This window comes from Pygocentrus nattereri, chromosome 12, assembly GCF_015220715.1.
Source record: "Pygocentrus nattereri isolate fPygNat1 chromosome 12, fPygNat1.pri, whole genome shotgun sequence".
NCBI classification, from domain to species: domain Eukaryota; kingdom Metazoa; phylum Chordata; class Actinopteri; order Characiformes; family Serrasalmidae; genus Pygocentrus; species Pygocentrus nattereri.
The window spans coordinates 3,271,662-3,560,019 of NC_051222.1; the positions used below are offsets into that span (position 1 = coordinate 3,271,662).

At 40.2% G+C, this 288,358-nt stretch overlaps 10 protein-coding genes, 2 long non-coding RNA genes and 1 pseudogene across 26 annotated transcripts in view; 5 read left to right on the plus strand and 8 right to left on the minus strand.

Moving 5' to 3' along the window:
- The window catches only part of LOC119264783, a 24,296-nt gene extending 5,523 nt beyond the window's left edge, over positions 1–18,773 (minus strand). The window contains exon 1 of the mRNA XM_037543678.1: positions 18,696–18,773. The gene's annotated coding sequence lies outside the window, so the exon portion shown is untranslated. The remainder of the gene's footprint in view (positions 1–18,695) is intronic.
- The window catches only part of LOC108410791 (NACHT, LRR and PYD domains-containing protein 12-like), a 44,241-nt gene extending 24,110 nt beyond the window's left edge, over positions 1–20,131 (plus strand). For 2 of the 3 annotated variants that reach the window (XM_017682055.2, XM_037543674.1), the window contains 3 exons: positions 540–713; positions 1,015–1,055; positions 19,272–20,131. In XM_017682055.2, the coding sequence (XP_017537544.1) occupies positions 540–713; positions 1,015–1,055; positions 19,272–19,795 (739 nt within the window). In that variant the 3' untranslated portion in view covers positions 19,796–20,131. The remainder of the gene's footprint in view (positions 1–539; positions 714–1,014; positions 1,056–19,271) is intronic. The other variant, XM_037543673.1, reaches the window with a different exon arrangement.
- Positions 20,132–31,507: 11,376 nt separating this feature from the next.
- Positions 31,508–43,562, plus strand: LOC108410795 (stonustoxin subunit beta-like). Its single transcript, XM_037543677.1, has 8 exons — positions 31,508–31,539; positions 36,346–36,455; positions 36,661–36,762; positions 37,078–37,191; positions 37,391–37,504; positions 39,520–39,576; positions 41,181–41,227; positions 42,239–43,562. The coding sequence occupies exons 2-8, from the start codon at positions 36,409–36,411 to the stop codon at positions 42,763–42,765; spliced, it is 1,008 nt and encodes a 335-aa protein (XP_037399574.1). The 5' UTR covers positions 31,508–31,539; positions 36,346–36,408; the 3' UTR covers positions 42,766–43,562.
- Positions 43,563–67,196: 23,634 nt separating this feature from the next.
- LOC108410788 (NLR family CARD domain-containing protein 3-like) lies at positions 67,197–69,040 on the plus strand. The gene has a single exon (XM_017682047.2). It carries the CDS (start codon positions 67,247–67,249, stop codon positions 69,038–69,040), a length of 1,794 nt encoding a protein of 597 aa, XP_017537536.2. The 5' UTR covers positions 67,197–67,246.
- Positions 69,041–84,108: 15,068 nt separating this feature from the next.
- On the minus strand, positions 84,109–126,243 carry LOC108410790 (NACHT, LRR and PYD domains-containing protein 12-like). Of its 12 annotated transcripts, none has more exons than XM_037543665.1 (11): positions 126,173–126,243; positions 123,771–123,917; positions 120,523–120,799; positions 118,534–118,584; positions 115,042–116,815; positions 111,439–111,612; positions 110,993–111,166; positions 110,586–110,759; positions 86,655–86,828; positions 85,608–85,654; positions 84,109–84,973 (listed from the first exon to the last, which is right to left on the minus strand). In XM_037543665.1, the coding sequence occupies exons 3-11, from the start codon at positions 120,788–120,790 to the stop codon at positions 84,432–84,434; spliced, it is 3,378 nt and encodes a 1,125-aa protein (XP_037399562.1). In that variant the 5' UTR covers positions 120,791–120,799; positions 123,771–123,917; positions 126,173–126,243; the 3' UTR covers positions 84,109–84,431. The 12 variants fall into 12 exon arrangements, with proteins under 12 accessions (XP_037399562.1, XP_037399566.1, XP_037399563.1 ...); XM_037543664.1 differs by lacking the exons at positions 84,109–84,973; positions 85,608–85,654; positions 86,655–86,828 and adding exons at positions 105,749–106,659; positions 108,206–108,252; positions 109,851–110,024; XM_037543669.1 differs by lacking the exons at positions 110,586–110,759; positions 110,993–111,166; positions 111,439–111,612; ... (3 more) ...; positions 123,771–123,917; positions 126,173–126,243 and adding exons at positions 90,445–90,615; positions 90,779–90,949; positions 95,464–97,246; ... (1 more) ...; positions 99,672–99,948; positions 104,042–104,715.
- Positions 126,244–127,878: 1,635 nt separating this feature from the next.
- Positions 127,879–129,748, minus strand: LOC108410796. Its single transcript, XR_001856512.1, has 3 exons — positions 129,258–129,748; positions 128,054–128,144; positions 127,879–127,963 (listed from the first exon to the last, which is right to left on the minus strand). It is a non-coding gene; the product is annotated as an uncharacterized LOC108410796 (long non-coding RNA).
- A 4,407-nt stretch (positions 129,749–134,155) lies between these two features.
- On the minus strand, positions 134,156–155,625 carry LOC108410792 (annotated as a pseudogene).
- A 3,893-nt stretch (positions 155,626–159,518) lies between these two features.
- LOC108410793 lies at positions 159,519–179,025 on the minus strand. Of its 2 annotated transcripts, none has more exons than XM_017682057.2 (14): positions 178,920–179,025; positions 175,982–176,041; positions 175,452–175,808; positions 174,782–175,132; positions 173,863–173,952; positions 171,584–171,749; positions 169,290–169,463; positions 169,030–169,203; positions 168,725–168,895; positions 166,327–166,500; positions 164,860–165,033; positions 163,261–163,434; positions 160,827–160,873; positions 159,519–160,654 (listed from the first exon to the last, which is right to left on the minus strand). In XM_017682057.2, the coding sequence occupies exons 2-14, from the start codon at positions 176,037–176,039 to the stop codon at positions 160,110–160,112; spliced, it is 2,655 nt and encodes an 884-aa protein (XP_017537546.1). In that variant the 5' UTR covers positions 176,040–176,041; positions 178,920–179,025; the 3' UTR covers positions 159,519–160,109. The 2 variants fall into 2 exon arrangements, with proteins under 2 accessions (XP_017537546.1, XP_017537545.1); XM_017682056.2 differs by lacking the exon at positions 178,920–179,025 and adding an exon at positions 177,052–177,154.
- A 1,449-nt stretch (positions 179,026–180,474) lies between these two features.
- Positions 180,475–198,518, minus strand: LOC108410789 (protein NLRC3-like). Its single transcript, XM_017682048.2, has 10 exons — positions 198,329–198,518; positions 198,094–198,217; positions 196,932–197,387; positions 194,660–194,734; positions 188,004–189,777; positions 184,343–184,516; positions 183,975–184,148; positions 182,666–182,839; positions 181,107–181,153; positions 180,475–181,029 (listed from the first exon to the last, which is right to left on the minus strand). Exons 2-10 carry the CDS (start codon positions 198,140–198,142, stop codon positions 180,494–180,496), a joined length of 3,459 nt encoding a protein of 1,152 aa, XP_017537537.1. The 5' UTR covers positions 198,143–198,217; positions 198,329–198,518; the 3' UTR covers positions 180,475–180,493.
- Positions 198,519–202,968: 4,450 nt separating this feature from the next.
- Positions 202,969–212,098, plus strand: LOC108410794 (NACHT, LRR and PYD domains-containing protein 14-like). The gene is made up of 7 exons (XM_017682059.2): positions 202,969–203,079; positions 204,886–204,985; positions 206,166–206,327; positions 206,510–206,680; positions 208,170–208,343; positions 209,257–209,303; positions 209,387–212,098. The coding sequence occupies exons 2-7, from the start codon at positions 204,918–204,920 to the stop codon at positions 209,923–209,925; spliced, it is 1,161 nt and encodes a 386-aa protein (XP_017537548.1). The 5' UTR covers positions 202,969–203,079; positions 204,886–204,917; the 3' UTR covers positions 209,926–212,098.
- Positions 212,099–212,470: 372 nt separating this feature from the next.
- On the plus strand, positions 212,471–230,382 carry LOC108410785 (zinc finger protein 850-like). Its single transcript, XM_037543679.1, has 4 exons — positions 212,471–212,555; positions 215,940–217,534; positions 222,347–222,803; positions 229,029–230,382. Exons 2-4 carry the CDS (start codon positions 216,054–216,056, stop codon positions 229,728–229,730), a joined length of 2,640 nt encoding a protein of 879 aa, XP_037399576.1. The 5' UTR covers positions 212,471–212,555; positions 215,940–216,053; the 3' UTR covers positions 229,731–230,382.
- A 27,852-nt stretch (positions 230,383–258,234) lies between these two features.
- LOC119264636 lies at positions 258,235–278,296 on the minus strand. The gene is made up of 3 exons (XR_005131155.1): positions 278,190–278,296; positions 273,331–273,377; positions 258,235–258,388 (listed from the first exon to the last, which is right to left on the minus strand). It is a non-coding gene; the product is annotated as an uncharacterized LOC119264636 (long non-coding RNA).
- A 1,984-nt stretch (positions 278,297–280,280) lies between these two features.
- The window catches only part of LOC108416747 (ribonuclease inhibitor-like), a 15,750-nt gene continuing 7,672 nt past the window's right edge, over positions 280,281–288,358 (minus strand). Inside the window, exons 5-10 of the mRNA XM_037543756.1 lie at positions 287,074–287,247; positions 286,762–286,935; positions 285,739–285,912; positions 283,658–283,831; positions 280,942–281,118; positions 280,281–280,311 (exon numbers count right to left, since the gene is read on the minus strand). Coding sequence (XP_037399653.1) covers positions 280,281–280,311; positions 280,942–281,118; positions 283,658–283,831; positions 285,739–285,912; positions 286,762–286,935; positions 287,074–287,247 — 904 coding nt within the window. The remainder of the gene's footprint in view (positions 280,312–280,941; positions 281,119–283,657; positions 283,832–285,738; positions 285,913–286,761; positions 286,936–287,073; positions 287,248–288,358) is intronic.

Sequence of the window (288,358 nt, forward strand, 5' to 3'; positions counted from 1 at the left end):
ATACAATAATAACCACCAGATCCAATGAATTTTACTCAAACCATGCAGAAAAAATAGGCTGAGCAACCAAAAGTATGAAAATCAAAAACAGCTAAAGATGGATGTCAGAGCTATGAGTGACACTAATACACTCCCTGAAATCAACATGTACAGATTTTTAAATCAAGTGCGTTTTTATTAATAAGAGGTAAACATTAAAAAATATATTCTTAGTGATTTTTTGGGTTGTAACATGAATAAAGCCTCAATTAAATTGATACAAAATTAGCATATTAAAATTACTACTTTGCAATTACAGTGGCAGTCAAAAGTTTGGGGATCCCTGGTCAAAATTTCCGTTACTGTGAAAGGCTTAGCTAATCGAGTATTAGATGACCCAATTAAATAGTAAAGAAATGTGTAGTCTTTAAATTGAAACTTTAAACTTTTAAAAGTAGTCTTTTTATTTCCATCTTTTATGTTTTTTTTTATTTAAATGTCTACTAGGTTCTGTGCATTCTCTCTCTCAGTCTGTTTCTCTCTTTTTCTGCTGTCTGCAGATTATCAGGATGCATGGTCAGGAAGGAAGGCTGTTCTTCTCTGGCTTCAGCTCTGAGTTCAAACCCCTCATACCTGAAAGAACTGGATCTGAGCTATAATCTCTTAGGAGAGTCAGGAGTGAAACTGCTCTCTGCTAGACAAGAGGATCCACACTGCTCACTCAAAACACTCAGGTGTGTGTGTGTTTGAGAGAGAGTGAGTGGAGTGTGTGTGAGAGAGAGAGTGTGTGTGTATAAGTGTGTGTGTGTAAGAGTGTGTGAGTGCATTCATGAGAGACAGAAAAAGAAACTTTAAAATTTTAAAAATTACCTGCGAGTAACCAAGAGTGAGATAAAGCGAGAGAGATAGAATGTGGCAAAGGAAGAAACAAAGACATTATACACACACACACACACACACACACACACACACACAGAGTGAGAGAAATAGTTTTGCAGTGAACGTCTCTCACTGATCTGTGTTTGTCTTCTTTAGAGTGGAACATGATGGTGAGATGAGAATCAGACCAAAGGAATGTAAGTATACACACACACACACACACACACACACACACACAGGGAAACTAACAATATATGGGTCTGTTTTTGGTAAAATACACTAAAACAACTGCACATTCTCACACTGCTTACACAAACCACTGAAACAATCACACACGTCACTGAAATACTTGCACATACACACACCTATGAAACGTGTGTGTGTGTGATTGTACAGAAGCTACAGTCACTGGTGTCTGGAAATCATTTCACTGTGACAGGAAGAGTTTTACAAAATAAGCTCAGCAGCTCAAAGAAAAGGGTTTCTGAAAAAAAATAAGATAATTAATCCTTTATGAAAATTCATTAAAACAATGAGCAATCAGGATTTTCTGTTGGGAATATTCTCATAGTCCCAACAACAAATCCCCGCAGCCCATAGTTCTGATTAAAGATTAGATTAAGTGACCCTTATTAGTCCCACAAACGGGAAAATTTCACCTCCGCATTTAACCCATCCGTGAAGTGAAACACCACATACACACACTAGTGAGCACACACACACTAGGGGGCAGTGAGCACTTGCCCGGAGCAGAGGGCAGCCCTATCCACGGCGCCCGGGGAGCAATTGGGGATGCGGTCTTTGGCCTTCAAACTGTTTTAAAAGCAGAGTTAGATGCTGATATAGTGACTCCAGTGGAGTTGTACATTATCTCACTGCAGGCTCTTCTCCACACTCAACTACCGTTATGATGGAATGAATGGTTTTGTGTGGTCTTCCAGTTCAGTGAAGATTCTGTCTAGAAGGGCATCTTGTATGGTTCTACACAGTGTAGGATGCAGGAGAAAAAACTGAAAACATCCTCTCTACTGCCAGCAATGCTGAAAGGCTCATTAGCTTTTTACGATTGCTTACAGACTGAAATTAGAAATAACAGTTAGTGAAACTCACCTCAACTATAAGTTCATTGACTGATGTTACAGTGTGGAGAGGAATAAACATTTTCGTCAATATGCAGTACTAGTCATGAGTGTTGTGTTTGGTTGTTCATGTACTTTAACAGCATCTCTGAATTAAATCAAACCCAGACAGTACAAAGTGATTCAACAAGATTCATCAGATTTCAAAGCTCCATATTTTCACCACTGTGAGTCTCCTATAGGAACCAGTCACAATCCAAAATGAAAGAGGGGGTCATAGAGTTTCTGACTGTCAGTGGTAGAGGGGCTCCCTTCAGTCTGAGAGGAGATGAGACCCTGAGCAGAAAGTGTTCTGCGTTCTCCACGTCAATAAGACTGAATCAGTCATAACTGTGCAGTGTGATTTTCCTGGGCAGTGAAGATCCAACATCTCAGAGCGTTCTGTGTTGGTTCCACAGCACTGGATGATCTCTGAAATCCCACTGAAAGAGCCGTGAGTGCAGCGACACCCGACCTGTTCAATCCTGTATGGGATGAATTTGACTGTGATGATGTTTTCCGTACAGCTGGAGGAGGTTCAGATTTACAAGTGAAATAAATCATTTTAAAATGGGATGAATCTTTCTGAATCACCCTGTATTGTTAGAAAAGCAGTGATTTAAAGGTGTTTTAGATCGAGCACAGTAGTGTGTAACCAGGTGAAACAGAATCAGATCGTATGAACTCTGTATACGCTGTATGATGGCTAAATAGGGTTTATATGAGTTACTGTACAGCTCTGAATGAAGTGTTTCATTTTGCAGAAGATCTGAGGTGTTCTCCTGCTTGTGTGTGACTGTGTGAACTGTGTGTAGTGTTTGAACAAAATGAGTCCTGTTTTCAAAACTGAGCTTAATTCTAAAAATCTGTAAAAAGAAAGGGGTAATTTAACTGATAGAGCAGTTTGTTTGTTCTTCCTTAAAAGAGGCTGAACAGAGTTCATCCAGAAACTCTTCATCGTTGTGCTGCTGACTGTGTGCTTATTTTGTAAAACTCTGCCTTCCTGTTACAGTCAAATGACTTCCAAGGAGGATGTCAGTCGTGAGTGTGAATGTTTCAGTGTGTGTGTGTGTTTTAGTAGTGTGTGTGTTACAATGGTGTTGGTGTTTCAGTGGTGTGTGTGTGTCAGTGGTGTTTGTGTGTTTTAGTAGTGTGTGTGTGTTACAGTGGTGTTGGCGTTTCACTGGCGTGTGTGTGTCAGTGGTGTGTTTGTGTGTTTTAGTAGTGTGTGTGTTACAGTGGCGTGTGTGTGTGTGTGTCTATTACAGTGGTGTTGGTGTTTCACTGGCGTGTGTGTGTCAGTGGTGTATTTCACCCTAAGCAGCCCCCCATACAAGCCCCCAAACATACAAACACCCTCTCACATCAATGACACACAATGACCTTCAATTCCTCTGTAACACCTACATCCTCAACCTCATCCTCATATAACGCTGCACTGTCTGACTCCAGTGTTGGCTCATCTAGTGCTTCACAGACTTTTTGTCCTTTAAATTGTTTAAACTGATATTTTCTATATTTTACACCACATGTACACAAACTGACCACTTCATTCAGCCCTTCTCCTCGTTTCTACACTCACTGTCCATTTTATCAGTTCATCTTACCATATAGGTGCACTCTGTAGAATGTGGTAAGACTAATTACAGACTTCTAGAATTAGCCAGTTCTTCAGTGGTCAGGACCCCCACAGGACCACCACAGAGCAGGTACTACTTGGGTGGTGGATCACCCTCAGCACTGCAGTAACACTGATGTAGTGATGTGTGTTACTGTGTGTTGTGCTGGTGCGAGTGGAGCAGAGACAGTAGTGCTGCTGGAGTTTTTAAACACTGTGTCCACTCACTGTCCACTCTATTAGACACTCCTACCTTGTCAGTCCACCTTGTAGATGTAAAGTCAGAGACGACAGCTCATCTGCTGCTGCACAGTTTGTGTTGGTCATCCTCTAGTCCTTCATCAGTGGTCACAGGACGCTGCCCACAGGACACTGCCCACAGGACACTGCCCACAGGACACTGCCCACAGGACGCTATTGGCTGGATATTTTGGGTTGGTGGACTATTCTCAGTCCAGCAGCGACACTAAGGTGTTAAAAACTCCAGCAGCACTGCTGTGTCTGATCCACTCAGACCAGCGCAACACACACTAACACACCACAACCATGTCAGTGTTACTGCAGTGTTAGTACCTGCTCTGTGAGGGTCCATGGGGGTCCTGACCACTGAGGAACAGGAAAACAAAGTATCAGAGAAGCAGATGGACTACAGTCTGTAACTGTAGAGCTACAGAGTGAAACTATACGGTCAGTGGAGCTGATAAAACGGACAGAGTGTAGAAACAAGTAAGTGGGCTTACTGAAGTGGCTGGTGTGTGAATGTCTACAGGGATTATTTTGTAAAGCCAGTTTATTTTTGAAGGTTTAGCACAAGCATTACAAAGACTACCAGGAGACTCCATGGCCTGCACAGCATTAACTCAGGAGCAAAAATAACCAATCCTAAGAATGATCACCTGCTCAGTATACAGTAACTTCCATAATGTGCTGGAATACGCAGATCAGTGAGTTAAAGTATCAGCCTAACTGTATATATATGTTTCTAAAACAACACGACATTCAGATGTTTAATCCAAGACCTTTATGCTCCATTTCTGTAGCTCCTGTAAGAGTTAGTGCTAATGTTATGAAGCTACAGCTGTAAAGAAAATCTTAAAATTCTCTATAAATTCTAGAAACTGTTGTGTGGCTAAACATTTCCATTTAACTTAATCATATCATATAAACATATCACTTCATTTGTAACACTGAAGATGACGTTCAGGACTTAAAGCTCAAAAACGCCTCTGACAGTAATTTGAGGATAAAAACCTTTATTTTACAAACCTGAGTCACACGTCATCTCCTCACCTGGTTGACTGTCCTGACCCACAAACACAAGTGTGGTGAATCATCTGCATATATTCATTCCTTTGTTTGGTCATCACTGACCAGTCCTCCTAAAGACTCATCCTGCTTTGCAGCATCAATTCTAGACCCCATTAAAGCAAACAGAAAGAGAAAGAAGCCAGAATAAGAGTTTCTCACGTTCAGTCTGGTGGTCTGTGTGTAAAGTGTGTTCAGCTCCAGGTGAAAACAGCCAAAGCCCACCGCCCATCCTGGTTGGATGAGTGACTAGAGAGAAGACCTCCTTGCTACTAATTGGTCAGCTGTGATAACATATGGTGCTCTTAAACGTGCGGACTGATAATGTGGAGCTTATTGTTCAGACTAGAGAAGAAGTTTTCAGTCCCAGTGCTTCACAGACGTAATGAAACGTGAGCTTGAGAGAGTTTAAGAGGCTGAACGCTCCTTTATACAGCAGAAGAACATCTACACAGCTTAGGAGCCGAGACAGGTTTGGTGTCTGAACTCTGCTTTTAGTTTTAGTATTAGAGCTACAAAGCTAATGTAGCTAACAGGTTAAATTAGCCTCGTAGCTCCAGTGCTAAAGCTAAAGAAGCAAACTTCAGACACCAAACAGGTTTTGGCTCGTGAGACTTGTGAGGGGGATACTGGATGAATGTGATTTTTCAGTGAATTGTTTCTTTAGTTTCTAAACATTTTAAAGTAAAACAGAGTGAAACACTTTACCGCTGTAAAAACAGGACGATCAGTTCTGACAGTCTCACAGTCCCAACTGTGTTTGTATGTGTAGTCACAGCATTTAGCTGCTTGTCTGTTTTCATCACCGAACTGAGACCAGGACCACATTGCTGTGCTGAGTCAGACTGTATTCTGACTGTCTAACAGCTTCAATGATGTTTTTACTGGAGCCCCTGCCAGTGAAGACCCTCCAGGCCGTTTAACATCATATAGATTCTAACTCCAGTCATCCAGTCCTAATTGAACTGTGTGAATAGTGTCTGATGAATATGGAAAACATGCCACTGTTCACTGCCATAACATGATTTAACCCCATTTGGATACAGACACCTTTCTGAAAACTGAGGAATTCTGTCTCCAGTTCCTCTGTTTAGTCTGGATGTTGTGATGTGCTGCAGGGCATCACTGATCGGGGTGAATCTCCGCCGCATCATCAAACTGCATGAACATGTTGTTGGTTATTGACCTGCTTAGTCAGCAACAGTCAAATGAATAATTTCAGTCTTCCATACTTTACCATGTGTTTATAAAGGTAACGTTAGGCAGGAAAACAGGCAGCTGGGACATTATTTTTCCAAAACTCCAACAGGGTTTTTATTTAAATGTAAATAAGAAGTCACAGTCATTTCTAAAGTAATGTTGATGGATGTGCTTTAAGAGCCAGTAAACCGTTCTGTTGAGATCAGAGCATTTTTAAAGTCTTAGGCTACAACCACATCACCTGGTGTGACATCACACATATTCCCAACCTGGGAAGCTCTGTACAGTTTCAGGTATTCCTGAAGAGAACAGCCCTGATCCAGCTCATTAGCTGATTATGGAGCCCTTCATTAGCTGGATCAGGTGCTCTGGGGAGCTGGATTAAGAGACACAGCCTTCTACAAATGAAGCTCTGCACGGTCGTGTTTACAGCATCACTCCTTCCTGCCGTGCTGCTTGTCTGGTTGCTGCCGTTACCGCTAGCCAGCTGCACCAGACTCAACAGCAGCAATGTGTTTATTCCCTTTATACCTAAACATGGAGATAAACAACAGATCATCATTTACACTAGAGAAACACGAAGAACACGAGAACAATCAGCTGATGGTGGCTTCTTGTCCAGATGTTCCACGCCACCTTAAATGATGCACATTTACACAGGCGTCAGAATGTAACTGTGGTGTCGTTTAAGGTGGAATGGAAAATTTGAAGGAGAAGCTGGTGAAGAAGAACCCAACTTCAGCTTCATGTTTGCTCTATTACACGTTCACAGACCGCCCCAGAATATAAACTACAGCCATATGTAGCGCTCCTAAAGCAGGTTTTAAGCGTTTTACCCACGTGACTGAAATAACTTATAAGAGCGCCCTGGGTTCACTAGGTTTATGTCAAATATGAAATATGTCTACTTTAGAGACTTTAAAATTACAATGGCGGTGCCTCCAATCTTTACTAGGGTTGTATGCACACTAGTCCTCCTTCTCTAAATAAAACACAAAGAAACCGTATGGGATATAACTGGCTTGTATTTGAATATAACCCCAATTAGCAGATATGAATATGAATGAAACAACTATGAATTTCTCTTATAATATAGTTAGGTATATATTTTAGCAGGATGTAGTATATTCAGTGCATTATTAATTAACAACACCAACAATAGAAAAAGGTTTTAACCCCGTCTCAGCTCTCAGTAAAATAATACAACTTATATTAAACCAAACCTTCCTCAAGTTGTAGAATAGTAACTCTTAACCTCCTGATATACTGTACTGGACCTGTTGGAACATCAACACTTTAACCTTAACTGGTAGTGGGCCCACTCACACACACACTCTCTCACACACACACTCCTAAGCCGGCATTTAACTGGTTAAAGTACCTCGTTGCGGGCCCGGAATCGTTGCTAGCGTGCGTGGTGGCCTAGAAACAAAACTACACTGGCCTCTTCGCTCTCTCGAGCCAAAACAATCGTTTTAAAATAAAACTCACCAAACTTTCCACCTTAGTCTGTAGCTTAACCTCACTCGGCTGAATGCTCTGTCTCTCTCAGTGTCTCTCTCCCTCTCTCTCTCTCTCTCTCGGCAGCTGTAGCAGCGCGGGGGGGCTGCTCGGGCGGCTGGGGCTGGTGGAGGTTCGGCTGGCCGGACTGGCTAACCGCTGGCTAACCGGTTGTCCTGAGTATCCGTTGAACAGGGGAAGTCTTGAACTTGGTTGGACTATATAAAGCTTGGTTTTGCTAACCAAACAAGTCCCGCGTTAGCTATTCCCACGAGGCTTAGTGCTATCCCTGATGGGGTTAACCTGTACCTCAATGACACTTAAACTTCTACCTGCACGCAGTAAAACACAAGCAATAACAGAACATTACCGTCATTTCACTCATCGTACAGTGGCGTAGTTACGGTTTTGTGTGATGTCGAGCTGACAAACACAACTGCAGGGCTATATTTTCGCTCCGTTGACCACGGAGACCACTCAGCTAGAACTTTTTCGCACTCTCGCACCCCTTTTTTCTTCCGTTTTTTTCTCTCACCCCGCCCCCTTCTCCCAGCAGACCCCACAAATGCCGAGAGCTATGGGACAAACAAGCAAAATAAAAGCAGGAAAATATGTATTAACAGAGGCTGAATAGAGTATAGTTATCGCAACAATTATATAAACTATTTAAGGGAAATAACTATTCTGGAACTTATTACTGTTAATTATTTATCAGGGTTACACCCTCCCCCCACTAATGGTCAGGATGTCCCCATACGACCTAACCTTACATTAGCGAAATAGTGTCTTGGGCATGTTAGACTTCTAGCCCCTCAAACCTAATGACTACCCCCCTATGGACTATTGTGAGAGGCTGGCCTCTAGATCTGCCAGGTTCGTCATAGGTAAGTCGAATAATAGGTTTGACTTGTCTCTTTCCTAGAGTAGGACTCTCTTCTTCGCTGGACTTGGCTTCCTTGCTTGAGCTTGCGCTCTGCTGGGAGCTTTCTTGGTTATGAACAGTGGCTGGCTGAATGACATCTGGGGGAACCGGAGAGCAAGAACTTAGGACAATGTCTTCACTTACGTGACAACTGCCTTCGCCCTCTGTATCAGGATCTGGTTCCAGCTGCATCAAACGGCCATTGTTGACCTCTTGGTCACCCACAAGCTCACCATCTTGCTCATAAGCACCATTCCTTTGCTCCTCACCATCATGAGCTACCTCGTAGCTGGGTGTGTCCTCTTTGCTCTTGCCAGTCAGGAGATCCATGTTAATGGCATAATAGATCTCATGGTCTTCCTCACTTTCAGAGTCACTAGTTGAATAGAGGAGGTCTTTGCCTTTTCTTGTCCGTGTGCGAGCCGTACTGGGATGACTAGACTCATGGGCTTTCGGTCCAGGTCTCTTCGCTTGCGCTGGCTCATCATCAGCGGTAGAGGGTAACCTCACCAGCTGCCCTATAGGCAGGAGGTGGTCTCTGTGGATGGTTTTCACGCTTCCTATGCCTTTCTCGGGTTTCACCTGATAGACAGGGAGGTTTGGCATCTTCCCAATCACTACGTATGGCACTGGATTCCAGCGACTTTGCAATTTGTGTTTCCCCTTCAGTCCAAGATTTTTGAGAAGGACTCTGTCACCACGGTCAAGGGCCTGGAAGCGAACCAACTTGTCATACAACCTTTTGTTCCTCTGATGGCTCTTGTCCGCAGCTTCAGCTGCCAATTGGTAGGCACTCTCTGAGTCCTGTCTCAGCTTCTTTACATACTGGGAATGTGTGACCTCATTATCATCCGCCAGAGAACTGCCAAACCAGACATCCACTGGCAAACGAGCCTCTCTGCCAAACATCAGGAAGTAAGGCGAATACGCCGTTGCATTGTTCTTAGTGCTGTTGTAGGCGTGGACCAGACTAGCAACATGCTGACTCCACTGACGCTTCTGGGAAGTTGGTAATGTCCCAAGCATCGACGATTGAAGCGCTCTGGCTGCGGGTCACCTTGCGGGTGGTAGGGCGTGGTCCTCGACTTTCTCACCCCTAACAGTTTCAGAAGTTCTTGAATGAGTTGGCTCTCAAAATCCCGACCTTGGTCGGAGTGGATGCGAGCAGGCAGCCCATAGTGAACAAAGTACTTTTCCACTAGGATTTTAGCTACTGTGATCGCCTTCTGATTCTTTGTGGGAAACGCCTGTGCATACCGGCTGAAGTGATCTGTCACCACCAGGATACTAGTGAAACCACGGGAATCGGCTTCTAAAGAGAGGAAATCCATGCATACAAGGTCCATGGGACCACTGCTTGTGATTTGGTGGAGTGGTGCTGCTCGCGGACTATTGCTCTTGCGCACAAGGCACTCACCACAGTTCTTCACATACTGTTCAACTTCATGTGCCATTTTCGGCCAATAAAATCTATTTCTGATGTGCTCGAGGGCTCGCTCAACCCCTAAGTGCCCCATATCATCATGCAGTGCAATCATCACTTTCTGTCTGTATCTCTGCGGTAGAACAAGCTGGTAGGCATCTGCCCCAGATGGTCGTTTCTTTACTCGATACAGCAACCCATCTTTGGTCACCAACTTGTCTGCTTCCCGTTTCATCAGACCTAGCTCAGGAGTCAGTTCTGAGGGCCAGTTGCTAGTGTTGAGGGCCTGCTTCGCAGCTCTTATGACCATGTCACTTTCCTGGGCAACCTCAATATCTTCTCTACTTAACAGCTCCATCTGATCTCCTTTCAATGAAATGGGGAAAGCATAAGCTGTAGGGATGGCTTCTGCAGGGGCGCATAGCTGTTCAGCCAACCGGAAAGGCGTGTCGTTCGAGTCTTGGACACGAATTCCATTGCAGATTGCTTTTATCCCCGGAAGTGATATGCTTTTCCACTCTACATTTGTGCTATCCCCCAGAGTACATCTGGATAGCAGGTCAGCGTCTGTGTTAATCTTTCCAGGTCTGTATTCAATGTCGAAATCATAGGTTGTGAGGGCTGCAAGCCACCTATGACCCGTAGCGTTCAGCTTCGCTGTAGTCAAAACATAGGTGAGGGGATTATTATCAGTCCTCACTGTGAAACGGGCACCATACAAGTAATCATGGAACTTATCCATGACGGCCCATTTCAGCGATAAAAATTCTAACTGGTGAATGTGATAATTCCTCTCAGCATTGCTTAGTCCTCGGCTGGCGAAAGCGACTGTTCGCAGCCCCTCTGAATGTTCTTGATTCAGTACGGCTCCAAGGCCATTTAGGCTAGCGTCGACATGAAGAATGAATGGCTTGTCTGGGTCTGCAAAGGCCAATACAGGGGCCTGTGTAAGACACTGTTTGATTTGCTCAGCTACCTTTGTGCATGCTTCCGTCCATCTCTGTCCAAACGGTTCCGATTCCTTGAAATACTTGAGGTTGCTTCCCTTGTTGGACTTACTTTCTTTTCTTAAAGGAGCATAGCCTCGTGTTAGGTCAGTCAGGGGCTTAACAATGGAGGAGTAATTGGCGATAAAGCGGTGATAGTACCCGCAGAACCCCAGGAATGACCTTAAGGACTTTATATCATAGGGCTGAGGCCAATTGGTGACAGCTTCCACTTTTGAGGGATCGGTGGCTATGCCCTCGGCCGACACAATATGACCCACATACTTGACACGGGGCTGGCAGAACTGGCACTTATCCAATGAGACCTTAAGTCCAGCTTCCTCTAGTCGGTCCAGCACCTTGAGGAGCCTTTCCTCATGTTCTTCTAGGGTCCTTCCAAAGACAATAAGATCATCAAGGTACACTAAGACCTGAAGCAGGTTCATATCCCCAACTACCTTCTCCATAAGCCGCTGAAAAGTCACGGGGGCCCCGGAGACACCTTGTGGCATTCTCTGGAATTGGTAAAAACCTAACAGACAAATGAATGCGGTCTTCTCCTGGTCCTCTTCCGCTACAGGAATCTGGTAATAGCCACTCCTTAGATCGAGCACTGTGAACCACTCGCTACCTGTCAGGCAATCCAAAGCGTCGTCCACTCGTGGGGTGGTGTACTGATCCGGAACTGTTCGGCTATTTAATGTGCGGTAGTCTATACACATACGGACACTCCCGTTCTTTTTTCTCGCAATGACAATTGGCGAGGCATATGGACTTCTGGACTCCTTTATAATTCCAGCTGCCAGGAGGTCTTGAATATGTCGCCGCACATCATCGATATCTGCTGGTGCCAATCGGCGTGAACGCTCTCGAAAAGGACGAGAGTCATTTAATCTGATGCGGTGCTCTACACCCTGGGCAAGTCCGACATCCCACTCTTCCAATGAAAAAACTTTGGTCCTTTGAGACAGCTTCTGTTTGAGCCTATTCTTCCAGTATTCAGGAATAGGGGAGTCTGCACATTTGAAGTGCTCAGGATCGATCTTGACAGAGGAAGTCATGGTCATGACTGGAGTAGCTGTATCGGTAGGATATAACTGACCCACTACAGTCCCTGCTGGTACAAACACTTCTTTTAGAGACTCATTCTCAAGAACAATGTTAATGTCAGTGGCCACGATAGCTGATGAAGGGACGACCATGGGCTGGATCAAAAGACCTTGGGGGAGCACAGGTGAGTCAAAGGCTTCGACTAACAGAACCCCTTTTTGAGATGGTTGGGTAATGCTCACACTGCATTGTACACAGTCGGTGCTACATGGGGGAATGCAGAGTGGTTCAGGCCCCTTCCAAATGATCTGACCCACTGCCTCATCTTGCCCACGGTACCCCGCACTATGATGTGTCCGGGCAACCTGTGTGGACACTTTGTTCAGGCCTAAAGCAGGGACTATGTCCACTCCATGGGCCTCCTTACAGAGTTGGGCCAACCTCTGAAACAGATTGGCATTTGTTCCAAGTATTACTGGTGTCTGGTCTGGACTCCTCGGCCCTGGGCATACCAACGCCAACACAGAAATAGTTTCTTGTACTCCAACTAATTCTTTGGGTAATTGTACATCCACCACCACGTACCCCTTATAAGGGTAGCTGGACTCACTAAGACCCCACACAGCTAGGCCAGACACTGGTTGAATTGGAACATCTGTCAAGTGCTTTTGGTGCCACTCCTCAAATATTATAGTGACCTGTGATCCACTATCTAGAAGTGCACTGCATGGTTTGTCGTTGATCTTTATCCGAACAATGGGTGAGGGACCTATTAGTCCACTGGGAACTGCTCTTTGACTTGCAATTTCCACAGCACTCCTTTTGGAAGAACAATGTTATCTGTCTGACTCAGCAGCAGCTGCTTTACCAGTTTTCCCCTCTTTAAGCTTACGAAGGGAACCAAGCAATTTTTGGATTACTTTCTTCTCATTCTCTGGAGCACGGCATTTCGAGGCAATGTGGCCATCCTCTCCACATCTATAGCAGAAGTAATCAGCGGAGGTGTTATGCTGCGGTCTCTTTTCTGCTGGTGAATAGTTAGTAGAGGTAGCCACCTGTAAAACTGCAGCGGATGCTCCTGACTCTTTCTTTTTCATGTCGTTCATGTCCTGCTGGAGCTTCTTCAGTTGCTTTCTCAAACATGTTAGCTCTGAAGGACATTCAGGATCTGGGGCTGCCTGGTGACTAAGCATCCCTACCTCCTCTTCCTTGGAGGAGCTCCGTCTTGACGATGCTGTAAGTTCTTTGAGCCGGGCTTTTACATCTTTGAGCTCTGCTCGCAGGCTTAGAACAACTGACTGATCCGCTTCTGTGGTTTCGACAGTTTGCACTGGCCGCACTGCAGTGTTAACTTGTCTTCGCAAAACCAAGTACTCTTCCTCGACTCTGATTTCGCCAAGGAGTTCCAGGAAGCTTGGAGGGTTATTCTTTCTTTCCCTCAACCTCAACTGAACAAGTAGGAGGTCTGAGGCAACAGCTCCCCATAGAAGCTGCTCTACACGGGCTCTGTCTCGGTCACGTGAAGGAAGGCCACCCATCTGTACCACCTTGGTCAGCGATTTTTCTAATCGTCGCAAGAAGTCGGACAATCTCTCGCCAGATCTTTGTTGAAGAAGTCTGAAAGAGAAGTACACATCTTCTGCTGACTCAGCAGATCCAAAAGCAGTATTTAATGCATCCAAGTAAGTCTTGGGGCTGGCCTCAGGCTCACCGGACCTTACAGACTGTATTACTTCGAGTGCAGGCCCTTTAACGCTTTCCATAATTCTGCGTTTTTTCTCTTTCTCTGAGCACTCACACTCCTCCACCATCACATATGCTTGCTCTAGCCAGTGTTCTAAAGACTCTTCTCCGGCTGGAGTTGGGATGACCCTGGAAAACATCCTGAGACGGCGGTAACTGTGACCTTCAAGTGGAACTGACCTGTTCTGACTCAATAACGCACTCATGGTTTGGGCAATGGATTCCGTTGAGCTTAGGGGTCGAGTGGGCTGTGAGTACAACCCTTGAAGGTCATCCAAAGTTTTCCCTTCAGCCTTTAGCAGACCATTTAGCTTTTTCAGAAAATCATCAGATTCAATGGAAGCTCCATCGGTGATAATGATTTTCCAGCGTTCAGATCCATCCTCTGGTATGACCTCTGGGGGGACAAGCTTGGGATTGATCTTCTCTTTGCACTCACACAGAACTGTCAAGCTTTGTGTTTTGGCATTAAATGAGCTCCCTCGGACTTGTACTCGGCCCCAACATCGGACAGTGTTCATTGCTTCCTCTATCTGTCCTATAGCACACTCTTGAGGGACTCCCACAATAAGAATGGCATGGTTTATATCCAGTTCCTCGCCTCTACACCAATTGATTAGGTGGTCTTGAAACTGAGAGTAAAGCAAGGGATCCATATTTTGAAAATGAGGCTGAGGTACTAAGCTAGTTTCTTCGCTCTTTAGAATTTTATAGAATTTTAATCAAGGGGTCTATGTAAAGCTAGTTTTTTTTTTTCTTTAGAAATTTAACCCTATATCCCAAATCCCAGCGGTGCCTCCATTTATGTAGCACTCCTAAAGCAGGTTTTAAGCGTTTTACCCACGTGACTGAAATAACCTATAAGAGCGCCCTGGGTTCACTAGGTTTATGTCAAATATGAAATATGTCTACTTTAGAGACTTTAAAATTACAATGGCAGTGCCTCCAATCTTTACTAGGGCTGTATGCACACTAGTCCTCCTTCTCTAAATAAAACACAAAGAAACCGTATGGGATATAACTGGCTTGTATTTGAATATAACCCCAATTAGCAGATATGAATATGAATGAAACAACTATGAATTTCTCTTATAATATAGTTAGGTATATATTTTAGCAGGATGTAGTATATTCAGTGCATTATTAATTAACAACACCAACAATAGAAAAAGGTTTTAACCCCGTCTCAGCTCTCAGTAAAATAATACAACTTATATTAAACCAAACCTTCCTCAAGTTGTAGAATAGTAACTCTTAACCTCCTGATATACTGTACTGGACCTGTTGGAACATCAACACTTTAACCTTAACTGGTAGTGGGCCCACTCACACACACACTCTCTCACACACACACTCCTAAGCCGGCATTTAACTGGTTAAAGTACCTCGTTGCGGGCCCGGAATCGTTGCTAGCATGCGTGGTGGCCTAGAAACAAAACTACACTGGCCTCTTCGCTCTCTCGAGCCAAAACAATCATTTTAAAATAAAACTCACCAAACTTTCCACCTTAGTCTGTAGCTTAACCTCACTCGGCTGAATGCTCTGTCTCTCTCAGTGTCTCTCTCCCTCTCTCTCTCGGCAGCTGTAGCAGCGCGGGGGGGCTGCTCGGGCGGCTGGGGTTAGCTTGGGGTGGCTAAGCTAGCAGTACTGTTCTCCACGGGGTTGGTGGAGGTTCGGCTGGCCGGACTGGCTAACCGCTGGCTAACCGGTTGCTCTGAGTGTCCGTTGAACAGGGGAAGTCTTGAACTTGGTTGGACTATATAAAGCTTGGTTTTGCTAACCGAACAAGTCCCGCGTTAGCTATTCCCACGAGGCTTAGTGCTATCCCTGATGGGGTTAACCTGTACCTGTACTTAAACTTCTACCTGCACACAGTAAAACACAAGCGAGAACAGAACATTACCGTCATTTCACTCATCGTACAGTGGCGTAGTTACGGTTTTGTGTGATGTCGAGCTGACAAACACAACTGCAGGGCTATATTTTCGCTCCGTTGACCACGGAGACCACTCAGCTAGAACTTTTTCGCACTCTCGCACCCCTTTTTTCTTCCGTTTTTTTCTCTCACCCCGTCCCCTTCTCCCAGCAGACCCCACAAATGCCAAGAGCTATGGGACAAACAAGCAAAATAAAAGCAGGAAAATATGTATTAACAGAGGCTGAATAGAGTATAGTTATCGCAACAATTATATAAACTATTTAAGGGAAATAACTATTCTGGAACTTATTACTGTTAATTATTTATCAGGGTTACACATATATTATTGAGCCAACTACTATTTGTAGATTAATCATTTTGTAAAGAGTCCAAAAGTAAACTAGCTAGCATTGTTGCTAAGACTATTAGCATTTATGCTAACAGCTACAGGTGGCTATTGCTCATATTTTAACTTTGGTCCAATCAGAAATACAGTTACACTAATATGTGGTGGCCCCGTTATGGTGCACCAGACTACACCACCCCTGGTTTATACCTAGAGTAAAGAGGAACTCTGACTGTAGTAAATTAACAAATGCAGGTTCAGGAAAACACAAAAATACAGTGTTTAATAGAGAAAGCTGAGGTCATACGCCGACTGTCCGTTTGGTTTATAAACAAACCATAAGAATAGAAACAACCAGTACTGAAATATTCCCAGTACTACTGGGGCGACTCAAGCCTTGGCCCCTTGAGACACTGACGGAAGATCATTTACTCAATGACGCGTGAATCAATTCAACAAAAGAGAAAAAGGAAAAAAACACCAATCCAGCAACACCTGCTAATCACTCCAAGCTCACTGCACTGCAAACTTCTACCATTCAAGTGAACACTGCAGTCCATCCCCAAACATTCCTCCCAAACTCCCTGGACTAGACTTAACCCCACGCAGACTGGACTGTAACTAAAGGAAAGATAATAGTAGTTAAAATAAATAAAACAATGCACCCACTCTGGCCAGTGGCTCACAACACACTAAATACCTGTCTGCACACACAGCATGACCACAGGCTAGAGGGCAGCTTAGACAGTAAAATACTTTCTTTAAAAGTTAGAGCAGCGTCTCAATTAAAACTCATAAAAACTGAATAATTAAAGTGCTAAGAGAACAGCAGCTGGCCCAGGGTGTACGCTGAAGTCAGTCTGGGGTACTAAGGCCAGCGCTGTAAACTGGACGCTGCAGTTGGTGCTGACTTTGCTGATTCTCCAGGCTACTTGGATCAACGTAGTCGAGACTGAACCCGCAGTTCCAGCAACACGGAACGCCGGCACCAAGACACCCATCGACTTAGCCTAGCAGCAATGAACCAAAACCTGCCACCAGGACCCCAGGGTGTTTGTATATATGCCTGCTCCCATCCTAATTACTGACGTAGCCCACATAGAAAAACACAAACAGAAGGTGCTCCACTACACAGGCTCCATATACGGTATATCAACACCACTGACTGACCACAAACGACGGTGACCAGAAACGAGACTAACTAAATGAACTGCATGATAAAAATCACTGGCTAGATATTTTAATTAGCTGGTCTTAACTGCCTGTTTTTAGCAGCTAACTCAACGTTACTGGTCTGTTACAGCAAAATATATTTGGGCAAATCACAAATCTAGAATTATTACAGTTCAAATGTTTTAATTAGATTAATTTAGTAAGATCATTCCTGCTGTTCTCTGCTGCTCCGGGTGGTCTTATCTGATATTTTAGTGTGAAGCAGCGTAGCTCACAGATATCTGGAACCAGTTAGAACCAGTCAGAAGATCCAGTGCATTAACAGGTAGTTTATCAGGGGAGAAAACAGGGATATAAAACAGGAAGTACAGAGAATGTATGCTGTGGGAAAATACATCAGACACCACAAATAAATAAATAAATAAATAAATAAATAAATAAATAAATAAAGATCATTATACACAGTGCAGATTCTGCATTAATTAGAAATGAAGCCTCATTAAGAGCTCATGTTTAATTTAATAACGATAAATCAGGCTATTATCATCTGTGTGAACTCCAAATCGGCTGTGTCCCAATACGAATAAGCCCCCTGAGAGAATCCGTCAGCAGTTGATCTACAGTCCGGCTGGTTTCTATGGAGCATCAACATGGATCATTTCAGCTGACAGACACTGCACTGGACGTTTAGCTCCAACACGATTCACTTTAATTAGGATGTTTTAAAGGCGTCATTAAAATGGAAACGACTACAAATAAACAGATTTTAGCCGGTATTGATCATCTTGGTACGCGATGGATCGACTGAGATATTTGATTGATTATTGATTATTTCATTTATTTTTATCTGTCAGCGCTGCTGATGGAACTGAATTAATCCATGCAGTGGTGCAACATCTGCATTTTACATTATTTGAAATCTCCAGTTACTCTTTTGTCTCACAGTGCTGTGAAAAAGTATTTGCCCCCACTCGATTTCTTCTATTTTTGTTAATTTGTCTTATTTAAATGTTTCAGATAATCCAACTAGTTTTAATAAAGATAAAGACACACAAGTAAACACAAAATGCAGCTGCCATGTTCAAATGGGAGCTCCTCAGCCTGCAGGTTGGGGTTTAGATCATCCTGTCAGTCCAGGTTTCAGTTGTTTGATATGATTACAGAGTTGATTTCTATAGAGACAGTGAGACCATCACCATACTGAAAGACTGAGCTCCATCAATATATATTAAGAATCCTTCCATAATCTCACTGCAGCTCCCTGAATAGACCTTATAAACAAAGAACACTTCAGGGACACACAGAGCAGCGTAAGCGCAATAGACATATATTACTGGATATCCTACTGTAAGTGTTAATCCTCTGGTAGAGTCTAAAACTGGTTTAAAGGTAGTTCTTAGGTACTGATGAGCATGTTAGACCTTTCCCAGTCTCTCATTAAGCCCTCACAACAGCCTCAGTCCTACACAGCAGGACTCAACACTGAGCTTTATCTCATTAGGAACAGACTTCAAAGGGTCAAATATTTATTTACCGGGACGTCGGTCTCCAGATGGTCATGACGCGTGACGTTTCTTGAAGAAACTGTAGTTCCTGTTTGACTCCTGTCATCATTTATCCAGAGCGAATATTATAATAAATAATATTATTTAGAATATTAAACGACTTTTTTCAGGATTTCTGGATTTCAACCAGAGCAGATTCAGACAAACCCCATAAACCATTCAAATCAGCTGAGAGGTCCTTACAAAACTACACAAACCAACACCCGCTCACACACAGACAGACACACACACACACACACACACACACACACACACACAGACAGACACCCAACAGACACACACTAACACAGGCAAGACAGACACAGACACGCATACTCTCTGTCGCGCGCGAACACACACTCACACTCATTTTCTCGCGCGTGAACACGCAGTCACTCTCATTCTCTCTCGCGCGCGAACACACTCATTTTCTCGCGCGCGCGAACACACACTCACTCTCATTCTCTCGCGCGCGAACACACATTCTACCTCTCTCTCTCTCTCTCTCTCCCTCTCTCCCTCTCTCTCTCTCTCTCTCTCTCTCTAATGTCTCTTCCTGTGTGCAGATTCCTGTGACTTCACTCTGGATCCAAACACAGCGAACAGGTCTCTCTCTCTGTCTGACGGGAACAGGAAGGTGGAGCGTGTGAGATTTCACTCGTATCCTGATCATCCAGAGAGATTTGATGTGTGGCCTCAGGTTCTGTGTAGAGAGAGTCTGACTGGACGCTGTTACTGGGAGGCTGAGTGTAGCGCGACGGTTGAAATTGCAGTAACATATAAATCAATCAGGAGGAAAGGAGACAGTGCGGACTGTGTGTTTGGATGGAATGAAAAGTCCTGGATTCTGATCTGCTCTGATGACAGTTACTCTGTCTGTCACAATAATAACAAGACTGAACTCTCTGCTCGACCGTCCAGTGAGAGAGTAGGAGTGTATGTGGACTGTCCGGCCGGCTCTCTGTCCTTCTACAGCGTCTCTGATGATCAAACACTGACGCACCTTCACACGTTCAGCACCACATTCACTGAACCGCTCTGCACTGGGTTTACAGTCTGGATCAGCGGCTCCTCAGTGTGTTTAAAATAAAATCTCCTCCTGAGTGAAACACAAACCATAAAAATATCAGGTTTGTGTGGTTTTATGTGTAAAACAGTGTAAAGATTCATTTTTACATCATTTTTATCTTCATTCTTTATAATGAAACCGTCTGTATTTGTTTCTGTGCCTTTAAGACTGATATATGTAAATGAGCTGTGTTCTGATTGGCTGTGCTGTGCCTCATTTATAAAGCAGTTCATTCTGTGTTTCTCTGGTTTGGAGATTCAGATGGAGACGATGTTCAGAACCAGTGGAAGATCTACAATAAAGAACTGATTAAACTCCCAGAATTATGATCATTTAATAAAATAAAGTGCTGATAAAGTCGCGTCTGATTTATTTACAGCTGCACAGACGAAACCGACTGAGCTGAAAGTGAAACTACACACCTTTCAGGGTAAACAGAGGCTAGCAGGTTAGCATAGAGCTAACACGCTATTTCACAGCTAGCAGGTTATCATAGAGCTAACACATTATTTCACAGCTAGCAGGTTAGCATAGAGCTAACATGCTATTTCACCTCTAGCAGTTTAGCATAGAGCTAACAAGCTACTTAACAGCTAGCAGGTTAGCATAGAGCTAACACATTATTTCACAGCTATCAGGTTAGCATAGAGCTAACACATTATTTCACAGCTAGTAGGTTAGCATAGAGCTAGCACACTATTTCACAGCTAGCAGGTTAGCATAGAGCCAACACGCTATTTCACAGCTAGCAGGTTAGCATAGAGCTAACACGCTATTTCACAGCTAGCAGGTTATCATAGAGCTAACACATTATTTCACAGCTAGCAGGTTAGCATAGAGCTAACATGCTATTTCACCTCTAGCAGTTTAGCATAGAGCTAACAAGCTACTTAACAGCTAGTAGGTTAGCATAGAGCTAGCACGCTATTTCACAGCTAGCAGGTTAGCATAGAGCCAACACGCTATTTCACAGCTAGCAGGTTAGCATAGAGCCAACACGCTATTTCACAGCTAGCAGGTTAGCATAGAGCTAACACGCTATTTCACAGCTAGCAGGTTAGCATAGAGCTAGCACACTATTTCACAGCTAGCAGGTTAGCATAGAGCCAACACGCAATTTCACAGCTAGCAGGTTAGCATAGAGCTAACACGCTATTTCACAGCTAGCAGGTTATCATAGAGCTAACACATTATTTCACAGCTAGCAGGTTAGCATAGAGCTAACATGCTATTTCACCTCTAGCAGTTTAGCATAGAGCTAACAAGCTACTTAACAGCTAGCAGGTTAGCATAGAGCTAGCACGCTATTTCACAGCTAGCAGGTTAGCATAGAGCCAACACGCTATTTCACAGCTAGCAGGTTAGCATAGAGCCAACACGCTATTTCACAGCTAGCAGGTTAGCATAGAGCTAACACGCTATTTCACAGCTAGCAGGTTAGCATAGAGCTAACACACTATTTAACACAGGTCTTGACATCACGCCAGAGACGTTCAATCCCAGGAACATGTAAAATGGTTTTAATCAGAATCGAGTCAATGCCGACACATCCGAGGAATTTACGGACAATATGATGAACAAAGAGTATTAGCATGTGGAAAGAAACCGCCCTGGTATCTGGTAGTTCTGAGGGGTAGAGGCCATCTAGGCCCAGTATATAGACACAGTATCTACAGGGCCATGAGAAGAATTTGCCCCTTCAATTTCTATTTTTCATATTTGTCACACGTCAGTGTTTCACATCTTCATAGTACTTTTGATATTAGACAAAACACAAAATACTGTTTTTAAATGATTTCATTTATTGAAGGAAGAGTGCTGGAGTGGCCGGCCTAACAACATTTCTCCAAGAGCACATTGACAACTCCTCCAGAAGATCACAAAAGAACCCAGACAAAAACATTTAAAGAGCTGCAGGCCTCACTCAGCTCAGTTAAGGTCAATGAACACGATTCCACAATAAGAGAGACAGGGTGAACATGGCATTGTTGGGACAGTAGCAAGGCGCAAACCACTGCTGACCAAAAAAAGAGCACATGTGACAAACATCTAGGTGACCCCCAAGACTTTTGGGACAATATTCTGTGGACTAATGAGTCAAAGGTGGCGCTTTTGTGAGACATGGGTCCCATTACATCTGGCGTAAAGCTAACATTGCATTCCACCACAAGAACTTCATACCAACAGTCAAACGTGGTGGTAGTGATCTGTTATCATCAGTTTATATGTTTGATATATCAAACACCGGAGGTGGTTGCTGACTTTCCTCTCTAAGGTCTGAACTGCAGAGATTGGGACGGCGTAGACGAGGAGGGGCCACAGGATCCTGGGAAGGATGCCATGCTGGTAGACCCAGGCTTTGAACTTTCTAGGTAGACGGGACTTGTCCACGGATTTCAGCCAGCCATCCAACTCAGCGCAGGTTGACTGGACAGATTTAAGTTGCATGTTTTGGATTTGTGGTATGCAGCTGGGAACTTAATTATTTGGGAGTTATTATTCAAATGTACCACTCCACAGAACACATTGTCTAAAAGCACCCTGGTCTCTGAAAGGCAAGATGACTGAGATTATGTCAGGACAAAACTCTTTAAGGGCTCTTTGTATGGAGGACAAAAAATAACATGAGTATAAATAAATAAATGTATAAATAAATGAATAAATGATATTTTTTTTGTCATGAAAAGGGCACACTAAAAATATGTTTTTTATGTATTTATACATTTCCACATATCAACGTTTATTTGGGCTTTTTCTATATTTCTACATTTATTTATTTATTTATTTATGTATTTTAATGTATATTTTTTATATTTCTACATTTATGTATTTATTTATTTCCACATTTCTACATTTATTTATTTATTTATTTATTTCCACATTTCTACATTTATTTATTTCCACATTTCTACATTTATTTATTTATGTATTTCTTCACCCGTATGTTAATTTAGTGGGCGGTCCCAACCTCATTCTAATGCCTTGGCCTACAGCAGCTCTTCTCTAGCGTGTTGCTAGCGTTGCGCTTAACTAGCTAGCGACACGCACATTTGAAAACTGTTCCCGCGCTTTTTAAACTGTTACTGATGCGATGTCTTTACGAACAATTGCAAATGATTTAAGATCATTGGCGAATGACTTTGAGAACCACGCGCCAAATGACTACCTCCTCTTTCGTTTAGAAAGAGTTGTGGACGTTTTAGCTCAGATTATTCTTGATACTGATGTGGACTTTGACGGAGGTGTGTTAGACAGTCTCCAAGAAGTCGCCCACCAACTTTACCTTCTCTCAGAGACGGAGGAGACGAACGTTGGACGTCCGTCCTACATTTTACCTGCGAATGTAATCGAGGACCATCTCCTTTTGGACTACACCGTGGGAGATGTAACGCAGTTGTTCGGAGTGTCGGGAGAACAATTCGCCGGAGGATGGTGCAGCACGGGATGAGGTCATTTAAACTCTGTCTGTCTAGTATGTCTGCATATTTTCTTTATCTTAATTCTTGGTGGACATGTCCCTATATTTGTGTTCAGACATTTCTCAAGTGACCGTACCTGCTGCTTTAGTTCACAGTCTAGTTCTGAAGCAGCTGTGATGATTCTTCTTTCAGACAGTTTGATACTTGTTAGTGTTCTGCTCATGAATATACATTGGGATATTTTACAAATGTAAAAAATCTTAGATTTATAACCTAAATGTTTTGCTTTGTTTGGAACATTGAAATCTGTAGCAGAAGCGGTCTGTTGTTCCCTCTGCTCCTCCTCCTGAGAATTAAGGATGGAGACTGGTGTCTTGTATGTTGTGTGGATTTTTACATCTTTAGTAGAATACTTTTGAGCATTAATATTTGTAGTAGTATACTTTTGAGTATTAATGTTTGTAGTAGCATACTTTTAACTATTAATATCAGAAGGCATTAACTCGCGCTTAGCATTAAAGAGTTATGACATTCTGATGGCAGGGTAGGCTACAACAGGCAGTTTGTGAGAAACATGCAGAGATGTACGCAACAGGAAACTGGCCAAGGCCATAAACTGAAGTAGGTCTGCGCTTAACCGGTAAAACGTGAGGTTTTCGTTAGAACGTGAGGTTTTCACATCCATATATGGTAAACCATATGTCCATTGCACCCACTAAACAGGAACATGTACACATTTGGGTTTAGCTTATACGCACACACATATTCAGCTTCAGGGTATAAAAGGAGTCAGAACACATTGGGAGGTCAGAGCTTACTTGGGAGATACATGATGCATGTTCTCTGTTTGTAACCTCTCCAGAATTCTGTAATAAAACCGTTTGTTTCACTTCAGTCTGATCTACTCGTCTCATTTGTTTTGCATCAACGAACACGCAGGACTGGTTTCGTCCACAGTTGTCATGCCCTTTGAGGCAAATTTGTGGTTTGTGATATTGGGCCATCAAACTAACTTGACCTCTGAGACCTTGTTTGTTTAAAGTTAGATTATACCTCATACATCCACTCTTGAGAACTTCATATAGGGTAACCTGTTAGATTTATGTCATTTCTAGAGGACACAGCAGCTGGGTTGATACTATGGGGATTAAGAGGCCACAGATTTGGAGTCACCATAAATAATTGCAGTTACTCTAGTGCCGGGGTGTCATACTGGATCCAGAAAGGGCCGGTGTAGGTGCAGGTTTTCATTCCAGCCAAGCAGAAGCCACACCTGATTCCACCTGGTTAATTAGTTGATCCTGGCTTTAAACAGACTATCAGGTACAGCTTCTGCTTGGTTTTAACACTGGACCCTCTTAAATGTGAAATTCAACAGTAATCTTAAAGTGCTGACTTTGAGTTTTAATTTTAGGTTGTTTACATGAGCAACAGAGGAACAGTGTAGAAAGGGGCTAATTAAGACTAATACAAAGACAGTGTTGACCCAGTATGGATTTAAATGTCTGAATATAAAAACACTTTTGAGGTGAAAGTCGAGGTTAAAGGAGTCATTTAAAGATTGTTGAGGTTAAGGAAATCATCACTTCAACCTCAACCATTGTTATTCCCTGTGTAATAAAAGAAAATATAATGTGAATTTATTCACTGAAACACGACCGTGTCGAGAGAACAAAGCGCTGTTTTTATAAACAGGTCGGTTTTTTTGGGTGTGGTTGAATCCTTCCAGAACTTTCTGTTTTCTCAGTGCCCCGAGTGGATGCTAGGGGGCGCGCCGAGCCCGTATTTGAGAGCCAAGCCGCCGAACCTGGAGCTGGACCATCCGCCCTTCTGCTGGACCCCCGCACTGGGTTCTTTCTCTGTCCGCTCACCCGCTGACCGGCAGGACTGACTCTTCACATTCAAGTGAGTGGATCTTGACCAAAGAGCCGCTGAGGAGCAGAATTTCTATTTATTTTAAACTGATGATTATCGACTCGCGGTAATTTGATACGTGTCTTTGTTTTCTTGTTGATTTTCTACTGATTATCTTGATTACTGCTGTTAGTGATAATTGTTGGTTTTGTGGTTGAATTTAGTTTTTTTTAGGTTATTTTGGGTTAAATAACTGAGAAGGTGATTTTAAATCTAAAGAGAAACTTTAACAGAAGAAATGAGTATTAATTACTGTTTTCTAAATAAAACTAAACCATAACCCAGTGGTAGTACTTACCTTAACCAGAGGAACCGGAATCTATGAGAGCCTAGAAGGAAAAGAAAGAGGGCAAAATTAGTTGTTAAAATAGCCGTAAACAGGTTATAATAATCAATACTCGCCTGAGGGCTGTGATTAGCTCAGCCTGAAATAAATATTACTGGTTAATAGCATTGATTAATAATATTGAATAACTAGGGTGACCAGATTCCAATTTACCAGATGTGGAACAAACTATGTTTGTGTGGGACAATGTGGGACACTAATGCATCGAGATAAAATAGTGTGTAATAGGGTAAAATAACTTTAAATTAAACATCTCTATTCTGCCCCTTTAGCACATAAAACTGCAAATAATAATGTGTTTATATATATATATATATATATATATATATATATATATATATATATATATATATATATATATATATAAATAAATGAAAGAAACAGAACAGACAGTTCTTTAATGTGCTTTAAAAGGATACGGCTTTCCAGTTTTCTCGAACAACAGAGAGCAACAACAACTCCAGCACAACCCAAACACCACATTAGTCCTTTTTTCTAGTAGAACAAATTGACCATGTACTGGATAATGCAGCATAGGCTGTTTAGCTGGGTTTAGCTGGGTTTTAGCAGGAACGTATGCAGACACTGGGAAGTCTCCTTTTGAGCTACACATGTTTTGTGAGTCTCGCATTGTCTGTCTTTTCACATCGTATTCACCTCCGTGTGAAATGGAAAAATGACTCAAACAAACTTCACAAAAAACTTTACAAGAGTCCCCTCGCACTGGTTTCACCCAGGGGTGAATAGCTTCCCAGTCTCTGTTATAGCTGCATTTTCGTTTTTTAGATCGAGTCGTGTTTACCTCCCTGTCCTCCACGGCTCGTGCTGCATGTCGGTGCTGTTCTGACCTGATTTGCATTGGTTTGTGTTGGTGGGCGCGTTCAGCCCGCCCTTCGCCTGCATTCAGCCCGCCCCGCCCCCTGATGACAGCCCTCACTGCTTTTCCCACACACACAGCCATTTGATAAAAAAAACACGCATTTCAAAACTGGAGTCTGACAGGCTATAACAATGCGGGACAACGTCTCAATTTGCGGGACACGTGAAAAGTAATGAAATTGCGGGACTGTCCCGCACAAAGCGGGACATCTGGTCACCCTATGAGTAACACAAACACTAACAGAAAGAAAGAGTAGTACTTACCTCTGATTCTCAATACCTTCATACCTGGAAGGTTGACCAACACTGTTTATTCCTTGGGGGAACTTTTTTTGTGTGAACTTTTATTTATTGTATTCTGTCAAAGTTGAGAGATCTGTGTTTTACATAACTTTCAATACAGTTCCTGACTTGCCTCATATCTGGTCTCGACTTGTTCAAGTCTCTCGCTTCACGGGCGAACCTAACTGGTCCGTTGGTTATCTTTACTCTGTGTTCGGTTTAGCCACAACAGACGTATTACATACCAGTGCTACACCTGCTGGAGTGGATGAAACACGTTTATTAGCAGTAACTCCAGAATCTGAGACAGTGTCGGGAATTAGACATTAATATTTAAACTGGTGACAGAAGAGAAGCGCTCAGATTGGACGGAGCGGCTGGTGGTCTGGAAGAGAGGAGAGAGAGAGGCAGAAAGGAGGCGGAGTCAGTGCATGCACAGAACTCACTCACACACACACACACTCACACACACACACACACACACACACACACACATAACCCCGCCCACGGAGAAACTCAGAGAAGTCACTCTCACATAACCCCACCCACGGAGAAACTCAGAGAAGTCACTCTCACATAACCCCGCCCACAGAGAAACTCAGAGAAGTCACTCTCACATAACCCCGCCCACAGAGAAACTCAGAGAAGTCACTCACACATAACCCCGCCCACAGAGAAACTCAGAGAAGTCACTCTCACATAACCCCGCCCACAGAGAAACTCAGAGAAGTCACTCACACATAACCCCGCCCACAGAGAAACTCAGAGAAGTCACTCTCATATAACCCCGCCCACAGAGAAACTCAGAGAAGTCACTCACACATAACCCCGCCCACAGAGAAACTCAGAGAAGTCACTCTCACGCATAACCCCGCCCACAGAGAAACTCAGAGAAGTCCTCTCACATAACCCCGCCCCCGGAGAAACTCGGAGAAGTCACTCTCACACAACCCCACCCACAGAGAAACTCAGAGAAGTCCTCTCACACAACCCCGCCCACGGAGAAACTCAGAGAAGTCCTCTCACACAACCCCGCCCACAGAGAAACTCAGAGAAGTCCTCTCACACAACCCCACCCACGGAGAAACTCAGAGAAGTCCTCTCACACAACCCCGCCCACAGAGAAACTCAGAGAAGTCCTCTCACACAACCCCGCCCCCGGAGAAACTCAGAGAAGTCCTCTCACATAACCACGCCCCCGGAGAAACTCGGAGAAGTCACTCTCACACAACCCCACCCACAGAGAAACTCAGAGAAGTCCTCTCACACAACCCCGCCCACGGAGAAACTCAGAGAAGTCCTCTCACACAACCCCACCCACAGAGAAACTCAGAGAAGTCCTCTCACACAACCCCGCCCCCGGAGAAACTCAGAGAAGTCCTCTCACATAACCACGCCCCCGGAGAAACTCGGAGAAGTCACTCTCACACAACCCCACCCACAGAGAAACTCAGAGAAGTCCTCTCACACAACCCCGCCCACGGAGAAACTCAGAGAAGTCCTCTCACACAACCCCACCCACAGAGAAACTCAGAGAAGTCCTCTCACACAACCCCACCCACGGAGAAACTCAGAGAAGTCCTCTCACACAACCCCGCCCACAGAGAAACTCAGAGAAGTCCTCTCACACAACCCCGCCCACAGAGAAACTCAGAGAAGTCACTCACACATAACCACGCCCCCGGAGAAACTCGGAGAAGTCACTCTCACATAACCCCACCCTGTCCTTGAAGTGCTTGTGTGTGTGTTTGTGTGTGTGAGAATGTGTGTGTGTGTGAGTGAAAGTGTGAGTGTGTGTGTAATCTCATGCTCTCATGCCCACCCTTGCTCTCTCTTTCTTTGCTGCAACTTTATTTCCTGTGAAGACAACAATACTCATGCATTGATAATTAAAAATTTTTTAAATCTTCCTTTTTCATTTTTTTCTTTTACTTTTTCATATCAGTCCCAATTTTAGAGTCAAATTCTTCATTAACATCTGCGGCAAGATGGCGGCGCGCAGAAGCGCAGCGGCTTCTCACGCTACGAGCGTACACCCTGTTTTGAGCTGTTTTTACGTCGGTTCTGAACCCAACTTCACACGCCCCACGCGTGTGAGTTATAGCAGAATCGAACTTTTGAGGATTAAGGACAGTTTGGCCAGAAAAACAGCAAAAAGAGACAATAATATCAGAGCTACGCTGGGCAGGCTGAAGCTCCTACGAGTGCCGGCGTGGGGGAGCAGAGCGCCACAGACAAAGAGCAGGAGGAGGCGGTGCAGCAGACGGCAGAAGAGGGGGAAACGCGCGGGCGTGCTAGCTAGGCTAAAGGCTAATGCTAACCGACCCCCAATTCCGTCGCTTTTCCTGTCTAACGTCCGCTCTCTGGATAACAAGCTGGACCTGCTGTGGCTGAGGATGAATGTTTCTGAGGAGATGAGGAACTGTGCTGTGATTTGTCTCACGGAAACCTGGCTGAACCACACCATGCCGGACTCAGCCTTCCAGCTCGCCGGCCGGCAGCTCTTCCGAGCGGACCGCAACCGGCTATCCAGGAAAGCCCGGGGGGGCGGCTTGTGCGTCTACATAAACAAAGGTTGGTGCACAAACTGCGTGTTGGTAAACAGCCACTGCTCCGAGGCGACAGAACAGCTGACTGTGAAGTGTCAGCCTCACTATCTGCGTCGTGTGTATTCGGCGGTGTTTTTGATTGCTGTTTACATAGCACCGGATGCTAATGCTAACAACGCGCTGAAGGAGCTTTATGACAACATCAGCTCGCTTCAGAACAAGCATCCGGAGGCGTTCTACGTGGTAGCGGGGGATTTTAACCACATAGAACTGAAGAACACCCTGCCGAGGTTTTACCAACACGTCAACATCCCAACGCGAGGTAATAACACGCTGGACCGTGTTTACACCAACGTGAGGGATGCGTACAGAGCCTTCCCCCGCCCCCACCTCGGGCTCTCCGACCACATCTCAATCATGCTGGCCCCTGCATACCACCCACCACTGCGTCGCTTCAAACCCACACAGAAGACCATCACTGTGTGGCCCAGTGACGGCGACGCTGTGCTGCAGGACTGCTTCGGCTGCACAGACTGGCAGGTCTTCAGGGAGGCTGCTGAGTGTGAGGGGGAGCTGGACCTGGAGGAGTACACATCTGCTGTTCTCGGGTACATCAGCAAGTGCACGGAGGATGTCACTACCACCAAGACTGTGACTTGCTACCCGAACCAGAAGCCCTGGCTGAACGCAGAGGTGCGTTCTCTGCTGAAAGCCAGGGATGCTGCCTTCAGGTCTGGGGACTCAGGTGAACTCAGGAGGGCTAGAAGAGAGCTGACTGTTGGAGTCAAGAGGGCAAAAGCAGCATATGCTCTGAAAATCCAGGGACACTTTTCCTCCCAGGATCCACAGAGTATGTGGAGGGGCATCAAGTGCATCACGGACTACAAATCCAACGTTGCACAAAGCTCCAAAGACCCATCCCTGCCTGAGGCTCTCAACAAGTTCTACGCCCGCTTTGAGAATCCTGACACCCCCCCCCAGCACCAAACTCACACACTCACCAGGAGAGGAGCCCCTCAGCGTGACACCAGCAAAAGTAAGGAGGACGCTGAGGAGGATCAACCCCCGGAAAGCTGCTGGCCCGGACAACATCCCCGGAAGGGTGCTAAGAGACTGCGCCGACCAGCTCTCGGACGTCCTGGCAGACATCTTTAACGCCTCCCTCATCCAGGCAGCAGTCCCCTCTTGCATGAAGACTGCCACCATCATCCCGGTCCCCAAGAGCTCTGCAGTGACGGGTCTAAATGACTACCGGCCAGTGGCCCTCACGCCGATAGTAACAAAGTGCTTTGAAAGACTGGTTCAGACCCACATCAAAGCCACCATCAACGTCACTGTGGATCCACACCAGTATGCGTACAGGAGGAATCGATCCACAGAGGATGCCATCTCCTCTGTGGTCCACACTGCCCTCACCCACCTGGAGCAGAAGGATTCCTATGTTCGTATGCTCTTTGTGGACTTCACATCTGCTTTCAATACCATGATTCCTCAGACCCTGATAACAAAACTCTCCTCACTTGGACTGAGCTCTTCCATGTGCAACTGGGTCATAGACTTCCTGACCAACAGGCCGCAGTCTGTGAGGATCCACAACATCTCCTCCCCCACCATAACCCTTAGCACTGGCTCCCCTCCGGGCTGTGTGTTGAGCCCCCTCCTGTTTACACTGCTTACATATGACTGCTCACCTATCCATCCAGGCTGTCATATTGTGAAGTTGCGGACGACACAGCAGTGGTTGGATGCATCACAAACAGAGATGAGTCCAACTACAGGCAGGAGGTGGAACACCTGGAGGGTTGGTGCAGAGAAAACAACCTCTGCATCAACGTAAAGAAGACGAAGGAGATGATTGTGGACTTCAGAAGGGGCCATCATGACCACCTCCCTCTGCACATTGGAGGTTCTGAGGTGGAAGTGGTCGACAGCTACAGGTACTTGGGTGTGCACCTGAGCAGTAACCTCACCTGGAGCAACAACACTTCCACTCTGGTCAGGAAGGCACATCAGCGGCTCTACTTCCTCAGGAGGCTGAGACGAGCTGGACTCGGGAGGGCAGTCCTCACCTCCTTCTACAGATGTGTGGTGGAGAGCGTCGTGTGCTCCAGCATCAATGTGTGGCATGGAAGCTGCTCTGCTGCAGATAGGAAAGCACTGCAGAGGGTGGTGAAGGCTGCACAGAGGATTGCTGGAGTCAGCCTCCCCAGCACCACAGACATTTACACCTCCAGATGCAGGAAAAGGGCTACCTGCATCAGGAAGGATCCCACCCACCCAGCACATGCACTTTTTGTCCCGCTCCCCTCAGGCAGGAGGCTGCGGAGCATCAAGTGCAAAACAACCAGACTCAGAAACAGCTTCATACCAGAAGCTGTAAGGCTCCTAAATTCCAACTGAACACACTGCACTGACACTTACAAGAACATGTACTGTTACAGGCACTGTCACTTTAAACCGCACTGAGACACTTATCTAGACACTTTATCCACTGCTCTAAGTCAATATCATGCTGCTATAGCAAACTTGCACTCTGGACTTCATATTGCTGCTAACTGCCTACTCTCCTACTCTCCCTCTCTTGTGTACTTTCTATTTATTTATCTATTTTAATAACAGCTCTTGGGTGTAAACTGGACCATGAGATCTTAATTTCGTTCCACCTCATGTACCATGTGATGCGAATGACAATAAAATCTCCTTGAATCCTTGAATCCTTCACACACAGTCAATTTTTTAAAATTATTTTCTTTCCAAGGGAAATCTTTGAAGTAATCCTCTTTGAAACAGCTCATCTCTTGAACTTCTAACAGATGTGGCATTGTTTTTTTTTTAATTTTTTTGAATTTAGTTGAATTAGGCCATAAAATCTTATGCAAGGAGTCAGTTTCTTATAATTTAATGTGGCGGAGAGCGCAGAACTAACACTATACAGCACATTTCTCCTGCCTTAAGCGCAGAACTAACACTATACAACACATTTCTCCTGCCTTAAGCGCAGAACTAACACTATACAACACATTTCTCCTGCCTTAAGCGCAGAACTAACACTATACAGCACATTTCTCCTGCCTTAAACGCAGAACTAACACTATAGAGCACATTTCTCCTGCCTTAAGCGCAGAACTAACACTATACAGCACATTTCTCCTGCCTTAAGCGCAGAACTAACACTATACAACACATTTCTCCTGCCTTAAGCGCAGAACTAACACTATGCAGCACATTTCTCCTGCCTTAAGCGCAGAACTAACACTATACAGCACATTTCTCCTGCCTTAAGCGCAGAACTAACACTATGCAGCACATTTCTCCTGCCTTAAGCGCAGAACTAACACTATACAACACATTTCTCCTGCCTTAAGCGCAGAACTAACACTATGCAGCACATTTCTCCTGCCTTAAGCGCAGAACTAACACTATACAGCACATTTCTCCTGCCTTAAGCGCAGAACTAACACTATACAACACATTTCTCCTGCCTTAAGCGCAGAACTAACACTATACAACACATTTCTCCTGCCTTAAGCGCAGAACTAACACTATAGAGCACATTTCTCCTGCCTTAAGCGCAGAACTAACACTATACAACACATTTCTCCTACCTTAAGCGCAGAACTAACACTATACAGCACATTTCTCCTGCCTTAAGCGCAGAACTAACACTATACAGCACATTTCTCCTGCCTTAAGCGCAGAACTAACACTATACAGCACATTTCTCCAGCCTTAAGCGCAGAACTAACACTATGCAGCACATTTCTCCAGCCTTAAGCGCAGAACTAACACTATAGAGCATATTTCTCCTGCCTTAAGCGCAGAACTAACACTATACAGCACATTTCTCCTGCCTTAAGCGCAGAACTAACACTATGCAGCACATTTCTCCAGCCTTAAGCGCAGAACTAACACTATAGAGCATATTTCTCCTGCCTTAAGCGCAGAACTAACACTATACAGCACATTTCTCCAGCCTTAAGCGCAGAACTAACACTATACAACACATTTCTCCTGCCTTAAGTGCAGAACTAACACTATACAACACACTTCTCTAGCCTTAAGCGCAGAACTAACACTATACAGCACATTTCTCCAGCCTTAAGCGCAGAACTAACACTATGCAGCACATTTCTCCAGCCTTAAGCGCAGAACTAACACTATAGAGCATATTTCTCCTGCCTTAAGCGCAGAACTAACACTATACAGCACATTTCTCCAGCCTTAAGCGCAGAACTAACACTATACAACACATTTCTCCTGCCTTAAGCGCAGAACTAACACTATAGAGCACATTTCTCCTGCCTTAAGCGCAGAACTAACACTATACAGCACATTTCTCCTGCCTTAAGCGCAGAACTAACACTATACAACACATTTCTCCTGCCTTAAGCGCAGAACTAACACTATACAGCACATTTCTCCTGCCTTAAGCGCAGAACTAACACTATACAACACATTTCTCCTGCCTTAAGCGCAGAACTAACACTGTACAGCACATTTCTCCAGCCTTAAGCGCAGAACTAACACTATACAGCACATTTCTCCTGCCTTAAGCGCAGAACTAACACTATACAACACATTTCTCCTGCCTTAAGCGCAGAACTAACACTATACAACACATTTCTCCTGCCTTAAGCGCAGAACTAACACTATACAGCACATTTCTCCAGCCTTAAGCGCAGAACTAACACTATACAGCACATTTCTCCTGCCTTAAGCGCAGAACTAACACTATACAGCACATTTCTCCTACCTTAAGCGCAGAACTAACACTATACAGCACATTTCTCCTGCCTTAAGCGCAGAACTAACACTATACAGCACATTTCTCCTGCCTTAAGCGCAGAACTAACACTATACAACACATTTATCCTGCCTTAAGCGCAGAACTAACACTATACAGCACATTTCTCCAGCCTTAAGCGCAGAACTAACACTATACAGCACATTTCTCCAGCCTTAAGCGCAGAACTAACACTATACAACACATTTCTCCAGCCTTAAGCGCAGAACTAACACTATACAGCACATTTCTCCAGCCTTAAGCGCAGAACTAACACTATACAACACATTTCTCCTGCCTTAAGCGCAGAACTAACACTATGCAGCACATTTCTCCAGCCTTAAGCGCAGAACTAACACTATAGAGCATATTTCTCCTGCCTTAAGCGCAGAACTAACACTATACAGCACATTTCTCCAGCCTTAAGCGCAGAACTAACACTATAGAGCACATTTCTCCTGCCTTAAGCGCAGAACTAACACTATACAGCACATTTCTCCAGCCTTAAGCGCAGAACTAACACTATACAGCACATTTCTCCAGCCTTAAGCGCAGAACTAACACTATACAACACATTTCTCCTGCCTTAAGCGCAGAACTAACACTATACAACACATTTCTCCTGCCTTAAGCGCAGAACTAACACTATGCAGCACATTTCTCCAGCCTTAAGCGCAGAACTAACACTATAGAGCATATTTCTCCTGCCTTAAGCGCAGAACTAACACTATACAGCACATTTCTCCAGCCTTAAGCGCAGAACTAACACTATACAGCACATTTCTCCAGCCTTAAGCGCAGAACTAACACTATACAGCACATTTCTCCAGCCTTAAGCGCAGAACTAACACTATACAACACATTTCTCCTGCCTTAAGCGCAGAACTAACACTATGCAGCACATTTCTCCAGCCTTAAGCGCAGAACTAACACTATAGAGCATATTTCTCCTGCCTTAAGCGCAGAACTAACACTATACAGCACATTTCTCCAGCCTTAAGCGCAGAACTAACACTATAGAGCACATTTCTCCTGCCTTAAGCGCAGAACTAACACTATACAGCACATTTCTCCAGCCTTAAGCGCAGAACTAACACTATAGAGCACATTTCTCCTGCCTTAAGCGCAGAACTAACACTATACAGCACATTTCTCCTGCCTTAAGCGCAGAACTAACACTATACAGCACATTTCTCCTGCCTTAAGCGCAGAACTAACACTATACAACACATTTCTCCTGCCTTAAGTGCAGAACTAACACTATACAACACACTTCTCTAGCCTTAAGCGCAGAACTAACACTATACAGCACATTTCTCCTGCCTTAAGCGCAGAACTAACACTATAGAGCACATTTCTCCTGCCTTAAGCGCAGAACTAACACTATACAGCACATTTCTCCTGCCTTAAGCGCAGAACTAACACTATACAGCACATTTCTCCTGCCTTAAGCGCAGAACTAACACTATACAACACATTTCTCCTGCCTTAAGCACAGAACTACGCTGGTTCTCTGTGGTTACAGCGAGACATCTACCACAGTTCTGGTAGATCTATGAAATTTATTTCAGCACTGTTATTTATTCAGTTCGCTTTCGGTCTGTGCCCATCCTGAAGGGCAGGTTCATCTGTACCGGAAAGTGGTTCCGGCGTCTGATTGGCTATTTAAAATTTATGAGCTGACAATGTGGGACGTTATTGGCTGGAGTCAGGCACTGCCGTTAGCCCCGCCCTGCTTGTTGTTGACGCACTGAAGATGAAACCGAAAGAAACTTTAGTCTGAGGCGAAATTCAGATGATCAGCGATTTGGATTCACTCGGTGAGTTCATGACTATCAGGAATGATGAATATCTCTGTGTAGCTCGAAGCAGGATCACGTTCGAACGTGTTTCACAGATACTAAACCGTTCTTTCAGCTGAGCTCACAGGACCAGACCTCAAGAAGATGTTCCAAAATGGCCGGAAGCTCGTAGAGACGAGGACAGCGAGCGTTAGAGCGCCAGGAATGTGTTTACTGTAATACACGTTAAAAATACTGTAAACTGGACGTAAATAGGCTCACGTATACTCGTATTTAAGGGCTATAATTAGGTAATTAGTTGGAATTCAGAGCGCATTACTGTTTATGACGTCGATAAAACACTGATACATTACATGTTTGGCCAGCAGAGGCTCCCCATGTTGCTCTGCTCATTTTCACTGTCATTAAAAAAATAAGAATGTATGTTAACGAGAATATGAGTAAACATTCTTCATTTTCTATTTAGCTTTTCATTTACATACACACTTTTAGAGGATTGTCACAACAGAGGTTTCATATTGAAGATCATGCTGTTGGTTAGTGACCACTAGTTCGCCTAAGAATGGTTTGACAGCCTATGCATATTTTTACAAATAGACCGTTCATGGGGCAGCATCTTCATTCCAGCTGTGCGTGAAGGAAGGGGAACACCTACACCTGATGGAGTTTCATGGCACCAGCAGTGGAGGGGGACCCCATCTCTTAAAGTAAGTAACTTTACTACACCACCTCACGTGAAGAACGAGGAAACGGGAGTTCCCCTCTTGAGTCTAAGTCCTTCTCTATGTCTTCCTCAAGATCGTAGGTGCCTTTTCCATGCTAGTCTGAAGCGATTTGTGGCAGCATTATACAAACAAAAAATAATACTTTTTGTGACGGGTTACAAAATAATCATGAATGAACTGTTTTCAGGATCGGGAAAGAGTTATTAGCAGAACCCTGCTCTATAAAGAGGCAATGGTTCATGACACAGCCTACCAGCTTCAGCAGTGGAGGAGGAACCTCTGGCTCATGGTACGTCGCTGCAAGCAATGAACAACAGTTTTGAGAAGGAGTCATCTACAGTGTATTCCTGAACATGTGGCCCATGTTGGAAGTCCCATTGTGAAGTGTGGATTTTTTCACTGTTTAACATGATTGAAGCCCACAGATCAGTTTCTCTAGAGTCCAGTGTTCTATGAAAAAACTTTCTTTTAGACAATATTGTACCTCATTCCTCAACAACAGAGTTCAAATGTTTTATTCAGACTATATCCACACGTTATGAACTGTTCTAAGAGTGAAGGATAAAGTATTCCTGAGTATTTTATTCCTATTTGACGTTGGCAGGAGAGAAACCCAGAAAGCAGGTTCTCCAGAGCCCAGCTGTTTGTCTGTGAAGAGTGACCAGTCCATGGGGATGCCTTTTAATTTCAGGAGAGGAAATGTTCCCACTGACCTAAAGTGAGTGAATCATTAAATACTCAGTGATTCTTTTACCATAATTTAGCTTCTCAGTTAATTTAACATGTACAGGTCGGGACTGCTTGTTTAGCCAGAAAAGGTTTATCCCAAACCCCAAATGTGAAAAATGAATGATTTTACACATTTTAATAAGTCTCATGCTCTTTGACTGAAAATATTGTCTAATAAATGTTTTCAGAAGACTGAGATCCAGATCAGACCCTCCAGAGATCAGCTGTTTGTCTGTTAAGAGTGACCAGTCCATGGGGATGCCTTTTAATTTCAGTAGAAGAAATGTTCCCACTGTCCTAAAGTGAGTGAATCATTAAATACTCAGAGATTCTTTTACCAAAATTTAGCTTCTCAGTTAATTTAATGTATACAGGTCAGTACTGCTTGTTTAACCAGAAAGGGTTTAACCAAAGGGGTTAAAGGGTTAAGGGATTCCGTTAAGGTGTTTTTTAGTTTACAAGAGGATGAAGATATTCAGTGTTCCATAGCTCCACACATTCTTTGACGCTCAATGTGAAAAGCGGTGCTAATCACATTTTAAAAAGTTTTCAGGCTCCTTGATTCAATATGTTCTCTTAGTAGGATGTTCTCAGACTGCAGGAATCCAGAGCAGAATCTCTTGAGTTCAGCTGTGTGTGCAGAAAGAGCAACAGCTCAATGTTTAACCCTCCTCGCTTCAGCACAGAAGGGCTTAGGATTGACCCAAGATAAGGCACAAGCGCAGTGTGCCAGATTCATAAAACGTGTGTTTTCCAATTTTGTATTTTTATGATTACTTGAGACTTCGTGTTCATGTTGATTTTACTCCAAGTGTTTAACTTTAAATCCCATTGTTTCAATTTACAATGGATTTTATGAAGAATTCGATTTCAACATGTGACGTTATTATTTTTCTTAGTGAAAATTTTTCCACTGGAAGTTCTGAGATAAAAAAAAAAATAGAAAATAGGAGCTAAACTGATGTGTCACAGTAATTAGAATTTCCACATGGTAATTTCATGTTTAACTGTAGTCAAAGTACCACATCAGAGACTTGGTAGATCTTTAATATGCTTGACCACATCTACATGTTGATTTGCCTAGGACATGTGTGAAACTGCTGTGTTAAAAATAGATGTGCTAATAACCACCACCATGACTTAATGGCCCAATCCCATTTCACCCCTTGCCTCTTACCCTTCAGCTTTGTGCGTTCACACCTAGGTGTAGGGTGTCCCGATACCGGTAAGACAGAGCTCAAGAAGCTAAAGAAACCTGCAAATGTAAAATTTTCACTGTTAAAAAATTACACTAACCACTGCATTATCATAGTTTAATATCGTTTCAGTGTATAATGGTCATTTCTTTCATACCAAGCTTTAGAGGTCGCTAGTAATATGCTGATGTATTGGTAGCTAGCTATTTTTTTCCTGTTTCACCTTAAATGGTGCAGCAACTGGGCATAAAAACTGTTGTACCATTTAAGGTGGAACATGAAAACTTAAACAAGAAGCTATAGAGCAGTGATGCTCTTTTTATTTGAGGGTTGTTCCATTCCATAGGGAAAGATTTCAACCACTACCCCTTGTAACCCAGTTCCAAGGGCCAAGGTGACACTCAAAAACAAGGGGTAGGGGTAAGAAAAAAATGGAATTGGGCCTATGAATACACCACAGATTTTGCCTTGCATAGTGCTGTTACCACCCAGTTTTATAAATCTGCCCCAGTGTGCTGTATTCCTGAAAGTTGCATAAAAAAGCTTTTATCAAAGTGTACCACTGCCAGTACTTCCTTTACATGTCATTGCACGGCTTCCACAACTGATAAACGTTATAGTGTTAAAATGAAAGAAAAAAAAAGTATGAAGTAAATATTTTCCTATTAAAGAGAGTAAAATAATGTGATGGTGTAGCATAAAAAAGCATATTTAAATGCTGTATTATTGCTGAGCATGAGATGCTTCTGCATTAGCTGTGTTTTGTATTGTTTATTTTGTGGGCAGTCAGCAATATAAAACAAAAGCACAGTATAATGTGTCTTTAGATAGAACATGGAAGAGTTGCCATATTTGCTCTTATCAGTGTGTACAACTTTGAGAAATAAAGGCCAATGTAACCGCCATAAAACTGAATGACCATGCACAGTGTGTAGAGTTAAAGAAAGAAAGCATTCTGCGCGTCATGAAAAACAGTGGTGGCCCTCAGAGAAACACACTCTGTTTGCTTATGTGTGTCCGATGCATTTGTCAGTGAAGAACTCAGCACAGCTAACGTTGTGTTTGTTTTTTTCTTTTAAGCATCGCTTATATCTCACTCTCCTTCAATCTGTATCTCTTAGCTGGAGAATAGATCATCTGCTTCGTGAACGTGAACAGCTAATCAGTACTTGCAAAAGGTGAGACACCAACACACAGAAAGATGTACCACATAAGATTTAAAGAGAATTGCAGCCGATAAAAGGGAGACTATTCTGTGTATCATGAGTGGTGAGACACTTGGAAAACAAACATAGGGCCGTAGTCAGAGTTGGTGACTTAATTCTGCAGCTTAAGTTCAAACGTTAGATCAGTAGATGTGCAGAAAATGTATTCTTCTTCACACTCATGATGCGTGGTTGCTTTTCTCTTCATTGCATGTGCACTTCATGCCACTTTGTACTTTTAAGTATGAGAAAAAATGTGTCCAACCAAAAATGTTGTCCAAGTTGGTTGCTCCAAGTGCAACAATCACTCTGTCAGGTCCAAGGCTTGATGGTTTTCAGATAACCTCCACAAGGTTTCCTTTTACCCAGTTCTGCAAAGATTACAGTAGACAGTTGTAGTTCCACTATCCTAGGCTGTTCACCCATGTCTTGTAGGATTGTTTGGAGATGAGTATAAATAAGTCCTCAAATTTTTCACTCTCCAAACTCTGTGATGTCCACAAAGAGAAGAAACACAACACAATCATATCACAGGTCTCATAAAGATGCAAGAAAAACAAATAAATATTTTTCTTGGTAGAAGCTGGGCAGTTTGGTAAAAAAATAAGATCATGACACTTCAAGAAGTTTTCACCTGATAACACGTGATAAGTTACAATTATTTTTTCTGACATCTGGTAGACTGAAACAGATGGGTAGCAGCACATTTAAAAAAATACCAAACTATGAATACGATAATTTGTATTGAACAGTTTACATGTTGCACTCCACTAAATTAAATTAACCTGCAGTGATTATGGTAATGGTAAATATCATGAAATAATGCAGCCCTGTTTCTAGGTGTAAGGTAAATTACTGTGGGGTGCTGGAGAGCACATGGACAGATCAGACCAGACATTAGTTTGGTGTGACTGAAGCCCTAAATTAGGTCGTAGTTATTCATAGTTCAAAGGAATTCACATTAAAAAAATCACATTAATATGTTTGCATGTTATGCATGAAACTAGTGTACAACCTGTAAACATGCAGTTTATGCGGCATGCTCACAGAAGAAACCAAACAGTGTACTTACTGTTAGCCCCCTTCCTCCATGTTTTTCAGTGGTCAGGACCCCCATGGACCCTCACAGAGCAGGTACTATTTGGGTGGTGGGTCATTCTCAGCACTGCAGTGACACTGACGTGGTGGTGTGTTAGTGTGTGTGGTGCTGATGTGAGTGGATCAGACACAGCAGTGCTGCTGAAGTTTTTAATCACCTTAGTGTCGCTGCTGGACTGAGAATAGCCCACCAACCAAAAATATCCAGCCAACAGTGTCCTGTGGGCAGCGTCCTGTGACCACTGATGAAGGACTAGAGGATGACCAACACAAACTGTGCAGCAGCAGATGAGCTGTCGTCTCTGACTTTACATCTACAAGGTGGACAGACGAGGTAGGAGTGTCTAATGGAGTGGACAGTGAGTGGACACAGTGTTAAACTCCAGCATATAGGATACAGAGCAGGTGTACTTAACGAAGTTACCAATTATTTGTTTAATGTATTATATTCACATATAAGTGGGTCTTTTCTTTTTTAGACTGGAACATGCAGGAAACATCAGGATGAAACCAGGACCAAGAAAATGTAAGTTTACTGTGTTCAGTCTCATAAAGAAAGTTCTGAGATAACAGATACATTATAAAAATAGTGCTGAATAAAATCAACAGGATTAATACTACTCTAAAGGCTCATGTTCAACGGTTTAGTCAGATGTCAAAAAATCAAACACATGTATGACTGACAATATTTTGCTTGACAAACACGTTTATTTGACTCAAACCTTTTGACAAATGTCAGAAGGATCAGATTGAGGTACTGCATCCCTGAAAGCAGCTTAGACTGAGTTTCCTAAAAATTAGAACTGTTTTATTGTTTTGTTTAACTCCAGTCTATACATAACTTATTTGAATACCCAGTTAACTCCACTAAAGTGTTTAATAATGTTTTCCAGTGGATCTATAGCACACAGTAAAGCACAGACAATTGTGTGTTACTTGCTTATTCATAAAACAGAACATTTTTTAATAAGGTGATCCTTTATCTTAGGTTACAGAGCACATTTGTGACAGATGATCAGTAATCTGAACCAGAAAACATTTTAAAGTAACCCTCCCGACCCCGCAAATGATGTCACAATTCATTTCTCTGGTCATGTGTGTCTGTATATGGCACAGAGGAGATTCAGAGCTGTTGTTTACTTATAGGTTGTGATTACTAAATGACTCTTTAGCCTAAGTATAAAAAAATGCCACATACATGGCATATAAATCAGTAAATGATAGGCAGACTGAAATCGCATGGGAGGTGGTGTTGATCTAAAACAGGAGTTGGGGGGAAAGACGTAAGTAAAACGCGAGTGAGCTACACAGAAAGGAAGATTAACATTAAGCGAATTTAAGTGAGTGTTTCTGTTTTAAACACTTAAGCATGACAACATTTTTTGTTTCTAGTCAAACACAGTTTGTTTTTGTTTTCATTCCACAGATTTTTTTTTAATGTGTTACACAACTAGTGTAGTCCAAGTTTACTTTATCAAGCTAAAAAAAAATCATTATATACATTATTAAGTTTTCTAAACTTTCTTCTTGGGTGCAGATTCCTGTGAGCTCACTTTGGACCCAAACACGGTGCACACACGTCTCTCACTGTACGAGCTGAACAGAAAGGTGGTGGGTGTGACGGAGCAGCAGTCGTATCCTGAGAGATTTGATTGCCACCCACAGGTTCTGTGTAGAGAGAGACTGACTGAACGCTGTTACTGGGAGGCCGAGTGGAGCGGACCTGTTGTTATTGCTTTGACATATAAATCAATCACCAGGAAAGAAAACAGTAAAGAATATGCATTTGGATGGAATGAAAAGTCCTGGACCCTGTATTGCTCCGATATTGGTTACTTTGTCCGGCATAATAATAAGAAAACTGATATCCCTCCTCCCTTCAGCTCTAAGAGAGTAGGAGTGTATGTGGACTGTCCGGCCAGCACTCTGTCTTTCTACTGTGTCCACCCTGAGACACACACACTGACACACCTACACACATTCAGCACCACATTCACTGAACCGCTCTGTGCAGGATTTGGAGTTTGGGTTTCAGACTCCTCAGTGCGTCTGTGTGTGAAATAGAAGATCCTGTCCCCTAAAGGAAGACCTGAATCTTTGACTATTGAACATTATTTAGGATAATTCTCTGTCTGATATGCTTACCATTTCATGAAGATGTGATGCTATAGCCATCTGTGACCAGGAGAACAAACATGCACAGTTGTTCTTGCTCTCTTTGGGTGGGTGGTGAAGTGGTGGGGGTTGCTATCTTAATTAGACAATAGGCTTTCATACACAATGATCTGCACTAAACATATTATGATCAAATTATTGGTTTACCTATAAACGCACCCTGAGACTGAACAGACATTTGGCCTGTATGTTTTTCAGATGTTTGGATAAGTTAGATGGCACATCATAGCAAGCCATTATAGCAAGTTTGTGAAGGCATGTTGGCTCTCACCTTCCATCTTTCCCTCTGTAGATATGTAGACCTCAGGCGACACACTGAATGATGCAGGACTGTACCTGGAATGCAGATTTGGATGTTACCAAAACCTTCTGTGCATTACAATGGTAGCAGGGAGGCTGCAGTGTCTGGGTGTGTCAATCTCCACACCCTGCTGTTTATCTTCATTTTTCTGCATCATGCTTCTAAATGTCTTTTGGCTTGGTAATGATTTTAAATTGTAATTATATCCAGGCTGGATATTGAGTGAAAAAGATGCAACAAAGGAAACTCTAAATGACATGCATTGCTGCTGTTCTCTCAATTTTCAACTGTTGCTTGGTTTGTAGCTAATCTTTTACAAATATACAGTAAAAGATTTATGCACTGTCAGGTTATGTTCTGTCATTTACATTTATATGAATAAACAAGGTTCCCAACCTAAAGAACTTTGTCTCCTTTTATAGTAATACTAATATGCATTTATGGGGGAAATGCTCTCTGATGAACAATGTTCATTTACTGTAAGCCTACATAAAGAGCACTATTGGAGTAAGCACCTACCTGGGGTAAGAAGTCTCCACAGGTAAGTCTTGCATCACAGTTTCACAGAATGTATAATTTGTATTTCAAATCATGTGTACACTGCATTAAAAAGCGTCATCTTAGAAGAGCACTGAAGTCTTTCTCTGTTATCAATTATCAGGAGTTTACAAACAAGTTTGTCCACATATGATTTTGACCCTGTTCCTATTTCTCTTCCTAAGATGGTTTTTGATTGTGTTCAAAAGGATGTTTTAACTAGTGTAAATTGTTCTCTGTCAACAGGTGCTTTCCAGATGCTTGTAAAACTGCCTTGGTAAGGCCTCTACTAAAGAAAATGTGCAAAATCAATACTGTCTTCACACTCTGGCTGCCCCCTACTGTACTGCCAGATGACAGTCCGCCTCGTGTGCAAAGGCGGCTGAGCTCAGCCTCATGTTGCCGGTGATTTCATCAGGAACTGAGAGACCACCAGATTGCTAAGGGGTACACAAGTCATACGCTACTAGTCAGTAAGTTGTTTTTTTTTTAATGGTGTTGAATTACCTAATAGCTAACTAAAAGTTAAAACTAATGACTATCGCTAGCTCCGATTAGTTGATTAGTCACTGTGCTGTGCTACATCAATCCCCCCTTGCACTTTCTTATTGTGAGTATGTCTCTTTTGTACCACTTTGCAGGGAAGGGAATTGGCAGTGATTGGCTGGACCTGTTTGCAACCACCACCCTACCCCCTAGAAAGTGAAAACAAGAAAAATAGAACAAAGACTGACACTTTACCTAAAGAAACACTTTTTTTCAGATGTGACTTACAGAAGTGACTTGCAGACTGTATTCTTTTCTAGGAATACAAAAAATTGCTAATTTTTCTACTCAATTTTAACATCTTCAGAATAAGATTGAACAAAAATAACGTAATCATATCCACATCTTGGAGTTTTAACGATGCCGATGATTATGGCTATAAGCGTACCAGAATACAAGAGCACATAAAAATGTGTGAGAAATACTCATGTTTCAGTTTCAGTGTGAGACAGTATAGTGCGTTTTTCACACACTTTAAAAAGATGGTTCCTGAAGGTAGAGGTAAAGAGGTATGATTCCTAAAGGTATAGAGCCATTTCATGCTTAAGTTGTTCTTTGCATGGTGAAATCTTTCCTCAAATTGATGCAGAATGTGTTTTATTTGGTTCTACATAGCGCCAAAAAGGGTTCTTCCATGGTATACAAGCTTGACATCAAAACAATAGCAATCCTCTGTCAATCTGAAGAATCATTTCACTGTGTAAAGAACTTTCTAACGTTCTAAATAGAACCATTGCCTTACGAAAGAACCGTAGAAGACCCATCTTTTTAACGTGCAGTACTGCAGCGAAAGCAGTACCTAGACAAGATAACACTACAATGCCAAAAGTATTCAGTCACGCATCCAAATCATTGAATCCAGGTGTTCCAGTCACTGGTGTATAAAGCCAAGCCCCTAGGCCTGCAGACTGCTTCTACAGACATTAGTGAAAGAATGGGTCGCTCTCAGGAGCTCAGTGAATTCCAGCGTGGTACCGTGATCGGACGCCACCTGTCCAGTCATGAAATTTCCTCACTACTAAATATTCCACAGTCGACTGTCAGTGGGATTAGAACAAATTGGAAGCGAATGAAGTGGCACAGCAACATCAGCTCCATCATCAAGAGACCCCAGCAGAGGACTTAAGGTGTCAGCTGAGGAAGTTCAACCTGCCCCAGGAGCTGATCTCTCCTTCGACACACATATATCTAATATCACTAGAACAGCCTTCCTGCATCTCCGCAATATCGCTAAATTAAGAAATTCATTATCTCTACAGGATGCAGAAAAGCTAGTTCATGCATTTATCACTTCAAGGCTAGATTATTGTAATGCCCTGCTGTCTGGATGTCACAGCAAAAGCCTTAACAAGCTTCAGCTAGTCCAGAACGCTGCAGCCAGAGTCCTCACAAGAACTAGGAAGTTTGACCATATTAGTCCAGTTTTATCAGCCCTGCACTGGTTACCAGTTAAATTTCGCATTGATTATAAAATTCTATTACTGACCTATAAAGCTCTAAACAGACTCGCCCCTCAGTACCTGAGTGAGCTCCTCTCCCACTATGAACCATCACGCCTACTTAGATCACAAGGTGCTGGCTTACTACTGGTACCTAGAATAAATAAAGCTACATCAGGGGGGAGAGCTTTCTCATACAAAGCCCCCCAGCTCTGGAATAATCTTCCTGCCAATGTTCGGGAATCAGACACAGCCCCAATCTTTAAGTCTAGGCTAAAAACTTATTTGTACAGTCAAGCATTTGGTGATTAGTCTTCCCTGTCAGGTCTAGACCTGCTGGAGTCTACACTGCTCTGTTTTACTGTAATCTGTGGTCAGCCACTCTTTACAGTACTAACTCTGTTTTTTCTTCTCCTTTCTCTGCCGAGCTGATCAGCTGCCCATCCTGTGCGCCTGATGCTGTTGCCTCTACTGCCTTGATTGGTGCCGCTGCTCACCAGCCTTCTGGACCGGTTTGACCACCACTGAGCTTCTTGCTGTACAGCGCTGTGCAGTCCTCACCCTCAGATCTCTCTCTTTCTTTTCCCACTTTACTATAATACTTCTTACTAATAATGTTTGCTGTCCGGTGTCGACCATAGGAGGATGGGTTCCCCTTCTGAGTCTTGGTTCCTCTCAAGGTTTCTTCCTCTTTTAGGGAGTTTTTCCTTGCCACCGTCGCCGCTGGCTTGCTCATGGGGGCTCGGACCCGGATTTTCTTTCTTCTTTTCTCTTCTCTCTGTAATACTGATTGTTCTGTAAAGCTGCTTTGTGACAACACCTGTTGTAAAAAGCGCTATATAAATAAATTTTGCTTGCTTGCTGATGGTGCGGTTCTACACAGCCATCATAGAGTCTGTCATCACCACGTCCATCACAGTGTGGGGCAGCTCAGCTACCCAGCATGAACTCCACTGACTGCACTGCATCATCAGATCTGCAGAGGACAGTTGGGGTTAAGGTGCCTACACTGCTGGAATTGCAAGCCTCCAGAACCAGGAAGCGTGTAGAGAAGATCTCCACTGACTTGTCCTACCCCGGACACCACCTGTTCCAGCTCCTTCAGTCAGCGTATATGTCTATCTGACACTGTGCATGGTGAGCTCTTGTAACCAAAACCAAAAAATGAGCAGAAGTTGCCAACTTTCTGCTTAGTCAATCGCTACAGACCTCCAAACTTCATGTGGCCTTCAGATCAGCTCAAGAAAAGCAGAGAGAGCTTCATGGAATGGGTTTCCATGGCTGAGCAGCTGCATCCAAGCCTTACATCACCAAGCGCAATGCAAAGCGTGGAATGCAGTGGTGTAAAGCACCAGTCAAAAATTCCCATAAACACACTCTTAAACCTTGTGGAAAGTCTTCCCAGAAGAGTTGAAGCTGTTATACGCTGTAAGGGGCAGGCCGACATCATATTAAACCATATGGATTGGTTTATGGGATCTCATTCAATTTCAAATGCGTGTGAAGGCAGAAAAGCGAATACGTTTTGGAAATATAGTGTATGTTCACACCAATGACAGCAATGGGTCACTAATAATCGTGAATTTAAAACTTCAAAAAGGATAAACTGAGCAAAAAAACCTATTCTTGGACATGCCTACCTGCAACGTTACTGGCTTAGCAATGGTAAAAATCTCAGCATTGGGGCCTCTGTTAGACCTTTTATTGAGATTATTCAGTGCCATGGATGCCATGGAACCTAAGACCAAATCCATGCTTTTCTCAACAGCTGTTGCATGGTGCTGATTGCTGCTTCATTTGGTATGTACTTTGCCCCGTATTATGTCATACCTAATAGCCACTGTAGACCTTTCCTAACAGTTGGAGCTGGCATGTTTGTGACTGCTTTCATCTCATATTTGTCAGGCTGCGCTATCTATTTTTGTTGTCCCGTGTGAAGAATATTCTCTAAGCATTCTCTAACTAAGTTTGGAGATGCCACCTGCCTGTTGATGAAGAATATCAGTTATTTTGTCATGTCCCAGTTGGAATGATTTGTTCTCCATAAGCCACCAGTGTTGTGTCTGTGGGTACCAGATGCACATTACCTGACAACTCTCTGATCTGTTATTCACATCAGCACCTGTGTCTAACTTACCTTCGGTATACCTGTTTACTGGTATTCTTCTGATGAGCATCATTCATGTTAAGTGCATTCAAGGCTGTCCACATATAATGAATCCATGACTGGTACTGTCTGTACAGCTTTAGCTTTTTTTTTTTTGCCAATCCAATTGAATACCTTCTGATTGCTGATTAAGACTGATGTGTTTACATGCTCACTCTAGTAAACAATCGGACGAAAAATCTTTGCTTACATGCACACTACAAGTAATCCAATCAAAAATGACACGCATGTGTGTAAAACTACTCAGAGTAAACGTTACCATGACAGTGAACATCACGTGAGGTCCAGTCAGGCTGCATGTAAATGTGGCTATTTTTGGGAAGTGATTACATTTGTCACAGATTTCACAACATAGGCTAGGAATGCTCTCGAGATTTATGTCTGGTGTTCTGCAAGTGTTGATGGCTTTGGCCAGAGTTAGCTTGTGTTCTCTTAGACTTTTTTCTTTGATGTGCTTCTGCATTTTACTGAAGACAATTTGTCCCAGATGTCTCGCTCTCGACAGCCCCAAACTCAAACTGTCCCCCAAACTGAAGCAATCATTAAACAGCCTTCTGTCATCTACAAATGTAAGCAGAACTGTAATGGTGTCTTAAATGGACCTCCCCGAAAGATCATTAGACAGTTACAGCTCATTCAGAATACTGCTGTTAGAGGTTTAATCAAGAGCATGAGAACAAAGCACATTACTCCAGTTCTAAAATCTTTACATTGGTTTCCAATAAGTTACAGAGTAGATTTTAAAGTGCTGCTACTAGTCTATGCAATCACCAAATGATGTAGGCCCAGAATGCATCTCTGATGTGTTTTAAAGAATGTAAACTGAGTATGTCTCTTATATCCATGTATACAAGTCATCTAATAGAGCCCAGGTGCACACACACACAGAATATTTTAGCATGCATTCTCTTGCATAACTCCTTTAATCCACTTGTGCAGCCCTACTCATTCACATTTTACATGATGCTTGTAGTACCAGTCAAACCACTGCACCTTTACCAGTATATGTTCATTCTATACTATACTCTTATGATCCATGGTCTCTCACTGGATAACTTGTTCTTTTTTGGTAGGTTTCAAGCTGCAAATTGCCTTACTGCCTTACTAAGTTCTCTTACTTGCTCCTCAAAGACTGCCAGTTGTTGCTTAAGATTAACAGAATTCTCAGATTCCTGAAATGACACATTGCCCTTCATAGTTTGTACAATAATTTGATAAACAAAAGAGACCCACTGCATGACTAATGAATAAAGTTAAAGCACAAGAATACGTTTTTAGTTTATCCTTTAATGTGCATAGGATAACTTACAGATAGGTGGGTCACCCCTTGCTTCAACCATTGCAGTGTTTTTTCTTTTCAGTCTGCAAAACAAGGAGGAAAAATTACTCTTAGTAAGGGATGCACCGATACAACTTTCGGAAATCCCTTTCCAATGCTGATACCTAATCTTTAAGTATTGGTCGATGCTGACTACTGATACTAATACTAATCCTGTTTAACCTAACTAGTCTTCATATATACAGTTCAGCTAATTAACAGTTTTCTTGAATTGTGTTGAACATTCAAGACAAAGTTTCTGCTCTAAAAAGCTCACATGCACATTCTGAAAATATTACATACATGTAGCAAATACACTGATAGCAAAATGAAACTCTGGATACGAAACCATGGACATATCCCTAAAAATAGCAAACACAAATCTCTACAATAGAATTTCTACAACAAATTGGATTTTTCACACTGCAAATGGAAATTGAGAAGGTGTTCTTCAGTCCAGGCACTTCCTTACTCTGATGTTCTTAGATGCAACCTCCAGAACTTCAGGCAGGGTGATCTGCTGATGACTGTGACACTGACTTTTCAAAATGAAGAGCCGAAACATGTTTTGGGTGTAAAATGGTGAATATAGAGTTTACTACTGCCTTTGACGGAAAAAAAACCCAGACCTGTGAAAACTTCATAGAAATTTACTGAATTATTCAATGATGGCTTTATTATGTTTGTAGGGTTTACATGAGAAATAATAATAATAATAAAAAAAAAATTCTGTCACTTAAAGATTTGTTTATTTTCCCTGTGCACCTTCACTCAGCAGACAAAATAAGGCACATTTCATACATCTACCATGTGATGTTTATATAAACAAATACATAAATGTCCATTTTAAATCTCCATTTGTTCACAGAACAATGATCTACAGTTGAAGTTATAAGTATACATACACTTAGGTTGAAGTCATTAAAATTTTATCCCCAATAAATTAAAGTTTTAGCAAGTTGTTTAGGATATTTACTTTGTACATGACAAGCAATTTTTCCAACAAACAGATTATTTCACTTATAATTCTCAAAATTCCAGTGGGTCAGAAGTTTACATATACCAAGTTTACTGTGCGTTTAAATAGCTTGGAAAACAATATCATGGCTTTAGAAGTTTCTGATAGGCTAATGGACATCATTTGCGTTTAATTAGAGGTGTACCTGTGGCAATATTTTAAGGCCTACTTTCAAGGGATACTTCCCTTTTGCTTGACATCATGGGAAAATAAAAAAAGAAATCAGCTAAGACACTGGAGATAGAACTGTGGAAGTCTGGAACATCCTTGTGAGCAATTTCCAAACACTTAAAGATACCACATTCTGTTAAAACAATAATTTGCATGTTTAAACCTCATGGAACCACACAGCCATCAAATCCTTTAGGAAGGAGACACATTTTGTCTCCTACAGATGAACGTGCTTTGGTGCAAAAATTATGCATTAAATAAATCCAGGAAAAACCTTGTGAAGATGCGGGAGGAAACAGGTGCAAATGTGTATTTATTAACATTAAAATATGGCCTTAAATTCTACATAACCTGAAAAACCTCTCAGCAAGGAAGAAGCCACTGCTCTAAAACTGCCATAAAAATCCAGGTTAAAATTTGCAACTGCACATGGGAACAAAGATCTTTTTGGAAAAATGTCCTCTGGTCTGATGAAACAAAAAACTCTTTGGCCATAATGACTATGCATTTTTATGGAGGAAAATGGTGGAGGCTTGCAAGCCAAAGAACACCATCCCAACCATAAAGCATGGGAGCAGCAGCAGCATCATGTTGTAGGGGTGCTTCATGAAATAGATGGCATTATGAGGAAGGAAAATTATGTGTAGATACTGAAGCAACATCTCAAAATATCAGCCAGGAAGTTAAAGCTTCGGCACAAATGGATCTTCCAAATGGACAGTGACCCCAGTCATACTTCCAAAGTGGTGACAAAATAGCTAAAGGAAAACAAAGTTAAGGTAATGGAGTAGCCATCACAAAGCCCTGACCTTAATTCCATAGAAAATTTAAGAGCAGGACTGTAAAAACAAATTCCAACGAGGGAGAATGGGCTAAAATTTCAGTAACTTATTGTGAGAGGCTTTTGGAAGCCTACCTGAAAAATCTGAAGTTAAACAATCTAAAGGCATTGCTAACAAACACTAATTACATGTATGTAAACTTCTAAGCCACGAGAAATGTGATGAAAGACATAAAAACTGAAAAAAATGTCTCTAGCACTATTCTGACATTTCACATTCTTAAAATAGAATAATTTGTACAGTAGTTACAAATGATTCTATTTGTAATCATATAGAATGTGTCCATGTGTCCTGAGCCCCTTGCTGTATTCACTGTACACATATGACTGCTTGGCCACAGCTTTACCATCATTGTCAAGATCGCTGATAATATTGTTGTAGTAGGTCTGACCTCTGACAATGATGAGAGGGCCTACCTGGAGGAGATTAAACACCTGATGAAACTGGTGTCAGGATGATAATCTCTTCCTTAGAATCAACTAGACTAAGGATCTGATAGGTCACTACAGAAGTAGGAGAGGAGCTACCATCCTGTATGCATAAATGAAGCTGCAAAGGAAAGAGTGGACAGTTTCAAATACCTTGGAGTTCACATCTTGCAGGACCTGTCATGGTATAGCCACATCAACTGGTGAAGAAAGCCCATCAGCATGGGCTCAGATGCCTTCAGACTGCCCTCCAAAGTGTTACAGAACCTCTACACCTGCAACATTGAAAGGATCCACATGGGGAACATCATAGCCTGGTTTGGAAACAGTACCGAACAGAAGGGCTCTCGAGAGGGTGGTGCGGTCAGCTGAATGCATCATTGAGACCAAGCTCCCTGACCTGCAGACTGTCTTTCGCATCCAGCGCTGGACTAAAGCCTGGAAGCTCATGACGGACCTCAGCCACCCCAACATTGGAAAGTGCTTTTGCTCCCTGAAGGCAAACACAGAGAGAACGAGGAGGAGCTTCTCCCCACAAGCCATCCGAGCTCTAAACCATGACGGCAAATAGAACAGGACCACCTCACACACACACACACCCATCACACACAGGACTCTGCACTAAACATTGACCACTCATAATATATTTATACTACCTCTAGCTCAGTTGCACAGCTTTATGTTGCTCTTTCACTTTGCACATTTTGCACCTTGCACTTTACTCCCAGCAATGCCATGTGTACCATTTCATAGTGTCTTCTGTGTATCCTTAGTTTCTAGTGTATATTTCATAGATGGATATCTTGTTAGATATTTTCTGTACTACTCTGTTCTTTTATTTGGCTGCTGTTTCTCAGTACCGTATTGCTTCATGTGAGCAGGCAGTTATGCAAGCATTTCACCGCTAGTTCCCGTGTATCACTATGTATGTGATGAATAAAACTTTAAAACACTAAAACATATTTGAGCTCTAGTCATAGTAACCCCTGGTTCCCGTCACCACCACTGTAAATACATCTGAACCATTTCACACCAAATCAATTAGCACTGATAAAAGACTTTCCACTATTAGTGTCATCTACATCATTAGATTTGAATTTCCTTCTTTATTATTGATATTATTATCGTTACGATCTCAGTTTCCATTCTGCTGCATCTCATTTGGTTCCCCTAAATCACCTGAACTGTCCTCATCCTCCCTCTCATATACTGTATTCTCGGTCATGTTCTGGCCTGTCCTGCCTCTCTGTCCCCTCTCCTCTCGATGGTCACTATTGTATAGGTCATTGGAGCTTGAAGCTGAAGTTACTGGTTGTCTGAAAGAATAAAGTGAGTGAGTTAAACAGAGGCTGAGTTAGAGGGAGCTCTTTCTCTTTGTTCTGTTTTTCAGCAGTGGCGATTATTTCTCTCCGGTTACAGCGAGACTGGCAGGTTTCCTTGTTCCTTGTTCGGTAATGAACTCTAAAACATGCTCTGAAAACACTAAAACCTCCTTAACACTCATTTATAACACTTCGGTGATGTCACATCTACCACAATTCTGGTAGATCTTTCAAATATATTTCGTCACTATTATTTCTTTATTTAGTAAGTTCTTGGTCTGTGCGCAACCCTGAAAGAGTGGGTTCATCTGCTATGCACGTTCCTGACTGGCTAAAGCAATTGATGTAATATGATAATGTGAGACATGATTGGCTGGAGTCAGCAAATGATTGATGGTAGCCCTGCACACCCACTGTGTTTCTGCTGTTCTTCTCCAGATCAGGTGGATGCAGTGAGGGAGAAGCCAAAAGTAAGTTTTGACTGGTAAAGGTTGTGCAGACGGATTTCAGAGAGGAAGAGCGTTTTGGGTTCACTTGGTAAGAATAACTTACAGCAATGAGGAACATCTGCATGCAGTCTAAATCCAGAACTTGTTACAAAACGGTGGCTTCATGAAACAGGTAGAGACAAAGATGATGCGGGATGGTTAGAGAGCAAAAGATGTATTTATGTGAAAAATACTGTAAACTAAATGTTAAAAATGTACATCTCTAGTCACATTTAGCAGTCATAGTTATGTGGTTCGTCTGAATTCAGAGTGCATTGCTGTTTATGTGGGATTTTACATAATACCATTAAGGGCGTGTTCAAATGCAGTAGCGCTGTTTGACCATGAGAGGATGCAAACAAACCTTAAGGTAACATGTGGCTTTAGACCTTTGTTACTTAGTCCTGCTTCTGTTTATTATACCGAAGAAGAATGTTAGTAATAGTAATAGTAATATTCTCTATGATAGCCATTCCTAATTGTCTATCAGACTAAATTATATAATTATATAATACTTTCTAATAAATTGCATTGTGCTGTAGTTCACTCATTGAAGAATGAATGTTTGTTCAGAGGGGTCAGCACTACTACAATCCATCTGAATTTGTTTGAAGAGGAACACCTCCATGATGGATTTCCATAACTCTAGTAGTCGAGGAGAACCCTCTGTCCCAAAGTAAGCAACTTTACAGCCGCACAGAACATAAAGAAAGAGAAAACATGAGTTCCTCTGTTGTGTCTGTGGTCCACTCAGTGGTTATTCCCAATGATTTCAGAATTTCTGTTCATTAGTAAAGCTGTTTTATTTTAAGATCTGGTGTGCTGCACAAATATTCAATTTTCCACTTGTGTTAAATGAGTTTTAATAAATAATGTAATTATTCAACACTTTACTCTCATCACGGACAAATTGGAGCATCTCCAGGCCCCTTCTGTGAGCCTAGGAAGAGGCTCTCATACACATATCTGGCTATGCTGATGAACATTCTGCTAATATAATTACTCATTTATCTTTATCTCCCAATGAATCTATTTATCTATTTTCAAATAGATGCTAATGATTATTCTTGATGAATTCAAATTATGGGCAGTTCAGTAGGCAGTTCATCAGTAAGCAAGACTTTTTAAACCTGCCTTTCTCAATGACCAGGCTGTGGTCACTGAGTCTGTAATTGGTGAAGACCCTTCTCTGCCTTATATTTTTGGACAATAACAAGATATTCAGCCAAATCTATTTTGTGTTTAAGGGCCAGAAAGCAGTTCAGTTTCTTTCGTGAATGAATTTGGTGTTTTGAGTTTTCCAGGTGTTTCTGCTTTTTTAAATAATTTGGTTATCCCTGATTTTTTTCAATGTTCATGATTAGTGGGAATCTGCCTAATTCAGCCTGATGTTTGTCCAATCTGGTGACAAAGATGAGCGACTGGACCCCAGACTTCACTACCACACAGCACAATGGGCAAGATTATACTGTCAAAGATCTTTAATCAGATTCCAATTTGATATTCACTGCCAGACCAAAGATCCCTGAGACACTACTCTTTAGTTCCAGGTAATCATAGGAAGGCTTGTGTAGAGGCCTGTGCTGTGCAGTGTGTAACATCACCTGCAAGGATCACATGGGTTTCTGGTGGGTGCGGTGTTGCTGGTCATTGTTCTGGTAGGTGCACTGCTGTTGGTTGTGATCCTCCTGGGTGCAGTGTTGCTGCTCATGGTTCTGGTGGGTGCGGTGTTGCTGGTCATGGCTCTGGTAGGTGCAGTGCTGTTGGTTGTGGTCCTCCTGGGTGCAGTGTTGCTGATCGTGGTTCTGGTGAATGCAGTGTTGCTGGTCATGGTTCTGCTAGATGCAGTGCTGTTGGTTGTGGTCCTCCTGGGTGCAGTGTTGCTGCTCGTGTTTCTGGTGAATGCAGTGTTGCTGGTCATGGCTCTGGTAGGTGCAGTGCTGTTGGTTGTGGTCCTCCTGGGTGCAGTGTTGCTGATCGTGGTTCTGGTGAATGCAGTATTGCTGGTCATGGTTCTGCTAGGTGCAGCGCTGTTGGTTGTGATCCTCCTGGGTGCAGTGTTGCTGATCGTGGTTCTGGTGAATGCAGTGTTGCTGGTCATGTTTCTGCTAGGTGCAGTGCTGTTGGTTGTGATCCTCCTGGGTGCAGTATCGCTGGGTGTGTTTTCTGTGAAGTTCTGCTGGGTGTTGCAGTGTTTAGTGGTGCTCTCCTCTGTCTGCCTCTCTTGACTTGCACTTTGTTCTCTTACTAGAAATCTGTGTGACTAATCACTAATGACATGGGGTGCTGCTTGTATTCCAGCTGCCCTCTGGCTGGATAAATTGTTAGGAACCAGGGCATAGCTGCTCTCATATGGTAACATTCAAGCATTGTTTATATCTACATGCACATTTCTGAGCTATCTGTATTACTTCCAACCTTCCAAAGATTTTCCCACACAAATACAGCTCCTTACCGATATATAGCGACTGTCGTAACAAAACATCGTATCTCCATATTTGTCATTTTTACGTTTTTGACATCATTTGAAAGAAATCACCATCCTATAAATTGTGTGTAAATTTCATGAAGAATGGACCAAAATAAATTAAATCAAAATGACTTGGAAAGATGTCTGGTTCCACTGACTTACATTAAAAGTGGATTATGTTTTTTCCTTCTCCTGTAAAGTTCTAATTATGGAGATACAAGGTTTTGTTCCGACAGCAACGATATACTGTGTAATGTTATCTGGTGCACCCAGTTGTTTAGGGTAGAGCTGTTTATGTGCTGCTTGGGCTGTGGGGCACCAGAATTTTCCTACTCTGCATTGTGAACATCTATGTTTAAGAAATTTACTACCATTTGAGTCAAGTAGAGCTGTGGGAGGCAGTAGACGTCAGACTGGCGTGTATTTATAATCGTGAATTTAAAACTTCAAAAAGGATAAACTGAGCAAAAAAACCTATTCTTGGACATGCCTACCTGCAACGTTACTGGCTTAGCAATGGTAAAAATCTCAGCATTGGGGCCTCTGTTAGACCTTTTATTGAGATTATTCAGTGCCATGGATGCCATGGAACCTAAGACCAAATCCATGCTTTTCTCAACAGCTGTTGCATGGTGCTGATTGCTGCTTCATTTGGTATGTACTTTGCCCCGTATTATGTCATACCTAATAGCCACTGTAGACCTTTCCTAACAGTTGGAGCTGGCATGTTTGTGACTGCTTTCATCTCATATTTGTCAGGCTGCGCTATCTATTTTTGTTGTCCCGTGTGAAGAATATTCTCTAAGCATTCTCTAACTAAGTTTGGAGATGCCACCTGCCTGTTGATGAAGAATATCAGTTATTTTGTCATGTCCCAGTTGGAATGATTTGTTCTCCATAAGCCACCAGTGTTGTGTCTGTGGGTACCAGATGCACATTACCTGACAACTCTCTGATCTGTTATTCACATCAGCACCTGTGTCTAACTTACCTTCGGTATACCTGTTTACTGGTATTCTTCTGATGAGCATCATTCATGTTAAGTGCATTCAAGGCTGTCCACATATAATGAATCCATGACTGGTACTGTCTGTACAGCTTTAGCTTTTTTTTTTTTGCCAATCCAATTGAATACCTTCTGATTGCTGATTAAGACTGATGTGTTTACATGCTCACTCTAGTAAACAATCGGACGAAAAATCTTTGCTTACATGCACACTACAAGTAATCCAATCAAAAATGACACGCATGTGTGTAAAACTACTCAGAGTAAACGTTACCATGACAGTGAACATCACGTGAGGTCCAGTCAGGCTGCATGTAAATGTGGCTATTTTTGGGAAGTGATTACATTTGTCACAGATTTCACAACATAGGCTAGGAATGCTCTCGAGATTTATGTCTGGTGTTCTGCAAGTGTTGATGGCTTTGGCCAGAGTTAGCTTGTGTTCTCTTAGACTTTTTTCTTTGATGTGCTTCTGCATTTTACTGAAGACAATTTGTCCCAGATGTCTCGCTCTCGACAGCCCCAAACTCAAACTGTCCCCCAAACTGAAGCAATCATTAAACAGCCTTCTGTCATCTACAAATGTAAGCAGAACTGTAATGGTGTCTTAAATGGACCTCCCCGAAAGATCATTAGACAGTTACAGCTCATTCAGAATACTGCTGTTAGAGGTTTAATCAAGAGCATGAGAACAAAGCACATTACTCCAGTTCTAAAATCTTTACATTGGTTTCCAATAAGTTACAGAGTAGATTTTAAAGTGCTGCTACTAGTCTATGCAATCACCAAATGATGTAGGCCCAGAATGCATCTCTGATGTGTTTTAAAGAATGTAAACTGAGTATGTCTCTTATATCCATGTATACAAGTCATCTAATAGAGCCCAGGTGCACACACACACAGAATATTTTAGCATGCATTCTCTTGCATAACTCCTTTAATCCACTTGTGCAGCCCTACTCATTCACATTTTACATGATGCTTGTAGTACCAGTCAAACCACTGCACCTTTACCAGTATATGTTCATTCTATACTATACTCTTATGATCCATGGTCTCTCACTGGATAACTTGTTCTTTTTTGGTAGGTTTCAAGCTGCAAATTGCCTTACTGCCTTACTAAGTTCTCTTACTTGCTCCTCAAAGACTGCCAGTTGTTGCTTAAGATTAACAGAATTCTCAGATTCCTGAAATGACACATTGCCCTTCATAGTTTGTACAATAATTTGATAAACAAAAGAGACCCACTGCATGACTAATGAATAAAGTTAAAGCACAAGAATACGTTTTTAGTTTATCCTTTAATGTGCATAGGATAACTTACAGATAGGTGGGTCACCCCTTGCTTCAACCATTGCAGTGTTTTTTCTTTTCAGTCTGCAAAACAAGGAGGAAAAATTACTCTTAGTAAGGGATGCACCGATACAACTTTCGGAAATCCCTTTCCAATGCTGATACCTAATCTTTAAGTATTGGTCGATGCTGACTACTGATACTAATACTAATCCTGTTTAACCTAACTAGTCTTCATATATACAGTTCAGCTAATTAACAGTTTTCTTGAATTGTGTTGAACATTCAAGACAAAGTTTCTGCTCTAAAAAGCTCACATGCACATTCTGAAAATATTACATACATGTAGCAAATTTTCCTACACTGATAGCAAAATGAAACTCTGGATACGAAACCATGGACATATCCCTAAAAATAGCAAACACAAATCTCTACAATAGAATTTCTACAACAAATTGGATTTTTCACACTGCAAATGGAAATTGAGAAGGTGTTCTTCAGTCCAGGCACTTCCTTACTCTGATGTTCTTAGATGCAACCTCCAGAACTTCAGGCAGGGTGATCTGCTGATGACTGTGACACTGACTTTTCAAAATGAAGAGCCGAAACATGTTTTGGGTGTAAAATGGTGAATATAGAGTTTACTACTGCCTTTGACGGAAAAAAAACCCAGACCTGTGAAAACTTCATAGAAATTTACTGAATTATTCAATGATGGCTTTATTATGTTTGTAGGGTTTACATGAGAAATAATAATAATAATAAAAAAAAAATTCTATCACTTAAAGATTTGTTTATTTTCCCTGTGCACCTTCACTCAGCAGACAAAATAAGGCACATTTCATACATCTACCATGTGATGTTTATATAAACAAATACATAAATGTCCATTTTAAATCTCCATTTGTTCACAGAACAATGATCTACAGTTGAAGTTATAAGTATACATACACTTAGGTTGAAGTCATTAAAATTTTATCCCCAATAAATTAAAGTTTTAGCAAGTTGTTTAGGATATTTACTTTGTACATGACAAGCAATTTTTCCAACAAACAGATTATTTCACTTATAATTCTCAAAATTCCAGTGGGTCAGAAGTTTACATATACCAAGTTTACTGTGCGTTTAAATAGCTTGGAAAACAATATCATGGCTTTAGAAGTTTCTGATAGGCTAATGGACATCATTTGCGTTTAATTAGAGGTGTACCTGTGGCAATATTTTAAGGCCTACTTTCAAGGGATACTTCCCTTTTGCTTGACATCATGGGAAAATAAAAAAAGAAATCAGCTAAGACACTGGAGATAGAACTGTGGAAGTCTGGAACATCCTTGTGAGCAATTTCCAAACACTTAAAGATACCACATTCTGTTAAAACAATAATTTGCATGTTTAAACCTCATGGAACCACACAGCCATCAAATCCTTTAGGAAGGAGACACATTTTGTCTCCTACAGATGAACGTGCTTTGGTGCAAAAATTATGCATTAAATAAATCCAGGAAAAACCTTGTGAAGATGCGGGAGGAAACAGGTGCAAATGTGTATTTATTAACATTAAAATATGGCCTTAAATTCTACATAACCTGAAAAACCTCTCAGCAAGGAAGAAGCCACTGCTCTAAAACTGCCATAAAAATCCAGGTTAAAATTTGCAACTGCACATGGGAACAAAGATCTTTTTGGAAAAATGTCCTCTGGTCTGATGAAACAAAAAACTCTTTGGCCATAATGACTATGCATTTTTATGGAGGAAAATGGTGGAGGCTTGCAAGCCAAAGAACACCATCCCAACCATAAAGCATGGGAGCAGCAGCAGCATCATGTAGTAGGGGTGCTTCATGAAATAGATGGCATTATGAGGAAGGAAAATTATGTGTAGATACTGAAGCAACATCTCAAAATATCAGCCAGGAAGTTAAAGCTTCGGCACAAATGGATCTTCCAAATGGACAGTGACCCCAGTCATACTTCCAAAGTGGTGACAAAATAGCTAAAGGAAAACAAAGTTAAGGTAATGGAGTAGCCATCACAAAGCCCTGACCTTAATTCCATAGAAAATTTAAGAGCAGGACTGTAAAAACAAATTCCAACGAGGGAGAATGGGCTAAAATTTCAGTAACTTATTGTGAGAGGCTTTTGGAAGCCTACCTGAAAAATCTGAAGTTAAACAATCTAAAGGCATTGCTAACAAACACTAATCACATGTATGTAAACTTCTAAGCCACTAGAAATGTGATGAAAGACATAAAAACTGAAAAAAATGTCTCTAGCACTATTCTGACATTTCACATTCTTAAAATAGAATAATTTGTACAGTAGTTACAAATGATTCTATTTGTAATCATATAGAATGTGTCCATGTGTCCTGAGCCCCTTGCTGTATTCACTGTACACATATGACTGCTTGGCCACAGCTTTACCATCATTGTCAAGATCGCTGATAATATTGTTGTAGTAGGTCTGACCTCTGACAATGATGAGAGGGCCTACCTGGAGGAGATTAAACACCTGATGAAACTGGTGTCAGGATGATAATCTCTTCCTTAGAATCAACTAGACTAAGGATCTGATAGGTCACTACAGAAGTAGGAGAGGAGCTACCATCCTGTATGCATAAATGAAGCTGCAAAGGAAAGAGTGGACAGTTTCAAATACCTTGGAGTTCACATCTTGCAGGACCTGTCATGGTATAGCCACATCAACTGGTGAAGAAAGCCCATCAGCATGGGCTCAGATGCCTTCAGACTGCCCTCCAAAGTGTTACAGAACCTCTACACCTGCAACATTGAAAGGATCCACATGGGGAACATCATAGCCTGGTTTGGAAACAGTACCGAACAGAAGGGCTCTCGAGAGGGTGGTGCGGTCAGCTGAATGCATCATTGAGACCAAGCTCCCTGACCTGCAGACTGTCTTTCGCATCCAGCGCTGGACTAAAGCCTGGAAGCTCATGACGGACCTCAGCCACCCCAACATTGGAAAGTGCTTTTGCTCCCTGAAGGCAAACACAGAGAGAACGAGGAGGAGCTTCTCCCCACAAGCCATCCGAGCTCTAAACCATGACGGCAAATAGAACAGGACCACCTCACACACACACACACCCATCACACACAGGACTCTGCACTAAACATTGACCACTCATAATATATTTATACTACCTCTAGCTCAGTTGCACAGCTTTATGTTGCTCTTTCACTTTGCACATTTTGCACCTTGCACTTTACTCCCAGCAATGCCATGTGTACCATTTCATAGTGTCTTCTGTGTATCCTTAGTTTCTAGTGTATATTTCATAGATGGATATCTTGTTAGATATTTTCTGTACTACTCTGTTCTTTTATTTGGCTGCTGTTTCTCAGTACCGTATTGCTTCATGTGAGCAGGCAGTTATGCAAGCATTTCACCGCTAGTTCCCGTGTATCACTATGTATGTGATGAATAAAACTTTAAAACACTAAAACATATTTGAGCTCTAGTCATAGTAACCCCTGGTTCCCGTCACCACCACTGTAAATACATCTGAACCATTTCACACCAAATCAATTAGCACTGATAAAAGACTTTCCACTATTAGTGTCATCTACATCATTAGATTTGAATTTCCTTCTTTATTATTGATATTATTATCGTTACGATCTCAGTTTCCATTCTGCTGCATCTCATTTGGTTCCCCTAAATCACCTGAACTGTCCTCATCCTCCCTCTCATATACTGTATTCTCGGTCATGTTCTGGCCTGTCCTGCCTCTCTGTCCCCTCTCCTCTCGATGGTCACTATTGTATAGGTCATTGGAGCTTGAAGCTGAAGTTACTGGTTGTCTGAAAGAATAAAGTGAGTGAGTTAAACAGAGGCTGAGTTAGAGGGAGCTCTTTCTCTTTGTTCTGTTTTTCAGCAGTGGCGATTATTTCTCTCCGGTTACAGCGAGACTGGCAGGTTTCCTTGTTCCTTGTTCGGTAATGAACTCTAAAACATGCTCTGAAAACACTAAAACCTCCTTAACACTCATTTATAACACTTCGGTGATGTCACATCTACCACAATTCTGGTAGATCTTTCAAATATATTTCGTCACTATTATTTCTTTATTTAGTAAGTTCTTGGTCTGTGCGCAACCCTGAAAGAGTGGGTTCATCTGCTATGCACGTTCCTGACTGGCTAAAGCAATTGATGTAATATGATAATGTGAGACATGATTGGCTGGAGTCAGCAAATGATTGATGGTAGCCCTGCACACCCACTGTGTTTCTGCTGTTCTTCTCCAGAACAGGTGGATGCAGTGAGGGAGAAGCCAAAAGTAAGTTTTGACTGGTAAAGGTTGTGCAGACGGATTTCAGAGAGGAAGAGCGTTTTGGGTTCACTTGGTAAGAATAACTTACAGCAATGAGGAACATCTGCATGCAGTCTAAATCCAGAACTTGTTACAAAACGGTGGCTTCATGAAACAGGTAGAGACAAAGATGATGCGGGATGGTTAGAGAGCAAAAGATGTATTTATGTGAAAAATACTGTAAACTAAATGTTAAAAATGTACATCTCTAGTCACATTTAGCGGTCATAGTTATGTGGTTCGTCTGAATTCAGAGTGCATTGCTGTTTATGTGGGATTTTACATAATACCATTAAGGGCGTGTTCAAATGCAGTAGCGCTGTTTGACCATGAGAGGATGCAAACAAACCTTAAGGTAACATGTGGCTTTAGACCTTTGTTACTTAGTCCTGCTTCTGTTTATTATACCGAAGAAGAATGTTAGTAATAGTAATAGTAATATTCTCTATGATAGCCATTCCTAATTGTCTATCAGACTAAATTATATAATTATATAATACTTTCTAATAAATTGCATTGTGCTGTAGTTCACTCATTGAAGAATGAATGTTTGTTCAGAGGGGTCAGCACTACTACAATCCATCTGAATTTGTTTGAAGAGGAACACCTCCATGATGGATTTCCATAACTCTAGTAGTCGAGGAGAACCCTCTGTCCCAAAGTAAGCAACTTTACAGCCGCACAGAACATAAAGAAAGAGAAAACATGAGTTCCTCTGTTGTGTCTGTGGTCCACTCAGTGGTTATTCCCAATGATTTCAGAATTTCTGTTCATTAGTAAAGCTGTTTTATTTTAAGATCTGGTGTGCTGCACAAATATTCAATTTTCCACTTGTGTTAAATGAGTTTTAATAAATAATGTAATTATTCAACACTTTACTCTCATCACGGACAAATTGGAGCATCTCCAGGCCCCTTCTGTGAGCCTAGGAAGAGGCTCTCATACACATATCTGGCTATGCTGATGAACATTCTGCTAATATAATTACTCATTTATCTTTATCTCCCAATGAATCTATTTATCTATTTTCAAATAGATGCTAATGATTATTCTTGATAAATTCAAATTATGGGCAGTTCAGTAGGCAGTTCATCAGTAAGCAAGACTTTTTAAACCTGCCTTTCTCAATGACCAGGCTGTGGTCACTGAGTCTGTAATTGGTGAAGACCCTTCTCTGCCTTATATTTTTGGACAATAACAAGATATTCAGCCAAATCTATTTTGTGTTTAAGGGCCAGAAAGCAGTTCAGTTTCTTTCGTGAATGAATTTGGTGTTTTGAGTTTTCCAGGTGTTTCTGCTTTTTTAAATAATTTGGTTATCCCTGATTTTTTTCAATGTTCATGATTAGTGGGAATCTGCCTAATTCAGCCTGATGTTTGTCCAATCTGGTGACAAAGATGAGCGACTGGACCCCAGACTTCACTACCACACAGCACAATGGGCAAGATTATACTGTCAAAGATCTTTAATCAGATTCCAATTTGATATTCACTGCCAGACCAAAGATCCCTGAGACACTACTCTTTAGTTCCAGGTAATCATAGGAAGGCTTGTGTAGAGGCCTGTGCTGTGCAGTGTGTAACATCACCTGCAAGGATCACATGGGTTTCTGGTGGGTGCGGTGTTGCTGGTCATTGTTCTGGTAGGTGCACTGCTGTTGGTTGTGATCCTCCTGGGTGCAGTGTTGCTGCTCATGGTTCTGGTGGGTGCGGTGTTGCTGGTCATGGCTCTGGTAGGTGCAGTGCTGTTGGTTGTGGTCCTCCTGGGTGCAGTGTTGCTGATCGTGGTTCTGGTGAATGCAGTGTTGCTGGTCATGGTTCTGCTAGGTGCAGTGCTGTTGGTTGTGGTCCTCCTGGGTGCAGTGTTGCTGCTCGTGTTTCTGGTGAATGCAGTGTTGCTGGTCATGGCTCTGGTAGGTGCAGTGCTGTTGGTTGTGGTCCTCCTGGGTGCAGTGTTGCTGATCGTGGTTCTGGTGAATGCAGTGTTGCTGGTCATGGTTCTGCTAGGTGCAGCGCTGTTGGTTGTGATCCTCCTGGGTGCAGTGTTGCTGATCGTGGTTCTGGTGAATGCAGTGTTGCTGGTCATGTTTCTGCTAGGTGCAGTGCTGTTGGTTGTGATCCTCCTGGGTGCAGTATCGCTGGGTGTGTTTTCTGTGAAGTTCTGCTGGGTGTTGCAGTGTTTAGTGGTGCTCTCCTCTGTCTGCCTCTCTTGACTTGCACTTTGTTCTCTTACTAGAAATCTGTGTGACTAATCACTAATGACATGGGGTGCTGCTTGTATTCCAGCTGCCCTCTGGCTGGATATGTTGTTAGGAACCAGGGCATAGTTGCTCTCATATGGTAACATTCAAGCATTGTTTATATCTACATGCACATTTCTGAGCTATCTGTATTACTTCCAACCTTCCAAAGATTTTCCCACACAAATACAGCTCCTTACCGATATATAGCGACTGTCGTAACAAAACATCGTATCTCCATATTTGTCATTTTTACGTTTTTGACATCATTTGAAAGAAATCACCATCCTATAAATTGTGTGTAAATTTCATGAAGAATGGACCAAAATAAATTATTCAAAATGACTTGGAAAAATGTCTGGTTCCACTGACTTACATTAAAAGTGGATTATGTTTTTTCCTTCTCCTGTAAAGTTCTAATTATGGAGATACAAGGTTTTGTTCCGACAGCAACGATATACTGTGTAATGTTATCTGGTGCACCCAGTTGTTTAGGGTAGAGCTGTTTATGTGCTGCTTGGGCTGTGGGGCACCAGAATTTTCCTACTCTGCATTGTGAACATCTATGTTTAAGAAATTTACTACCATTTGAGTCAAGTAGAGCTGTGGGAGGCAGTAGACGTCAGACTGGCGTGCAGCGTTGTGTGCGGTGCACAACAGGAGGGCATAACAAGAAGGCCTAGAGGGGAATGAACTTGGGGCTGGTTCTCTCTGTGGGGAATTGGAGGGGTGGATGTCTGGCTCTGTTTCTGTGGAGAGCTAGAGAGGTGGAGCTCTGGCTCCCTCTGTGACCACTGGAGGGGTGGGGCTCTGTCCCACTCTGTAACATGCTGGAGGGGTGGAACTCTGGCTCCCTCTGTGGAGCACTGGAGAGACATAGCTCTTTATAACTGTCCTCTGAATGTAATTGGGATCTTATCAAGTCCTCTTTTGATTTCTTGATTTCTCTTTAGTGTGAATTTTCCTCCATTTGTCTGATTTTATGAGTCTGTTTTCTTGTTTTTTTCATTTCCTTTAACTAGGGAGAGGCAGTCTTCCCCAGTTCTGTGTGGGACATGGCTGGTAGCAGTTGTGTCTGGTAGAACAGTGGGGCGGTTGTGTGCAGGGCTCAGACACACACTAGGTGTGCTGTCACTGTAGAGTGACCTCATAGTTTTACTACAACTCATTTTAAAGTGCTTATTGTCAGCAGAATGCCAAACATCAGAGTGCTCTGTGTATTTTTTTCTATTTTCTATTCTCTCTTGTATTTTTTCTATTTGCTCCCACTGTTGGCTTCTTCTGGGTAGCTGAAGCTCTGTCCACTGTCTTGTTTGAGTAATATAACTCACAGAGGTTCTCAGGAAGTTTCTGCCTGAAATAATTGAGGTTTAGCAGTGCTGAAAATGTTTACAACCACAACTCCCCTGACCTGACAATACAATGATTGCAATAATATTTTACAGTTTTCCATTTAAAAGACTGGGTCATTTTTCATTTCACTGTAATTTGCTTTCTCAATAGATATATCTTATAGTGTATAAAATCACTATACATATCACTGCTGCTCCAATCAAGTTTCACACATACATTAAAAAGTTTTAGCTGAAAAACTGGAAAGTCTCTCATACTCTGAACACATTCTACCAAGTCCTGGCTTTAGTATTAGTAGTGTTGGTGTGGATATTCATAAAACATTCGTTTTTGACATGCTAGGTTATTTTCACTATGTCATTATATGTTCATTGTACTGTTGAAATGTCCAGTTTTTATTCCAGTTTATCTAATTTTTATTTTTATTTTATAACTCATCACATATTTCTCCAGAAAGCAAGTGAAAAAGTATCCTTAATGTAATGCATTCCTTCAATATCTTGAGGCTTCAGAAGTCCACAGCAGACTCCCCAGAACCCAGCTGTGTGTCTCTGAAGAGCAGCAACTCCTCCAGGTTGAATCCTCCTAACTTTAGTTGTGGAAGAATTGGTACTGACCCAAGGTGAGACACAAGCACAAAATTAGCCAGACTATGCACCAGGTAAACCAATAACTTTAATGAGTGTATAGCTTTTTGATTTGATATATTGTCTCGACAACTTGTTATCAGACGTCAGAATTCCAGAGCAGACTCTGTGTCCAGCTGTGTATCTGTGAAGAGCAGCGACTCCATGTTCAGCCCTCCTGGTTTCAGTATCAGAGGAACTGGTACTGACCCAAGGTAAGACACAGTCACAGTTTAATCACTGTAAGACTGAACCTGCTCAGTGTGTGAAACTAAAGCACTGGAATATATTTTATTTCACTACTTACTACACCAGATAAGAGCGAGACTTGCAGTGAATCAGTGAAAATTTATCCTGATTTATGAATCCTTTCTGTCACATCCACCTTCATTTTTAATTTGCTTCTATTAGCTGGAAGAGGGATGATCCAGGTGATGATGTTGTGCACGGAGTCTTAGTGAGACACAAGAGCAGCATGAAGAACAAGTTTGAGAGCATATTTGAGGGAATCAAAACACAAGAAAATAAAACCTTCTTGAACAGGATTTACACACAGCTGTACATCATAGAGGGGGAGAGTGAAGAACATGAGGTTCTACAGATGGAGAAAACCTTCAGGAAACAAGTACATGATACCCCAATCAACTACTTTGATATCTTTAAACCTGTAGAAGATCCTAAAGGAGAAATGGAAGAACAGAACATTAGAGGTGTGATGGCTAATACTGCCAGAGAAAAAGAAAGAAAAGAAGATGAAGAACCAAAACAGCTCCGAACTGTCCTGACTAAAGGCGTCGCTGGCATTGGGAAAACTGTGTCTGTGCAGAAGTTCATTCTGGACTGGGCTGAAGGAAAAGCCAATCAGGATGTTGATTTCATGTTTGTGCTTCCGTTCCGGGAGCTGAATCTGATTAAAGATGACCAGTTCAGTCTTCATAAACTTCTGTCTGATTTCCATCCTGAACTTAAAGATCTAGACCCAAAAAAATATGATTCCTACAAAGTTGTGTTTATCTTTGATGGACTGGATGAAAGCAGAATTCCACTGAGCTTTTCACAGTGTGAGAAAATATCTGACATAACAATGACCTCATCAGTGGGTGTGTTGATGACCAACCTCATCAGAGGAGATCTGCTTCCTTCTTCTCACATCTGGATAACCACTCGACCAACAGCAGCCAGTCAGATCCCTCCTCAGTACATCAACCGTGTGACAGAAATTCAGGGATTCAATGACCCACAGAAGGAGGAGTACTTCAGGAAGAGAATCAGTGACCAAGACCAAGCCAAGAAAATCATCTCACACATTAAGACAGTAAAGAGCATCCACATCATGTGCCACATTCCAGTCTTTTGCTGGATCTCAGCCACTGTTCTTCAGCAGATGATAAACCAGAGTAATACAGAAATTCCCAAAACTCTGACTGAAATGTACACACACTTCCTGCTGATTCAGATGAATATGAAGAATGAGAAGTATGAGGGAAACATTAAGAGCGATCCAGTGAAACTTCTGGAGTCCAACAGAGAGATGATTCTGAAACTGGCTAAACTGGCTTTCAAACAGCTGATGAAGCGCAATGTGATGTTCTATGAAGAGGACCTGAGAGAGTGCGGCATTGATGTCACTGAGGCCTCAGTGTACTCTGGGATATGCACTGAGATCTTTAAGGAGGAATCTGTGCTTTACCAGAGGAAGGTCTACTGCTTTGTGCATCTGAGCTTTCAGGAGTTCCTGGCTGCTTTCCATATGTTTTACTCCTATATGAGCAAAAGTGTGGAAGAACTGCAATTTTTTCTGATGGCTGAGCTACTGAGAGGAGCAGTACATAAAGCCTTAGAGAGTGAGAATGGACACCTGGATCTTTTTCTTCGATTCCTTTTGGGCCTCTCAGTGGACTCCAATCAGAAACTTCTGCAAGGCCTATTAGCACGCCCAGAGAGCAGCTCAGAGAGCATCACCAAAACAGTGCAGCACATCAAACGCCTCATAAAAACAGAGGATCTTCCTGCTGAGAGATCCATCAACCTGTTCCTCTGCCTGACTGAAGTGAATGACCAGTCTCTCTCCAGAGAGATTCAGGAGTATCTAAAATCACAGAAAAACACAGGAACCAAACTCTCTGCTGCTCACTGCTCAGCAATAGCTTACATGCTGGAGATCTCAGACGAGGTTCTGGATGAGCTGGACCCAAAGAAGTTCAACACATCAGAGGAGGGTTACAGGAGACTGGTTTTGGCTGCAAGCCACTGCAGAAAGGCTCTGTAAGTGCCTATGAATGAATGTAAATGAATGTCACTTCCGTTAGTATCTGAATACTGTTGGCTAAAAAAGCAACCCTCTTTCCAAAAAAGTTGTGATGTTGTGCGAAATAAAATTAAACAAAATGCAGTGACGTGCAAATCATTTAAGCCCTATGTTTAATAGAAAATAGTACAAAGACAACATATCAAATGTTGAAACTAAGAAATGTCATTGTTTTTTGAGAAATATATGCCCCGTTTGAATTTAATGCCAGCAACACATTCCAAAAAAGTTGTGATGGGGCAACAAAAGACTGCTAATGTTGTGTACGGCTTAAAATCTTGCACTGTATTAAAAACAGGCATGATTCTTTGGGGGAAATCACTTCATGGGCTCAGACACACTTCTGAAATAAACCTGTCTATGAAAAGAATTATTTTAATTAGTAATTATTATCATTTATTAGCAGATGCTCAATATTTCATATGTGAATTTTTATTTAATGACTTAATTCTAAAAAAGGATATGGACTGAATATTACTTTGGGATAACTTTTTTTTCAAAATCATTCTTGGGTTTACTTATGACATTACAGCCCCATACTAAATAACTTTAAGCATTTTGTAGTTTGTGGCAATATTTTTCTAGATGTTGATGCTCTGCCTGCCATTACAAATACTTGAATGTATTCAAATTATGTGATGGACTACGACTGAATATATTTTAAATGTATTTTCCAAATGAATCATTCAAATGTATTTTTGCCATGTATGAAAATGGTCAAAAATGCATTTGTTAAATATATTTCCTAAATGTGTTTCTCACATATATTTGTGCAATGTATGAACATTCCTTTATTTTTATTTATTATATTTTTAAATTCCTCTCCATGGATCACCACCTTATCGTGGTGGAGAGGTTTGTGTGCTTGAAGGACCCTAGGAGCTATGTTGTCTGGAGCAAAAGCTCCTGGTAGGGTCTCCCATGGCAAACTGGTCCTAGGTGACAGGCCAGACAAAGTGTGATCCATAACCACCCCTATGAGGACAACAAAGCAGGACTCGTGTACCCTGCCCGGATCAGGGTTACCGGGGCCCCACCCTGGAGCCAGGCCTGGGGGAGGGGCTCGCCAGCGAGCGTCTGGTGGCCGGGCATTCACTCATGGTGCCCGGCCGGGCCCAGCCCGAAGGAGCTACATGAGTCCCCCCTCCCATCGACCCACCACCGATGGGAGGGGCAGTAGTAGGGGTGCGGTGCATTGTGGATCGGGCAGTGTCCGAAGGCGTGGGCCTTGGCGTTCTGATCCTCGGTTGCTGAAACTGGCTTTTGGAACTTGGAACGTTACCTCACTGGCGGGGAAGGAGCCCGAGTTGGTGCGCGAGGTCGAGAGATACCGACTAGATATAGTCGGGCTCACCTCAACACACAGCTTGGGCTCTGGGTCCAATCTCCTTGAGAGGGGCTGGACTTTTTTCTTTTCTGGAGTTGCCCATGGTGAGAGGCGGCGGGCAGGTGTGGGCTTTCTCATAGCCCCTCGACTCGGCGCCTGTATGTTGGGGTTTTCCCCGGTGGACGAGAGGGTAGCTTCCCCTTGTAATGCAGTGTTGCATGGTCTCCCTACCCGGCTTTTAAACAGACTGCAGTATGTGCAAAACTCTGCTGCTAGGGTGTTGACCCATAAAAGATCTTGGGAACATATTACACCAGTTTTGAGGGATCTCCACTGGCTTCCAGTCCAGTTTAGAGTACAGTATAAAATACTGGTAACTGTTTTTAAATCTCTCCATGATCTTGCCCCCACTTATTTGGGTAATCTACTCCAGATGTATGTTCCAACTCGCACTTTACGCTCCTCTTACTCTCATCTCCTAATTGTGCCTTCTACAAAATTCCGTACTCTAGGTGATAGAGCGTTTGGTGTTGCTGGCCCAAAACTCTGGAATGGGCTTCCACTACAGCTCCGTACATCATCATCTCTATCATGTTTTAAAGCCGGTCTTAAAACCTATCTCTTCCAGCTAGCATTTGAGTGAGAATTTCTCTTGAACTTCTATTTATTTTTGTTAAGTCTTTTATTATTATTTTATTTTTATTGTTGTTATTTTATATATTTTTTTTTTCTTAGTTTATTTTATATATTGTTATAAATTTTAATGAACTATCTGTTTTACTTTCTTGTATTGTACAGTGTCCTTGGGTCTCTTGAAAGGCGCTTTATAAAATAAATGTATTATTATTATTATTATTCCCTACGCCTTCGGGTTGGGGAACGGGTCCTGACTGTTGTCTGTGCTTATGCACCGAACAGCAGTTCAGAATACCCAGCCTTCATAGAGTCCTTGGAAGGGGTGCTTGAAAGTGCTCCTCCTGGAGACTCGATTGTCCTACTGGGGGACTTCAACGCTCATGTGGGCAATGACAGTAAGACCTGGAGGGGTGTGATTGGGAGGAATGGCCTCTCTGATCTGAACCCGAGTGGTGTTCAGTTTTTGGACTTCTGTGCAAACCACAGTTTGTCCATAACGAACACCATGTTTGAACACAAGGATGTCCATAAGTGCACATGGCACCAGGACACCCTAGGCCGCAGTTCAATGATTGACTTTGTAGTCGTGTCAGCGGACTTGCGGCCATGTGTACTGGACACTCGGGTAAAGAGAGGAGCTGAGCTGTCAACTGATCACCACCTGGTGGTGAGTTGGATCAGGTGGTGGGGGAAGATGCCAGTCAGACCAGGCAAACCCAAACGTATAGTGAGGGTTTGCTGGGAACGTCTGGCAGAAGAACCTGTCAGATTGATATTCAACTCACACCTCCGTCAGAACTTTGACCAGATATCGGGGGAGGTGGGGGACATTGACTCAGAATGGGCCATGTTCCGCTCCTCCATTGTTGAAGCGGCTGACTGTAGCTGTGGTCGCAAGGTAGTTGGTGCCTGTCGGGGCGGTAATCCTCGAACCCGGTGGTGGACACCCCAGGTGAGAGATGCCGTCAAGCTGAAGAAGGAATCCTACCGGACATGGTTGGCCTGTAGGACACCAGAGGCAGCTGGCAGGTATTGACAGGCCAAGCGATCTGCGGCTTCAGTCGTTGCCAAGGCAAAAACCCGGGTGTGGGAAGAGTTCGGTGAGGCCTTGGAAAGTGACTTTAAGTCGGCTCCAAAAAGATTCTGGCAAACCGTCAGGCGACTCAGAAGGGGAAAGCAGTGTGCCACTAGCACTGTATATAGTGGAGATGGTGTGCTGCTGACTTCGACTGAAGACGTCATTGGGCGGTGGAAGGAATACTTTGAGGACCTTCTCAATCCCACCGACACGTTCTCCAGTGAGGAGGCAGAGTCTGGGGACACGGGGATAGGCTTGTCCATTACTGAGGCCGAAGTCGCTAAGGTAGTTAAAAAGCTCCTTGGCGGCAGGGCTGCAGGGGTGGATGAGATCCGTCCCGAGTTCCTCAAGGCTCTGGATGTTGTGGGGCTGTCTTGGCTGACACGCCTTTTCAACATTGCGTGGACATCGGGGGTGGTGCCACTTGATTGGCAGACTGGGGTGGTGGTGCCTCTTTTTAAAAAGGGGGACCGGAGGGTGTGTTCCAACTACAGGGGAATCACACTCCTCAGCCTCCCTGGTAAGGTCTATGCAAGGGTACTGGAGAAGAGAGTCCGGCTTATAGTCGAACCTCGGATCCAGGAGGAGCAGTGCGGGTTCCGCCCTGGTCGTGGAACACTGGACCAACTCTTTACCCTCTCCAGGATTCTCGAGGGTTCATGGGAGTTTGCCCAACCAGTCCACATGTGCTTTGTGGATTTGGAGAAGGCATTCGACTGTGTTCCCCGGGGTATTCTGTGGGAGGTGCTTCGGGAGTACGGGGTACATGGCTCTTTGCTACGAGCCATTCAGGCCCTGTACAAACAAAGCAGGAGCTTGGTTCGCATGGCCGGCAGTAAGTCAGACTTTTTCCCAGTGAGAGTTGGACTCCGTCAGGGCTGCCCTTTGTCACCGATTCTATTCATAATTTTTATGGATAGAATTTCTAGGCGCAGTCAGGGGATGGAGGGTGTCCGGTTTGGTGACCTCAGGGTCACATCGCTGCTGTTCGCAGATGATGTGGTCCTATTGGGGACATCAGGCCGTGAACTTCAGCTTTCACTGGATCGGTTTGCAGCCGAGTGTGAAGCGGCCGGGATGAGGATCAGTACCTCCAAATCCGAGGCCATGGTTCTCACGCGGGAAAGGGTGGAGAGCCCTCTCTGGGTCGGGGATGAGCTCTTGCCTCAAGTGGAGGAGTTTAAGTATCTCGGGGTCTTGTTCACGAGTGATGGTACAAGGGAGCGGGAGATTGACAGGCGGATTGGTGCTGGGTCAGCAGTGATGCGGGCTCTTTACCGGTCTGTTGTGGTAAAGAAAGAGCTGAGCCATAAGGCAAGGCTCTCGATTTACTGGTCGATCTATGTTCCCACCCTCACCTATGGTCATGAGCTTTGGGTAATGACCGAAAGAACGAGATCGCGAATACAAGCGGCTGAAATGAGTTTCCTCCGCAGGGTGGCTGGACTCTCCCTTAGAGATAGGGTGAGAAGTTCGGTCATCCGAGAGGGACTCGGAGTAGAGCCGCTGCTTCTTCACATCGAGAGGAGCCAGTTGAGGTGGTTCGGGCATCTTGTTAGGATGCCTCCTGGACGCCTCCCTTGGGAGGTGTCACAGGCAAGTCCACCGGGGAGGAGACCCCGGGGAAGACCCAGGACACTCTGGCGTGACTATATCGCCCAGCTGGCCTGGGAGCGCCTCGGAATCCCTCCCAGGGAGCTAGTGGAAGTGGCTGGGGAAAGGGAGGTCTGGGCTTCATTGCTCAGGATGCTGCCCCCGCGACCCGAACCCCGGAGAAGCGGAAGATGATGGATGGATGGATGGATATTTTTAAATTGCATATAGTTTTAACAAAGGTTACAGATAATCAAACTGCATTTTCACAGCACATGAATACTTACACTACTTAATTTTGCCATGCTAGATGTTTATTTGCTAGTACAGAAAATTAGGACACTGGAATACAAATTTGTTTCAAAAGATATTCCAAACAAAATAGTGCATGTAAGTATGTTGAATATTTTCATACATTTTAGATAATTCTAACATTTAAAATGATTTTTTTGCAATAATGAAGTTCTTGCAAGGCCAAATTCAGTTCACACAAATAAGAATTTGTATCTTTTTTATGAAACAATTTGAACTAATATGAATTCAGTTTGTGAATGTATTAATTGAACTGCCAAAAGTAAAAAAAATCTATAATTATCATGAAGTCATTGTTTCATGCTGAAAATACATTCTTAAAATTACATCTGTAAATGTTCAAAGGTAATTTTGGAATTGTTTAACCTCATTTGAACTCTCCTTTTGTTTTTAAACTCCTTTGCAAATTCTTCTTTCTCTATATCATAATAATGGTTTCATTTATTCTTATTTTACAGACTATCAAGCTGCAGTCTTGGAGTCAAATGTTGTGAAAATCTGAAATCAGTTTTACTAGCAGAAAACTCCTCCCTGAAAGAGCTGGACCTCAGTAATAATGACCTGCAGGACTCCGGAGTGGAGCTGCTCTCTGCGGGACTGAAGAGCTCACACTGTAAACTTAAGATACTCAGGTCAGCTTTCTGTTAATCAATTTCTGACTGATAAATGCTGTACAGTGGAAAAGATTGGTAAAAAATGTCAAAAATGTATCTGTAGCTAATAAGCTCAATCTCACATAGAAAATAATGAGAGAAAAATGTATAGCATTAGGAAACAAAACCAGCTTATCAAAAACAGTTTTTATCCAAACGGTGTCACAATTATTGAAATCTCAATAAATTGAAATTGTATTTTTACATTGTACATGCCAAAATATCAGCAAGCAGCCATCTCCTATTGTGCTTACTGAGAGTGGAGAACACAGAGTGACAAAATTCTGAGTTTTGACAGTTTAGCATTCAGTACATATTACTGCTTTCTAAAGGCTAGTTTCAGCCTCAAACATCCATGTACAAGCATACATGGAGGATCTGAGCCTGGGCTACCCCTTTAACAGCTGCAGTAGTGTGTGTTTCCTTCTTTGACAAAAACATTAAATGAAAGCTCTGGTGGATTATACGGTTAAAAAATGATAAAACTTATGGTTTTTAAATATGACATTTACAGCATTTGTCAGATGCTCTCATCCAGAGTGACTTACAATTGGACCCTCATTGTTATAGTGTAGGGTGCTTACTCAGGCAGAAAACTGAACCCCACTCTACAGCATGGCAGTCAGAGGTATTAACCTGCTTGTCCAAAATTTGAATCTACTTTTTGATTTTATGTTCTTTGAAATCATTTAAAGTAATACCAACTTTTTATATTCATAAAGTATTTGCTGTTTCTGTATCAAAATAACTGCAAGAATATTGATTTTTGTTATCTCTCTCTCTCTGCAGATTATCTGGTTGTATGATCACAGAAACAGGCTGTTGTTCTCTGGCATCAGCTCTGAGTTCAAACCCCTCACACCTGATAGAACTGGATCTGACCTACAATGACCCAGGAGAGGCAGGAGTGAAGCTGCTTTGTGCTAGACTGGAGGATCCACAATGTGCACTCAGCACTCTCAGGTATGAACAACTGTGTGTGTAATCATGTACTCCTTTACTTTTGAAAGGCTCCTCAGCTTATTGACAGTTTATGTAGTATCTATTGAACACTAATTATATAAAGTGTTAGATTATTTTTGTGGTGTTCTGCATGACTTTAGGGTGAGTTGGGAAATTAATATCTTAACGATTGCCCAGGTGTTTACATTCCAATGTTAGGAAGAGCAAACACCTGTGTGTTATACATGTGGAGATTTGTATCCATTCTTGTAAGGTGAAGGTGCTGCTGCTATTTATGGAAAATGGAAAGTGAATAATCAGTCATGGGACATTCTTGAAAGCTCAGCACCTCTCTTCACCCAAATGTGCAGAACATTTCTTCCCAAATCAGATGAAATGACAACAAAGTCGATCATTGACTTTTGTCCGAAGGAGGTCTTATTAACATCCTTGTGTTCGAACTTGGTGTTCGTTATGGACAATCCATGCTTGGCACAGAAGTGCAATAACAATTCACCTTTCGGGTTTAGATCGGGCAGGTTGTTCTTCCCAATCACACCTCTCCAGGTCTCCCAGTAAGACTATGGAGTCTGTAGATGGGACCCTTTTCAGAACCCCCCCTATTTGCTCCAAGAAGGTCGAATACTCTGACCTGTTGTTTGGTGCATAAGCACAGACAACAGTCCAAGTTTTCCTCCCTGTGATTTTAATTCGCATTGAGGTACCTCTCAACCTCCTGCACAAGCTCCGGTTCCTCCCCCCACCAGTGAGGTTACATTCCACATACCAAGACCCAGTTTCTGCCTCAGGGGCCTAGGCCTCCAACGGTCTCCCATTGCCTATACAGCACTGCACTGCTCCCCCATGCTGGACCTTGTGGGTGGTGGGCCCACATGGTTTCCCCATGTTGCCTCTTCAGGCTGAGCCAGGCTGTGTTATGTGGGCTGCCCAGCCACAAGGTGCTCGCTACCCTCAGGTCTACCAGGAGCATATTGCTCCCATTGACTTGGCTCTGAAGATCCCTAGACCACACAAGCCCCTCCGCCCTGACAAGGCCCTGATCCAGGAGGGGAGAGGAAAGTGAGAATATTTAAATGAATATATTAATGTGTGTGTGTGTGTGTGTGTGTTTAGATTGGAACATGGAGGTGAGACCAGAATGAAACCAGGACTGAAGAAATGTAAGTACACACACACACACACACACACACACACACACACACAAACCTGCCTTCCATTCCTTGTGAGGACTTCCACAGGTTGATACTTGTTGATACTTGTATTACCATAAACAAATAATGCCACACTAAACCTAACCTCAGTTTCCAATTCTAAACATGACATTAACCTTAACCTGTGTCCAAAAAGCATTTCTTTCTGCTCTTTTAGTTTTACCAAAATTTCATGCTGTCCTGTCATTGTGAAGATATGTAGTCCTCAAAAGGACAGCAAAATGCATGCTTACACATACAGAGAGGTACTCATATACACATATAGAAACACACACACACAGAAATATTGTTTGTATTTCTGTGTTTAAATATACTTGAGCTGTTGTTCTTGGTGAAGATTATGCAATGTCTAAAATATTTGATATAGACATGTCTATGGGAGAAAAACACTCACACTATTTTTCTTCAAATAAGAAACTAAATACTCATTTTTATTAATTAATTAGTTTATTTATTCATTTATTTCTGTTAGATTTCTGTCAGCTGACTCTGGATCCCAACACAGCACATCCTCATTTCAGTCTGTCTGACAGCAACAGATTGGTGATGCACAGTGGTAAAGTCCAGCCTTACTCTGATCATCCAGAGAGATTTGACTGGTGGGCTCAGGTGTTGTGTAAAGAGAGTGTGAGTGGACGCTGTTACTGGGAGGTTGAGTGGAGCAGTCGGGGACAGGGGTGGCTGTACGTATCGGTCTCATATAAAGGGATCTGCAGAAAAGGACGGGGTCACGACGGTGTGTTTGGACGCAACAGTCAGTCCTGGAGTCTGGAATGTTCTCCCACTCTCTCGTTCTGGCACAACAGCATTCAGACTGTGCTCTCAGGTCCATCGTCCTCCAGAATAGGAGTGTATGTGGATCACAGTGCAGGAACTTTGTCCTTTTACAGCGTCTCTGACACAGTGACCCTCCTGCACACGGTCCACACCACATTCACACAGCCACTCTATGCCGGGTTCTTTGTTGGTGAAGCTGACTATTCTGTAAGGTTGTTTGATAAGTAATGATTTATGTGTTACAGTTACCATAGATACATGAAGATTATTACTTCCACTTTAGACTTAATTTAAATTGTGTGCTTTCCTTTTTAAGATTCATTGTGTTAACCATCTATTCTTCATGGTTATATGTATCCATTGGTTTGCTTATACTCAAGAGATGATCATTTTAGAATAGCATGTCTTTACGTCTCTCTTTCTCCGACTAAATGGTAATTATAGTTGGTCATGCTGTAGCCACAAAGTAATCAGTTGTACAAAAAGAACAGCAAATCATACAGTGAACAAGAATAGAGTATTATACTGTCTGTAACTTTTCAGCCTAGTTTGCACACTTTGAAGGTATAAAAAGTACTTAAATGTATTTGGCCAGAGGCCAATGTACAAGAGACTGGAATTAGGCAGTCAGTGAGGGAGGAGCACTTGGATAGGCTCAAGGTAGCAGGCCATTAACTGTTTTTGGGCAATGGACAAAGACAGCTGAAATACAGAGCTCCATTCTTTTTTTTTACTCATTTTACATTTTCTTTTCTATTTTTCACTCATTTTAAACAGTTTAAACATTTAATCTGTCATTTAACATTTAATGATCATCATCATGATCATCAACATCAGAAAACTTGTTTTGTCTGACAAGTTCTTCACATAAATCTGGCAAAGACATTGCTGACTGTGCCACATCTTCATTTCTTCACCAGTACAATCTGTCTTACAACTGCATCAAGGTAAAGGGCGGCAACTGTCTAAAAAGATCTAAAATAGAAGATAGTTCAATTTGTTTAACAGTGTTTTGGTCTCTGCATAACTTCATTTGTGATACTGTATTTCATACTTTTGATGTCTTCACTATTATTCTAATATAAGATGGTCAAAAAGAGGAAGACTCTTCTTTGAGTAGGTGGATCTAAACTGTTTCTGTGCATTGTTCAGAAGCTGGTAATGAATGTGTTAAGTGATACTTTTTTAATCCCACTACTGGGGAAATTCCACCTCCACATTTAACCCATCCGTGAAGTGAAACACCACATACACACTAGTGAATACACACACAAATGGTTTCATATTTTATATTGTAAGTGATTTTGGAACACAACTTTAAGTTACTAAATGTATGTGTTTGACAGTTTCTGACTGTTGACTGTGTAGTTTTGCTTGTAAGGATCTACAAAATTAGCATATAGATTAATGCATGTGTCACGATTGGCCCCTCCCAGTCCTGTCCATGTGCTCCTTTGTTTTGGTCTTCCATGTGCGTTTGTTTTGGTTCAAGTCCCCCCTGTTTGGTTACTCTGCCCCTGATTGTGTTCACCTGTCCCTCGTTACCCTTTGTTATTTAAGCCCTGTGTTTGCCCTTAGTGTTTGCCGGTCTTTGTTCGATGTATCATTCTGTTTGTTGGCTTCGTTTGAATCTGTGTTGTTGATTGTATTCTGGTCTGTCATGTCTGAACTCCGTTTTCTCAGTGTTGGCTCTTTGACCCTGGACTGTCTTGACCACGACCCTGGATTTGCCCTTAATAAAAGTCGCTTACCTCCGCACATGCGTCCGCCTCTTCGCTCCCCGTTACAGCATGAGAGAGTAATAAAGATCAACAGAAAAGTAGTATAATCTATAAACTCCACTTACTCAGGTTTTTCACTCTGCTTCTCTGCTACACCATAGGTCAAGTTTTCTCCGGAGCCAATTTATTAATATAGTATTACTGTCAAATCTAGAACATATACCGTGTTTCGGCAGTGGGTCCCAATATTTTACAGTAATGTAAATAAATATAACCATAGCAAAAACATTATGAAATACAGTGCAAAATAAGCTGTTAAACTGTAAAAATGAATGGACCGGAAAATTTGACATACTGACAAACAAAAAAAGGTTTTCATTTTAGGATTGTGCTTAAACAATTGAGAATACAGTGTCACAGAAGCTTTACATATTCTGAATAGTTATTATTATTGTTATTATAATGGGATAGGCTCCAGCATCCCCCATGACCCTGAGGGAGAAGCAGGTTAGAAAATATGTGTGTGTGTGTGTGTATTATTATTATTATTACTATGTAACATTTCAGCCCTATTGATTGTACAATATACATGCAACATGTAGAGATTAGGTTGAAGAACACTGTCTTTCTTTAATAACTTAATATAATCAAAATTTTAAGACATTCATAATCTCAAAGTTTTTTATTTTTGAGATTTTTTTTTAATTTTATATTTTTCTATGTAAAAAATACAGTATATATTTAAGAAAAGGTCAAAGTAATGATGTGTTCAGTTTACCTACAGTGGTATTAGATACTGAATCTCCATGTGGAGTTACAGTGGAGGATGGCGTCGGGTTCTTTCCAGTTACCTCTGAGAAAAAAGACAAATGGACAATAGATTATGAAGAAACTAGAATCCAAATTTTACGGTGAGTGTTCACTAAATGATTTCTATTAAAATAATGCTGTCTCAGATAAAAACTGAAAGTGAAAGGTTTGTCCATTAAAACCATCAGTGTTTAAATTCTGAAAGTCATATGCTCCGTGGTGTCTTTGCAACCAAAGCACATCCTGCAATCATTTTCTGTCAAATTCACAAATGTTGGTCCAAAATCTTGCAAACATCTAAGAAGCAACCAATATGGAGCAGCATGGAATTGTAACCCAGTAAAGAAGCAAGTAGAGATTTTAGAGAAGGAAATTGAATTCACTGGTTCGGATGGCTGTATACTATCATAATGATTTTTGATACACTACAATTGTGCTCGGAAACAGAAGAACTAGTGAACTTCAGTGAACTACCTTGAAATAACCCAGAAAGAAACTTCAATTGCAACTGCAATGTTTTCAGTCCTCATTGTGTGTGTGTGTGTGTGTATGGAACACGCCCATTCAGTCCGAGTAAAAAGAAAATCTCAAAAAAATGTAGCGTGCTAAAGTATTATAGCTATCGGTACCGAAGAAGAAGGAAAACGTAAATCTCTGGCCCTGCACTCCAGTAAAAATAGTCCAACTCAGCTTCTCTCACTCTGACACCAAGTCCAGCGCTTGTAATGGGCTCTCAGTTCATCCAGCACCCCTTTCCCAGTGCAGTCCACAGCCCACCTACCGCAGTGAGAGGAGTGAAGCCCACACTCGGGGCAAACTGAAGGCTTCAGTGCAGCAAGTAGCCCTGTGGCTACTAGTAAATGCAGCGGCTACCGAGCTCAGCGACCAGCTTCTACCGAACTGGGTCCGATTCTGAGCTACTCAACATATTTCGATATTAATAGTCCAAATACACGACACTAAACAACTAAACATTAACACATATTTTGTGTGAAACAGTTATTCCTAAAACCTTTAAGGAACAGCGGTATATGAAATAAACCCAGCTTCATCTGTTAGCCCATCACAGCTACAGCTAATCTACACACTGCTGCCGAGGACATTTGGTTTGGACGCCTCTTTAAGTAAAACCCACCTCAGGTTTAAAAGAATAACCCCTCATATAAACACATTAGGAGTATAGTTTATAACCTAAATGAGTACAAACTAACTTTACAGCTGAGCAGCCAAAATGCTGCTTAAAGGTGGTCTCGTCACAGTCAGTAGGAGAACCAAATGACCACCAGTCCACCGACCTGGCCGCTTCAATAAGCAGAAATGTAGAACTGAACCGTTCAGAGAGCCTCACGGTACCTACCACAGTGAGAGGAGTGAAGCCCACACTCGGGGCAAATGGTGGGCTTCAGAGCAGCTAGTAGCCCTGCGGAGCAGCTGCCGAGCCGAGCTGAGCGACCAGCTTCAACCGAACTGGGTCCGATTCTGAGCTACTCAGCATTTCATACTGAGCCCAAATGGGCGCCAGTTATTATGGCAACCAATGCTTAACAAACTGCATTCTCTCTTAAAGGGACAGGCTCTTAATTTATTTAGAGAGAGAGAGAGAGAGAGAGAGAGAGAGAGAGAGAGAGAGATGGAGAGAGAGAAATAGAGAGAGACGGAGAAAATGAGAAAGTGTGAGAGAGAGAGAGAGATAGAGAGAGAGAGACAGAGAAAATGAGAGAGAGGAGAGAGAGAGAGAGAGAGAGAGAGAGAGAGAGAGAGAAAGAGCAAATTATTTCTTCTTGTTCAGTACGTTTGAAGCATAATACACTGTTGGAAATAAAGGTTCTGTGCAGGTACATGATTTGTTCATCAGGGTACAAACAGTGTAAAATCAAAATGTGTACCCTAAATAAGGTTTTCCTGAGTGGAAAAATAGATATTTGTATCTTTTTATAATCTAAAGTTTTAAAACCGAACAATAGAATAAAAAGCCTGGAGGCGAGCCGGGGTGTGAGGAGTCAATACAACTATAAAAAATATAATTTCTGTGGATTATGATGCAATTATGATCCTTCACTAAAGGTAGAGAGATGTACCCCTGAAGGTACCACCACAGTGACAAGAAGGATACTGCCCCAGTGATAGTGTTGTACCTTTTTTTCTGAGAGTGTAGATTATAAGTTATAATTATGCAGTTACCTTTATGATTAGAATCAGCTCCAAAGATAAAATTAACTGGGCCATGAAAGTCATCTCCTTGTAGAACAGATGCATTGACAGTTCTTCCACTCCCAGCTGTGATGGTCGGGGCTAGTATAATGGCACTAGTACAAAGAATTATGATAGTCCTGCCCCAGTGCTGTAAGTAGCCTAACTAGAATACTTTTATACAAGAGAACTTTCCTGCTATTGTCTAAGCAAGTCCCCATCCACTCCACCCAAGCACCTGCATTCTGCGGATCCTCTAGATCAGCACTCTGTTTTTCTCTGGGTCAGGGTGGAGTTCAAAATTTCAGGATACATATTAAAAATAAAGGATTTTAATTCAGTCCACAATACAATTAGAAAAGGCTGTAGAATCCCCACGACCCTGAGCGAGAAGCAACTTAGGAAATCAGGAATCTGAAATCAGACTTTGGAATCTCAACACATCAGACTTCGAAATCTGAAAACATCAGACTTAGGAATCTGATGAATCTGGAGATATTCCCTATGGAGAAATGATCTTAGGTCTCAGTCTCATGAAACAAGACTCAGAGCTGTTATTTTTGCAAAGGGAGACAATTCATTTCCATGTTCAAAACACCTTCAAAAAAGATGAATGAAAGTGTGTCACATTTCAAACAAACAAAAGCTGAGATTTTCTGGATCATAAAGTGGTTTTCAGATTAATTTGAAAACAAAATACTCAGCCAATCCTTCCGTAGTGTGCTAACTTTGTCCCAAATGAGCACAAATACCAAATACCCCTGCAAGAGCCTCCTTGTGCAGACCAGCTTTGTTCTCAACTGGGTGAATTATTGTAAACTTGACTTATTATAATGTCGTTATAACACCTCCCATAAAGATGTGCTCCACTCCTTCTATGCTTTGCAGAACTTGTCATGAGTGGATTTCCCTCAGCCTTTTTTCTTATGGACAGCCATATAATCATTATTGTAGTAAATATCAACAGTTGCTGATTATGAAGCACTAAAGTCTTTTTGCTCAACTGGGTTTTATTTAGGGCTGTGACTACATCACATTTTTGTATGTACCATTGAGCTTTATTATCTGGTGCAGCCTGAATAAGCATCTTCCTCCCATAGGACGGCTTGTTTGCCAGTGTGCTGTTATTTTCAGAAATAAATGGAGAGCATGCTGGTTAGCAATGCTGGTTAGCAATGCAAAGCAGAATGAAAAGGATTTTGACTGAACTAAATGTGTTTTGTGTGATGTGCAGGTTAAGATTATCTTGACTTCTGTAGATGTGCTGCTACTGGTGACATGCTACCGTTTAGCTTGAAAAACTTTGACGATTTAGTTTCAGTCCGACTCAAAAGTCACAAAAGTCACAAAAAGCACAAAAGTAAAAATATCCATGTTTTTAAAGGCTTTTACAGTCTAAAGTCTTTTAATTATGTTCATGTTTAGTTTATGATAATAAATAGATCAAAACCTTGGTCAAAACGCATGGTAGCTTTGAAAAAAAAACCCAGAATATCTACAAAATAAAAAATAGGACAAACATACGAAAATTAATAAAAAAATAATTGGACAAATAATTTAGATAAGAGTGTCTGATGGATATGAATAAATAAATATAAAAAGACAGGTTGCAAGATAAACACCCTCCAATATCTGTAGGTGTGTGTGTGTGTGTCTAAATGTATTGTTGCCACTAGAGGGTGATATTGATCAGTTAAGCAGGTCATGCACCCAAAACAAAACTGAAAGTATCTGAGAAAGAAGAATACAGACACTAACTGGACTCTGCATTATAGCGTAATATAATGTAGGTTTCTTTTTTAAAAACACTGTACATGTGAAGATTATGCACTTTCATACATATTTCTCTCAAGAGGTGTAAGACTGATGGTTGGAGTTAAATTATAGTCACTTAACGTGTATATATATATATATATACACCACACAATTATCATGAATGAACTGCACTTTCAAGCCCCCACCAGCGTCTGAGACGAGGGGCCTCTACCTCGCACTCCTGATACATCACAGCAACCAGTGTTTTGAAAGTGAGCACCTCTATTCATGATCAGTGTAGAGAAAACTCAGGAGGTTATTCTATCCTAAACACACACACTTATCGAGGAGCCAGCATCATAAAGTCTAAATCCCACATAGAGCGGTTCAGTGAATGTGGTGTTGAATGTGTGTAGGTGGTTCAGTGTGTGTGTGCCAGGAGAGACGCTGTAGAAGGACAGAGTCCCGCTTGGACAGTCCACATACACTCCTACTCTCTTAGAGCTGGAGGAAGGGGCAAGAATCTCAGTTTTGTCACTGTTGTGACAGACAGAGTAAGTGTTATCAGAGAAGCAGTACAGAATCCAGGACTTGTTATTCCATCCAAAATCACAGTCATTGTTGCTTCCTTTCCTGATGATTGATTTATATGTCAGAGCTATAGCAGCTTTCCACCCGCTCCACTCCGCCTCCCAGTAGCAGAGTCCAGTCAGACGCTCTCTACACAGAACCTGTTGATACTCATCAAATCTCTCTGGATGATCAGGATACGACTGCTGCTCTCTCACGCATACCACCTTTCTGTTCTGCTCACACAGAGAAAGATGTGTGTGTGCTGTGTTTGGGTCCAGAGTGAGCTCACAGGAATCTGCACATAAAGAAAGAGATTAGAGGAGAAAACAGGACTCGCTAGAAGAGAGATTAGAGGAGAAAACAGGACGTGCAAGAAGAGAGATTAGAGGAGAAAACAGGACACTCAAGAAGAGAGATTAGAGGAGAAAACAGGACACTCAAGAAGAGAGATTAGAGGAGAAAACATGAACGCAAGAAGAGAGATTAGAGGAGAAAACAGGACACGTAAGAAGAGAGATTAGAGGAGAAAACAGGACATGCAAGAAGAGAGATTAGAGGAGAAAACAGGACTCGCAAGAAGAGAGATTAGAGGAGAAAACAGGACACACGAGAAGAGAGATTAGAGGAGAAAACAGGACACGTAAGAAGAGAGATTAGAGGAGATAACAGGACACACGAGAAGAGAGAATAGAGGAGAAAACAGGACACGTAAGAAGAGAGATTAGAGGAGAAAACAGGACACGTAAGAAGAGAGATTAGAGGAGAAAACAGGACACGTAAGAAGAGAGATTAGAGGAGAAAACAGGACACGCAAGAAGAGAGATTAGAGGAGAAAACAGGACACGCAAGAAGAGAGATTAGAGGAGAAAACAGGACACGCAAGAAGAGAGATTAGAGGAGATAACATGTTTTTGTGTGTGTTTACTTACATTTCTTTGGTCCCGGGTTGATTCTGATCTTACCTCCATGTTCCACTCTGGTGAAAAACACACACACACACACACACACACAGGTGAAAGGCCATTTTATACTGCAGATATAATACTGATCTTATTTAGAGCAAATACAAAACAAACATAAATCTAAAATGACTGCTTTTACAAATATCAAAAAAAAAGTCACACCTTAGAAAAGTCACATCTTGGTAAAAAGAAAATCAAATAAAACATCAAAAAGGAGCACAGAAAATATTGTCTGCTTTTAGTCATTACAATCACCAAAATATTGACTCATAATTTGATACAGAAATACGAATCACTAGCTGAGATTTAAAGACTTAAATTGATTTAATTCACTCTAACTAGTAAACATTTCTTCAGACACAATTACTGAGACATTATAACATAAAATATACAATATATCATATATCAATACATATTTTCGAAAAGGTTAGAGAACATAATTATACTACACGCCATTGAAATTCCATTTAAAAGACATATTGCATCCATACACGCTGCCTTGTCTCCAGCTTTTTATTTTATGGTTCTTTTTCAAAACATTGAGTCATGAGTAAGTATACACATGTAACTTTTCTTTAGAAAATAAGACTTTCTTAAGGTAGCCATTTATTGTTTGACATCTGGATTGTATGTGGATATACTTTGGCTGGATTCCATTTACTCTTTTCACTGAAATGCATTCCAATGTGACTAGATTCATTTCCGATTTTCTTTCCCTGCATAAAAAGCACAATTACTTTTTTTCCAGTTACCAAATGAATCAACAAAGTTTGGCTTGGATGCTTTCAGTTTAAAAAGGCACTTAGTTTGGAAATAACTCTAGCTTCTCGTATATTGTGCCTTTTTAAACATATTTATTTATTTACGTAATTGATGAGAGGAGTCACAGACAAAAACAGGGTTCTTCAGGAGTCACAGACAAAAACAGGGTTCTTCAGTTCTTCAGGTTCTTCTGTATAATTCTGTACCTCTTGCTGAACACACACACGCACATATGCACACTCTTGTACATACCTAAGTGTGTTGAGTGCGCAGTGTGAATCCTCCAGTCTAGCAGATAGTAGCCTCACTCCTGACTCTCCTGGGTGGTTGTAGGTCAGATCCAGTTCATTCAGGTGTGAGGGGTTTGATGTCAGAGCTGAAGCCAGAGAAGAGCAACCTTCCTCTGTGATCATACAACCAGATAATCTGTAGAAAGACAGGAAATGTGGGGCGTTCAACTGTAGTGATGCACTTTCTGACTCAGCTATGAAAAATTTGTATTTTTTATGCACAATACAACCACAAAATTAAGGTAATACATGTATCATTATCAATTGGTACTTCAGCAAAATCACTTCATTTTTATGGCGTGACACTCTGACACATTTTATGCTGGTCTTTATTGTTTTAGATTAATTTTTAATCTGATATGGAATATTTTAAAAGAATAATTCTTTATTCTTTATTATTGTTTAGCTAACAATGTGTTTTACTTTAATTATTTCATTTTTATTGAAGAATCAAGGAACAAAATCACTGATAAACAATTGTTGTTCTGGCAAGTAATTATTCTGTTCCAAGGGATTCTGGCCAATCTGGCAACTCTGACCAGCTTGAAAGTCAGCCAAGGGGGCAGTGAGCACACTTGCCCGGAGCATTGGGCAGCCCTATCCATGGTGCCTGGGGAGGTTAGGTGCCTTGTTCAAGGGCACTTCAGTCATGGACTGTCAGCCAAGGAGATCAAACCGGCAACCTTCCGGTCACAAGGCTGGTTCCCTAACCTCCAGCCCATGACTGCCCCCACCCACAACTGCCCCAACAAAACAAAGCAGTAAAGCTTTTGTTTTCATAAAAAATATGTAGGTTTCAGTCTTTGCCTTTTTTGAATATTTTAATCATCAATTTTATTGAATATTAGACCTTTGAGGCCAGAAAAGGGCCTTGCCCACGCTACTCCAATAAAATATCTTGGAATGCTGAAGCATCAAGATTTCCCTTCACAGGAACCTAAGGGCGTTAGGCCAACCCCTGCTTTGTGGCTGAGTAGTTGTTGCTCCAAAGTGCTTCCATTTTACAATGATAGTTCTTACAGCAGATCTAACCAGATGGAAGTTTCACACACTGACTTGTGGTAGAGGTGACATCCTACTGCCAGGGTTTACCTATCAAGACTTTTTTAATTTCACCTGTTAGCAATGGGTGTGGCTGAAACACCCGAACTCAATAATTAGGAGGTGTGTCCCAATACTTTTATGTATAAATTTACATCTCCTGGCAGAATTTGTGAAACATTGGCCATTGCTTGAAAAATATGACTTATATGCATAAAACTTTCATTTGTTTAGGTGTAATGCTCATATGAAGCCAATTTTCTAAATTAATTTCTGAAATTATAAATGAAACCACCCAAATGGCTATGATCAAAAGTTTACATACCCTTGCATCTTTGGCCTGAGAATATACACATTTGTTTGATTGCAATTAATGCCAGTGTATAAATAGTCTATGATTTCTTAACACTTGAGAGACCTCTGCACACTTCATCCAGGGCTGCAATGACTTTGTTGGATACTCAAAAGAACTGTCAAAGGACCTGTGAGAAAAGATAGTTGAACTTTATAAATCAGAGAAATGACATAAAAAGATGTCAAAATATTTGAAAACTATAACTGTATCTACACCTGAAATACAGGCTTCTCTGCCAAAAAGTGGTGTGGCTATTTTACGTTGCACATTAAGGGAAGGAACTTGAAATCAATGGGCTGCACAGTCAAGCTGCCAGAAAAAAAGCAGGTACTGTGCCAATACCACAAAATAGCCTGCTCACAATGTGCCAAATAGCACCTAGACAAGCCTTCAAAAGCAAGTCAATTGGAGTGATGATAGCAAAATTGAACCTTGTGGTCACAAACAAAAAAAATTATTTTTTATAGGAGGAGCAAGGCTTATGATGAAAAGTATGCCTTCCCTGTATTAAGCATCAAGGTGGATCTCTGATTTGTATCGTGTGTGTGTTCTACTGAGGCACAGGGAATTTAGTCAGAATAGTTGGCAAGATGCTTGCATGTTATTAGAAAATACTGAAGGACAATTTGCCTTCATCAGTTCAGAAGCTGCATATGGGGTGACTTTCTAAAATGACAATTATTCAAAACACAAGGCCAAGTCAACCCTTCAGTGCCTACAGTTGAAAAGAAATGTTATATAGAATAGTTTTCTGACCTCAAAACCATTTAGCCACTCTGAGGAGATCTGAAATTTGCAGTTCATATAAAAGAACCAAAGAGTTTACAGGTCCAAGAAGCTTTTTGCCAAAAAGAAAGGTCAACTTTTCCACCAGAGAAAATTAAGGGTTTCATCTAAAGCCTGCATGCTAAAGGAGTCAAGACACAGTAATAAGATCTAAGGGTATGCAACTTTTGAATGGAGACCATCTCTGTATTTTCTTTATTGTTTTGTTTAATGATTTTATAATTATGTGATGCCTTGTAGTTTAATATGAATGCTATCAAAATTAATATGTTTTACCTGATTACTCATATTTTATTTAAAGAATGGAACACATACTAAAATTCTGCCAGGGTATGTAAACTTATGAGTAGAACTGTATGTGAACTAACCATTTTATAGTGTGAAAAAATGTTAAATTTCAGAAAGTAGCTCATGGTAGAGCATGGCTTGTTAAGCGTAGGAGATTTTCTAGTTGGCCTCTGAAAGTCAGCCAGACAAAGCAGGACTGGAATATTGGAAAAGTGGTCACACGGGGCAGAAATCCTGTCTCTGGTGGTGGATTATGCTGAGAAGCATTAATATCGCAAAGCAAGAAGGTCAAGAAGGTGCTGACCACTTAGCCAGCCATAACCAAAACTGCTGGAGGTACAGACAGGTTTGCAGATGTTGTGGACACACATAGCATTTATTAAGAACACACGAAACGTTAACATGAAAACATTTTTATGATACAGTGTAACTGTCACAGGACATATGTAACACCATGTGTAATGTCATTTGTTGTTTGTATGTTTTCAGGTTGTATGAAGATGTAACTCACTCCCTTTTCTGAGCTACATGTGTAATGTAAACACTATGCCATTTTCAACAAGAACTGGGCCACTGCCTACTTTTTCACCAGTCCTATAATGAGTTGAGAATTGGGGGACTTTTGATCTCAATTTACCAACTTCTATATCAGATTTTTGGCTGATCCTACATCAAACTCAGCCTATCCTTATTAAGAGAAGAGGATATGCAGACTTTCAGGATTACAAGAGTGCACTGATCCTTTCCCAGAGGATCAACAAAGGACTGACTGATTAATGTAATTATATACTTTTTCTCTGCTTTTCCTCTCAAACTTTGGCGTGGTGATTGTCCTACAATACTGCGTTATTACAGAAACAGGTTTAGTCCTCTGTGTAGGAACTAGTCCTCCTTGTATTATTCAGTATTTTTCTATGTTTATATGTTGTATATAAATTACTTTATATGTTGCCTTACATTTTCAGCACTCTTTAATTTTTAATAATTGTTTTATTATTAAACATTGTGAACATTTTATCGGTTTGTGTTTCTTTATCAGAGAACTACGAGGGAAAAAGAGGAAAAAGAACTGCAAAAAAAGAACGGCATCACTATGACAGTAGTTTAAATACAGTGCAAAAAGAAAGAAAGAAAGTTTTGTGAAGCAGATTTGTTAAAATATGGTTGGAAATGCTCTAATTGCAATCTACTAGTTTGGATCAGGACATTGCTAGTCAGAATTTTTGTATAATTTTGTTTCATTAGTGAAAGTGTAACTGAATAGAATAAACTGAAAGCTAACCTGAGAATTTGCAGTTTACAGTGTGAATCCTTCAGTCCAGCAGAGAGCAGCACCACTCCCATATCCTGCAGGTCATTGTGACTGAGGTCCAGCTCTTTTAAGGAGTTTTCCAGTTTCAAAACTGATTCCAGATATTCACAAGTCTTTTTCCCAAGACTACACAAAGCTAGTCTACAAAAAAGAGCAAATACAGATGTAATGAACTGAAAAAAAAGGATTTTTTAAAGGAGACACCAAAAACGTAATTAAGGACCTGAGTATCTCATTTTACCAGTTGTTGTAAATTTAGATTAATATATACAATTTAGTAATGAATGACTGACAAAAAGCTGACCTGAGTATCTGAAGTTGGCAGTGTGAATTCTTGAGACCAGCAGAGAGCTTCTCAACTCCTGAATCCTGCAGTTCATTATTACTGAGGTCCAGCTCTCTCAATGCTGAATCTGAACTCAGAACTGATGCGAGAGTTTCACAGCCATCCTTACTCAGATTACAATGATCCAACCTTGACATAAAATAAACAAAATTATGTGATTCCTATACTACACATAGTCTAGCTTATTTATGTTTATTTTGATTTACTTATTTATTCATTTATTCATTTTTTCTTGACTGCTAAAACACATCTTAAAAAAAACGAGGTCAAATGAATCTTCATTGTCACTTTCTTAACAGAAGACTTGTAGATAGATCACTTGTACATAGTTACAGCTGTTAAATTGGCAATCAGTTGCCATTGATTCCTGAGTGTAAGTATGGGTTAAGGAAGATGGAGACAAGACAGGTAATAAGTAAATGTCCCAATATACTCTGTGTACAGTTTGAGTGTATTGACAGATATCTATAGATTTTACTCTGGATGGGCAGAATGGGCAGTATGGGCAGTTCTTTTTCTTTTCTTAAATTTACCCAGATATCTGTTCATAAGCTCTAATTGATACTCAAATATCAGAATTAGTCGGATGGAACATTCTTAATGAACATACATATGCAGTACGATTCAAAAGTAAAAAAAAAATTCTCATTCAATGTTTTTTCTTCATTTTTAATATTTTATATGATCCCATTTCCAAAAATGTAGGGACACTATGCAAAATGTAAATAAAAACAAAATGCAATGATGGCAGATATCCCTATATTTCATAGAAAATAGTACAAAGCTACAAAGACAACGTATGAAATGTCAAAACTAAGAAATCTTATTGTTTATTGAAAAATATTCGCCTATTTTGAATTTACGTACATATGCCTACATGTTCCAAAAAAGTTGGGATGGGGAGAACAAAAGGCTGATAAATTTGCATACTGCTAAAAATACCTTGTATTTGCAAAAATGTGTATTTGTTTGCCATTATCTTTGGGCACTTGGGTGGCACTGCATTAAAAACAGACATGATTCTGTAGTGAAATCACTGCATGGGCTCAGGTACACTTCTGAAAACTACTGTCTGTGAACACAGTTTGTTGTTGCATCCATAAATGCAAGTTTAAACTGTACATAAACAGGATCCAGAAATGCTGCCACCTTCTCTGGGCCTGAGCACAATTTAAGTGGACAAGGATCCTGTGGTCTGACAAATCAACATTTGAAATTCTTTTTGGAAATCATAAACAGTATTCAGGTGGTATGTGGTGCATTGGTGCACATGGCATGAATAGCATGCATATCTGTGAAGGCAACATTAATGCTGAACAATATATACATGTTTTGACAGCATATGCTGCCATCCAGATGATGACTTTCTCAGAGAAAGCCTTGCTTACTTAAGCAAGACAATGCCAAAAAACACTGCATGCTATACATGTTATGCATTATAACAGCATTGCTCTTAACAGCATTAAGAGTCTGGATGCTTAACTGACCTGCCTGCAGTCAGGACCTGTCACCCACTGTAAATATGACAAATGTGACCCTGAATTGTTGAGCAGTTGAAATCCTATATCAAACAAGACTGGGAAAACATTTCAATTTCAAAACTACAGCAGCTGGTCTCTTCAGGTCCTAAACAATGACAAAGTTTATTAAAAAAAGAGGTGATGAAACAAAGGGGTACTAATGCCCCTATCTCAACTTTTTTGAAAATGTTGTTGGCATTAAAGTCCACATGGGCATACAAAATAATTTTCAAAAACCAGTTAAATTTCTTAGTTTCAACATTTGATATGTTGTTTTTGTAGTATTTTCCTTTAAAATATGGTTTACATGATTTGCATATCATTGCCTCCCATTTTTATTGTACATTCTTCACAGCACTCCAACTTTTTTTGGTCAAATTGCTGCAAAGACGCCACTACTGAGGAAGAACACCAAGTAGAGCCAAGAAACGCAAGGAATAGACATTAGATCAGAGGATTTCTGTACTTTAGTCTCATGAGTTGAAATTTTAAATTTTTGGTTCCACTTTTCATGTGAAGTGCAGAAAAAGTGAGCAGATGCTTTTCTACATATGTTGCTTACACCATGAAGCATGGAAGATGAGGTGTGATAGTGTGGGTGTGCTTTGCTGGTGACACTGTTGGTGATTTATTCAAAATTCAAGATACACTTCACCAGCATGGCTATGCCATTCCATCTGGCTTGCACTTAGTGGGACCATCATTTGTTTGTCAATGAACCCAAACACAACTCCAGGCTATGTAAAGGCTGTTTGACCAAGAGGGAGAGTAATAGGGTGCTGTGTCAGATGAATTGGCCTCCACAATCACTTGATCTAAACTTAATTGAGATAGTTTGGGATAAATTGGACCACTGAGTGAAGAAAAGCACTATCAAGTGCTCAGCATTTGACAGTTGCCAGGAAAGCAGTACTTGTCTGACTGCATTATGCCATGTGTAAAGTTTGGTGGAGGGGGGATTACAGTGAGGGGTTTGTTTTTGAGGATTAGGGCTCGGCCCCTTAGTTCCAGTGAAAGGAACTCTTAATGCTTCAGTACCAAGAGATTTTGGACAATTTCATGCTCCCAACTTTGTGGGAACAGTTTGAGGACGGCCCCTTCCTGCTCCAACATGACTGCACACCAGTGCACAAAGCAGGTCCATAAAGACACGGATGAGCCAGTTTGTTGTGGAAGAACTTGACTGGCCTGCACAGAGTCCTGACCCCAACCCTAAAGAACATGACAAAGGCTGGCTCAGAACACGAGAACACGAGAAGCCAGGCCTTCTCGTCCAACATCAGTGTCTGACCTCACAAATGCACTTCTGGAAGAATAGTGAAACATTCCCATAAACACACTAATAATCCTTATGGAAAGCCTTCCCGGAAGAGTTGAAGTTATAGCTGCAAATGGTGGACCAACATCATATTAAACCCTATGGATTGAGAACAGAATGTCACTCAAGTTCATATGCATGTGAAAGCAGATGAGAGAATACGTTTGGCAATATAATGTAGTTTTGATGTCTTCAGTATAAATCTATAATGTCAAAAGTAAGACAAATAAAAAAACATTGAATTAAAAGGTCCAAGCTTTTGACTGATATTGCATACTTTGAAATCCAGTTGGAAATATCATTTCATTCTGGCTGAAAAGAAGCTGGGGTGTATAGTAATTAAATAAAGGAATGTCTATGCATGAGGTATTGCTCTCTATTAGAAAGTATAATGGAACCACTGGCTGGAAACAGCATTACATGTATCAAGGGTGGTAATACTACTAGTTTGCAAGCAATCTCAAGACATATAACCCAGCTCAGCATGCTAAACTGGGATTGGTACATAGAGCAGGAGAGGGAAAATCAAATCAACTGTCAATAGCTGCTTTTGCAAAAGTTGCAAAGTGCAAACCCATTAGTGAAAACAAGGGGGAATGCACTCCTTTCACTTTGTGAAGGGCATGCTGCTGTTGAAAATGAGTCAAAAGGTTATTGTTCAAAGTGATACTACAACCCCTGAAGAATTATCTTTCATATTTCCGCTCAGTTACTACTGCACAATTTTAAATTCATGATTTGAATAATTAAACACAGTTTTCTGCTAGAGATGTGCTTCCAGGTTCAAGACCAGGCTGTCCATAAGGCTGCCTTGTAGCCCATGCTGTACAACCTATACACCCATGACTGTATTACCAAGCACAATGGTAACATCATCAAGGTCACTAACAAAAAGAAAGTAGTGGGCCTCATCGCTAAAAACAAAGAGGAAGTTTACAGAGAAGGTGAAACTCCTCATAGAGTGGTGCACGGACAAAAGTCTCATCCTCAGTTTAGGCAAAACCAAAAAGAAGACTACTACTACTGCAGATTGAAAGGCCCTGCAAAGGGTGGTGAAAACTGCCCATTCCCTCACTGCAGGTGTCCTCCCACCCATATAGGACATTTTACAATAAACTATGTCTGAGGACAGCCAGCACTATCAACCCCAGACCTCTCACACCCCAGCCGCTTCCTGTTCCACTGCCATCTCAGAAGAGATATAACATTTGAGCCAGAGCCATGAGGTTCAACAACAGTTTCTACTCTCGAGCTGTTAAACTGGACACACCCACAGCATGCACTAGACCATGAATACCAACGCTACTCGGACTATGTGCACACTGCACGGTGATCTAATTACAAACTCTTACATGTCACTGCTGACTGACATCTTATACACATGAACTGAATACACTTAGTTTACACACTGGATCTACCTCTAAGGGACACAGAGAATGCTGAGAATGCAATTACTAATAACTGAGTAACTGAGCACTGCAGTGGAACTTCTTAGAAAATACAAAATCTATAAGTATAAGAACTGAAGACTGATAGGCTCTCTTCTTTTTTTTGGATTCTTTTGGTATAAAATAAAACGTTAAAGGACAACACATAAAACACAGATTTATTTACATCACGTTAATTACTGTGCATTCCTACTTATGTTAAGAGGTCATCTGACTGAAATTGCTTTTCTTTATAATTATATGAAGCCAAACAATCTAAAAGTACTGGAGGGATTACTTTCATCTGCTGATCCTGTAGATTAGATAACTGAAATGAATGCTTCACCTGATCTTAAGTATAATGAAAGTTATACTTACAGAGCTTGTCTTGTGTTTTTCACCACTCGCAATAGTCTCCACAGTCCTTCATCTGATGGTTTGTATTTTTTCAACTCAAACTTCTCTTGAGACTCCTCTGACATCAGCAACACAAACACCAGAGTTGACCACTGTGTATTTGAGAGTTCCTGTCTTGAGAGATCTCCTGAGTTCAGGTATTCCTGAATTTCACTTGTGAGAGAATTGTCCTTTAGTTCACTCAGACAGTAAAAGAGATTGATGCTTTTTTCAGAGGATCCTATCTTCTTGATCTTTCTTTTAATGTAGTCTACAGTGCCCTCCAAACTTTCTTCTTTGACGTCCATTTCTGGCTGTAGACTCTTGAGAAGTCTTTGGTTGGAACACAGAGAGAGGCCGAGGAGGAAACGGAGAAAAAGGTCCAAGTGTCCATTTTCACTCTTAATGGCCTTCTTCACTGCTGTCTTGAGGAGATCACCCAGTTTATGTGTGAACTTCCACTTTATTTTCTCCAGTGTGGTTTGAAGGAGTGGGTTACCTTTATCTTTGAATGTGAGGAACACAAAGACGGCAGCAAGAAACTCCTGGAAACTCAAATGGACAAAGCTGAAGATCTTCTCATCCTTTTTAAAGATTTGTGTACAAACTCCAGAGTACACTACAGCTTCATCAACATCAATGTCACATTCTTTCAGATCCTTCTCATAGAATATGAGCTGTCCCTTTTCTAACTGAAGAAAGGCTAAGTTTCCAAGCTTCAGAATGCCCTCTATTCCTAGTCTCTCAGATGATGAAACTGTGCTGTTCTTGTTCTGCATTGCGCTGTATTTATCATTCTTTTGACTTGTGTGAAACAGCAGGAAACGGGTGTACATTTCAGTAAGAGTTCTAGGGGCATTTTTTAAATTTCTGCCCTCCTTCAACATTTCCTGAAGCACAGTGGCTGAGATCCGGCAAAAGACTGGAATGTGACACAAGATATGAAGACTTCTTGCTGTCTTTATGTGTGAAATAATTCTGCTGGCTTTATCGTGGTCTTTGATTCTCTTTCTGAAGTACTCCTCCTTCTGTGGGTCATTAAATCCACGTATTTCTGTAACACGCCTAAAGTACTTGCGTGGAATCTGTTTGGCTGCTGCAGGTCGGGAGGTTATCCAGATGAGAGCAGAGGGAAGCAGCTCTCCTTTGATGAGATATGTTATTAGTTTATCAACAGTGGTCTTCTCTTGCACTCTAGATGGTTTCTTTTGATTAAAATCCAGACATATTTTACTTTCATCCAGTCCATCTAATATGAAAACAGTGCTATAATTAACATTTAATATCTCCATTATGTTACTATCTTGGAGATCATGATGAACATAAAATAAAAGTTCTGTGAGGGTGTACATTTCATCTTTGATCAAGTTTAGCTCCCGAAAGGGAAGAAACAGAATGAAATCTAAATCCTGGTTGCATTTGTCTTCAGCCCAGTCAAGAATAAACTTGTGTACAGAGGCTGTTTTTCCCACTCCTGCTATTCCCAATGTAAGTACTTTAGTACCAAGCACATTTTGATTGGACTGTACCTTGAAAATGTCACTGAACTTGATTGGTTTTTCTTCTATTTTGGGATAAAAACCCTCTATCTGTCTCACTTCATGCTCAGTGTTCACTCCTCCTGTGCAGCCTTCAATCACGTAGAGTTCAGTATAAATGTCTTCTAAAGGCACATAATCACCTTCCAGTGAAGTTCCTTCATACAAGTTAATAAAATTGGTCTTGTATTGCTTTTTCAGTATCATTTTGGTGTCAAGGTGTTCTCCTGTGGTAAAATAATATTTAGCGATTAGTAGTAATGTGTGGTAAAGAAAATAAGTGTCTGTATATTATTTTGTGACATGCAGATACATCATACAAAATTTTCGGAGATGCAGATGCATCAAAGAAAATTTCTTTTCCCGTATGACTTTTCAACACATTCCTTTAGCACTTTAGACTTATAACTTCCACCATTAATAAAGAATAAGAAGAAATCAGTAAGATATATTATACTGTAATGCAACTCTTGCTTATTGTTATTATTATTATTATTACTGCTAAGGGTATCAGTAAAGACCGTAAGTTGTGAATCGGTCAGATTCTTTAATTATTGTGTAAATTTAACTATAATCTAATAAATATACAGATTTATTCGATTTTTTACCTTCACATGCAAACCCAATTCCAGTAGGGAAAAAGCAAATAAAACAGTAAAAAAACTATATATAATTAATGTTTATTAATGATAAGCTAGGACATATGCATATTTATCATTGTGTTACATCATATTTACTTTTAACAATGTTGACTAATTTGAGAACGAGGGGCAGTCATGGGCTGAAAGTCAGGGAACCAGCGTTGTGACCAGAAAGTCGCCGATCCCCTGAGCCGACTGTGTGTACATGAAGTGCCCTTAAGCAAGGCACCTAACTCCCAACTACTCCCTAGTCACTGTGGATAGGACTGCCCACTGCTCTGGGCAAGTGTGCTCACTGCCTCCTAACATGTGTGTATACACACTCACTACTGTGTATGTGGTGTTTTAGTAGATAAATGGGTCAAAATGTTGAGGTGAAATTTCCCGGTGTGGGACTAGGAAGGCTCACTTAACTTAACTAGAGACACCAAGTGTTGTAGTTGTACAAGTGGATTTTCCTCTTCTTGCTAGATTATTCCTAGATTATTCCTACTCAGTAGCCTGGAATCTCAATTTTCATATGTTGTGTGTCATAATGTTTTCAGTGGAAGAGAGGTCTAGACTGTAGGCCCATTTAGGGTATTTCTTCATATGAAGTCTCTTACTGCGCTCTCTTACTAAGATGGCATGCTCTTATAACATAGAATATGGCTTGCATTTGTCTTGCTGAAACAAGCTATATGTATTTGAAAAAGACATCATCATAACTGCAGTATATGTTGCTCCAAAATGGTTATGTACCTATTTACCTAGCGCTCATTGTGCCATCACAGATGTGCAAGTTACCCATGCCATTCGCACTAATGTACCCCCATATCGTTATGGATGCTGACTTCTTTTACTTTGCCTTGATTACCGCTAGGATGATCCTCTTCCACTTTGGCCCAGAGAGCAAGAATTATAATTATTTGAAAGGTGTACATTTCCACTGCGTCTCTGATGAGCTTTAGAAAAGACAAGTCATTTCTGGATGTTGTTGATATACAACTTCCACTTTACATAGACTACTAACTTGCATTTATAGATGCAGGGGCAAACTGTGTTAACTGAGCAGGGATTACTCCGGAGCCCCTGTGGTTATATTCATATTCACATTATATTCAATCATATTTTAATTCAGTGCCATCTGAGCACCATAGGCATTCAAATATTGTTTTTTATTTCTTTTTTTTTGGCCTTACTTTTTTGCACACAGATATTTCTCAAGAGTCTCTGAATCTTTTAATAGTGTTATGGACTCACAACCCACGATATAATCGCTTTGCGTGAAAAGTTCCAAAATATGTGGTTTTGATCCTTCCAAAAACCTCCTAGTCTTACAACATATTAGAAGATATTAACATATCTAGTCTGTGTGATGCTTTCAGTTACATATCGGCAAACGGTAGTTAACAAATCACTGCTTTCTGTTTTTAATTTGCATTTAACTACTGCAAAACATTTTTGCAGCTGGGTTTATAGAATGTGTTCTCCATACAGGAAGAACTGAGATACATTTAGAAGTTATACATTGCATTGTGGATTTAATACACATTAAAATATATAATCAAGTTGATGTCATATGTATTGAATATATAAAGACATGAAGTGAAGTGATTACCTGTAGCGAGAGCATCTGAGTCTCCAGTCTGAACTGCAGTGGAGGACACTGCGGAACGTTTTCCAGGTATCTCTTCACATCTGTCTCTACCTGAGAGAGAACATCAGTACAGTTCAGGCCCCTGAAAGACTTTTACCACAACTGTAGCTGCAGCTGTCTGTCAAGAAGAATGCCATTCACAACAAAATGACTTGAAAAACACTAACATCAGGGATTATTACAGTTCATTCCATTACAGGTTTTCATTTGTTACAGGAATAAATTGGAACTGTTGAAATATTCTGAAGTGTGTTGTAGGACTTTCTGTGGAGTCATGTCAGTGTAATTGTAAAATACACGACTAAACTAAAACTACAGTAATGTTGTACAAATGCGGAGTTCAAACAGGGAATATGATATCAGCTCCATTACCCTTTCTCAGCTCAGTCATCAGTTCCTCAGCCACTTGGTTTTGGTTCATCTTCTTCAGGATGGTCAGTGTGATCTCTACAGCTCCATTGTGTCCATATCTTTGCACGATCTGATCTACAGTGTCATGTCTATCTGCCTTCTCCAGCAGGCACTTTGGGATGCAGGTTAAACTATCCAGACCATTGATCAGATGCCATTGGAATAATTCCAGGTCCTTTTCCAACAGGTTCTGAAGAGTATTCAGCAAAACTTCTGCAATGTTTGACATCTCGCAACACTGGCGATGAAAAATGAAAAAGTTTAATGGGGTCAGGTGAAATGGAGGGTTTTTATACATTTAAAGAAACTTTGCTTCAAACAAGTAAAAAATAAACCCATTTGTAGCTCCATGAAAAAGAGCATTAGAAAATACAGTTTCACTTTACACACTCCCTTTACACCCTTCTAGCCAACAATTGGCATTGGACATACTGACTTTAGACCTATGTGTGGCTGGACGTGAGCACATTACATTAGCAATGCATTTTTTAAAGAGTATACTAGATATTTAATTATTTTTTGCATAAAACTGAATGCATGTTTCACTTTATACAAAGCAAGAAAATATCTAAAAATGATGATATCCATAAAAAATACTCCAAGGAATTGTTTTAGAAGAAATCTATTAAATGCTCTTACCTGCTATCAGTAGTTACCTTATCACTCCATTGACTTTAGTCCTGTGTTTCAGGAGGCCTATAATTTATTCAGACAGAATACTCTATTTTAGATAGAACTGACTGTTTAACGGCATTTAAAATCTTCTGAGCTGCCAACAGAGATACTGTAGAGACCAGACTTCAGCGTAGATCTGATATGACACAGAGACTGAGACACAGGAAGCAGCACTCTGTGTGAAATATATCACAGGAAAAGGTGTGAAACAGAACAAGCTCTACAGTGTCATACACAACTAAATAAAGTAACAACACAAACTGCAGATTCTGCTTTATGGCACTGAAAAAGTGCACACAGCAAAGGAGTGAGTTCATTTCTGTTCTAGGAGGTGACTTTTTAAAGGCCTCCCCATTTCAGCTCAGCGTTAGAGTAGGGATTGATGAATCAGCTTTACAGAAAATCTGGTGTAGAGCTCTAATAATAATGAATAAGTCGGACACTTTATTTTTCAATGAATTGCATTGCGTCTATTGCACAATTACATGAAAAAAAGAACACATATTCTCTGCAGAAAAGAAAAAACAGTTTACGGGATGATGCTTGTTGTGGTTTCTAACACTTCTGCTGGGATCTATTCATCTAGTCATTTCTGAGAAAACACTTAACGGTCCACAGTTGTAACTGGGGCATTACTCTCACGGAAAATCTATCCACCAAGGCCTTAGGAAACAGTGAAAGAAGGATTCGTATTACAGGTTCGAGCAATTCTGAGAAAATGAAGTCGACTTCACTGCTAACAGTTCAAAAGTAAGATCATTCTCTCCACAAATGAACATGCGCAAGATTCTACAGCTCTCCAAGTCAGTATTCTGTGGCACATCCTTTACACCTTATAACAGCAACAGTGCAACAGTATGGTCATTTTTTATTGTGTATACATGTGCACACGCGGCATATAAACAGCATAATTCAGCCGGCATAACTGAATAATGTCTTTTCTCTTTTATAGGTACCTGCATCGTGAATTCCATTTCGCCCGGACACTTCAAGTAAGTATAAGTTTAAAATATTTAATTGAGAATTAGAATAAACATTACTTTAATGTCCTTGGATGCATGGGGGGTACTGCAGTTCCGTTGATGTGTTAGGGTGTCCTAAGTTGATATTTGGAAGACCATGAAATCTCCCAGAACTACGCTTATGCTGGCCAAAAAGGCAAAGCAAAACCTCCATATGACAGCAAAGGACCTTTAGGTGTAACTGACGCAGGAGTGGTGGTGCTGAACTCAGAGACATCATGATTATGAGAAAACTGCGGAAAAAAGTGATTTCATTCATTCCTATTTCAAATGCATGGACATTTTTGTTTGTGCAAAACCGTTAATTTATGTTTGTTTGAAATATTGGCTTGTCAGAGGATATAGGTAAAGCCTGTAAGAGTAATATTGGGGAGATGGTGTTTTTGCCGTTTCGTTTTTACAGAAGTGATTCTAATGTTGTCTCTGAGCGGCATTAAAAAACAGTCTCAAAAAGTCTTAAATTGAAGCCCCCATGCCTGCAGATGCCCTGCCTGCCTTCTGGCCACTGTGTCTGGTCCTGCAGCAAGGCCATTTGAGCAGACCTTGTGTTTGATCTAGTGACCAGATCTGCTGAGCGGTACCCGTGGACTCTCTTTCCCTCTCAGATGAGGTGCTAAGGCTGGCCCTATTGAAAGCCAGCTAAAGCTGATTTGGCTTGGGTTTTTAATAATAATAATTATAATACATTTTGGATGTTTTTTGCGTTTTACTGTTAATGGCGTTTTGTTCCTTAGCATAATGTAATGCAGTGGAGTCTTCTAAGGCATAAATTGACAAAGGCCTCAGTATTTTTTTTTTAAATACTGTACTTAATAACAATTTTTTGCATTAAATTTGTGGAGAACTTCTTACACTTTTTGGGGCAAGAGGTTCGTCTGTGAGATGTTCTTTTTTGTACCGTAAAAAGAGGGATGTCCCCTATTTTTCTGTATTGTAACATGGTAAAACTACTCAATCATGTTAATGTTTTCTTTTGCAATTAGTATGTTCTGTCAAGAACAAGTGGAGTAAATGAAAAGATGAGTGTTAAAATCTGAGCACAGTGCCTGTGGTCTCACATTGTTGTGTTAAAAATAACTTCTGTTTTGTTTTTTTATCACAACCATTTAAATATAAGATAAATGTAAATATTTTTGCTAAATGTTGTGTATATGATGTAGATAAATATAATCTTGCATACGAAAAACGCTGGATAATTTCTAAGGATATACAATTTTCTTCTCACAACTGTATACAGATTGAATAAGCATTGTTATTACAGTTAACTACCTAAAGGGGTTGTGTTGCCAAGTGTTAATGAATATTTTCATGTTATTTCATTCAATCAGATTTGCATGAATGTGAATGTAAAAAACAGCCACATTGTACTCACATGTTGAGGATCCCACAAAAACAGAACATTTTGTCACACACAGAAATCCATCCTATGAGGGAGGGGTAGAGACCACTTGTAGCCCACCAAGTGCAAAGAGAGACCCTGACATAACTCTCTCAATAGTGCATGCAAGGAAAGAATGAAACAAGGAAATGATCATTAGGCTTGTTTAAAATTGGATGTCCTCTAGGGTTTCTTAACCTTGGCCATCTGGTTTCCCCAAACCACAACACTAGTATACATTTTATTATTATTTATTATTTTGGCTGCCATTAAATCATTTCTTAAAGTATAGTGGTCAATAAAGACCACCCCCGTAACAAGCTCACCCAAAAGAAATTCATAATTGACTATATTCCATGGCCTGCAGGTGGCGCCATTCAGCAGTGCACTCATCAAAACACTTTTCTCTGTGTTTGATAAGGTATATGTCATGCAGCACCACTCTCACAATCACTCTGGGACCAAGGGGGTTCTGACCTCCAGGCAAAGAAGCCCTGCTTTAGAGTGTCATTCCGAATTGCTGTAAATCCATTTGCAACAATTTTGAATATAAAAAAGTTTGGGAAAAGAATCACAGTTGACGTATAATGAGAAACACATTGCCACTGATATTTCTCATATGTGTAAAGCTCACTCCTCTCAAAATACGTCATATCATTTCTAAGTGATCTTCAGTGCATTTTGAAATGAAACCCTTCAATAATTCCTCTTGGTTTTCCTCATTTGGCAAGTATAACCACTGAGTGAACGCTATAGAAAAATTTGCGTTTGAACTGTGTGGTTGGTTAGTGTAGTGGTTAACACCTCTGTCTTCTATGCTGTGGACTGGGGTTCAATCCCCCACTTGGCTAAACACCCTACACTAAACCAATAAGAGTCCTTGGGCAAGACTCCTAACGCTGCATTCGCCTACTTGTGTAAAATGATCAAATTGTATGTCGCTCTGGATAAGAGCGTCAGCCAAATGCCGTAAATGAACTGTGTAACATAAATGCAAAGGTTATTGTGAAACCTGTTCTCAAGACATCTATCTGTCAATCCAATAAACAGCTCAAGAAGACCCATAAAACAAACAAGTATTAGCACATGTAAATTTGTGTATTACTTAAAACACACCTTTCAATTGCAATTTATTGGGTACACCAACCAATGAATATTATTTGGGTTACTAGTGTGTGGTGGCAGTAACAGTGTATCAAGCCCAGCTGCTTTGTCTGGTTTCGCACACTATGTATTCCACTTTATTAGACACTTACCTTGTTGCTCTACCTTGCTAGTCATCAATTATAGACTGTAGCTCTTCTGTTGATGCACAGTTTGCTAGACATCCTCCAGCTCTTCATCAGTGGTCAGATTCTGACCACAGAGCACTCGCGTGGTAAATAATATGGCCTGAGTCCGACAGCCAACAGCTCAGTGTCCGGGCAACAGGTACGTTCCTGGATGGTAATGTGACCCACCTCCTCTGCGCTTACCGCTCTCAGTGCAGCCCCGGTCGGCCCAAACAGTCTGGAAGCCATTGATGGAAACGTGGTCATCTGGGATGTCCTGGTGTAGCCATGTCTCCGAAAAGCACATTAGACTACACTTCCGGAAGTGCGCATGCGCGAACGTGCATGCTGCCTGTTACAGCAGCTCCCGTTCGTGTTGTTTCGTTTTTACTCGTAACTTTTCTTCACCTTTTTAATGGTTTATTTATTGTGACGAGGCAACTTGGGGAAGCTGTGCCCTCTCGAAACATGCGAGTAGAGCGAGTCTTCGTCTGTGTTTCGCTGTGAAAGCGCTGCATTCACTCTCCGTGTCCGCGGCGGTGATGCATGGCCGCTTTGTTTACATCCAGGATCAGCTGATCGCGCTGCGGCCGGTCGGCATGGCAACCAGGACAACGAACATCCCCGAAGAGCTTCGGAGACGGACGCAGAGGGGATGCAGAGGGGGATACACCAGCGCACGGGGGAAGCGAGGGAGGGACGGTGGAGGCTTATGGAGAAGAGGGGATATAAGCCGCGTCTCCCCTCCGTCGTCATGGGCAACGGGAGGTCGCTGGCGAATAAGATGGACGAGCTGACAGCATTAGCCAGGGGTCAGAGGGAGCACCGGGACTGTGCTCAGGATCTTCTATGCATGCAATTGATGATGTCCTAACATACTAGCCATGACCTACCCTGCTGGTCGCAATCTAAGCCGCTCAAAGCTTGCTAATATGATAGCCATGACCTACCCCACTAGATCAAGGTAACTCACTAGCTGCATCCTGCTAGCGATAAGTTACTGCCGTAGCCCTGAAATCACTTACTCGTCATATAATAACCTGCTAACCATGATCTAAACTGACTAGCTATGACCTAACCTACTAGTCATAGTCCAACCTGCTACCCATGATCTAACTGCTCAACTAGCCAACATGCTAAATATATCCTAACCTGGTAGCCACAAGCAAACCCACTAGCCATGACCTAACCCACTTGTTGTGACCAAACCAATTAGCCCTGATCTATCTAACCGGCCGGGTGAGACCTAAACTGCCAGCTGACATGCTCACCACTAGCCACGATCTAACCACTACCTAATGGGCTAGCCAGGACCTAACCCACTAGTCAGGAGGTAACCCACTAGTAGTGGACTGTATCCACTACCCATTAGCTAACCCGCTAGCCACTACTGCACCTGCTTTTCTCAATCTCACCTGCAAACACACCAGATAGCCAGGACCTAATACATTGGCTGCAGCCTCATCCACTAGCCATAAACTAACCCATTAGCAGTAACCTAACTCACTATGACCAGACCCGCCTAGCCACAAGCTAACCATGGCCTAACATGCTAGCTATGGCTTAACCGACAAGCTGTATGCTAACCTGAATGTTGATTTTGTTTTACTAAAAACTCAGTTTATGTCATCTATACAGATGTGAATAAATCAGCTGCGGGTATATACTCTTCATTTTAATAAATGTACACAATTGGGTGTTTTATCAGTTTTTATTGAAGAGCTTCAACTGTTTCTGTGCACGTCATCTCCGTCTGTGTCATCATGTCAAAACAATGGAAATACGGAGTGAAATACAGAACATTCAAACACAAAACACCTTGAAACCCCTACCAAAGAGCAAGACAAAGCTCTGGTTCCACCTTCTTCTATATATCTTTATAAGATCCAAGAAGAGAAAAGCATGAGGTGATGATTCCATACAACATGTTTAACTGAACATTATTTATGACATTATTTATGATCTCACACACACACACACACACTCACACACACACACACACACACACACACACACACACACAGGAGGTTATTCTATCTCATACACACACACAGAGCATTTAGGATAATAAACTGTAAATCCTGCACAGAGCGGTTCAGTGAATGTGTTGTAGAACGTGTGAAGGTGTGTCCGTGTGTGTGTATCAGAGGAGACGCTGTAGAAGGACAGAGTGCCGGCCGGACAGTCCACATACACTCCTACTCTCTTCGAGCTGAAGGGAGGAGCAGAGATTTCAGTGAAATTGTTATTGTGACGGACAGAGTAACTAATATTACAGTTAGTGGAGCTCTTATCAGAGCAGATCACACTCCAGGACTTTGTGTTTCCTCCAAATCCACAGTCAGAAGTGTCTCCTTTCCTGCTGATTGATTTATATGTCATAGCTATTTCAACATCCCCCGACCTCCTCCCACTCCACTCAGCTTCCCAGTAACAGCGTCCAGTGAAACTCTCTTTGCTCAAAACCTGCTTATAGCAGTCGAACCTCTCTGGATGATCAGGATACGACTGCGGCTCTTCCACACACACAACCTTTCTGTTCCTCTCACACAGAGAGAGATCTGTGTGTGCTGTGTTTGGGTCCATTGTAAGCTCACAGGAATCTGCACACAAGAAGGGAGATACGACGAGAGAACATTAACACAAGGAAAGAAATAAGAGATCAAAACTTCAAGAATATAGATGAGAAGCATGAACACAAAAGGTGAGATGAGAGGAGCAAACAACACGCAAGGAGGGAAATTAGAAGAGAAAGCATCAACAAACCAGAAGAGTGACTAGGGGAAAAAACATGACATATATAAAGAGAGTTTGGAAGAGAAAACATCAACACCACAAAAGAAATTAGAGGAGAAACCACGAGAGCAGAGAGATTAGAGAAGAAAGCACACAATGAGAGAGAACATAGGAGAAACATCAACATGCAAGAAGAAAGAAATCAGTCGAGGTGGGAACGAGTCACTAAAAAAATGGAGCGTGCATGCTGCCTCTTACAGGAGCTCCCGTTTGCGTTCTTTTGTTTTTCCTCTCTGCAGTTTCCCTCTGGGATCAATAAAGGACTCTGATTCGGATTCTGATTAAGTTGCAAGTAACACGTAAGTCTCAAGTCTTTACAATCAATTCTGGATTCAGACTCTTCATGGTTTTGCCATTTTGAGTCTAGTCTTTCCAATTCATGACACTAAAGTCCAAGTCATAGTCCAAGTCACTGGAGTTGAGGTCAAAGTCCAGTTGCAAGTGTTTCTTGATTCACTGCAACGGCACTTCATATCCACTTATTTGTCTCTGCTGCTGTACTGAACCAGCGCCTCTACTATATCATACCTACACGTCACTCTATACACGTCACTATACATTACCAGTATTAAGATGTGCACCTTCTACCTCGCACTCATGCTGCTGTTATTTGCACCTTCTATTTATTGTTTATGTTACTTTTGGGAGTTGACTGGACCGTGAGTACAATGTTTCGTTCCACCTCATGTACCACATCTATCTATCTATCTATCTATCTATCTATCTATCTATCTATCTATCTATCTATCTATCTATTATACTGAGTCGAGTCGAAAGTCATCAGATTCATGATTCGAGTTGGACACATGTCCAAGTCATAAGTCTCTGTGCACATCTCTGGAGATTAGGTAAGAACAAACATCACACAAGAAGAGAGATTAGAGGAGAAAACATCAACACGTAAGAAGAGAGGTTAAAGGACAAACCCAAAAAAAGAGAGATTAGAGGACAAACACAACATACAAAAAAGAGGTAAAGTACACACAAATGGAAACATACGCAGTCTGGCTGGTGACATCCCATATGAATACACATCATTGGCGATCACGCCTTATTAACGCGTGGGAATAGGATTAAGGTGTAGCAAATCATGCCTTACTATATCGGACAAACAGAAATTATAATAGAAAACACAAAACACAAGAAGAGAGATTAAAGGAAAACATCAATGTGCAGGAATAGAGATAAGAGAAGAAAACATCACAAACATGAAGAGGGATAAGAGGAGAAAACACACAGGAAAAGAGATTAGAGGAGAAAACCCACATCCAAGAAGACGGATTAGAGGGGAGAAGACGTTGAAGGAGAGATTATGGCATATGCGCCCAGGTGTGTGCGTTTGTGTATACATACATTTCTTCAGTCCTGGCTTGATTCTGTTTTCACCTCCATGTTCCACTCTAAACACACACACACACACACACACACATGTTAACATGCTCATGTTCTCACCTTACTTTCTCTCACTCTGTCTCTGTCTGGTAACACGACGTTAAGTGACGGTATTAAAACAGCAGTAAGCTTTTCTATATAGTTACATAACGTCCAATGATATCATTAACTAATGAGCATGGGAGTTTACCAACCCAGTCTACATCTGTATGTGGACTTGGAGAAGGCCTACTACCATGTTCCCCGAGATATTCTGCCCTCCGGGAGTATGGGGTGCCAGGGCCACTAATCCATTCATTTTAATTATAATGTGAAATGGTTCCATATATCCCAGTCTAAGAATATTCATGTTAAAAATGAAAACATATTTGTCTATAAAAAGCCTGTCACACCACCCTCCAGTCCTGCAGTATTACAGAGTAATACTATGGCCTCCAACTCCCAGAATCCACCAGGAGATCATGTGACACTGTCCACCAACCACGAACTGCTTCAGAGATCAGCTTCAACTGAATATTGATCCCACCTGTTGTACCTTCCCCAGACTCCTATAAAGACTGTTTGCACACACCACTCTTTGCAAAGTATTGCCCCTGTTTTTCACAGCCAATTGAATTTTTTCTGCCATTGCCTACCATGTACCTTGAGCCCTTTTGTTTGTTTTTAGACTATGTTTTTGATTATGCCCTGCTTGGTTTTGGTTGTTCTGATTTGTGCCTGTTAATTGTGTAATAATCACACAAGTAAATTCAATGAAACATATTATTAATTATGAAAAATTCTAAATTTGTACTTTCTAATTTATGTTTTTAATGGTTAATGTTGACTTTCCAAGCCCTGACTTCACAAATGAAAACGGATCCCTGGCCTACATCAGGTCAACATCAGGTCTAACAATGGTATCCACTCAACATCAGGCCAATGTATGCCAATCATCTAACCTTAATGGCTATCCGTCATAGTCCGACCAGCCAAAGTATCACTGGCCCAGCGTGATTTGCCAAAATTATGCCAACATAAGCAATGTTGTTGAGCAAACATTGGGAAAGTGTGCTCTTGCTCTCGTGGTTAGTAGTAGACCATGGCAAATAAAACAGTTCAAAAATAAGAAGAAATTCATAGTCTTCAGCCATTTGCCCTACATATCTGCTGCTATTGGTATACAAGATTGGACTGGTTAAATTCAATGTCTCTGGGATGTAATATGTCCTAGCTACACCACTGGCACCGTTATGTTATCCATGTTATCTCTCAATGTATCATTTTGTTATTTTTTCTTTGGCAGGAGGTGTGTGCTCTTGGTCATATTTTGAAAATATGATGGTTTGATGTTTTTTCTCAACTTCACTTGGAACTTTATTAGTGGTTCATGGTCTGTTTCACAATCAGCCCCAGACCAAGTGTTGGTATGGCAAATAAAATGTTCCATTATTGCAAAGGATGCTCCTGAGCACATGTCATTTTACAGTTATGGTAATTACACAACAGTTAAGTGCCCAGTTACTACACTATGGTGTACAATTACTATATTATGGTGGACTGTTACTATACTACAGTATACTGTACCATCAAAATTGTACACAATATTGAAAACAGTTTTTCGTACTGGAGTTTGTTCAGTGTGCACTCTGGATCTTCCAGTCTAGCAGAGAGCAGTTTTACTCCAGACTCTCCTAGATGATTGTAGGTCAGATCCAGTTCTTTCAGGTGTGAAGGGTTTGAACTCAGAGCTGAAGACAGAGAAGAACAGCCTTTCTCTGTGATCATACAACCAGATAATCTGCAGAGAGAGAGGCGATAGAAGAAAATACATACTGACAAAGTGATACGTGTCAACGAACAAAAAATGACAGTTTGTCAGAAGTAAATAGAACACTCAAAAATAAAAAAATCTCTCATTCTGAGCTCTTTTACAAATATCAGTGTAAAAGAAGCACCCAGAGTTTGCACATTTTCAATTTAATGTGAATGAAAAAGAGTGTTTTTATTTTTACACTTGTGGGCCTTATCTTTTTCCCTGTTCTCATTACAAATCCAGCCAATTTAACATGGCAGTGAATATTTTGCAGATGCTTCTAATCAGTCTTCTTAGTTTCATAAATACAGAACAACTTAACACATATATGACACAACTAGAAAATCTTTTCTAAATACAACGTGTGTCATAGTATCAGTAAAAAGTCCAGTTTGGCAAAGGCATAAAATATTGTCCTCTTCAATAGCAGTTTTGGAGTTGCAGATGTTTTGAAAATGGTTGAATGCAAGCCTAAATTAATAAGAAATTTCCACTGCATGTTAATCAATTCCATTATGTTCCAAATTTGACTAACAGAAAGCCTACCCAAGTATCTCCAGTTTACAATGTGAACTCTTCAGTCCAGCAGAAAGAACTTCCACTCCTGAATCCTGAAGGTCATTGTTACTCATAAGTAGCTCTTTGAGGGTGGAGGTTTCCAGTTTTAAAACTGATTCCAGATTTTCACAAGTCTTTTTTCCAAGATTACAAAAAGCTAGTCTGCAAAGTAAAGTAAAGTGCAAGAGTAAACACAATAGATCTAAAAATACGAGCAAACTTTTACATAACTGTCATGATTAAGAACTATAAAATATATACGAATATATATTTTTGATAATAAATACAGTAGAAGTCTTTAGCCACTGGAAACAAAGAAAACATCTTAAGTAATGAATGCATTGAGTTTACAAATTCCTGCTACTTTACAGATTTTTACCACTCTGAAAGATGACCTGAGTATCTTCAGTTTACAGTATGAACTCTTTAGTCCAGCAGAGAGGACCTCCACTCCTGTATCTTGCAGATCATTGTTACTGATATCCAGCTCTTTCAGAGAAGAAGTTTCCAATTTTAGAACTGATTCCAAATTATTACAGGACTTTTTTCCAAGATTACACAAAGCTAGTCTGCAAAGGGAGATTAAATAAAATAGATATTACAATAAAAGTTTAAATGAGATCATTAAAATAATGTATCAAATGTCATGTTTTATAATACTTAACTAAGATTTTACATATTTTATATTACTGAGATGGTTAGAATAAGAAATATAATATTCTGTAGCCATAGGAAATTAAGCAAAAAAAACAATGAAGTAATGAAAGTAAGTAAGTAATGAGATCAATGTTTTGAGATTACAGTTTTACTTTACAAATGTCTGCTGTTCAGAAAACCTGACCTTAGAATCTCCAGTTTACAGTGTGAACTCTTCAGTCCAGCAGAGAGGAGCTCCACTCCTGAGTCTTGCAGGTCATTGTTACTGAGGTCCAGTTCTTTCAGGGAGCAGTTTTCCAGTTTTAACACGGATTCCAAATCTTTACAACTGTTTATCCCAAGATTACATGAAGCTAATCTATAAAGGAAGAATAAATAAAGACATTTTATAATATTTTCAAAAGTACCAAGGAAAAAATACAGCAGCACAGGAAAATGACTAAACTCAATAATGATTGAATATATATCTGCAGTGCTGTGGGTCTCTAGACCCACACTGTGGTTGCTTAGTATGGTGGTTAACACCTCTGCCTTATACACTGTAGACTGGGGTTCAATCCCCACCTGGGTAAACACCCTACACTATACTAATAAGGGTCCTTGGGCAAGACTCCTAACACCACCTTGCCCCCCCAGTGTAAAATGATCAAGTTGTAAGTCGCTCTGGATAAGAGTGTAAGCAAAATGCTGTTAATGTAAACAACACAACATAGTAAAGGTGAATATGATCACAAACACAGAAAACAGTATTATTAGACAGCAAAACAATTACACAAAACAAACAGCTAGAACCAGACTGGGAAATACAGTGACCGTGTATGAAATAGGATGTGGTCATTACCTGAACCCAGTCATTGTATTTTATTTCAGCTCTTGAAGCCTGACCCTTTTCTTGCACAATGATGCCATGAGAAGTGAGAAACGTGTGTTTGTGTACATATGAGAGGGGAGAGAGAGAAAACTCTGAATTCTGGAGCCATAAACTCAGTTTCCACATCTACTGGTACCAGTTGAGAACGGAGATGGTTCCCCTAGCACTACAAGTCAAGAAAGTCAACTTTGTCCTGTTTATGGATGAAGACATTTGTATTTGTATTTATCAAACATATTTTTGCAAAGCATGAAAATTGCTATAATTGCATTTGTTAATTATGTATGATTTAATGTGATATGATATAATTATATATAAAATTCAATTTAAATATGTGTTCCAAGTGTATGTATCACAATGAGATATTAATATACATATAATAATGTATAATAATCAGAAATGACACAAGGAAAAGTACTGAACATGCTTACTGAACTGTATTTAATATTTCATACAAAGTCCTTTGTTGAAGACGACAGCTTCAAGATGCTTCCTAGTCGCATACATTGCTGAGGTGTGATTTTGGCCCATTCTTCCACACAAACGCTCCTCAGATCCTCAAGGTTCTGTGGGCTCCTTCTATGAACTCTGAGCTTTAGTTCTTTCCATGGTTATTCAGTTTGATTCAGATCAGGTGTTTGGCTGGGCCATTCTAGCAGCTTTATTTTCTTTCTCTGAAACCAAGTGAGTTTCCTTGGCTGTGTGTTTGGGATCATTGCCTTGCTCAAATATCCATCCTCATTTCATCTTCATCATCTTATTAGATAGATGGCAGCAGATTTTTATCAAGAATCTCTCAGTACATTTGTCCATTCATCCTTCCTTCAATTACATCAAGCGTGCCAGTACTGTATGATGAAAAACATCCCCACACCATGATGTTCCCACCTCCAAACGTCACTGTTGGTGTGGTGTTTTTAGGGTGATATGCAGTGCCTTTTGATCTCCAAGCATGGTGTGTATTATGGCATCCAAAGAGTTCAATGTTGGTCTCATCTGACCAGTTATATTCTCCCAGTATTTCACAGGATTGTCTAAATGTTGTTGAGCAAACTTTAAACACACTTCAAATTTTTCTTCAGCAATGGAGTCTTGCATGGTGAGCATGCATACAGGCCATGGCGGTTGAGTGCATTACTTACTGTTTTCTTTGAAACAGTTGTACCTGCTGATTCCAGGTCTTTCTTTAGCTCTCCACAAGCTGTCCTTGGCTCTTGGACAACTCTTCTGATAATTCTCTTCACTCCTCTGTCTGAAATCTTGCGGGGAACACGTGGTCGTGGCCGGTTTATGGTGAAATGATGTTCTTTCCACTTCCGGATTATGGCTCCAACAGTGCTCACTAGAACCTTCAGTATTTTAGAAATTCTTCTGTAACCAATGCCATCAGCAAATCACTGGTTCAAAGAAACTGAAATAATTTGACAGCAGATTTTAATGGTATCAATCTGCAGATTTTTCAAACTTTCTGCATAAATCAGTTTGAGATATCAACAAGGCCAAGTTAAGGTTTAAATTTCTCTTGAACATGGCACAACACACCAAACCACTCCCATAGACTTCTTTACATGTTAACCATTTTAACTTTTGTGTAGTCACATTATTGCTGTCATTATTATATAATTATGTTATATTATGTAATATATCTCAAAAACTGACTTATGCCGAAAGTTTGAAAAATCTGCAGATTGATACCCTTAAAATCTGAATTATTTATTTAGTTCAGCCTTCCTGGCAAGGCATAAAGTAAAACGCTTGTTTAGAAAGAACTATCAGTGTTGGCAAAGCACAGATCGAAACAAGTAGAGGCTCAGTTGAATCTGTTGTCAGATTCTCTCAGTCTCTTTGAACCAGTGCTTTGCTTTGAGTAGGCATTTTATTTGCTTAGCTGCACTGTAAAACCTAATGAGTCCAGTGAATTTAAATGGTTTAAGGAAATCAATTCCCTTAAATCATTTAAGTTTTGGTTACTAAATTCTAGTATATGTATCTAGTAATGGGGTTACATACACTTATGGGGCACTTTATTACCTTGTACCTACATTCTGTCATACTGTCATATAGGTACATTTCTTCTTTCTTTGCATAATTTATTCCCCTTTATCCTGTTCTTCACTGGCCAGGATCCCCACAGGGCCACTACAGAGCAGGTATTTTTGGGTTGGAAATCATTCTCTACACTGCAGTGACACTGATGTAGTGGTCACATCACTGCTGCTGGAGTGCAAGACTTTCTGGGCCAGCTGCCTGTGTGACACTACACTGTTGTTACAGGGCCCCCCAGGCAGAGAGGGACCTTCCCCTGTGGGTAAGAACACTTAGAACCAAGTAACTATACCATGGGAACTGTGTGTATGTGTTGTGCATTATTTTATTTATAGTCTATTTGTGACGTGCAGCGAGGAGGCGGATGCACATGCTGAGATAATCGAGATTTATTAAGGGCAAATCCAAAATCAGGGTCATAACGGTCTAAAGTCAGAACATCCATCACAGCAGGTTTAAATACAAGAGGGCTAACGAGGGTTCACAAGACACAGGTGGAAACACAGGTGAGAATAATCAGGGGAGGAGTCACCAAAACAAGGGGCTTTTATAAGAAAAGTGCTATAATATATAACAATAGTATAAAGTAATATATTACTATAAAAATTAATTATACATGTTCTAATCTGAGAGAGAAATGTATATTTTTTGTGCTGATTGGTTATCTTGCACAGTTTATGCAAAATATATACAGTACCTGATTTAAATGATACATCTGATAAATGCATTTTCTCGGGGTCAGCAGTGGAGCCATTTAAAATAAAAGCTGGTGAAACACTGTGGCTTAGTCATATGTGAATTATGAGTAAATAAATACGTTTTGAAGTTTTTAACAAATGTTGAAAATATTCAAATGGAAATTTTACTTACAGAGCTCGTCTTGTGTTTTTCACCACTGGCAGTAGTCTCCTCAGTCCTTCATCAGATGGCTTGTATTTCTTCAGTTCAAATTTCTCTTGAGTCTCCTCTGACATCAGCAACACAAACACCAGAGCTGACCACTCTGGAGATGAGAGTTCTTGTGTTGAGAGCTTTCCTGAGTTCAGGTGTTTCTGGATTTCACTTGTCAGGGAATTGTCTTTCAGTTCACTCAGGCAGTGGAGGAGATTCAGGCTTCTGTCAGATGACATTTCCTCATTCAGCTTCATCTTGATGTAGTCAGCCGTGTCCCTAACATTCCCTGCTCTGATCTTCAGATTTGGCAGAAGTTCCGTTAGAACACCCTGACTGTCCTCCAGTGAGAGGCCGATAAGAAAACGGAGGAAAAGATCCAGGTGTCCATTTTCACTCTGCAAAGCTCTTTCCACTGCACACTTATGGAGATCTTGTATTCTCTTATTGAACCATCCAAGCTTGTTCCAGAATGTCCCCTTTTTGAATGCATTCCTTTTCTTGTTGTAGTGAGAGTGATGCACATATAAAGCTGCCAGGCTTTCCTGAACACTCAGATGCACAAAGCTGAAAATGTTCCTCTCAGAAACTCCCTCCTGCTGACTGAAAATCTGTGTGCACACTCCTGAGAACACAGTGCCATCACTGACGTCAATGCCACATTTCTTAAGATCATCTTCATAGAAGTTCAGACTACCACTCTCAAGATTACAGAAGGCCAGCTTACCAAGCTTCAGAATGATACGCTCAGCATTAACAGTTCTGGTTTTCTCACTGTATTTCTTTTTCATTAGGTTTTTCTGCTGCAGTAGGAAGCTTATGTACATTCCTGTCAAGGTTGTGGGGATTTCCTTATTGCTCTCTTGACCCATAAGAGGCTGAAGCACAGTGGCAGAGATCCAGCAGAACACTGGGATTTGACACATGATGTAGAGACTCCTTGATTTCTTTATGTGTGAAAAAATTTTCACTGCCATATCCTGATTACAGTTGTTGTAGAAGTATGCCTCCTTCTGTTCATCACTGAATCCTCGTACTTCTGTCACCAGGTTGACGTAGTCCCGGGGAATCAGATGGGCTGCTGCTGGTCGGCAAGTTATCCAGATGAGAGCAAAGGGAAGCAGATTTCTATTGATAAGATTTGTGATCAGTGATCCCACTGAGGTCTTCTCCCTGATATCTTTGACTTCTTCTCCATCCCCAAAACAAAGAGGAAAGCGGCACTCATCCAGCCCATCAAAGATAAAGAGAACTTTAGCATCATCTTCTGGAAGAGACTTCAATCCAGTTTTTGAAGAAAAAAAGCAGTGATTCAGTAGACCAATCAAACTGAACTTCTTATCTTTCTTCAGATTCAGTTCACGGAAAGGAAGAGGAAAAATTAAGCTTATGTCCTGGTTCTCTTCTCCCTTTGTCCAGTCGAGTATGAATTTGTTGACCGATACAGTTTTGCCCACTCCAGCAATTCCCATTGTCAACACTTTTCTGTACCATCTACTTGTATCAGGCTGCGCCTTGAAAAGGTCACTGCATTTAACACAAACTTCCTTACTAGTAGGTCTGTTGGGAGACATTTCCATTTGCATCACTTCATGTTCTTGAATGACTCCTCCACTTTCATTCTGCACCACAATGAGATCAGTGTAGATCTCCTCCAAGAACTTTGTATGGCCTGTCTGTGAATTCCCAATTAGTACACTTTCATATATTAGCCTGAGGGTGGACTTCAACTGGATGCAGTGCTGTTGATCTTCTGTGAGAAAAATAAGAATCAAAGTAGTTCTTATGAGCTAAATCAGTTTCAAAGGCTGATTATTATTGCAATAAAGTGAATGCAGCAAACTGTAAACTGGCATGCTGAAATAATAAGCCAGTTTGAGTGAGTAAAAACAAGAAAAGTTGACATAAACCTTTGTAATCCCCAGAAGGTAACCAACTTTATTTCCATGTGTGGTGACTAAAAATGACTATCGCCTATCTCACAACAGTAGTAAATCAAAGCTTGTAGCAATCAGCCATATTTTCCCTCTTTATTTCGTTCATAATGGGTGCTTATTTGTTCCTGTGCTAATTGTCAGCACTTCAGATCGAACAGTTTCTTGCCCTAGCGCACCATTTGGTGTTTTAAGGCAGGAAACAGTTGAAACCATGCCAGAGCTGCAGGTCTTTAGAGATGTGGTTAAGAAACAATGATTTTATCATCTGCATAGCACACCTAGTTAGACTTTTGGTGGCCATTGCTGGGCTACTTAGAACTAGCAGGTGCAAGCCCAGAAGCTGTTATAGCTTCATTCAACAACTAGAAATAGCTTATAGATTTCCAAATGCAGTTTACATTAAAGAATACAACAAGCATCCTTCATAACGGACATGTCAGCACCATCCTCTCTGGCAATACTGCACTCAGCACTATGTGTTCTGCCACGTTTGGTGCAGCTCATGGTTCTTAGAATGGGCAAGGCTTTGTGTCAGACAAAAACTGAATGCCCTTTTGTAACACCCACCCCTGTGAAACTGTGCCAAAATGAATGTAAAGTGATCAGAATAAGTGAAAGAGTAGTAATCTTTTAATCTTTAACTCTCATTGTTTTTATTTTGAACCTATTTTGGACATTTTGATGCTTAACATTTTGCTTCAGGACTTTTTTTTATTTTATTTGTTCTGTTCTTAGTTATAGAAGTGTGTGATGAGACGCTGGGCTTGCCAGCAGGTGCTGGCCATTTAAGGAATTAAAATTTTCAGATGTTTGTTCTCTGTACACAATGTGTTGAATCATGTTCAGTTAGAAAAAAATCAACTGAACATGTCATTTGACTGTTGACCCAGAACATAAAAAGTAAAAATATTGCTATATATGATATCAGTGACTTCTGGGCCTGGCTCATAACTGAGGAAGTGCTTAACCCACTTTTCCAGACATTTTAAATTACCTTAGGTTTTGCTGTCAGGCAAATCTTGCATTCCTATCAAAGGGGATGACTCTTGATAAAAATGAAACATAAGACTGATACAGTAGGGTAGGTCCAAGCAACTCCTTCCATGTGGTTGTTCAGATCTAACTAGTAACAAAAACTGTTCTAGTCAAGATGAGGCATGCCGGAACCTGCTTTACCCTATTCATGTTCATGTTCTGCCTCTTATCTTAACTTTTATCCAGAGCAGGTAAAGAGAAAATGAGTGAGCAAAGTTCTTCGTTCTGTGCATTTCTGCCATTGATGGCAAAGTCTGCCCAACTGAACTAAAATAAAACTTAGGCCAATTTGCTCTCCTGAGGCTGATCTGGTGTATCATCTGGAGCTGCACATATGAAAGTTATCCTTGATCCTCCTACTCCTGGTATTTACAACCACTCATACAGAGTATGAGAGCCTATGTTAGGACCTAGATTATGCAGGCCATGGTGTTTAAGCGGAGATATGTTTCACTGTATTGCAGAAGTAAAGGTGACGGTGAGGAGGAGTTGAGTTTACCTGAAGCGAGAGCATTAACTGAGACTCCAGTTTGGGTTGCAGTTGAGGAGGCTGCAGTACAATAGAAACAGAAAACAGTAAAAAAATCGTTTTAGTAATAATTATTTAGCTGGGTCTTTACAAACTTTCCTGTGAAAGTATCACTTTGCTGTGTTGCAGCTTTTGCTGAGGAACAAACATGGAATTGAGTGAATTTTTAAGCTATGCTTGCTGTTGTAAACGCTGACTTTTTAATGAATTATACTCATCTATCCCAAAGAGAAGTTCTATTGTACTGTGTGATTCATGTCAAGCACTACTTTTAGACATAAGCCCCGGGCCTTTTTCTCTGTAGTCATTTCCATAAGCTTTACTAAAATATAGCAAGAGACATTCCACTACGTTCATGAGTGCTTTTAGTCGTGTTAATAAAGATTTCATTAAATAGAGAAAGGTGGGGGGTTAGCCCTCTCTTATGACTTGAGATTTTTTGAGGTACCAAGTTTTATGTGACTGGCTCGAGTGCTACGGTTGAAACTTTATATGCTCTCTTTCTGTTATTGACTAGTAAGCTAGCACAAGCACACAGATACACACTCAGTATCAGGCAGGTATATTCTGCATTTGTGAAACCCACACAGACACAGGAGAACATGCAAACTCCACACAGGTCACCAGGCCAGGGAATCAAACCCAGGTTCTTCTCGCTGGGAGTCGACAGTGCTACCCACTGCACCAGCGTGCCAACCCACATTTGTGTCTCAGACCACATATACCTTACTTGAACTTGCAATTAGTACAGCAGTATTTGGATTGAGACACAGCCTGTGCACATTAGGCTGCATCGTAGAGTGTTTCAGGATAAAGCTGTTTTTTCTCAATTGTAGTTAACTTTGAAAATCGATTAAATACTGCGATTTTACCCATCATATAACCTAAAGAAAACACAGTGTATAAAAAACAGGTTGTTCTCTTGTGACTTTACTTATACAATGGTAGAAGAAATAGTAGCTATATTGTAACCTATAGAGTAACAAGGTAAATGTCTAACTGTATAGGGGTTGAGTTAGGGAATAAACTTGAGGAGAATCTGTTAGGCACTAATACAATTTCTACCATTATTGGAGATTCCTCAGTTTAACTTTTTTCTTTATGACCTTGATGATATTTATTTCAATAGAAATGTGAATGGTTTTCCAGAAGCGTAGACGAGGCAACTAATATTAAATTTACTTAAACTTTTAAACTGTTAAATTTACTTAAATGACCAAATGTTCTGTTTTTAAGACACTTGACAACTAACAAGTGTCTTAAAACTAGTTAACTATTTCATGTATCGTCAACTCAGTTTTGTTATTTTGAGATGACAAATTGTGTCTTTTTTCCTTTTTGTGTTTTTCATTTAAAAGCAAAAATAGAGGCAAATAAAATATGTTTGTTTTTGTTTTTTTTTACAGCCAGGGGTGTTAGGAATGTTAGTTCCAGTTTCATCTCCTAATTGTTCGTTTTTGTGCATCACTAGTTTAAACCAGTTCTCCAGTGCGTAAACAAAACAGTGGAGTGGTTCACTGGATGTAATCTTCCAGCACTTCAGGATACATACAACAGCAGAATCAGTAAGTGCGCCGGAAAGATGATAAAGATAGCCTCTTATCCTGGACATCACCTCTTTCATCCACTTCCTTCTGACCAAAGACTCTGGGACATTAAAAACAGCACAACTAGACATGGTCATGGCTTCTGCTACAGGGATGCAGCAGTCATTGGCTGCAGTGGACACCCTGCACCTAAACCCCTCCTCTTTGCAGTGGTCCATGCTATCAGCTCCATAATTAATGCTGCCATTGCCAATTCTTACATATCAATTCAAAATGGGCATATTTTTTTCAAAACCAATACAATCCCCCCCCCCCCCCCCCCCCCCCCCCCCACCCCTGTGCCCCTTCTTTTGCAAACAGTGTTGTAAGTCAATGAGAGTTCAAACAGTGAATATGATATCAGCTCCATTACCCACTCTCAGCTCGGTCATCAGTTCCTCCGCCACTTGGTTTTGGTTTATCTTCTTCAGGACGGCCAGTGTGATCTCTACAGACCCATCGTGTCGATATTTTTGCACGATCTGATCCACAGTGTCAGGTCTGTCTGCATTCTCCAGACCAGACTTTTGGATGGGGGTGACTCCTTCCACACCATTCGTCAGATGCCACTGGAATAATTTCAGGTCATCCTTCCCCAAATTTTGAAGAGTTTTCAGCAACACTTGTGGAATATTTGCCATCTTGTGTAGCTAGAAGTGAAGATAGACAATAGAAGTAACTGTAATAGAAGTTTCTGGTGCCTAAAAAGAAAAATCTGAATATGTACCACAGGAGAGCCGTTTCTGCTGGATAGTTTCCATTAGCAGTAAGCATCCACAAAATCTGACCATCTGTTGTGTAAAAGTATCCGTTTAAAACATGACTCATTACGGGCCGTCTGATATGAACATTGTGACATATATCAATTTAAGAGGTTAAAAGTTAATGAATTAATTCCTCATCTGACCCACTGATCCTCCTAGGCCAGGGGTTGGGGGTGCCGGAGCCTGACAATAGTCTGACAGGACCCTGGTCACCCACCTTGGAAAGCAAACACAGGCACTTCTTGCTGTGAGGCGACAGCACTAGCCACTGCACTACTGTGTAGTGATAGCAAGTGTTATATTTTAATTTAGTACTATATTTGTTGAAGTCAAACAGTTTTCATCAGAGTTTTCACAAATTCTTTCCTAGCCATGGACGGCTGTATCATCACCAGGGATCGAACTCACCATCACAATGACGATAGGACCTACGCTTAGATGGTTGCACCCTCATCTTATGCTTTAATGTGTATGCTGTATGAACTGTTGAGTGACTGGTAAGTTTTGTTACTTTTACAATGTTTCCATGCTACATTTATTTTAAAATAAATTGAAAAATTCAGTTTCATGTCATATGGGCCACTTTATTTGAAAAATAAATTGTAACAAATATGCTGACAAAGTGGACCGGGAGGCGGGGAACAAGCGCAAGTGTGTTTTATTAGAGTCCTTAGGCGGATGCTACAAATGACAAGCAGGAAGATAAACAGTATGAGGATCCATAAAGAACATATGAGAAAAAGGTGACAAAGGGGGCTACAAAGAAAATGAACTGACTGGATAAAAAGAAACGTAAAGTCTTGACAAACACAAAGAAAACACGAGCAGGGAACAAACAAAACCAAACCAGGAACATGCAACATCATCAAATATCAACCAATGCTGGCAGGGGATCGTAGGAAACACAGGGGTGTTTCACAGAAAACAAGGAACACCTAAGAAAAAGAAGGCAGGACTAGGAAACAAAGAACAGGTGAAGGCAGGACAGGGGAGGAGCTACAAAAGAACATGGCAGGGAAAAGAATAGCACATGGCAGATGTAACCAGACTCAAGGTGCCGGGAACGAGAAAACAAGGAAGAAAAGGAAAAAGACCGGGACAAAGGGAGACAGGACGTTACATAACTTCATAACAATTAAAATGTCTCTTTCCAAACAGAGAGGGCAATGAGAAACGTAATGAATGGTTTAATTTATTCTAAAATAGGAACCAAAAATCTATCAACCAATCACGCTTCCTGGTTCTCATCCGGACTCGCATGCCTTCAAGGACTCCACTTCCCAGAAACCCTCAGCCAGTTATGATACTCTGACACGATACTGAAATTTCAGCTGTGGAAATGTTACAGCACATGTCATATTTTAACCCCCCCCCCCAAACTCAAAACAGCAATAAAATGCTGCACTATATTTTCAGAAAAGTGGCAAATGTTGTTTAAAGCTAAAACTACTCGTCTACAGCATATTAAAACTGTCTATTAAATACCAGCATCAACTTCTTACACCTCATTTTAGTTTGTTTGCCTAATTACACTTACATCAGGAAACAAGCCGCCTGCATGAAGCCACGAATGTGTTGACTCAACAGAAAAGTGCGAGACTGCATACAGAGGCAAGATAAGATGCCTTTATTTCCTGACATATGCACCAAAAGACGCACCAAACTAAATATTCATTTTTTTCATAATCTTACATTTGATCTTGTGCCTAAATGTACAGCTGAATGATTGGTGAAAATATTGAATTGTGATCTGACCCATATCGGGACTGTATTTAAAATTCTCTATATTATCATTTTTTTGTATGGTCCAGGCCTTTTATTTTGGCAGTTTGCCCAGAATTTCCACTTTTTCTTGGCTTGAGGGTTGTACACTGCACGTTGAACACAGAGTATGAATTGTAATGGAGTCGTTTTGTTTTTACGAGCTAAGAGCGAGCCTGTCGTACATACACAGCTTCTACTGTAGCCGTGAACGGACAAACTATACAACTGCTTGCGCTGGCGAAACAGTTAGAGAACCAACATTTTGACAAATGGAGGACCATCCAAGACAAAGCAAGGTGGTGTGAATCCTCATTGTGAAAAAAGAAGCGAAAACATAGCAAAATGAAATCGGGACAGGTGTCAGCAGAAAACCTGAAGGCCAACGTAGGTTTTACTACATGCTTAGAAAAGGAGGGATAAGGGAGTTGGCTGCAGTCTGCAACCTCACCACTAGATGCCACTAAAAGTGACATACTGATCCTTTAGGTTAAAAAGAACTGCTGGTGAAGATGATTCAGTGGGCATCAAGGCTGTCTCCAAATTTGCACACAAAACTTTAACATTAAAAGAAACCAAAGTGAAAAGCCCTCCCATATTAAGTTCTATCTATTTATCTATTTTTATTCTTAAGACCATTAAAATCTTATTGGTTTTCTATGTTGTGCTTTTTTTTTGGCCAGGAGTGCATTTTGATCATCTGTCATAATTTCATGTTATTTCATAGTTTTTTTGTCCTCACTGTTCCTGAATGTAGACAACAGAAAAAAAAGAAAACCAGCTGAGACCAACTTTTTCTGACCGCTACTGTGAATAATAATCAGATTTCTCCGTAATGTTGTATTATTTTTGTACATGTACAAATGTACATACATTTGACGGAAAAAATGTACTATGGTGTTTATTCTTTATTTCGGATGAGCCATCATCACCATATAAAACAGTTCAGGTAACAGAAGTCACAGAGTGGACACTAGTGAGAATCACTTTCTCGGACATCTCCAGTGCATTAAATACCATCCTGCCTCTCCTGCTGGGGGAGAAGATGGAGAAAATGCAGGTGGACAAGTCCATGATTGCATGGGTCTTGGGCTACCTGTCTGGAGGACCCCTGTATGCGCGGTTGGGAACCTGCCTGTCAGACCATCTGGTCAGCAGCACTTCAGGGAACTGTGCTCTCACCCCTTCCTCTCCACCCTGGGCACAACAGACTTCCAGTGCAGGTCGGACCTGACTTTTCATTCTGTAAAGTGAAATTTACAAGCAAATGTCAACATTTAAAGAACTCATGTCAGGCCTGTTTAATGTAAAATCTTAATGTTTTTTGGCACTTAAATACTACATAATATTCTACTTAATAAAATCATTGAACTTCAGCATTGTAATGGTGTTTCCAACAAGAACAACAAGGCTTTTTCTGGCAATGAATACAAAGTCACATTCAGATGTCCTTATAAGCACTGCACTCGAGAGAGGTTTGTCACGTCTGTTATTCGTATACAACAACTGGTTGAGAAAGCAGCTTTATTTCTTGTTTTTGTTTTTCAGGGCATTTGTGAAAAAAATCTACAGAAGTGAGCCAGTCAACTGATGAATTACTGACAGTTTGAAAATGTGAGTCATTTTGCACTATAGAAAATATTTTTAGAAAGCATTTTTTTGCTTTATCATTCAATAAGTCTCAAAAAGGAAATGATACACCTGTCCAGGGTGTATCCTGCCTTCCACCCGATGACCGCTGGGATAGGCTGATGGAGAAGTGGCTTGGACAATGGATGGATGGTGTTTTGTAGAATTATAATTGTAGAATATTACTTCAGGTTGCAAAAGTGATTAAGAATCACTGATTCAATGATGTGAATGCTTTTTTTATAACTAGCCATCACACAGGGGCATGTTCATGCTCTATTCAAACAGACAGGGTTTGAGGGGGGAAATGCCTGAATCTACCAGTATACTCCACAACTACTTAGCATTTCATATAAATGATTGTCGGGGTGCACAGAACAATTGTAGACTGTGCAATGCGGCTTAATTCAGAAATGACGTGGCAACCAGAGTACACAGTGTTAAAATCATTTTTATTTCCGGAGGAAGGAACTATGCACTTTTAACGTCTGGCACAGTCGTATCCTGCTACAGAACCCTGCCTGGGGCTATATATCAAAATACAAACCTGAATGAGTGCAGCTCGCTCTAAAGTACTGAACAAAAATATGGGTATTACTTTGCCAAAGTTTGGCCCACTATCCAAAATACCCTGATTTCAAACACAATAATGGAAATAGACCTGCTATAAAACAATCAAGTAGAAAAAACAAAAGTCAGATTATGTTTAAAACAAGTGAATTTGTTGTTAATGGTGTTTGTGTAGAAAGTGAAACTCCAATGTCCGATGCCCCGTTTTTCACTTTATGGTGAAAATACTTACCCACGATTGAGCGACAGATAACGTTGTGAAACCATACACAAATCAGCCTGGTTGATCTGAGCCTCTGTATGAGGCTTTTGAAGTTCTATTCAGTTTGGAAGTTTCACTTTGCAGTGGGACAGAGCTGTCTGAAGCTGCTGGATATAAATTTTCATACAAAATTCAAATTTTCACAGAATTTGATGCCAATTGAATAAAAAAAAAATAATCTGCCCAAATTAAAACATGCTTGTATTTCACGATCTTTCATTTGCTTCACTCGCAATCTACATGAGCCATTGATACACAATTTTTTTTTTTCCACAAATCGGCCTCATCAACGTATATCAACTTATATGTGGTCAACTTATTTCAAGTTCATAGATTTAGAACATAACCTAAAATGTAATATTGTAAAAATGACATCAAATTTCCCCAATCAGGACTAATAAAACACACCACAGTTTGCAGTGCCATTACAGAGTTACAACAAACGCAAGTCTAAATCACTAACCTCATGAATTTAAGCCTACTGTGGTTTTCCACACACTTCAGGGACATTTAATGGAATATAAAATACATGATAAGTACACAAACAAGCACACATGACCCATCTTAGCTAAAACCACATAGTAATAAATGTCACTTCTGCATCTAAATATTTCGGTCATAATTTCAAAACACAGCAGTCAGAAGAAACGCAAGGTGGATATGACTTTACTAAGTCTCAGAGCTCACTGCTCCTAACAGAAACACACTAAAGCACTGCAGTCTGTTACACGCCTGGGCTGGAGAAACAGCACTACTGCACATTAATGAGCTCTGAATTCAAACGAATCACACAACTATCGATGTTAAATGTGACAATATCTGCCATGCATGCAATTTAACATGCAGTGTTGTACATTTTACATGTTCACACATATATAATCTCTGCTTTGTCTCAATGTGCCTCAGTAATCAGTCGCTGTGTGACTGCTGAGGTGTAAATGGAATGCTCCACTGAGTTTAGCTGAAAGAACAGTTTGTATTAGAGAAACTCCTAAAACACGCTCCTGTTTTAAACTACGCACAGAAGTTCCACGTACCTATTAATGACGAACTTACTGACTGAATCCAAAGCGCTTATGTCTTAAAACCTTCTCTCCACTTATACCGGTGACAGGTTAAAGTAACTTTCAGTTTCCCCGTCACTGCATCAACTCCTCTCTCTCACTCTCTCGCTCACTCTCATCCACCCATTCTGTTTCCGAGAAGATCAAAGAAATGTCAAAACAACTACTTACTGCTCTCCAATCCACTGCAGAAATGCTGAATTTCACACAGTGATTCAATGGTACAGCGCACAAACTGTTCAACAAGACTTATGGATTCTGGTTCAAACTTCATCTAAATATTGATTATAGTGTTAAATCAAACATTTGAACCTAAAAATAAAAAATATGGTAGTTCAATAATAACTATAACAATAATACCTAATTATGTTAAGAAAGAACGTTTTTCTTGTTATAAAAGTGGCAGAAGTTTTTCTCACAGGAGAAGTTCGGAGTGATCACGACTGAGGGTATGAAAAGTTGCAGTGCTGATGCTGCACTAGAGAACAACAAACAAACAAAAGGAAAGCACACAGCATGTCAGTTTAATGTAATTGCAGTTTACCTTATTGCTTGACCAAACAATAAAAAAAAAAAAAAAAAAAACCTACCTGATTTTAAACACCATCATAACAACTGACAGCAAACAAACCATGTACTGGAACTTTAGTTGACGTTTAATTTATAGAAAAATACAACTCATTACCACAATACTACCATAACATTACCCCCTCATTACCGATCTGTGAAGTAAAGTGCTACTGAAGGAGCTATAGGTAATGAAAAGAGAGAGAGAGAGCTGTAGATAGTGAAAAAAAGGATCCAAAAAGGAGGCAATGAAAAATAAAAGATCCAGATCTCATGGAAAAAACACCTCAGTTAGGGATGAATAACAGAATATTTAAATAGGTACAATTATTTAGGTATAAAATTAGTTCTTCTGGAAATTCTAGCTCAGCAGTGAATGAAATACAACATTTGCAGGGCCATAAAACAACCAATTCCTTTAGAAATTCCAAGCGGAATATTATTTAAAATATTTGAATTAGTAAATGAACAGACTGTCCGTCATGGCAGTGAAATGTCTGGTTCCACCTACTGATCAGGGATTTCACAAATGGGACACTATGCAGGTTCTCTTCATTCTGGGATGCCAGATTCTGTAGTGTTGTTTTAAAACATATCCGATTTTCCAAGCCGCTTCTCCATCAGGGTCGCGGGAGGGGGGGGGGTGCTGGAGCCTATCCTTGTAGTATCTACAAGCAAGGACAAGGACAAGGACAACAACGATAATGATTCAAAAGCACACAGGGAAAAACAAGTTTTCCCCAAGAAAATAAGCACATATATAAAACATGGTAAATAAAAAAGGGTAAATAATCTGCCCAGTTCCCACAAATAAAAATGCTGTTTAGCCAGTTTCTTCATGTGTAATGTGATTGATGACTGCTCCTTCTCTTACGGCTGCATGTCCAGAAGGCACATAACATTTATTTATATATTTATTTAACACAAATAGTCTAATCCATCCATCCATCCATTTTCTAAGCCGCTTCTCCGTCAGGGTCGCGGGGGGATGCTGGAGCCTATCCCAGCACAAATAGTCTAATAAAGCCCATATTTAAGATGCATTTACATAATTTATTAAACCTTTTGCAAGGATAGAGCGACATCCACAGCTGAACGGCAAGTCTTCCTTCAGTGTTTCCACTCCAGCACAGTCACTGACCCCCACAGCACTGACACTGGACCCACGTGACTGACCGCACTTCTGGATCCATTGATCTGTAAATACAAAACCACCACACGTTTTACTCCATATATTTTACACTTAAATTAGTTGACTGTTTATGCAAATGAATTTTTTTATTTTACTTGTTTTGTATCCTTTGGCAAACACTGGCATATATGTCCTGCGGAAGACAATGGTGGCTCCTATTGATCATTTCATTATGGTCGATGTAACCTTGGAGTGAAAAAGTCGAGATAGCATGCTATGAATTCCTAGCAGTAAACAATTAAGGACATGAGACTTATGGTTACATAGCGTTAGATGCTGACGATCTAAACCAATAAAGAAGTATATCCAGACAGGAACTGAAATGAACAGATACTGAAGGGTCAGAAATTTGAAGGGTTTGGTAAAATTTCTAACAAGTCTCAAAACCTAACCTGGCTGCACACATGTTCTCCAACCCAGATGACAGGTTCACAGATGGGATAAGGTTCTTATGCAGGAATGCAGTGTTTTCCTTTCTCCAAACATAACACTTTTCATTTAAACCAGAAAAGTTCTATTTTGGTCTCATTCATCCACAAAACATTCTTCCAACAGCCTTCTGGCTTGTCCATGTGATCTTTAGCAAACTGCAGATGTACAGTTATGTTCTTTTTGGAGAGCAGTGGCTTCTCCTTGCAGCCCTGCCATGCACACCATTGTTGTTCAGGGTTCTCCTGATGGTGGACTCATGAACATTAACATTAGCCAATGTGAGAGAGGCCTTCAGTTGCTTAGAAGTTACCCTGGGGTTCTTTGTGACCTCGCCGACTTTTACACGCTATGCTCTTGGAGTGATCTTTGTTGGTCAACCACTCCTGGGGAGGGAAACAATGGTCTTGAATTTCCTCCATTTGTACAGCTGTCTGACTGTGGATTGGTGTCCAAACTCTTTAGAGATGGTTCTGTAACCTTCTCCAGCCTGATGAGCATCAACAACTCTTTTTCTGAGGTCCTCAGAAATCTCCTTCGTTCGGGCCATGATACACTTCCATAAATACGTTGTGAAGAGCAGAATTTGATAGATCCCTATTCTTTAAATAAAACAGGTGCCCACTCACACCTGATCATCATCCCATTGATTGAAAACACCTGACTCTAATTTCACCTTCAAATGAGCTGCTAATCCTACAGGTTCACAGACTTTTGCCCCTCACAAACATGTAATATTGGATCATTTTCCTCAATAAACAAATATATATTGTGTCATTTGTTTAACTGGGTTCTCTTTATCAATTTTTAGGACTTGTGTGAAAATCTGATGATGTTTAAGGTCATATTAATGCAGAAATATTCACAAACTTTCAAGCGCCACTGTATATGCCAACTGGCCACTTCATTAAGTTCACCTCCTTGTATTCGTCTAAGATGTAGGACAGCTGAAAAACACAAAAACAAGTGTCATATTAATCATACATTGCATGCCATAAACAATTTGCGTATCACTTTTTTCCTTAAATGCATGTTCTTTTTTGAAGTGACATAAAAAGCAATGTGAGAATGAAACGTAACAATATGGATAATACTTCAGTGCTTTTGTTGTTAAAGGCAAAAATGTTCTACCAGCTTAGCGTGAAGACACAACTGTGCTGGGCTGCTTGGGTTGTGGGGGCTCTTGCTCCACTGATGTCACACACAGACTGCTCTGTATCTTTGGTTTTGAGAATCTGAATTGGTTGGGATAGTGTTGTGGTTAACACCTCTGCTTTCTACACTGTAGACTGGGGTTCAATCCCACCAGGGCAAAACACCCTAACACCTAACACCGCCTTGGCCTACCTATGTAAAATGATCAAATTGTAAGTCGCTGTGGATAAGAGCGTCAGCCAAATGCCATAAATGTAAATTAATTTTGAGACTTTTCAACCAGTCAAGGTAGAGACACTTGGAGTTTCCCTTTCTGTGCTGCAGAGATGTTTACATATGTAGGCTCAGTCAACCGTCCTTCATGGTGTTTCTTCTAAGTCGCTTCTCCCTCAGGGTCACGGGGGGTGGGGGGTGCTGGAGCCTATCCCAGCTGTCATCGGGCGGAAGGCATCTGTGAAAACAAGCAGAAAAAGCAGAGCAGAAATGATCAAACAGACGAGTAGATTGACAGACAATATGAAATTTCTAATATTATGCTTACCAGAAGCACCCCAGACTTTCTGAAAAATCGTGTCGTACGTTTCTATTTTTCATTTCATTTTGTTGAGAAAATTATAACATTTTATTTTAAACATACAGGAAGAAGCAACAGACTCAGCCAAATCCACCATTTATTTTTTTTATTTATTTCATTTTTTCAAAATATTTTATTTAGATTTTAAAGGTTATAAACATAATGCAAATAACAAAAACAAATGAAGAACATACGTTGTACATTTAGACGAAAATAAAAGGAGAGATACGAGAGTTTCAATTATATTTATTTATGCCTGTCTACATTCTATCTGGTCCAGTGGAATGTCCTTAATGTAATCAATATATGGTTGCCAGGTCTTATAAAATACTTTTTTTTTCTAGGGGTATACAACTCTTGATTTCAGAAAGCCACATCCCAATAGGAATTTGAGCATCTGATTTCCATTTTAGCGCGATATGCTTTTTAGCAATGATTAACATCATTTCTATGAGCCGCAGAGCATATTAATTTCTGAAATCTGCATTAGTGTAGTTTCCCAGAAGACAAATTTCTGGGTCTACTGGAAAGGACTTTTCATTAATCTCTGATATTGTATTGCCAGAAATCAATCACTTTAGGGCATGTCCGGGTGCAATGCGAAAAAGTTCCTTCAGCAGAGCCACGTCTAAAGCAGAGGGGTGAAATACTGGGGTTAAATCTATGTAATTTAGATGGAGTAACATAAAGCTGGTGAATAAAATTATACTGAATTAATCTATATCTAGAATTTAGAGTAGATGTAACATCATCTTTACACAGATCACTCCACAGTTTTGCATCTAGGGTTACACCCAAATTTAACCTTGGACTTATCTGGTTCACTTACAGGTTGGTTTGATAGAAGTGCTGTATACGTGTTTGATATGATTTTCTGAAGTGGCTGATCTGAATGAAAGAACCTTTCCATTGGTGTCACTGTGGGGAGATTCCATCTGTGTTTACTATTAGTTCTGATGAAGTCTCGTAGCTGTAGGTAACAAAAAAATGTATTGCTTAAATTGTATTCCTGTTTAATCTGTACAAAAGACATAAAGACTCCACCTCCAAATCCACCATTTAGCTTAATAAAGAGAATGGTAAAATATGTTGAATCTGTTAAATGTGAAGAATCTTAACATTCACAGAGTTTCTGAGGTGCAATGTAAATTGGTTGTATAATTTTAGCATTTCATGTTACTTTGGAAGATATATATATATATATATATATATATAAAACATAGATTTGGTATAAATTGTTCTATGAAGAACATTCCATATGAAAATAGTGGTGCCGCAATGTCACTCACTGTTCTGAAATGGCTAAAAGGAGGGTGCTTGTTGTCCATTTTTCAGCTGGGTAAAAGCTATATGTTACACTAAAATGGTTAAATTATAGTGTTTTTATGTTTGTTTTTTATTTTTTTTTACAAAAAGTTGAGCTTACATACAAAAGAAACAAATTCCAATATTAAGTGTTTTACTGTATTGAACTTATAGTTTTGTATGCTGTAATGTTTTGCAATGTGAAGCTAATTGCACTCAAATCACACTTATTTGAATTCTAGTGACTTCTTTTGTGTTTCTGTAAAGACTTGATTGAGAATTAAAAAAAAAAAACAATAGCATGCAGAAGATCAAAACTGCCTCAACTACAAGACTTAACAAGTAATACTTGCCTAGTACCTCACTGGTAGGACTGAAACAGAAAGGATACACACCAGAACTGGGAAACCAAATTGGACTCACTCATGCTAAAGCATTCTTCATTTCTCTATTGCCTTTTATTTATTCTTTTAATTTTTTATTTTCTCTCTCTCTCTCTCTCTCGTAAATTGTATATTTGCTATTTTAATTAAATGTGTTACATTTTTTTGCCCCTTTGAGCGTTGTCCTCAGTCAACCACCTTATTAATATAACCAGCTTTACACTAAATCTCCTTTTCCACTAGCAAAATAATAGGTACAAGGGTTATACTCGCTACACTATGTCATATATCCATATTGTTAAATGTTGCTGAATGTTATCAGTTATTTCAAACTTCATCTGTATAGGTGTTAATAAATTAGATGTAAGTTTGTTCGAAACATTTTATAAAATGTACATAACTGTGATTTTACAGGTTTTTTTTATTCTAGAGCTTCCTTTGATTCATCTCCACATGCATCATCTCCAAACCAGAAAAATACACAGTAAAATACAGAGCATTCCAACACAAAGCACTTATAAACACCTGCCAAAGATTACAGAGCAAAACGATATTTTTTCCAACCTTCATCCCTAGATTTATAGAGAATCCAAAGAAAGAAGGGTTTGAGGTGATGATTCCATACAGTGTTTAACTGATCATCACTATTTATGATGACTGTAGACAAATCACACACACACACACACACACACACACACACACACACACACACACACACACTTAGGAGTCACAGTCATCAACCCAAAGTTACTCTCTTACTCTCCCAGAGCTGGAGGGAGGAGCAGGGACATCAGTGATGTTCGTGACACACAGGGTAACTGTAACCAGAGCATCTCAGAATCCAGGACATTTCATTCTGTCCAAAAAGAGAGTCGTCTGCTTTCCTATTTACTGTTGTATAAGCCAGTAACAGCGTCCAGTCAGACTCTCTTTACACAGAACCTGCCCACGGCGGTCAAATCTCTCTGGATGATCAGCATATGAATGCTCCTCTCTTACACACACCACCTTTCTGTCCCTTTTGCTGTGTTTTGGTCCAGTGTGAACTCACAGAAATCTGCATAGAAAACATCATCACACAAGAAGGGAGAAATAACAGAACAGTGCTAAAACGGAGTGTGTACATACATTTCTAAAGTCCTGGTTTGGTTCCATTCTTCCCTCCATGTTGGCAGACGCCAACAGACTCAGCGAACTGATCCACAAGGCCAGTGATGTTGTGGGTGTGGAGCTGGACTCGCTGAAGGCCGTGTCGGAGAGGAGGACGCTGTCTAAGCTGAAGGCCGTTATGGACAATGGCTCCCACCCACTCTACGACACGGTGATGAGGCACAGGAGCTCATTCAGTGCAAGACTCACTCTACCAGAATGACCACAAAGCGCCACAGGAGGTCATTCTTTCCTGTGGCCATCAAACTCTATAACTCCTAAAACTGTTCATATGTGTAATAATAATAATAATAATAACATTAATAATAATAATAATTGTGTGCAAAAACTCAGAGGTACTATAATTTGAACTGCTTTATATTAGACGTTTAATATTTATTATTACAGTCACCGCCACTTTACTGTATTCATAAGAACTTACATCTTGTGTACTTATTGCAATTTTTCTCTTTCTCTTTGTTTTAAATTATTAAAGTGTTTATTCTTTTACATACATGGTTGCAACTGTAACAACTGCAGTTTCCCTCTGGGATCAATAAAGGATTCTGATTCTGGTTCTGACTCTCATGTTCCACTCTAAATGAGAGAGCACTACTAAATAAGCAAATCTTAATCATTGCATTGACTGCATGTAGTGGATCAGTTCACTTTTCAGACTGAAGGTTTTGTCTATAATCAAAGGCTCATTTGAAGCCCATGTTAAATCTGACAGCTAGTTCGTAGGCTTTACTTTGTGGACGACGCAATGCCTGTTCTACACCTGACGTGACGTGGAGTTTCTGTTAATCCACTCACCCACCAAACACCATAAATCACACCACTGCTCGGTGACAGACCCCTAACTGATGGCTTCCTACCTTTGCTCCTTTGCATTGTCAGCTATGGGCTGGAGGCTGGAAGTGGCCTGCATAGATACAAAATTACTCTAATAATGTTTTCCTAAAGTTTTATTTAGATTTTTCCAGCATGCCTGCATTCATCCATACAAACAGCAGGCACAAAAGATATTTTTAACATAATTAACCAGTAACAAAAATAAACAAAAACAGAGTAAATCAACAATCATGATTATCCATTGCACAAAATTCTCAGCATATTATACAGTGGGTTAAAATATATAATATATAGACAAGACACAAAAGACCCCCTTATTATATTGCCACAAATCAAATCAAATCAAATCAAATCAAATCAGATTTATTGTCACATCACAAGAGTACAGGAGTACAGGTGAGTGAAAAACTTGGGTGCAAGTTCCCACTGAATGCAGCGACAGTATTTACAACATGGAGTAGAATGAAAGAGAGAAAATAGTAAAAAAAAAAAAAAAAAAAAATACAGTGTTTAGTTAGATTTTAGACGCAGAAGTTCTTCACTAGAGATTAACCCTAAATCACTTGGAATTTCCTATATTTGATGCTACTGTTTTTTTATTATTGTAATTGTTATTGTTACTTTTACAATGTTTTTCTATGAAACATTTTCTGCTGCATACTTGCAAACATACATTTTACTGGTAAACACAATATTCAGGATTTTGAAAAATTAACCTTTTTTATCACAAACATAACAAGACACAAATCAAGTCTGATACGCTACTCAAAACACTGGGAAAAAAGAAAACAGTAAAACAAAGGTAGTGAAGTAGTAGATGTTTTTCTACATACACCAAAGTAGACAATAAAATTTATCTCAAAATTTGTGTATGTAGAAATAAATGTCTTTTTTCTTTTTCACTTTTCACAAGAAGAACCTTCTAGCATACAAACATATAGAAACATTTTTGAAATGAATACAGCGCAATTCAGGAAGAGTGTTACATTCAGTGTTAGAGGCAGCGAGCGACTATCTTGTTAGCTGCTGTGATTGTTTTTGTTTATGGCGAGATTAAAAAAAGAAAACATTCTAGAAATGATCAACCAATACAAAAACAATTCTGCAAAAACTGTAGATGTAAGAGCACATCTTACTTATCTGTACATAAAATTATGCTCAACCTGCACAACATAACACAACACAAAGTCAACAATACAGTATTTCATGTATATATGAGTCTAGACAATCATATCAGAACTAGTTCAGCTTCTACAGCAGTATAAAGCCTAAGGCCCAAAACATCTTTCATGCATGGATGCGAATGGAGATCCTTCACGCTATGCAGATGGGGTTTCACATGTAGCTACGTTCAAAACTGTGTCACGCCGCATTTAAGTTTTTAATCCTACCTCCGCATTTAACCAATACATGAAGTGAAACACCACATACACACTAGTGAATACACACACACACTAGGGGGCAGTGAGCACACTTGCCCGGAGCGGTGGGCAGCCCTATCCACGGCGCCCGGGAAGCAATTGGGGGTTAGGTGTCTTGCTCAAGGACACCTCAGTCATGTGCCGTCGGCACTGGGGATTGACCTGGCGGCCTTCTGGTTCTAGTTCCCTAACCTCCAGCCCATGACTGCCCCCAAACACAACTTCATAGCACAATGCAAGTGCAAGCTGCATTCTGAGCGTTACAGCAAGGGACGCTATCACGACAGCCAAGCCTGGCTAAGCGGTCTTGTACCGACAGTGTGTTTCTCAACTGCCACAGCAGATGAGCAGTTGAGTGGCATAAAAATATGATGAATTATTGCATTTCCAATCCAAGAAAAGAGGTAAAGCAACTCCTTGACTTCTACTGTCCATGTTTCGCTGTTGAGGCTGTTGGAATAACAGTAGACCCCTCTCTGATTTGCATTCTATTGTCCACTTCAGTACCGAGTGTTTTATGTAAGAATGCAATGTAAGAACATGCAGTGAGTTTGGGCCGAGTTTGTGCATTCGTCACGTGCATTTGCATCCTCGCGTAACTCACGTTAGCTAGCACTGCCTTAGTGTGAAATAGACCACATATTCAACAGAGATTTCAGCTAATTAACATTACAAAACAGTAGCCTGGAATGTGAAGTAGAACACATATGGAAAAATACAAGCATTATGGAGAAAGAAAAGAGTGATAGAACCCAACTCAAACACAAAATGCCTTGTTCTGGCTCTATGTAGGGGCTTAATTTGAGCAAATTTTAAAAAGACGAACTAAAACATTCATTTAAACATCTCTTATGCTGAAATGTGAAGAGTGCTTCTTTGAAATGATTCCAGGGTAAGTCTAGATGCAAAGGAGGGAATGGATTAAAAACCACTGGTTTAAGGAGCTGTAGCATGCAAATGGGAATAGATGTAAATCTATTGTAGTCAGTACTTTGAAAAATTCTTTGGTGTGACCAGGACAAACCTGATGCACACATGTCGCAACCCTTCCCTTTATATTCATCAACTTTATTAGGCAGAGGGCCCAAGTTTTGAAATTATGCTACGAGGATCAAATACCAGTGACTCTAGCAGTGAAGCACTTACCCCCTATATCAGTTATGATAAAGGCATACCACCAGAAATAAAGTAAAGCCAGAGTAAACTTACCGAAATGAAAGAAATCACTTGTTTTTTTCTTCTTTAGCACAGCCTAACGGCCATATAAACAGAATTTACATGGAAATAATAAGGACTAATAAGCTTTATCATCACTCCTAATTAAAACGCTAGCAGAAATATGACTTGATATCGAGCTCTTTGTCCGCAGCTGAATATAAGACAACGTATATCACTGTGGCCTACACACTTGGGTATGTGGTGCCTGAGAAAACAGAAATTGGCCCCTTTGCTTTACTTTTAAACAAAATTAAATGTAACCTGTAAGAACGGTATCAGTCATTGGTCTGTCTGGAGTTAATCCAAGAACTCAAACCTTGCTGCCTTTATCACTCTGGATCGAGCCCTGTGCCGCCCGGTCCTTCAAGCAGGCTAACAGACTCAGTTCTGTCTCCACAGCAGTCAAAGTGACCCGTCTGTTCAGCAATAGTCCATATACGGAGCTAGCTGTTAATGTAAACCAAACGGTTAGGCTGGTAAAAAATGCAAACTCGATTAAACAAAACAAACTGGAATATTTCACATCAACTAATTTCTAAAGCTAACACATAAAAGTACACTGACCAGTTAAACTGTCTAGTTTTATCAGCAAATTAATTTTACAATCAACTGTGAGCGCTTCCCAGATGAGCCATCAGACCTGTTCTCATTTTCAACCCCCCCCAAATAATATACCAAAATAAAGTAATATACCAAAGTATACCACTACAGATCTGTCCTCTAGCATTTATGGCATTTGGCTGACGCTCTTATCCAGAGAGATTTATACAGGTAGGCGAAGGTAGTGTTAGGAGTCTTGCCCAAGGACTCTTATTGGTATAGTGTAGGATGCTTGTCCAAACAGGGGATTGAACCCCAGTTTACAGCATAGAAGGCCGCGGTGTTAACCACTACACTACACCACTCTAGCCTTACTCATACAGTAAACTATTGTATTATACATTGGGCTACATACACATGTCCTGTAAATACATCTTGTATATATAATTGTTCCTTGTATGTTTTTGCCAGATCTCATTTAGACCAAGGATGTTATTTAGTCACACACACGCACCGAAGAGTCAGAACCAACTTTAAATCCTACGTAGAGCGGTTCAGTGAATGTGGTGTCGAACGTGTATAAGTGTGTCAGTGTGTGTGTATCAGAGGAGACGCTGTAGAAGGACAGAGTGCCGGCCGGACAGTCCACATACACGCCTACTCTGTTAGAGCTGGAGGGACGAGCAGAAACGACAACTTCTTTCTTATTGTGCAGGACAGAATAACTATTAACAGAGCAGTACAGGATCCAGGACTTTTCATTGCGTCCAAACACGCAGTCTCTACTGGCTCCTTTCCTGCTGATTGATTTATATGTCAGAGCGACAGAAGCCCCAAGCCCACTGCACTCGGCCTCCCAGTAACCGCGTCCAGTCAGACTCTCTCTACACAACACTTGCGAATACACATCAAATCTCTCTGGACGATCAGGTTACGGCTGCTGCTCTCTGCCACCAAACACCATTCTGTTCCCCTCACTCAGAGAGAGATTTGAGTGCACTGTGTCTGGGTCCAGAGTGAGCTCACAGGAATCTGCACACAGGAGAGAGATTAGAGGAGAAAACAGCACAAAAGAAGAGAGATTACAGAAAAACTTGTGTGTGTGTGTGTGTGTGTGTGTGTGTACTTACATTTCTTTAGTCCTGGTTTGATTCTGATCTCACCTCCATGTTCCACTCTAAAGAAGAAAACACACATGAACATATTCATTCAAATGTCTCTCTCTCTTTTACACACAGACACACACTCTCTCTCCCTCTCACACACAGACACACACATACACACACTCTCTCGCTCTCTCTCACTCTCTGTCTCCCTCTCTCTTTCACAGACACACACACACACATACACACACTCTCTCGCTCTCTCTCTCTGTCTCTCTCTCTCCCTCTCACACACAGACACACACATACACACACTCTCTTGCTCTCTGTCTCCCTCTCTTTCACACACACACACATAAACACACTCTCTCGCTCTCTCTGTCTCTCTCTCTCTCCCTCTCTCTCTCTTTCACACACACACAAACACACACACACACTCTCTCTCTCTCTCCCTCTCTCTCTCTTTCACTCAGACACACACACACACACACACACATACACACACTGTTTCCCATTGTGTCCCATTATTTTCCACAATTCCTGCAGTATTGTGGATACCACAAAAAAATGTTTCAATTTGGATTTACTGTAAATGCATAATTTACAATCCTTCAGTGTAAAGCCTGTTTTTTGTAGTTCTGTAATGGTGCACAATTACAAATGACATATATGATGTTTACATTGCCATCCAGGCTATACTCCCCTTACCTGGTAACAAAGCAACATGAAGGCTTAAGTGTATGAGGGACACTAAACATTGGGATTATGATTAGTGCCACATCATGAAAAAAGGTGGTCAATGTTGAGTTTATATTCTACATTCTGACAACACATTTATTTTATAAATTTGACAGTACCTACAAAAACACTTCACAAACTCCCTACTTTACCTAAGTTTAATAGAGTAGGCTGTGAATAACTGACTGAGATTAACCGAGTTTAACGTAGGCTGTTAGTGGGTTTCACTCTCTGGATCGAGTGGCATCACAATGATTTTGGAGCAAGGCCCACTACAAGTGTTCACCACTCACATATTATGCTACACACTAGAATAGTCCTCTACAGACCTCTACACAGTTGCTCATACCTGAGTGTGTTAAGGGAGCAGTTTGCATCCTCCACTCTAGCAGAAAGCTGCTTCACTCCTGACTCTCCTGGATGGTTGTAGGTCAGATCCAGCTCTTTCAGGTATAAGGGATTTGAACTCAGAGCTGAAGACAGAGAAGAACAGCCAACTTGTGGCTTTGTGTTTCATGCATTATCCAGGTTCAAATTATGTTTTCTTCTTCAGATCTAGTTGTGGATTAAATCCATATATTTCTAATATCCTCGTTAAACGGTTAAAATAAGCAGAATCTCCACCTTCGTTTTAACATAAAAAGGCGTGATGGTAAGACATTGAATATCACAGCTTGATATTTACCATTCCAGATCAGAAAGTTTACAGAAAGCTGACCTGAGCACCTCCAGTTTACTTTGTGAACTCTTTAGTCCAGCAGAGAGCAGCTCCACTCCTGAATCCTGCAAATCATTGTTACTGATGTCCAGCTCTTTGAGGGTGGAGGATTCCTGTTTTAACACTGATCCCAGACTTTCACATGACTGTACCCCAAGATTACATAAAGCTAATCTGAAAATGAAAAATAAACACAATGTAGATAAAACAGGTTATACTCAAGTCAATGTATAGACCAAAAAATATATATTTTAACATTATTAAAATTGTTAGAATAAGAATAAGAAACATCAGAAATATAAAACCACAATAAAGAACATAACAAATTAGAAAATATTAAATACTGACAAATGTGTCAAGTTTGTACTTTACATTTTCGATATTTTTATTGCTCACAGAAATACTGACCTGAGTATTTCCACTTTACAATGCGAGCTCTTCAGCCCAGCAGAGAGCAGCTCCACTCCTGAATCCTGCAAATCATTCTTACTGAGATCCAGCTCTTTCAAGTAGGAGTTCTCCAGTTTTAAAACTGATCCCAGATTTTCACAGGGCTTTTCCCCAAGATTACACAAAGACAGCCTGTAAAGGGAGAATAAATCAATCTGGCTCAGTTTAATGTTTTATTGTGCAAAATCCTGGAGAGTCAATGCACAATGAAGTTTCATCCATGTTCAAACATAACTTGGTGTCTCAATTCACTAAAGGCTTGTTAAAGCCTTGATGCAAGGAAAACACTACAACACACAGTGCCAAATGTTCACTGTACTATGGTTTGAGACAGCTTACTGGAATTGAGAGGTAACTACATATCTTCAAATTGAGATGTTGTTAGTACAGAGCAGTAGAGGGCAGAAGAAAAAACTAGTTGATCATTGTTGACAAATAGCAGCCCACAGAAAAATATTTTAACTTTTAACTAGTGTAATGAAACCATATGTGTTCAAAACATAATGAAAATCACCACTGTGTAAAGCTGCTGTATGAGCAGCACCAGAGAATTGTGACTAATATTGTGAACTAAATGACATGTCCCCATAATCATGTCTTCATCTCTGAATCAGATCATTTATCATTCATAAGCCAATTCTCAGAAAGCTAACCTGATTACTTCCAGTTTACAGTGTGACCTCTTCAGTCCAGCATAGAGTAGCTCCACTCCTGAATCCTGCAGCTCATTTTTACTGAGGTCCAGTTCCTTCAAGTTGGAGCTTGCTGATTTCAGAGTAGAGGAAAGACTTTCACAGTCATTTGTGGTGAGATTACAGCCAGCTAGCCTGCAAAGGAATAGTAAAGACAGAGAAATGATTGTATCAGTGACATGATCACACTGTTATGGAATACTAGAGATGTTATTGATATGTTAATTCTGTGCTGATCATGATGTGATATTGTTCATGTACATATCCGTCAATCATAAATCAAGCATCCCTCCGGCTCTGAGGCATCCTTGAACAACATCTACCAGAATCCTCTGGGAGATCACGTGACTGATGACACTCCATAGCACTCCAACCATTGCTCACATTCACCTGAATACTAACCTCATTCACCTGTGTTTCTTGTCATATGACTTATTTAGAGTTAGCTTTAAAAAGGAAATTACATATATTGTATATTAAAATACTGCATGAAACAGTCCAAGAGAAGCACTTAGAGGTAAAATATAGTGGCCCTAGGATAGACCCCTAAGGCACCCCACAGATTAGAGCTCCAGTAGAGGGCACAGCAAAATCTCTTACTTGTTATGTAGGAGATAAAGCAGCCAAGCGCAGTTACTGATATACCAAACTACTGTCTGAGCTTTTTAATCAGAATGTCACATTCTATCTTGTCGGAGGTCTAATAACAGCGAGGCCTACAGTGTTTAAATGGTTTATCAAGTCGTTTACATAAGTAGACTGGATAATGCATGCACTCAGATCAGAGAAGGTACTAGAGAAGGTAACAATTGACTCATTAAAAATATGACAGCGTACAATATGTCTGTAGGTTACAACGCTGTCTTTAAAAATAAACTCAAAAATAATACTTTTATGTTCAGATACTGTAATGTCTGGCTAGAACCCTTAAATTGTTGTCAAAAAATGACTTTGTTAAAACTCCAAAGCTCATTTACATGGATATTAAAATCTAAATAAAACAAATAAATAAATAACTAAGTACCTCTGATGACAGATATTCATAAAACTCAGTATGAAAGCAACTCTTGGAGGGCAATACACAATATACATAAAACTGGTTTACCACATAAAACCTTCAAAGCCAAACTCTCAAAACTGAGAGCCTTTAAAACAATTCCTGTATGCAATAGACAGGCTACCTCATAAAATACCTCATAATATTTCATATTCTAATTCCTGTTATTAATGTTTACCGTTACCTTTGAGCACTCAATTCTTGATTATGATAGTCACTGTAGTATATAAAAAGAATACTTTTGAATACTTTAAATTAAACAGGCTCACTATAAGTTTTTCTTTGGACCTCCATATTGCCACTGTCCAATGAAATCCATGTATCTCCATATTTTGTCATTTTTACTTCTCTGCATCATTTGAGCTCTGCAGGAGTCCAATTTCAATTTGATTGGACCAATAGAAATGCTCCAAAGGTGCTTAGAAACTTTTTCCATTAACTTACACTGAAAGTAAAGAAGGTTTTTGCCCTGTCCTGTAAAGTTACAATTTTGGAGATACTTGTTTCTTAGTCATTCCACAATCATTCCTCATTGTATCTTGCAATTTTTTGTCTGCTGTTCTAAGTTACTTCTCCTAGCTGTGTGTAGGTGAAGGCATCCTTATTCTGTGCATTAGCATTACAATAAATGGACACTGTTTTTAAGAGATGCCTTCTTTGCCATCTTCATTTATAGTCTATATGAAAAAATACAGTATAATAAATTGTGTTGAAACAGCAATAACTTTATATGATTAGATATGGTATTTAAAGACACAGAACTGAACAGATTGGTACAACCATCTAAGCATTTATCCCAACATCAGGCTATAAGTTGGAACCTCATGATACCACAGTGTGTTAATGTGGAAAGAGGTCTCTTTCTATCTGTCATCTCTATTTTTGTATAGAAATTCAATATGCAATGTGGTTGTGGTTGACCCTTTGTGGTTTCCAAACTATTAATTAAAAAGAGCTGTCAAATCAGATTTTGCAGTTGATTTTCAGACTATATCATACATCCTTATGGATGGACGTCACAATTTTAAGTTCAAAATAAGGTGGGGCTGCATGGATTGTATAAACGAGTAGTTGGGTTATAGCTCACAGTGCTAGAATGCAGGCTAATGTAGTATAGGAATAATGAATAATTACATTGCATAGCACACAAAAGGTCAATATCCCTGTTCAGTTGTAAAACAGGAATATGCTAATCGGAGCACTTGGGCAAGACTCTCTGGATAATTTGCCTATTGCCTACTACTAAAAGTCACTCAGTCAACATGGACAATATGTAGAAATGGCAGTCCCAGTTGTCTAAATTCAGAACAACATTACAGAAATGTTTCAAAAGTTCTGCTAGGGGGGTGACTATAATTTTTTTTTTTCCTTAAATATTATTTACTTAATTAATTAATACTTAGTTGTCTTTTTTATACTTATACTTAATACTCAATACTTTATAACGTAATGCAGAGTATATTCCATTTTCATTTTTCTTTTAAATATATTTGTTACTGATATTCAAACTTTAAATATTTGATATATCATCATCATCATCATCGTTAACCGCTCATTCCAGGTTGCGGTAGCAGTTATTTTATATATTATTTTGAATAATAATTATTATAAAAACAATAATAAGTAGAAGACGTTTATGTGTCCTCCCTTTGCCATCAATATTCAGATACTAATAGACATTATATGCATGTATGACTTACACAGCCTTTTTGCAGTTGCTCACAGCTGGGATCAGTCTCCTGTAACCTTCATCTGATGTGTTGTATTTCTGAAAGTCCAACTCATCCAGCACCTCTTCTGTGATAAGAAACATGCATGCTAGTGCAGAACAATGTCCAGGAGAGAGTTTCTTTTCTGAATGTTTTTTGGATTTTAGGTACTCCTCAACCTCTCTCCTGAGAGACTGGTCATTCATTTCAGTCAGACAGAGGAACAGGTTGATAGATCTATCGGTAGGAAGATCTTTAGTTTGTATTAGGTGTTTGATGTACTTTACTGTTTCGTTGATGCTCTCTGAGCTGCTCTGTGTGCATTTCAGAAGGTCTTGTAAGAGTCTTTGGTTGGACTCCAGTGAGATGCCTAGCAGAAAACGGAGGAAAAGATCCAGGTGTCCATTCTGACTCTTTAAAGCTTTTTCAACTGCTCCTTTTAGTAACTCAGACAGTGGAAAATTATGAGGCCAGTTTGTGTTGTCTGGCTTAAAGTGTTCCAGTGACTCTGTGTTTTTGTTCACATAGCAGTAAAACACATAGTAAGCAGCCAGAAACTCCTGGAAACTCAGATGCACAAAGCAGTAGACCTTCCTCTTGTAAAGTACAGATTCCTCCCGGAAGATCTCAGTGCATATCCCAGAGTACACTGAAGCCTCAGATATATCAAGGCCACACTTCGTTCAGAACATCACATTGCCCTTCATCAGCTGTTTAAAGGCCAGTTCAGACAGTTTCAGAAGCATCCTTCTTTCAGACTGTAGCTTTGTGCCCACAACTATTCTATAGAATGTCATCAGTTTTCCAATCATACTTTCATTGCTGTCACCGTATTTCTGTTTTTTTTATGATTGTCTGAGTGAGCAGGAAGTGTGAGTACATTTCAGTCAGAGTTTTGGGAATTTCAATACTACTTTGTTTCATGATTCTCTGAAGAACAGTGGCTGAGATCCAGCAGAAGACTGGAATGTGGCACATGATGTGGAGGCTCTTTGCTTTCTTGATGTGAGAGATGATTTTTGTGGCTTGGTCTTCATCACTGATCCTCTTCCTGAAGTACTCCTTCTGTGGGTCATTGAATCCCTGAATTTCTGTCACACGGTTGATGTACTGATGAGGGATCTGACTGGCTGCTGCTGGTCAGCAAGTTATCCAGATGTGAGCAGAGGGAAGCAGCTCTCCTTTGATGAGGTTTGTCATTAATACATCCACTGATGAGGTCATTGTTATGTCAGATATTTTCTCACACTGTGAAAAACTCAGTGGAATTTTGCTTTCATCCAGTCCATCAAAGATAAACACAACCTTGCGTTCATCATATATCTTTAAGCTCAGGATGGAAGTCACAAAGAAGTTTATGAAGACTACACTGATAATCTTTAAAAAGGTTCAGCTCCCGGAATGGGAGCACACACATTAAGTCAACATCTTCATTGGCTTTTTCTTCAGCCCAGTCCAGAATGAACTTCTGCACAGATGTTCCAATTCCTGCTATGCCTTTAGTCAGGACAGTTCTGAGCTTTTGCACCTTTGGTCCTTCATCTTCATTTGTTTCATCTGGTTTGACATCTTTATCTGTTTGTTCTGTGTCTTCTTTAATACCTTGCACAGGCTTAAACATATCTACGCAGTTGATGATAATGTCGTTTACATGTTTCCTGGATTTTTCTAAATCCCTAAAACCTCATGTTCTTCATTCACTCCATCACTCTCTCCCTCTATAATGTAGAGCTGTGTGTAGATCTTGTTTAGGAGGGTTTTATTCTCTTGTGTTTTGATTACCTCAAATATGCTCTCAAACTTGTTTTTCATGATAGTTTTATGTCTCTCTAAGACTCAGTGCAGGACATCATTCACTGGTTTTTAAGAATCCTGCTTTTTGGACTCCTGCTGCAGATCTCCAGACCCCATCTGATGAGTGTGTGTCTGCAGTTCTGCTGCTGTGGTGTTCTGCCTAATGGAGGTTAAACATAACACAAACTCTAATAACATGAATAACACAAATGACAATAACAAGCTACTCACAATACCAATGGAAACAAAAAGGTGTCACTTATATTCTTTATATTTTTAATGAACGACCAACCATGCTAAATGATCTACCTGTAGATGCTCCAACCCTAATCAGCCCTTCCTGATCTATGTAAAAGATAACATCCTAAAAAAGGCAAAAGAATGGGCATGCCTTCATGTACTGGACAGCCTGGATGACATTCACCAAATTGTCAAATTTAGAGTACTCATGTGCTTTCATGTGTGTAGAGGCTTCAATTTTGAGTTAGGCTGAACAGAAGATGAAGCCATTGTTCATTATACCTTAGTTATTAACATTTTCTTGATTGGGATGCATCAGGTAATGATGACTTCATTTTACACCGAAAGAGGTTGTTTGTGTAAGAACATCAAAATTAAATATGTAGGGTAACTACATATTAGGTAATCCCAGCGGTGCCTTTGTTTGGTCATGTTTTGGGGGGCAGTCATGGGCTGGAGGTTATGGATCTGTGACCAGAAGGTTGCCGGTTCAATCCCCAGGGCTGACAGTCCATAACTGAGGTGTCCTTGAGCAAGACACCTAACCCCCAACTGCTCCCCGGGTGCCGTGGATAGGGCTGCCCACCGCTCCGGGCAAGTGTGCTCACTGCCCCCTAGTGTGTGTGTTCACTAGTGTGTATGTGGTGTTTCACTTCACGGATGGGTTAAATGCGGAGGTGGAATTTCCCTGGTTGTGGGATCAAAAAAGTATCACTTACTTAACTTGGGTAAAATATCTCTTCCTTTGGGGCAAAGTGGCAATATCTAATTTACTAAATGGCTACAGTTTCATTCATTCTGAAATTTTATCTGGATCACCGCATTCCTGGAATTTGTTGCCCTACGAAGATTTAGGGTCAGCTAATGTATGTAGTACATGTGCTTTAGATTGAAGCAAAAATATTGTGGAAATGTGTTCCAGGCATAAAATTCAAAATAGGCAGATGTTTTTCGAAAAACAATAAAACTTCTCAGTTTCAATATTTGACATTTTGACTTTGTACCATTTTCAATTAAACATATGGTTTAAATGATTTGAACATCAATGGATTCTGTTTCTATTGCCGTTTTGCAAAGCATCCAAACTTTTTTGGAAATAGTGGTGTACGCTGCAAGCGGCAATCACTGGAGCACAGCATGCCTTATGGAGCCAGAGTGTGCTTTCTGGCACATTTACAATTGTAGAATGGATTTTAAGTAATTATAAAACAGGCCACATTCACATCTACACAATAGCCCAACTTAAGCTAAGAAATAAACCACACTAAGATGTTTACAAGAGCTGTAGAAAAGCAATTTATAGTCCTGAGCTATAAAGAAACAGCTGTACAATTTGACATGCCAGAATCAAATAAATCATTCTGCATAAATCATCACTTTCATTCTTATATTTTATTCTCACAGTGTAACAGAATGCTTTGTTTTCATGTTTTGTGTTAGGTGATTTGTCACTTATTGCACTGCTCTGTCTTTTATCTTTTTCATATCTGGGTTTACTAAAGCAAATTGTTTTTTAGATGATGCGGGACAGTTTCAGTTTCAATTGTATGCTTTAGAAGAAAACATACAATATTTCATTCTCCTCCATTTTCAACTATAGAATATTTTTTTAAATTTATTAGGTCTGCATAACATGTCAGTCCCCAAATAACCATAGTGATTCTTTAACAATGAAAAAAATCAAAATGAAAAAATTAAAAATTAGGAAAGACGTTTGGAAATGTGCATGTGTAGACGAGAAAGGTCAGTTCAGATATCTTCTCACAAGATGTTAGATTAGAGTGACTGGGCAGAATATACATTTAAAACACTTACAGATTTTCAATAATAGTTCATTCTGTGGCTTATATGGTTAAATATCATTGATGTTCCCTCCCCCTAGAATCCTTGTTGAGTGGGATGGTTTCCTCAGAGCTAAGACAGGTACTTTTGAAATCATTTTTATTTGCATGTTCACTTGGACATTTACTATAATCTCTTAATAATACTTGAAATCAAAGGAAATCAAAAGATAACACTGGTTATTATTATTATTGTATTACTATTATTATTATCTGATAGGTTTCATTCTGAGCTCAAAGTGGACCAAGGCATGCTTATTGAAGCACATCCACTGTTACCTATCCCCAGCCTCTCACTTTTAAAGGCACAAATAATTGCATGAATTAAATATGTGAAGCCTGCTTGTATCACTGATCAGGTGCAGCTCAAATATCTGATAACCTATCCTGCTTCATCTGCTACAATTACGTATGAGTGTTACACTAATGAGTAGTTAATCAGTTAGAGAAGCATATAAACTAACGGTTTAATAATTCATATTCTGAAGGGAAATCACTCACTTTGGGTCAAGATTCACAGCTCCACTTCTGTATTCAGGAGGCTTCTCCATGGACCAGTCACTCTTCAGACACACACAGCTGGGCTCTGAAGAAACCGGTCTCTCAGTATGCAGTCTGGAGATATAACCCAAGAATATTACTCAAGTCCTCACATGTTCACTGTGTTTATGGGGTAAGATTAGTGCTTAGAATGTTTAGTATTGTTGTTTTATGTGCACATCCTGAAAGTTGACCTTACATCCTGATTTACCTGTACTACTCTCTTGCTGGCTCTTAGTCTTTAGTACTCTGCTGATAACCCAGGAGGATGCGGATGCGCATGGCTACAGAATCAGTTCAAATTTAGGAGAGTAGATAGGAAAGGATGTTTCATGAAACTATTAAGAGGCAGCCCTTGTGTCTCATAATCTCTATAAAATCTCTATTTAAACAATGCTCAGGAAACCATTTGAAATCTTTCATATTCAGACGAGTATAACATTTTCCAGTCTATTACCTAGGCAGCACTCAAAAAGCTTCAGTTTTTGTCAGTGACTGGATCAGTGGTAAGCATGCCCTGCCCCGACTTTTTTGGAACATGTTGATAGCATTAAATTTAAAAAGATCATATATTTTACAAAAAAATGATATAATTTCTCAGTTTTAACATTTGATATGTTGTCTGTACCATTTTCCTTTAAAGATATGGTTCACATGGTTTACAGATCATTGCATTCTATTTTCATTTACATTCTGCACAGCGTCCCACCTTTCTTGGAAATGGCTTTGGAGATAGAAGTGGAAATGGTAAATACATGGTCAATGGTTAGAACTACAAAGCTCTTTAGGCTATATGCATATTGATTCTGACCAGGTCTTCATATGACCAGATGAACAAGTAACATTCTAAAAATGGTTTTAATATTAGACAAAAATGTTTAAATTGTACGGAGGCAGAGAGTACATGCACTAGATTCCCCTTCTCTCTGACTACAATTGTGCACTACAGACGTCGGGGCAGTCATTTACATTTATGGCATTTGGCTGACGCTCTAATCCAGAGAGACTTACAATTTGATCATTTTACACCAGTAGGCCAAGGTAGTGTTAGGAGTCTTGCCCAGGGACTCTTATTAGTGTAGTGCAGGGTGTTTTACCCAGATGGGGATTGAACCCCAGTCTACAGCATAGAAGGCAGAGGTGTTACCCACTACTCTACCAACCACAGTGGTCCAACATGATGCATGCAACTGTACCTACTATAATTCTTTAACTATTGATTTTTTACATAGTCAGTGTTACACTAATCAGTAGTAAATCAATAGTTACAAATCCATGTAAACTAATGGTTGCATTCTTAGAGCTGAAGGGAAATCACTCACTTTGGGTCAGGAGGCACATCTCCACTTCTGAGTTCAGGAGGTTTCTCCATGGACCAGTGACTCTTCATAGACACCCAGCTGGACACTTCTCCCTCTGTGCTCAATCTGGAAATATCACCCAAAAATATTACTTATGTCATCACACGAATTCTGGCTGGACAGTGGAATAGTCATGATGTCCACCTGTATGTAGTTGTCTCTCTGTCTAGTAGTATACTCAAGTCAGAGATGACTAAAAGAGTCATGTTTGGGTTTTTTTATGCAATAAACAATACTCTGCATCTCCACTGCTGTTCTTTCCACACTTCACACCAGGGTCCCACACAGCATTTTTGAACATTTTTATGTAATTCACCCTTTTTCACATTTGTGTTTTAATGAATACTGTTGTTGTAGAAATCATGTTCTGTTTATGTGTACATCACTGCCTGCATGGCATATGGATTAGCATGATAACAGTGGAAGTAAACTAATAACATTAAAATGCAAACACAATGTGCCTCTTGTAGAAACACCACTGTTGCCTTTTTGCCCTTCTAGACCCTCTCTGAAACATCATTCCTCTGATTAGTTGATCTTTCTAATAAACTGTTGTCATACTTCAATGACAGCAGCAATAAATATTCCGTGTAAGGGTAATTTCAGATCTTTTACCTTCTACACTCCTAAAATAAAGCTGAAACTGACTGAAAACATTCACGAGATTCTGCTCAAGTGGGTTCATGATCGCAGATACGCATTAGAAACTTAGGCTACCTTCAGTTGCACAGGGTCCCTAAGCAGTGCCCTTAAAAAGTATTTTCTTCACATTGATCAGAAAATGGAGGTTGAGAGAACTCCAGTTGTTTATATCCATTCAGAACAACAATGAAATAGTTCATTCATGCATTATTACATACATGAGTAATCATTCATTCATATTTCATGAGTCATTATGAAAATGCATGAAGTAACCAGGTCTACTGCATGACTCCATGCAAGGTTAATATATGAATGTATGTAGTAATTATGGTATCTAAATCATCAGCTGAGTTCAGTTATTCATGATGTTCATGCAGGCCATCATGATAGTCTGCACCTAAACTGTGGAAGAATGAGAACTACCATCTGATATAACAAGAGTGTTAAATTATATATATCACACATTAATTCTTCATGAGTTCATGATGTTTGTGGCCCTCAAAGTGAAGCAGTAAAATATTCCTCTTTATCATTGTCGCATTGTTTAAGAAGTCATTGGGGAAATGTATTAATTAAGCATTTTTTATAAGTGCCATATTTATATAAGTATTCATATGTATAGGTGGAAAGGATTTGCAAATCATCGCATTCTGTTTTTATATATGTTTTACACAACGTCCCAACTTCATTGGAATTGTATGTGTGTATAGCTAGCTAGATAGATAGATAGATAGATAGATAGATAGATAGATAGATAGATAGATTTTGAGATCCTTGCAATCATGTGTTGAGAAATGTTCTGTTGGACTATTCACTCATGCATTTATTTATTTGTTTGTTTATTTATTTATTTATTTATTTATTTAGTGAAGTGATGACTGAGCCTTTCCATCATGATCCATCATGACAGGAAAGTTCCAAAACAGGTGTTTTCCATGCTCTGTAAACTTCCCAAAAAAGTTAGGACAGGAGCAGTGTAAGCCGGGGATGTGCTACATGCCTCATTTTTGGAATTTGTTCAATTTACTTAAATTGACACTATATAGATAAGTTGTAAAATATTCCGTATCTGCTCCTTGTGCTTGTTTTCAGTTAACTACCTGTAAAACGCAGTTTAAAAATGACCGTGTGCTGTTGTCATTTTCAGTTTTAGATACTTTTTTGGACCTGAGTTTGTAAGAGTTGTTAGCAATTTGTTGAGTTGACGTCTGTTGTCCAGGAAAAGTGAGTGATTGCTTCCAACCTGGGAACTGTGAGAAACCTAATTTCAGAGAACGCACTACTGTGACACCATTGTTGTTTCCTTTCCTTACCAGTGCATACAGACTTGTACTCAGGAAACCCAAAACCATATCATCGTGCGTGTTCATTGTAGCCAAATAGATTGGAAAAAAGACACATACGTATTTTTAAATAGAAAAGCAGATATTATGATCATTGAATATTTTTTTTCTAATACACTAATTAGGACTACTTACTGTGGGTCAACATTTCCTCTTCCGCTGCAGGATTTATGAGGCTCCATCCTGAAACTGTTACTCTTCATGCAAGCACAGCTAGTCGCTGAAGAGTGACTTCCTGCAATCAAATATATTTTTGCCTTTTATTTATGATTTGTTTTTTTTTTAAAGTTCTTTTTTTTCTCTTTTTCCATTTTGGTACACTTCACTATTCTAATACACAGACACATGCAAATTGGCAGAAAATTCATGCAAATATGATGAGGTGAAACTGGTAATGCAGTCTACAGACTGCTTTAAATGACCCTATGTCCTATATTTTTCTTGTATTTTTCCTTCAGGTCCACTTATAACATTGGTGTGATTTATGGCATCACAGAAACAATGAATGTGGATTTTAACATCATAGAAACAAAGAACTCCAAAGGGGCAATTTTTACAGTCGACTGTATAGACTAAGTAATATTTACACATTATTTTAAATTCCTTTATTTTAAAAAAGCAAAGGAAATTTGGTGACGTTCCATGATATGGGCCCTTTAATATAGGTGGGAGAAAACATTCCTCAACATTATGAACGTTGTAGTGGAAAATACATGCCCATGTGAGAATGGGGTTCAGTCCCACTTTTCTGACAGGAATCAGAAATGCTGCAATATTACATCAGTAAAATCATTAGATGATAGTTCTAATATCACATTCACTGGCTATTGTAAACTGCTTGGGAAGTATTTTTTTAGTGTGTTTGTTAAATATTTTGGGGCTCCGAAAGACAAATACAGACCCATCGTGATCGGACACCCAATGGATGAATGACATGGTGGGAGAGACAGGACTGTTGGACTGTGAGCCAATCAGGAATGAACATGTGATCACTAATTCCCACAGTACGCCCCTGCCAATGTTCCGAAAAGAGGAATACAATTGAGAAGCATGGAATAACAGAAGGAGTCACAGAAGCTACGGATTGGTATGCCCCTATAGTGTCTGTGATAAACAGAAATGGACAGGTGAGCAGTACTACATCATGGCAGTACACATAGTTAAAAGAATCAGGTCTAAAGTTGAGCAGGGACAAAAGACAAGTCTGAAATCCAAGATTTCTCATAAGTAATGACAAAGGAATTACATCACTGGCTGCCTCAGTCTGAAATTTGCCAGGTGTTAGATATATTTATGTTCCTGGGCAACTTCCTACCTAGTTTCTCTTCACTTCTGCAAACCATCAATGAACTGCGAGGGAGTGACACATTTTATAAGTGCTTATAAAAAGACTGATAAAGACTTGCCTTTGCTTTAGAACATTCTCCTTTCAGCACACCCTTTGACCTTCTACAGTATCATCAAGGCTACAGCGGCGATTACAGACAGAAGTATTTATGACACTGCGGCTGCCTTACTACAACATCAGCAAGACAAACTGCACCCAACTGCCTTTTGCGCTTGAACACTAACCCCAACACACTGACCTCACCATAGAAGGAGGAGGTGTCACTCAACAAACAAAGCAGGGACTTAAGTGCAGCGCCAGAGCCAACATGCCCATGCAGTGGCCTGGAATTGTAACATTTAACAGTTATGGCATTTGGCTGACACTCTTATCCAGAGCGACTTACAATTTGATCATTTTACACATTTTTACCCAAGGACTCTTATTGGTGTAGTGTAGGGTGTTTACCCTGGTGGGAGAATTGAACCCCAGTCTACAATGTAGAAGGCAGAGGTGTTACCCACTACACCAACCAACCACCACCGTAGAATTGTAAGTGACATCACCAAGGTAGTAGAGACCTGTGAATTCTTTCAGGAAAACAGACCTGAACAAAGAAGACACCCATTTTTAAACTCCTTTGCCTAAAGGCCCTTGGAAGAAAAACAGCTGATATATGCAGACAGGACAGCTTGTATATCCGTTTGTCAAATGGAGGGTGCCAGGTCAACTAGTCAATGTTGATACTCAGTTCACCTCTGCAGAGTTGGATAGCCTCAGGAAACCTGGAATTACTTCCAGCGCACTTTATCCTCAAAGCAATGATGCACCTAAAAGGACTGTATCTGTTGTAAGGCAAATTGTAGTGCAGCCTGATACAGTTGCCATGCCATTTGACAAACACCACTGGACTGAGTCCTGCAGAACTCATGCGAGGACAATAGATCAGAAACACCATTCCAGTAAGCAGTCGTATACATTCTTCTGCAATCGCCACCATTCAGCATTGAGCCTCACTGTGATGCAGGCAAAATGGATGGAGATAAGGAATGGCCCCACCTGTAACATTCAATTCTAAAGCGCCTAACCCCAAATCCTACGTTGTGCAAAAAGACCAAGGCAGAGTGTCCCTGTTACCTCAGAAAGGGGAAGACAAAAAGCATGGAGCTACTCCAGATACACAGTTGGTCCCTGCACCCCCCTCTAGAGGCATGCATTCACTCCTGTATCACCTGCTCAGAATTCAGGTCTGTCCTAATTCTACCTCTTTAGTTTTGAACTGGAGCTAAAATGTGCTGCTGACTTTTAAAATGAAAGCTTCTGTTTTTCTCTCTCTTTCTTCACAGCGTTTGTCCCTTTATCATAGATATCACTGTCATACAGAAACTATTGAACCTGTAATAACTAAACGATTTGGTTTTACTCAATAAAATGGTTTGACATGCTTGTTCATTTCTCGGTAATATTAAATAGAAACAGAAAAAGGATAATCATTTGTTACATGATATGTACGATTTTTACAACAGATGGGTCGTACTACCTTGACCCTTGCCTTAACTAGAGGGTAAGCAGGGGTGCAGTGATAGGAGAACAATATTATTCCATGTAAATATGTGCTGATGCCCATACCCAAGGCCAGAAAAAGACCCCCATGATCCCCTGGTTGTTAATGCTCTAAGGCCCCCCTAACCTCCCATGGAGTCACTTCTACAAGCAAGCACAGGTCTGTCCACCTTATTTATTCAGGAGATGTGGCTCCATGTGTTATGAATGAATCACACACACACACACACACACACACACACACACACACACACACACACACACACACAACAAACAAACAACCAAAACAAACAAACAGGTGGAATGTGTGCAGTACAGTTTGAGCCGAGTTAAGCTGTTTTTGGAGATTCTAATCCTTTTGATGTTTGGGAAAAAGTTCCAGTTGGTGGACGTTTGTCCATCTGTCACCTGGGATTTTCCAATGCCAAAGCCAGAGCTGACCCTGAGTGGTCAGAGGGTGGTCAAACATAAGGGGAACATGTCATCTTAACTGATTGCAGAAAGATATAATAGGTTTTCATATTACTTCAAGCATTCCGTTCCTAATTTGTGTAAAGAGTAAAGCACATGTGTTCAGTGTTGCCACTTGAAGTAGCTTCCATGTAGTTATCTATTTTTTTCTCAGTAGTTTGTTTATATTGTTTTGTATTGTAGCTAAAACTCAGTTTTGGTATAGTTTAACTCATAGTTTAATCATGAAGAACTCAGAGCTTGAACTGTTTTAAAGTAGCTTCCCCAACACTGCTAAAATCTGAACATTCTCCTATTTCTACTTTCTTGAAACCATATTAACAGTAAACCTATATAAACTCACTCACTACCTTCTTCCACCATAGCTGGTACAATTATCTTTACCTGATCATAATTATAGTGTTAATAATTACAGTAATTAATAACCAGTCCATTTTTTTCAATGTTATTTATGTGATAAGAACAAAATAATAACTATTATTTAATGACAAACTTGGGCCACGTAATTTTAGCATCCTAAAGTTAAGATCAAAAGTTAAACTTTGTAAAAAGTGGATGTTTACAGGTACATCATTTCTGAGAATTTGACATTTTATTTAAGACGTTGCGAATAGATAAAACACCAAGTTCTTAAAACTCAAAGTCCTGGTATAAATCATTTCTCTATATAGGTTTACAAAATGCTTCTATACACATTTAGAGTAAATATTAGTAAACATCCTCTTACAGGCTTCAACACTTTCTTTGTGTGTCCTGTGTAGTTCCAGCAGCAGCCATCTTGAGTAACTAGACTTAAACGCTTGAACTTCCAAGTTACTTAAAGAAGCAACAAGTGTGATGCCTTAAACCACACAAACTATAATGTGAAAGAATGGCTAGATTAAAAACTTGGTCTTACTGCATTAAACATCCGCAGTGCTGCTATCTCGAGTCTTCTTTCCTTCTCTGGTGGCTGAAGTTACTTTCAGTTTTGTTTTAAATGTGTCACATTACACATCACCGAGGGAATGTCACCCTCTGACAGTCTGAAGAAACAATTGTGATGTGTGTGAAATTAATGGTTTCTGTAGGATCTCTCTCTCTCTCTCTCTCCCTCTCTCTCTCTGTCTCTCCCCCCTCTCTATCACTCTCTCTCTCTCTTTCTCTCTCTCTCTCTCTCTCTCTGTCTCTCCCCCCTCTCTCTCTCTCCGTCTCTCTGTCTCTCTCTGTCTCTCTCTCTGTGTCTCCCTCTCTCTCTCTATCTCTCTGTGCCTCTCCCTCCCTCTCCCTCTCTCTCTCTTTCTTTCTCTCTGTCTCTCTCTCTGTGTCTCTCCCTCCCTCTCCCTCTCTCTCTCCCTCTTTCTTTTTCTCTCTCTCTCTTTCTTTTTCTCTCTTTCTTTCTCTCTCTTTCTCCCTCTCTCTCTTCCTTTCTCTCTCTCTCTCTCTTTCTTTCTCTCTCTCTCTCTTTCTCTCTCGCTCCCCCCTCTCCCTCTTTCTCTCTCGCTCGCTCTCTTTCTTTCTTTCTTTCTTTCTTTCTCTCTCTCCCCATCTTTCTCTTTCTCTCTCTCTCTCTCTCTCCCCCTCTCTTTCTCTTTCTTTCTACCCCCTCTGTCTCTCTTTTTGTCTCTCTCTCTGACTCTCTCTTACTTTCTTTCTCTCTCTTTCTTTCTTTTTCTCTCTCTTTCTTTCTATCTCTCTCTCTTTCTCTCTCTCTCTTTCTCTATCTCTCTTTCTTTCCCTCTCTCTCTCTCTCTCTTTCTTTTTTCTTTCTCTCTCTGTCTCTGTCTTTCTCTCTCTCTCTGTCTCTCTCTCCCTCTCTCTCTCTCTCTCTCTCTCTCTCATACACACATATGTGAAGACATATTTGAGATATTTGAGGACAGCAAACATAAACTGTGCAGAAACAAATGAGCTATATCTGACTTGACAACTACATGGTGGGAGTGTCCAATAGAGTGGAGAGTGTGCGTGGACACACAAAGAGGAAAAAGAAACTTCTGTTTTCAGAGGTATTGAAATACACTGTTTTGAAACATAAGGTTATTGTAGCTCTGATAATGCTACCTAGAAAAAACAGATTCCATGGTGTGGACTTTTTACACATTCATGCATACTACTATTGTAACTATTTACAGAAATGTATCGTCAGTACAGCATAAATATACAGCACAAAAAGGACCGAGTTGTACTGTATGATCAGAGTTTGCTTATATGGTCTGATGTTTTGCGAGGATTAAACAACTTTGCAAATAAATGTGTTATTTTGAAAAAAGCAGTAAATTGAATTTAAATTTAAAATGAATTCTTACTGGACAAGTATGTCCAAGCAATCGAGAAAAATAAATATAAATGCATAGATAACTATTATCCAATGACAAAAAATATATACACTAAATATATACTAAAATTAAAAGGATTAAAGTGCAACTATTCAGTGCAAGTACTGAGATTAGATTTTGCTCCACTATTTATTCAGAACAGAAATGAAGCATGGTTGGGCATGTATATATTACCAATCAATAGTCCACTGAATGCTTTTCAGTGCTTCCCTTATAATTAAATCAGCCAAACACCAAATGTGCTGCCCAGCTTGGGTGAGATACAGACATGTAACTGGCAGGCTAACCGACAGCATTTTCAAGCCCTGATTGTTACGGCAGGGAGGCGGACCCAAGCACAGAACTGAAACCCAGCAAAAAGAAGAGTAAGGAGATATATGGGGACAAAGGAGTGTGTGTCTAACATTGCTAGTGAGGTGACCCAGACCCAGATTCAAACTGCTGCTGTAATGGTTACCACTGCGCTACTGGGGTTCACAGGCAAGGAAGGCGGAAATGAGGGTAACAAACCAAGGAAACGACAAACCACAGTTGGTGCCTCGTGGCACTTTGTGGGTTTTGAGTTGATGTTTGGTGTTGGTGTTGGTGAGAGATGGGCTACTGGGGTGTGCGCTGGTTAAGTGTCAGAGTTAGTGGTTAAAGTTCAGTTAATATATCACAGATTATATCAGCTATTATTAAACTGCATTAGATTAGATTATATTATTAGGTGTTTAGTAAGCTACTTTAGTGTTACTTAGTATTATACACACACACACACACACACACACATATATATACCTTTGGGAACCTTTGGGCTGGAAAGCCCCACTGGTTTCTGAAACCTCGTTTTGCCATCACTAGCAAGCATATTTACATGGCTTGGGGGTAATTACCCTCTTTTTACTTTCTGAGGCCATTTCTTTTCTCAGCCCTCTTTTTTCCTTTTTGGTTTGGGGTTTGTATGGAGTTATATGGCAAAAGTAAAAAAAAACAAAAAAAAAAGCAAATAACGAGTAAAATCAAATTTAATTTTTCAAAAAGATTACTACTTGTCACTTATTATTTTGCCAGTCATTCCTGAAGTCTTTTCTATTTAGCTGATATAATTTTTGCTTCTGGAAATGCTCTTTTGCTTCTGACTGGCCTATTTTCATGGGGTTGAGTCTTAGAAGAAGGGTTGTACCCACACTCTCAACTGAGTTACATCTTTCTTTCAGTTGACCCACACAGTCAACTGATTTGCAGTGACAAGTCTTCCGACCACATAGCCACTTAGCATGAAAATGCCTGACATGTTGGAAATGTCCTACTCCGGTCCTACTGAGTACTGGGTTGCAGTGGCATAGCTTTATCTGACATTATGATCAATGTTTGTCATATTCCTTCTCAAATATTATTGTAATGTATGATTAATGCACGCTGCACTGCACCTGATGAGGGCCAAATGCTGCACTGCATCCGGTCTGAATCATGGCGCATGTTAAGATCCAGGACTCAGCCCAGTTCACTGTAGAATTGTTTTTGCATATTTTTCTCCAGATTTTTTTAATTAACCTGCAAAATGTGCTACTTTTTAAGGATTTACTCATCAACAAAATGGATTCAGTAATGTTGATTGGACAAAGTCATTTAAAAAAATAAAAAAGGAAAACACTAACAGAAAGTGAAAAAGTCTAAAAGATTGGGGATGTTTCCTTAAGTTTCAACTCTAGTTTGGGCCAAAGATTTCCCTTCAGCGGATATTATGTGGCCCAAATAATGCACATTGTGTTTCCCATATTGCAATGTCCTCAAAGAACTTTTGTGTCCTTGTTGGGCCAGGTAAACCAACCACGCCACAGTATCTTCCCTGCAGCTCTGCTCGTTTGACAAGCAAACCATCAAATCATCCACACACTGCAGAAGCGTGCTTCCGTACGGAAATTGGAACTCTTCCAAGTCTGCTTTTAAGGTGCTTTTGTAAATAGTTCGTAATTCTGCATACCCTTCCGTGTCCACGTCCATGTTGCCCATCCTTACCACCTGGCGTTGGCCCATCACGGAGTACAGGATCCAGATGCACAGGGAACTGTTCAGACCCAGATCCTGAAGCTTAATGTCAAGCATTGAGGGCACGATGGTGTTCAATGCTGAGCTTTAGTCTACAAACAGCATTCTGACACGTGTTTTTCTGTCCAGATGGGAGGGGGCAGTGTGTAGAGTCAGGGCTATTGCATGGAGTGGAGCGGCTCTGTCTGTAGATGAACTGCAGTGGGTCCAGAGTGGCAGTCTCTGGCCAGCTTCTTAAAGCACTTGCTGTAGCTCAGATCAACTAGGCATCAGTCATTTAAAGCAGTAACCCTGGCTGACGTTGAAATGTATATGTAGAAAAGTGATTATGAATGCAATTAAACACCTCTGATACATTAATAAAGTGAATTTCCAGAGGTGCAGTGTATAGATAAGTTATTCTTTGTTAATTGTCTACAGAAATGTAATGTACACCATGTTGAAGTGAACTGATTTGTGGTTGAGAATGAAAAAACACTGCTATCATATTCTCGGTGTAACGTCGCTCAATTCGCTAGACAACGGCCTATCTAAGTATAACTTATAGTGATAATTTATAAGAGAGATGAATTAAGAGACGGGGGAAACAGTGACCCAACGTCTTCAGCACTGGTTTATTTTACAACAAGGCGGCAGCAGGACCAGTAGGAAAGCACAGCACCACCCACTGTCCATTAATGAGAACAATCAACAGACGGCCTATGCATCACAACGGCACTGCAGGTTAACTGTGTTTTACTTTACTTGGGTGAAAAATAACATGTAAACGGCACATAAAAGATGAGCTTTTGAATGTCAACAAATATGATATAGTTAAGACTTGGCACTGTTGACCATTGAATATGACTAGGGAGTCTGTAAGATATATATGGATGCCTTATCACACATACTTGATCATCAATAGATAAAGTGTTGCTAGATGTAGCTGGGAACTTGCTGATATACAGCTCTTTTGAGAGGCAGATGACCCTCATTTCACTGTCTGTATGATATAATTTGATAACACTTATGGAACTAGATACTGAGGTCACAAAACAGCTCTTTGACATTTGATTGATAGGTAATGTAGGAACCTGTGGAGAGCGTGAGAAGAAGAAAAAAAACACACAAAAACCGGTGTTTTCCACATCCTACTCTGTAAAAGCGTTCCCTGTTATTCCATTTTACACATACACCAACCTCCTCTATGTGTGTATCTCACACAGACATAAAGAGGAGCCATGATATAGAGTAAACCCAGCGCAGAGCGGTTCAGTGAACTTGGTGTTGAATGTGTGTAGGTGTTGAAGTGTGTGTGTATCAGCGGAGATGCTGTAGAAGGACAGAGTGCCGACTGGATAGTCCACAAACACTCCTACTCTGTTACAGCTGGAGGGCGGAGCAGGTATATCAGTGCTTTTATTATTGTGACGGGCAGAATAATTGTTATCACAGCAGTTCAGGACCCAGGACTTTTCATTTCGTCCAAGCAAACAGTGGTAACTGTCTCCTTTTCTGCAGATTGATTTATACGTCAGGGCTATAGCAGCTCCTCTCCCACTCCACTCGGCCTCCCAGTAACAGCGTCCAGTCACGCTCTCTGTACACAGAACCTGCCACCACACATCAAATCTATCTGGGTGATCAGGATACGACTGTGAAGATTCCACGTTTGTCACCTTCCTGTTCCCGTCAGACAGAGAGAGACGGCTGTGCGCTGTGTTTGGATCCAGAGTGAACTCACAGGAATCTGCACACAGGAAGAGACATTAGAGAGAGAGAGAGAGAGAGACAGACAGAGAGAGAGAGAGAGAGAGAGAGAGAGAGAATGTGAGTGAGTGAGTGAGTGAGTGAGTGAGTGAGTGAGTGAGTGAGTGAGTGAGTGAGTGAGTGAGTGAGTGAGTGAGTGAGTGAGTGCTTACATTTCTTCAGTCCTGGTTGGATTCTGATCTCCCCTCCATGATCCACTCTAAACACACACACACACACACATTAATACGTTCATTTAAGTACTGTCGCCATTCCCTCTCTCTGTATGTTTATCCATTTACCATCTGAACTCAGTCAAAAAGTGGTCCATCAGTTTTTGAGAAGTACTTTTTAAAATGAAGCCCAACTTTTTTCAGTGCTTCTTTTGGCCCTTTCCATCTCATTAAACCTCAGAAAAACTACATGTTGGGCTACATAGCAAGGCACTTAGCCGTCATTGCACCTACTTTCTATCCTGTTATATGTGAAGAAAAGAATTCCATTGTACTGTGCAAGAATAATGACAAAGGTACTTTACATATTTGAAACTTATTCAGATTTACATTGGCAGCTGGATGGGAACCTGCTACTGCTAGTCTGGCAGTAAAGAGTGGACACATATATTGAATGTAAAAATGCAAGGCAAAGTTTAGTTTAGATAAACAAAAACACTATTTTATGTCAATTCTATTCAAACCTCAAAACCACTTCATATCAACTTCTGCTTCATTCTCCAGTGTGCAATCTTTGGCAACAGTAGAATGCAAAAGGGTCTGAGACAACAAATCCAAAGCACTATCATCTGAGCAACACTATCATACACATTTTTACTAAAGCAGAATAACATACTGCAAACTCTATAAACATAAACAACCAATATAAATGTAGACACAGCACACTGAAACATACTGACACTAAGTAAGGGTCAATCAAAACAAGCCAGGTCTGAAACAACACAAACAACCTTGAACAAGAAAAAAATGCAGAACTGGCCATTTATAATGCTGATATTTGCATGATACATTCCCAAACAGCCTTTAGGAAAGTCCACTCCAAATAATCCCCAGTAAAACAATTTAAACAAAAAAGCTTGAGGAGTTAGAGCTGGCCATTATAAGAATAATACAACCTAATTAAACCTAAAAAAACCTGAAGCCCAATTACTGAGCAGAAACAAAAGGAGAAAATAAATGAACTAGAGCCAAACAAAGCACATGGTCCTGATGGTGAATGACATGACAGACTCTTTAATTTCCATATTTCAACTGTTTATTCTTAAAAATTAGCCTGGAACCATGGATTAGTACTTCAGCAACCTGTTGCCACTTAACACACTCTGAGCTCTCTGGCCCCAGTTTATCTCATATGGTCCGAAAGACAGTGGAAATGTGTGCTGTCCTGAAATGAGTCAATGTTTCAGCTTGTTTCGGGGAAATGAACATTGATTTCCTTTTGCTGAAGAAGAAAGGGACAATCCTGACCTTTATCAGTGAAAGTGCAATAGTTAACATCTTTAAGGTATGGGGTTGTGTTTATACCCACATCATGGGTGACTTACATATGTGTGAAAGTACTATTCACGCAGAGGCATATATAGGGGGTTTTAGAGAGACAGATACCGCCATTAAGACAAGAGGTCTACCAGCAAGGTCTACTGCAGAACCTGGACATCCTTTGCCAAAGAATCCAGTGATGTCAGGCTAAATACAAATAATACTGAACATTCAAACAACTTTGTCTATTTAGGTATATCAGTTTAAATGTTAACTTAGCAATGAATAAACCAAAAGGAAAATGATGCTTTCTACAGCACAAATCAACCTGGGGAAATTCCTATCATTATTCGACTGAACATATTTGAATTTGGAATTGAACTAAGAGACCTTTAGCAAATACACTGCACGATGTCAGCACAGTGTATCTGTGCCGATGTACTATGCCTGCCACAGTCTGAAGAACAGTGAGTGGCCACACCCTCTCAGAGATACATGCCTATGAATACAACAATCCTATATTGTCCCCCCATGTTCTGGTGATACAACTATTCATATTTTTTATGCCAATAATGCAGCTTCAATTGAACTGAAAGACAAAAAGACAGACAAACAGAGAGAGGGGGAGGAAGAAAGGAGGGTACTGCACTCTCAATACACAGGTGGAGCTGCATTTCCTAGCTGAGTGCTATCGTTCTTGAACATTCTGCATTCTTCCTGTTTAATTGTGGGTTAACATTGTGGTGAGAGAAGGTGGCTGATCTTTCTCTTAGGCCCGATTTTTATTACACACATTAAGATGAGCTGGTTTGCATTGATGTGCCTGTAGTTACTGAATAATGAGCATGAGATCTGTCTAGAATAGTGCAATTTTGGAAAGTGACAGCAGCTGAGGAGAGGGAGCTGCAGTCTGGAACAGCAAGAGCAATCTAGGAGTGTGAGCTTCTGCCATAGACCACAGAGCCTACACAAACTACGTTAGGATCAAGATGCTCATGGTTTGTTAGAAATACAAAACAAGCAGATAGTTACTGTCTTAACATTACTATCAGGAGCCAACACACACACACACACACACACACACAAACACACACCTCTGAACAGTTGTCCATACCTCAGTGTATTCAGTGTGCAGTGTGGATCTTCTATACTAGCAGAGAGCAGCTTCACTCCTGACTCTCCTGGGTAGTTGTATGTGAGATCTAGATCTTTTAGGTATGAGGGGTTTGAACTCAGAGCTGATGCCAGAGAAGAACAGCCTTTAGCTGTTACCATACAAAAAGATAATCTGCAGAGACGGCAGAGAAAGAGGGAGACAGATGAGTGACAGACATGGAATCACACTGAACATAAAATGTTTTGCAAAAAGAACAGAATACACAGAACAATCTTATTGTTTGTTTTTCAGCAAAAAATGGAAGAGTAAGAAATTTGACATTTTGACAGCATGAAAACCTAGACAAACTGTAAGGTAAAGGCATCCACAGTTAAAATAGTGGATTTAAGGCCAAATAAGCAATGGGCAATGTTTATATATATATATATATATATATATATATATATATATATATATATATATATACATATACATACACACATACATTGCTCATTGGACCTTAAAAGCTATATGCATACTATACTATACTATACTATACTATACTATACTATACCATACTATAATATACTATACGCAGCATCAGCAGTTTGATATTATTGCATTGCTAGTCAGAAAAAAACAACATTCTGAAAAAAACCAACAATTATTGTTTTATGTTTTTACTGTAATAGCTACTAATCATGCAGTGTCTATAATGCTAAATATTAATATTAACCAGGGGCACTGATAACCAGTATTTGGGACTGACAAATTTGAAGTGTGAAAATTTACAATAGTAAAACTTTTACTGAGAACTTACAATATAAGAATATTAGAACATTTCAAATATGAAGTGCTCTGAGCTTTAGACAATATAATTAGATTACAAAATTTGTAACAAACATTGTAAAGTTATCTTTAAACAGATAAAAGTAAATAACTTACATTGTAACTTAAATGAAAGAAAGTTGAGCTTAATAAAGAGGCTCAAATACATTTCATTCACAATATTAAACAAACATATTTGTACCTTTTAGATAAAACAGACATGTAGTTGAGTCACTGATAGTGTTGAAAAGGCAAACATCAGAAGCAGAGCTTGCCTTATATATATATATATATATATATATATATATATATATATATGGGTGCAAGTAAGAAAGCCTAGATACAAACTATAAATTGTGTATTTTACCAAACCAACCTAACGATATACATATAACTGAAATGTATTACAGTAAAGTATTACAGTAAACATGTGAAGCAATCATTCAGAAACTACAGTAGCAGTAGTTGGATTTTTCTCTCAGGCACTGTTTTAGCTTATAATGAAAAGATGTTATTGAGTCAGACTTTACCATATGTAATTTTAATGAATTAGGGCCAGTGTATCTGCCACATTTCAGTAACAATGTGCATCTGTCAAATAAATGTTTTTTCGTTTTTTCGTACTTGCACATTAAATGACAGTAAAGCCTCTTGAACTTGAACTAAATAAATCCATAACCAACAGAACACTTCTCCGCAAAGCTCATCTTGTGCTTTATATAAAACATAAAACACTGAATGCCCCAGCTGAATATTGATCATTCAGTAATGAATTTACAGAAGGCTGACCTGAGAATCTCCAGTTTACATTGTGAACTCTTCAGTCCAGCAGAGAGTAGCTCCACTCCTGAATCCTGCAGCTCATTATTACTGACATCCAGCTCTTTAAGGGAAGAGTTTTCCCGTTTTAAAACTGATCCAAGATGTTCACAAGACTTTACCCCAAAATGACAGCCATCTAGCCTGCAAAGAGAGAATAAATACAACAGATTTTATTATATACGCTTACTATTTACTATATAAAGAAATTTGTTAATGGAATGAGCGAAACTATAATGTTGTACAGATGATACTACCAATCTTCTTCCACATAGCTTTAAAGACCACACTGCAAAAAATACTATGTAATCGTGGACAACTTTAACTTTATCTTTACAATAATCGATATGTTATTTAACAGAAAATAAACGTGTCCAATTAAAATGTAGAAATCTGTCACAAAACCATATTTTATATAGGATAACCTTATGGGTTAAGGTATCAAGCTCGTAGACTTGCAGTAAAACGTGAATTTTAAGTTTAAAACTTATTTTATTATTGTAAACATTTTATTTTAAAACACTGAAGAAAGAAGAGCATATTGGCATTGTACTGGTTTAACAAAGCTATAGTTAGCAAGCCAGCTGGTTCCTCAGGTTGGGAGGTGAGTTCTCTTTTGGAAAGTTGATAAATGTTACTTCATTTAGTTAATTTGAAAAAGAACAAATATGACAAATTGGATGAGATATGTTCCTCATGTTCCTTCTCCTCTGTCTTTCTCCACTATACTTCTCAGAGAGCTGGTTCGTTTTGGATAGCTTTCAGAGCTGAATTTTTAAAATTTAACTGGTATTTTTTCTGAATTGTTTCTGAGCTGAAGCATTCATTTTTACATTTTGGTAAGAATTAGTGAAAAAGAATGTAAGAAAGTAAAAGCATCTTGTTAGAAATAAACTCCAGCAAAAGTACTATGATTTAAATCTACTCCAAAAAGTACCATTACAGGTTAAAATGTACCGTAATGCGAATAAAAGTTGTTACTTTCCACTTCTGGTATTTATACAGTGGTTCTAAAACCAGTCTTTGGGAACCACCAGCTGGTCTAGATTTTGCTCCGAATTAAGACATAGGAGCCTATCCCAGCTGGCGGGGTTGAATGTTTTAATCATTAAACATAAATTTTTCTTCTTTTTTCCTTTTGCTTGATGTTTGCACTCACCTTCCATTTCACAATGCACATGTACACAACACACATCTGTTCAATAACAAAATGATCTAGTTAGCCAATGAAGTAGCACAACAGAGCGACTTCCAATTTGATCATTTTACACAAGTAGGCAAAGGTAGTGTTAGGAGTCTTGCCCAAGGACTCTTATTGGTATAGTGCAGGGTGCTTACCCAGGAGGGGGATTGAACCCCAGTCTACAGCATAGAAGGCAAAGGTGTTAACCACTACACTAGCCAACCACACACAGAATGAATGGACAGAAGCCTGACCTCAGTCTCTCTAATTTGCAGTGTGAACTCCTCAGCGCAGCAGTGAGCAGCTCCATTCCTGAATCCTGCAGATCATTGTTACTGAGGTCCAACTCTTTCAGGGAGGAGGTTTCTGACTTTAGAACTGATTGAAGAGTGCCACAAGACTGTGTACTGAGTTTACAAACAGCAAGTCTGCCAAAAGAGAGGAAGTGCAACACATATTACAAAGTTAATTACATTTATTTACATATACAGTACTGTACAAAAGTTTGATCATCTTTTTTCTATTTATGGAATATAATCTAATCTTGGACCCCACTATATAGTTTAGGGGTAGCTGAATGAAGCCTTGTGAAGATTTGAGGGTTTACCTAGATTGTGTCAGGAAATGCTTTGAAGCTTCAGTTTTGAAAAGAGTCACATCTTGTTTGCACATATGGTGGAAAGCACAAGATCTTTGGATAAGCTGCTTCTGATAATGTACTTAAGTCATGCCTTGAAGCCTTAGCATCAAACATAACATCACTAGTTAATAGAAAATTATACTTTGACATTGTGTCAGATCTATCAGTATTTATTATTTATCTATAGTTTTTTTTATTTATTATTTTTGTTTATTCACACTTTAACATTTCCATCCTTCCCATCTGAAAAGCAAACAAAAGCTTCTCTCAAAATGATCACTTACATTATGTTCCCCTTTAAAGAGAAACTTATTTTCACACAAGCAACATCCAAACCCACCTCTGCATCACATTTCTTTTTCATGATATCATGTATCGGAAAGAGACTGGAAATTGTGTGGAAACACTAAATATTTAAAGTTTCTATCTAATTATTGAGGCTTCTGTATAGTTTTCTGTTATGTTTCTGTTGTTTTTTTCCTGCCCTGCAAATAAAGAATTTGTATTTAGTGATCATTTCATTTGGAAATTAGATAAACTATTGAGCCTGAAAACAATAGGTATTACAAGGTTTTGATATGAAAGTAGATGCAGTCAAAACTTAAATGGAACAAAATCTTGAGATCAAGCTTTCAAGTTGAGCGTTTTCTCTTCTGCAAAGTCATAATTTAAGATACATTATTTTGACAACTCTATTATTATTATTATTATTATTATTATTATTATTATTATTATTATCTACCACCTCCCTTGTCAAGATTAGTAAAACTTTAAATTTTACATTTTTAAGGAAGGAAATGTATACTATTTGGCCAAAGGTATGTGGACAATTACTATTGAGTTTAGGTGTTTCAGCCACACCCACTATTAAGGTGTGTTAACTCTGTTGCATCATTCACCATTAAACTGCCTCTAGAAGCAGCATCAGCACAATAACTGTGCAGTAGGGTTCCATGGCTAGCAACTGCACACAAGCCTAAGATCACTGCACACAATGCCAAGCACTGGCTGGAGTGATGAATTATGCTTTTTCGTGAATCTTACCATCCAATGTATGAATCTGCACAGGCCCCAAAGTAAAGTTTAGTGGACGAGGGACGAGGGGTCTCTAGTGCTGTTTTTCAGGGTTTGGGCTCAGCCCTAACATACAAAAACATTTTAGACCATTATATGCCTGCAATTTTGTGGCAAATAAATGCCCATGATTTTAGAATGGAAGGTCCAACAAGTTCATATAAATGTGGTTTTGAGGCATCTACATACTTTTGGCGTTATAATGTATATACATAGAATTTTTTTTTTATTATATTAAAAAATTTAATATATTTTAGAGTTGTCAAAATATACGTTTTTTTCCTTATGTTTGTTCTTGAGAAAGGTCCTGAGAAAAATTCATGCTGTTTTTAGAATCTTTGTGCTTGGATTCTATTCATCACCCAAGAATCAATCCCAAATAAGTAAACGTTTGTGACTTTCAAAATTTTCCGGAATACTGTGTTAGCGGCTTTTAAGAAAAACAAATCTTCTTAAGAACGTTTGGTGAACGAGGCCCATTGATTTTTTCAGGCTTTGATTTGAGTGTTAAGTGGTTTGTGAATACTGACAAACATATTACAGCTTTCTAAGTAAAATATTCTCTCTAAACAAGGCTGTGTTTACTCTATGAACTGAATGATTGAATAAACTGGAAGATATCCATACTTATGAGAGGTAATCAAATGATGGCTTCAGACAGCAGATTATTTGGCTTCAGATGGCCGCCTTTGTGTCAAGCTAATGCTTCACATGTGCATAATTTGCAGTACAGTGTGTTTATATTCTTATAATATTAATAAGGCAGTGAAATGTGTTTAGCTGTGTAACTAAGCTGATACAAAGCTACTGCAGTCAACACATTAAGATATATGACAAACAAGGGGAATAGTTGAATTTAGTTGATCCAGCCCTAATGTACTGTAATATATCTATTTAATACAGAAATGATCTATTTTATGAAATTCTTAAATACTGACCTGAGTATTTGCAGATTACAATGCGAAGTATTCAGTCCAATACAGAGTAGGTCCACTCCTGAGTCCAGAAGGTCATTGTTACTGAGCTCCAGTTCTTTCAGGGATGTTTCTGATTGTAGAATGGACCGCAGAGTGTCACAGGATTGTTTACTGAGTTTACACATAGCAAGTCTGAAAAGACAGAGTTAATACAAAACATCTTACCAAATATTTACCAGAAGATGTTTAACTTGAATGTGTTTTTTGTGAATTTCTTTAATACTTTGATGGAATTGCATTATTTCTTGAACATTTGTGATTCTGACCTGAGTATCTGCAGCTTACAGTTTAAACCTTTCAGACCATCAAAAAGCTTCTCCACTCCTGCATCCTGCAGGTCATTGTTACTGAGGTCCAGCTTTTTCAGGAAGGAGGTTTCTGTTTGTAAAACTGACTGCAGAGTGTTGCCGGACTGTTTACTAAGATTACACATCGCAAGTCTGCAAAAGGAGAGTAATGGTAACAACTTACAAAACATGTGAAAAGATGCTTTAGGTCAATGTGAAACAAGACATAAAATATTAACCTTAATATCTCCAGTTTACAGTGTGAACTTGTCAGACCAGCAGAGAGTAGCTCCACTCCTGAGTCCTGCAGGTCATTGTTGCTGAGATCCAGCTCTTTCAGTGAAGAGTTTTCAGTTTGCAAAGCTGCACTCAGTGTTTTCATTGACTTTGCAGTGAGATTACACTCAGCAAATCTGCAAGGAAAACATATTTTGTTGGTTGTTTTGTCTTTGGCCAAACCAGAAGACAAACTCTACAGACTGTATATATACAGACTTTGAATTTGCTGTTATGAACCATTGCTGTTTTTGTCTCATAATTACACATTACATATAAATTCACAGAGCATACATTTTGCACCACACCATTCTTTTATGGCCTGACCCCAGACCAGGTTGTAACAGTGTGTGTGTGTGTGTGTGTGTGTGTGTGTGTGTGTGTGTGTGTGTGTGTGTGTGTGTGTGTGTGTGTAAAAAACAGTGCAAAGACAAAATAATGAATGTTTTATCTCATCAACTTTGATATCAACACAGTGTTTGGTAAATATGCAACCGTTCTGAAATTGATGTCTGCAATACGTTTCAAAAAAGTTGGGATGGGGCAATTTAAGAGTAAGAACATTGTGAAATGTTCAAATAACATCTTAAACTGGTGACACAATCATGGTCAGGTATAGGAGCATTCAGGAACAGTCCTTTATGGGTCAAGCTTTGGGTCAACACTTTGCTAAAAATGCATCAGTAATAGGATGAAAAATAGAAAGTATATGAACACCTGGGATAGGTTCCATTAACCCAGGGGAACAACTGGCTTAGGTAATGTGTATGTAAATATAAAGGTGATGTAACGCAGTGGTAAACATCCTTTCCTAACATGTTGCTAGCATCAAATTAGGAAAACGTATATTTACAAAAAACAACAAAGATTATAGGTAACATGTCAAATGTGGTGTTTTTGTACTGTTCTCAATGTAATACAGGTCAAACACAATTTACTTATCACTGGTTTTTCATATTGACATAGAAAACTACAAAAATATGCCGTTTCAGTGTACAGCAGTTAACCCCCAGCCACTGACACTGATGTTATATGGAGCATTTCAGCCCATACTGCTTTTTGAAGAATGAATATAGGGCTGCCAATCAGAACAGAGCTCATTTATATATTTCAAACTTAATGACACAGGTCACTTAAGTTTAAGGACAAAGAGAAGATTAAAATTCTTATTAAAAATGAATTATGGCTGGTTTTGTTACAAAAAGCCACACAAGCATTATAAGTGGATCTCATGAAAAAAACATTAAGAAAGAAAAATGTAGAATATGGGCATTTTAATTCAATTCCTAAATTGTAAAACAAACTAAACTAAATTAAAAAACTAAACTAAACATTTTGGTGCATAAACCTACAAAAACATTGTAAATAGACCACAAGGAAAATAAAATGCAAAACAAAGTACAACATTGGCTTTTAAAATCTGGTTGAAAATGGACTGTTACGCCCAGTGATTATCAAATGATGTCAAATATTGCCAATCAATTTTTATCCTTGCAGCAATTTAACCTAAAAATTGACCAGCTTTGTAGGAAAGGAATCTGTATATGTAAACTGTAGGAGCTATTACATTTTCAATGTAAATATTCTGACCCAACTCTAGGTCAGCACAATGCAGGTGCAGACACCAACAAAAGCAAGTCAAAACTTTAAAGCATAAAGAACTGGCATGGTAAAAAAATAAAATAAATAAAAAATCCTGCAAGACTGCTTTGTAGGGTAGTCTCTCCTAGAAAACGTCCTAGATTTTAGAAAAATCTGATTTTCAACAAAACAGAAAAGGATTATCACCAAATGGAAAAACTCATGCAACACGAAGCCATTATGAATTTTGTTTGATATGTTTGTGTGGTATGACTTAAGTTATGACTTAAGCAATTAAACAAAACTCAATATTTTAACATATGCTGTATAATACGTATATGTAAACTATACATGTATGTAGGCTTGTCACAATCATAACATTTTAACTGATGATGAATTGCCATTTAAAGAATTGTGAATAACAACTTACTTGTTTTCGTCATGTTTATTTTAACCAACTATTAAAGTATTGGCCTAAAGTTAGCAAATTGGCTGGTTGGCTGTCTTGCTTCATAGCCATCAACAAATAGCTTGTAACTGACTAACCATTGCAACTCACGGGCTTACATGTACGTGTAAACTATCTGCAATATGCCAGTAAGCAGCAGAAGTTTCACACTGCTAATAGATCATAAGAATATAAATATTAGCTTAATCATCTTTGTGAAATACTTACAGAGCCTTTCTGCATTTTGTGACAGCTGGGATGAGTCTCCTGTATCCCTCTTCCGATGTGTTGAATTTCTTCAGGTTCAATTCTTTCCGCACATTCTCCGACTGGAGATGCATGTAGGCTATGATGGAGCATTGTTTATGAGAGAGCTTCTTTTTGGAATATTTATCTGGAATTAGACAGAGACAAGCCTTAAGGATCTACCATCATTTAGAATCTGTAACTGTTTGAACACATGACCCTATGAATGCATCATAAAGTGAATGATGGCAAAGTGTTACCTCCACAGAAGAACCATATTGTAGAAGTCTGTCGTGAATATTAGCTAGCTATGTGCTGTTAATTCCTTTGGCAGCACAGTCTATTCTTTAAAAATCAACACTTAGTATTTTCAGTGATGTTTTAAATCAAATATTTCTATTGATGGTAAACTGACATTCCAATCACCTGTGTCCCTTTTGTAGCCCCACCTTTGAAGATAACTGGTGTTTGTGCCCATATGGATCATTCCACCAAACTGTTAGTCAAATTATGAAATGGCTTTTTAATTTTGGACTAACTTTAGATTAAATTAGTTTCACTATGAATGTCCATATGCTTTAACTGTGCTTATTTTATTAAAAGAAACATTCCATTTTATAACTATCATTGCAATAATAATGTTTCTAAAACTTTTAAATGTTTTGGTAGTGACTATTTTAGCTATGTTTGGGCATAAATCTGGTGCATACACAACTGGCAAACACAGCTTTGGACAGCAGTACACACGGAAAACCATAATACATTTGAATGAAACAAAAATAAAGTTTTCTTAATTGCAGAAAAATAAAACAATGGAATGTAACTGCTGACCATGTGGCCATGAGGGACAGTCTCACTTTCAGCTCTAAAATAAATGTAGGGGTGTCAATAAAATAAAGCTATGCCAATGAACTAAAATCTTTGTTTTGGTAGTGACTTGAAAATGTGGATGTTGGAAATATTGAAAAGTGTGTTGTGGGGATTTTTATGTTTGTTTGTTTTTTTATTTTAGGTGTAATTTGATGTCATGACACACTGGACACACCAATGTCCCATGAGACCGTGTGAGAAACAAGAAGGCAGCCACCTGCTGCTAGACTCCAGCAAAAAACTAAATTCTTCTGAGGAAAATGTGTTTCCTTTCTGTCTTAACCACTCCTAATGAACTGGAAACTACATCAACCACTGGTACAACAATTACCTCACCATGAAAAAGGACGAGAGATGACAAAAGCAAAGGTAGACAACATTCTGCACCCACGAGCACACCAGACAAGCTCTCCCCACGATACAGACCCACCATTTCCACCATGTGGAACAGATGTTAGTGACATTCTTCCCTCAAGTGACAAACTTGCAGCATTGGATGCTACAATCTCACTGGTAGACCTACTGCACAAGAAATTTCAGGCTACGTGTGAAAGTTTGGCCTTCAGCCAGGAGCAAACTGACAAAAAGAAACCAAAATGACCAAAGAAAACAAAACACTACTACAGTCGATCAGCAAACTCACTATACGATTCATCTGTGTTAAAGAGATAAAAGAGAAATGAAAAACTATTTTGGATTTACAAGTACTCAGCATGGGGGACAATATACAGGGTGAGTCAAAAGTCACAGGACAGGTTTTGTTTTATTTTATTTTTTATTTTATTATTGACTTTTATCTTTGGGGAAATCTCAAACAAATTGTCTATGCTGAGAAAATCTGCAACAAACGCCACCATCAGCACCGCATCATGGAGGCTTTTGACAGCATAAAAAATAAAATAAAACTTTGTCCTGTGACTTTTGACTCACGCTGTAGTTTTCCTTGGCACCCCTGACCAAACCTATTAAAGGAATTAATGATCAACACACTTGATACTGAGATACTTGATACAGATACTGAGAAAGACACATCCATAATATTCCACCTTAGGAAGTAAAAATGAAGAGGAAGAGAGCTCAGAGGAACAGACTTGGAATGAATGATTGATTTTCAGGAGAAATACTGGGCAGATGGAGAAAACTGCTCTGTGTTACAAAAGAGCTTCTAAAAAGTTAGATGTTATTTCTGTAGATAAAGTCTATTTTGATGGTCAGGTACATCGGCACAAGAATGTCACCATCTAGCTACACTTCAAAAGATCCCAGAAAATTCAAATGATCTGGTTAGACAGCAGTCTAACCCAGCACATGGCCTGTTCACTATACTGCCACCAGGCAGGAGATACCGCAGTATTAGATACCGCAGAATTAAAAATTCATTAAAAACTTACCTTTTACGATGCAAGCGGTAAAGGCAAGTAATACAATGACAGAAACTGAAATCCAGATGATGGCAATCTTCCAAGCATGAAATCCTTTTCCTGAAATGCAAACAGATACTTAATTTGTGATATATTAGCATTGATCAGAAATAGGAGGACTATGTGTAAGAAATACTTCAATTCTATAATCTATAATGTTGACAATTTCAACTTCTGTACTTAAGGACTTGAGATTCTGTCAGTGGTCACTTACTGATCAGCTTGTATGTACTATAAAGACATATCAGCAACACTTGAGGGAGTTAATATGTTAAGTGGTTAATTACTATTAATTGCTATGGTTAAATACTTAGCAATTAGCCACAGTCTTTACTACTAATATAATAGAGAAGTAGCTGATGGTTCGTAATAACTGAATGTCATGATCCATGCAAGGCTGCATAATGAAGGAAAAATGTAATGATTTATTGGTAGATTAATTAACTACCGGTAAATAATGGGACTTTCAAGTGAGGACTGGTAAGTTCTCATTTATTTTCTCATTCACTCATCCCTACATGTTAAGAATGAAACTAGGAATAAATAAGCAAGGAGGCAAATCCAAATTCAAAAATCAGGAAATATGTAGGACATAAATGAGTCCTGAACTATTTTCAGGTGTGTGTAATGAGGGGTAGAGCCAGGGAGGAGCAAGACAGGTCCAAATGGAATCTCTCCAGAGGAGGAGATATCATGACAACTTTATCCATTACTAAATAATACATAATTACTGACCAGCTGAGGAAAATATCTTCAAAGTGAAAGTAAATACTTACTAACGCAGTTAATAACTGATTTCAGACCTATACAGTAAACTGTACTGATGAATGAATGCACTTGCTGCGATAAATCATAGATGAGCATACAATATATTTGTGATGGCTCTTACCTTTAACTTGGACATAAACAGTGACATCATCAAACCAGCTCCTGTACTCAACGTAACACTGGTAAACTCCCTCATCAGAAGGCTGGACTGCTGAGAGTTTCAGTGAAGCGTTTCCTTTTTTTAATTCATTCTTAAACAGTCTTGTTCTTCCTCTATAAGACTCTGTCTGCTTTTCATTTCTGTCTTCAAAATCTTCATACAGATGCACTAGTGTGTCTGGCAGCTGCAGTCGGATCCACTCCACCATCATATTCTCAGCGCTGATGTTGGGTTGGAGAGAACAGGGCAGAACCAGATCTTCACCAGCTTCAGCAACAAGAGGCTCAACTGGGCCAACAACCTTTAGAAGTTCTAGGAAAAAAAAAAAACATTGATTACAATAAGACACCCACTTTTTCCCTAATATCTTCTCAGCGTAGTCATAAATAACTGTTGCCGTAGCACTTCTGCAGTCTGATTCACTGCAAGTTTCTGGTCACACGGTATCATTGGATGGATAAACATTCACTGGAGCACACTAATGATTGATTTCCCTTCTTAGATATAACAGGTTGATGCCACCTCATATATGAACCATTGCTGTCCTCATAGGCTCACTGCTTTTATTCAGTAATTAATCTAAACTATAAGGACCACAATAATGTGAAGGATTAAACCTGTTACCACTCACCTTTGACTTCAACATGAACTGTAATTTCGCCATACCAGGATCCATACTCAATTAAACACTGATAAGCGCCCTGATCGGAAGGCTGGACTGCTGAGATCTTCAGTGAGGTGTTTCCTTTCTGCAGTTCCTCTTTAAACAGAGCTGTTCTTCCTCTGTAAGACTTCATCTGCTTGTCATTTGTGTCTTTGTGATCTTTATACAGATGCACTACTGAGCTACTTTCACTCAGATCTGTCCGGACCCACTCCACCGTCATGTCCTCAGCGCTGATGTTGGGTTGGAGAGAACAGGGCAGAACCAGAGCTTCACCAGCTTTAACAACAAGAGGAGCAGCTGGACCAAACACCTTAAAGTTCTCTGCAAGAAAAAAAAGTGTATATATTTGTTATGTACATTAAATGACACAAAAATAGTTAATGCTTTATAACATTCTTCACCACAGTAATTGTTTTTAAATTCAGAATTCATCTAACTCTCTCTCTCTCTCTCTCTCTCTCAGATACACAGCTTTTTACAGCATGGAAACATACCTGATGTGGTCTCCATAAAACCAGAGAAACTCAGTAGGATCACAAAAAGTAACATCATCCCTGAAAGACAGTTAGAAGAGTCCAAAAGCAATTACAGAGTGCTATATGCAAAATCAACCATCCATCTGAAGCAGGATAAACACTGCATACTAAGCAGGCATGGTTGTAATTCACCTATAGCTTAGCTATATCCTAATTTTGTTAAATAGATAGCTACATCTGCCTCAAAAAGAAATTTGTGTTCAGCTCATAAACAATTAGAAGGAAACCGAGTTCAATTTAAAAGATTCAGCTCTGAAAGCCAATTAATAATAATAAGTCTAATAGTGCTTTATTAAACCTAAAGCTGCTGCTTAAGTTCTACATGACAGTTAATTTAGCTAACATGAGCAAAGCTAATGGACAGTAAGACCTTGTGCTTTAGATATGAAACAAAAAAAGATGCGCTAGCTGAGCATACTGTGATCAGCCTCAGGTCTCAGATCTATCTCCTATGTGTATGATTGAATTTTGTGTTTAATTTTGTTTGGGTTTTTTTTATAGCTAACTCAAACTTTTTTTGATAGCTCAGACATATTTTTTAAAATTTAGACTGTCCATAAATATAAAGGAAATCAATAAACAACTCATTGTCTCTTCTGTTTTCATTTTTTATTTAATATTTTATTTGTACTACAGTACGCCCTTCGACTGAAGATTTTTTTCTTTCCATTTGTTTTCCTTTATCATACTGTTCTATATCATAGTTTTCGTCTAATGACGAACGCAGTATCACCTTGTTCATTAGTACTGAGGTACCCTGCTGTGTATTTTATAATGCTGTTCCAGAACATTTTCATCTTCTAATTGACAGTAATATCCATTTATTATCCAATATAGTAATTACATAATCACAATTTATATAATCAAACCTACAAGACAGAGACGTTCTTGGCGCTCTAGCCGGATGTTGGTCTCGTGTTTGATCTTAGCTGAGAGAATAGTTATGTATCTGTGAAACACATCAAAAATGTGCTCTTGCTTTAGATTAGACACAGAATGTTCCTCATTCCTGTTAGTTTTGGACTTACCGAGTGAATCCAGAGCGCTGATATCTATAAACTTTTATCCGTTTCTAACGGTGTTGAAGGTTAAAGAAACTTTCAGTTTCTCTTTCATTGCATCACCTAGAGGCGTCACCTCACAATGGAGCAGTTTGCCCTGCATGTGGACTGAGCTACTCAGTTTGTCAGGCTGCATCCTGCCCCCACCAACACAGCCAATCAAACAGCTCTGCCTCTATGGCTATTTCATATTTTATCAAACATGCCATAATGTGTAGGGCATAGGGTACTTGCCTACAGATCTCATACTGGAAATGCACAGATGTTTTCAGGCTGATTTAACTGCATTTTCTTCATAGGCTGATAAAACAAAGCACCCAAGACTGGATGCATGATGGCATTGTTTTAGTTAGAATGCACCGATGCTGAAGTAGAATTGCACCTGGCTTAAAGGATAGGAAAGATTAAAGCACCCCATCCTGAGTAGAAGTGATCACACATAGCACATAGTTGTGTGCTAGCTATATGCCTTCTGGGCTGATGTGAAGTGCACTATCTTCAGTCACAGATGAGGAAACACCTTTTGCCTTCCTATTGTAATGCCAATGATAATTTACTGTCTACTGAGATTGAAGGAACCATCCTCAAAGGCTAACAGAACCTCTCACACTGATTAGAGTGCCAGTCAGTTCACACTGTAATTTCTTTGACATTTACTTACACGCTTTTAAGGCCAATGAACCCCCACATCTGCAGAACATTCTACACATGTACTGTGGAGAGTGTTCTAACAGGCTCTATCACCTCCTGGTATGGAAACTGTACTGCCATTGAGTGGAAAGCTCGGCAGAGGGTAGGGCAGACAGCCCAGCATATCACCGGAGTCCAGCTCCCAAACCTTTTGGACTTATACACCAGCCGCTGCCTGAGGAGGACCAGGAGGATTCTGAAGGATTCCACCCACCCAAATCACTGTCCATTCTTACAGCTGCTGAGCGGGAGGACATACAGAAGGATAAGTCCAGAACCAGCTGGTTCCGAGACAGTTTCTTCCCCCCAGGCCATCAGGCTGCTGAACAGCCAGTAGTGCTGGTGTATTGGTCTGTAGGACTGTCACTGCACCTCTTGAGTCATCATCATGATGATCTCCATGGACAAACCAGACCTCATCCACACCTCAACAGACTCACTCTGATCTTTTCTGCACCTTCAATCCAGCAAATCTGTACTCACACATATAGACTGACATCTGTACAACTATCCATATCCTGTACAATCTGGAAGATTCTATATGAGTATCCTATCCCTGTGTACCCGCATCTCATTAATTATCTCCCTCAGACTAACTGCACATACGGAATGTGAACAGCAGCACATTTCATAGTTTTATTCCATAACTTATTACTGTACAACTGAACGCTGGAACAGTGTAATACTAATGTATATTGTGTATATTCAGAGTCAGTGTGTATACATATTGCTTATATATATATATATATATATATATATACACACACACATATATATATATATACACATACATACACACATACATACATGCACACACACATACCTTTTTTTTTGCATTTAAATTCTATAAGGGGGCTACAAACCTAAGATTTTCACTCACTTTCCACCTGTGTAAATGTGATATGACAATAAATGTGATTTGATTTGATATGACAAAGGTACAATATGATATGATACAATACCTCTGCTGGTCAAACAGCACTACTGCATATTGTAGTGTCAGCACAGAAAGGACACAGGGGAGGCCAGGATGCTGCCACAAGAAGTGCTTTTTATCCAATACCAAAATTTATCCAATACAAAAATGTGCTCTTGCTTTAGATTAGACACAGAATGTTCCTCATTCCTGTTAGTTTTGGACTTACCGAGTGAATCCAGAGCGCTGATATCTTAGAACCTTTTATCCGTTTCTGACGGTGTTGAAGGTTAAAGAAACTTTCAGTTTCTCTTTCACTGCATCACCCACAGGCGTCACCTCACAATGGAGCAGTTCACCCTGCATGGGGACTGAGCTACTCAGTTTGTCAGGCTGCATCCTGCCCCCACCAACACAGCCAATCAAACAGCTCTGCCTTTGAGCTCAATCACTGAAGTCGCTCTCTGATTCAAGATTTCAGCGTGGACCTGCCTTTGGATGCTCAGTCACTGCTACTGCTGCATGTTGGGTAAATTATAATTTAATTATTGTTTGTAAAGTAAGATCAGCTGTAAATACAACTGCATTGTTGGATACATCAGTAAACACGACTGAAGATTAGCCATTACCTGTGTTTGTAGAGCTGAATAGAGCAGCAGCTCTAAATGCTTTTCGCTTGTGGCCTAGCTAATTACCAAGCTAAGGAGCAATTAAACAGAGCAGCACTGGAGATACAGCCTTGTAAGTCACAGTGTAAAGAATGAGGCTGATTAGCAGTTTAGCTCTATGGCTATTTCATATTTTATCAAACATGCCATAATGTGTAGGGCATAGGGTACTTGCCTACAGATCTCATACTGGAAATGCACAGATGCTTTCAGGCTGATTTAAGTGCATTTTCTTCATAGGCTGATAAAACAAAGCACCCAAGACTGGATGCATGATGGCATTGTTTTAGTCAGAATCCTGTACAATCTGGAAGATTCTATATGAGTATCCTATCCCTGTGTACCCGCATCTCATTTATTATCTCCCTCAAACTAACTGCACATACGGAATGTACATGTGGCTGAGTAACTGTGGTCTTGCGATGGAAAGATATATGAGTAAGTTGCCTATCAGACACCTTTCACCAGGACATTGTCAGTTACTTCTTTCTTTTTCTGACCTTGGACTTAATTACCTGTCATGGGCAGTGACCATAAAGGTAAGAAAAAATAATTTTGGCCATGATAATGATAACATAGCAAGTTAGCATTGTCAAGTACCATTCTTTAGTTGATACTAATGGATTTTTGTAAACTGGCATCATTTTCCACAACACACTGAAAACAAAAACTCGGCAAGTTGGAGAGCATTTTCAGTCACCTAAAACATTGTGTTCACAGTGAAGGCAGGCCAAAAGCAGAGAAAAAACTTGTCAAAAATAGAAATGCAGTCTCGCTAGGCTTAATGTAAGCAGCTTTGCTTTCGCTAGTTCCTTGAAATTTAGCGCAGCAGGGTGATGGTGTTGTAAGTGTCTGATTAAATGTGTTGACAGGGTGGCCATAGCTTGGTGATGCAGTCACGGCTTAGGTGGTAGATCAGGTTGTCCATTAATCACAGGGCTACAGTTCATTCCTCATGTTGGAGGTTTTGATGTCAACCTGATTTTTATTTTTAACTAAAATTCAGCGTCTGTCTGATGTTAGAGTGCAATGTCTTTCCGATGTCAAACTGTCAGACAGAGACAAAAAGAAACCAGTTTTCTGAAAAGTTTTATTTATTAAAATAACACGCACACACACAGAAGGTTATTCTATCTCACACACACACACACACACACACTGAACAGTCATAATAAAGTGTAAACCCAGCGCAGAGCGGTTCAGTGAATGTGGTGCTGAATGTGTGAAGGTGCGTCAGTGTTTGATCATCAGAGACACTGTAGAAGGACAGAGAGCCGGCCGGACAGTCCACATACACTCCTACTCTCTCACTGGACGGTCGAGCAGAGAGTTCAGTCTTGTTATTATTGTGCCAGACAGAGTAACTGTCATCAGAGCATCTCAGAATCCAGGACTTTTCATTCCGTCCAAACCCACAGTCATCACTGAGTCCTTTCCTCCTGATTGATTTATATGTTACTGCTATATCAACCCTCAACCCGCTCCACTCGGCCTCCCAGTAACAGCGTCCAGTCAGACTTTCTCTACACAGAACCTGACACCACCAATCAAATCTCTCTGGATGATCAGGATACGAGTGCTTCTCCCACACAAACTCTACCTTCCTGTTCCCGTCAGACAGAGCGAGATCTCTGTTCAATGTGTTTGGGTCCAGAGTGAAGTCACAGGAATCTGCACACAGGAAGAGACATTAACACAAAAGGAGTGTGTGTGTGTGTGTGTGTGTGTGTGTGTGTGTGTGCACTTACATTTCCTCAGTCCTGGTTTTATTCTGATCTCACCTCCATGTTCCACTCTAAACACACACACACACACACACACGCTTTAATATGTTCACTGAAATGTTTTCACACCCCCCCCCTCTCAAATTAATTACATTTAAGAAGACTTCATTGGCATGACCATATCACGTAAGTATTGCCAAGGAATGTAAGATATGTTTAGGTCTATTAAACAGTCACACACAAACACACACAGCTGACAAAAAATGTCATACATGTAGTTCCACATATATTTACAATATTATATTTTATATACATGAAATATTACATACATTTAACTATATTTATTTCACTACATTTCACTGATGGGTCCATCTTCATCATCTCCCAGGGGTGTATCTGCCAGCCAGAACAGTGTTTTGTCCCTTTCCTGTTAACACTTTAACTTTGCCTGATTCAGGGAGTTTCACTGAATTCAGGGATTTTGGTGCTGAATTTACTGAAGCATTTAACTCTGCTATGTTTATATTTTTGACAGTAAAGGAGAATGTGCTTCTCCATCTCTCCTCCCCTATTTTTTTTTTTTTATTATTTCTTATTTTATCAAACTGGGGGTTCAGCGAAGCAGCAGCTGGCATGCTGGGAAAAACCTCAAGGGAGGCACATGCCTCAGTTAAAAGATGTACTGTGTCACGCATTTGGATCCTTCTATGGAGGAAACGGACTTCATCTCCCAGAATGCTCTGGGAGATCAGGTGACAGAACAGCAGCACTCGGACTCCAACAATGGAGAGAGCTCCATTTCCCAGGATACTCTAGAATCTCATGTGACTTCAAACTCTCACAAACATTCCTATCACCGATCTCAGTCTCCTGACTACTGAATGTGTTTTACCCGTGTTTGTGATCGTGTGACTCATAAAGTAGAGTATAATAGCCCAGGCTTTAGTTAGACACACTGAGAAGTATTGTTTCTTTGAGGCTACAACTTTTTTGAATATCTCGTCACCTGGTAAAAATTACTAGTCATGCAGGGCAGGCATACATCAGTGGGAGATCACATGACTCCTCCATCATCACCAGCAATAAACAGACATTCATTCAAGCGCTCCACCTCACCTGAGTTCTGAGTTTACACACCTGTTTTCCATTACTTGTAATCAGTTAGTTTGTATATAAGCCCAGGCTTTACGTTAGCCGTTTGCAAAGTATTGCGAATAGTTACCGTTGAATACAAAACATTCTTTGTCTGTAAGCCCGATCTGTGTATTGCACTGTGTGCTGGACATTATTGATCTCTTGATATTTGAACTTGGACTGGTCACTGGATTCTCTTTGGATGTCCCCTTTGGTTTAGTGAATGTGCTCTCTGGTTTTCATCCTGGCCTGTTCTGACTATGCTCTTTGTGAAACTCCTAAGCTCTCAGGTAAAATACAACCTTGTATTTTAATCTGCAAGCATCACTTCATATCTAGGATAAATATGCTTGAGAGCTTTGTCAGACATACAGAAGATGCAGATGATTACATTTATTCAGTACAATAATTTCTGATTCTGAGACATATCTCTGAACAGCTGTTCATACCTGAGTGTGTTGAGTGAGTAGTGTGGATCCTCCAGCCTAGCAGTAAGCAGTTTCACTCCTGACTCTCTTGGGTGGTTGTAGGTCAGATCCAGTTGTTTCAGGTATGAGGGGGATGTTCTCAGAGCTGAAGCCAGGTAATCACAGCCTTTCTCTGTGATCATACAACCAGATAATCTGCAGAGTGATGAGAGAGAGGAAAACCGACAGAGACAGACTGATTGATACTGAGTGATACATGTCAATATTTAAAAAGAACTTTGTAGAATCATGATCAAAACTGGCAAGTCCACTTAGCTATGCATTAACATTCAAAAAAACTTCAATTTAAAAGAATCACTGAAATCATTTCAAGCTCTTTTAAAGATTTCAGTGTAAAACAGTACCCAGAGTTTCCACATTTTGGATGTAAAATCCTATAATAGAGTGTTTTTGCTTTGACACTTGTAGGCCTTGTTATCTTTTTGCACGCTCTCCCTTTTATTCTTTTTATTTTTCCAGCCCATTTATTTAACACTTAGAACCCCATGAATGTATTCTGCAGATATTTCCTATTTGATTTTCTCAGCTTCAAAACTCAGGAACAGCTTAAGAAACAGGTATGAAACACACAAGATATATATATATATATATATATATATATATATATATATATATATATTATGCATGCTATATCAGTGATTATATGTGTCAATGTATCAGTGAGTAGTACTATCTTGGAAAAAGGCACAAAAACCAGTGCTCCATAGTGTTAAATATGGTCCACAGTGTTTATCTTGTGCTTCTGAGTGAGTTTAGAATATCAACACCACAATTCATCAAGTCGTACAGATAGGAACTGTACTGATAATTGCACAGAGCATTATTACAAATAATAAATAAAGTGTCTGTGCAATGAAATGTACTATGTAGAGGATGTGTACTTATTTTCATTTAGAAAATCAATGAAACGTAATTTGACCAGTGGCGCCTAAATCTTTGCTTACAACTAGATATATAAAACAAAGATGTGTATGTTCACTGGTAGTTTGAGTTTGTAAATAAAATGGCTATATTTGTTTTGGGTACATTGTGACCCATAGTTTCTTTCACCACTACTGTAAAGATTAAAGTTTGGCAAAATGTATAACTTCATATGATTCCACTGTCAATGACCTTGTTTACATTTCAATAATTATGCAGTTATTTCGAAAAACTGCAAAGTGAATTCAGATTAGATTAGCCAGATTAGAATTCTTAATATTTATTACTTAAACAATGAATATCAGGGTGTAATATTTCATTCCAATGTTAGCTAAGGGTGTTAAATGACCTGAGTATCTCCAGTTTACAGTGTGAACTCTTCAGTCCAGCAGAGAGCAGCTCCACTCCTGAATCCTGCAGATCATTGTTACTGAGATCCAGTTCTTTCAGGGAACAGGACTCCAGTTTTAAAACTGATTCCAGATGATTACAAGTCTTTTTTCCAAGATTACACAAAGCTAGTCTGCAAAGAAAGAGTTGATGTAATAGATCTTACAATACAAGCAAAAAAAATGTAAAAATGTTTTAAATGTCTCAACAAATATTTCACATATTTTACTTCACTGGGACAATTAGCGTAGGGGGAAAATCTAGGTAATAAAATGAGTATCTTGAGTTTAGTTGCTTTACAGATCTATTACCATTCCGAAAGCTGACCTGAGTATCTCCAGATTGCAATGTGAACTCTTCAGTCCAGCAGAGAGCAACTCCACTCCTGAATCATCCAGGTCATTGTTACTGAGGTCAAGTTGTTTAAGAGAGGAGTTTTCCAGATTTAAAATTGATTCCAGATCTTCACAGGTCTTTACTCCAAGATTACATGAAGCTAATCTACAAAGGGAGAAAACACACAGAGATGCTTACATGGAAGAAAAAAAAACTTGTGGCACAGCATAATGACTTTAATTAAATAAGGTCTGATTATCTGTGTAGTGGTTTTAGGCCTTCATATATAGGCCTTATAAATAAATAAGCCAGCATACTAGAGTTGGATGCGACCACATGACAGCATAAAAACTCCCTGTGCGTCAGATATAGACACAAAGCCTTTTCACACTGGTGGAAAAAAAAAACAGCGTGTATAAATATTAAGAATGAAAGAAAGTGATGCACATCTGAGAGACAAGCTCTGTCAAAGTGAAGATAAACAACAGAGCTGTGCTGTTCCAACAAAGTTGGGACACTGTATAAAATGTAAGCAACAACAACGCAATGACAAACAAACCCTATATTTAAATGAAAAGAGTACAAAGAAAGCACATCAAATGTAGCAACTGATAAATTTAGTTTCCTCCTCCCCATTTCAAACTAGACACCAACAACAATTTTCTTTTTTTCTCATGCTTGGAGCATGCATGCAGATTGCTCACTTCATGGCTATAGCTTGAAAGATTTAATAAATTTAATAAAATTGCATTATACATCAGGAATATCTTCCTAACCTCAATCCTCAGGATGAAGCCTCACCCTGACCTTGTAACAAGACAGCAGAACTGACCCATTGAAACAATATGTGAGAGCCCATGTGATTTTAATGTGTTAAAGGCTAATGCTAGGCATGCAGGCATGCTGAATGAAGGTGGAGCTCAATGATGATCACAGTGAAACACAAAACGTACTGCAGCAAGATGTGGTCTGATCTCTCAGCAGTGCATAAAAGGACCCGAAAGAATCCTCTTCATAGTTCACTTACGCTGAAAACAAAAAGCCCTGAGATCTTGTGATGTTGGCTCTCTTTCAGTTTCACTTTAACAGTGGCCAGTTTGGTTCATTTGAAACGAACTATATGTGGTCTCTATATTCATATCTATCAATTTAACCTTCGATGTAATGCACAACTTACTCTGGTTTTAATAGTTAAACAATAAATAATACATCTATTGCTAGACTTTGTGTGGGTGGTATTTTACAACTTTACACAACAATTTTACAACAGCTGACCTTACAACCCAGAATTGAGACAGAATTAAACATTTTCTTCCTTTTGGAGGTTGAGCTCCCTTTTTAATGAGTGCAAAAGGAAGGTGAAATTACTCATATTGCTACAGTAATTAGTAGGTAATGATTGATTATATTTTGGTAACAAGTTGTATTTACCTAAAAATTACATGCTAAAATTTTCTTGTTATTAATAAATAATAAGTTAGCAGTTGTAGCATGTAGCTTAATCAAATGCAAAAATAATATTCACTGATTGTATTCATCTATGTCACGATTGGCCCCTCCCAATCCTGTCCTTGTGTTCGTGTTTTGGTTTAGCCAATGTGCGTTTGTTTTGGTCCAGCCCCCTCATTTCGTGACTCTGCCCCGATTGTCTCCACCTGTTTTCTGCCTGTCCCTCGTTTTCCCTGTGTACCTAAGCCCTGTGTTTGCCCCTTGTGTTGGCTGGTCTTTGTTGGTGTTTGAATTGTTGTCTGAACTGTTTGCATTGTTGGTTATTCTGGTTACTGTGTGTTTATTGTTTATTGTTGGTTTGTCGTGTCTGCCCCCCGTTCAATCCATGTTGGCTCTATGACCCTGGACCGTCTTGACCATGACCCTGGATTTGCCCTTAATAAATCTTGTTTATCTCTGCATATGCCTCCTCACTCCCCGTTACAATCTAAAAACTGTTAGTAAAGAAAAAGTTAAGATGAGAGAAGACAAAAAAGATAAACATGTATTAAGATATGTGTTGTAGTTTTTTTTTTCACCACTGATCTTATTTCTTGGCATTTTGCCAGATCGGTTCTTTATAACAGAGTAACAGTATTTTGTTAACAAAATGTGATGCTGCATTTAGTATTTTACAACACTAATACCACATTTTTAAAACTACTTCATTGATTTGGGTTAATCTTCCTAATATCCTGGAGTCTTATGAGCATTTAAAATAATTGAGTGAGATGTTTTGTAAGTTGATTAAGCAGTGCTTAACTATTTTTAGTGTACCACAATATAATAGTAACTAATTAATTATTTGGAGTCAACAGGAAAATTAGCATGTCATTTTAAGGTTAGTTCAACTTAACTAAAATCATAAAATTATGAAAACATTCACCACTTGTTACAAATTTATAAAATGCTACCATCTTTTGCATGTTGTGCAGTTGAAAGCTAATTTTTTCCTTTTCTCCTGTGGTTTGTTTAGCTTCGAGTTCTCTGGCTTAGATAGTTCTGAACATTTCTCTGATCTGCTGGATCGACTCTATATTAATATGCCTCTGTTACTGCCTCCTGAAAGTGCTTAATAAACAAAACTCCAGGTACCAGCACCTCTGGTGAGCAATGTTTGATATTAGATTGGAAGGTAGATTTGAAATTGGTCTAAAATGATTAAGTATGGAAGGATCCATGCTACACACCTTTTTTTGTTTGTTTGTTTACAACATTTGAAAGCTCCTGATAATTAATAACAGAAAAAAGATGTCATTACTGATGTAGGTGGCTTATCAGGAAAATTATAGAAGTTTGTTAAGCTGGCTGAGCTAGTCTTATCAGGTCTATTTTATTTTGAAAATGATTGAAAACTCTTAGCAAATTTTAGAAGTTGAATCACTGTAAAAGGCACTAGCAGAAAAGCTGGGGTTAATTAGTCAGTCTATGGTGGAAAAAGGATTTTGGTATTATCTTTGGGTCTATGAATTATACCAGAGAGGTGTGACTGTCTGGATATTTTCATAGCATTATTATAGACTGAGATCTGCTCTTTGAGAAAAGAATAATGTACCTGCAGTTTAGTTTTCATCTGATTTACAACAATTAACTACAAACTGCAGTAACAAATTACAACTAAATAATAAATAGTGCTTAATGAACACTTACTTAATATATAAATAATGAGATAATAGCTTATTAACAACATAATCAATCTTTAAGTTGTGACCCTTAAATGAAATGTTACCCATAAGTCTCTATGTACTTGCAAAATATGTACAGAAATGTATCAATAATTCTATACATTTACCTGTGAAAGACTATTTATACTTACTATACTATGAAATAAAATGTTATCCAAGTGTATTTAGAGTAATTTTTATCAGCCTGCAGCAATTTGTATCGATTAAGAATGTTTTAATCTGCCAAAGATATCCATGTTGTTTGTACAACTTAAATTGTTTGTATTAGTGCACGGTTTCTGTACGGTTAATACAAATTATACACTGTTGCCAATTTAATTGATACATTTTATAAATTATTTTCTGAATTGAGATTAGCAGTGGAGCTATCAAAAATAAAAGCTAGGAAATACTTTCTCTTAGTAATATGTGAGTTATGTTTGAAATTTGAAAACTTCTTTTACAAATGTTTGAAATAATGAAATGGAAATTTTACTTACAGAGCTCGTCTTGTGTTTTTCACCACTGGCAGTAGTCTCCTCAGTCCTTCCTCTGATGGATTGTATTTCTTTAGCTCAAACATCTCTCTGGTCTCCTCTGACATCAGCAACACAAACACCAGAGCCGACCACTCTGGAGATGAGAGTTTCTGTGTTGAGAGCTTTCCTGAGTTCAGATATTTCTGGATTTCACTTGTCAGGGAATTGTCTTTCAGCTCACTCAGGCAGTGGAGGAGATTCAGGCTTCTGTCAGATGACATTTCCTCATTCAGCTTCATCTTGATGTAGTCAGCTGTGTCCCTAACACTCTCTGCTCTGATCTTCAGATTTGGCAGAAGTTCCGTTAGAACACCCTGACTGTCCTCCAGTGAGAGGCCGATAAGAAAACGGAGGAAAAGATCCAGGTGTCCATTTTCACTCTGCAAAGCTCTTCCCACTGCACACTTATGAAGATCTTTTATACTCTTATTGATCCATCCAAGCTTGTTCCAGAATGTCTCCTTTTTGAATGCATTAATTTTCTTGTTGCAGTAAGAGTGATGCACATATAAAGCTGCAAGGCTTTCCTGAACACTCAGATGCACAAAGCTGAAAATGTTCCTCTCAGAAACTCCCTCCTGTTGACTGAAAATCTGTGTGCACACTCCTGAGAACACAGTGCCATCACTGACGTCAATCCCACATTTCCTGAGATCATCTTCATAGAAGTTCAGACTACCACTCTCAAGATTACAGAAGGCCAGCTTACCAAGCTTCAGAATGATACGCTCAGCATTAACAGTTCTGGTTTTCTCACTGTATTTCTTTTTCATTAGGTTTTTCTGCTGCAGTAGGAAGCTTATGTACATTCCTGTCAGGGTTGTGGGGATTTCCTTATTGCTCTCTTGACCCATCAGAGGCTGAAGCACAGTGGCAGAGATCCAGCAGAACACGGGGATTTGACACATGATGTAGAGACTCCTTGATTTCTTTATGTGTGAAACAATTTTCACTGCCATATCCTGATTACAGTTGTTGTAGAAGTATGCCTCCTTCTGTTCATCACTGAATCCTCGTACTTCTGTCACCAGGTTGATGTAGTCCCGTGGAATCAGAGGGGCTGCTGCAGGTCGGCAAGTTATCCAGATGAGAGCAAAGGGAAGCAGATTTCTATTGATAAGGTTTGTGATCAGTGATCCCACTGAGGTCTTCTCCCTGATATCTTTGACTTCTTCTCCATCCTCAAAACAAAGAGGAAAGCGGCACTCATCCAGCCCATCGAAGATAAACAGAACTTTACCATCATCTTCTGGAAGAGACTTCAATCCAGTTTTTGAAGAAAAAAAGCAGTGATTCAGTAGATCAATCAAACTGAACTTCTTATCTTTCTTCAGATTCAGTTCACGGAAAGGAAGAGGAAAAATTAAGCTTATGTCCTGGTTCTCTTCTCCCTTTGCCCAGTCGAGTATGAATTTGTTGACTGACACAGTTTTGCCCACTCCAGCAATTCCCATTGTCAACACTTTTCTGTTCCTTCTACTGGTACCAGACTGGACCTTGAAAAGGTCACTGCATTTAACACAAACTTCCTCACCATCAGGTCTATTGCATAATATTTCCATTTGCATCACTTCATGTTCTTGAATGACTCCTCCACTTTCATTCTGCACCACAATGAGATCAGTGTAGATCTCCTCCAAGAACTTTGTATGGCCTGTCTGTGAATTCCCAATTAGTACACTTTCATATCGCTCTCTGTGGGTGGACTTCAACTGGGTGCATTTCTTTTGATCTTCTGTCAGAGAAGGATAAGACACAAAGATTGGGTATAAAGGATTTTTTTAAAGACAAGAGCAAATAGTCAGTCAATAGTGGTGTTTATCATCATCCATATAAAGGAGAATTCCAGTGATTTTTTTTTAATACACTATAAAAGCTCTCTCGCAGAAAGTTATTATATGACATGTTATGAACATGCTGCCTGATGCCTGGGATATTGTTTTAGAATAGTTTTGAAAAAGGCTTAGACTAAGATATGCAAATCCTCTTCAGAAAAGTTGCGACAGTATGTAAAATGCAAGTAAAAATAGAAATCAGACATTACTAAATTCAATTTGACTTGAAATTGGAAAAAAATACCTTATGAATTAGGCATTATGTTGAAAATAGAGTCAATCACACATTCCAAAAAGGTGGGACTGCATGTTTACCACTGTGTTACATCATGTTTCCTTGTAATCTTCTTCTTCTTTCAGCTGCTCCCTTTAGGGGTCGCCACAGCGGATCATCTGCCTCCATCTTGCCCTATCCATCGCCTCCTCTACTTTCACACCAACCATCTCCATGTCCACCTTCACTATATCCATAAACCTTCTCTGAGGTCTACCTCTTCTCCTTCTACCCGGCAGCTCCATCTCCAACATTCTTTGATCAATATATTCACTATTCCTCATCAACACATGTCCAAACCATCTCAACCTGGCCTCTCTGGCTTTATCTCCAAACTGCTCCACCTTCACTGTCCCTCTGATCTGCTCATTTCTAATCTTGTCCAGCCTTGTCACTCCCAACAAAAATCTCAGCATCTTCATCTCCACCACCTCCAGCTCAGTCTTTTAGACAGAGCCACAGTCTCCAAACCATCATAGCATGGCGCACTACTGTCTTGTAAACCTTCCCTTTCACTCTTGCTGCTATCAGCCCTGACATCTGTCTCCACCCACTCCATCCTGCCTGCACCCTCTTCCTCACCTCCTTTTTGCACTGTCCATTGCTCTGGATGGTTGACCCAAGATATTTGAAGTCATCCACCTTTACGATCTCTACTCACATGCATCTTCACCTTTCCACCTGCCTCCCTCTCATTCACACATATGTATTCCGTCTTATCTCTACTGACCTTCATTACTCTCATCTCCTGTGCAAACCTCCACCTCTCCAGATTCTCTTCCACCTGCTCTCTACTCTCACCACAAATTACAATGTCATCTGCAAACATCATGGTCCATGGAGCCTCCTGCCTGACCTCATCTGTCAACCTTTCCATCACCATTGCAAACAAGAAGGGGCTCAAAGCTGATCCCTGATGTAACCCTACCTTCACCTTGAAACCATTTGTCACTCCAACTGCACACCTCACCACTGTCTCACTATCCTCATACATGTCCTGCACCACCCTAACATACTTTTCAGCTACACCTGACTTCCTCATACAGTACCACAGTTCCTCTCTTGGCACCCTATCATATGCCTTCTCTAGATCCACAAAGACATAATGCAGCTCCTTCTGACCTTCTCTGTACTTCTCTACCAACACTCTCAACGCAAAAATTGCATCTGTGGTACTCTTTCTGGGCATGAAACCAAACTGCTGCTCACTGATCTGAACCTCTCGCCTTAGTCTTGCTTCAACAACTCTTTCCCATACCTTCATGGTGTGGCTCATCAACTTTACACCACTGTAGTTACTGCAGCTCTGCGCATTACCCTTGTTCTTAAAAATGGGGACCAGTACACTGCTTCTCCACTCATCAGGCATCCTCTCACTCTCCAGGATTTTGTTAAACAACCTGGTTAAGAAGTCCACTGCCTTCTCTCCTAAACATGTCCATACCACCACAGGTATGTCATCTGGACCAACTGCCTTTCCATTCTTCATTCTTTTTAAAGCTGCCCTCACTTCCACCTTACTAATTCTCTGCACTTCCTGATCCACTATCTCTCCCCCATTGTCCTCCTCTCTCTCTCTCATTTTCCTCATTCATTAGTTCTTCAAAGTACTCCTTCCATCTACTCAACACTCTCTGTTCACTCACTAGAACATTTCCCTCTCTATCCTTTATCAGCCTAACCTGCTGTACATCCTTTCCAGCTCTTTCTCTCTGCTTAGCCAAACGATACAAGTCCTTTACTCCTTCTTTACTGTCCAGCCTCTCATACAGCTCATCATAGGCCTGAGCCTTTGTTTTTGCCACCATTCTTTTCGCTATGCGACTAGCCTCACAGTACTCCTGCCTACTTCCATCATCTCTCTGGTTATCCCACTTTTTCTTAGCTGCTTCTAACCTTCTTCTTCTGAATACTCTCCTGGACTTCCTCCTTCCACCACCAACTTTCCTTGTCTTCTTTCCTCTGACCAGACGAAACACCCAACACATTCTTGCCAGTTTCTCTCACCACCTTAGCTGTAGCTTCCCAGTCCTCAGGTAGCTCCTCACTGCCCCCAAGGGTCTGTTGCAATTTTTCCCTGAACTGCCTGCAATCATCCTCCTACTTCAGCTTCCACTAACTAATCTTTGGCTCTGTCTTCACTCTCTTCCTCTTCTTTGTTTCTAATCTCATTCTACAGACAACCACCCTATGCTGCCTTGCTACACTTTCCCCTGGCACCACTTTACAATCTCCAATCTCCCCTAGGTGGCATCTCCTGCTAAGGATATAATCCACCTGTGTGCACCTCCCTCCACTGACCACATTCAAAATTACACCATCTACCTCCAACTTCAGGCTCATGATCCTGTCTGACACTCTCTTTACATCCAGAACACTTTTCCCAAGCTGTTCCTTTAGGATTATCCCTACTCCACTTCTCTTTCTCTCTACACCATGATAGAACAGTTTGAATCCACCTCCAATGTTCCTGGCCTTGCTTCCTTTCCATCTGGTCTCCTCAACACACAGAATATCTACCTTCCTTCTCTCCATCATGTCTGCAAGCTCTCTGCCATTACCAGTCATTGTCCCTATGTTCAGAGTCCCTACTCTGACCTCCACACTCCTGCCTTTCCTTCTCTCTCGCTGCCTTCTAACCCGCTTTCCTCCTCTCCTCTTTGATGGTCTTCGACCTACAGTAGTCCAATTTCCACCGGCACCCTGCTGGTCAACAGCTCAGGAGGCAGTCGTTGTTAACCCGGGCCTCGACCAATCTGGTATGGCAATCATATTTGTGATCTGCATGATAGTTTTGGCACAAGTTTTACGCCGGATGCCCTTCCTGATGCAACCCTCACCATTTATCCAGGCTTGGTACCAGCACCAGAAGTACACAAAGTACACCCCTAATGGCTGGTTTATCATGTTTCCTTGTAATAGCACTTAGTAATCATTTGGGGACTAAACAGATGTAGTTTTGAAAGCAGAATTTTTCTCAGTTAGCAAAGCTGTGCAACTCTGTGTGTCATTTATTATTGTGTTTTGCACAAGTTTTTAATGGGGGATAAGTATGAATGCCAGTCTTGTACCCATGCTGATTATGCAGCCATGCTTTTTTGTTAACAGATGCAGAATGTAGGTTGGTGTTTTGTTGAAATAAGTATAGTTGTCTCTGAAAAAGATGTCATTTAGAAGGCAGAATATGTTTCAAAATGTGTTCAGTGTTAATAGTGCCTTTACAAAAGCGCATGTAAGTAAGTAAGTGATAGCATGGATCATGAGCATTCAGTCAAGGTTTTCAGCTTTGTCCAGATTCCCTGAATCTCTTGATGATATATGATATATATGGACTGTAGAGGATGTTGTACCTAAACTCCTTCCTCCACTTGCTGAGAAATGTTATTTTAAAACTGATGATTTTTCATCATGAATTTCATAACATTCCTTGTCTTAATATTGCCCCATGCCATTTTTTTGAAAAGTGGCAACAGTATCAGAATGAGCATATGGTTGCAAAAGTTGATAAGGTATAAGATTATATAACTTGTCTTTGTGCTGCTTTTGTCCAATTATTTACCTTCTATCTCCAGGCTCAAAAAATATTGTTAGTTGGATTGAGGGGTGGGCAGTAGAGTGGAAAGAACTCCACCGGAAACTTTTTCCTGCTTAGACTGTGTTTTCAAAGCTAAGAGCATCCTAAACTACAATATAATATGATCTTTTCCAACTCCCTGTTTTTCCCAGGAGTAAGATGCTGGGTGTTGTATGGTTAAGGTCCTATGATGGAATATGGATAATTACTGAATACCGATTCACAAGTGATTTGACTTGTAGGCCCTATTTGTCTCATTTTGATTGCAACGATTTCATGTAAGTATGTTCATGTATTTTGCTAGTATTTTTGTTATTGTGTTTGATAGGATATGTTTTATTATAAGCATACATTTTGTATTTTAACTGTAAGGTATTTTAAGGTTTTTCGCTAACTCTGGCTGATTTACAGTTCTGTTGATACTGTGTATTAATGGACACTGTCCCTTACAGTAGCCTGTTGTTTATTTGTTTAACTGCAAGTTATGCTGTATGTGTTTGACACTTTATTACTGATGGCTGCTCCATTTTGCATGTACAGAGATCAGCAAATAGACTAATGCAAGTGATAATAATAAAACTCAATAGAATCATCTGTTTTAATCTGCAATGCTTACTCACCAGTTTTCTTTACTTTGTTTCTCATGGAAGCAGTTACTAGCTATACAGTAAGTCATATTTCCTTTGTAGACATTTGACTACAGTAATATCACTGTCAAATCTAGAGCCACTTACTGTAGTAAGTAAGTAAGTAAGTAAGTGGGCCAGTTCAATACAACAATGTTAATTATTTGTAAAAATACTTTATCATTAGAACTGAAAGCAATGAGACAGATATTTAGAGTGTTTTTACAGTGTTTTTCATTTGAGGGCTGTGCTTATGCAATTGACAATACAGAATACAGATCATTTATATATTATGAATACATGTTTACCTGCAGTGGAAACACTAACTGAATCTTCATATGGAGTTGCAGTGGAGGACACTACTGAGCTCTTTCCAGTTACCTCTGAGAAAAAGGACAAATGAACAGCAATAAATGATAAAGAAACTAAAATCCAAACTTAGCTAGAATCAGAAGAATTTTAGCTGGAAGTATATTATGACAATAAATAGTGATTATCTAGACTCATTAGTTCCTTGGGGATCAACACACCGGTCACCTGTGGTAACCAATTAGATCTGTAGAGTATACACTCTACTATTTTAATTAGGATAATGCTGTTACAGATAAAAATGTACAAATTGTGAAATAATTATTTGACCATACGTTAAAATCAGCAGCCTTGGAACACAGAATGCAATGTGCTCCATGGTGGCCAATTAAAAGTCCACATCACATGCTGTGATAATGTTCTGGTAATGTCAGAAATTTTGGTCAAAAATCATGAAATAGCAGAGGCGACAGGTAGAAAAATTAGCCCACTATTGTAATGGTACTAACAGTTTGCAATGTTTATTAATATTTTTAGCAAAAAATAGGCCATCAGTAATACCTCATGTACCTCATACCTCATGTTCTCCATTGGATCTTCTACCACTTTATCAGTGGTGGACAGTAACTGAGTAACTGAGTAAATGTAATTAGTTTCTGTACTTTAGTATTTTTGGTATATCTGTACTGAAGTTTCTCCATTCTGGATGACTTTTTCCTTTCACTCCACTACATTTCAGAGTCTAATATCCGACTTTTTCCTCCTACATTTTGAGAAATCTGTCGTTCCTTTTGGTTTCTGTGTGTATAAAAACGTAACATGCCAAAACAAAAGAAGCGCAAAGCCAGAGCATCAATCAGGGCCCAGCGGTCATTTTGTTTAGAGCTGGTTTTGACCTGTTGGTCATACCGACCCAGTGCAGCACGCGGTTCAACGTCAGCGCAGCAGCGTAAAACTTTGGGAGAGTCTGTTCAACATAAATGATGAACTAACCTAACTGTGTGTAAATAGAGCACAATATAGAAATATGTCCACATATGCAGTCGTGACTGATGCGGCTTTTTTCTGAATTTCTACAAACACCATTTCATTTTATAGTAAATTAGTTTGGGCTGGTTTATGTTTATGAACAGAGGCCTACAGATCAACATAGTAAAGGAGCTCATCTGTGATCCTGAGTTTAAAGCCAGTTTTTATTCAACTTAAACTTGGAACTAAGTTGTAAATAAATCTGAAACTGAAACTTTGCTTGTGTGTAAAAAGTGATTTCATAGCCACTCGGTTCTCCCTGATGGAAACTGTACATACTCCACAGCATATTCAAAACTACTAAAAAATAATAACTTGTTCAATGAGCAAATAAGGTAAAAACATTATAGTTAGCCATTCATTAGCAGTCCATTTGTAGCTTTATTTTTAATTTGATGTGGACTACTGCCTTGTAAAGTATAATTACTTTGGTCTGTCATGGATCAAGAACCTTTGGTCTAATCATGAATCATTAGCATACAATATTTAAGGTTGTTACTATTACTGTTTTAGACCTCTACCATTTATGTCCTTTGTTTTACTTATTTGACAGCAATTACTGGATGAATTCAGGTCCATCATTTATTCATGAAGCAGCATTACACATTTTGTTCCTAATATTTACCATGTTTTCTTTATGATTTGTATCATGAGCATTTAATATGTTTGTTCATGATCTATTCCGGGTTGCTACTACATTAGTTAATCTGAGTGCTGTGTTGGCACTGCACTGTCCTGTTTTAGTTATCGTATTTATTGTATTGTTTCTAGTCTCATGTTTGCACACTTAGGTCGACACATTTTCACTTTGTCTGTACTGTCCTATTTTGTTCCATGTTGCACCATGTTGGTCCTGGAGGAATGTAATTTCGCTCCACTATGTACTTGTACAAAGATGGAATGACAATAAAAAATTCTCTTGACTTGACTCTTGAGTCAATCAACACATTCTCTGAGTAAATATGCTTTATCCAATGTTAAATACTAGGGGAACAAACAATTTAACAAACAACATAACACATTATAAGGTATAGATGAATACTGTATTGATTCATTATATTTGTTTTCGCATAGATACCAGGTTGCTAAGTAACTACATCATAAAGTTTTACTCAGTACACAGTACAACTGTACAGTTACCCAGTACAATATACATTCTGATCTATTATTCAGATGTGTTGGTTTCTTGAATTTATATTATTGATATTCAAATATTTTAAGCTTTCATACGGGCTCAGTTACCTTCATCCTTAGAATCAGTTCCAATGCCAATATAAACTGGGCCATAGAACTCATTTCCTTGTAGAAAAGATGAATTGACGGTTGCTCCACACTGAGCTGTGATGTTCTGGACTGGCTGACTCAGAGCTGTGTTTGACTGCACTGGGTCATGCTGAGCTGTGCTTGTCTGCACTGGGTCACCCTGAGTTGTGATGTTCTGAACTGGTTCACTCTGAGTTGTGGTGGTCCAGACTGGGTCACCCTGAGCTGTGATGGTGTGGACTGGTTCACTCCAAGCTGAAATGTTCTGGACTGGTTCACTCAGAGGTGTGTTTGTCTGCACTGGGTCACCCCTAGTTGTGATGATCTGGATTGGTTCACTCTGAACTGTGATGTTCTGGACTGGGTCATCTTGAGCTGCAGTGGCCTGAGGTAGGTCAACCTGAGCTGTAGTGCCCTGAACTGGGTCAGTCTGACCTGTGTTCAGATGAAAGCAAGAAGGTGTTACATAGAAATCAAGATCTAAGGTCTAACCACATTTCTACTGTTATAACTCAGTACCAAGCAAAGCTCAGAACTCAGAACTCAGAACCAAGTAAATGCATTGCTCTTACAGTCCTGAAATTCTGGGGCCCAGAAGAAGCCCTAGTGTTTTTGTCTGTTTAATAATTGTAAATTTTATACAGCTAGGTTCTGGGTTGCATGTTTATTGTTAAACCCTTGTAAAACATCAAAAACTTTCACAAGCAATTGTTTGTTTGTCATGTTTATTTTGAAATAGGACAAACATATCCCCTCCCATCATGTCAGTTATAGTTCAAATGAGCTCACAAAGGAAAGAACATACAAATACATTTCGCTACTCCCCAAATAAACAACTGCCAATTTTATAAGTGAAAGTACATGAACATATCAAGGGAACACAGAGAATAGGTACTTATTTTCACTTAGAATTTCAACAAAACGTATAATTTGACCAGGACAGGGCGCAAACGTTGCATCAAACTATATGTAAACTGTAGATATGACATCATTAGTTAGATTTTCACAGGCTAGAAAATATGAGCAAGTGCATCGAACACATATATAATGATAAAGTGGGAAGAGTAAAAAGTACAGATTACATAAGCTTTTTAAAATCAATTGTGAGTTTAAACAGTAAATGTAACATTAACTGCTCTACCTTTTCTGATGGTGGTCTTCAGTTTCTGGGCCAGTTGGTTCTGGTTCATGTTCTTCGTCAAGAAAAACTAAACTCCTAAATGATCTTCTTCCCAGTGTTCATGGCTATACATCACTCTGCAAGTCTGAGTCACAGTACACAGACATTCAATTCACCAAAGTTACATTAAACAAAAATATGAAGCCTCCTGAAGTCTAAAATAATGAATAATGAAGTAATAATACAAAAGCCTTACCTCACACACATATTTTAATGTCTGTGACCATTTTTTCAGTCTTTAAAACAATGTTCACTATTTTAAAAACTCTTCTGAGTTCTCAATAGAGAGGTCATAAAGCCAGACTTATTTGCTGTGAAACAGAAGCTGAGAAACAGAAGCAGGTCAGTGCAATACAGGAAAAGGTTTCAACAGCACAACCCACACAACGTCATACATACGTGAATATTTTAGCAGCACACAAATTATTGTGTTCTCCATTATATCACACAAATATCACACTCAAAATCAAGAGCATCCACCTTTCAAGTCAACATCACAGCAGTGTTACAGAATCAGTTTAAAGAAAGGCAAGACCTCTACAAACCAAGCAAAGATAAAAAAAAAATGTAAAAACTCCTCTCATCTCCCTCAAAAATACATAGGAATTTACATTAGATGAATGTCTATACTGTCGGCAGACACGGTGTGTTCTGTTCCACTGTGTGGAAATAGCCAAAAACATATATTCTCATATATACTTTTGCCAAAATTTACAGCAAGTGGGTAGATAGAAAGGTAATGCTCATCACACTCTGCAGGAACTAAACTGCTAAAGTCAACAAAGAGGAAGAGACCTGTTTTGGTTTATTCTACTTCTGCTGACACTCGGTTTTCTCTCTTTAGGACGGTCTTTGCACTAGGCAGAGACAGACAGCTGCTAAGGACTCCCATGAGTCAAGTCAAAACATTAACAAACCCCAGACCTTTAAGAGAAATGCTTGAAACTTCAGTGAAAGAGGTTCACTGCTATGCAAGTGTCAGTGACCCAAAACAAATCTCACTTCCATCACAGTTACCTTTTTGTTGAAAGCCTAACAATATGTACTAGAACCGGTGTAGAGATCCCTACTATTCTCTACTCATTGTGTTCTGCTGTACAGACATCTTCATTAACTATAATCTCAGCCTTTTGGTCACAGTTGCTCGCTCTTGTTTTGCTTTTAAGTTATCCAGTAGCCCCCATTAGCCAAGGACCCCATGAAATTACAAATTGAATATACTGCAAGTGTTGATCTTACTTATCTTATTTTTAAATAGAAGACACTAAGAAGTTACTAATTACTTCACTCTAGCTGGTCTGAGATTATATTATATTTCACTTGCTGGAAAACAGAAAAAAACTGAATATTGTGAAATTTACACACTGTGTACATTCATATACATAACTGACGTTTGGGGGAAAAAATTCTCTTTTTAATTGAAAAATATGAATTTCTGTAATTTGTGTGCTGTGACCATTTTCCCCACCCCATCCCCATTGCAAGATAAAGGAGTTTCCTGCCCAAATTTGTCTCATTTTTAAATAAACAAGCCAGCGACCTGGTTTAAGCAGAAGACAAACGTGAGAGAGCCTTAATGAGATGAATAATATACAAGCATATTTACATTCATTTACATGAATTTCAGTTTAATGAGATGTGTATGGAACAGGAAAGATAGAACAGTCAACTATACCATTATAACACTAGTATGGGCTTGCTAACTAATTGAAATACAGCTCAAAGTTCAATAAGAAGGTAACTGAACCTTTAGCTGATAGTTAGGTAGTTAGCAGCAATGTGCTATTATTATAATGGTATCGTAAACGGTCAAGTGGTTCATGTTAACTTACGCCCTTTAAATTAACTTTATATTTATTAGTTTGCTAACACTGCCTAGTTAGCATGTTAGCCCACAGACAGCCCATCAGCTTGTGTTTTACACGTTATCTTGCTGTTAGTACATTAGCTTGCGATTAACGCATTAGCTCAGGGTTAGCACAGTAGCTCACATTTACTGCATGAGCTTGTTTTTAACGTGTTTGCCTATGGTTAGCACATTAGCTTGCGGTTAGTGCAATAGCTTGGGCCTAGTGCTCCCATTTCTGCCAAATGATTTGAGTGTTAACGGTTCTAAATAGAACCACACATTTACAAAAGACAGGGGCTCTGGCTGGGCACATAAAGATCCGAGGCTCAGCCCAGTTCTCTGTAGACTTGCTTTGGGATAATGTCACCGCAGAAATTTTTGTAAGCTAACCTGGTTGCTAATTTCTCATTTACTGTGAGGTTTTACACATCAACAAAATATGCATTGATTCAGCAATTTTGACTAGTATGGCTAATAAAAGAAATAAATGTTATAAAAATGAGTGAAAACACTATTTGTAACATGTCAAAAACATGTCAGATGTCCCCAGTAACATAGTTTTATCTGTACCATCAAAAAATAATAATAAACACTTTGGCTTGAATTTTTTTTAATTTTGGCTTTAATCAGTTTTCTCTCATTGATATTACTTAACATAGCATATCTGTGAAGCTTACTTCATACAATGTAATCCTGTTGAATAAAACTCAACATATTTTCCATTGGCTCATGGCATCATACATCTGCTAAATTATACTTCTTTTTCAGTAATCTAACACAAAACCTCAGATTAAGCTGAGTTTAAACAGTAGGAAGAGTCCCCTGAGCAATGTAGCAGGGATATGGAATGACAGCAGGGATAGGCTCCAGCACCCCCCGCGACCCAGAAGGAGAATCGGCTTAGAAGATGTGTGTGTGTGTAAGTTTAACTTGTTTGACATTAATGAAAAGCGGTGGTTTAAATCCACCCTGGTTTCCTCAACCAGATCCTGGGTGGGTGAGGGGATAAGTGAAATGTATACCCCCAGAGTTTAGGGAACTATTAGCTTAGGCCCAGATCAAAGTTCAACAATAATAAAACAGCAAAACATACATCTGCGTTAAAACCATCCAGACGCTCTGTCTCTCTTATACTTTTCCCTTGGTAACTGGGGTAAAAACAGGATATAAATAAATAACAAAGCAGCCAGTCCATCACTACCTTTTTATCTGTCATTCAGTTTTGTGAACACACCAACTGCTGTAACTGGTTTGATGTCAATATATAAAGAAAAATATAAATCTATAAAATTTTTAAAATGTTGATGGATAAAAGCTTCCTGGGCCCTCTGTCTTTCTTATGCCTCTCACGTGTAAACTTTAACCCTCTTAACACCACACCTGGATGAAATTTAACCTGAACCTGGACATATCTGTGCATGACTAATGTAAACCTCTGCTTTTATTATTAATATCAAACAAGTTAAACTTGATTCTAATCATTAACATATGCGACCTTTGACCTAGAAATCATCAAAGTTTTGTCAGTTGCCACCCTATATGTGCTCAATTAGGATCTTTGTTCTTAGATGGACCTGAATATAATATTACAATACATTATATACATACAATTCAGTGAATAACCACACCACGTTATAACTTCATCCATAACAGTATTGTGACCTGAATTCTTATTTACCTGTGAATTTTTGATTCATTCAAAACTTCTGCCAAAATTAACCCCGTAATACTTTATCACAGTAAGCTGTGATTCATAAAGAAACAAGTAGCTGTGTATAAATATTCTGAATATGAATCAGTGATGTTCTGGATTTGCTGGTAAAATTATATTAAACCCTGAAAAGTGTGCTTTCCTCATAGAAAACTAAACAATACACTCAAAACAGACTTATAAAACAGAAGGTTCTGGCTTGAAAATCTGATTGGCCACATTATAAACTGTTAATTGAATTCTGTATTGATAATCCACTTTGAATGAACCACTGAGAGCAGCAATTGCCATAGTAAGAATTCATAAAACTGGAAAAACAGTAAAAAATATGTTACTTGAATATCCTACATGCTTCCCCAGTACTAAACCATTCACAGAGGAGGAGTTCAATCCATTCATGGAGGAGGGGTACATGCAGCGTGTTATGAGGCAAAATAGTCTAAAAAGAAACTATGATACTTCTCTTTTACCAGATTTTATTTACAGCACAGACTCTTAAAGGACACTTTTTCCCTTATAAGTCTGCATCATTCCGATCTTACCAGCATCATTCAGAGTGGTTTGCTGTGAAATGGTTTATTGTAGAGACTCATATCTATTTACAGTGGTGATGATAGGAACCAGTACGGAACCATGACTACAACACCAATACAGACATTGTATTTGCTATCGAAACCACCGGTGGACCTACACGAGTCTTCTGGGTTTTTGTATGTAAGGTTGATAATGGTGAAATAGTGGAAAATCAGAAATAATAACTTTGGGGACTATTTTGCCTCACAATGTCCTGCATGTATCGCTCCATCATTAATATACTCCAAAAATATGTTTTAGGCTAAAATCTCAAAGTTACTGTAAACCGACACCAGGCAGGGTAATTATAAACATTTCATGTAACAGCTTACAGTGCAGGAGCTTTGAGATGACGTCCGGTTCCTATCACCACCACTGTGAGCAATTCTGACTATAGAAAGGAGCTTTACACACCAAACCACTCTGAAAGCACCTGATTTAGAAGAAACTAAGTGGAAATATATATATATATATATATATATATATATATATATATATATATATATATATATATATATATATATACATATATATATATATGTTACTGATGTTCTTTCCCAAATGTTAGTGAATAGAGGTTATAGTAACTTTGCTGAAAGTCCAGTACAGATTTGTGATGTGATCATGTGTGATATTGGCTGGAGTTGGTCAATGATTAACAGCAGCCCCACCCAGCCATCGTGACCCCACTGTTTATCCTGTCCTGAACTGACCTGCTGACTCAGTGAGGGACAGTCCTCTTCAGCCTGGTGCTCTGGAGACTCTGCGAGAAGCAGCGAGAAGAGTTCAGTTCTCAGCGCTTTGGGTTCACTCGGTAAGTCCAGCACTAACAGTAATATCTGCGAGTAGTTTAAAGGGAGAACACGCGTTTTTCTGTGTTTCACGGACGCGGTGGAGAACTAACTTCACTCCACAGCAGTTACACAGGGACCGTTTACTGGAACACACCGAGGCCAACATGTTCGATGGCCAAGAGTGTGTTTATGTGAGAAGCTTAATGCATAAAACACTGTAAACTGACCATTAAATACACATATGTCTTCATATTTAACAGTCATTACTGTTTATGTGGGGTTTTCTAAGTAAGGCGTTGATGACGAAGCACTAAATCTGTTAAAGGCGTGTTCAGACGCAGTACCGCCTTTAGACCAGCAGATGGCGCAAACGGACCGCAAGACAACGAAGCCTTGTTTCTCAATCCTGCTTCTGTTTATTGTTTATTATACTACACTGGCCTCCTGACCAAGAACTCGATCATCTTCTCGGTTTTTGTGTATCTTCTTAAATTTGCATATAATATGACACTCATATTTTATATATCAGAATGCCCTCATCATCATTGCTACCTTCCATATCTGCTACAGCAGCTTCAGCAGTGTTCAGCACTGTTCTTGAGCTGATCTGAAGGCCACATGAAGCTCTCTACGCTGTTCTTGAGCTGATCTGAAGGCCACATGAAGTTTGGAGGTCTGTAGTAATTGACTCTGCAGAAAGTCGGTGACCTCTGCGCTCTATGCCCCTCAGCATCCGCTGACCGCTCTGTCATTTTACGTGGCCGACCACTTCGTGGCTGAGTTGCTGTCGTTCCCAATCACTTCCACTTTGTTATAATCCCACTGACAGTCGACTGTGGAATATTTAGTAGTGAGGAAATTTCACGACTGGACTTGCTGCACAGGTGGCATCCGATCACGGTACCACGCTGGAGTTCACTGAGCTCCTGAGAGCGACCCATTCTTTCACTAATGTCTGTAGAAGTAGTCTGCAGGCCTAGGGGCTCGGCTTTATACACCTGTGGCCATGGAAGTGATGAACCCAGCGAATGCTTAATAGCGGCCCCACCCAGCCATCGTGACCCCACTGTTTATCTTCTCCTGAAATTTCCTAAGCTAACATCCAGCTTCTCTCACACTGAGTCAACAGCTGTGGGAGGGCACATGTAGGGTGTCCTGGGGCAAAATAGTCCCAAAAGAAACTATTATACCACTATTTTACCACATTTTATGTACAACACAGACTCTTCAATGATTTTTCTTATATTTCTGCAACCGTCATCCAAACATCTTAACAAAACCGTTGTGGTGATTGTAACCAGCGGTTGCCATGACTATAACACTATTATAGACATTGTATTTGCTATCGAAACCACCGGTGGACCTACACGAGTCTTCGGAGTTTATGTATGTAAGGTTGATAATGGTGAAATAGTGGAAAATCAGAAATAATAACTTTGGGGACTATTTTGCCTCACAATGTCCTGCATGTATCGCTCCATCATTAATATACTCCAAAAATATGTTTTAGGCCAAAATCTCAAAGCTACTGTAAACCGACACCAGGCAGGGTATTTATAAACATTTCATGTAACAGCTTACAGCGCAGGAGCTTTGAGATGACGTCTGGTTCCTATCACCACCACTGTGAGCAATTCTGACTCTAGAAAGGAGCTTTAACATTAATTAACAAGAAAGTTTATTACCATTTATGAGTATATACACTACCATTTCAGATTATTTCCATATCAAAGGTTTCATATTTTAGGTTACTGAGAACAGCTTCATTAGTCTAGGAATGTTTGTTATAGCAGGCTCTACATTTTGTATGGATGAACTGTTCGCAGGGAGCCGCATCTGCAGTCCTGCTGTGTTTTGTATGAAGAGGAAAGCTTACGTGATGGAGTCTCATGACACCAGCAGTGAAGGAGGACCTTCAGCTTTAGAGTGAGTAACTTTTACAACAGCACATTACAGGAAAAAAGAGGAGACGCGAGTTCCGCTTTTGAGTCCACATCCTTCTCTATTTCTTCTTCATTGTCGTACGTACCTTTTCCGTGCTAGTCTGAAGCTGCGTTTTTTTTGGTTACTTGTGTTCTAACACCATGTGAGTGAAGTACTCCTCACTGCTTTTGGTTTCAGTTTAATGTGTGGTCCAGGAAGTCATGAAAACTCATCCAGTATAGAAATTAGTTTTTCTAGGCCCAGAAAAGTTATGGAATTTTCTCTCATGTGGTCCTAGAAGAATCTAGAGAGACCCGTAACAAATGTATCTCTGCACGGACATATGCATCATGTTTATATAATGATATATATCCAAATGTTTTCGCTCGTCTGCCTTCACACACTTTTGAACTTAAGTGACATCCCATTCTTAATCCTTAGGCTTTAATATGATGTCAGCCCACCCTTTGCAGATCTAACAGGTTCAAATTTTTTCAGCTGTTTTTCCATTGCGCTTGGTGAAGTAAGGCTTGGATGTCCATTCCATGAAGCTCTCTACGCTATTCTTGAGCTGATCTGAAGGCCACATGAAGTTTGGAGGTCTGTAGTGATTGACTCTGCAGAAAGTTGGTGACCTCTGCGCTCTATGCCCCTCAGCATCCGCTGACCCCGCTCTGTCATTTTACGTGGCCGACCACTTCGTGGCTGAGTTGCTGTCGTTCCCAATCGCTTCCACTTTGTTATAATCCCACTGACAGTCGACTGTGGAATATTTAGTAGTGAGGAAATTTCACGACTGGACTTGCTGCACAGGTGGCGTCCGATCACGGTACCACGCTGGAATTCACTGAGCTCCTGAGAGCGACCCATTCTTTCATTAATGTCTGTAGAAGCAGTCTGCAGGCCTAGGGGCTTGGCTTTATACACCTGTGGCCATGGAAGTGATTGAAACACCTGAATTCAATGATCTGGATGGGTGACTGAATAGTTTTGGCAATACAGTGTATTTATACAATAGTGGTACTCTAGGCACTCCAATACCAGCAGCCCAATAAATACATTATTTCCCCGCAACATGTAAAAGTAATCCAACTTCAATTAGCTGATTTTAATTTGTATTTCTCTCGCTCTCTCTCTTTCTATCTCTTTCTCTTTTTCCTTCATTCTCTTGCTCTCCCTCCAGCTCTTTCACTATCTCCCTGTCTGCTTCACTCTCTGATTCTCCTGCTGTCTCCTTCACTGTCTCTCAGTCTGAGCTGGACCTCAGTAACAATAACCTGCAGGATTCACTGGAGTTTCTCTGTGCTGGACTGAGGAGTTCAGATTGTAATCTCCAGATACTCAGGTTAATAATTTTCTCATTTTTCTTTTACAGTTTTAAAAGTGTACTATATCTCTTACTCTGACCATCCCATGTGATGTATAAAAGTTACTTTTACAAGTTGCTTGTAAACATACTTTTTTTATCCCTAAAATTATTCTTTAAAAAATTGTCTATATTGTAAGATGTGTTTAATTCATTTGCAGATTATCTTGCTGCAATCTTGGGGAGACAGCTTGTGAAAATCTAAAATCAGTTTTACTAATGGAAAACTCCCTGAAAGAGCTGGACCTCAGTAATAATGACCTGCAGGACTCAGGAGTGGAGCAGCTCTGTGCTGGACTGAAGAGCTCACACTGTAAACTTCAGATACTCAGGTCAGTACCACTTCTGAATTGTGAATGCTATGTATTGGAATAGATTAGTTAAAAGGGTCATGAAAAATGCATCTGTAGTTAATAAGCTCTGTCTATAACATAATTTGACAAACTCAATCGATAAATGAAAGAGAACTTTTTTTTTTTTACTAGAATGCCTCTAAAGTTTCTTGGCATGGTGGTTGCATCTAATAGTAGTTTTGCAGATATGGTGACCAAAAAATGCTACTATCTTCCAAATCTCCAACCATGATACAGAAAATAAATTGTCTAACCCTTCTACCAATTTCTGTATTTGAGTGCAAACTGCACTTCCAGGCAGATTCACTACAGCCTTCAAACTTTATATCTTTGGATCTTAAATTTCTTAATCGGTTTACAGTAGTTTAAAAAGCAAACTACTTACAAATCTGATTTGAGCGATACACTTTGGTTTCTGTACTTCCATCATCTTAAAACATTATCTAAGGAATTAAAAGGACAGAATAGGTTATTGACGTCAGATGTGCGTTATTATTGTTTACTTTGCTAGTTTGAAGGCTTTAGTTTCACTTTCATCTTTGTCAGATAAAATCAACAGATTCACTCACTGAGCTTTTTATTAGGAGCACTATCCTAATGCTGGGTAATGCTCCTTTGCTCTCAAAACAGCCTCAATTGTTCATGACATGGATTCCGCAAGATATTGGAAACACTCCTTTGAGATTCTTCTGAGATACTTCTGGTCCTTGCCATAATGGCATCCTGATGATTTTTCAGGTGCACTTTCATGCTTCAAATCTCCTGTTCTACCACATCCCAAAGGTGTTCTACTGGATTAAGATCCGCTCAAGTTCATGAAACCAGTCCCAGATGATTTTTGCTTTGTGATGTTATCCATTATAATGCTGGAAGTAGCCATTAGAAAATGGGTGACTTGTGTCCATGAGGCGGCTGGGATTGGCTCCAGCACCCTCTGCGACCCTGAGCGAGAAGCGGCTTAGAAAGTATATGTGTGTGTGTGTGTGTGTGTGTGTGTGTGTGTCCATGAGGGGATGAACATGGTCAACAACAATACGCAAGTAGGCTATGGCATTCAAGCAAGGATTGATCAGTTTTAACAGACCCAAAGTACACCAAGAAATCACCATTACACCACATCCACCAGCCTAGACTGTTAACACAATGCAGGTTGAGTGCATAGATTCATGCTTTTGGCACCCGATTCTGACCCAATCATATGCCTCAACAGAAATTAAGATTCATCAGACCAGGCTAGTCTTCAGTTGTCCAGTTTTGGTGAGCCTGTACCCACTGCAGTCTCAGCTTTCTCTTCTTGGTTGACAAAATTGGAGTTTTATATGGTCTTTTGCTGTTGTAGCCTATCAAGTTTGGAGGTCAAAGTTTGACATTTTGTGCATCTTGAGATGCTTTTTGCCCAGTGCAATTGTACAGTTTACAGTGTACAAGTGTACATGGTTATCTGAGTTAACCTTTTTTGTTTTTGCAGATTATCTGGTTGTATGGTCACAGAGGTAGGATGTTCTTCTCTGGCTTCAGCGCTGAGTTCAATCCCCTCAAACCTGAAAGAACTGGATCTGACCTACAACCACCCAGGAGAATCAGGCGTGAAGCTGCTCTCTGCTAGACTGGAAGATCCACACTGCTCACTCAACACACTCAGGTATGGAAACAAAATCATTGGCTCCTTAGATTCCTGAAAGCAGTCAATGTAGGATCTTATATGCAACAATAGTATCCTGCATAAGATTATTTTGTCGTGTTGTTCATTTGTTAGGGTAAATTAGGGAATTAAGCTTCTTATGTTTGCCTAGATTTCTCAATGTCAATGCTAGGAGTAAACAAAGAACATGAGACGGTTGTTTTTGCAAATTGCAAATTGGAAGAGCTTTGATGTCTTTTTAAAGTCTTCTCCTCATCAATTCGCTTCATCTTCGTAAGTAAAATAGGTTCTGAGACATTACAACCAGAAGTGTTTTGCGCAGAACAAAGGCATTTTGTCCAAAGGCAACATAGACAGTATGATCAAAAGTATGTGTACACCTATACATCACAACTCTATGAGTTGGGTGGACATCCCAGTCCAAAATATTGGGGATTAATATAGAGATGACCCCCCTTTTTGTGGCCTCCACTATTTTGGGAAGGCTTTCCACATTTTAGAGTGTGTCTATCCGAATCCCATTATTGGCGTCAGGCACTGATATTGTATGAAACAATCAGTGTTTCAGTTCATTGCAGATGTTTTCGGTGGAGTTGAGGTCAAGGCTCTGTACAGGCCACTGGAGGTTCTCCACACTACATTCATTAAACCATGTCTTTAAGGAGCTCACTTTGTGCACAGGGGCACAACGGGACTCCAATCTGGAGTGATCAATGTACCTGTTTATCTGCTACAGTGCAGTTACTGTAAATCTACATTGCACTGCACACTTGCAGTGATACTGATGAAAATAAGGCAACGTGCAAACCCTTGAAAGAGCTGTAGAGCATCTGTTAAGGTGTGTTACTGAATGTTAGCTCTGTATCTCCTACAAACTATAACAGCATTTGTTTGTGTTTGTCTTCTTCTTTAGAGTGGAACATGGAGGAAAGATGAGACTCAAACCTGGACTAAAGAAATGTAAATTAACCCCCAAACACAGACAGTGTGTAAATTTCCTGTGTATTGATGTTTTCATCTCTAAACTCTCTTCCTGTGTGCAGATTCCTGTGAGCTCACTCTGGACCCAGACACACCACTCTCACATCTCGCGCTGTCTGACGGGAACAGGAAGGTGACAAATGTGGGATATCCACAGCCGTATCTTGATCATTCAGAGAGATTTGATGTGTATGGGCAGGTTCTGTGTAAAGAGAGCGTGACTGGACGCTGTTACTGGGAGGCTGAGAGGATCACAGGAGAGATTGAAGTAGCTCTGACCTATAAATCCATCAGCAGGAAAGGAGGGAGTTTTGACACTAGGTTTGGATGGAATCAAAAGTCCTGGAGGCTGTTCTGCTCTGACCGATATGATGTCCTTCACAATAGTAACCGGATTGATGTCACAGTTCCTCCCTCCAACTGTAAGAGAGTAGGGGTGTATGTGGACTGTCCGGCCGGCACTCTGTCCTTCTACAGAGTGTCCTCTGATACACACACACTGACACACCTGCACACATTCAACACCACATTCACTGAACCGCTCTGTGCAGGATTTACACTTTTTGATGAAGCTTCACTGCGTGTGTGTGAGATGGAATAATCTCCTGTGTGTGTGTGTGTGTGTGTGTGTGTGTGTGTGTGTGTGTGTGTGTGTGTGTGTGAATACTCTTGGTCCCTCTCTTCACCATGAGTAGACCTTTAAGAATCTCTCCTCTGTTCGACCTTTCTCCATTGTCTGCACCACATGGGTAGTGCGAAAGAACAAAGAACCAACCAGTAGGTTCTATCTTGAATTAGTAGAACTGTTTCAAGTTAATTTAAGCGACTGTAATCTGAGCGGTATTCATGAATGCTCCGTCAAGCTTGCAAATGGCACTCAGCAGCCTCGTAAACTGAAGTGATGTCCTCTGTTTCAAACTCTGGACAGGACTCTTCTCCTGGATTAAAACCTAGAGGACCTGACTTTCTTCCCAACAACCCTGGATGATCACAACTTTGAGGAGCAAGGCTGAGCTCATTCTCAGCACGTTGCACTTGTCTTAAATTCAGCTGCCGCCGCGTTTGTTCTGGCGTAGAGTAAATGGTCAGCTGACCTCATCAACGTATAGTGAAGCTCACCCGCAAAACATTTAACTATTTAAACTCGCACCATTTTTGCCTCTGACAAGGAAACATTCCTTCTCCTTTTTTTCAATCACCTACACCCACTCACTCACTCTTGCCCTCTTTCTCTCTATATATATATCTATATATATAGCGTTTGTCATGTTGTACACGACTGCCTTAGAGCCGTATGTTGTCTCTGTGGCTTTTCTCTTTATACTATGATTTGGTATCTCATGATAAATTGGTTGAATTTCTGAAATATGCACCATAATAAGGCTCATCACAGATAATGAGACGACTAATGAGTAACATTTATCAGCAGGATGTGAATCAATCAGTAGCGCAGTGTACTGATCTCCAGCTTATTACATCAAAAACAGTGGAGATCATCATGGATTATAGAAGGAACAGATTAAAATCTCCAGTGCAGGTTTTGGGACAGTCGGTTTTCTGCGGTAAAATCTTTAGTTTTTGGGAACTCGCATTGGCAGTGCTTTGCGGTGGAGTGATGTATCTGATCATATCAACAAATCTCAGCAGAAGTTGCTCTTTTTGAGACAGTTAAAAACTTAGAAAGTAAAAAGAGGTTTAGTGGTTAAACTTTATTTGTCCGTTATTTAGAGTTCTTACATCATATTTCACGGTTATAGATGTTTAAACTGTGTGTATTAGTAACCACTCCATTTATTTCCCATATTTTTTATTTTCCATTCCATATTTTCCACTCCATTTATAGGTTCTTTAGTTAAACGTTAGATTGAGATTTATGATGTGATTTTCTGTGTGACCATATATAATTATACATAAAAATATAATGGTGAAAATGAATAATTAATGAGTAATATTAATGAGAAACACTACATTAACATTAATAATTATAGATTATGTAACAAAAAACTTTTTGTAATATATAATCAACAAATCGGTGTTTGGTGAGTAATTAACTGACCCCATTACAGTTTCACAATTGTGCAAGCCAGTTTAAGTCCATAAACTAAAAGACAGTAAATCATTATTTGTTCGATATGTGTGCCTTTAAAGCAAGTAATTTCTCCATAAAGCAACGTACATGCACAAAGTAGAGAATAATGACTTGTCCAGCGGCACCTCATACACTCCTCTACACACAAACACACAACTGGAGCTCATGAACAACATGAACCAACACATGGAAGGAGTTTTAACAAAGCAGCCGTGTTCAGAAATCTCTTAAATCCATAAGACCCTTCAAAGACCCACATCCCTCGTTTTCTTGCATTTCAACGTATGTACAACGCATTCTTCATCAATCTTGTAAAGGGTTCTTTGAGTGTTCAAGGTTCTATGTAGAATAATTTGCTTTACTAAAGAACCTTTGAAGAACCATCTTTTTTAAGTGTGTGTGGTTGCTTAGTGTTCTTGTCATATTAAATTTGTATTTAAACTGATTCATTGATTAATGATAATATTCTTCTACACCTTTTTTTTCTTTCTCTTTTGCTTTTTTAAGTTTTTGCTGCTCCTCAATGTGTCTGAATATCTGTTAATGTGAATAAAAGCTGGTACAGTGTAAAACTTCAACAGGCCAATCAGCACGCTGCCCATATGAACTATTACCCAATCACAGCGCAGGAGGCGGGGTTTGGCCGCATACGGGTGGTTTAAAAAATAAAATAAATAATAATAAAGTGTAAATATTTCTTCTTTTAGCTTGTAGTTGTTTGTAATAGTTTATGTTTTTGTGAAGGATGGAGTTATTTTTTACTTTTAGTATTTATATTGTCTATAAAGTAACTGTAAAAACCTTGTTAAGTAATTAACAAGGTTAATTATTTGCTTGGTTATTCTCTTCTTGTTACTACTATGCCTTACTCTTCCTCTGCAGCTGCAACACTGAGAATTTCCCCGTTGTGGGACTAATAAAGGACTATCTTGTCTTATCTTACATTAAAACCACGCCCCCAGATCAGCCAGCTCGACGTTCACGTTGTGCAGCTTCCCTGCAGACCAGCAGGGGGCGCTGATTCTCTAAGCGTGTTTCTCCCACTCCAGCAAAGTGGAGAAGCAGAAGACCCCGCTTTGGTCTGCAGTCCAGCCCAGTGCAGTGTTGGTAGAGAAACCTATACAGGAGCTGAGCTGCAGAAGGTAAGACGCTGTTTCAGTGTTCCCCAGCGGTTCCTCTGATATAAACCCCTGAACACGTGTCTGGACGGTGGTCAGCGCTAGCAGAGCGTCCAGGAGCCTGATGGCCTCGTTCAGCTGTTCCCAGCCCACGTCCTGCGGTGCTTCACTAAGCAGAACGTCTCAGTTTGGCCAGATGTCCTAAGCACAAAGTCAAGCCTGTCCAGTCGGAAACGAGCTGATGGGACGTTCTTATGGGCCAGTCTTTATCTTTGGGTTTAGGTTATCTGGCTAACCCTGTTCTGTGAAGAATGCCCACCCCCAAAAAAACCTGAGAACCACATGCTCTGCCCATCTTTGTTTTGCTTACTTCAGCGCACATGTTCCAGCACAAGAGGAGCGTGTTAATGAGTTGGGTCAGATGTTAGGGGATAAGGGAAAGCATGACTGTGCTTAAAAGACCATTAGACCCATTAGAAATAAAACCTGATGGATTTCTAATGGGATTTGGTTTTAATGGCCACCTTTAGTTTCTTGTAGGACTGTCTTTCCCAACCCTGGTCCTGGAGGCCCACTGTTCTGCACATCTTCGTGCCTTGTCCAGCTTTAACACGGTCACTTCTGCCCAGCATTGGGCTGATTAGTTGAATTAGGTGTTTTGGGAGCAGAGAAAACAGTGAAAAGTGCAGGACGGTGGGCCTCCAAGACCAGGGCTGAGAAACCCTGCCATGGGACACCTTCAGATCTTCTTAGGAAACGATCAGCTGCATCTAGGCCCAGAACCAGAACACCTGTCAAACCATTAGAGTCCTTTCCACGGTGATCTCAACCCATCAGGACAACACCTAGTGACTATTGGACACCACCAGGAACCGGTAGAAACTTTAAATGGTCTCTGTGGTGGTTTTTATTTTTCCCAACATGAAAAACTATGTACCGTGCGAGGTGTTGGGGGGTGTAGTGCGTGTCGTGTGTTCGTCCCGGTTCGGTCCCGAGTCTTACGGAGAATACGCGGTACGAACGTGATGCGGAACCAAAGTTCACAAACGCGGGTTCCACCCGGAAACTTTTTAAGCTGTAAGCCGTTAGCGAGTTAGCAGCATGCTATGCTAAGCTCGACTCAAACGCACGAGCGCCTGACCGAGTCACTCTGTGGCGCGCGCAGACGACTCAGGAGCTTTTCTCAATCCAGCTGTGGGAACATCTCAGGATAGCAGCGAATTACGAGAGCGAGGGAGAGAGAAATGAGGAAGGGAAGAAGGCTAGCTTAGCTGGCTGTATCTGCTGTGCCTCCTCACCAGCAGGGGTCTTTCCCTCGGTCTTCTCTGGGGAGGGCTGGGCTTAAGTATAGCCTAGGTCAGGGGTCTTTCATTAAAATTCATTGAGGTCCAGTTAGAGGAATAACCTAAAGCGAAGGTCCAGAACATCATAATGTCCATGACTCAGTGCCATGTACTGTTTACTGAAGTAGATGAGTAGGAATATCAACATCTTATACAGTCGACAGCTGAATATCAGATCAAATAAAGTCCAGTTGAGTCAGATTTCAACAATATTTACTGAATATCAGATCAAATAAAATCCAGTTGACTCAGATTTCAAAAACATTTACTGAACATCAGATCAAATAAAGTACAGTTCGGTCGGATTTCAACAACATTTACTGAATATCAGATCAAATAAAGTCCAGTTCGGTCAGATTTCAACAACATTTACTGAACATCAGATCAAATAAAGTCCAGTTCGGTCAGATTTCAACAACATTTACTGAACATCAGATCAAATAAAGTCCAGTTCGGTCAGATTTCAACAACATTTACTGTCAGTTTTCTCTTTTTAGATCATGTCATGTGGAATAACTTCCCTCTGACTCACTTTCTTCTCTGACTGCTGTTCCTTGGCTCATCCTTGGTAAAAGCTAGAAAAACTATGCCGATTAAAATAAGACCACCCAGTCAAAATGAAGTAATTCTCCATAGTTTATCGGTTGTAGGTCCAGGTCCACATAGGACAACATCCGGGTCTGGACTCAGACCGCAGTCCGTCTATTAGTGACCTCTGGCCTAGGTGGAACAAACTAAATCAACTCCTCCTAATACTCATAGAAATATGAGCGATGTGAGAATATTTAACTGTTTATATTTTACTGCTCAATTTCAGACCTTGATTTTTGGGCCACAGTTTGGTTCAGACCTCGATTTTTGGGCCACAGTTCAGGTTTTCTGTTTGTTTTTGGTGGATGAATAAGGAAAAAAGTTCAATCACTTCTAGGTTTTATTAAATCACCAACAATTTGGAACACTAAATATGGTAGATTAACTCCACAAATTTTGTAAATAAAAATAAATAAAATAATGAATTTTGTGAAGTACATGTTATAGGTAGTAGAGATTGTATGGGCTAAAATTTATATCGCAGTGTAATCAAGATTACTGATGGTTTTAGTATATATCACAGTTTACCCTATTGATGTATATTTGTTTTTCAATTAAAACCATTTTGGAGGCTTTAGTAAGCCTGTTTTGTAGAGTAACGATGGCGTATTATTCTGGATGTTCCTTCACTTCTTATAAGAACTGTAGCTGTGCGCAAGGGTATCTGGCTAGCCTCCATGGTAGGCTAATGGCTAACGGCCAACCCCAAAAGACTGGCTTTTCCTTCCGCTCTCTTTTTTCCCCTTTAACTGAGTAACTCGTTACAGTCTGATGTTGCTCCATTGATGGCGATTTGAATTAATTTACCTCAGGCTGCAGCTCCCTACCCGAGAGGTGAGGCAGGCAGTGTGTTCTGCCCTCAGTTTCAATTTCACATTATTTGTATACCAGTTGTGTGTGTACCAGTATAACGTTAATGACAGAAGAGAATTTAAACTCGTATGTGGCCCACTACGAGCCACAGCGTTAACTGTGAAATAAAAAATCAGTTTTGCTACATTAGTAAAGTAATGAGGGCTCAACAGGCTGCACCTGCTGTTGGTTTGTGGGTAGAGGGGTGGTGTAATACATTGTAACGAGACATGGGAGCGCAGATGTTTGTATCATGGCTTCAGAATCGTTACACCTCTACTGTTTTCTGTTGTACCCAGTTCATACCAAACTGTGATGTACTAACCAAACAGTGGCATCTGTGTACTATAACCATTCTATGGATCAGGTATCACCAATTCGTCTGCCGTGGTTAAGTAATGTTTGGCTTAATTTCTTGAAAGTTTGTACCAAATCTTAGATGGTCTGGGAGGCTTTTACTGACCAAGCTTGACATTTATATCTGATCATTTTGTTCGATTATTTAGATGATTTTGTTTTTATTTTGCATAAAGCTAAATGAATACAGAACTTTCTTGTTACAGTTGCTATAAATTCTGTCATATTTCTGAGTTCTGAATATTTTTATTCTTTTCTCTTCTAGGGTACTGCTCCCATTGTTCCCATTCTTCCACTTTCTGGAATAAAAAACACATTTGGAGATTCCATCAAGAGGAACTTTAGACTGCTGAAAACAGGAATTGTTCAGTATAAGAACATGGCATCTGAAAAAGATTCCAGTGCTCAGCAAACATCCACTGGTGTTATCCACACTAACACATCTTGCAGAAGAATGCAGAACAGCAAGAGAAAGGCGAGAAGTCACCACTGCTTGGTGTGTGGAAAGAGTTTTACTCGGCAAAGTAATCTCCAACAACACCAGCTTATTCACACAGGAGAGAAGCCGTATCAGTGCTGTGACTGTGGGAAGAAATTTAGTCGGCAGAGTAACCTCCAGCAACACCAGCTCATTCATGCGAGAGAGCAGCCGTATCAGTGCTCTGATTGCGGGAGGGCTTTTAACGTCATGGATAATCTCAAAAAACACCAGCGCATTCACTCTGGAGAGAAGTCGTATCTCTGCTCAGACTGTGGGAAGAGTTTTATTTATCTGAGCATTTTCAAAATGCACCAGCGCATTCACAGAGGCGAGAAATCGTATCGCTGCTCAGAGTGTGGAAAGAGCTTTAGTTACGAGAGTATCTTCAAAATACACCAGCGCATTCACACGGGAGAGAAATCGTACCACTGCTCGGAGTGTGGGAAGATTTTTGTTTATCAGAGTATGTTCAAAATGCACCAGCGCGTCCACAGAGGCGAGAAGAAGCATCACTGCTCATACTGTGGAAAGAGTTTTACCTACGAGAGCATTTTCAAAATACACCAGCGCTTTCATACGGAAGAGAAGCCGTATCAGTGCTCAGAGTGTGGAAGGAGTTTTACTTCATGGAGTAATCTGCAAGAACACCAGCGCATTCACGCGAGAGAGAAACCGTATCGCTGCTCAGACTGCGGGAAGAGTTTTACTCAGCAGAAGCTTTTCCAGGTACACCAGCGTGTTCACACAGGAGAGAAACCGTATCGCTGCTCTGAGTGTGGTAAGACTTTCATTTCACGGAGTAACCTGAAAGAACACCAGCGCATGCATACAGGAGAAAAACCGCATTGCTGCTCAGACTGCGGGAAGACTTTTACTCAGCAGAAGCTCCTCTACATACACCAGCGTGTTCACACAGGAGAGAAACCGTATCGCTGCTCGGAGTGCGGAAAGAAATTTAACCATCACAGTAATCTCCTACAACACCAGCGAGTCCACACCGGAGAGAAGCCGTATCCCTGCTCGGAATGTGGCAGGAGTTTTAGTCGACACAGTAATCTCCAAAGACACCAGCGCATTCACACTGGAGAGAAACCGTATCACTGCTCAGAGTGCGGAAAGAGTTTTAATCAGCTGGGTATTCTCCAGCAACACCAGCGTGTCCACACGGGAGAGAAGCCGTATCAGTGCTCGGACTGTGGAAAGAGCTTTAATCAGCAGAGCAGTCTCCAGTCGCACCAGTACGCTCACACGGGAGAGACGCCGTTTCACTGTTCAGAGTGTGGGAAAAGTTTTTCAAGCAGAAATAGTCTAATGACGCACAAGCGCATTCACACAGGAGCGATGCCGTATCGCTGCTCGGAGTGTAAACGGAGTTTCAGGCATTCCAATTCCTTAAAGAGACACAAATGCCCTTAGAGGAAGCCAGAAGCTCATGACTTAGCCGCAGAACCATGACATTTTTATTATGTTTATCTTACATGTTGTAACCTGCAATTTAAATCGTTTCTACAGAGTTTTAAGTTTGAGGGAAGGTGCTTTTAAAGGGACTAAAGTAAACTCTGAAGCCAAGAGTCAGAGACTGTTACTTTTTATTGGTTTCTCAGTTTGAGAAATGAAATAGACACAGCCCGTGTGCAAATTGCAGGCTCCCAATAACATTTCAAATCTCACTTGTTATAATAATTATTACAAAATTGTAATAGCTGCTGTTCTCATTGCAGGTTTGTTATGAGGATTTTTGTTGCCTTTTTCAGTTTAACTGAGGATCATTTGCATTATCTAAATCGCCATATTATTTAGTCACGTTTTCTATGTAAGACACGTTTAAACTTACATTCACTGTAAACCAGTATATGGGCTAATATGGTATGGTGTTTTCACTTATGCCTAAACGTGAAGTGAAATAGCAGGGAAAAAAAAGTTGGACTCGTTTTCTAAGTCTGTTTTGTTGATGTAGCTTCACAAAAGTGAAAGTCTTTCACCTTTCACTGCACAATATTCTCAACATCCATGTTTATATTTGAATAAAACCTTAAAAGTCTGTCAACAATTGTCCTGATCTATAAGTTTATTGGTATAAGGAATGACAAGCATTTAAAAGACTTGTGTGAGCAGTGCTGCATGTACTGAGTCATTGCTAGTAGAAGGTTGGACTCCCTTCTGCCTTCAGAACTGCCTTAATTCTTCGTGGCAGACTTTCAAGAAGGTGTTGGAAACATTCCTGAGATGTTGGTTGGTTATTTGAGTTCCTGTTGCCTTTCTATCATCTGGAACCAGTCTGCCCATTCTCCTCTGACCTCTCACATCAACAAGGCATTTTCGTCCACACAACTGACCGCTCACTGGATATTTCCTCTTTTTCTGACAGTTCTCTGTAAACCCTAGAGATGGTTGTGCATGAAAATCCCAGTAGATCAGCAGTTTCTGAAATACTTAGACCAGCCCGTCTGGCACCAACAACCACGCCACGTTCAAAGTCACTTAAATCCCCTTTCTTCCCCGTTCTGATGCTCGGTCTGCACTTCAGCAAGTTGTCTTGACCACCTCTTCATGCCTAAATGCAGTGAGTTGTGGCCGTGGCCCTTTTTTATATATATATAAAGAATTCTTTGGTAATGAAACTGAATCTGTAGCACCAAATTCTCTTCGTAGGGTTTATCAAAACAGTCCTTCCAGGTAGAAACATTTTCTTCATGGGTTCTTTAGTAAAAAAGTGGTTCTGAACCATGAACCCTCAAATAACCCTTTGCATGTCTAGAGTTCTTTACAGAGAATGTGCTGTAGATGGTTCTATATAGAACTTTTATTTTTCAAAAGGGCAAAAATTTTCTGTTTTTAGTGTCAAGCTTGTAACAGAAGAAAAAGAAAAGTTCTATACAGAACCGTCTATAGCAAATTCATGCACATTTTCCATCGATCCATGATGCAAAGAATCATGTAAAGGATTCTTTGAGTGTTCATGGCTCTACATAGAACCCTTTTGCAATTGTGAACACATCACTGAATTAGCATTTTCACATTTGCACTTGAATTTGAATAAAGTACAGAATATGCTGCCAGAAATTAGTCCAAATGACTCAATAAATTAAACAAAACCAGACACGTTGCAGGTCCTCAGGCTCCTCAGCTTTTATATTGTCATTGATTTTGTTGCTGCCATTCAAATCCGATGGTTTACTCTTAAATTTGTGTAGGAATATTCATCTTTCTGCATTACGCCACAGTTTGACCTAAAGCAAGTTAGAAAAGAAATGAATTTTGCACAATATATGCACACAATAATTCAGACATCTTCATTAGTGTGTACAACGGGATAAGACTGTCTCAGAGTTTGGCCTTTTTTTACACTGTTAGAAGTAAAAGTACCATGCAGGTACATGATTCGTTCTTCAAGGTACAAACAGTGTAAATGATCCCTCGAAGGTTGTACAGTAGGTTCTAAGGTCTGATTGTGGAGCTTAAATCAGGTTCTCCAGGTGAAAAGTTGGTATGTGTTCCTTTTCATAACCGAATGTTTTAAAACAGGACAGTAGAATAAAAGCCTGGAGGCGAGGCAGGTTGTGTGGAGTCAGTACAGCTTAGAGCATATCACTTCAGTGGATGATGGTTCAGTTATGTTCCCTGACTAAAGGCACTGAGACGTACCCCTGAAGGTACCACCACAGTGACAGCGTCGTACCTTTTTTCTGAGAGGGTACATTAGTCAGTTTCTTGTGTAGATGAACTAGTCCATTTGAGTCATATTGCAAAATCAATGACGCAGCCAAATAGACTATGTTGCTGAAAGTATGCGGCCTTCTGCCTCCACACATATGAACTCGAGTGACATCCCATTCTTAATCCATAGGGTTTAATATGATGTCGGCTCACCCTTTGCAGTTACAACAGCTTCAACTCTTCCGGGAAGGCTTTCCACAAGGGTTAGGAGCGTGTTTATGGGAATTTAATAGGGAAAGTATTTTCAGGATTACAGGAACATCAGAAAAGGAAATGTAATGAACAGAATGGAGGAAGTTTTCCAAATGGGATCTTAAGGAGGTCTACAATGTCAGCCAGTGGCCGTGCGAAGTCCCACCCCAGTCCAGGTGGTGGCGGTAAAGGCGTGTAAGAGTGGTCAGTGTTGTTTGAGGAACAGGAGCCGAGCTAACCGAGCCAACAGAGCTAACCGAGCCAACAGAGCTAACCGAGCTGGGGCGGTCATTAAACTCCTGCCTGATCGTTTTACACCTTGTATTTCATCAACTCCTGGACGAGGTGATGGCTTTTTGGAAAGTGGAGTGAAAACAGGTAAAAATTCACGGACCGGCCAGACGTTCTGGGTGATGGTACTGACGCTACCCTGTGTGTTCCCGGTTGTTATCTTGGCGAAGTTCATCTCATTAAGGATTAATATGTCCATATTTGAGAGTGTAGCTCGTTTTCGTGATGAGTTACGCTCCAGTAAAGTCACAGTGTGTGTTTCAGAAGGTGAGTGTATGGTCAGAACCTGTGGACACTGACCTGCTGTGAGTTTCGTTATAAGGAGAGTTCATTTAGTCCTGTTTAACTGATTTAGTGCAGCACTGTATGACACGTACTGAATAAAAATCACTGCTTTCAGGTTTTAAATGTTGCACTACTGCTTCTCTTTTCTCCCTTCCAGCTGAGCAGGTGTCTGAAAAAAATAAATGTCAGATAATGGATCATGGAAGGTTTTAAAGTGTGGTAGAATTATATATTTTTCATATTGCCCACCTCTCTTTATTAATATATATATATATATATATATATATATATATATATATATATATATATATATATATATATAAAAACTCATATCTCCAAAATGGCAACTATACAGGAGAAGGGAAATCATACAGTACTTTCAATGTAAGTCAATGGAACCAGAATTGGTTCTTCATGAAATGGAATCTTCATGAAATGTACACACCATATAAAGGCCAACATGTATTTTCAAATTATGTCAAAAACTGAAAATAGACAAAAATACAGATACAAAGTATAAAATTTTGTTCTTACAACAGCAATAAAAAAATTATATATACACATTTATGTATAAATATTATACATTTAATGCAAAATGGAAATGATGTGCAGAGAGACGTGTTATGTTACACACAGTGTAAACGGTGTGAAAATACAGTGACGATAATAATAATTTTGCATGTATCTCATCTGTAAAAATCTTTTGAAGGTGTATTAAACAGTACATGCACAATGCGATACAGACCATGATTCTAGTTTTTCAGCGGATTCTATTATTGTTGTTGTTGTTCTTTTGTTTTTTGCTTGATAATGGTTTAAATGAAGAAGTATATCTTTTCACCAAATCAAAAAAGGAGAGAAATCTGCAATCAAGAAATGCAGTCCTCGTTTATTTTAACATTGTACAAAAGCTCACAATATTGTTGTTTGGAAGGCAGAGAGAAATGCATGGGGAAATGGCAAAGTGTGGCATGAGACTGTGAAATTAGTGCTACGTTAATGAGAGCTGGCAGCCTTGATAACACCAGCATCGCCAGGTCCACCGCACTGTTTAACACTTGTCACTAGCTGTTGTTGTTATGATTTGACCTTAATGAAGTGAAATTCATGACGTTGGCAATACATTAGACCAGAGGTGCACAACTCCGGTCCTGGAGGGCCGGTGTCCGGCGCAGTTTGGAGGTTTCCCTGCTGAAACACGCCCACTTAACCTGGCAGTTATTAGATAAGTGTAATCAGATGTGTTGGTGCAGGTAAATCACCAAACTGTGCTGGACACCAGCACCCTTGAATTAGACGATATGCTGTATCCCTCTATGTTCCAGCAGGAAACGGGTTGATGCACATTAAAAAAGTTTTTTATTCGCTTGTTCTCCAGGGAAGCTATAGCGCTTCTTCCGTGGTACCACCAAAAGAACATCTGATGCATTGTTGTTTGAGTGAGTCAGAGTTTTGAATATTTCTCTGTTTTTGTCTTTGTTCCTAGTGTCTACTTTCTGACACAGTTCAAAATTTTAACTGCGGGACAGCCATCAGAAGATGATGCCAAGGGAAGCAAGCCAGATGCCTGAAATCGGGAGAAATTGCGCCCGAGAATATGGCGCCTAGAACCCACTCCAGCAGTCAACAAGAATCACATCTCACGAGCATATGGAGAAACATACAGGCAAGGAGAGACCCCACCACTGCTCCGACTGTGGAAAGAGTTTTCATCGACAGAGCACTCTGAAGAGACACCGGCGCATTCACACCGGCGAGAAGCCGTATCAGTGCTCAGAGTGCGGGAAGACTTTTACTCAGAAGAGTAATCTGGGACAGCACCAGCACATTCACACGGGAGACAAACCGTATCGCTGCCCAGACTGCGGGAAGAGTTTTAATCGGCATAGTCTCCTCCAGCTACATCAGCGTTTTCACACGGGAGAGAAACTGTATTACTGCTCGGAGTGCGGGAAGAGTTTTAATCAACATATTAATCTCCAAAAACACCAGCGCATCCACACTGGAGAGAAGCCGTATCACTGCTCAGAGTGCTGGAAGAGTTTCACTAATCAGAGCCACCTCAGAGACCACCAGCGCATCCACACAGGAGAGCAGCCGTATCACTGCTCAGAGTGTGGGAGGAGTTTTAACCGACAGAGTAGCCTCCAAAGACACCAGCGCGTTCACAGAGCAGAGAAACCAGATCACTGCTCTGAGTACGAGAAGAACTTTTCCCTGCAGACTATGTTTCAACAAGACGAGCATGTTCACACAGAAGATGGGCCGTATTAAGGCTTTGTACTTCGGGAGATGTTCAGGCATATGAGTATCTTCAACACATAGGGGTGCACATAAAGGAACATGAGAACAGTTAACATAAATTGTGTATACTTTGGTTTGTGATGTAAGTAATAGTTTTGGAAAAGGTTCTGTGAATGTAGTAGATCATCCAAGACATATTTGGCCCCTGAAGTTTGCCAATTTAGTTTTGCACTGGAGCTTCAAGGCCACCATCGTGGAAATTGCATGCCTTAATTCTAACACGCTAGTCTTCATTGGAAAAACTCATGTATTAAAGCCCTTGGGTAAATGAATGAATACGCCAGAAGACCAGATGACGTACTTTTTTAAAATGATCTTCACATTCTTAACAGCCCAACCACTGAAAGGCTCTTTAAGTTTGGTTGTCACTACGTTTCTAAGCCGCTTCTCCTTCTGGGTCACGGGGTGGTGCTGGAGCCTATTCCAGCTGTCACTGGGCAGAAGGTAGGATACACCCTGGATAGGTCGGCGTCACTACATGATTTTTTAAAAGTTTGTTGTCTTTTTGTTGTGAAGGCGCTCGTGCTAGATAACAAGGCCAAGAGAGAGAGTAACACACATAATGAGATTCAGGTATGAATTAAGATCTCAAACTTCCAGATCTCCTCAGATCACCACACAAACAAAGTTAACCTTACTGGAGCTGTTTGTGCTTTTCTGCACAGTAAAAGCTCAAACTGGGGCTTAATATTGGGTTGAGAAGTGAGAGCTGGAGATGTATTTCACTACAGACTGGCAGCTGAGCTGAAACTGTAGAAATGGTGACCTGATCTGGACCAGCATTAAAGACATGATGTCGTCTCTCTTCTGCCTGTGTTTTACACTCAGCTCCTCTGTTTCCGCTCCACTGTTCAGGCGTGTCTCCTGTCTCTCCGCTCTTCCAGCTCTCTGATTGGATGTTATTTGAATCACTGGCTGACCTTCTCTCACTGCAGGACTCTTGAACATTTCGAGTGGTAAATATCAAACGTCTGATAATATCAAAGGGTCTCCGATCACATCAGAGTTCTGTTGTAGAGATAAAGATTCACTTCTTTCTGCTTTCGCCAGATCATCCAACTACCAGATCACTTCGTGTCAAGCTCCTGACGTGGAAAATCACTTCAGATTGTGAAAAAAATTGACATAAGGTGCAAATCGGCCTCAAAGTGGGAACGAAAATCACATAGAGTAGGCCCAGCCTAAGCAGTTCAAACTTGTGTTTATAAGGGTTTTCATCTCCTCCTCGACATTGTGGCTAAAGTTGAGATGAGAACTTGCTTCTGCTCCTTTCTGAACCGTCCTACCAGACTTGGTGATGCTGCTCTGGTAGTGTAACTGGATTCTCCATCATTGTGTAACTGAGTGAAAGGTGATTTTATTCAGGCATTTTTGAAGCCTTGGGCCTGATTGAGAATGACTTACAGACACCATTAAGAAGTGCATGAGGGACAGATGCAGATATCGTCTCTGTTAACTGGACTTAACCAATGATATTGTGCTTATTTATGCTTGTGGACCAATGCAAATCTACAGCTGGCCTAATTTGCATATCATTTGATCAATGGTTTACGTGCTCTGTCTGAGTCAGAGCTGGATAGTGAGAAAACCCCCATCTCATGCTTGTCTTTCTCTCCAATGGTTTGGACTTTTAGCATGCTGATTTGTTTTGTTGTATTTTAAATGGTTTTATGTGTGAGCGTATGCATCATTTATGTGTTTTTGCTTCCTGTAACAATTCCTGTAAATGTGAAAATTGCTTTTCTAGTAAATTTTACTTTTAAATGAATCCAAATGGGTTTAAAGTTCTCTCCTTCCTTCGCTTTTTGCTGTAAACCACAATCTTTTTTTTTACCTTGCCTGACAGAACTGTTTGAGATTGTGTGATAAAGGCCAAAGATGGGGAGGATGCTAGAGAATACTCATTCCCCAAAGCTGTCTAGGGTGAAGGGAAGAATGGTAGGCAGACTGGCTGAGGATGACCAACAGGTAAGAGGTAAGATAAGGTTTTTACATATTACTTTTGACAATAAACTTTGTCTTGAAGCCTTTGAAGACTAGAACTAATTGGGTTCTTTCTGTAGCACTGAATGAAAGTTCCTTTCTTTACTGGAAGTTCTTGAGCAAAATGCCTCCGTTCTCTCAGGTTTGATCAGTGAACTCCACCACCTGAGAGTTTCATCTCTTACCACAGCTACTCAACATTATTCATTCAGTCATGGGACTCATAGCAGGGAACACCAGAATGGTTCAATGTGTTCTTTTTATCCATCATTGGTGCTTTTTGAGGTGTGTTTTAGGTAACTATAGTTCTGGAGGACCAATGAACTGACTGAAGTGCAGCTTTCTGACACTGGGCAGTATGTTCAGCCTTCTTGCAGTCATAATGAAAATATCAGTATTTATGCAGCATCTGTCATAACATGACATCACAAATGAACAGTAAAAAAACAGCAAGTCACTATACACAAAACTGCAAACAGCAGAGTACAATAAAAAATTATTTTATAATAAGATTTTTTTGTTGAAAATGAAAGATAAAGGAGTACTTCCCTACGTTTGATCGTCTACTGTATCCAGTCAACTGCTTTCACATGTGAACCAAACCTGATAAATATGTGATCACAAAAACAAACAGGCTGTTTACATGAACTACAGCCAAATCGGACCATGTTGGAATATGGGTGGGTTTAAAACTAGAGGTCTCAGTGTGAAGCTCCCCCCAGTCCAGGTGGTGGTGCTAGCTGCATATCTGTGCTTCACCAACTCCAGTAAAGCAGAGAAGCAGAGGATCCTGCTATGCTGAGCAGTCAGTCTACTGAGCTGGACTCCTGGAGGTCCTGAAGGTCCTGAAGGTGGAGCGAAAATCAACCCTGTTCTGGTTCTTTATGGTCATTTTACACTGTGTTTCCTTAACTCTCTGTGGAGATGTTGGCTTTTTGGAAAGCAGGGAGAAAATAGGAAAACACGAAGCTGCCCTTTGGCCAGACTGAGCTGAGTGAGGTTAGTAATGTGAGCCTTTGTGTTTGGTTTTGGTTTGATAGTATTTTGATCTGGTGAAGTGCATCTTATTAACATGTCTGTATATATTTTTATAGAATTTCCATGATTTGCTCAATTTGAGTGGTAAGTAATGTTCTGATCTGCACTCTTTAAAAAAAGATGGTTCTTTAGTAAAGGGAATAGCTCTGTTTAGAACCATGAGTTCTTCTGTAGTACCAATTCATGCTTAAATGGATCTTTGCATGTTCTTCAGATTGATTGTATATGGTTGTTACATAGCACCGAAACGGGTTCTGCTATTGTGAAAAGCTTGAAAACAATAGAAGAAACTCTTTTGGTGTTACATGGAACCATTTTCAGAAAGGTTCTATTTAGGTCCATGTACAACATGATCTCCATGTGTTTTTCTTTTCTGTCATCAACTTTTTATTGTGTTTTAGATTGCATTTTACAACAGGGTGGGGAAGGGTTGGGGTAGGCAAGGCAGCCCAGTGACTTACATTATTAGGAATGCACACACATCAAAGATGCTAGACAAATAGAATTCAATTGGAGGCTAAAATTCTTGAATAGAGTCAGAGAAATTCTCCCAATTTCTAATTGTTGACTGCTATGCCTTGCTGAGTTTAGCTGTAAGATATTCCAGGCAAACTATATTTGGAAAGCAAGATATTTATAAGTTGATGCTGACAGATGTGCAGGTGTTAAAAGTGTGAAAATACAACATTGTTTACATACGGAAATGGTCCCATGTGCATACAAATGTGTACTACATGCACTGTAATAGTAATAAGAATACACTGTTAGAAATAAAGGTTCTTTACAGGTACATTTTTAATTAATCAAGGTACAAACAGTGTAAATGTTCCCTTAAAGCTCCAGCAGTGGTTTTAAGGTCCGATTGTGGAGCTTAAATCAGTGTCTCCAGGTGAAAAGTTGGTATTTGTTCCTTTTCATAACCGAATGTTTTAAAACAGAGCAGTAGAGTAAAAGCCTGGAGGGAGGCGGGGTGTGTGGAGTCAGTCCAGCTTAGAACAGATCATTTCATTGATTTATGGTTCAGTTATGTTCCCTGACTGAAAAGACTGAGATGTACCTTTGAGGGTACCTCCCTGGAGACAAAAGGGGCCTGCCCCAGTGACCGTTTCCTACCTTAATTTCTGAAAGTGTAGTAGTAATAATACTTTTTGAATGTGTTTCAATTTAAAAATCTTTTAAAAATATACTGTTTTTAAAATGCGGAACGGGATTCTCAGCAGATTATTTTGTTGCGTTTTGCCTGATAAAGAGCAAATAACAAAACCGCATGGTGATGAAAGCTGATACAGTGCTTGGAGCACTGGTTATTAGGGGTGTGTTGATTCACAAAATTTAATTTGATGCAGTGGCCCTTATTCATCAAGTGCAGTCAAATCTGATCTGAAAATAAGTGCTTGCAGATTTTACCTACTAATTTATCAGTGTCATTTCTGGAGTGTCTGTTTCATTGTTTCCTGGTGCTGTGGATACCTGTACAGCTCCCTTGATCTAAAACACATAGTACGGCAGTGACTAACAGGCTAGTTAATCCAATCTCTTTCACTTGCATTAAATTCAGAGAACACAAAAGTCTGTCGCTGTCAAGTTTTTTTTAATCTGTGAAAGTTGGAGTAGGAAACTAGGATCGTTCAGCTTCATTCAGGAGTTTGGAGAGAAAAGTGTGTGGAATGACTAGCATGACTGTGATGATTGTGTGAGTCTTGGTGCATGAGACTTAGGTTAGGACTAAGTTAGGACTGTTTAATTGAGCAATACAACACTAGAGGGAGTGTGTTATCCTGAAATAACATCATGGTGGCCGTAGATCATCACAGCCGTGATGTTATAGTGATAACTCATTCCTAGAGTGTTTCTACTGCTTTAATACAACAGTTAAATAAATACAGTAAGAAATGAATAAACTGGCCGTGAACGCGGCGTTTATGTTTTAATGTTCAGTTCCTTCCTCCAAATTATAGCTCCTTAACGAGCAGCTTGTTGCTACGTCAGAGTAACGAGCTCCGCCCACTCGCCCAGTTCGTTCTCCAGCTCCACACAAACCGACTGACAGTTTGTTTGGGAAATTAGTGTCGTCTCATCTTCAGAGTCGGACCAAATCAGCTGTCGGTCAGATGTGATCTTAAGTGTCCATTGTCTGTTTGTGGCAAAGTAAGAAGTAAGAACGTTCAGATTGCTTGAGCGCCTCCTACAGCTGTCAAAGTCGTTGCTTAGCAACGGTATCTCAGAGGAGTGATAGTGTTTTGAGAAAAACTCGATGTTATGGTGAAATAACAGCATGGTTAGAACGCTCATCAACTCATCAGCGCACATGGCCAGAACTACCTGTTGTATAACATTTAGCAAGTCCTGATTTTAGACTGATGTTTCCTTTATTAATTAATGAACTGAAAATCATGACCGACTGTAGCCTTAGTTATAACTCCTTAATGTAAATTGCCCATTGTTATTGTTATGTGCTATCCTGTATCCTTCTGCGTTGTCCTGCCTTGCCTGCTGTAAGACACTGTGCCCTACCTTGGCACATGTTTAACCCACATTCTGTAGTAGGGTGCCTTTTTTCAATAGGCTGTCAGGGCAGGAGACCAGCAGAAGATGAGACTTGTTAAAATGCTTTTCACACTAAACTATTTTAACACTTTTATATTTTGTTGCATTTACACTGAGTTTCATTAATGTTTCGGTTTTGCCTTCATCCCTAGTTTCTATGTTCTTACATGGTTGAATTTTCCACATCCCACATTCCACGTTCTTCTCCACAGCACACAGCAAAGATGCTGCCAAGAAGAGCAAGCCAGACAGCGGAAATCCAGGGAGGTTAAATCCGAGAACATGGCATCTAGAACAACCTCAAGTAGTCCACAAATAATCTCTGGTACATTTGACAGAGGAATGCCGAAAAACACTGGCAAGGAGAGACCTCACCGCTGCTCAGACTGCGGGAAGAGCTTTACCAACCAAACTAATCTCAAAATACACCAGCGCATTCACACCGGAGAGAAACTGCATCACTGCTCGTACTGCGGAAGGAGTTTTAATCGACGAAGAACTCTTCAGCAACATCAGCACATCCACACAGGAGATAAGCCCTTTCGGTGCTCGGAGTGCGGGAAGAGCTTTACTCAACTGAATAATCTCAAAATACACCAGCGCACCCACACGGGAGAGAAGCCGTATCACTGCTCGGACTGTGGAAAGAGCTTTAATCGGCAGAGTACTCTTCAGCAACATCAGCACATCCACACAGGAGAGAAGCCGTATCACTGCGCAGAGTGCGGGAAATGTTTTCACAGGCAGAGTCATCTCCAGCAACACCGGCGCATCCACACAGGAGAGAAGCCGTTTCAGTGCTTGGAGTGTGGGAAGAGCTTTACTCAACAGAGTAATCTCCAGCAGCACCGGCACATCCACACAGGAGAGAAGCCGTATGAGTGCGCAGAGTGTGGGAAGAGTTTTAATCGCCATAGTCTCCTCCAACTACATCAGCGCATTCACACGGGAGAGAATCTGTATTACTGCTCGGAGTGTGGGAAGAGTTTTAATCAGCAGAGTAATCTGCAGCAACACCAGCGCATCCACACCGGAGAGAAGCCATATCACTGCTCAGAGTGTTGGAAGAGTTTCACTAATCAGAGCCACCTCCAAGACCACCAGCGCATCCACACGGGAGAGAAGCCGTACGAGTGCTCCGAGTGTGGGAGGAGTTTTAACCGACAGAGTAGCCTCCAAAGACACCAGCGCGTTCACAGAGGAGAGACTCTGTATTAAGGCTTTGTATGTATGTAGGCAGAACTGCAGGCATATGAGTACCTTGAAGCGGAACCGACATGAGTTGAACTTAAATTATGTAACCTTGTTTTTTAGTTTCTCTTTTAAACAGTAGTTCTGCAAAAAAACTAATTTTTCTCCATACGCTAAAAGTAGTCCATCAGCTAAGACATGTTTGGTGCCTGAAGTTTGCCACTTTAGTTTTGTACTGGGGCTTCAATGCAAATGTAGGCTTAGACTGCACCTCTGCCGTCGTGCACACTGAATGTCTAAACGGTCACACCCTCGTCTTCATTAAGAAAACAAGTCATGAATGTGTAAATTCTATGTGTAAACGAATAAATACAGTAGCTAAAGAGAAATCAAAAATAAGAGCTTTTGTATTATCACACCCCTTTTGCGGATTGTAACTTCCACTTATTCTATTTTGTGTCTTTGAGTCCTGTGGTACATTATATGGACAAAGTATGGACACCTCCACATCACACCCCTGGAGCTTCTATGAATCCTGTTCTAAATCCATATGCGATAATATGGAGTTGGTCCCCCTTTGCAGCTACAACAGGTTCCACTATTCTGGGAAGCTTTCTACAAGATTTCAGAGTGTGTTTGTGGGAATTTTTGTCTGTTCATCCAGGAGCATTTGTGAGGTCAGACACTGATGTTGGATGAGGGGGTCTGGCTCACAGTCTCTGTTCTAGTTCATCCTAAAGGTGTTTGATGGGGTTGAGGTCAGGGCTCTGTGAGGGTCAGTCAAGTTCTTCCACACCAAACTCACCCAGCCATGATTTTATTGAGCTGCTTTGTGCTCTGGGTCATGCTGGAACAGAAAAGGTTCTTCTCCAAACTATTTCCACAAAGGTGGAAGTGTACAATTGTCCAAAATGTCTTGGTGCTGAAGCTTTACGACTCCCTTCACTGGAACTAAGGGTTCTAGACCAACCCCTGAAACACAGCGCCATATCATCCCTCCTCCACCAAATTTTACAGCAGGCACAGTGCAGTCAGGCAAGTAATGTTCTCCTGGCAATTGCCAAACCCAGACTCGCCCATCAGACTGACAGATAGAGAAACGTGATTAGTCACTCCACAGAATACGTTTCCGCTGCTCCAGAGTCCAATGGCAGTGCGTTCACACCGCTATGATAGTTGCCACATTTACAGTTACTGAGCTCATCGGTATGACCCTGTACTGCCAGTGTGTATCGAGACTGCAAGGCTATATCCTTAATTTTATCCACCCGTTATCAATGGGTGTGGCTAAAACACCTGAACTCAATAATTAAAAGGGGTGTCCCAATACTTTTGTCTGCATAGCGCATGTTTGTGTGGTGTTTTCTCCTCCTGGACATCATGGTGTGAATGAATGTTTCATGAAAGGGCTATTGTGATAAGATAAGAACTTGCTTTTGCCCATCTCCACGCTGTCCTACCACACTTGGTCTTGTGGCCTCTGGTAGTGGAACTGAATTCTCCATCGTTGTGTAAATGAGTAAGAGGTGATTTTTGTAGAGATTATTTGGGCTCTTTCGAGCCCCTGGGTCTGAATGGGACTGTTACAGATGAGATATTATGAGGGACAGACGTGGAAAACCCTGTTTATTTGGGCTTGTGGATCCAAATCCTCTCTTTTTTCCTTTGCTGCATAATCAGGAATCTTCTTGTCTGCTTGTCTAATTTGCATATAATTCCAATGCATTATAGACTTTGTCTTATTGAGCTCTTTGGAGTTGTAGCATGGTGATTTCTATTTTATTGTAATTTTTGTATTGTTAAGCATTTATATGTATTTGTGTGTGTATATGATGTTCATGATTTTTATCCATTTTCTTTCCCATTTTTGCAGTCCTGTAAATCTGAAATGTTCTTTCTTCTCTTAAATATTACCCTTACACGATCATTCAAATTGATTTGTAATCTTCTGTCAACTTCTAAATGAAACAATGTTGTTCTTCTCATTACTTCCCCTTATCTGAAATGGGCAGTAGACATGTCAATGTTTCAAATGATCAAAGGAGATCCTGTTAGTTAATGACGATATTTAACCTCGACTCGTGTGGAGCTGCACTTGTTTAGTTTCAGCTCCTGAAAGTGTGAAGAAGCTCTCTGGAAAAGTGAAAAAAGAGAAGTCAAAAGCATCCTGGACAATGTCAGAGTTGTGCAAACAATGTGGCGGAATTCCCAAAAAAATGGTGTTTATAGTTTTGATGCAAAAATAATCATGTTGCGTTGTATTCCGTGTGTAACGGCCTTTGCTGTGATAAATTATCTGAGAGAAATGTGTGAGCTTGTATGATGATGATGATGATGATGATAATAATGTATTTATATATGTTTCATATATACTTTCATACATAAACGTTCCAAAGGCTGCTTCGCCAGTCGATTTATGCTTAATTCTGGGAAAATTCAATAAAGCAGCACTTTATGAACTTCAGCTCTGATCTGGAACGCAGTGTCTTAGTGACTCTATATTGCATGGAGATACAAATCAATTAAGAGCTTTTCAAAAGCAAAGCAAACATTTTTTAATTGACACTAAAAACTTTTAACCACTGTAAAGATGCTAAAATGGGTAGAACTAATTGAAGTCTGCCTGTTGCAGTTTTAGATCATTTTGAGAATATTCCAATACAGTAGTTGTGAAAAGACAAAGCAGTTAGAGAAAGGGTCTACGCTTTAAGGTGGAGTCTAAAATACCACGAAAATTTCTCGTTTTCTCGTTATTTTGCAACCAGATTTTCCAGCACCCTTTTTCCTTTCATTATCTATATAAATAGTAAACTTTTTTTTCTTTATTTAATTTTAAATTGTTACGATTCATACAGTACATAATACCAGACAGACCGGTTGTAATTTTCTTTAACACATTGGGACCAACTGGCTCTAGAGTCATATATAATTGTGTGTAATACACATAGCTATGAAAATGGACAGTTCCAGATAGGCACACTACAAGAACTGAAACCATGTTTCCATCAGTGTTGACTCTAGAGATCATTTACTATGTTTAGCAATGCTGTTTGTGACATGATCTGAAGCTGGAATTTTTCAAAAAATATTGTTCTCGTTGAAGAATCCACTTGTGTAAATACTACTTTTTCTGTTATTTCATTTTAGAATTGGTTTGAATCTTAATAGCATCTGGAAACTTTAATATATTTTTCTATTATTTTCTATTATAAAGAACACTTTATAATGTTAAAACACAAAGTAAAATCATCTAAAATTCATGGTGAGGAACTCAACTGAGGGATGACTATAAGGAGCTCTGTCACACATTCTAAAATCATGGCTCCTGGATTTTGGTTGAGGACGTCAGATCCTCAGGTCTTAAACCAAACCTAATCGACTATCAGAGAATTTATTATTAACAAAATGTGTTTCTGTGAAGATGCTTGAGACAAATCATTAACTGGAGTAGGCAATTTCCTTGAGTTGGTGCAAATGCCTGATTTCCCATTTTCCACTTTATCTACAGTTGATCTTGGCCTAAATTTGAAAATGTGGAGACATTAATAGTATTCTGAGTTGATGTCTTACAATCCTGTTACTTTTTCATTTCTTTCAGTTCTTAACTCTTATTTGCATCGATGTTGTAAAAAATAGACTTTAGTGAGATTCCAGAACTGCCTTTTCCACTTCTTGGTGCCTCTTTAGAACCATTACAGGATTCTTCCTTTCAGCCTCTGTGGGGACCCTGCCACATTTAAAAGACTTGAGACCGTCACCCTCTGTCCCAACAACAGTTTGCAATAGCCTGCTTGGATAATGTCATTGTCCATTCAAGTCTTGGGCTGAAGACCTCATGCACTTCAGGTAGAACTGGAGTACTTGTTGAGACCGGGCTTACTGCCAATGCCTGAGAATGTCACTTAGGCCTAACGGAGGTTCAGTATCTGCGCTGCCAAACTGGCCAGGGCTTGTTGTGAAGAGCGATGAGTAGAAACCTCATTAATGGTGCACAGCCAAGCCATAGGTGAACGCCGCTGGGGATCAGCGGACTAATACTGATGTTTTCTGCCTAACTTTTTTTTTTTCTTCAATAGCTTCACCCCTCCCAGACCTTATAAAAAAGGATGGAGTCATCCTTCCAATGACTGAAATTAGCCCTCATCAATGAGCCTGTCCTCTTCCTAGGTGAGGGTGGGATTTTGTCACAGTGGGCCAGATGCCCTCCCACTTATGCTGCCAAAACCCAGCTCAGCCAGAGCCCTCTCCATAGTGTGGAAGAACACGAGAGGATGTTTGCCGAGTACTGGAGGGTTTTCCACATGCCATGTTCTTATTTGTAACCATTTTAAATGGTTTCAGCAGTCTTAACATTTGTCTTGATTGAATCCCAAAATGTGGTGGTAAAAAAGAAGGTGGAAGAAAAAAGAATCAAGAATTTAAAAAAATATATACAGGGAATTTTTTGTTCATAATGAATATTTAATAGACAAAATGTGTTAGATCCTGGTGTCAGTGCATACTGATCAATGCACAATCCTGGGTTCATGACTATGATGCACATAAGGCCTTAGGGCCTGTTTCATACGGAGCTCTCAGCTTATGCTTGTGCGTTCATATGGTTGGTTGACAACGATATCTGATCAGCAATGTTCTAACACTTATCTGTTGTTTAGGCTACATGTACACGTATGTCATTAACGTCCTTGGGGCCCCGTCTAACTATAACCCTGTTCATCCAGTCATCTCTCTACCACATGTCTTACCACATGATGACGCGATGCTCATGCCATTTAACGTATGCCTCCCTGTTTTCTCAATGTATATAAACTCTGGTCTTCTGATCAATAAACGGGAAAAGCCTTCTGCGTACAGACCTGTGGTCATTTGAGTTTCCCAGGAGGACTCAGGGCTTCTGGCTAAGTTCACAGCTTTGGTAGGTTCACAGGTCGAACCATAGAACCTAAAACCATCATCAAACGGTTCTAACAAAATGAACACATAACTACAGACCTCAGTCACTGGATATAAACCCTTCCAACAGACCATGGAGAATTTAGAACAAACTTTCAAGAAGGAAGGTCATTGCGCTCCAAACTAACACCGACACGATACCATACAGCAGCAGGTGCCACTCCTATGGTGCCTCAAAACATTCTGCTATAATAGCCATTCTATAAAATAAAATGCTGCATAGTTCCTTTCATGAGCAGATTTCATGCTGGAGTAGTAGCTTTACATATTTTTATTAATCTGTCAGTGTTGATGTCTATTGATATATAATCAGTAATAGACAAGAGGTCACCATGTCCAGCCAATAGGTCATAAAAAATAGAACCTTAAACAAATATGCGCAAAAATGATTTTGTGTCAATTTCACCCTCACAAAACACGGATCATAAAAGATGAGCACAGTGCATGGAATGCATCTCCCGCACTAGATCAATAGAAAAAAGTGCTTCGTGGGCAGTTATAAACAGATTTCTCCACAATAATTACCTTGTGGTGTGGAAAAATAGGCATGAAAAGAATAAAACGAATGCCTTTTTAATTTGTACATGATGTTTTACTGTCATTTACTCCTAAATATAAGATTTGTAATATAAAGATTTCAGCTAGCTGTACACACAGCCTGATTATTTTAAAGCAGTGGTAGGGAACGCCAGTCCTGGAGGGCTGGCTCCCTGCACAGTTTCAGAGGTTTTGCAAGCACACCTAATTCAATGCCTCAGATAAATACCAGGTTGACCTGGTTTGCTAAAGCAGGGCCCTCAGTTCCCAGCCCCTGTGTTAAAGGCTGAGAGTAAGTAAGAAGTGAATGGCAGTAGTTGGGAAATTGTGTTAAGTGAGTGCACACTGTATTAAAACAAGAACAAAAAAATGTAGAATTTTTAAAGTAACTCATTCCTGAAAATGCTTATTAACGAAAAAACAGCAAAGCAATGATGGAATTATAAATTAATGAACTGAGATAAAGTTGGAACCACTTAAGCTTCATGAACATTGTTGGAGATTTTTAATATTTTATCTCAATAAATACATGAAGGTTGAGAATACCGAGCAATGAAAGGCGAAAGACTTTCTCTCAGACTCCTCGGAAACTCTAAAGGCAGATCAGCTCCGTCACCTGGATCAGCGCTGGATCCTCTGCCTCCCCGCTTTCCTGGAGCTGAAGAGCCATGCGTGGAGAATCAGCGCCCCCTCCTGGACTGCAGGGAAGATGCACAGTGGAAATGCGCTGCGGGCGTTGTTTTTAATACCACCTGTATTCCGGCTAGCCACCCTCCTGCGCTGCGATAGGGTAACATCAGAGAACCTGTGGAGAGCAATGTCTTCCAGAGCAGGTCCAAAACGAATGGGCTGATATGGAGCATTTGAGCGAAATCACAGTTTAAAATGCTGAAACACGTTTAATGTAAAGGAATCCGATAATTTCCTGAATACAGAGCAGCATAAAACACTAACACCGCTGTTTTGTTTTTAAGAGCTTTTAAACGGCGCCTCACGGAGATCCATGACGTCAGAGAGCGCGAACAGCCAATGAGCTGCTCCGCTCGCCCGTCAATCATCGCGCTCTAGCAGTAAAGCCACGCCTCCTGCTGCCGGAAACCCATTTACTGTGGAATAAAAGAAACAAACAGGTGAGGTTTCTTTGTTTTTTAGTGAAATCCCTCCTTCTACTGTCTAAAACTAAAGGAAAGTTCTGGTTCAGTGATTAGAGACTATTTTAACTCTTCGTTTTTAGCGTTGAGCTCCATTCACTTCCATTCACTGAGGACTCGCTCGTGGGCGCCCTCTGCTGTTCAGCTGGCCTGTTATTAATATAACAGGGGAAATAGGCAGTGGCCAGGCTCCTCATAAACTGGCTCTGGTAATATTTCATATGGGCAGCGCGCTGACTGGTCAACTGTAGTCTTTCACCTTAGCAACTTTTATTTCCATCAACACATACAATTAATAAAGAGGAAGTGTGAGGGCACATCTGGAAACATATGGACCACATTAAATGCAGACTTTCAGCTGTGAAGCACAGGAGGGGACAGTGACCAGACGTTTATCACTACCCTTGTGTTTATGCATAAAAGCTTGGGTTTATGAACAACGAGACGAATATATGAATTAAATTAAGAAGCGGTCGTGCATTGGGCCACTGACCCGATGTCAATGTATGTAAACTTTACATAAATGTTTTGAGGTTAAAATGTCATTCAGTATCACGTTTAGAGTTTAACCCGAATCCAAAGTTATCTAGTGGTTATAATCATTATGGTATGCAAATACACATGCAAATCAACCTATCAGAGCATTAGGAATAACACGCCTTGTAATAATGCAGAATCACTCACCAGTGACGTTCACTGCTCGGGAAGAAAAGATATCTGGGCAAACTTGTCAACAAGCTTTTCTTTCAAGGTCCAGCAGTCCATGAGTTAATTCCAGTGACAGCATAGTAAAGGCAGGCAACGAAAGCAGATGAGAGTTTTTAGCTACACTCACAGTTAGCCATGTTTTTGTCTTGAACCTCTCTGGACTGAAGGAGCAGTTTTTGTCCTTTCCAGACTGAATAATGTTGAAATCCTCTGGCTGGTCTGGTCCCAAATGTTTAAGCTCTAAATTTCTACTCTAATGTCAGGTACCAAATTTAACTTTTATTACATTTTCGACTCAACTGATTATGTTGCCTTGCTATTAGGAGTGGCTGCCACAACTGATGAGGAACAATGGCTAGCTGCCAATTTTATTGGCTGCTCTCAGCATGGGGCCAATGTGATCAGGACCCACAGTTGGTTATTGAAAGTGTTGTTATACTAATTTATTGACCATGTCACGCACTGCTCCACAGTAATCACCCCCCACCAGCCTGTAATGTAGAGATAATTTCAATGTGTTCAAGAATGTTCAGAATACTGTGTAATGAAAGGTGAAAGACTGTCATTTTTGTGAAGCAGGCTAGATTATTCAGGAAGACATAAATTACACCCTCTTTTATTTACTGCTGTTTTGCATTCACAAGCACAACTAAAAACAGAATATAAATGTCAATTTCTTATAGAGTTAATGCAATTAAATAACCATCTGAAAAAAAGCTGATAAAACCCCTCAGCACAAGTCTGCAATGAGAACAACAGGGCACTAAATTTGTCAGAATTATTAGACTAAAAGGGGTAAAAAAGTATCTTCGGGGAGTTTGCATTTTGCACACACGCTGTTTCTATTTCTGGATTAAACTAAACCAAGTAACACACTCAGTGAAAACGATTCCTCAACATATAACGCTGCACCGACCAGCTTCAATGTTAGTTTTAATGCTAGGCTTAGCTTCTTTAAAGGCATTGCTTCCATCGACTATCATTCAAATCTCAAATAAACCTTCTTCTGATTAAAAATAACTAACTCCCAGTCACCAAAACATTTTTCTGGCTTCATTAATGCAAACATGGTTCACTGAATCCCTGATTTTGCTTTAAATCTTCATTAATATCAGCTCTCAAATATTTATGCCTGAACCAAACATCATGTGAAGCCAGTTCATTTTTGAATGATAACCAATGTTCTTAATTGTACTCCATTGTGTGCACCTGCTTTGTCCTTCAGGTCAGAGAGACAGTTTTAATCTGTGATAAAAAGCTCATGTTTGTTGCTAAACTCACATCCTGAGTTTCTAGCTTCCTCAAAGCGCACTTGTGTGTCTTTAAGGTTTTCAAATGCTTGAAGCTCCGTTCACACTCCGAGCATTGGTACGGCCTCTCTAAATGGTTTAACTAAGGATTTATAGGGAACTCTGCTTTCCTGAAAAGTATCTGGGAATGCTTTTTGTGATTGACTCTTCAGTTAGTGTCAGTTATTTGAGAGTGTGCTGTGCCTTTTTGGTTCTGTGTGTACTTTTATATTGCTTTACAAAATATTTGTTTCTTTACAGTATGCTTATATTGTTAAAGCTTGTTATACTGCTTTAATGTTTCACAGTAAATGTTTTGGTTAGTTCTGCTTAGATTATAATGCTTTTGATTTGACAGTTTTCTACATTTTCAAAGATCATACACTGTAGAACAAATCAAGTTGATTTGAAATGTTTAAGGTCTGAATTGATATACAACTAAACTAACATTATGCTTTGCATTATTACATGTAAAGGAATTATTTGAGGTGAATAAACCGCCTGTGACCACATTACACACATTTTTCAGAACTGACACACCATTTTTGCATTGCAGTTTTGTGGCCTGCCAACGTAGCCAGGTTTCTAGCCAGCTGTTGATTTAAGTTCTAATAGCTGAAATATTGCAAAAATATTAGAAGTTAGCACTAGATGTTTGTAATAAATAAAATCTCCATGTTTAAATTGTGGAGTTTGTGAAGAAATGTTGATTAGTTTCTTGTTGCTGACACGACCGTGTAGGGATAATACAAAATACTGTATATAATAACATATCACACAACACATTAAACAGCAGAACATTCCTTTACATCTCACCACCAAATGCATGTAATTTAAAGTAAACCTTGTTGCTTACACGGTTCACAGAAAACGGTTTCCAAAAACGTTGTGATGCCTTGCAAAATGAAAAACAAAATTCAATGATGTGCAAATCATTTAAGCCCTATATTTAATTGAAAATACTACAAAGATTACATATCTAATGGTGAAACTAAGAAATGTAATTGTTTTTTAAAAACTATTTGCTCATTTTGTGGGTAGTGTGGTGGGTAGCGCTGTTGCCTCACAGCAAGGAGGGCCTGGGTTCGAGTCCCCGGCTGGGTCCTCTCTGTGTGGAGTTTGCATGTTCTCCCTGTGTCTACGTTGGTTTCCTCCCACAGTCCAAAGGCCGTTTGTACATGCTATGTTGCCCTTGGATGTGAGTGTGTGTGTGATTGTGTATGTCTGTCTGTCTGCCCTGTGATGGACTGGCGACCTGTACAGGGTGTATCCTGCCTTTCGCCCAGTGAAAGCTGGCATAGGCTCCAGCACCGCCTGTGACCTAGAAGGAGAAGCAGCTTAGATGATGTGTAAAAAGTTGGGACATGTGTTTCATCATCTGTGTGAAATGTTTTCCCATTTTTGCTTAACATAGAATTTCAGTTGCCTGTGCCAACTGTGAGGGGTGTAGTTACTTTGGTGAGATACTGTAAATTATTTACAGGAAACATGAATTTCATAATTAAACCTCAAAAAGTCATAATATTACTTAATATTTACTTAAAAACAAAGCTATGAATTGTTATACTTGTTACTCTTATTGTAAAATGAATTCTATCTTTAGTAACACTTCATACACAAATAAAATGGTTTGTTAGGTCCGTTTAAAATAATGGCTTTGAGTGATAAGTAAGTTTTAACTTGTTTAAATCAAACTAAATAAATACTTTGAATGAGTTGAATAAAAGTTCAATTGCTTCTTCCCTCATGAAAATTTTTTAGATCAATCTGATGAGACATTTTTACAGTGCAAACTAATGAGAGTTTTTAGTGAGCATTATTAAAGCACAGTTAGTCACTTATTAATGTGCTACACATAGCTGCTTTATGTTACTTAAGATTAATTAAGATTCACCATTGCTTGAATTCCATGGTGCCTCTTTTGGGTTGTTTCATCAACCTAGAAAAAATATTTTCTTGTAAGTCGCTCTGGATAAGAGCGTCTGCTAAATGCTGTAAATGTAAATGTAAATGCATTTTATTGTGTTTAGCACAATGGACTATTCCTCCAACTACATCAAATTGTAATAGGGGGGAAAGTTACAATTTAACCCAAATATGATGAAAACAAATGTGCAACTAAAATTGGGATGTAAAGAACAGAATACTTTACACAAGGTCATGGTGTACATTAAAGTTTTAACTGAGCACAACCCTCTTCAACATATAAATAAACAACCTGAACCCACAGCCCTAAACAATCATCAGATTTAATGACCAAAACTAAATAAGGAAGAAATAAAAATCCTTCTATATCCAGATGATTTGGTCTTGTAGCTCCTACAGCTCAAGCCCTGCAACAACACTAAACCCTACTAGAATAATACTGTCAAAATTGGCCATTCGACATCAACATCAATCAAACAAAAATTCTGATTTAAAAAAAGGCTAAATTCCTCACTACAGCACACTATGGAATATATTTACATAGGACTATTAATCAATACATATGATAGCTTTAGTAGTGCTATATTACACTAGTAAAAGACCAATGAACACATTCAGCCTACCAATACAAATTTGGCAAGGAATATTTAACTAAGTAATTAAATTTGCAGTTTCCCTCTGGGATCACTAAAGTATTCTGATTTGGATTCTGATAATATGGTAGTGAATATGTATAAGCGGGGGTTTTTGCCCCGCCTAGTAGGGGATAAGTTTCCAGTACCTTACCTAGGATAATCGAGAAAGTGACAGGATCTGTGTCCCCACCCCAATAATTTTAGTCTCGTTACCCGCCTTAGCAAGTATGTTTGTGTCTACCCTGCTGCCTTAGAAGATTAACGTTAGTGCATAAGATGTGGTGAGGTGGGCTTCAGGAAATATCAATACCACGGTAGCACCCTGAAGTGTAAAACATCAACCTGAACGTGCACCAATGCGTTGTGTTAGACCCGCCCTCCCCAGATCTAGCAAGGAAGGAGAGACGCCCCTACCCCTAGGTAAGTACTTATTCAGAACAGGCGATTGTTAAAGATGAAACAATGGTGAATTTATTATGAATTATTTTCAATTCATTTTCCTTTTCAGTTCAAGTATCATTTGTTGAGTTCAGGAAAATAATAAAAGAACGTTTCAATGGGGTAATACAAAAAAAAATAAACAAAAAAACAATAACAGTCTATATCCCCTTTTTTTATATTGAAAACACACAATGTTATAATTCACTTTACAATACTCTTAACCTCAAGAGAAATTGGAAGCTGTTTTACCCTCTGACCAGTCCCAAGATATGAATGAACAACAGTGTTATACTGAATCGACACAAAAAAACTATTCCCTTTCAACGAAAGTAATAACTCGGTCTCTTACACGATAAGAAAACACTCCTTCTTCAGGGAACGTAAATGACTCAGTCTCTTGAACCCAGGAATGTATAATGCCCAGTTACCAATCTGTATTACTGGGACAGAGGCTAGAAGATGTCTGTGATGCAGGGTACCTCACTTTAATAGAGCTGATCAGAAGAGGGCAGAGGAGCAGCTGAGCTCAGTCTCACACCCACTCACCCGCGCGCGCACGGGGAGTGGCGCAGGCAGTGACTCTCCCCTATCAGCCTCTCACACCCACTGGCAGCAGAATTCAACTCACAACAGTCCTTCTCCTGCTCGACGCGCAGCTCAGCTCGACTACACAGTCCGTCAGTGTGGAAACAGCAGTCGTTAAGCTGCTCACTCCATTTTGTCCCCTCCTCTGTCCAGACACACGGCTATGCACGTCACAGAAAAGACGGGGTTCTTCCGTAATAGCAGTCTAGTTGCTCACCCCAGCTGATGACAGGTCCACAAACTTTCAGAAGACACTCTCAGTTGTGTTCAGAGTCCGAGTTTTTTGGATTTTAGGAGGAAAAGATGGAGCTTATTCGCCCTCAATATCTCTGAGGCCCTATTTTTCTGCTCTCCCCCTCACTCTCCCCTTCTCTCTCAGCCCCGCCCACCAAAGGCCCTCATTGGCCAAGGACTCTACTCGCAAAAATCACACAATATTAGGAAAGTTTCAAGATAAAAGTTCCTGTATATTTCCATCCTCTACATATGGGCACCAATAATGTATCAGACAAACCCATTATGAGGGACAAATAAAAAAATATATATAAAGATCTCAGAGAAGATCTTCACAGTTCAGTTAAACCGTATATCCATGATTTGAAGAGAAAATGATTCAAACTGAAGATATGATGCACATGTTTAGGACACACTAATCTCTCTCGTGTTTGCATTGCCGTGAGTTCACTCTGGATCCAAACACGGCGAACACAGAGCTCTCTCTGTCTGAAGGGAACAGAAAGGTGAAGAATCTGGAAAGGCATGATGCTTATCACTCGTATCCTGATCATCCAGAGAGATTCGATGGGTGTTGGCAGGTTCTGTGTAGAGAGAGTCTGACTGGACGCTGTTACTAGGAAGTTAAGAGGAGCGGGACGGTTCATATAGCAGTAACATATAAATCAATCAGGAAAGGAGGCAGTGAGGACTGTAAGTTCGGAGGGAATGAAAAGTCCTGGATTCTGAGATGCTCTGGTTACAGTTACTCTGTCTGTCACAATAACAACATCACTGGTGTCCCTGCTCCTCCCTCCAGCTCTGGGAGAGTAGGAGTGTATGTGGACTGTCCGGCCGGCTCTCTGTCCTTCTACAGCGTCTGTAATGATCAAACACTGACGCACCTTCACACGTTCAGCACCACATTCACTGAACCGCTGTGCGCTGGGTTTACAGTCTGTTCCGCTGCCTCAGTGTATTTGACGTAGAGTAACCTCCTCTGTGTGTGTCCTCTACACATACAGCTGAAAAACTGAATTCTCTCTCACTGTATGAATGCATCTCTCACCTTTCTCTCTCTGCTTCCCTGTCTCTTTTATATTCTCTATAACTTCAAATCTTTCATTTTCTCTCTCTCTCTCTCTCTCCCTCTGTCTCTCTCCCTGTCTCTCTCTACTCTTCAGAGGTCTCAAATCTACACTTGTACACTGCTCAAAAAAAATAAAGGGAACTCTCAAATAACACATCCTAGATCTGAATGAATGAAATATTCTCATTGAATACTTTGTTCTGTACAAAGTTGAATGTGCTGACAACAAAATCACACAAATATCATCAATGGAAATCAAATTTATTAATCAGTGGAGGCCTGGATTTGGAGTCACACACAAAATTAAAGTGGAAAAACACACAACAGGCTGATCCAACTTTGATGTAATGTCCTTAAAACAAGTCAAAATGAGGCTCAGTATTGTGTGTGGCCTCCACGTGCCTGTATGACCTCCCTACAACGCCTGGGCATGCTCCTGATGAGGTGGCAGATGGTCTCCTGAGGGATCTCCTCCCAGACCTGGACTAAAGCATCCGTGGCATTGGTGGATGGAGCAAGACATGATGTCCCAGATGTGCTCAAACGGATTCAGGTCTGGGGAACGGGCAGGCCAGTCCATAGCTTCAATGCTTTCATCTTGCAGGAACTGCTGACACACTCCAGCCACATGAGGTCTAGCATTGTCCTGCATTAGGAGGAACCCAGGGCCAACCACACCAGCATATGGTCTCACAAGGGGTCTGAGGATCTCATCTTGGTACCTTATGGCAGTCAGGCTACCTCTGGCGAGCACATGGAGGGCTGTGCGGCCCTCCAAAGAAATGCTACCCCACACCATTACTGACCCACTGCCAAACCGGACCCTCCTACGGCCTCCTCCACATCTCCTGGTGTACTGGCCTGTCTCCTGGTAGTGCCTCCAGCCTCTGGACACTACGCTGACACAGCAAACCTTCTTGCCACAGCTTGCATTGATGTGCCATCCTGGATGAGCTGCACTACCTGAGCCACTTGTGTGGGTTGTAAAGTCCGTCTCATGCTACCACGAGTGTGAAAGCACCACCAACATTCAAAAGTGACCAAAACATCAGCCAGAAAGCAGAAAGTTACAGAGAAGTGGTCTGTGGTCCCCACCTGCAGAACCACTCCTTTATTGAGTGTGTCTTGCTAATTGCCAATAATTTCCACCTGTTGTCTGTTCCATTTGCAACAGCTGTGAAATTGATTGGCAATCAGTGTTGCTTCCTAAGTGGACAGTTTGATTTCACAGAAGTTTGATTTACTTGGAGTTATATTGTGTTGTTTAAGTGTTCCTTTTGTTTTTTTGAGCAGTGTTTTTTTTCACTCTGAGCTCCACTTGTAACGTTTGTGTGGTTTTGTGTATAAAGACAGCCATATTTAATTTATCTTCATTCTTTTTAAATAAACAATGTTTATTTGCTTCTGTGCCTTTAAGCCTGTTGGCATCTGTTCTGATTGGCTGTATTGCCTCATTTCAGTCTGTATTTCTCTGATTTGGAGAAGATTCAGATGGAGATGAACAGGATCAGTGGAAGATCTACAATAAAAACATGATAAATAACTAAGTATAATAAACTGTTGATAAAATTCACATCTGATTTATTTAAACTTGAACTGATGAGGTAAACTGAAAAAATAAAACAAACAGTTTTTGGGTCAGCTTGTGGCTAGTGGATAAGGTAATAGCTAGTGAGTTATTCCACAGCTAGCAGATTAGTTAATAACTAGCAGGTTCTTTTATGGCAGCAGGTTAGGCCATGACTGGCAAGTTAGCTTGCAGCGATCAGGTGAAATCATGGTTAGCAGGTTAAGTCATGGCCAGCCTGTTAGCTCGTGGCTAACAGGTTAAATCATGGCTAGTGGGTTGGGTTGTGGTTTCAGAAAGTGGGTTATGTTATAGCTAGCAGGTTAGCATGCTGCTAGTGGGTAAGATTGTGGCTAGCATGCTTGGTTGTGGCTAGTAGGCTATTCCGCAGCTACTATCTAATGCAGTGGGTAGCAGGTTAGCTCATAACTAGCAGGTCAGATTGTGTCTATCAGGTAGATCATGACTGGTGAGTTAGCTCAGCATGTTAGATTATGGCTGCCAATTTAGATCAAGGCTGACGAGTTATGTCATGTCATGGCTAGCCAGTTAAGTTATGGCTAGCAAGTTCATGACTGGCATGTTGTGTCACAGCTAGCAGGTTTGCTGCTTATTTCATGGCTAGTAGATTAAGTTGTGGCCAACCGGTAATTGACCTGTGTCGCATCACAGTTAGCAGTTATTTCATGGCTAGCAGGTAATTTCACAGCTAGTGGGTTAGGTCATAGGTCATAATTAGCATGTTAGAAAAAGGTAAATAGATTAGTTTGCAAGTTTGATCATGACATTGCACATTAGGTCATGGCTAGCAGGTCATCTCACAGCTATTGCATTACATTGTGGTTAGTGGGTTGGAGTAGCATGTAGGGTAATAGGCTTGTGGGTTATTTCGCAGCTAGCAGGTTGGGTCATGGCTAGCAGGTTAGGTCATGTCTAGCAGGTTAGGTCATGGCTAGTGCATTAGGTCATGATTGGTGTTGTTTTTGTTGTAAATTTAATAACGTGTCTTCCATTAGCAAAACTTAATAACTGCATGACACAATCATAAGCATAATTTAATCCCATTTGACCATTAATTAATGCTGTATGTGAGCCTTACATGTTTTAAAATCGTTATTATTTAAGCTACTTATTTTAGCTGTTATCTTAATTTTTAAACAATTACATACGTATAACATAAAACTTCAGGTAATGGCTACCTAATAATTTAATTTTATGTTGTATTTTATTTGTTTATATATACAGGTGAATGATAAAGTTAGATTAATTAAAAAAATATTTTTCTAATAAGTAGATAATTTCTAATTAATAAGTAGATGACTGCTGACCTGCTGGTGTACCATGTGGAGATGCCATTTGTAAGCATGTTTTCAAAGTATTAGTAAGACACCAGAAGATAAGATAAGATAATCCTTTATTAGTCCAACAGCAGGGAAATTCACAGTATTACAGTAGCAGAGTAATATTAGTAAGCACTCAGGAGTAGAAACAGGAAACCATATAAACATTATAAATAATAAAAATTAGTTAAATCTCTAGACTATTTACAACAAAATAATAATAAAATAAGAGTTGCATAAGATCTGTATTGCATTTATGAACATATTGCACAATGAAAAATGTTTGCATTCTGAATGTGTGTATATTGTATGTGTGTATATATATATTGTATGTGTGTGTGTGGTCTACTGGGAGCAGTGCTGGTTGAACAGTGTCGCAGCAGCAGGAAGGAAGGACCTGCGATAACTAAGTATAATAAACTGTTGATAAAATTCACATCTGATTTATTTAAACTTGAACTGATGAGGTAAACTGAAAAAATAAAACAAACAGTTTTTGGGTCAGCTTGTGGCTAGTGGATAAGGTAATAGCTAGTGAGTTATTCCACAGCTAGCAGATTAGTTAATAACTAGCAGGTTCTTTTATGGCAGCAGGTTAGGCCATGACTGGCAAGTTAGCTTGCAGCGATCAGGTGAAATCATGGTTAGCAGGTTAAGTCATGGCCAGCCTGTTAGCTCATGGCTAACAGGTTAAATCGTGGCTAGTGGGTTGGGTTGTGGGTAGCGGTCACTGAAGGAACTGCCCAGTGCTGCCAGAGTATCACGCATGGGGTGGGAGTCGTTCTCCAGTATGGATGCCAGCTTGTTCAGCATCCTCCTTTCTCCCACCTACACTGGGTCTAGAGGATTCCCCAGGACCAAGCTGGCCCTTCTGACCAGTTTTTCCAGTTTCTTCCTATCTGCAGTGGAGATGCTGCCGCCCCAGCAGACCACTCCATAGAAGATGGCTGATGCCACCACTGTGTCAAAAAAGGTCCTCAGGAGTGGCCCCTGCACTCCAAACGACCTCAATCTCCTGAGCAGGTAGAGTCTGCTCTGTCCTCTCCTGTAAAGTGCAGCAGTGTTGTCTGACCAGTCCAGTTTATAGTTAAGGTGCACACCCAGGTACCTATAAGAGTCCACTCTTTCAGTGTCTGTTCCCTGGATGTTCACTGCTGGAGGGGGATGTGTGCGCATGCGGAAATCCACCACCAGTTCTTTGGTCTTCCCCGCACTGATCTGTAGGTGATTCTGCAGACACCAGTTCACAAAGTCCTGAATCAGTTCTCTGTACTGTCTGTCGTCCTTATTTGTGATGCTGCTGACAATCGCTGAGTCATCGGAGAACTTTTGTAGGTGGCAGTTTGGTGAGTTGTACATGAAGTCTGCAGTGTACAGGGTGAAGAGGAACAGTGCTAACACCGTTCCCTGCAGGGCCCCTATGTTACAGACCACCATGTCGGGGACACAGTCCCTTGTCCTCACATACTGTGGACGGTTGGTGAGGTAGTCCAGGATCCAGTGCGTTAGGTGATGGTCCACCCCTGCCAGTTCCAGCTTGTCCTTCAGGAGCCCAGGCTGTATGGTGTTGAAAGCACTGGAGAAATCAAAAAACATGATTCTCACAGTGCATCCAGGCATCTCCAGGTGAGAAAGAGCTCCATGCAGCAGGTAGATGATGGCATCATCCACACTTTTGGTCCCCTACCACCTGCCTTCTTGTGGCTGGAGATTGCTTTAAGGCCTTTCCAGACTACGCTGACATTGTTCTGCTGTAGCTGTTCCTCCATCTTCCTCCTATAGTTAGCTTTCCCCTCCCGGATCTTCTTCAGTTCCTTCTGCACAGCTTTCAGCTTCTCCTTGTCCCCCAATCTAAAGGCCCCAATCTAAAGAAGCTTCTGTTGCAGGTTGTTTTTCTGAGGTTTCTTAGAAAGTAGTGTTGATACTGTGCCTTTCTAACTAATGCCATGGTGTTGGTGGTCCAGGAGAGATCTTCACAAATGTGTGTGCCCAGGTACCTGAAATCATGTACTCTTTCCACACAGTCCCAGGTGATGTACAGTGGGTTAGGTTTTGTAAAGTTCTTTCTGAAGTCTATGATGTGTTCTGTAGTTTTTGAGGAGTTTAGGGTGAGATTGCTCTCTGAGCACCACAGAGCCAGTCTGTGGATTTTAGATCTCTCTATGCTTTCTTGTCTCCTCCAGAAGTAAGTCCAATCACGCCTGTGTCGATTAGAGTGTTGGTGAGATAGGTGAGGCCACAGTCATGAATGTAGAGGCCATAGAGAAGGGAGCTCAACACACAGCCCTGTGGTGCACCGGTGCTGAGTGTGATGATGGTGTCGTTCCTTGACACTTGTTTGACCACCAAGCCTAAGTTCTATCTATGGTTTGTAAAATAAAACGAATTCAATTTGTTTGTTGAAAGAAAATAAAAAGAATCGAACGAACTAAGAAATACGAGAAGACTCTTCAGAATTCAGAAGTGCAGGTCCTTTATTTCTTGAGCATGGAGAATGTTTTCCAAAGGCCGTTGGATGACACTCCCAAATATACAGAGTTTGTACACATGTTTTATACCCTCGGTGAAGGTGGGGTGACATCGCCCCACCTCTTTTTGTCATCTCCTGACTTCACAAAACCACCATTATATCCAAATTGACCTTCATATGTCTATCAAATAGGGTCTTGTGTGAACCATTATCTCCAAGTCTAGTCTGAATCCTTTTTTTTAAAAAACATTGTGCCAAGCGCATGCTGGTACTTTTCCATCTCGGCTTTTGGCCTTGAAAGGTTCACAAGTTCACTCACTCCCTATAAAGTATCTGTCTTCTCTCTTACGCCCTACTGAGGAAGCTTGTTTTAGGGCACTTGCTCCAATGTGCTTAGGCCGTATTTATGATCTATCCTGTATAATACATGGCATTTTAATTTTGAGAATCTTTATTTTACATCAGTGGTGTAGAGGTGGGGGTCAAGTCTAATGATCTAAGTGCGGTTGGAAAGGACTCCAGTTGCTGATGGGCTGGGAAAGTCCAATGTCAGTGAGCTTAGTGACCAGTCTGCCTGGGATGAATGAATTAAATATCTATGAACAGCATCATTCCCTGTAGGAATGGGGGGGAGGCACAGGCGGTGTGGAGAAAGGAGGCAGAAGCAAGGCTGCAGGCCTGCTGGGCTAGCCAGGCTATGGAAGCAGCCATTCAAACCTCCGCTTCCCAGCCTATTTCTTGCGAATGCCAGATCTCTTGTAAACAAAATGGATGAATAGAGGCTACAGACAGCAGCAAGTAACACCATGAAGGATGCATGCATTCTGCTTATTACAGAGACCTGGCTTCACCAATCCATTCTGCCATTGAGCTAGCAGGCTACACTACACAGCGTCATGACAGAACAGAAGACTCCGGTAAGGGCAAAGGAGTGGGGCTGTGTGTTTGTGAACAACAGCTGGTGTAACAACACAGTGACTGTAAACAGTCACTGCTCTTCAGATTTATAATATCTCACTGTTAAATGCAGCATTTATCTGCATTTATCTCCCAAGGAAGTTCACTGTGATCATGATAATGGCCGTTTCACCGGATGGTAATGCTAGCTGAGCTATCAGACTTTTGCATACAAGTATTACATACAAGTATAACAAACAGAGCATGTATCCTGACGCTGTGAATATCATAGCAGGAGATTTCAATCATGCAGACTTAAAGGCAGTACTCCCCAACTTCCATCAGCATGTCAAGTGTTCAACAAGGGGAAAAACACCTTGGACAAGGTATATTCTAACATCAAACTGGGCTACAGGACCAGGCCATTACCATGCCTGGGCCAGTCCGACCACTTGTCATTGCTTTTAATCCCTGCATATGCCATTCTCAGGAAAAATGCTCCCTGCATCACTAAGACTGTTACCATATGGTGCCACCCAGCAGCTGCAGGATTGCTTTGAGAGGACCAACTAGGAGGTGTCCAAACACCAGGACCTGGAGATGTCACGGACAGTGTTCTGTGCTATATTAAGAACTGCACAGATACTGTCACAGTGAAAAAATGCATCGGTGTCTACCCCAACCAGAAGCCCTGGATGACACGGGGGTTCCAGCAGCTGCTAAAAGAGAGGAACACCACCTCGAGGTCTGGTAACAAAGACCTCTACAGCATAACCCAAGCCAATCTGAAGAGGGGCATCGGAGAGACCATGGCAGACTACAGGAGGAGGATAGAGGACCATTTGATTAGTAACAACAGCAGGCAGGTTTGGCAGGGAGGTCAGCATCTGACCAACTACAGGACCAACTGCAGAGCTGCTAGAAGTGAGCCTGCGTTGGCAGAGAAGCTGAACATCTTTGCCCGCTTTGAGGTCACAGCACCAGAGACGGCACTGCTACATCACACAGCCCACAGCAGCGTAAACCTCACAATTGAAGAGCATGAGGTGAGGTGCACGCTGCGGGTCGTCAACCTGAGGAAGGCAACTGGTTCTGATGGTATTCTGGGACGCATGCTGAAGGACTGTGCAGATCACCTGGCTGAAATCTGTAGAAAGATCTTCAACCAGTCCCTGAAATATTACACTGTCCCACCATGCCTGAAATGGTCTCCCTGCCCAAGAAACCCCATGTTTCCCATCTTAATGACCACTGGCCAGTGGCACTCACCCCAGTGTTGATGAAATGCTTAGAAAAACTGGTCTGTAGCTACATCACAGCAGCCCTGCCCTGCAGCCTTGACTTTCACCAGTTTGCATACAGAGCGATCCACAGAGGACGCCATAGCTATAGCACTCCAGACTACACTATCACACCTGTAGCAGCAGAGGAGTTATGTGCGGATGCTCTTCGTGGATTATAGCTCTGCATTCAAGACCATCCCCCCCACAAACTAGTGGTCTTAGTGGGGGACTTGGGGTTTCCACACACTACCTGCATTTGGATCAATAGCTTCCTTTCTGATTGCAGACAGAGGGTCAGAGTGGGCCACTACACAGCTACAGCCATAAGCCTCAGTACCAGCTCTCCCCAGGGCTGTGTGTTGAGTCCCTTGCTCTACTCCCTCTACACACACGACTGCTCTGCTGTCCATCACAGCAAGACCGTGGTGAAGTTTGTGGATGACACCACAGTAGTAGGGCTCATCTCCAAGGGGGGTGATGAGTTTGCCTACAGAGATGAGGTGGAGCAGCTGTCAATATGTTGCAGGGCCAACAACCTGCTCCTCAACACCTCAAAGACCAAAGAACTGATCATAGATTACAGGAGAAAGAAAACAGAGATCCCACCATTAATCATCAGCGGGGCCTGCGTGGAGAGTGTGGCAGACTTCCGCTTCTTGGGAGTCCACATCGAGAAGAGCCTATCCTGGAGTGTGAACACCTCTGAGCTGCTGAAAAAGGCCCGGCAGAGACTGTACTTCCTGAGAACACTCAGGAGGAACAACATGACACAAAGACTATACTATACTCGGCCTCCTCCGGCTGCGCTCGGCCGTTTCGTTTTTAACCTCTTCAAACTCGGAGCAGCTGCAGATTCACACATTCAGTGTGTTTTTCTGTTCACGCTGCCATACAGATGACACGCCTGTGTCACATATGAGGAAAGAGATCGGATTTGGGCCTCTTTCACCTGCTGTGTAAATGTAGCCTTAGTTTAGCCAATAGCTAACGTTAAGTGGAATTAGTAATGAAATATCAGGAACTTAAATTGTGTAAAAGGACATTTTTACTGAAATAAGAAATGAACGTGGCATAAACAATAAAAATTTGTGTCCTTAAAACTCTTGTTATTAGCTTCAGTGTGCAGTTCAGGGGTGTCCAGTGTGGTTTCTTTAGTAGCGATGCTGTGAAGGTGTAGGAACAAACTCTTCGGTGACACTCGTCTCTTGCATACAAAAATGTTTATTAGCATTGAGAGGTCAAAGTCACAGACAAGCCTTCGTGAGACAGCTTGGAGAGGACAGCCAAAAGTCTCTCTGATACATTCATTCCTGCTCCCGAATTTATACCTGCGGTGGTCATGTAGCCTATATCTGGTTTCTCTGTTAAGATAGCCCCTAGTTCAATGTATGGATCCTCTCACGCCATATTAGGTATAAACATGCATTCTTAAAAATGACCCTTGGTCGTCTTGGTCATCTGCTTGCATTGTTATCATTCAGGGGGGCCTTTGGCCAGATGCCTCCTTTATCTGCTCCACTGATACCCTATTGTTCTACTACCATTTTAGTCAGAGGCCCACAGAATGAACTCTAATAAACTCTAATTAACTAAATTAATAAAAATTAATGTTATGACTATAGAATTAATAAGATCAAATTCACCACACCAGTCTTGTCCACAAAGGGACGGTATGGGTGCAGGTTTTCGTTTCACTCCAGCAGAGCACTCCTGACTCCACTCTTCATCAGTCATCCTTTTAATCAGTCAGCCTCAGTCTTCAGACAGCAGAGCACACCTGATTCCACTCTTAATCAGTCAGCCTCAATCTTCAGACAGCTGAGCTTGTGTGGTCCTGCTTTGCTGTAATGAAAACCTGCAGCCACCAGATAAGACTGGACACCACTGGTACAGTTGATTTGTCTCTTAAAGTATCAAGATACACTACAGCTGTTTGGCTTGAGCCAGCCAGCCTGGGGTAGTAGCTGGCTAAGTTAACTCTAACAGTAGCCAGGACAGGTCAGAGATAAAACAAACAGTATTTCTGTACTGTTGCACCCAATGTGACCCCATGTCCTATACTGAGATTCACAGCCAGCTAAACTCTCTTGCATCATTTCCTCCAAGGAACAGGCACGTATGTATTTAGACATGATTTAATGTAAAAAGGTGTGAAACTGAAACAATACAAAATATAGAGAAACACTCTGTATATAAATCATAATCCACCCATCCATTTTCTAAGCTGCTTCTCCATCAGGGTTGCGGGGGCTGCTGGAGCCTATCCCAGCAGTCTTTGGGCGGAAAGCAGGATACACCCTGGACAGGTCGCCAGTCCATCGCAGGGCAGACAGACAGACACAGACAGTCACTCACACACTCACACACTCACACCCTGGGGCAATTTAGCATATCCAATTGACCTGACTGCACGTCTTTGGACTGTGGGAGGAAACCGGAGAACCCGGAGGAAACCCACGCAGACACGGGGAGAACATGCAAACTCCACACAGAGAGGACCCTGGTTGCCCGGCCGGGGGATCGAACCCAGGCCCTACAAATCATAATGTCCACTTAAATCAAAATATTTCCTTTAATTATTTAAAGTTAATTTAAACTTAGCAGTCACATTACATGAACTCAGATTGTATTTCACTCTACTGACACATACAGCATATCGAAAAGTCTCAAACTTACTTCAGTAATCACATTCGTAATACCTAACAATCTCACCCAACTTTGAAACTTATTCATATTGCCACTCAAAAAAAACATAAAAACAGCTCCAGTACAATCTTGATATTGTCTGATGTCTGACCTTTTGATGTTCATCAACAAAAGTAGTTTTTGTGACGTTTATTAATCGTTGCCAACAATAAAGCCACATTTTCTATTAACTGTGTATTGCCAACAGTGGTCTTTTGGAAATTCTCTGGGCACTTCTGTTTATTACTTTATTTTTACTCCCTCAATTCATACCATAGCTGCATTTAATCTGCCTTAAAAGGCAACTCTACAAATTCTACATAAATAAATGTTTGAGACGTGAACAAAGACATTCATACTGGTTTGATGTGAAATGCACCATTCGAGAGAAACTTACCAAGTCATATTTCTCTTCAGTGGTGGTGATGGGAACCAGGAGTCATGATGGCTACAATACAAAAACACAGTCTTTTTATTGACTTATTTACCCTTCAGAACCACCAGTGAACCTACCCCTGTCTTCAGAATTCTGTATGCAATGCTGATGATGGTAAAGTAGTCATAAATCTGAAAAAATGTTTTGCCCCATAACACCCTGCATGTATCCCTTCACCATGAATGGATTAAAACAAACAGTACCTGGAGAGACAGGGCGTCCCACGTTAGACATTGAGAAAGACAGAGAGAGAGCGAGAGAGAGCTTGGAGGAGCTTTTGGAAATTGACCTTTCCCTGCATCTCAAAAAATGCTGGGTGTCTCAACAAGTACAGTGTTTAGACTGATGCGGGAGTTTGGCCTTTCTGCTGGACGGCACAGCAGTATGAGTGATGGAGCTGGACAGAGTTGTACACAGTATAGAAAATGAAATGCAAACTGCTGGCTGCCGCATGATGAAGGGGAGGTTAAGATCCCTGGGGATCCATGTCCAGTGGAGGACGGTGGCTACATCAATACACCATGTGGACGTGTGGGCATCCTCTTCAGGCTTGCTGGATTAGGCTGCATCCTACGCAGGACACATTCTGTGAGAGGACCCCTTTAACTTTGGCATGTGGACACAAACCACAAACTTCTCATGTGAGCACTTTTAATTGATAGTATTAGGATAAATGTAAGTAGGATGTTATTTTATTTATACAATAACTAATCTCATTTATTTATTGGACTCCAGTAAATTGCTCACAAGGTACAACATTCTTCTGTTTGGTGCAGTAGATGGTAATCCAGAAAGGTAAGTCTTCATTTCACTTGATTTGCTAATGTTTTGTCCACAACTTCTTGTAGAAAGTACAGTATACCATCATTTTTGTAAAAGGACCATGTGTTGTAATTTTATACTGCAGGCAGAGGTGGACGAAGTACACAAATCATGTACTGGAGATAAAATAGAGATACCCAAGGTAAAATATTACTCTAGTAAAAGCAGAAGTCCTTACTCTTATTCAGTTTGAGGTCTAAAGTACCAATGTATTTACCTTCAAATGTACTTAAGTATCAAAAGTAAAAGTACTAAAAGAGTAATTCTGGCTCTGATGTCCTGTTATCATTTTTATAACCAGACTGGCTTCATGAACTCAATTCAGGTGAAAGTCCTCCAGCGTCTCTCTTGGTAAACCAGTCTTTTAATAGAACGTCATTAATTAGTGACGCTGACGTCTATTAAAATGATCAGAAGCACAAAACACTGAAGGTAAACAGTTTCCATCAGGGAGAACCGAGTGGCTCTGAAATCACTTTTTACACACAAGCAAAGTTTCAGTTTAAGATTTATTTACAACTTAGTTCCAAGTTTAAGTTGAATAAAAACTGGCTTTAAACTCAGGATCACAGATGAGCTCCTTTACTATGTTGATCTGTAGGCCTCTGTTCATAAACATAAACCAGCCCAAACTAATTTACTATAAAATGAAATGGTGTTTGTAGAAATTCAGAAAAAAGCCGCGTCAGTCACGACTGCATATGTGGACATATTTCTATATTGTGCTCTATTTACACAAAGTTAGGTTAGTTCATCATTTATGTTGAACAGACTCTCCCAAAGTTCTACGCTGCTGCGCTGACGTTGAACCGTGTGCTGCACTGGGTCGGTATGACCAACAGGTCAAAACCAGCTCTAAACAAAGTGACCGCTGGGCCCTGATTGGTGCTCTGGCTTTGCACTTCTATCGTTTTGACATGTTACGTTTTTATACACACAGAAACCAAAAGGAACGACAGATTTCTCAAAATGTAGGAGGAAAAAGTCAGATATTAGACTCTGAAATGTAGTGGAGTGAAAGGAAAAAGTCGCCCAGAACGGAGAAACTTCAGTACAGATACACCAAAAATACTAAAGTACAGAAACCAATTACATTTACTGAGTTACTGTCCAAGACTGACTGCAGGTGATGTTCCTGAGTGCCGCTACCAACAACTTTGCATTAACTGCATTTGCTGCCTTCAAGGAGGCAACAGAAAGGCATGACGTACCATCAAGGTAAAAATTTGCAGTTTGAATAGATGTGACGCTTTGCTACACACGAGGATATTAATTGTATGTTTGACATCATATAGAGAACCTACAGATAACGCCTTTCAAATTTGTGTTTTTCAATTTGTGAGTTATGGAATACCATGCTGGGCTGAAGGACAAACAGCGTAATTCCTAGTCAACAGTACTAAGATCTTGATTTTGATGGGTTAATAAAATATACAAAGTTACTGACACTCTGGGTCACCTGTGTGTGCATTACAGGGTCAGAGCTGACCAAGGCATGGAAAATGTTGAAATTCCCAGATTCACGTTGAGGGTTCGGGGAACAGACAGGGAAGTTTTATGTCTGGGAAAAGCGTTCATAATCAGAGGTTTCTCATGTTTTACCAAACATTTGAGGTCTATTTTGTGTAAAATCATAAATACTTTTCTTGCTTTGTCTCGTTTTAAAACACTGACACCCATGCATATACAACAGATATACAGTGCTGTGAAAAAATATTTGCCCCTCACCTGATTTCTTCTATTTTTGCTGATTTGTAACATTTAAATGTTTCAGATCATTCAGCTAATTTACTATAATGTAAAGACAAAGTGAGTAAACACAGAATGCAGCTTTGTGATTGTTCCATTTATTGAAGATAAAGATTTATTCAAAACTATCAATCATGTGAAAATGTAATTGCCCTCTATACCTAATAACAGGTTGTGCCGCCCTTGGCAGTAACAGCTGCAATCAAATGTTTGCGATAACTTGCGATGATTCTTTTACATCATTGTGGAGGAATTTCTGCCCACTCTTCTTTGCATGATTGTTTTAATTTGGCTACATTGAAGGGCTTTTGAGGATGAACTGACTGTTTAAGCTCTTGAGATGGGATTCAGGTCAGGACTTGCCTGGGCCACTCCAAAACCTCTATTTAGTTTTTTGAGCCATTCATAGGTGGACTTGCATGTGTGCTTCAGATCATTGTCCTGCTGCATAACAAATGCGCTTGAGCTTTAGGTCACAAACTGACAGACGGACATTCTCCTTCAGGATTTTCTGATAGAGAGCAGAATTCATGATTCCATCAGTTATGACAAGCTATCCAGGTCCGGCAGAAGCAAAGGAGCCCCAGACCATCACACTACCACCAGGTTTGACTGTTGGTATGAAGTTCTTGTGGTGGAATGCAGTGTTAGCTTTACGCCAGATGTAATGGGACCCATGTCTCACATAAAGAGCCACCTTTGACTCATTAGTCCACAGAATATTGTCACAAAAGTCACCTAGATGTTTTTTGTCAAATGTGAGACGAGGCTGTGTGTTCTTTTTGGTCAGCAGTGGTTTGCGCCTTGCAACTGTCCCAACAATGTCATTTTCACCCTGTGTCTCTCATTGTGGAATCATGTACATTGACCTTAACTGAGGTAAGTGAGGCCTGCAGCTGTTTAGATGTTTGTCTGGGTTCTTTTGTGATCTTCTGGAGGAGTCGTCAATGTGCTCTTGGAGAAACGCTGGTAGGCCGACCACTCCTGCATTCTTCCTTCAATAAAATAATTTAAAACCAGCATTTTGTGTTTACTTAGTTTTCCAGTATCTAATATAAAAAGTAGTTTGAAGATCTGAAACACTGACGTGTGACAAATACGAACAATAGAAACTGAAGGGGCAAATACTTTTCATGGCCCTGTAGATACAGTGTCTATATACTGGGCCTAGATGGCCTCTACCCCTCAGAACTACCAGATACCAGGGTGGTTTCTTTCCACATGCTAATACTCTTTGTTCATCATATTGTCCACTTCATTCACCAACGGACGGAACTAAATTCCTCGGATGTGTCGGCATTGACTCGATTCTGATTAAAACTATGTACATAAAACCACACAAACCTGATATTTTTATGGTTTGTGTTTCACTCAGGAGGAGATTTTATTTTAAACACACTGAGGAGCTGTAATCAATATTAAACCCAGCGCAGAGCGGTTCAGTGTATGTGGTGCTGAACGTGTGAAGGTGCGTCAGTGTTTGATCATCAGAGACGCTGTAGAAGGACAGAGAGCCGGCCGGACAGTCCACATACACTCCTACTCTCTCACTGGACGGACGAGCAGAGAGTTTAGTGCTGTTCTTATTGTGACGGACAGAGTAACTGTTATTAGAGCATCTCAGACTCCAGGACTTTTCACTCCATCCAAACCCACAGTCCTCACTGTCTCCTTTCCTCCTGATTGATTTATATGCTACTGCTATACGAACTGTCCCGCTCCACTCAGCCTCCCAGTAACAGCGTCCAGTCAGACTCTCTCTACACAGAACCTGACACCACTCATCAAATCTCTCTGGATGATCAGGATACGAGTGATCATCCCACACACGCTCCACCTTCCTGTTCCCGTCAGACAGAGTGAGAAATCTGTTCACTGTGTTTGGATCCAGAGTGAAGTCACAGGAATCTGCACACAGGAAGAGACATTAGAGAGAGAGAGAGAGAGAGAGAGAGAGAGAGAGAGAGAGAGAGAAAAAAAAAACACACACACACACACACAACAGACAGAGAAGGAGAGAGAGAGAGGAGACTGTGTTTCGCGAGCAAGAGTGTGTGTGTGTGTGTGTGTAAGAGCACGGGTGTTGGTTTGTGTAGTTTTGTAAGGACCTCTCAGCTGATGTGAATGGTTTATGGTGTTTGTCTGAATCTGGTTGAAGTATAGAAATCCAGAAAAAGGTCGTTTAATATTCATATTTAACTGGCTGTGTTTATTGATGTGTTTGAGGTTAATGTGGTCTGATGTGGTCAGCATATTCTCCGTTTTCTCTCGTAGGCTGTGGCGTATTCAGCCGTGTCCATTCTGATAAGGGAAGCTTTCTTTTGGATCACAGAGGAAACTAAGAACTAAACATGAACCTGAAAGGAGACAGAAAACGTGTCCTGATGCCCTGAAAGTGGTCATGTCTGAGTTTCATTACAGTGGAAAGGTTTTCAGTATGAATGATATTACTCTCTCATTTAGCTGGACACTGGGCAGCCACTTCATTCAGTCCACCTCCTAGTTTCTGCACTCAGGGTAACAAAGTATCAGAAGAACAGATGGACTGCAGTCTGTAACTGTAGAACTACAGAGAGAAACTATGTGGTCAGTGGAGCTGATAAAGTGGACAGTGAGTGTAGAAACAAGCAGGTGGAGTTAATGAAGTGTCTGGTCAGTGTAATGTGTGACGACAGGCTGATGTGCTCATTTTAAAACGGTTCTCTGTTGTTTTTGTGGTTCTAGAACTAAAAGTTTCTGATCTGCTTTATTTCTGTGTTTCAGTGTTGACGCTTCTCTGGAAGACGAGTCTCTCTGGAGACCTGATGACCGATGACCCTGTTAGCCCATAATGAAAACCCCACAGTGGCAGGAAAACCCATCTGTGTTTATCTGCTATAAGGAGCTTTAATATGGAGATGCAGGGAATTTAAAGATGAACATTCACTGTGAATGAAAACAAGATTAACTGATGTTTTCATTTCTAGTCTTTTTCTGAAACTTCCACATTGATCCTCATGATCATATATTTACAGAGAGCAAATGAGAAAGACCAACTACAACCACAATAACAGAGTCTGACGCAGCCAGTCAGATCACGGTTGGAACCACGTTCTGGATTTTATTCCTGTTTCTGGAACGTTGCTGAGACAGATGTGTTTCAGCCTTTATTGCTTTGAATGAAGCCCAATACAGTGTTCTGCTTAATCAGCACATCCTGGCATCGTACCACACAGTCATGTCTGTGTTTGTGTATAAAGTGCCAGTAAACCATCTTTGTCCTTCTAACACAGCGTAATGACCTCATTCCTGTACTGTTAAATCAGCGTCCTGGTGGAGCAGGTACGACCTTATGAACCACATTCTTACTGCAGGCGGGAAATTTTCAACATGTCCCTAAATACGAGCGTCAGGTCAGGTTGACGTGTCCAGAGTTTAAATTGGTCTAGAAGAATCTGAAGCGATATTTTTAAACATTTCCAGCTTCTCTTTAGAGCAAAGGGAAAGGTGGTCCCTGTAAACACGTTCTAACTGGTTTGATACGGAATGTCCTCATAAGACTTAAAAACCTGCGTGTGTGTGAGTGTGTGTCCTGCAGCAGATCGGTGGCGTCCTGGGACGGTGACCTGAGATGAGCTAACAGCTAATGTTAGCAGCCATTTAGACACAGTAATAGTGGTTTATAAGCTGGGTGAATCTTCAGAAGGTGATAAAAGCCTGAAACAGCATGTTTCTCTCATCACTCACAGTTTATACTCCACACAGCTGGACGGCTGGATGTGCAGAGCTTATAAATGTGGCTGGACTCTACGCTCAGGTTATGGTTCTTGTGTGTTTGTGCTGCCTTCTTTAAACTATATAGGTGGGCTCATAATTAGAAACGCTGGTGTGGCGTTTCCACAGTTAGCAGAGCTGGACTAAGACTAGTTCACTCACTCTATGAGTAAATAAAGCTGAGCTGAACAGCTGAAGGCCTAAAGGTGCTCTGCAGATTTAAAACATTGACCAGGGCAGTGTTTAGAGTAACACCTGTTCATGATCTATATGTGAGGTCTAGACTGACGTTTTAATAAAGTGATGTTCTAATTACATTCGGTAACATTTATACTACAAAAATCAACGGTGGCATTAAAACAGTTTGGTTCTTTTACTCGTGTGACGTTTTACACACCTTGTAGATTTTAATATGAACACCAGCTTCATTCCGTCTGTCACTAATAATAATAAATGAATTGGTTTGATCAGATAAACACCACTGAGGTGGAGGAGCTTAACTCAGAAGCTTCATAGGAGTTCAGCACCGTCACTGTTACACTATGAATGTGTAAAACTGATTTACAGGCTTGATTTGTCTCATTTATTCTGACGTATTTTTCCTGTTACAGCAGCACAACTGAAATACAGAGGAGACTCGACCCAAAGAACCCAGTCTGTAGTGTAACTGAACAGCACAATGGAAGAAAGACACATAGATGAGTTCAAAGGTGAGAATGTGTCTGAAGGTCTTTCTAAATGTTTAATTGAGCTGTAAGAGTCTCAGTAACAGTGGAACACCTTTTACTGTGGATGATATTCGACCAGTTGATCTCAAAGGGGGTTTAAATGGTTTAGTAATTAAGATGAAGGTTAGAGTTGATTAACCAACAGTAGAATGAGGTGAGAATAAATGTTCAGAGAATCTGAGAAAACGTCGCCTTATTTTCATTTCATTTATCTTTTTCTCTGACGTCTTTTAGGCTGCGGTGTATTTACAAAAGTAAATATGGAGAAAGGAAGTTTTATTCTGGAGTATGAAGGACGCAGATCACAGGAGGAGATTCAGACTCTTGGGGAGCGAGATTTCAAACACAGTGGGGAAACTGAGCTCTCAGATTTTATAAAGTAGATTAATAAAGATTCTGTTCTTTTCTTTCACTTTCACTGGGCGCTTGGTCAACGACAGTCCAGATCCCAGTTAAAAAACAATGAATAAATTGTAGTAAATGGTAAAAACACCTGTGTCTGTTCAGTAGATGTGACTAATGTCCAGTTTATGAGAACCTGGTTGGGTTTATAAGAGCTGAACGTGGCGCTGTTTAGACTTTATTTGTAGTCAGTCAGTGACCTGCTAGCTTAGCTGATCTTTGCCTGGTTGAATTTACCGGCCGGTGGCCAGTCTGAGCCCCTACACATAATACTTAGTATCCAAATCACATCCGCAAACTTTATCATTATTTATTATTGATTATTTTATCATTATTTACTATTTACTGTTACTTTATCATTATTTATTATTCACTGTTACTTTATCATTATTTATTATTTCTTAGGATTCTTAATATATATTGATGGAGCTCAGTCTTTCTGTATGGTGATGGTCTCACTGTCTCTATAGAAATCAACTCTCTAATCATATCAAACAACTGAAACCTGGAGTTCTGGTGATGCAGAAGGTGGATTTTACTGTGTGTCCAGGGTGACTGATGATGATGATAAAGCAGTAAATTGACCAGTAGCCTGTTGCCCGTGCTTAACTGGCTCAAGGCTTCAAGCACATTGAAAGAAATATGTTTTAACGTGAAATTAACAGATTTGTGTTAATTCTGAGGAGGAACCTGGTGTTGACAGTAATGCAGAAATGTGAAGATTATGTGCAGTATTCCTTAAATACGCCCCAAAGCCATTATGATGACAGTTTGGTGGGGGGTGTGGCAAAGAGCCTCTTTCACACAGGAGTCAATATCACAAAGATATATGTGTAAATGTCCCACCAGCCCTCATCTGAGTAGGTTTTCAGCACTAACAGGAGAAAGATGGGATAAATATTGACTGACAGGATGATCTAAACCCCAACCTGCAGGCTGAGGAGCTCCCATTTGAACATCACAGCTGCATTTTGTGTTTACTTGTGTGTCTTTATCTTTATTAAAACTAGTTGGATTATCTGAAACATTTAAATGAGACAAATTAACAAAAATAGAAGAAATCGAGTGAGGGGCAAATACTTTTTCACAGCACTGTGAGACAAAAGAGTAACTGGAGATTTCAAATAATGTAAAATGCAGATGTTGCACCACTGCACAGGTTAATTCAATTCCATCAGCAGCGCTGACAGATAAAAATACATGAAATAATCAATAATCAATCAAATACCTCAGTCGATCCATCGTGTACCAAGATGATCAATACCGGCTAAAGTCTGTTTATTTGTAGTCGTTTCCATTTTAATGACGCCTTTAAAACATCCTAATTAAAGTGAATCGTGTTGGAGCTAAACGTCCAGTGCAGTGTCTGTCAGCTGAAATGATCCATGTTGATGCTCCATAGAAACCAGCCGGACTGTAGATCAGCTGCTGATGGATTCACTCAGGGGGCTTATTCGTATTGGGACACAGCCGATTTGGAGTTCACACAGTTAATAATAGCCTGCTTTATCGTTATTAAATTAAACATGAGCTCTTAATGAGGTTTCATTTCTAATTAATGCAGAATCTGCACTGTGTATTTATTTATTTATTTGTGGAATCTGATGTATTTTTCCACAATTCCTGTTTTTTTTATCCCTGTTTTCTCCCCTGATAAACTACCTGTTAATGCACTGGATCTTCTGACTGGTTCTAACTGGTTCCAGTGATCTGTGAGCTACGCTGCTTCACGCTAAAAGCTCAGATAAGACCACCCGGAGCAGCAGAGAACAGCAGGAATAATCTTACTAAATTAATCTAATTAAACCATTTGAACTGTAATAATTCTAGATTTGTGATTTGCCCAAATATATTTTGCTGTAACAGACCAGTAACGTTGAGTTAGCTGCTAAAAACAGGCAGTTAAGACCAGCTAATTAAAATATCTAGCTAGTGATTTTTATCATACAGTTCATTTAGTTAGTCTCGTTTCTGGTCACCGTCGTTTGTGGTCAGTCAGTGGTGTTGATATACCGTATATGGAGCCTGTGTAGTGGAGCACCTTCTGTTTGTGTTTTTCTATGTGGGCTACGTCAGTAATTAGGATGGGAGCAGGCATATATACAAACACCTTGGGGTCCTGGTTGTAGTGTGTGGTTCATTGCTGCTAGGCTAAGTCGATGGGTGTCTTGGTGCCAGCGTTCCGTGTTGTTGGAACTGCGGGTTCAGTCTCGACTACGTTGATCCAAGTAGCCTGGAGAATCAGCAAAGTCAGCACCAACTGCAGCGTCCAGTTTACAGCGCTGGCCTTAGTACCCCAGACCGACTACAGCGTACACCCTGGGCCAGCTGCTGTTCTCTTAGCACTTTAATTATTCAGTTTTTATGAGTTTTAATTGAGACGCTGCTCTAACTTTTAAAGAAAGTATTTTACTGTCTAAGCTGCCCTCTAGCCAGTGGTCATACTGTGTGTGCAGACAGGTATTTAGTGTGTTGTGAGCCACTGGCCAGAGTGGGTGCATTGTTTGTTATTATAGTTATTATTTAGTTATTATATTACTAAAGCAATGCAAAACTATACTATTATCCGATGTATTATTATAGTTGCGTACATGTAATGTTTTTTCCAAAAGTAGTGGGATTAAGAATTAAATCACTCCACAAACACATAATCCTAAATTTATTGTAATGATTAATTTGCATGTACAGCCAAAAGTCTGATCCAAGCTCCAAGTAATCAGGCATCAAAAAAACAGGTCACCTGTTGTAGTTTGAAATACTTTGGTTGCAACGCTATAAACTGTTCCATGCATGACTTTAACTAACAGCCATCCGCACTCTTTCATATGTATTTTTTTCATCCCTCGTTCCTTGTATCGACTTCCATAGTATCCGCTGCGCAACTATCCTGCGTTTCCTTCAGGAAAGGCACATTTCTAGTTTTCACTACTGTAGCCGGTAGGGCTACGGGTAGAACTTTTATTTTGAAAGCCATTCCTGGAGGCAGCCATAGCTGCGGGTTGGTATATAGAGTTCAGTGGAGTATGGGGGGACTTTTATGTTGAAGCTAGGTTGTGGGGGCGGCCATCCTGGCGGGCTATTTCAGTCCCGCGAGAGTCCGCTAAAATATCGTTTGGTCTTGTTGGGTTTTGGTTGGACGCGGGCGGCAACAAGTAGCGCGTTTAACGGGCTAATTTGGAGAATTATAGCCCTGCTTTGCAGTTTAAGCGAGTGGTTGGTAAATAGGCTTTTGTGACCGTGGTATAGCGGGGATAAGTGCCGGCAGTAGAATTGAGTCCGGAGGGCGTTTAAGAGCTGGTGGAACGCAATAAGGGGGGCCGGGCGGCGGAGCTAGTGATGATAGCCACTGTTCTATACTGGTTTTTATAGGGCCCGTTAAATTCGTTTTAGGCCCTTAATTCCTGATCTTTTAGCTATACTCTCGGCTATATTGCCTTTTATACTGCTCTAGGGTGCTATAGTGGTACAACCTGATCTTAACGCTGTAGTTTATATAACCCAGTGTGACCTTGGGTATTACTTCCTACTACAAGTGGAAAGCCCTGTTAAGGGGTGAGGGGCCTAAGATCAACGCCAGTAGCCAAGCTAAATACTAGTTAGGATGTGAATACCCTCAAATTAAAACTGAGCGTCTGCACTTTAATCTTATGTTGATTATACAACTGTATCTTGAATATGTTTTGGTAAACGGCTAAAATACCAAAACTTGTCACTGTGCAAATATTTCTGGGCTTAACTGTACTTAGAGTAAAGGGGGACAATGACGGAAGATAATTTTCTCAATGACGCGTGAATCGATTTAAGGAAAAAAACACCAATCCAGCAACACCTGCTAATCAACACCTGCAACACCTTTAGGGGGCAGTCGTGGGCTGGAGGTTAGGGCTCTGGCCTTGTGACTGGAAGGTTGCTGGTTCGATCCCCAGGGCTGACAGTCCATGACTGAGGTGTCCTTGAGCAAGACACCTAACCCCCAACTGCTCCCCGGGCTGCCCACCGCTCTGGGCAAGTGTGCTCACTGCCCCCTAGTGTGTGTGTTCACTAGTGTGTTTGTGGTGTTTCACTTCATGGATGGGTTAAATGCAGAGGTGGAATTTCCCCGGTTGTGGGATCAAAAAAGTATCACTTAATCACTCCAAGCTCACTGCACTGCAAACTTCTACCATTCAAGTGAACACTGCAGTCCATCCCCAAACATTCCTCCCAAACTCCCTGGACTAGACTTAACCCCACGCAGACTGGACTATAACTAAAGGAAAAATAATAGTAGTGTGGCCGTAACTCATCATTTAGGGCAAGTGAGGGGGGGGGACCCCAAATACAGAATTAGACCCAACAATATACCCCACAATCCAAACTTTACTCTTACTTTAGTGATCCCACACAGTATCAAACTAAAGGACACAGTTCCATTGAGTATGATGCAAATGAAGAATCAACCCATCAAAGGAGTACATAACCATAGACCGTTCTGTGAGTTTATTTTAGTAGTTCCACATTCAAGGTAAAAGGTTAAAAATTTGAACAACAATACTTCCTCACCATAAAAACCTATTTCCAATCAATAGTAAGATTACTGCTAAACAATCTTCAAGTAGGAGGAAAGGTCGCAGTGGGTACAATCTCCAGCAACCACAAAATCCTCTCAGTATGACCAGATCACCCCAACTTCACTCACATAGTAACCAAAATAAGTCAAGACATCTGCAAAAAAAAAAACCAAAAGTTTCAGAAAAATGAATTATACACACAAAACAAAAAAAGAAACCCCACATCAAAATTAAAAAAAAAAAAAAAACACTACTGAGGTGAATTTGAATTACACAGATATATCACACTAAGGCCACCCTCTCAGAGAAGAAGGGGGGAGCAACCTAACTGGAGGAAGGGTTTAGGAATTACAGCTCTTTAATATGTAGCTGCCTCTTTTTCAGGGTCCAAAGGTAATTGGACAACTATCTCAAAAGCTATTTTGTGGGTTGCATGGGCTGTTACTTCATTAATCCATCATCACTTAGGCAAGTAAAAGGTCTGGAGTTGATTCCAGGCATTTGCATTTGGAAGCAGAGGGTTCACCACAAGGTGCAAACCACTAATCAGCCTCAAAAATAGGCCAGATTAGACTTTACCAGAAAACGTCTAAAGAAACCTGGAACTTCTGGAACAGCCTTCTTTGGACAGATGAAACTAAGATCCACCTCTACCAGAATGATGGGAAGAAGAAAGTATGGAGAAGGCTTGGAACGGCTCATGATCCAAAGCACACCACATCGTCTGGAAAACATGGTGGAAGCAGTGTGATGGCATGGACATGCACAGCTTCCAATGGCACTGGGTCACCAGTGTTTACTGATGATGTGACAGAAGACAGTAGCAGCTGGATGAATTCTGATGTGTACAGGGATAAACTTTCTGCTCAGACTTAACCAAATGCAGCAAGGTTGATTAGACATCACTTCACAGTACAGATGGACAATGAGCCAAAACTTACTGTGAAAGCAGCCCAGGAGTTTTTTAAGGTGAAGAAGTGGAATATTCTCCAATGGCTGAGTCAATCACCAGATCTCAACCCATTCGACCAAAGTATTAAAAATAGTAAACTAAATTTGTCCAATTACTTTTGAGAAATTACTTTGCAGAAAAATGGCTACAATTCCTAAACGTTTCATAGGATATTTTTGTGCAACCCCTTGAATTAAACCTAAAAGTCTAAACTTCAGTTGCTTCTTGTTTCATTTCAAATCCAATGTGGTGGCATGCAGAGCCCAAATCATGAAGGTTGTGTCACTGTCCAAATATTTATGGGCCTGGGGTGGTGTAGTCTGGTACACCATAATGGGCCACCACATATAAGTGTAACTGTATATTTCTGATTGGGCCAAAGTCAAAATATGAGTAATAAACATCTGTAGAGGTTAGCATAAATGCTAATACCCTTAAAGACAATGCTAGCTAGCTTACTTTACTTTTTGGACTCTTTACAAAATGATTAATCTACAAATAGTAGTTAGCTCAATAATATATGGCTGTAGTTTAGATTCTGGGGCAGTCTGTGAACGTGTAATAGTGCAAACATGAAGCTGAAGTTGGGTTCTTCTTCATCAGCTTCTCCTTCAAATTTTCCGTTCCACCTTAAACGACACCACAGTTACATTCTGACGCCTGTGTAAATGTGCATCATTTAAGGTGGAGTGGAACATCTGGACAAGAAGCCACCATCAGCTGATTGTTCTCGTGTTCTTTGTGTTTCTCTAGTGTAAATGATGATCTGTTGTTTGTCTCCGTGTTTAGGTATAAAGGGAATAAATACATTGCTGCTGTTGAGTCTGGTGCAGCTGGCTAACGGTAATGGCAGCACCCAGACAAGCAGCACGGCAGGAAGGAGTGATGCTGTAAACACGACCGTGCAGAGGTTCATTTGTAGAAGGCTGTGTCTCTTAATCCAGCTCCCCAGAGCTCCTGATCCAGCTAATGAAGGGCTCCATAATCAGCTAATGAGCTGAATCAGGGCTGTTCTCTTAAGGAATACCTGAAACTGAACAGAGCTTCCAAGTTGGGAATATGTGTGACGTCACACCAGGTGATGTGGTTGTAGCCTAAGGAGACTTTAAAAATGCTCTGATCTCAACAGAACAGTTTACTGGCTCTTAAAGCACATCCATCAACATTACTTTAGAAATGACCGCAGCTTCTTATTTACATTTAAATAAAAACACTGTTGGAGTTTCGGAAAATAATGTCCCAGTTACCTGTTATCCTGCCTAATGTTGCCTTAATAGACACATGCTGAAGTGTGGAACACTGAAATTATTCATTTGACTTGCTGACTAAGCAGGTCAATAACCAACAACATGTTCATGCAGTTTGATGATGCGGCGGAGATTCACCCCGATCAGTGATGCCCTGCAGCACATCACAACATCCAGACTAAACAGAGGAACTGGAGACAGAATTCCTCAGTTTTCATAAAGGTGTCTGTATCCAAATGGGGTTAAATAGTATTATGGCAGTGAACAGTGGCATGTTTTCCATATTCATCAGACACTATTCACACAGTTCAATTAGGACTGGATGACTGGAGTTAGAATCTATATGATGTTAAACGGCCTGGAGGGTCTTCACTGGCAGGGGCTCCAGTAAAAACATCATTTAAGCTGTTAGACAGTCAGAATACAGTCTGACTCAGCGCAGCAATGTGGTCCTGGTCTCAGTTGGGTGATGAAAACAGACAAGCTGCTAAATGCTGTGACTACACATACAAACACAGTTGGGACTGTGAGACTGTCAGAACTGATCGTCCTGTTTTTACAGCCATAAAGTGTTTTACTCTGTTTTACTTTAAAATGTTGAGAAACTAAAGAAACAGTTCACTGAAAAATCACATTCATCCAGTTTCCCCCTCACAAGCCTCACGAGCCAAAACCTGTTTGGTGTCTGAAGTTTGCTTCTTTAGCTTTAGCACTGGAGCTACGAGGCTAATTTAACCTGTTAGCTACATTAGCTTTGTAGCTCTAATACTAAAACTAAAAGCAAAGTTCAGACACCAAACCTGTCTCGGCTCATAAGCTGTGTAGATTTTCTTCTGCTGTATAAAGGAGCGTTCAGCCTCTTAAACTCCCTCAAGCTCACGTTTCATTACGTCTATGAAGCACTGGGACTGAAAACTTCTCCTCTAGTCTGAACAATAAGCTCCACATTATCAGTCCGCACGTTTAAGAGCACCATATGTTATCACAGCTGACCAATCAGTATCAAGGAGGTCTCTCTACTCACTCATCCAACCAGGAAGAACAGTGGGCTTTGGCTGTTTTCACCTGGAGCTGAACACATTTTACACACAGACCACCAGACTGACCGTGAGAAACTCTTATTCTGGCTTCTTTCTCATTCTGTTTGCTTTAATGGGGTCTAGAATTGATGCTGCAAAGCAGGATGGGTCTTTAGGAGAACTGGTCAGTGATGACCAAACAAAGGAATGAATATGTGCAGATGATTCACCACACCTGTGTTTGTGGTTCAGGACAGTCAACCAGGTGAGGAGATGATGTGCGACTCAGGTTTGTAAAATAAAGGTTTTTATCCTCAAATTACTGTCAGAGGCGTTTTTGAGCTTTAAGTCCTGAACGTCATCTTCAGTGTTACAAATGAAGTGATATGTTTATATGATATGATTAAGATAAATGGAAATGTTTAGCCACACAACAGTTTCTAGAATTTATAGAGTATTTTAAGATTTTATTTACAGCTGTAGCTTCATAACATTAGCACTAACTCTTACAGGAGCTACAGAAATGGAGCATAAAGGTCTTGGATTAAACGTCTGAATGTCGTGTTGTTTTAGAAACATATATATACAGTTAGGCTGATACTTTAACTCACTGATCTGCGTATTCCAGCACATTATGGAAGTTACTGTATACTGAGCAGGTGATCATTCTTAGGATTGGTGATTTTAGCTCCTGAGTTAATGCTCTGCAGGCCATGGAGTCTCCTGGTAGCCTTTGTAATGCTTGTGCTAAACCTTCAAAAATAAACTGGCTTTACAAAATAATCCCTGTAGACATTCACACACCAGCCACTTCAGTAAGCCCACTTACTTTCTACACTCTGTCCGTTTTATCAGCTCCACTGACCGTATAGTGTCACTCTGTAGCTCTACAGTTACAGGCTATAGTTCATCCGTTTCTCTGATACTTTGCTTTCCTGTTCCTCAGTGGTCAGGACCCCCATGGACCCTCACAGAGCAGGTACTAACATTGCAGTAACACTGACATGATGGTGGTGTGTTAGTGTGTGTTGCGCTGGTCTGAGTGAACACAGCAGTGCTGCTGGAGTTTTTAACACCTTAGTGTCGCTGCTGGACTGAGAATAGTCCACCAACCCAAAATATCCAGCCAACAGCGTGCTGTGAGCAGCGTCCTGTGACCACTGATGAAGGACTAGAGGATGACCAGCACAAACTGTGCAGCAGCAAATGAGCTGTCGTCTCTGACTTTACATCTACAAGGTGGACCGACAAGGCCAGGAGTGTCTAATAGAGTGGACAGTGAGTGGACATTGTGTTTAAAAACTCCAGCGACACTGCTGTGTCTGATCCACTCACACCAGCGTAACACACACTAACACACCACCACCCTGTCAGTGTCACTGACCCACCACCCAAATAATACCTGCTCTGTGGGGGTCCTGGCCACTGAAGAACTGGCTAATTCTAGAAGTCTGTAATTAGTCTTACCACATTCTACAGAGTGCACCTATATGGTAAGATGAGCTGATAAAATGGACAGTGAGTGTAGAAACGAGGAGAAGGGCCGAATGAAGTGGTCAGTTTATAACATATATATATATATATATAAATATAACAATTTAAAGGACAAAAAGTCTGTGAAGCACTAGATGAGCCAACACTGGAGTCAGACAGTGCAGCGTTATATGTTGAGGAGGACTCGTGATTTTGTACACAGGGACTTTTACCAAACCTCCATGATAGGAAAGTAAAGGTTGAAATATTTAGTTAATATCTAGTTAATATTTAACTAGGACTTAGTATCAACTAGTTCTGTGCTGGTCTGAGAAATTAGTGCTTAGAGAAACATTGTTCAGCAATGTTTGGTTGAATGTCATCTCAGTGTTTGGAAAACAGTTAACTGGTCTAAATCTGTTTATGATAATGACATTTTCATGAATACTTGGTTCACTGGCTGAGGTACCAGTTTCTGAACACTCAAATCTACAAAACTGTTTGACTGCATGCATTTCATTATAAAAATAACAATTCTGTGAATGTGATGTATTAATGTGAGTGTTTACTTGGATTTGTATTATAGTGTTAAACTTTGCTGCTCTGAAACACGAGCACATTAACATGTGTTGTTAACTAAGTTTACTACTCTGGCTGATTCTTCCAGAAACAATGAAAAAATATTTTTCTCTGACAAGCTGACTGTTGTCACATCATCCACTGAGCAGAAAACATGATGAGTCCTCATCAGTATCCAGTGTACTGGTCAGCTGTGATGTTAACTCATTAGTAAATTTGAAGAGTCTCTGTTACTTTGCTACACAGAAACTTTAAGATTTATTTGGCTGTTTATAAATAATAAAAATACAAGTTTATTCTTTTGTGCGCTGAAAGATTTTGGGCTCCATATTTTTTGAGAATCCTAACACCAGAATTGTCACCTAATAAGTAATCATACAGTCCAGCGCTGTCAGCTAACAAGTAATCATACAGTCCAGTGCTGTCACCTAATAAGTAATCATACAGTCCATCGCTGTCAGCTAATAAGTAATCATACAGTACAGCGCTGTCAGCTAATAAGTAATCATACAGTCCAGCGCTGTCAGCTAATAAGTAATCATACAGTACAGCGCTGTCAGCTAATAAGTAATCATACAGTACAGCGCTGTCACATAATAAGTAATCATACAGTTCAGCGCTGTCACCTAATAAGTAATCATACAGTTCAGCGCTGTCACCTAATAAGTAATACAGTCCAGCGCTGTCACCTAATAAGTAATCATACAGTCTAGCGCTGTCACCTAATGAGTAATCATACAGTCCAGCGCTGTCACCTAATAAGTAATACAGTCCAGCGCTGTCACCTAATAAGTAATCATACAGTCTAGCGCTGTCACCTAATGAGTAATCATACAGTCCATCGCTGTCAGCTAATAAGTAAGCATACAGTCCAGCGCTGTCAGCTAATAAGTAATTATACAGTCCAGCGCTGTCACCTAATAAGTAAGCATACAGTCCAGCGCTGTCAGCTAATAAGTAATCATACAGTCCAGCACTGTCACCTAATAAGTAATCACACAGTCCTACATTAATTTCAGTTGATGTCTGTTTATTATTTTGATTTCATTATTATTGTGATTTCCTTCTCTGTGGTTAACAGTGTGTTTATTAACTGTTACTCCCATATCAAATTAGTCAGAATACAGATTCCTAATACATGCACTTGTTCAATTTACTGGAAGCACTGATTGAAAACCACATCGTGATGAAATTTATCGCTCTATCATTCTATCATTGTATCGTCCAGCCTTTACACACATTCAGCAACACACAACCACTTCAGTGTCACGGCTGTGCTGAGAATGATCGATTATGGTGATCAATCTATGAATAATCATCTATAATGACTGATTAATCTATGGTGGTCCTGTTTCACTGTTCACCGTTTATTATGTTGTTCCATGTGTAACATAATGATTTTATGGTGTAAACTACTGGCTAAACATACCAGCCAACTCGTCTCTGATGTTTCACATTTTAAAACCTCAAGTCTGTGAACAGAAAAGGGGACAGAGCTGATCCTTTGATCTGTTTAAAGCCTGTTTAAAATCTGTTTAAAGCCTGTTTAAAGTCTGTTGAAAGACCTTTGATCTAAGGGATCATGAGTGTCTTTATAAAGAAAAGTAATTAATTTAAAATGAATCTGATTAAGAATATCTGAACATCAGAGGAAGTCACTGATTAAAGTGAAACTTTCAGAGACCTGATAAATTCCTTATTCACTCTCTATAACGCCTTGTTACGCAGCGTCACGGCGCATCATTCATACACCTGATTATTATTTAAGTCCTGGAGTTTTTCTGTTCCTGTCCTTGATTTAATGGTCAGAACGGTGTGTGTGGTCAGTTTATCATGTCCTTACCGTGTGGTCTGAACAGGAGCATCGTGTGTTTTTATCCCCTGATATTTAAACTGGAAAATGTCCTGACTGGACTGTGAAAGTTCAGACGTCTTAAAGACGGTAGAAAATAAAATATCAACTGATGAACTTAATATATGAACTTTCTGTAACACAGACCTGTTTTCATCTCTAGATCTCTCAGAAAGGAGTTCCAGTGTTGTAGGATTATGTCATGATTTTCACAGAAACAAGTGTGTGTGCGTGCGAGTGTGTGTGTGTGTGTGTGTGTGTGTGCGAGTGTGTGTGTTTGAGTGTATGTACTTACATTTCTTCAGTCCTGCTCTGATTCTGTTTTCACCTCTATGTTCCAATCTGGACACACACACACACACACACACACACACACACATTATTATATTAATATACCCATTTAAATATAGTTGAAACTTTAATAATCTTCTCTGGGATCTTTATTTTTGCTGCATGAGGTGAGAAAGTGGTGTGTGTTTCTGTTCTGAGCTGCTCTGATTACAGAGTCGATCTACTCTGGACTCCAGTGTTTCTCATAGAGCCATTTTTCTACATTATGATCTCTGAGTCTCTAAGGTGTTTCTTTCTTTGGGATCTTTAATCTAATCTGGTCAGTAATCTGTAATCTAGTTTATGAACTGATGAAGTTTCATTCAGCCAGTTATTGATTTATTGTTTTTGGTGTGTTTTGTGGATCATTCTAAGTTGTGTTGGTGAGAGAGTTAACTAGGCTGTGACCGAGGGGTTCTGTTTACCTATGAGGGGTCAGATAAGAACATTATATTATATAAGAATAGTATATTAATAGTATATTAATATTTTTGTTATTTTTGAACAGATAAAAATGTTTCATTGAATAAACCATACAAACATATTCATATAATTTTATACAGAACAAATTTGAGGTTTGAGTCAATGACCATGTTGAAAGGGTTTGGTACATCTAGTAGCTTTCTAGTACATGAGTGGAAGTGTGAAAGACCAGATACAGACTAAAAACTGTACAAGGCCTAAAATAACCAGACGCACAGATCTGTAAATGTATTAGAGTAAAAGATTACAGTGAATATCTGATCAGTCATGCAGTGAGAACTGTTCTACTTTGGAATATAAACAACAGTGAGGCTGTATGAATGATAACAGGTTTATTAGTGATGATGAACAACACTGCTGCTATTTGGAGGTGAACTTTTCTTCTTCCTCATACTGTTTTGTCCCCAAATCACCTCACAGTTTTCAAGATATCGACGCTTTCCAACTCAGGAATGTTCAGTCTGATTGGGATTGATCTGCTTGTATACAGTTTATTGATAGGAATAAAGAGGGTGCAAAAGTTTGTGCACCCAACTTAAACAACCACCAGAACACTCTTACATCATCATCCTCTTAGATCATGAATGCAGATTTAAAGATGTACCATACAAGACACATAATATACTCTCTAAACAAACATCACACACTCTACACAAATTCCACACACACCACACCCAACCCCACGGATGGGGGAGTAGCTAAGTAATGCACTACGTTTTGTAGATAACTACAATTTTTTTGTAGCTAGTAGCTGTAGCTGCTACATTTTATGAAAAGTAGCTAGTAGCTGTATTTCGCTACAGACTTCAGTCAATCCATGCAAAATCTGAACCACTGAACCCTGATTGAGCCCCGGACAGTACGAGCAAATGGTCACACGCTGATCACCCCTTACTAGCAGGCTTAGCTCAGGGGTCGGTAACCGAAATGTTAAAAAAAGCCCTTTTGTCCATCAACAAAAAGCAAACACCTTGAGAGCCACCTTGAGAGTTTTATGTCCATTTTTCCATCTTGGCTATAAGTCTCAGTGTGTGTTGATGTACTAGTACAGGCTAAACACTAAATGCAGACTTACTTTGCTCTGCTTTAGGCTTTAGCAGCTATGGCTGCTTTTCTCACATCTCCAGCAGAAAACGTTCAATAAAGTTGAACAGTTTCCTGTAAAATATCTCTCAATGTTCAACTTTTTATGATGCTTAAGTCGCTTCTCATTCGCCAGCTTCTTATTCAAATTGTCCCATTCCACCTTAAATAGTGCCTGAGGTACCTGAATGTACTGTTGCACCATTTAAGGTGGAACAGGACAATTTGAACAAGAAGCTGATGAAAAAGAAGCGACTTGTTTCAGATTAAATGTATCAGGAAACCAGCTCGAGTGATTATGAATGCAAGTCAGCCCATTCGTCAGATGTTCGTCCTAAAACTCTGTCTGCCGCTGTGTGACCAGCAGTCTGTGCTGATCTTAAAGGGTGAATTAGCAGTTGTACATTAACTCCAGTGTTTAGGACCTGTCACGGAGCAGCCGTGACGCTTACGCCAATCACACACACACACACACACACACTCATACACCCAGTCATTCACACAAGCGCACAGGCACAGAGGCAGCTATCTGCCGGCATTTTTAAAACTCCAGCTGACCTACTGCGAGAGTAGCACTGCATTTTTAATCCCGTTTGCTGTCTTGGTTTACCCGGTTTAAGCATTTCATATTTCACCCTTCGCCATAGCATCTCATTCGCATTTGTTACAGTGGGCAGGGAGGCCTCCCGCCACTTCGTAGCATTTGTTTGTTTTCACTTCACCACTCGCATTTTCAACACGCGCCACAGTCCTAAATATCCATCCATCTGTTTAAAACATTGTACCGGTGACAGTAATAACCACACTTACACATGTCCGGTTTTTTTTTAGTTTAATGGTTGTAGTGATCTCCACAAATACCACGGGTTCGGTGGGTTTGCCAGCATGCCAAACGCTTTCTTTTCCTCGGACGAAACCGAGGGACTGGTCCAGTCTACAATTCTTGTGGGGGAGTCAGTGCGCTCCGGGCGGCGCAGACTATTTTAGCGGGGGTGTTTTACTGAGTTTGGGGAAAATGTATTTGATAATGTGTAGTGGGGATTTTTGTTTAGTGAAAATTATTTTGGGTGTTTATGTATTTTGTGTTTATTCTTTTCTGTTGTTATTTTTCATTTAGAATGTTGTTATTTAGTTGATTGATTTACTTGTGCAATTGGGCTCATCTGTGGGGAGGGGCTACGGGTATAGAAGCCCAGTAGAGGCCCCGGAGCAGAGGGTTCTTTTTTGGTGTAGATGCTTTGGGAGAAGGTACTGTGTCTTGGCTGTTCAAAGTAGTTGTGTTCAGGGTCATTCATTTGACTTAGCCTGGCAAACTTGAAGCCTGTTGCACAGTATTTTCTCTGTTTGATGAAAAGTTTTAGAAAAAAGAGAAAAAATAAATAAATAAAATGGGAAAGAAGCTTCACTACATCTCTCTGTCCACTCCACCGCCGTTCATCCTTGCAACAAGACCATTTACTGTTAAACTTGTGTTATAACGATCAGCAGAGCTTTATTTTACTGCAAAGGACAATTATGTTATTTTACCTAAAAAATCTAGTGCTGTTGTGGAGCCACAACTGGGCAGTAAAAGAGCCGCATGTTGCCGACCCCTGGCTTAGCTAAAGCATAAAAAACACATGTTTGTAATAGACTATTGCTAACAGTACTGCGCAGAGCCAGTGACATTGATGGGAATTATGGGACTAAAGTGTTGCTGAAGTTTTACAAAGACTCTGAATGTCATGTCTGTACACATCTTGCTGAATTGTTTAAATTGGAAAAAAACTCGTTTATATTCTGTTATTTTGGTTGATTTTTGTTCTTGGAATCCTGGAATGATTGACTTTACTTAGTCTATCATTCCAGGTTTTTACTCAGTCTATTATTTTGTTGAATATCACACCTTTGGTGATCTTTTTGTGTATTTGCAGCTTTTCAATTGTACGTTTCTTTCCAGTACAGGATTAAATGCAGTGTCTTGTTCACAGTTGGGCCTGTTTGGTGTGTCGGGTGAAGATTCACAAACATTCTGACAATCATGATTTGAAAGGAGCTAAAAAGTAGCCTCTACTCTTTCTGGAAAAGTAGCTAAATTGTAGCTGCTACAAATTTTGGGAAAGAAGCTACAAAGTAGCTAACTACAAATTTTTCAGTAGCTATCCCAAACCTGCCCAACACACACTTTGCAGATTCCATAGACACCACCCACCCTACATACATCACCCACTCACACACACACACACACACACACACACACACACACACACTTACTTAGCAGCCAACTGGTGGGCATTTGACAAATGCAACCACAAGCGGGCATTTGACCCACCACTTTTCAAAGTACTGCAGTGATGCCCCACTACTTTTAGAGTTCAGGATGCACATAAAAACCTCCACTTTCCCTAAACTGCGTGAAGCTCTAATCTGCATGAGCAGGTAGAGTAAAACTGTGTGGCAGAGCCAATCAGAATCTCCATTTCAGCTGGAAGGTACTGTCCAACTTCATCTTTAGTTCAGTTTTGATATACAAACACTGCACTCATTCAGGTCCACACCAAACAACTGAACTGCGCCAATACACAAGGATTTTAGCACTTTAGACTCTTTACAAATACTTAAGTTGTTTCTGCACTGCGAGCTGCTGCACTCTGGAAGAGTTACTGTTGATTAGGAGAGTGAGAGCAGAGAGTGAGCACAGTCTAGGAGAGTTAGACCAGTCTGGAAGAGTTACTGTAGATTAGGAGAGTGAGAGCAGAGAGTGAGCACAGTCTAGGAGAGTGACAGCAGTCTAGGAGTGTTAGACCAGTCTGGAAGAGTTACTGTAGATTAGGAGAGTAAGAGCAGAGAGTGAGCACAGTCTAGGAGAGTGACAGCAGTCTAGGAGAGTTAGACCAGTCTGGAAGAGTTACTGTAGATTAGGAGAGTGAGAGCAGAGAGTGAGCACAGTCTAGGAGTGAGAGAGCAGTAACAGAGTAAGCTGCATTGAAGGAGAGGTAGACCATGCTATGCGCATGAGCACATTCTAGAACAGTCAAAGAGATTAACAGTGGTCTAGGTGAATAAGAGCGGTCTAGGAGAGTCAGCTGCAGTCTAGAAGAATGACCCGCATTTACAGACAATATAGCCCACATAGACTAGGATCAATATGTTGCAGAACTTTGTCAGAAATAGAAAACAAGCAGATAAATACTTCCTTCATAGTTCAATCATTTTGATTCCACCGCGCACACACACACACACACACACACACACACTACTAAACACAATTATTCATACCCGAGTTTGCTCAGTAAGCATAGTGGATCCTCTCGTCTAGCAGAGAGCAGCTTCACTCCTGACTCTCCTGGGTGATTGTAGGTCAGATCCAGTTCCTTCAGGTGTGAGGAGTTTGAATGCAAAGCTGAAGCCAGAGAGGAACAGCCTTCCACTGTAATCATACAACCAGACAATCTGCAGAGAGAAAAAAGAATAAAAAAACAAAAGACTGAGAGAGATGACCTTCGACCCTGAGGGAGAAGCGCCGTGGAAAATGAATGAATGAATGAATGAATTCACTTTGGTGTCAAACAGAACTTAACAAAAAATACTAAAACACATAGTCGCACACAATTTAAAAAAATATAAAAGCATACTCAAGGACATTCTCTGGCAAGAATAGAAGATCTCAATATAAAGAACAGCATCCAGTTGTTTGTCATGTGACAAACAAGGGTGTTTTTTTTGACATTTACATTCTTTTCAAACTTTCTGCACCTTTTTTTTTCCTGCCAAAACAAGTCGTTTTTATTAACCCTCAGAACCTGATTAACATGATTTTCCTGCCCTCTTCCTCATCCTAGATGAGTAAATGTCTTTAAGGGTGTGGAGCTGACAGCCAGTGATTTTCTCTGCACATCACACTGTTGCTATAGCTTATGCTTGGTGTGCAAAGATGCAGAACTGACCAAGGAGAGCAAGGATCTGACAATGGATTCTATTATGGCAGTGTAGAACTTGACCAGCAGTACTTGAGGTGGTCCAGATTTCTTGAGCTGTCCCAGGAAACTGCACTGCTGGGCCTTCTTCATAACTGCAATTCTGTGTATTTCCCATTTAAGAGCCTGCTGAATGGTAATGCCCAGAAACCTGTAAGATTATGGTTTGCTAACTGTGGAGCCTTGTATTTCTGATGTAGGGAGTGAGTAGGTTTCGTTCTGAAATCAGTGGTCACTCCCCTTTTTTGGACTTAGCTCCAGTTGTTAGCTCTGCACCCAGCCATGTTACTTTCTCCCAATTAATGGGTCGTTGGAGATGAAACCAATCATGCTGGTGTATTCTGCAAACAATATGTTTTATAGAGTCAGTGTTAAAAATACAGTCATTGAGAGAGATTATAAGGGGGAGCACCAGCAGTGAGGTAGAGAGGGTCCAAAATATGGTCACAAAAATCTGTGACTAAGTGTTGTAGGTGAGACACCACCAGGGCAAGCAGCTTTCCTGATCTACTTCCTGAGAACACAACTGACCTGGTGTTCAGTGATGGTGGTGGGAAGTGGTGGGGAAGGGTCACAGTTGTTGTGGAGGTCAGAGCAAGTGGGAGTGAGGTGTCTGAAATTTGCTGGAGTTTATTTGTTTGGCAATTTTGATTGCTTTGTTGAGTGCATAATTTAGCGGGTATGGTGGGGTATAAACCCAGAAATAAAGAGTAAACCAGAATTATAGAGTTCATAAGTTGAGTAGAATGGCTTGCAACTGAGAGTAAGAGCTTCCAGTTCAGGAGAGTATGTTCTGGCCAGAAAACCACCACCTGTGGTTAATGCAAAAACATAGTCCTCCACCTTTGGTTTTGTAACTGGGTTGTGGTCCACTCTGTACAGTGAAAAGGTGGGCAGCTCCACTACGATGTCAAGAGTAATTTCATTCAACCACCTCTCGCTGAAGCAAATGTTGAAAGGTCCCTTGTTTTTTTTTCCAGCAGTCAATTTGCCCATTTTGTTGTTAAATAAGTGCATGTTGGAGAGAAATATGTTTGGAACCACGAGTTCGAAAGCCATGTCTCTGAAGTCACGTGAGTGTGTTGTCATGTATCTTGCATATCTCCTGCTCTCCTTCTCCTTCTCTTTGCTGCAGGAGGATGGCTGGTGATCTCCCAATGAGTAACTCTGAAGAATCTCCGCAAGTATAATACACACACATACACATTTTCTAAGCCGCTTCTCCCTCAATGTCGTGCGGAAATATAAAATTAATTTAAAAATTTCATTTGTGTTAAGCCCCAAATGTACAGATGTTCATACCAGTTGAAAATTAGCCAAACTGTGACTCCATGTGCAAATTAGCAAGCAAAACACACAAACACATGACACATCAAAACACTGTGGCTGCCTGTCACGGCACCATCTTGTCTTCCAGCAATGATCTGCAGCAAAGTAAGCCAGTTTCAGAAGCTAAGTGCTTATGTTGGTATTGTTTTTCATTTTAAATATAAATAAAATATAGTGTTTGATTTGGTCTGAAATGTTAATCTTGTATCTCTGAATGAATGTAGATCATCAGATTTTAATAATGAATGTCAAAGATTCACAAAGTTGTTTAGAATAAAAACATTTAAAGAGACACAAGTATTTGTTCATAAATGGACCAAATTAAACATATATAAATCTGTACTAGTGTAGTCTCCTGGTACGTATAACTGTTGTTGGGCCTATTGCTTTGTAATTACAAATGAAATAAAATTCAAAATCATCTGAGAGCAGATTTGTAATTCAATATAAGATATCTGTGTAGCAACCTCCACTACAGCACTCTTCAACACAGACATGAATAATAGGTTAAATGAATCCTGTCCAAGTCTTGATTCAAGTCCTCTTCTAGAATTCAGTTTCTTTCTACTCTAGCAGTAAATAACTGTTACTTATCTGTACTATGTGACCAATTTGCTATTCACAGTAAAATTCAGATGAAATGTCATCTTTTTTATATAAAAAAACATACTGAATAACGCTGCTAAGTCTTTATAATTCAGGAATGAACTGACAGAAACACTGACCTGAGTATTTCCAGTTTACAGTGGGAACTGTTCAATCCATCAGATAACAGGTTCATTCCTGAATCTTGCAGGTCATTATTACTGAGATCCAGCTCTTTGAGGGAGGAGTTATCCTGTTTTAAAAGTGATCCAATATTTTCAAACGTTTCCTTTCCTCCAAGATTACACAGAGCTAGTCTGTAAAGAAAGAACAAGCACAGATTTTACAACACGCTCAAACGAGGACACTTAATTATAACAATAAAAGGTATTTGAATCAATCTTGGATACACCCTGACAAATTCTCTTGCACATTTTAGTTTAGTAGGATTGATATATTAAGTTATAGAAAAAGAAATTAGTCCAGAGATGTTTTATTTTGCCTTAAACATCTTCAATAACCTCCAGAACCTTCTCCTTGGTTATGATGCCTATGTGGTGTGCTATATGTGAAAATATATAGATAATATATTTCCAGTACATATATACACTTCAAATGTGTACATATTATGGCCCTCATTCATCAAAGTTGTGTAAAAATGCTGATTTAGTGACATACAAACACGTCTGTGTCTGATAAAACTTTTGTATGAATGGAATCAAGCAGAAATTCAAGTATAAATGAGGAATTAGCTTCAGTGCATGAAATTAAGTGTCAGTATTTTCACATAAAGTTCATTTTAAAAGAACCGAACTGAGTTCTGTTAAAGTGAACAAGGAAGAGAACCAACTGCACCACAACTCCATTAGAACTCAGAACCCCTTCACAGCACTCATGGTGTGCACAGCGCTCGCAAAGTGGGCAGTGTTCTCTGATAAATCTACCCTTCCAGGTGTTGAGAGGGACCACCAGACACACCTGCTGATCTCCTATTGGCCACGGTGAATGTATTGGCTGAAGTGCATTGCACAAAATTTTTTAAAGTGACCCTGCGTGTCTGCTGCAGTGGGCTTTGTGTTTGTGCTCTTCATTGAGCTCCAACTGACGAAAACCTGCGTCAGCAGTGAATTTTTATTCATTCAGTGTTCGGTGTGAAAGCATCTTAAAATTGCATCTTATCGCTGTAGTAAGTAAAAGCGTCTGGTTTATTTAAATGTTGTCTTGCATACATTAGAATGTGATAATAAGGCTTCAGGTAAGATGTCTTTCTGATAACTCTTCCAGACTTGAGTTCCAGTTTTCCCTAACTGCCTTTTCTTAATGGCATTTCAGACCGTGGGAGTCTACCATGTTATAGCATTCCCCAAATGTGTAGGCATCTGTTTTATTTTTAGATCCTTAGCTACTTCATGATGCCCATTACACTCTGGAACTGTCAGTAGACAATTTTCAATGACAGTTAATTAACGAGTTCTGTGACTTTACCAGGGGTGATAGTGGGAAAAATTCCTGAGCCTGAACTTTTTTTCTCTGCTCGGGAGGTGAGCAGGGTGGGGGTGCTATGTATGCGACACACTTAACACATAACTTGTTGGCCCCTGGGCGCAGATATACGTCTATGTATAACCCTGATCTTCATTACTGTCAGAATTTCTGCTTTTGAATTAGTCCCTTCAATGATAGATTGTGTTGAATTTTGTTGAAATACATGAACAACATTCAGACATGAGATAAACAAACCCAATATAAGGCTATATTTCAGAAGCTTGTGCAGATTACCAGAACTCTTTGGACTAGCAGGCCTGTTCAGGAATCCTACCTGTTTTAACTATTCACATACCTTATTGCTTCTATAGCATAGGAGACTAGATACTACAGCCATACCAAGAACGGTCAGCAGGTGGCAATAACAATACTCCAAAGTAAACTAGGAATTGATTAGTAGCCTAACCATTGACTAAATGACCTAAACAAGGACACATTCATTTCTTTTAAAAATATAATAGCAAACTATGCACCATTTATTTTAAATATTTTGAAACAGTTACAGTGCAACAAACTCATAAATAATACTACAGCCCTAAAATTACTATTCAGTTCCATTTTCCCCTTAATATAGGCTTAATATAGGCTTAATATAGTTGTGTTCCATGGCTGAGTTTAAAAAAATTTGCACATGTATTTCCCGGGATTTCCTACTGAATCTATCAATTTGTTTGGTCAAAGCAAGTCCCGCCCCCCCCTGTTTCTGACTGGCTTAATGGCTAGTAGGCTCGGCCTTGGTGTTGGTTACAGTGAAACCTGCGCATGTCAGATCAAGAGAAGTGTCAGATCCTATGGTCAGATCACTTGGCCAGGGGTCGGCAACCCGCGGCTTTGATCCCTCTGATGCGGCTCAGCTTTTGAAAATAATTAATTTAATTAACGTATATTATTTTTGAGACTTAAAAAATGTTCGGGCGGAAAATCACAAACGTCCGGTATTTAGTTTCGGTTCGCTTGACTGACATGTCGGCGTCGTCACTCTTTAACAGCTCTGATACTTTTGCATAAATGTGATTAAACTATACATGTCTCTTTACCTGGAAATTTAGTATTTCTCAATTTGTGATTGATCTGCTTTAAATTAAAGCCTTGAATAAACAATTCATGTGATCAACACCACCATCTAACTGTATTTTTCTTAAGATGAAACATCTCTGTACTCTTGACAAACATGCAGCAATAGTTCATTTTCTGACCATTTTTTCATTATTTCACTAAAACATGTCAGGTAATATTTATAAATAAAGTCATATTAACATATTAACTCATCTTATGAGTATCCTTCCAGAGTAAAATGACAGTAACACTGACCTGAGTATCTCCAGTTTACATTTTCCAGTCTTGAGCCCAGCAGAGAGCAGCTCCATTGCTGAATCCTGCAGCTCATTGCTACTAAGGTTGAGCTCTGTCAGGGTGGTGATTTTTGTTTGTAGGGCTGATATGAGAGATTTGCAAGACTCCAGAGTGAAACCACACATGTCTAATCTGTCAAGAGAGAGTAACTACATTTGAGAACACAGTGCAGACAGAAAACATGGAATCACTCAGAAATACTTTGACTGAGAAAGAGAGCACAACTCCAATCTAGTTTATATTCCTATTACTTAGGGTAGTAAAAGACAGAATAGTTAACGTCTTTGCAGAACTGATGAAATGATTTTCAGTTATAGATAATTTACCAGACATGGGAATCTATAAGCACTTTCATAAATGTAAAAACATACACAATTGTGCATGTTTAAAATAATTATAATTAATTAACTTACAGATCCATAAATACTTTGTTGCTGGTTTATTATGTACACCTACACTATTGCTGTGCTCCTTGGCCATTTTATCAAACTCACTGGCCAATTATGTGCACTAATTCTGTTCATAACAAACCTAAATGTGATCAGAAAGTGTTCAGTTGGTAATCCCTGCTGCTGAAATAAGAATCTGCTACTCTGCATTGTGACATTAGGCTACGTTTAAACTTTTATGCCACTTCACTTGCCTGAATGGGACATGAATCTAAAATGAATTTATATTGTATAATGTAGCACATCCTGTAACTTATCTGAAACTCAGCCACAGCAGTTGCATGGACAGTTTTGATTTACAAGAAATTAAAACAGAGGGTTATTTTGGTTAAATACAGTTAGCCAGTTAAAAGTTAAATTATGCTAGAACTAAAGTAAAACACCTGCTTCTCGCAGTGCTGTTCTGCTTTGTCAGTGTGCTAAAAGCTATCAATTAAGAAGATTTTTATTTCCTCATTATTTTTTTTCTCCTTTATTGAAAAATCATATAAGATGCAAATGTACACTCTTGGGCAAAAAAACGGGCCAAGCCCAAATTGGCAAAACATTCAGCTTTGGTAACATTTTTTTTGAGAGGTCCTTTGTAGATGATTAAAAACTTTCAACAGATTATCAGTAACACATCAACAACACATCAGTGAAATAAATATCCTGAAGATGTACTGTTGACTTTTATTTAGTAGATGCATTGTTAAGATGTTACATCCAAACGTTACCCAACATTACCCAAAACCTAACCCTAATGCTAGCCCTAATCCTAACCCTAACTTTAACCCTAAATCCAAAGCTTAATCCTAACTCTTAACCTTCCCTGATCCTAAGCCTAACTCTAAGCAAAACCTAATCCCATTAAGATCCAGTTACAGAATGGTGTCAGCAACGTGTCTATAACAGCTTGTTGAGGAGGTCAAGGGGTCTGTATTATACTTGTTACATGTTCAGTGACCTTTCACCTCAATGTCTACAAATATGAAGTTGGACATTCCAAATAAAGTGAAAAACAGCTAAATTCAGCAGATTATAAACACATTTTATTTATTAAGATAATTAAAAGTCTACTACTGCTAGTACACTGCTACTACATCATTGATATGTTACTGTTGAGTGTTTATTTCATCTTGAAAGGACCACTCAAAATACCTAAGCTTTTAATGGACTTAACAACAAATCAATAAACAAATAGATAAAGTAACTTTATATGTGATAGATTTTTCCTTTGGTCTCTTTGAAGGTGCACACATTGTCAATGACTCCTTTGGGAATATTTTGTTTGGAGTATACAACTTTAACTTAAATGTTGGAGACTGTAATGAAGGAATAATTAATCTAGAAAAAGCTGAACAAAAGTAAAGACTGGACAAATTAAACGCTGGCAAATTTAATATTTAGAGTTGAAGGCTTTTTTTGTAATTTTGTGTTATTTCCTGCTTTCTGCTTATGCTGAAAAATGAAAAAGTTGCACTTTATGGCTCTTTAGCCTGGAAATCAAATAAATGAAAGAGTGGTTTCTTAATTTTACAAAATACTGTATAAACATGAGTTGCATATTTCTGTTATGCTGGAATAAAATAGCTCCTTTGTGATTCTGACCTGAATATCTCCAGTTTACAGAGTGGACTCTTCAGTCCCTGGGAAAGGTCCTCCATTCCTGAATCCTGTAGATTATTCTTACTGAGGTCCAGCTCTTTTAGGGACCAGGTTTCTGCTTGCAGTGTTAATCCCAGAGTGTTACATGTATATTTCCCAAGATTACACAAAGCTAGTCTGCAAAGGGAGAACAAATACAACAAATACAAATGTTCTACAGTTACAGACTGTAGTTCATTTATTTATGCATGCATAACTGGTAAACTGCCCATTACCCCATGAATCAGTGGTCAAGACCCCTACAGGAACTATACTGAGCAGGTATTTTTGGGTGGTAGATCATCAAAGACATGGACAACATTCTGATATTATAGAACTATAAAGTGCCTAGTTAGCTAATAATGGGGCAATGGCTTAAAAATACACTAAAAACATTTCCTCTGTTGAGAAAGGTCAAATATCTATATTTTGTGGCTGCTTTTCCCTCCAAAACCCTGGGAAGAGTGTGAGGACATATGATATCAGTGAATCCACGAAGTGAAAGAATATATGAAAAAAAGTTGCAAATAATTGTGGTTGGACCTTCCAGCAAGACAGTTATACAAAACATACAAAACATTACTTCAAATATACACAAAAATATTTCACAGAATTGAGCTTTTGACATGGCCACCCCAGTCATCTGACCAAACCCAACTGAAAAGCTGTGAAGAGGAGAAGAAAAAGGGATCTAGGACCATGAAGATCTGAGACTCTTTACTGAGGAGGGTCTCAGATTCCTTATTCTGTATTCTATAATCTATAGAATATATAATCTTGTCAAATTTTATAGGCTACCTATAGGGAGGTTACATGTGCAGGAATGCAAATAATTATAACTAATTATTAGTTATATATATATAATAAATAATTATAAAATTGATAAGCGTTTTTATTTTCTTAGACTAACTTTCTGTTTTTTTCAGACTTTTTTTGTTTTCCCATCTTTACCAAGGATATAATTATAATAATGATGGAAATACTGACCTGAGTTTCTCCACTTTACAGTGTGAGCTCTTCAGTCCAGCAGACAGCAGCTCCACTCCTGCATCCTGCAGGTCATTATTACTGAGGTCCAGTTCTCTCAGTGAGGAGGTTTCAGTTTGTAAAACTGACTGCAGGATGTTACAGGACTGTTGACTGAGTTTACACATAGCAAGTCTGCAAAGGCAGAATAAGTGCATAATACTACATTAGTTGGATATTTTCATAGTCCTGGTAAAGAACTATGTTCTTCTCATCTTTATTATTATTATTATTAACCTTACAATTATTATACATTTTATGTAACATTCTGACCGGAGTATCTCCAGTTTACAGTGTGAGCTCTTCAGTCCAGCAGACAGCAGCTCCACTCCTGAATCATGCAGATCATTGTTACTGATGTCCAGCTCTCTCAGGGAGGAGTTTTCTGTTTGTAGAGCTGTATTCAAAGTTTCAAGGGACTGTGCTGTGAGATTACATCCGGCAAATCTACATTTGGGGAAGAAAAGAAAGTAAAATATATAAAGATTTATAAACTGTGGTTTTTATTTGGAATTTTCTGAACAATAAAATGAAATGGTGTCATTCCATGTAATTTTTTCTTTCTTGTACTGGACAGATGAGGCTTTGAGACACATTTCATTGGTTCCTCCTTTATTTTCTCCTACTTGCTTAATGGTGATTATCTGCTTGAAGACTTCCCTGGGCTGCAGAGAATCTTATAAAGCAGGAACTCACAGAATAGTTTCCTGCTTCTTAATCCACAGAAGATGTTCATGACTGTTCTCAATTAACCAAGGTTAACCGTTATATAGTACACAGTGTTTACTGCTGTTTCTTTTACTATTACATAACGTATCTTTCATTTAAATCAAGTAAATGGTGATCTATCAAAATTAAACTGGTGAACATACAAAATAGAAATTTACACGTTACAACTGAATATATTTTCTCATAACAACAAAATTGTCTTGAGGCTCCCAGAAGAACAAAACATTCATTATAAACAACCACAGATTTATAAGTATGCGATTGCTTCCCTCAATGGTATTAAAAACATCATTTACATTTATGGTATTTGGCAGACGCTCTTATCCAGAGTGACTTACAGTTTGCTCATTTTACACAGGTAGGCATAGGTGGTGTTAGGAGTCTTGCCCAAGGACTCTTATTGATGTAGTGTAGGGTGTTTACCCAGGTGGGGATTGAACCCCAGTCTACATCAGTTAAGACATCAATGATATTCAATAAATAATCTATCTTGTTCTAATGCAATATAAGATGAGCTATAAACTAAACCTCAACACTGTTTTTTACCAGTTATACATGCTCAGTCATACTTTAGTGTTTTCAGTGAAATTTATCAGTTAAATATTTTATTGAATGTATTTATTTATTTATTTATTTATGACTTTTGGCCTTATCCAGCACTGCTGGAAAAGAAACTGCATAACTGCAAGTCAATGTTCAATGAAAAGCAAAAGAAATTATACCTATGAGTTTTTGATACCTATGAGTTATTATATCTATGAGACAGAACAGTAAAGCAGGAAGAATAGTCCCAGTGGACTGTCCTCATGTGGTAGTGTTTTTAGAATAC

Excerpts from the sequence above, each read along its gene's own strand:
- LOC108410795 (XM_037543677.1), top strand. The coding sequence starts at position 36,409 with ATGGAGTTTCATGGCACCAGCAGTGGAGGGGGACCCCATCTCTTAAA. Across the intron at positions 37,192-37,390 it reads AATGTTCCCACTGACCTAAA|AAGACTGAGATCCAGATCAG; the intron begins GTGAGTGAATCA and ends AAATGTTTTCAG. Across the intron at positions 41,228-42,238 it reads GAAACCAGGACCAAGAAAAT|ATTCCTGTGAGCTCACTTTG; the intron begins GTAAGTTTACTG and ends TCTTGGGTGCAG.
- LOC108410788 (XM_017682047.2), top strand. The coding sequence starts at position 67,247 with ATGAAGAACAAGTTTGAGAGCATATTTGAGGGAATCAAAACACAAGAA.
- LOC108410790 (XM_037543664.1), bottom strand. The coding sequence starts at position 120,790 with ATGGCAAATATTCCACAAGTGTTGCTGAAAACTCTTCAAAATTTGGGG. Across the intron at positions 118,585-120,522 it reads GATGACCGAGCTGAGAGTGG|CCTCCTCAACTGCAACCCAA; the intron begins GTAATGGAGCTG and ends ATTGTACTGCAG. Across the intron at positions 111,167-111,438 it reads TGTAAACTGGAGATTCTAAG|ACTAGCTTTGTGTAATCTTG; the intron begins GTCAGGTTTTCT and ends CTCCCTTTGCAG.
- LOC108410793 (XM_017682057.2), bottom strand. The coding sequence starts at position 176,039 with ATGATGTTACTTTTTGTGATCCTACTGAGTTTCTCTGGTTTTATGGAG. Across the intron at positions 175,133-175,451 it reads AGTTCATGTTGAAGTCAAAG|AACTTCTAAAGGTTGTTGGC; the intron begins GTGAGTGGTAAC and ends TTTTTTTCCTAG. Across the intron at positions 163,435-164,859 it reads TGTAAACTGGAGATTCTCAG|ATTATCTTTTTGTATGGTAA; the intron begins GTCAGCCTTCTG and ends CCGTCTCTGCAG.
- LOC108410789 (XM_017682048.2), bottom strand. The coding sequence starts at position 198,142 with ATGAACCAGAACCAACTGGCCCAGAAACTGAAGACCACCATCAGAAAA. Across the intron at positions 184,517-188,003 it reads AAAAACACAAGACGAGCTCT|ATTAGCTTCATGTAATCTTG; the intron begins GTAAGTAAAATT and ends CTCCCTTTGTAG. Across the intron at positions 182,840-183,974 it reads TGTAAACTGGAGATACTCAG|ATTATCTGGTTGTATGATCA; the intron begins GTCATTTAACAC and ends ATCACTCTGCAG.
- LOC108410794 (XM_017682059.2), top strand. The coding sequence starts at position 204,918 with ATGAAGAGGAAAGCTTACGTGATGGAGTCTCATGACACCAGCAGTGAA. Across the intron at positions 206,328-206,509 it reads TGTAATCTCCAGATACTCAG|ATTATCTTGCTGCAATCTTG; the intron begins GTTAATAATTTT and ends ATTCATTTGCAG. Across the intron at positions 209,304-209,386 it reads CAAACCTGGACTAAAGAAAT|ATTCCTGTGAGCTCACTCTG; the intron begins GTAAATTAACCC and ends TCCTGTGTGCAG.
- LOC108410785 (XM_037543679.1), top strand. The coding sequence starts at position 216,054 with ATGGCATCTGAAAAAGATTCCAGTGCTCAGCAAACATCCACTGGTGTT. Across the intron at positions 217,535-222,346 it reads GAGTGTAAACGGAGTTTCAG|TTTTCATCGACAGAGCACTC; the intron begins GCATTCCAATTC and ends CTGTGGAAAGAG. Across the intron at positions 222,804-229,028 it reads GCCTCCAAAGACACCAGCGC|CACATCCACACAGGAGATAA; the intron begins GTTCACAGAGCA and ends CAGCAACATCAG.